This window comes from Melospiza georgiana, chromosome Z, assembly GCF_028018845.1.
Source record: "Melospiza georgiana isolate bMelGeo1 chromosome Z, bMelGeo1.pri, whole genome shotgun sequence".
NCBI classification, from domain to species: domain Eukaryota; kingdom Metazoa; phylum Chordata; class Aves; order Passeriformes; family Passerellidae; genus Melospiza; species Melospiza georgiana.
The window spans coordinates 65,144,939-65,382,062 of NC_080465.1; the positions used below are offsets into that span (position 1 = coordinate 65,144,939).

The 237,124-nt window shown below is 38.2% G+C and overlaps 1 protein-coding gene across 1 annotated transcript; it reads left to right on the forward strand.

Annotated features, from left to right (window-relative positions):
* Nucleotides 1–8,979: 8,979 nt before the first annotated feature.
* On the forward strand, nt 8,980–225,106 carry MCTP1 (multiple C2 and transmembrane domain containing 1). Its single transcript, XM_058043874.1, is given in 22 exon segments — nt 8,980–9,316; nt 9,318–10,238; nt 66,936–67,050; nt 70,645–70,787; nt 73,501–73,580; nt 74,136–74,241; nt 82,462–82,500; nt 92,663–92,833; nt 94,290–94,420; nt 104,950–105,136; nt 109,970–110,063; nt 122,230–122,332; nt 124,452–124,554; nt 124,900–125,001; nt 125,348–125,422; nt 127,000–127,119; nt 171,358–171,477; nt 186,356–186,409; nt 214,015–214,124; nt 216,778–216,887; nt 220,223–220,320; nt 221,333–225,106. Coding segments are annotated over 22 exon segments (3,369 nt in total). The 5' UTR covers nt 8,980–9,001; the 3' UTR covers nt 221,405–225,106.
* Nucleotides 225,107–237,124: the final 12,018 nt, after the last annotated feature.

The window sequence follows — 237,124 nt, forward strand, 5'->3', positions numbered from 1 at the left end:
GTACTGAGAAAATATCACTTTGCACTCACAGCCCTGAAAATCTGTCTGCTGATGAATATTACATTTGCAATCTGGATTCTGCTCTGTAGGTGACTTTGCAAGACCTCAAAAATCAGTTTTGTTTGGGCTTGTGCAGAATCCTGTGCACCAGATGGTTTTTTTATTGAACTTGGCTCTCGAGTAGCTGGCCACAAATTAATATGCATTTTATCAATGCTGTAAAATGTGTATCGTGTTAAGTCACTCTAGCTTGCCTTTGATGTTTTTTACTCCTTTTTGATAATCAGAGGTTTCCTCTGTCATTCAATTTAAGAAATGCATTTATGGACTTAGAAAAATTTGGCATCAGAAAATATATGGTAAAAGCAACAGAACAAATCAAAGGTATAAACAAATGTATATTTGCTATGAGTTTCTTATCGAAGCTGTTAATGAGAAAAGTGAAATTCAAAATTGTATTAGACAATATTATGTACAAGAAAATTACCTATTATTTGTAAGAGTCTCTGGCCACTCAAAGTATACTTAAACTATAATGAGTATTTTTAAAGTACTTGGTATAAATTAGAGATAGGAAATACAGACAATACTTGAGGAAAAATCTAGCAATGTAGTTGGAAAATAGAATTGGTCCATCAAGACCATAAAGTCTTTGCTTTCCAGGAATCTATGTAATCACTGAGAACAATTTCCATCTTTTTGTCATCTGTTGCAATTTGTCTTTATCAGAATAGGCACCTACATTTCACATTGCCTAATTTACATTGGGTAGGGATGCAGGCACTAGTAGTCACCTATTTAATTATCTATTCCCACATGTGCATTCCATCACAATGAATTTAGGATTGTATTTTTAATACTCTGCCCACTGCAATTATATCTAGATCAGTTTTACTTTTCACTGCTGCTCTATGTTTTATGTCCACAATGAATACTGGGGATATAGGCTTGGTCCAAAAAATTAGGTTAATTTTATCAAATTAAGTGTCTATTGCTCAGGAATGGGCAAATCTGTGGAATATGGCACTAAATAGATTGGGAACATTTTTCAAAAAGGTAACAGAAATCGGGTTTTTTGTATCCTTTCCCTTGTATCAATAAGCAACAGTTTTTTAAGGTAAATTACATAAGGCTTAAAGCAAGCTCATTGCATTTTACTGTTAATAATCACCTGTCAAGTCTGCACAGCTATCGATGCAAAGTAAGCATATATACATATATATATTTTGAGTGTGTAACACAGCCTCGGTGTACAAAGTGTACTCCTGTCTTTTCTCCACCCACGCATAAGGGGGAATTAGCAGTGGGAAGCTGCTCCATCCACCTCAGGTGCCCTGCTATTCCCAGAAACATCCTGGCACGACAGATAAAAGCAATGCCAGTGTTAGTTATCTGTGACTAAAGTTATTCTTCCCAAAGAGGCTGTACTGTTTTAGACATATCTACACATCTTACTTTCATATTACCTTTCCTAGAAATTCAATTCACACATCTTACTTTAAATATCCAAAATACCAACAGGATAATCAAGGCCCACAGCAAAATAATGGTTAAAAAAATCACTTTCATAAACCCTTTAAAACAACTCAAATCATAAAGCAGTTGTGTAGCAATTCTTACCAATGGGAAAAAAAAGAGAATTCTTAGAACTTAGAGTTACCAAATATGATTTCATTCTCTGGGGATTACACTGGAACGTGCATTCATATTTAATTGCAGTTCCATTACTAAAATAAAAGCAGGCATCCTAGGGATATTTATTTACACTGTTATTTTCAATTTCCCTGCTCTAAACCACAACCCGAGGGGCAAGAAAGACTTCACAGTTTTGTGAATAACCATAGGATTTCCAGAAGGCAACCACGTGTGGGAGCAGGCGCAGAAAATGTGAGAGGTGTTGTCTTCTCTGTGACGAGAGAGGAGGAGAAGCACTGTCTTTTCTTATCCCTACAGGCTGTTGGAGGTTTGTTCATCTGACATTTGGTGCTGTCTGAACTACTGACAAGTGGTTCTTGCTCCAGTATCATGTGCTCTGAGGAAGCAGTTAAGTTATCTCTAAATTTGTTGCAGTCTTGGCACACTCCTAGTGAAGCTGTTTAGGCATGGAGTGCCCAAGGATGAGGGATTACGGCAGGAGTGGGGAGTGGATCTGCTCTGAGAATGTCCACCTTGACCTGCAATACATGCTCGCTGCAAAGCAGGGAGAGGCTGAGCTCTCTCAGTTACCGGAGTTTAGGAAGAGAGAGCCTCCCCGTTCCCATAGCTTCCAACTCCCTGACCAGTGTGGGAAGAACAAGCTGATAGATAATGTGGCTGTGGAAGGAAGACAGTCTCCTTGATGAGCAGATCACAGAGCAAAGCAGTGACTAAGAAGTCTGGGGTCCATTCTGTACATTTATTAGCAGGTAGGAGGGCAAGGTGGAGCACCTTGGGATGAAAGCCTCCTCGAACCTGTGCTGTTTGTACTGCACAGTGTGCACTGCTGGCACCTGCTGGCATGGAACCTGTGCACCAGAAGCAGCACCACATGGCACTGCCCATGGATATGGGACACTGAGGGCAGTCAAAAGCATGTCTCAGGTCTAAGGGCCCAGACCTGTGCCGCTGCTGACTTGTCCACTATGGTATCAGCAGAGCTGAGAGAGACAGCATGTATTCTTGTTACTGTTTGAGCATTAAGGGAAAGGAATAAAGTTATCATTTGCCTTCACTGGTCTCTGGGGGCAGAATATATGCTCAGAGCTATTTCTCCTTTTATCATTCCAAATTCACAGGTTATGTGATAGCAGCAGGGACCGAGTGGATCAGTGGATGTGGTGACTTAGTTGGTAGGAACAGTTCTTTTATTCCTTCCTCCATTCCCAAATGTGCCTTATGTTTGGATTAATGCAGCCACAAGGGATGCAGACCAAAGAAGAGCAGCAGATGGTCTTGTTATTTTATCCAGCATGCAGGTGATCAGCAGCTCTGAAAGATGTAAAGAATGGGGAGAACAGAAAAGCAACAAGGTAAACTCAGGCAACTGCCCAAGGCTCTGTGGCTATGTGAATGGCAAAACCAAAGTGGCACCAGTAACTTTTGCCAAGGGCTAGTCATTGTTCCGAGAGCCAGAACAAAATAAAAGTGGAATAAAATAAAAGTGGAATAAAATAAAAGTGGAATAAAATAAAAGTGGAATAAAATAAAAGTGGAATAAAATAAAATAAAATAAAATAAAATAAAATAAAATAAAATAAAATAAAATAAAATAAAACAAAATAAAACAAAATAAAATAAAGTAAAATAAAATAAAATAAAATAAAATAAAATAAAATAAAATAAAATAAAATAAAACAATACCCAAATATTTTTAAAGAAGAAGCAGGAAAAAAAAAAAGAAAAATATGAGAAGCTCTTAGTAGTGAATAAACTAGGAAAGACAGCTACAAAGATGGGTCCTAGCACTGAGAAGGATTTTGGAGATGATAGATAAAGAGAAAATGGTAGCTTTGTCATGTCAAATATCAGAATATTTGGGCTATGGTTAAAATCTTGTTACTCTAGGACTGCTACAAGGGGTTGTTGCAAAGAGAGAGAGTACTTTGGACCTGATAGGCATAAAAGATTTGATAATCAGAAGGCCTTGGCAAGAACAAGCAGAGCTTTGAAGATTACAAGAGGATTGGATCAAACAGGCAACAGGGAAGAAGCTTGAATCAATTTCTGCAAGGATACGAGATGTTTCAAAATGTATATGTTAGTTTGTGTGATGATTAACTCAATCATTGTGGTAAATAATTACTAGCTTTCCTAGAATGGTCGAGAAGCATATGTAGGCCACAGAAAATTTGGATTCTGATCACCAGTCACCTCTCCCTGTCTCTCTCAATCGCCAATAAGGGGCCACCTGAAACAAAGCTTCTCAAAGCCTGAAAGGTGGCAGTCAAATCAGATTGCAGTTGAAGGGATACATCAAAGCAAAAACCTTATTAGAGGATATTCAATTAGAGCACAGTTATACAGTTACAGAAATCTCTTCTGATTCTCGGTGCTGTCAGAAATTTTTGGGGAAAAAAAGGGAATAAATATGGAGACAGCCAAATTGAAAAAAAATAAGTACAGAAACAGCCAAGTGATATTTTATTTGGGTAAGTTCACAGGCAGCTAGAACAAGAAAGCTGAACTTGCAGATAAAATAGTTAAAATTAAGAACCGAGGTATTTTTGAATTCCATACCAGATAGCTTTCAATATCCTCAGACAGGGAAACAGCTTCAAGAATATGACTCAGTGGAAAAAATCAGCCAGCTATACACAACTAGATTTATAGTTTGTAGAAGCCATGCCGTGTAGCTGATAAATTCACTCCTGGTTGAAGAAGCTCAAAATGTACCAATAGCAAGCAGTAGAAATGCAGACAATGATTTTCCAAGAACAGAAGTTTTGCAGAGGAGAGGAAAAATATGTATTTAAAATAATAATGCTGTCTTAGAAAATCCTGAGTATCCATAAGGAAGCACTAAAGGGTTTTTTAGGAAAAAGGCTGCAATTATCTTTGGGAGATGCAGAGCAGATGGGTACATAAACAAGTCAGGTCCAGGCCTAGTATAATGTCAGATCATGGAATGTTCAGATTGAAATGTGGTAAAGAGAGAAATTTGAGGTCAAACTACAAGGGAAAACTTGACATAGTACTGAACTCATTAAAATAACTGAGTTTAGAATGGACACAATTGTATCTCAAGACAGTACTCCAGAAATTTAGAAGTCAAGAAATATTGCTTATTCCTTAAAATGCATTAAACTTCACTGGCCTACTATAATGTGTAACATAAGACCATGTGATGAACTCCAAAGACTGAAAAATGAAATATTTACATCCTGTGCCTGAAATTACTATGGTCTATGGAAGAATTTATTTAAGAAAAGACAATCTAACACAAAGATATATATAATACGTTCAAAACAAGAAAGAGTCATAATGTATGTTTATATAGGTTGTTTTCTTTATATTAATAAAGAATGTATTGCTCTGTATTCATACTTTATCACTAATTCCTGAACAGAAAGGAACCAAAGTAGAAACTGATACGAAATTATATTTAAAGGAGCTCAACAGTTTGATGAAAGAACAGAAGAGACAGTGTAATTCAGATTATATATATATATATATATATATTTACATGCAAGCTCTAAATGATTCTCCAATCAACCTTTTCTTTTCCTGCTCCTCCTTATGCCAGTGCCAAGATGAGGAGGAAATGAAGGAGATCACATGATTCTTCTACAGTCCTCCATTTCAAATGGAATTGAAATTGCTTATTGCAATGTAGTGCCACTTGTGGAATCGGGAGGCACTGTTAAATGTCAGCAATATTAATGGAAAAAATGATATAATGCTTGTATCTCCTTGGCATATTGAGAGTATGGAATGCTGTTGGAAGGGGAAATTATTTTAAGCAGAGATAATCTGTGATTAAGTAAAAGTTTAAGAAAGGAAAAAAAAGTAATTCTCTCTGAATTCATTCAGCAGCAGTCGAAATAAACATAGGTTAAGTATAAAGACCAGTAAATGTTCTGGGTGTTGCAGTAGTTGGTGTACATATTCAGTTCCTCATACATCTTTGTAGAGTCAACAGGAGACACTTGAAAGAAATTGCAGGAATGGAAAAAGGTTCACCATTGGTAATGCTCCAAAAGAGACATGAAAGCTGGGACTACTGCCAAAAAGATTCACTCTGAAAACTTTTAAATTAATACTGTAATTTAAACCTGACATTACGGGCGCTTAGTACTAATACTGATGATGAAAAACTGGGCCAAAACTCATTTTTTAAAAAAAGAGCTGTATGTTCGGTGGTGCAATCTGAACCATAGATTCACAGAATGGTTGGGCTGGAAAGGACCTTAAGGGTGATCTTGTCCCAATCCCCTGCTATGAGCAGGGAGTTGGAACTTCCCACTAGACCAGTTTACGCAGCACTTCCCACTAGACCAGTTTACTCAGAGCCTCTTCCAGTCTGACTTGAATGTTTTCAGGGCTGGGGCATCCATATCTTCTCTGAGCAGCCTGCTCCTGTGAAGAATTTCTTACTAATACCTAATCTAAACCTACTGTCCTTCAGTTCAAAGCCACTACTCCCTTTCTGAGAGTGAAATGCCAGCTGACATCAGAAGGAGTGGCAGATCTTGATGCTTAGGGGCAGCCTCCTACTTCTCAGCTGTGAGAATGTCTTGCTGGATTTCTCACCATTGTGTGTGGACTGGCATGTGGGCTGACTACATGATTTGGAGTGCTGCACATGGCTTATACAGACCAGCGCTGTGACTTGGTTTTTCTTTCCTTTATTCCCAGAAGCTGCAGTAGACCTTCCTGTAAATGTCATTAGAAGAACTGTGTCAGGGATCAAAAACAACAGTCAAACAAACAGCTACAGAACATGAAAAGAATGTGGTTCCAGGCTGAGAAGACCACAATCATGCTCAGTCTTTGAGCCTAAGGCCATCTTTAAACAAATATCATCTCCATAAATGTCTGGTACGTATTGTAAAATATCAACATGTTTGCTGTATGTGAATGATGGGAAAAGGAAGGGTGTTTCAAAGAGAGGAGTTAACTAAACAATGAAGTATATTTCTAAATATAGATATGCATATATAATGACCTAAATATCAGAATCAATAAAGTAACTTTGTTTTCAAGAAATAAGCAAAACCAAATCTAACATTTTCATTTGATCTAAAACACTGGAGAAATTTGGGGCTTCGGGTCATAGGCTGCAAAAGTATTAGAGAGTAGTATTTTTAGTGCTTAGCTTTGAGTAGCACATTTGTTTTATAAATTTAAACTACTAAGAGTAATGACACACACACACACACACACACACACACACACACACACACATATATATATATATATATATATATATATATATGAAGTATAGTTCTGAGGAGACTGATAACTATGTTCCTCAGAAAATGGTCTTCCTTTTTGACATGTATAGTTAATATGCTGGAATAAAGAAGACATTCTTGATCTCCTGGGGTTTCTGTTTGAAATACCAAATAATTCTTTTTGTTGTCACTGTTGTCCTGTTCTATTTTAGCTTTCAAAATATTGAAGAAATATGGCACAAAGAAATATTTTCAGATACCCTGGTTTATAAGGCTAATAAATGTTTATCTTTATATTTAAAAGTATTGTTCTCACCTGTACAGGTGTTAAATCCATGTTATTGTTAAGTACTGAGATTTCTGTTTGAATGTAGCTTGAGGTTTTGCTGTGATCTTTCTGCCAAATTCTGTTTCAACTTTAACAAATGAATTTAGCTCAAGTAATTCAATGTAGAGAATGACTCACAGCGCTATAAAACTGCTTATGGTGACCTGATCTGAATTAATTTTAGAATAATCTCACACTGCCTGTTGCAGCATAGCCATTTACCCATTTACTGTCTTGTCAGCCCAGACAGATTTTGCCCCGAGGACAATTAGTGTTTCTGCAACTAAACAGGTGAAGATACTTTGACCCTTTTCTTTGTAAGCAAATCTATTTGCTGGTTGTATAAAAAGGAGGCAGGCTGGACAGATTTGGTAATGATACAATTTTAATGTAAGGAAAGTTTATGCTGGCTTTTGGGGATAAAGAATTAGGAGGCCTGTCAGTATGGTACTTGAAACCACTCAATGCACGGATCATAAAAACACAGCACAAGCCACATGGAGGCTTGTGTACACTCCTCCCAGACTACAAGCTTCCATGTGCTTCCAAGATTAGTTACTGAAGGGAATATGTCTATATAAACCACAAATTTCTGGTCCTGTTTTTTTTTTTTTATAGGAAAATGTGATCACTGGTTAAAATAACTGTCATTTAAATGTATGAGAGCAGTTCAGTATTCTTAGTAAAGTAAGATCTGCTGAAAACACTCCTGTAGTCTTCCTGTATCTGGTTTTGTGAAACATCATCACTTTAACAGAAGACTTATCTGAAAATCTGCTTATTTTATGTTTTAAGTATAAGGTGGAAATAGAAAGAGTCAAACACAAGGCAGATACATATATTGAAATATATTTCAGCCTTTTTCACTGTCCCCAGTGCAGCTGGCGAACAAAATTATTTTTTTATTCTTTTGATTCCTGTTCATTGAGTAAACTCATTGTTTACAAGAAACTTACAGAGTTTTCATTTTAGCAAATTCCTTGTTTGATTTAAAGATGTCAACTCAGATATTTGGACACATAAACTTGCTCCAGACCTTGATCCATTTGACCTTTGCTACCTCATGCTTTTGCTTTCAGGTAGTTAGAAGCTGATTATTTGGATTCGCTGTGAAGGATCAAAGTCAGTTACTTATCTGTCATTTTCCATCCTAAAACATTTTGGTTTGTTCTTTTTGCTATGACTATCTACGACTTTTGTTTTGGTTCTAAAATGTCACTTAATTGGCAGGACTCCTCAGAAATAACCGCCAGCGGTTCAGAGGTTGTTTAGGCTATTTTCACAAATGCTCTAGACTGAATTCCCAAAGCCCTCATGATTTGGAAGGACCCATTTTATCTCAGTATTTTTAATTTTCCTCATATTCTGTTCAGCAAAAATTATACTGTCAAATGCCTGGTTGCAAACTTTATTGGGGAAGTTAAACAAAGGAGGCCAAATCCTCCATTGTGAGAAGTGTCTTTTTAATGAAACCTGAAAGTACACTGCACAAAGGTATGGCTCACTCTACACAAAAAGATTTCTTTTGCTTGTTTGCTTCATGGAACACAAAAGATTTGTTCTGAAATCACACTGCTGGTATGATTTTAATTAAAAAAGAAACATCCAAAAATGCAATGACGGGGCTGCTAGTACAGCATGCTATGATAAGAAAACTTTGTCCTTTATTTAAAAAAGACGAGAACGCCAGAGGAGCTGAGGGTTTGTTCCACCATACCTGGCGGGTCCTGCACTCAGTGCCCGCCGCTGCCCAAGGACAGAGCCAGTGACGAGGCCCGCATTTCCCCAGCGCTTTCTGTACATGTATGAGGAAATCCCACTGAACCTTCCCTCCACAAAGCTACTGCGGGTCGGGGATGATGCATGCTGCACAGGGAGCCTCCTCCCATTCCCACCTTCACCCGCGGATCTGGATGTTTCCCGGCCGCGTGGGGAGCGCAGCAGCCGGGCGCCCACACGCCGCCACCCGCGGCCTCCCGCCCTCGCGAAGGGGAGCCCGTCCCGGCCGCAGGAACAGGTGGGGCGGACGGCAGGGCACAGCCCGCCTGCCGGGCCCTCACCTCGTTGCCGCGCTGTCTGCGTGCGAGCCGCTGCTCCCCCTGCACCTCACCCAGAACATTTTTTTTTTGCCAGGCTTCGCGCCGCCCGCCGCCACCGAAGGAGCACCCAGGGTGGTTGTGGGCTTAGGGTGGCAAACTTTCTGCCCAGATGGGCCAGGGTGGCAGCTTCGACCTCCCTTTCTGTTCAACATCACGGCTGCAGCACCATCCTCCCTCGGGGGCGCCACGCTGAGCGGGGGGCGGTGCGGTGGAGCCCTGCGCTCGTTCCGGCAGCGGGCGCCGCTCCGTTTCGGTCCGCCCCGCACCGGAGAGAGCGCGGCAGGCTCCGGCGGGCTCTGCTGCTGCTCCTGCTGCTGCTACTGCCGCCGCCACCGCTGCCCCCGTCGCAGGAGGAGAAAGATGGAGCCGGGCAAGGAGCCCCGAGTGACCGCGGGGGAGAAGCCCAGCGAACCAGAGCCGGCGGTTTCCTTCCAGGCCCGGCTGTGGAAGAACCTGCAGCTGGGGGGCAAGGGCCGGAGCGGCGGCGGGCGGGCAGCAGCCGAGCGCCGCACTGCGGAGCCCCTCGCCCCGCCACCGCCGGCCGGCAGCAAGGGGGACCTCCAGCCCGGCGGCAAGTGGAGCGGCTTCAAGCGACGGCGGCAAGTGCTAGACCGCGTCTTTTCGTCCTCCCAGCCCAACCTATGCTGCTCGGCCGCCGAGCCGCTGGAGCCGGCCGGCGAGTCCGGCTCCGCCCTGCGCCGCCTGCGGGAGCACCTGCTTCCCCAAGGCAAGGGGCCGCCGCCCGGCCGCCGCCCGGAGCCCGCGGCCGGCGCTGAGGGGCCGGCGGGTGGCAGGGAGGGGCGCCGGCCCGGGGCGCACCTGTCCCACCAGAAGAGCTCCTCGCTGCCCAGTACCGCCTGCCTGGAGCAGCTGCTGCAGGGATCGCCCGCTGCCGGCAGGATCCAGGACCAGCGGACGGAGGACGGCGACAGCAGCGCGGTGAGTGCCGGTCCGCGTCGCCTCTCTGCGTACGGGGCCGGGTCGGCAGGTTGAGCGGGAGGGGTGGTAATCCTTGGGGAGGGGAGAGGAGGTGGGAAGGGAACTGAGGTAAGGAGATGTGGAGGGCGGCCGCTGGGGAAGGGAGCTGAGGTGAGGCGAAGGACAGCCGCGGTTGAGTCTCAGCCCTCCTCCCGCTCGCTCGCTGTTGAAGAGAGCCCTTCGGGAAGCGGCTCCGGTCCCGCCCGCATCCCGCGTCGGAGCCCTGCATTCACTCCCCCAGCACGCCGTGACAGGCGCTGCCAGCCGTGCTCCTGCTCGGCTGCAGGAGCGACCTCCCTCAGACCTTCATTGCATAAACCATGCAGAGGAAGGGTGTCTCGGGGGCTGGAGTTAGGCTTCCTTCGCTCTCACGCCTCGCAGGTCTGTGAGGGCCGCCTCTGCAGGTGTCTGCTCTTAACACACGCGGCATGGCTTTTCCTCCGGTGATCTCGGCTTTTTTGCTTGTTTGGTTATCCATATTTGAATTACTATGTCTACACACAAATGACTACCACTAGTACACATTTAATAGATTGTAGGTAATTATTTGGCTGGGTACTGTCTCATGCAGCTGTCAGTTCAGTCTGGGAGACTCGTGCTGGTTGTTGGGAGAAGGCAGTAAACAAAGCCATAACTCTTCCAACTGTCAGTTTTTAAATTGTGCGGTGAAGCTACTGTTCATAGGGACTGCTGAATCTTGGAATAAATTTGCTGCGAGAAAAGTGCAAAACATGAGTATTTTTGGATCTTGTGTAATTCTAAGCAGTCATCCACCTTTCTTAGGAATAACTGACTAATGTATATTATTATGAATTGTCTTAGGTCATAATCAGGGAGAAATGAGTAGCTGAACTAAAAGAGGTGCTCTGTGTGTTGTCAAAAATAAGCTGTATAAATGCATTTGGCTGCTGCCAGAGCAGTACCTATACTAATGAAGGATGACAGTACTTCTGCAGCGATTTGCAAGTGTACCTTGAGGTCAATGGTAATGTCCCTCTGCAGAATTCAAAGGAGTTCGTCTTCACAAATATGGGACTGACCTAGAGGTGACTATGTCACGGGGTTGCTTTGGTTGTAATCACTGGCCTAATTGGAAACTACTGGGGTTATCTCTTGTATAATGCTTATAAAGGGTTAAGATCATTGCTTATTGAGGTGGGATTATTGTGACAAGTGTCTCTGAAGTGGGCATGCAGTAGTTAATCCCTTCCTCCCCAAACCACTGGTTTACAAGAATGTATTGCATATTTTAAGTATTTCGGTACTATTTTTTGAGACAACAGGACATTATTCTGCTTTAAAGACTGCTGCATCTAGCAATATGAAAATGTGTGACTTTCTTCAGTGTTGTTCTGCTGTTGTGTTTAGTAAAGAATTGTAAATGTTTGTTTATAAAACATGTCAAATGGTTTTTAGTTGTGAGGGCATTACTCCTGTTTAGAACAAGGTACAGTCATAGCATTTGGAAAGAATACTGCCAAATCAAATCAATTTAGGCTTTCTAACACTTGTTTTTAATTAGCAGGATTATGACTGATTCTTCCAAGTGTTTTCTAGTATTGATTTGGGCTGTTCCTGGATACCAGACATGCTGGTTTCGATAATAAAAAAGCTTGCTTGTGTGTTGATGAAGTTTGCAGAGCTGCTGATTGTGTTTGTTTCAGAGCGATGATCCGAAACAGAATAGCTTTTCTGCTATTTCATAATAAGCACATTCACTGCTTTTCTCAAGTCTAAAGTATAATGTCACTCGGGTTATTAAATCTAGTTTAATTCACCAGCTTCATTGAGTTATAGGATGTTTGGGGAAGTAAGACTCCAACTATAAAGCATTGTTGTTTGTCTTCAAGTATGCCTGGTACTCTTCAGTGTTAGTTATTTGCACAGTGTTAGTAGAGCAAGGACCTTCCACTGTGGGCAGCTGGAGTTTCCATTTCAGTGTACCTCAGGAGTCAAGTCTTGCACGCTTACAGGCTGTACCCCAGGGCAAGTCCCTGCCCAACCTCAGTCATGGCCTTTACACCCTTCTGAGGTTTTGGGTTTACACATCTGGTAGCATGAGTTTGGAATAACTTTCATTTTTCAAACCCAAGTTTTACTTACACCACATGCTGATTTTAACACCTGCAGGGAACCAACCTCCAAGGAAGCTATTCCCTTTCCCCCTGTGCCCTCTGACAGTGGAGGGACAGTAAGAGATTATGAGTTTAAATAGCAATTTACTGAAATCACAATAACCACAGCAATATCAGTAGTGAGAAAAGTATATAAAAAGACGGTGTCCCACCCACAAAAGGGTGTTTATGATTGGGAACAAAAGAAAAACTGCTTCCCAAAGACAGTGCCTGGTATGTACTCAGACAAAGGCAATATGGCCATGAGAGCTGTGGTGGCTTAATGCACTCATCCCCCGGCCCAGTCCAAGTAGGACAAGCAGACCCCTCTGAATCTTGCGCCATGCTGCCACCTCATACCGCTCCAACATGTTCTGCACTCACTGGGGCTCTTCTGGGGCTTGGGCTCTGAATGGCGCAGCTGAGCTTCTGCCCCTTCTCTCTCTCTTTTCTAATATTCCCTGGAGCAGTTGTCTTGGAGTCGGCATTGCTGTCCTTCAGCACCACATCTTAAAGCTGCAGCTCAGGGGAACCGGAAAGGGACTGACAGTGGAGAGAGTCCACCTGGCTTACCCCCATCCCTTCTTCCTGGAGAGAGCCAGGCAAGACAGTGCACTTCCCCTGCTGCTCCTTGGCTTTTCCTGCTGGGACCACAGAGATGATGTGCGTGGTATGGAGTAAACAGCATTAAAAGCTCCATTCCATTTTTTCTGTAACCAAGACACAGCAGCACAGACTTACACCAGTGTCTGGGTTTTCATTGTCTTTCAGTGCAGCCTTACATGCCCAAAGATTAAAAAAAATATATCAGAATCATTAAAATGAGATTAAATTGCCTAAAAGTAAGTCAACATAAAATTGCAACTTCTTTTAAAGCATATGTAAAATTTTATTGAAATAGAGAGCAAGCAGATGCTACTGCCTCATTTGGATCAAGACTGTTGAATTCTTTAGCAAATCTGCACGCTAAAAGATTGACTACATTTCTTAAGGGAGATGGTGGAGAGAAATAAAATCCTGCAATAAGTCAATTTTTTTGTGCTTCTAAGCTGAAATAAGACAGTTGTCAGTTGTCATCAGTGAGAGGGAGCATGAGTTAGTGGGTGGGAAGACTTACAATGTAAAATGTTATCATGAAATGTACATATATTTAGCATAATCAAGCAATTTGAATTTTATTTGAACTCATTAAAGTGTGATATAACACTATTGCATTGTGCATGGACAGTCTAGCAGAGACCTAGTTTTTTCAGTATTGAATAAAGCTTCTGTTGCATTGAATAGGATTAGTATCTTGGTTTGAGCAGAATGGCACAAATAGAAGCGTAGTTTAGCAAACAATACCTATTATATTTGAGTGCTAAATACTAACCTAGTTCTTTGGTCAAGACTGAATATTCTTGGAGCTGTCTGTGAATATTTCTGGAAAGGGCATTTTAAGTGTTTATTGACAGGAAACTTAGGTTTCTTTTAAACAGTAACTGTAATGTAAATGTGTGTTTTTAGGACAAAGAAATGAACACATGTGCAATTATATATAATCCTTCTTCCAGTTTCCAAAGACTATGAGGCAGGTTTCCTTGGCCAAACTTTTCATAACTTTCCACATGGCAGCCAGTCACTGTCATGTTGCTGAGAGCCACGTGTGTGCTGCATCCTTGAAGGACTTAGATGATGGTGATGGAAGCTCCTGGGGTGTCCCCTGGATAGGAGATGACAACAACACTCCAGGAGCAATGCTTCACAGTGCTTCCAGTGTCTGAGTGTGCTGCCATGGCCCAAGGCACTGAGGCAAGGGTTTTTCTACTTGTCCCTTTTAATTTTCCTTTCCATGCCAGCTGGAGCATGAATTTATCTGACAATGCCTGTGCCAGCATGGCCTTTTTCTTTAATGTGAGACATAGCTTTGCATGAAAAGTTTTATATCACTTGTATTTTGTCACAGTAATTTAGTAAAAACCAGGAGGGTGAAAATATCCCTGTGTCTTAAGATTTGCAGTAATAGAGACCCTACAGGTGTTTCACTATCTTAATCAAAGAACATGGATCTGGTCATGTCATATTGAATCAAAAGTGAACATGAAGAGAGAGGGCTTAGGGAGAGGGTTCTTGGTTGAAGGGATGTCCAGACTGCAGTCTGACTGTCACAGTGAGAGCTCTTGCAGGCACTTCTCTCCTGTGTGTTTTCTTCAAAAATAACAATGAATCTGATAACAACAAATTTTGTAATTTCATGACTTCTTAAAATGTGTCCAGGTTGATCTATTACACCGAAAGAGTGGACAGGTTCTTAACACCTTCCATCAATGTTTCCAGTTCTGTGAGTGGCTATGTGAATAACTTAGAGGTGTGGAAGAACACTGGGGTTATTGCAGAGGGAAGATGGGGGCTGGCTAGCTCTGCTGCTCAACCTGCAATTTCTTAGCCATAAGAAAGCAAGTTTCATTAATTTTGTGACACATGAAGCTATTTGTTTCATTAATAAGCAGGGATTGGGAAACAGTGATCTAGAATATATTATACAGAGTGATGAGAGATGAGAATAAGTGAAAAACTGGAGCTGCATCCAGATACAGGGTCTTTCCCATTCTTACAAATAAAGATAACTATTAGTCAATAAAGTTGATGTAAGAAGGTGAACTGTGTGGCACAGGAGGGGGACCTGCAGAAAAAAGGGAAGTTTAGTGAGCTAGGTTGTATAAGGAGACATTGTACTTTCAGGGCAAAGAGCATTGTCTTGTACTGGGATGCTGGAAAAGAGAAAGGAAATCTTAGTTAGTAGAAAGGAGTAAGTACAGGTTGAGCTGGGAAGAAGCCTGAAGAGAAGAGAGGGAAATTTGAATTTAGTGTGGAGTGGGATGCAGAGCCAATGAAGACCAGACTGGCATACCATGCATGTTTCTCTGTCTATACCAGAATGAATCTGTACTTGGTTTAGAGCTGTGTGAGTCAGGGAAGTTACACAAGGGAAAAATTTTGTTTGTTTGTTATAATTGGCATATGTAATTGATCCAGTCAAAGAAGGAAAAAGAACAAGAAAAGACAAAAGCCTGAAATGTCAATGAAAAGCTACACAGATAATGTCACCCAAGAGGATCTTAATTGCTACTTTAATTTCACTGAGAAAGATGAAGGTGGTGAGAAAATTTGAAAACTGCTGGCTGTCAAGGATTAATTACCTTTTCCTGACACAATGCTGGTGCAAAATAGAGTTGGAGAGAGCTATTTTGCACAGGTATTTGGAACATGATTTGAGAGCAACATATTTCTGAAAATGGAGAGCAATATTTTCGAAAGCAGAAGAACACTTGCTTTTAGTGATGTGGCCACTGACACACAGGGCCTGAGTAGATGAAACAAAATGTTTAGGCTGGGTGCGAAGACCATGGAGCTGGTTAAATTACACAGAAATAACAACCAAGAGTAAAAAGCTGTTGCTGAAGTTTGTTTCTTGTAAGGCAGCTGTTGCAACTTGATCAAAGCAATTTGTTTCTTCAAGAGTTTAATTAGACATCTGATTTTGTTACAGGATGTTCTCATTGCCCAATTTTTCATTATATTAATCTCTAATAAAAGGTTAATCTTTTAGCAGTTTGAGATGTACTAATCTGTTTCTTGTGCTCCGTCAGCATCTGACCAGACTGTCAGTTTATGGTATTTTAATACCGTGTATATATATAACTGGAAGAGAAATCAAGATATGGCACAATAGAGTTGTATTTAATTATATCCTGAATGACATCTGCTTAATTAACTAAAGATCTGCAGAATTTTCAGAGAGACCTACATGATTTTTCAGTATTGGCCAGTTTGCATTTATCCTCATGTATAATATTTAGATATTTCAAAGTGAACTAATAGTGGCTGTTTATCTGTGATCTCATTTAAACTTTATTTCCTCTTCTCCACACTCTTTGCATTTACTGCTTGTGTATAAAAGTGCTTATTGTGAAATAATTGTATTAAGAATAATAGATGTTTGGATGATAGAAATTGACACAGTCCTTGCACTGAAAGATCAAATAAATGCTTATTTAGTAACAAGTGACTCTGCTGTGAAGTGCTTAAGTTTCAGGGGTTTTATCTGGATTTCAAGTAACTGTGTCAAAACTCTTCCTTCAGTGTACTTCATATGTGTGTTTCATAACCTACTGACCTGTGCTGAACTTAAAAAATTTGAAAATACTTGGTTATAGAAATAGAAACTTGGTTATAATACTAGACTTTCTTTTTTTCCCAAGAAATACTGAAAAAGGTTCCTTCCCTCTTTTTGAAATGTTGAATGCAGAAAATTAGTCATTCCTGTAAGATTTATCATCAGTTACTATATTGTTGCAGAGAGAATTACTTTCTAGCATTAAAAAAAAAAAAAAAAAAAAAAAGTTTTAAAACTGCCACTATGTCATTTAGCACCCAGTTTTTTAGGAAGTTCTAGCTTAACTGGTTTGTCTTGTGTTATGTTTATATGTTTGTCTTTTGTTTATGTTATAAATGAATAGATCCAAGTGTCTTTTTTTTTTTTCTCCTTGGATAAATTTCTGGTCTTTGGCAAGATGACTAAGAATTTGCTATTGATCTGAAGACTATATTTGCCTTTTCCTGTCTAATCTTACTATCTATCCTAGATCTTGGATATTACAAGTGTTATCTTCTAGGTAATTTTAAGAGGGTAGCTACAATGTAATCCCTGGAGCTTTTAAGCTTAAAAAAGAAATATCTTCTCTTCCTTGTAAGAGAAGGCAGAATTCCCCCAGTTTTTTTTTATGGTAGACTTAATTTACGGAAATGACAAATTAGATCACCTTTAGTCCAGTATGGAGGTTTTTTTTATGTGAAGTTTTTGTTCTTCTCAGTGTATGTTCCATTCAGTATATTTCTGTAACTGTGAACTGAAGACAAACCATAGCAAGTGCACCAGAATTATCTTGTATATGTAGAATACACAAATACCAGAATGTATTTATATGTATTGAAGTCTTATGTGGTAGGTGACTGTGCTGGTTTGAAGGTAAACTAGCAGGAGAAATTAACTCTATGCAAATACCTTGTGAGAGATTTCAGGTTGGAGTTACAATTTAATAGGAAAAATACAATAAAGGCAGAAAGTACAGCAACACTGGTTTAAACAGACAAAGTCAGAGTACTACCTGGCCCCTGTTGGTCAGGGGTGGTGGTTGCAGTCCATTTAAGCAGTAGCTGCAGGGCTGCTGAAATGATGGTTGCGGTCTTGTGGAAATTTGGGTTCCTTCCCCCTCTGGATGCCCATTTGTGGTGGTTGTTCTCCCAGTTCCAAAACCCCGGGTTATATATGGTCAGATTCAGGCAGGAATGTTCAGGACCTTCCCCAGGGTGGGGAAATCCACAAAGGATTGGTATAAGCCTTGGTATAAATCATGTGATGTTTTGGGGAGTCCTTGATGACCTAGGCCGGTAGTGCTGCCCATTGGGGCTGTTGAGCCATTACGGCCCCCTGGCAGAGATGGCCCCTCTGGGCTGGCTGTCCTTATCACTGCGAGTCAATGTGTGGAGACAAAGAAATGCTGTCCTGCCACTCAGGGTTTAACACCCAGCTTGCAGCCTGGAGCGTTGGGTGTGCACTGAGCAGCTGTTGCAAATGATCCACCATTCATCAAGAGTAACCTAGGTGGGTGTGGAGGACATGATTTGACTACACCCGTGTGGGCACTCTTCTCCTGCAACCACGACAGTGATTCATACCTTGCCAGCAAGCCTGAGGTTTCATATTTCAAAGGCTTAGGAACAGTGATATACCATCGCTGTCAAAACATCTAGTTTTGAAAGGTTCAGACTCAGTGTGAGACGTGAGATCTGGGGATAAAAATATTGCAGTACTGGGATTTTTGTCAGTAAAGGCACCTCATGTTTCACATGAGTGACTTTTGGTGAGGAGAAAGACTATGTCTTATCAAGTCAGGTAATTAATAAGGATGGTGAACAGTCATGTTCCTTTGTGCTCTGCATGGATGTTATTGATTTGCTTTTGTGTGTAGTCATTTGAGCCAATAAAATCATACAATCACAGAGTGGATTGCTTTGGAAGGACCTGAAGGATCATTTTTATGGCTTATAAAGTGATGGATACAAGTACGGTTACATGGATAATTTGACACAAAGGGATTTTTTTAAATTAGTATAATACATCTTGTAATGTATTGAATTATCAGGATTAGAGTGCATCAAGTTGTCCTAATTTTGGCTGAAGACGGAGTTAATTTTCTGACAGTTCCCATGAGGGGTTGTAGCTTGGAGCCTTGCAAGAACCCTGGGGGTGTTGTGCTACGCCATTCATGTCATCGTAGGGGGCAGGAGTAAGGGATTTACATTTCTGCCAAGAAGAGGAACGTGGCTTTGGGTGGAAGAATAAGGCACCACGTGGAGGAATACCACCATTTTGTTCCTTTTTTCCTGGGAGCAAGTGTTGAATGGGGTGGTGGAGCAGCTCCAGCTCTAACTGTGGTGCAGTCACATGGGGTTGAACTCAGTGAGCATTTTGCATGCAAATCACCCTTTCCATGTAGTGGTGCTGTTAGTATTGTTGCTGTTAATGTTTGTTTTCTTATCACATTGCTGTTGGCCAGCAAATGATTATCTCAACCTACTTCTGCCTTTTGTCCCTCTCTTACTGTCTGCGTAAAGCCTGATTTCCAGCTGAGTTTACACTAATGTTTAAAAGAAGGGTTGAGATAACAACAGATCTATCTGTTCAGAGCCAGTCAGAAACAATTTTGATTAAGCATATTTTGTAGGTACAGATCCTCCTGGTGACAATGTTGCTTGATCTGTGCATGTGGATGTGGTACCTAACTCATTCCTTCCTGTATGTGTTCCTCACAGTTCTCTTTTCCAGAATGGGGAGAGGGATCAGAATGGCTTTGTTGCTGTACTGTGTGATATACTGTATGACATTATAATGTCAAGGGCAATCAGGGTCATTGGCCATGTGTGTTCAGTGCTGCCCTTCTGCCTGGGCCTGGGGTGGTACGCCTGGGAATTCATTAATAATTGCGCCCCGTTAGAGGGGTGGAACAGGGGAGGATAATGCAGTAGCCCATGGGCCAGTTAGAATAGAAAAAGATGTAAAAACATGCTCTACAGTGCAGCCAGGGAGAGTGGTCCTTCCTGGATCTCTGGTAAAAATTAGCCACAGAGACTCAAGGGTGACCCTTGGGTTTCTGGAGTCAGAGGATCCGGCCTGCTAATCCTAACTAAAAATGAAATCCTTGCAGTTTATTGAAGGTATTTGAGCAGCTTCAGAAATGTTTGGCACCAAAGCACAGCTCCTCCTGGCTCTCTGACTGCCAGTGCTGGGCTGGATGTTCAAAGGGGGATTCCCATGCTACTGATACTACATGGAGTAAGTGGATTGCTCTGACCACCCAGTGAACTTGAACAGGAAGCAGCCATTGCTCAGGGATCTTGGAAATAATCATGAACTGGCCCAAAGGTGAAAATTGCTTAGGATGCCCCACCACATAATCAACTACCAGAAAATGAAAATAATATATGCTCTATTTCGTGATGGCTCCTGCTCTGTTATAGGAGTATATCGAAAAAAGAAAGCTTTGTTTTGGTGTCCTACATGGTGAGTCACAGAAGCTATGGAGGGACAAGGTGCATCAGGTCAGGTCACAGAGCTGAAAGCCATCCAGCTGGCTTTAGATATTGCTGAATGAGAGAAATGGCCAGTGCTGCACCTCTGCACTGACTTGTGGATGGCAGGAAATGCACTGCAGGGGTGGCTGGAACAATGGAAAAAGACCACTGGCAGGACAGAGGTAAACTCATCTGGGCTGAAGAATTGTGTTGAGACATCATTTGCCAGGTAGAGGAGTTGGCTGTAAAAGCACGTCATGTAGATGCACACCTACCCAGGAGTGGGGCTGCTGAAGAGCATCACAACAATGAACAGGTGGGTTGGGCTGCCAAGATTAAAGTGTCTCAGGTGGACCTGGGCTGGCAGCATAAGGGTGAATTATTTCTTGCATGATGGGTCTCAGCTTATCAGGGAAGAGTGGCAAAATAGAGATAGGCTTGTGATCAAGGAGTGGACTGCACCATGATAGTATGTTCCAGGTTATTCACAACTGTGAAACATCCACTGCAATCAAGCAGGCCAAGCAGGTTAAGTTACTGTGGTACAGCGGGGATGATGGTTGAAATATAATATGAGGAGGCCTGGCAGAATAATTACATTGCAGACCATACAAACCTGCCAAGGCAATTGTTACATGCTTACAGTGGTGTAAAGAAGGACTGGATGGCTGGGGATGTAGCCTGTGCCTCACGCCACTGCCTGGAGCACCAGCTTGGGGTTTGAAGACCAAGTCCTGTAGTGACATGGTACTCCAGAAGGAATTTAGCTGAACAATGGCACTAATTTTAAAGATTCAGAGTTTTTAGAATTTTAAAGCTTCAGAGTCACCTTTGCCAGAGAGCATGGTATTGAGTGGGTATCATATTCCCTGTCATGCAGCACCCTATGGGAAAGCTGAATGATAGAATGGACTGTTAAAAACCACACTGAAGGCAGTGCGTGGTTGGATCTACATTTAGCAAATGCAATCTGATTAGTTAACACCCAAGGCTTTATCAATTGAGCTGGCCCTGCCCAATCAAAACCTCCACATACTGTAGAAAATATGGAGTCCCCATGGTACATATAAAAATGTGTTAGGGGAAACAGTTTTGATTAGTTCTGCCTTCTTTCCATGGGATTTTTTTTGCTCAGGGACCTGGGTGCACTTGGCAGATGATGCAGAGGGTCATGGAAAGACAATGTGCACTCCAAGGAGATTTGATTCTTGGTTGAGAACAGTCTGTAATGTTAAATTGTGTATTGAATTGTATTTGTTGCTGACCCTCCCACTATATGTCATAACTACTATGGGCAGAATGTGTTGGAGAGGTGCTGGAGTGGTTCTTGGAAGATGTTTTCACAGCTGGTATCTTGCTTCTGACCTTGATTTAGAGAATAAATTTCGTTGTTTTTTACAGTACAAACTGAACTCTCTATAATATTTTCATGCTATCATTTGGCAAGACAAAGGCAATAAGAATAAAGAACTTTGATTTTTTAAACGAATGCTTACAATCAATTTTAGTCAAATCTTAGTTTCTGCTAAACTTTGATGCAGAAATTTCTGAACTAGATACAGGTTGGGTTCAAATTGAGTCACCTTTTAGTGATATGCTAATGCAACACAAAAGAGTTTTTTGTTTGAAAGTTTTACATAGACAAGATTAGTAAGGAAAAGCAATAAACTACAGAGGAAGTCCTGACAATAAATGAGACCAAGATTTCTGATGAGAGAAAATGCAAAGAAAGAAGAGCAGGAAAGGCAAAAGCAGTATTGATAGAAACTCAATAATGTTGAGACAGGGGCCTATGTGTGCAGCCTCAGGAGACCTGCTGGTAGTCCTGAAGGATTTGAAGGAGATAGCTGAAAAAAAAGAAAAATTCCAAAAGCAAAACCAGTTGAAATAAGTTTATGACCTACACTATACTTGAGCAAGAAGCAGAAATCCGCAGGATTTATTTTACTAGTGAATGAGACAGCCAATCTGGCACTGCAGGATTTTTTGCAGTGTAGGATACGTAAGTAAAGAGAGGAGATTGACTTCCTGTCTACCACAATCTATTCAAAATCTAGGTTCAAGAAAAAAAATGAAGGCTTTTATAGAAAAATGTGAGAATTCTTCCTTTTAAATGATGGGAAAAGAGAAAGAATCTGTTTTAATAGCAAATGGTACCATTTATTATTTAATTCTGGAATATTGATAAAATTGAAAATCAAAAATTCTGCAATACCTTTCAGTAGTGTGCATTATTAAATCCTGAAAGAAATTTCTGGAAGAAATAGAAGAAAGGAGGACTCCTGTACTTGAAAGTAAATGCCTAAAAATAAATATGAGTACTAAAAATGAGTAGATTGAAGCATATTTAGACCAAGAAATCTGATATGATAGACTCAGGAAAAAAGTATGTACCCTAAACTCAAATGAGCTGTTACAAAAAAAGTAACTTTTTCTAAAACGTGGCTCCTCACAACTTCTATGACTAAAATCTGGTATTGTCAAAACATAAAATAAGTTGGAAGAGATTATATTTTGCACATTTTTGTACAGATAAATGCAGTCAGAGGATTCCAAACATGACACTGCTTTTGTTGTTAAGAAGTTTAGAATTTTGATATGCAAATAATGTTTTCATATTAGTGACTAATTACTATTTGCAGTTGACCCTTTATTGAAAGTGCAAACTTGAAACACTTTTCATGTATTTTCTTTTTGGTTTGTTTTTTGAGATCAACACATAGAAAAACAAAATAAGGGGAAAAACCCCCAAGCTTTAAAAAGGATGTTTTCTCAATTTTTACATTAATATTTTTAAAAGAAACCTTCAGATGAACCAAACAGCAAAATCAAGAATTCAAATGATCCCTTGGTAGTTAGACTTTCATGAGACATTAGGACCCTGAAGACTGAGAGATTTTTATGGGTGATATAAACAGATATTTATCATATTGGAAGTTCCTCTTACATTTTCAAACTGCTTTTATGTGCCTGAATTCCTGTTTCCATATGCTCAGATTGAGTATATTTGAAGTCTGAGTTTATTTGAAGGTCACAGCTGATGTGGAGCAGCCAGACCAAAGTAGGAAGTCTGATTGCTGCGCAGAATGTGAATGGCAGAGCTTGTGCCTGCTTTGCTTTTAAGAGCTTGTGCCTGCTTTGCACTCAGACAGTGCTGGGATTATATTTGTAAATTTCACAGGCTTAAGCTAATCTTAGGTTTTTTTGCTTACAAGAAAAGCGAAAGTATATACCTTGACTTTAGACCTGAAAAGAGTGGCGTATGAAGGAAGAAGCTGTGTTAGGAACATGTACAAATACGTGTGTGCTTCCAGAAGTATTCTTGGGGCTTCAAGGAAACATAGGAAGAAAAAGACTTACAAAAAAGAGTAAGTGCTTTTAACGGGTTATTTGAAGTAATTGCATGATCTGCTTCTGATGAAAGCCTGTGGGAACTTTTCTGTCAGAATACTCCTCATCATAAGTAACTTAATAATTTAATAACTGGTTTTCTCTTTGGTGTTTAGAGTTTTTAAAATTTATTTAAAAAATATTTTTCTGCTGCACTTTTTCTGTCCTGTGGTTTCCTGTCCTATTTGGTTTGTAGATTCCAGTAGCATCAAGGCCCCTCTGTTAATAGATAATAAGTTTCTGTGGGAGGGATACTAATCCAGCATTCTGGGAAATCTGCTGGGAAACTCCCTGCAATGATTTCACCAAGTCTTGTCTTTCTCTTCAGTTTTCTGTGGTAATACTATACTTTTCATCAGTGTCCTGGTGGTAAAGGTGATTTAATTAGTAAACATCAACTTTTCTATCTAATATTGTAGTTTCAACAGTAAGGATTTTGGCTTGGGTTAACCAGACTCCTACAGTTGCAGGTTCTCTTTGCAGTTTATCTGGCTCGGGCTAAATTTAGCTCCACAGTTCAGCTACGTAGGTGACTTGAAGTAAATCTCAGCCATCTGCAGCCACCAAGATACATGATACCCAAAACAGACACTATTTTGGCCATAATTAGGAGGCATGATTCTGCTTTTGGAAAACTGTACAGCTTATGGTTTTTAAGTGATACTAAATGCTGTGCTTTATAGTGTTGTGTCATCCAAAATGAAGTGCAGTACAAATTTGCTTCATTAGGTGGAACAGAGTCTAAAAAATAACCATCTTTCCTTAAAGGAGCTAACTCTTCCACTGTAGAAGTTTTAATGTATGTCTTTGATGTTAGCCTAATATTATGTACATATTTAAACAGATGGATAATTTTAATAATAATAATAAATAATAATTTTCCTCATGCAGTATGAGTGAGTACTCGTGTACTCTTGTGCTATTTACCATGTACTATAAATAAGTACTCTTGTAATATTTGAACTTGAAAGCCAAGTACCTAATTACCTATTTGCTAGCTAACCTCACCTAGTTTGGATTTATTCCAATGAGAGATTCTTGGACCTTCCATGTGAAGATTTTTGTGTGAATAATTAAACAAGTGTGTGTGTACATTCTTATAGAATCATCTAGGTTGGAAAAGATCTTTGAAGTCATCAAGTCCAAGCTATGACCCAACACCACCTTGTTAACTAGACCATGACTCTAAGTGCCATGTCTGTCCTTAAACACCTCCAGGGATGGTGATTCCACCACCTCCCTGGGCAGCCCATTCCAATGCCCCATCACTCCTTCTGTGCAGAGCTTCCTAAAGACAAACCTAAACATTCTCTGGTGCAGCTAACAACTGTGTCTTCTCGTCCTATGAGACATGTTTATGTGCAGAAGTATGCATAAGATATGTGTCATTTGTCTACATCATTGCTGCAATAAAAGAAATTTGACGAGTCACTGCACTTCATTAACATGGCATTAACATGTGTCTCTTCTCAGTGGCAGTTTTATGGTTATTTTCTGTGCTGCTGTCAAACTGAATCTGAATATCTTTTGTGCAGTGACAAAGGGAAATGGTTTATCACAGAACTGAGGAGTGAGAATGTATGCTTCGTGTAATGCCAGGGGACCGGTGACACATACCACCAGGTTTTTCTGTCTTACACTAAGGTGTTTGCTGATACTGATTCTGTTGTGTAATTTAGGTGTCTCTGTTTAATGCAGTACTGTACTTTCATGCATTAAGTACTGTGTTTGCCTAGCCCTGGTCCTATAGGGAATTAGTTTTGACATTCTGGCAAATTCTTATTCTGTTTGGTCAGAAGTGTTCTGTTCACCAGTAACATTTTAATGTATCTCAGATGTAGCAGAGGAGATGCAAGCAGCATATTGTCCTGAAATGTGAATTAATATATTAAGAATATACAGTTGGGTTGTATTTAGTGGTAAAATAGTGCCTTATCATGCAAATGAAGAAACTGATTAACTTGTTGCCTTTCTGCATGAGAACAAGTGACACAACTTCAAGACTGGCTAGATTCAGAGATTGTGTGAACAGTGGCACTCGATATGCTGGGAGTAACTGGACATGTAAGTAGAAGGTTGCTTTTTCTGTGTGTGCCTGAGCAGATGGTCCTGTGGATGACGGCAGAGTACCCTTGTAAGAGCCCTCTTAAATTAAACGAGGAGCATAGAGAAGAGCTTGGCTTTCTGCATCTCAGAAACTGGATGTCATGAAAAGAAACCATGTTAAGTAGGCAGGTTTTAAACCTGGTATTCATATATATCTAGCAAAAACAAAAAAATCTTTCAACAGTTCTAATATAGTAAGGAAACTCTGAGGTAGATGCCATTTATTTTACCAGTTAGCAAGTATCTCAATTCTGTAGGTAAAATCCAGTGATTGTGGTGATGGCAAGTTTTTCAGCTGTTGCTTCGCCGTCTTGCCTTTTAGCATGTTTGAGGGAGATGGAGATCTAATGGAGCAGTGATGTATGTGAATACACTCTTATTGTTTCAGTTGTATTTAATTGTATCATTACGCAGTTGTTCTGAAAGAAGCACCAATGTGTTATGTAAATTATGCTTGTTCATACTAATTATCTCTTTCATTAAATTTACTAGAAGTCTATAAATAATTCTTTAAGAGTGGTTATAAGTAGCTCTTTTATATTGCCTGTCACATGAAATTAATATCAGTAAAATTAAGTACTAGTTACTTGTCAAAGGAGAAAAGCTAGATTTCTAGAAAATATTTCCAACATGCTTTTCGTGTAACCCTACAGCATGACCCAGCAGACTATTGCCTAGTGATGGAAGAGGAACACAATACTAATAGAAGTCACTAAACCAAGCTGTTAATCCTTCCAAAGTGTATGATGCTGCCACTGGAACTGTACTGTTTCCATCCTTTATAACAAATGAATTATTTTATTATTTTGGTTTTGGCTTTTAAATTATTTTTATGGTCATTTAAGTGGTTATTTATAAGTGAATGACAGTGCTTTTACTGGCAATGTGTACAGTTTCAGAAATGTCATCCTGTACCTTAATAAGCATCAGTAGTGAATATTGTAAATATCTGTGTCTTTCAGTGCCAGCAGTGATGTTTCAGATAACTGAAGTTGTTCCCTAAGTGCCCACTAAAGTCCTAAATTACTGTGAGGCTGTGTGTGCCTTCCAGCCAGTGCCAGCTAGCCAGATGCCATACTTGGTTACTCCTATGATGAGAAGCGTTTGATCCCCTGTGAAAATTGAAAGCAGTCGTGGAGTCTCAAGGACTGCTGCTGTAATTGCTGACTTTTTCTGCTGTGTTCCTTATTTATATTTAAAAATCAAAATGGCTATAACAACACCTAAAAGAGATGTAAGAATAGAATTAGAATATCTGAAATAGATGGAAACCAGCCTGCAAAGAGATTCTTGAAGTCTTAAGTCTGATTAGAGTACGAGATAAATGAATGAAATGTTCATGAAAATTAGGAAAAAGATCTCATGAGACATTCAAAAGTACCTGAAAGAAGAATATATAACTTAATCTTGAAAATTTGATTGTGGATTTTAAAATTTACTTTATGCTTATTCATCTTTTTTTTTTTTTTTTACATGGATTTAACAAAACAAGCAGATTGCATTCTTGCATTGAATGTTTTGCTGGTAGGCACTATTAAGCAACTATTTGAAGCACCAGCTGTCATATTAGATTTGTAAAGATCTGGGCTTCACCTTACATTTGTATAGGAAATTCATCATAACTAGAATTTTAAGATACTGAATGTAAGTTAGTCTAAACACTTTCTGCCTGTTTCATTGCTGCAGATTCCCTCTGAAGGTTTTGGTCAGTTTCTTTAGTCTTTGCATTATTTTCTGGGTTGGAATATATTCAATGTTTAATTGCAATATCTCCTGTGAATGGTCCTGTACCTGGATACGTATTTTCTGAGCAAGATTTGTACTGGTAGCATCCAGTCACAGATTCATGTTAGGTAAAAGATCTTACAGTTTCACATTCTCTCTCTTTCTTTCAGGCCTGGTTATTTTCTTTGGGCCATGGAGTGCCATGTTGCCCTATTCCCTAATACCAGTTTTCCAATTTGTCATCTTCCATTTACACTGCAATTATCAGGGCTCTTATACTTGTTTCTTGAAGATGGTACAGGTGGAGCCAAAGCAAAGTGGGGTTAATCCCAGAAAGTTTTGGGGTTTGGTGACTGCAGATTTTTGCAGGATGTTCTGGAGTTGTGTGTTCATTTTGGTTTGACCTCATCTTTTCCCATGGAAGACTAATATTAGTCAGTCTTAATACAGTGTTTCTAGCTTCATTTTTCTCCCCTCCTTCTTCAGGTTATCTTTATGGGAGGAGGCATTTTATTATTATTGCTATTTTAAAAATAATTTTGTTAGATGAGTATAGGAAATCCAAATCTGTGCTTGTGATAATTACCCATTCTCATTTCTTTCAAAGCAGACGCTACTTCCTGTTTGGCCAGTTGTAGGTTACTGACCCAGTTTTGCTCACCATTTTCTCTGTAGAGGGAGATATAACCTCTTACAGTCATGGTGAGGCCTTGATAAGTCTTTGTTACAGTCACTGATGAATTGTGAAAATAAGAAAAAAATGCCTGTGACGGGGAAATAGTCTGAGAAGAATTGAAATAGATTTGTCTGAATGTGCTCCACATGTTATGCTGGAGTTCATAATTGGATACTGATGGCCTATAACATTTTCAGCTGTGACTCTAGAATATGTCCTCATTAGAGGACGCAACTAATATAAGATTTATAAGTTAATGTGGTTTATTCCAATGGTATTTTTGTCCAGGAGCAAGGGATTGCAGAAACAGTTAAACACATCAGTTGCTAAAGAAAAAATTGTATAAGAAATAGTGCTGACAAAGGCAAAACATTGACTCACTGTTCTCTTGAGGTATATTATTCAAATAAGAATGAAAAAAACTTAGTGGCTTCATATAATAAATATTATATGTTTAAGTACAGCCTATGGCTGCAGACTGAATAGAAGTCCATAACTGATGCTCTTGTTGGCATACATCTGGTAATATTGTTGAAGCATATCAGAAGAGGAATTGTGAATGCTAGGGCCATCTATTGAAAATGGCGCTGAAATGTGTGCTTTTAGAAGGGAAGGTGTAGACCTCTCCCTGCACAGCAGGGTGTCCTACCTTGCAACGCTCTCTTGCTGTGCTTGAGTGTGCAGCTGCCCTGAGCCAGCCTGGTGAGCCTGAGTGAGCAGGAGGCCCATACAGGAGGGCATGTGTGTCAGGAGAGAGGGAGAGAGGAGGCAGGGCAGAGAAGGAGCTCTGTTGTCCTGCTCTGGATGCTAGTCAGTTTGTGTTCAGGGCACGAATGGGAGATTTAGGGCATAAACCTGGCCTTCTCCTTTGGTGCTAGTGGCAGCATTACTGGGAGCTGGTGTGACACTGTACAATTACAGCTACTTCTTTTTGCTGCTAATTCTTATTCGAACTCATGTTAAGATAGTCATGCACAAAAATTGGTAATTTTTTTAGCATCACTGAACAGAAATATTTCTACTGCAGTTTTTCAGAATGTTCCATCCAATGCTTTCCAATACTTTATGATCTAGAGATGAATAGATTTCCTGTTAATAAAAGGGGCAAGTGTCACGTTGCAGAAAGGCGCAGATAGCAACTTGAAAAAATTTATAAATGAAACTAATTTAAATAAAGGGCAGTTTTTAAGTACAGTCAAAATAGATTGTATACCAAGGAATGAGAATTGCAAGTCTCATCTCTGTAAGAGTAGAATAGTATTTCAAAAGGAGAAACTATAAAAGGGATCTAGAAGTCATAATTAACAAGCAATTCTGCAAGAGAACCTAATACAACATTTTAGCAAAATCGCCTACAGTGGCCTCCAAATCTTTAAAACTTCATTTTCTGACTGCGAAGAGAGCTGATTTCACCAGTGAATAAATGGCTGAGAAGGACATAAGAAAATGCACACACTGTACGAATTTTTAGGAAGATGTTGAAAAATAAAGTCATGGCTTGTCACACAATTCACAGATGAAGAAAATGCTGATCAAAGAAAACCTGAGATCAGTATTCAGTTTACCTAAACAAAGGTAGAGGAGGATTATTATCCAAGAGAACACATAGGGTCTCTCATTTGGTTTATCCCTGCAGGATTGCTAGTGGTGAGAGCAGGGGAAAGTGAGACAGTATTTTGCTTGCTTCTGCAGCATTATATAAATCTTTAGGGACATCAATCAAGTCTTTGATTCTTGTTATGGAGAAAGGGACATCTGACTTACATTTATTAGTTTGCTTAGCTTTGAGAGCAACTTATCCAGGTGCACAGCAGACTTGCCATTCCTTTGCACCTCAAGAGGATCTGTTTTGCACAAGCAATGCGATGGACAGTGGGAGGTCAGTATACTTTAGTATGCTGGAGATCAGACAATGTGTGTGATTTCTTAGTCTTGTAAAGTCTCAAGATCTGAAATTACTGGATCAGTGGAAACTTGCAGTTTCAGTTTCACTGGGTTCTGGTGCATGACAGGGAGTATGATGTACCTGCGCAATACTGTGCTCTCTAGCCCAGGCGTCTATGGGGTTGTTTTTGAATGAGTCCTTGTCCACAGGGTTGGCTATATGATGCTTTTATCCCCAATTGACTTGTTCTGTTTATGCTGAATAATAAGTTTTGCACCTTTAAGACATCCAGAGAGCAAAGTGGGGAGAGAAGAAGTATGCAGTTTGTTTTCAGACACTGCACTCACTCCTCCACATTCCTGCTCCTGGACTGTGTTGTCTGTGGATGACCAGACAGCAGGACAGAGCTCTCCTTTTTTTAGTTAGTTTTAGCTAGCTGAGGTAAAGAAGTTCCCTGGACTGTGGGTTTTTCTTTTTTTTCCTTTTCTTTGGAGCTGTTTAAACCTGCCCTGGACTGAACACCCACCAGAGCACCAGCAGCTCGCACCCGTGGCCCACTGGGCTGGGCCTGGGCCGTGACATTTCCAGCGCTGGAGAGACTGATCAGAGACTGAGTGAGCCAAGCTGCAACCCAGGGAAGGGACTTTTCTGAGTTTGTCATCTCTTTTGGAGCAGTAAGGGGTTTTATTGTTTAATATTGTTTAAGTTTTGTCGTTTAATAAACAGGTTTTTTCCACTTTTCTCTAAGGAGCTATTTTCTCCCGGACTGGTTGGGGGGAGGGGCCAATTGAATCTGCTTTCCTAGAGGAGCCTCTCTGAGGGTTCTCTCCAAAATTTGCCCTGAACCAGGACAGTCCTGTAGTCCAAGTCAGTTCTTTCTGGGGTGCCATGTCACTATAGGACTTGCTTTTCAAGGCCCAAGATGCTGTTCCAGGCAGTGGTGTGAGGCACAGGGTACATCTCCAGCCATCCAGAGGTTCTTTACATCAATATCAAGGTAGCTATTACGTTGGTATTAGTTGTGGGAGTGTGATGTAATTAATCTGCCAGACCTGCTCATATTTATGTTTTGACCATCATCCCCCATACCTCAGTGGCTTTACCCATTTGGCCTGCTTGATTGCAGTGAATGTTCCACAGTTGTGGATCACCTGGAAAATAGTGTCCATGTTTAAGTCCACCCCTCAGACGTGAGCCCTTATCTTGCCGGATGATTGGCGGCGTCAAGGACCCATTGAGCCAGAAATAACTCATCCTTACATTGCCACTATGGCAGGAACCATCACTAAAGAGAGCATGTTGCTTTTCGTTTTCTGGTAGCTGGTTAAGTGGTGGACAGGCCCTCCTCACTATGTGTCATCTTTTCCTTCTCCTTGTCTGGTAGTCAGATACTCTGAAATTTTCACTTTTGGGCCAGTCCATGATGAGCTCCATGGTCCCTGGGCAATTGGGTTTTCCTGTTTGAGTTTGCTGTCTGATCAGTGCAGTCTACTTTGCACAGCATCGGTGGCATGATGTGTGTAAGGGACTGTCCCTTTCAACATTCAGCCCAGCACTGGTAGCTGGGATGCCAGGAGGAGCTGCGCTTTGGTGCCAGACACTTCAGAGGTGGCTTGAGCCCCTCTAATAAAATGCAAGGATCTCATTTTTGTTGGGACTGTAGCAGGTTTCAGATCCTTTTTGTCCGTGACTCCAGATGGTAATGTACTGTCCTCTTCCCGATACCCTTATCAGGACAGGAATCCCAGTTGCTTGGCTTATTTACCATGTAGTTTCATACAGTGGGCCAGGTTGTGCCAGCATTGGAGCAGCCAGGTCACCAAGGGCTCACCTGACTGAAATCCTCTGTGTGTCACAGCTGTCTTGGGGCCAGGAATTAGGTGATTATCTTTGGCCCTGCCTCATGTTGTAAGGGCTCTACTTCTTCATCCCTCTCTAAGTGAACTGATTTTATCTTGGATTTCTTCTTCTGTACAGGGGCAACTGCTACTGGCATGGTCGTTTCTGTGGTTCAGCTGCAGTTTGAGTGGCCACAGTGCATCTTTCTCTGTTTTCCTCCTCTTCCCAGTGAGGGTGCTGTCTAGTATCAGACCATATTCAATAAAGAGTAACCAAGGTTCAGCCACATTGTAGAACTTCGCTCCTCTCTGGAACTGCCATACCATTTTTCTTTCAAATATTCTGCCACTTTAACAGGGTCCCGTAGTTACTCAGGTGTGAACTTCCAAACCATTGGAGAAGAATAGTGCTTTAAAACGTGGCCTCTTTTTTTCTCCCACATTCCATGCCACTCATAACTATCCACCCTTAGGTCAGATCTCTGAATATCAATTTTCCTAGAAATCTCTTTCTTTACTCTGATGTAGACTTCTTGATGTTGACAGCTCGGAAGAGACCTGGTAGACTTAGGAGCAAGGACATACTTTCTTTCACATACAAAGAGACTTAAGAATTCTTAAAAGCTCTGGTAGCAGGCTTGAAAGAGGAAATTGGAGTGAAAGGGGGGAAAATAATCCTGCCCTGTTTCCCCCTTACTGACATGGTAAGATTATTAATGGACTCCCAAAGGTAGCCCCTGAGGTAAGGGCAGGAGAGCAGCACTGAACATACATCCCATACGACCTTCATTGCCCTTGATGTTATCGTGTCATAAACTGATATCTCGCAGTACATCAACAAAGCCATCCTGCTCTCTCTCCCATTCTGAAAAATACCAACACATGCTGCACATATGGAAGTATATACAGGTTGGTGTCCCACAACCACATGAACAGACCAGGCAACAATGTCACCAGTGGCTCCATGCCTAATACAACAAATACCTAGACCAAAGTAATGTCCAGTCTGCTCTGGGCAGATCTGCTATTATTGCAGCCCTTTGTGCCACACATTATGCACCACATAAGGCTGTTGTGATTTAGGAATGGCACTCCCTGATAAAGTGTTCCCACTGAGACTCTCCAAACTATGTTCTACTCACTCAGTCCTCCTCCCCCTACTCATATTAAGGCTACCTCTAGACGGACTTTAGGAATGAATTAGAACAAGAGAAATCAATCAGCCTCTTTAGAGCAAAGCCCTGCTGCTGTGTGAGCTACAGGATGGAAATGACTCTCCAGCTGTTGTGCCTGTGCATAGAAGGCTCCAATCCCATCACTGTCCATGGCCCTGGTGCATCTCAATCTGGCAGCAGTCACTGTGCTGCGGAGTGGTTCTGCATGCTTTTTGCGTTACTGTGTCCTTACCTTAAAATAATCTGTATGTTTAGGCAGGGCTGATACATATGTCAGTGGAATCACTGCTGTGTGCATCCAGGACTGGAGGCAGTTTGGGCACTGTTGTTCTCTATGCAGTGTTTCACTGCTGAAAAGAAGGAAACATATTAGTTTAAATACCACTTTTAGTCAATTCCCTGTTTGATAATGAACTTTCAGAACAGCTAGTCTGTACAGTTTGTGTTTTAATCAAGATAATGTTTCTTTTACTATAATGTGAAGCACAAGTAAGAGTTTTAAGTTTCACCTTACTGTTTTTTCCAGAATATTAGCACTAGTTTTGTTAAGAGGCTTTACTGATCCCCTATGAATTAAAAAACCTTAGCTATAGTCTACAAATATATCAGAAGTTTAGCTATAGTCTATAAATATATCAGAAGTTTTTATTTTCAAAACTTATTTTCTTTCATTAAGTATAAGCCCCATTGTTCTAAGGGAAATCAAGATGGATTGAATGTTACTGTTTCTGAATTTTTGTATATTAGCTTAGGGGAAATGTTTGGAGAATATTTGAAGGTGAATTAACTGGAAGTTCTTCTGAAGGCAAACAAAATCTTACCCTGTAAGGTGGCATTAATTCTGTGTGGACTGGCATTCGGCAGCAGTACTTGAAAGAAATATTTTACTTTTACTAAATTGTGGCTAACGCCATGGGTGTGGCTAACACCAAGTGGGTGTATGCAGTATAATGCATCACTGATATTTAGTTGTTCCCAAACTACCGATGTCCCTGCATTCCGGCTGGCAGAAAGAGCGATTGCAGGTTGTGCGCACTTAGTCGCAGATATACTGTGTAAATGAGGAGAAACTTCTTCTGGTGGGCTGATGAGGCAGTTTTACCCGAGGCTGGCTAAAGAGCTCTTGTAAGAAAGCTAACAGGTTGTGACTGAAAATAGAGAATCACTTCCAAGGGCAAGTTCATGTTAAGGGAGGTCAAGCACTGGGTTAACAGATGAATTTTAGGTTCAGCCAGGAATCTTCTCTGTGTGTTGACAATTGCACTACACTTTTATGCACTGCTTGGTTCTTGCACTGTAATCGGCCTAAAGACTTAATTATTATTGAATGAAAGTCTTATTCTAGGTCTAGTTCATACTGAGAACTAATAAGGAGATGAGGTTTGTAAAGATGAATGAAAATTTGTTCTGAATATGGAAGTGTAGCAGTCTGTTTCTCAAGAGGATAGAGTTTTGTTACATCTTTGGTGATTTAAAGTACTGTTTAACAAGTAATTTAACTTTGTACTCTCTGAAACTGCGTAAATTCTGTACTACCAAACTTTATTATTCATCTCACCTTCAACTGATGAAATTGTTATTCAAAAAGCTCAGCTGGCATAAAAAAAAAGAAAGAAAGAAGGCAAGTAGCCAGACTAATAAATGAAAAAATAAAATTTATATTATTCAGCTACTTAATACTTCTGTGGAAATACCTGTTTTTTTTTTAAATTACCAGTTACTATAGATGTTCCTAGTAGCAGTCTATGTATGTTATCAAGAGATTGTGGAACTGAGGAATTTACTAAGCAGGAATGGGATCTATCTTAAATATAAACATATGAACAGAGCTGCAAAATAGACACTTTTCTACCTAACGTGAAACTTGAGTCAAAAGTACAGAGAAGACCTAGGGCCATTCAAAAAAGAAAATTTCACTTTGTGAAAAAGGCCTGGCAGAAGTCTATTTGCTTTGATTTTTTTTTTTTTTTTTTTTTTTTTTTTTTTTTTTTTTTTTTTTTTTTTGCTGTTAATAGTCTGAAGTATTTTGGTCTAGAAGCATTGAGCATTTTTTTAAAATCCTTTTTCTCCAAAACAAAATTTGCTTCCACAGGACATCAGCAGTTGCCTTGGTGCCTACAGCTGCTAAGGAAATTGGGCACTGAGCATCCCATCACTGCCTCAGCAACTTGTCTGTCCATCTCATCTGAGCTGCCTGAAAGCTGGAGCAGAATCCTTTCCAGGCGTGTTTATGTTCTACTCATTCAATTGTTTCCATGAAAAATTATATTCTACAAACAATTTTATTTTTTCCCTCAGACTTTGGCAATCCTTGTACTGTGACCAAGAGCTACAAGCAAGTTTTAAATTTCTTTAGGCTGTTTTGTATCCATCTTCATTGTTGGTTAATTTCTTTGTCTGTGCTTTGTTTTGCTGGGCTTTTAAAAAAGGTTTTAATTTTTGTTGCATAGCTGCATGATGAGTTGCCTGTCTTTTTCTAGAACCTTCTGCCAGACTTGGCTCAAGTTTGAGAGAGCAATATGAAAGAAATATTATGTATTATTTTTCACCAGGAAGATGTGAGGACAACAAAGCTTTTTAATGTTCATATCCACTTTTGCAAGAAGCTCAGGAACAGATAATCTTTGGAAAGTGTTCCTCTAGAATATAATTATAGTCCTTAGTTAATCATCATTTTTTTTAAAGAAAGTAGAAGAAAAATATCAGCTTTGTAGGGGAGTAGTTGGCTGGTTTTTACATCATTATGTGGTAGTAGTAAATCATTACTCACCTCTGGGGAAAGGAAGGGCCATGCTAAATCTCCCTTTAAAACAAATAAAAATGTCAAGCCTCTTCTGTCCCTGTTCATATTTAAGCAGATTCTGCAACATCTATGTGGTGAGGAAAGACTTAATATAACGTCAAGAATTTTTTTTCTGCCTATAACTTCAAGAATTTTTTTTCTGCCTAGTGATAACTATTTTGTGAGTGTTAGTCTACTTGGTGAACCATCTTCCTCCTAAGCCCATACAGAGACACTGGTGCACAGAGAAACATTCATCCCCAGAGAGACATTCCCAGCCTTTTCATCCTAATCAGCCTTTATCACATAATTAAAACTTTAACAAAAATGCTTCAAGATTCAGACCTGTTTCATCAGGAAGGAAAAATTTGACTAACATATTTAGAAAATGGGAAATGAGACCTCTATATAGCAGTAAGTGTATTGTTGAGCTACAAGTTTTGAAGGCAGTCCCACTTTATCTGTTTCCATGCTATATAACCCTTTGTTTCTTTTCTCCCTATTGGCGTTGAGTGATTATTTTAAAAGTCATTAGGCTGCTTGCATAAATACAGATTGCTTATTACAGTTTTTACTTAAGCTCAAAACCTCAAGATATGGAAGGTGTTCAATGTAAGCAGATTATCTGAGTGCCCTGCACAGATTTTCTTCAGGAAATAGTATTGCCTGTTATATACTACTTATTATTATCTATCTATTTATTTATTTATTTATTTATTTATTACTTTCTGGAAAAGTATTCTCTTCAGACATTCATCTGTTGGTTGGCAGTCACTTTTCTATCTTGTAAGCCTCTGGCAGCCTTGCTGTCGAGAAGAGAGACATGCTGATTCTTTCTGTACACATAGGTCAAATAAGCATGATTTATATCAGGAATATCCTCATTCGTACAAAGAAAAGTAATAGAGCACTGTGCTTGTAAGATGACTTTTGATACCACAGGTTTTATAGCATTTTCTAAGAGCTGTCAAATGTTGCTGTTTAATAACAAGACTCTGCACTATCACTGGTGTTTTTGTTGTTTCAGCATTGCTGTCTGAGTTGTTTTATGTGGTAATTGGAATGTAATACACTAAGAATCAAGTATATCTGTAAAGATGAAAATGTTAAAAATGAAACATCTATGGGCACATACTAGATAAAATCAGTCAATTTTTATGTTCTGGCTACATTTTTCTATGCTTCTAATGAAATCCATAAGTGTATTTATCAGAAGCATTTTGATAGTTGGTAACTGTGCATAAAGATGCCAGTATGGTAAAATACAGCATGTTCTGCGACTGCACAACTGATTTTTATAGCATTTAAAAGACTAAAGAATAGTAATAATTTCAGTCAAGCATTCAAAAATGAGTTATAGTGTCTTTAGGTACAAAGTCTTGTGTTTGTATTTTTTGATTGTGGTATTATGCCATACTTCCTAAAGACACAATAAGTTATTTGAAATGAGCTGATGGTACTATGATTGACTTTTTTAATAAATTATTTCCTTTATCTGTTTTAAAAATGGCATAGGGAAGCAAATGAGAAAAGGAGGTCAGGAAGAGAGTGATGGACAAGGTTAAAGTAGTTAAATACTGACATGGAGATTACATTACTTTTTTACCTTGTTGCAGTGTTCCCAGAGGGTGCTGAAATTGGAGTACTTGGACTATGATTTGCGCTGGTGACACAGGATTCCCTGTTCCAGAAAAACTCTCTCCATAAAATATGAATATCTTGATTCTTTCACAGGATTTCTCTTAAAATAAAATAACATGGTGAATAAAAGTTATCATTTGCATATGGAATAACACTTATCAGGAAGTAAATTTGAAAGTATAAATTTGAACAGGCATTTTATTTTGGCCATTCCTTGCTTTGAGAGATTTATATAACATTAAAGTCTTCATAGGTATCTGATAATTTTGACAGGACTATCTACACTTTTACCTGCTTTTTTTTCTAGCTTAATGTCTTCAGCTAACTATTCATGATGGATTTTTAAAAAAAATTTAATGTTATACAATGAGTAATGTAATTTTTTCTACTCTATAGGAAATTATTAAGTTTTACTAGATATAGAGGTAATTTTATGTCATTCTCTTACTACACACAATGGCATGAATTAAAGTAGTTCCTAGTACCAATTTAAAGGCTTATTTCTTTGAAACAGGGGACCTCGAAAATTGAGGAAAGTGTATGCATTTCTGTTGTGCTGCATTTTATCTGGTAAAGACAGTTACTGAAAAAACTGCTTTGCCCTAATAGTGCTGGAAGTACATTAAGAGGTGCAGAAAACTCCTAATGGCATCTGTAGAAATCTATTTGATTTAGATAATAACTTTCCAGTACCATTATATCGATCCATTATAGTTGGCTATGGTATGATCCCAAAAGATTTTGGGCTGTGCCGTCTACTTTATTAAAAGGATGTGTATTCTCCACAGTTGGTTGGCTACTGAATTCTGTCCAGTTCAGCCCTTGAATCTGTTTTCTCTGGGAAAATATCTGAATTATTGTAACTGATGAAGTCTTTCCTGCATTAGTCTTCTGTTCTGTAGCATTAAATTTCTAGGTTCTTTAGAAAAATACATTCCGTTTTTTACAGTATTTCTGAGTTCTGCATTCCCCTGCATAATTTAAATAATGAATAATAAATTATGGTTGAAATTAATAATTTAACCATTATGTGAATTATAAGTGTTATGGTCGTAATCTCAAAGCTGGCTTCTTGTAGCATAGATAAATTTAGTGTCACACCCACCTTCTAGTCAAACCCATGGCATTTTTGAAAGTGCATTATATGATACTCTTCCCTAATTAATGGGATTTTTTTGATTTTCAAAAATGTTTCAGTTGTCTCCAAAACTGCTACAAAGGTCGACTATGCTGCTGTTTCCCAAGCTGTTTTGTTTTTTTTTTTTTTTCTCTTGTGTGTTAAACTTCAATTCTACATATTCTAGGGCTAGAAAGAGGACTTCTTTAGGTAAAATTCATTTTTCTGGAGAGAGGTGGAGGAGTGGTACTATCTGTAGTAGAAGGGTTAGAAGGCGTGGAGCTCACACAAATGGAACAACTGAAAGCTTCTGGAATCAAGGGGCAAACAAATAATGATGATGTCTCATGATCTACTGTAGACCTCCTGGCTCGTGGCCAGGATGATGATACTGAGGAATTATTCTTTGATGAACTAAGGAACACTTCCAAGTTAACTGCCCTTATCCTTGTGGGGGACTTCAGCTTGCCAGAAATTAACTGAGAGAATTACATAGGTGGTACAACCCAGGCCAGAAGATTCCTAAAAAACTTGTAATACAACTTTGTGGAACAGATCCTTAGGGAGCTGACTTGGAAAGCTGTCCTCTTTGATCTACTTCTTGACAGCAGATTGGATGTCATGAGCGAAATGGAGATTGGCAGCTGCCTTGGCCACAGGGACCACAAAATGATCAAGATTAAAATCACTGTTGATAGAAAGAAAAGTGCCAGCAAAACCTCAATTCTGGATGTGAGGAGAGCAGACTTCAGGCTGCCCAGGGAATTAGTAAGTTACCCTGGCAGAATGCTTTTGCAGGTGCTGGGGTCCATCAGTGCTGGTCACTTTTTAAATACCACCTCCACAGGGCACAGGAGCAGCAATTCCCAAATGTTGATAGTTAAGCAGGAAGGGCAGAAACCCAGCCTGGCTGAACTGGACTCTTACCTGGGTCAAGAAAAGGTGTATGCCCAGTGGAAGCAAGGTCAGGCAACATGGGAAGAATACAGAGATGCTGCTTGCCACTCTAGGGAGAAAATCATTGTGGTCAAAGCTCAACTGGAGCTGAAGCTGTCCAGAATTGTGAAGGACAACAAAGAGAGGTTTTCTCAAATATATTGTCACTTAGCAGTGTACAAAATAGCATTGTCCTGTTAGAGGATGAGGATGGTTCACCTCAAAAACAGGGACATGAGCAAAGCAGAGGTGTTTAATACAGTCTCTGTCTCCATCACAAATGATGGAACCAAGAGGGTCTCTGCTCTGACCTGAAGGATCATATGTATGAGAATGATCGACTCTTGGTCGGCCCTAGAAATGTGTGGGATATGCTATTCCAGCTGAATCCCTACAAATCTATGGGGCCTGATGGGATTAATTCAAGAGTCCTAAAGAATTAGCAGATGGCACTGTAAAACCTCTCTTGATGATTTTTGACTGGTCTTGGAAAAGCGGAGAGGTCCCTGCTGACTGGAAGCGTGTGAATGTTGTCCTGATTTCCAAGAAGGGCAAGAAGAACCTCAGAAATACAGGCCTGTTGGTCTCACTTCAGGGCCTGATAAACTTAAGGAGATTATTCAGGGAGGTATTGAAATACACCAGAAAGACAATGCAGTCTTTCAGTCAGAGCCAGCACAGCTTCACGAGAGAAAAGTCCTGCTTATCAAACCTGATTTCTTTTTATGACAAAATAACTCTCCCTATGGGTTCCCTTGATCAAGGGACGCCAGTGGATGCACTCTTTATGGATTTCAGAAAAGCTTTCAATAGTGTCTCTCGCAGTATCCTTCTGGAGAAAATGTGCATCACAGAGCTGAATGTACACGTCAGGGCATGGGTGAGCAACTGGCTCCCAGGTGAGGCACAAAGGGTGATAGTGAATGGGGTGACATCAGACTGGTGACCTGTCACCTGTGGGGTTCCACAGGGCTCCATTCTTGGCCCTGTGCTCTTCAGTGTCAACATTAACAACCTGAATGCAGGACTGGAAGGGAAACTACTCAAGTTCACAAATTATTCATAACTGGGAGGAGCTGTTGACTCTGTCAAAGGCAGGGAGGCCCTGCAAATTAGAGGAATGGGCAATGACCAACCATGTGAAGTCCAACAAGGGAAAGTGCCGGATTCTGTACTGGACTGGGGCAACTCTGGATGGATGGACAGACAGACTGGGGAATGAGATGCTGGAAAGCAGCACCATGGAAAGGGACCTGTGTTTCCTGGTCAGTGACAAGCTGGACATGAGCCAGCAGTGCTCTGGCAGCCAGGAGGGCCAAGCGTGTCCTGGGGGGCATCAGGCCCAGCATTGCCAGCCAGGCAAGGGAGGGGATTGTCCTGCTCTGCTCTGCTCTGCTCTGCTCTGGGGCAGCCTCACCTCAAGTGCTGGGGGCTGTTCTGGGTGCCACAATTCAAGAAAAATACAAAGCTATTAGACAGTTTCCAAAGGAAGGCTACAAAGATGGTGAAGGGCCTTGAGGGCAAGCTGTATGAGGAGCAGCTGAGGTCACTTGGTCTGCTCAGCCTGGAGAAAAAGAGTTACAATTTCCTTCTGTGGGGAGGAGGAGGTGCAGGCACTGATCTTTTCTCTCTGGTGACCAGTGACGGGACTTGAGGGAATGGCCTGAACTTATGTCAGGGAAGGTTTAGCTTGGATATTAGAGAAAGATTCTTCACCCAGAGGGTGGTTGGGCACTGGAACAGGCTCCTCAGGGAAACAGTCACAGCACCAAGCCTGGCAGAATTCAGAAAGCTTTTGGACAGTGCTTTTGGGTATATGGTGTGACTTCATTATGGTTCTGTACAGGGCCTAGACTTGGACTCAGTGATCCTTATAGGTCCCTTCCAACTCAGCTTATTCTGCAATTCTCTGATTATGTAATGTTTGCAGTATCAAACGAGAGTGTATGTCTGTCCTTTTATGTTAAACAGGAAAATTGCCAAAAAATGTATAAAAAATGCATGATACAAAAAAAGAGGGGAGATTGAATCCATTGCTATTTTTCATATCTAAGATAAAGGAATATTCAAGTAAGTGAATGTGGAAAAGAAATATGGACCCTAAATTGGTCTGGTTGCTAATTGAACATATTAGACTAGGAACAGGAAAGTTATATATGACATAAACTGGTCTCATGTTTAGTGACTGATATATTCAGTGCTTACAGAGCTGCAGATGAGTTACTTATACATGGAAGTATATGGAGTCTTTGAAACTTGAATATGAAATTAGCATATTTTTCAAAAATTAATTAAGTAATTCAATATCAAAACCAGCAACTTATCACTGAGAAATTTTAAGGGGACAAGGCAGGGGGAATAGAGATTCATTTATGTTGGTAAAAATACTCATCACATATGAAAACCTTAAAGTGAGATGAGGGTAAATGTTTTGGAGGGGGGTTCTGGCAGTACTAGAAATATGACCAATCTTTTGATTGGTCTGGAGGACCACAAACTTCCCTGGTGATGTTGCTGAGCCTGTGGAGTCCATGTTCCTTTTTCAGTAAACATTGTTGATACAACATACAGCCATTGCTCTCTGCTTATTTCACTGAATAACGTCAGAGGGTGGTTTTTAGTGCCCCTCTTCCCCAGAGGGCAGCTCAGCTATCAGGTGTGTCACCTTTTGTCTCTTGAATCTGTAGAGAGACCAGGGGCACTTGTGATGTGGCTGAGGGACAGCACTTTCAAAGGCAGCAGTCCAGTCAGATGGAGCCTTCCAAACGGCATTAATCTGAAATACCCGTATGTATTATTATGATCCAGTTTCTCCTAATAATCATTCACATCATTGCTGTCACTCACAATGAAATGATCTAGGAATTTTCAGTTATGAAATGAACATAGCAGGATAGTAGAATATTCTTAGTAGAGGAGACTAAAGTAGAAATAAGTAGAGCAAGTGAGATGCATATGTCAGATGTGCTCATTACAAAATATGAAAGTGGAGAAAGCATTGTCATGTATTGACAGCTACTTGGCAAGTCATATGTGACATTTATCCCTTGTCTAGAATAGAACATCCATGTCATGGAAGATACTCTGCTTTTGAAAATATTAAATGTTAAATGGTGAGAACATACTGATTTGAGGCTGTGTCAACCCACAGTTGTCCCACGAGCTGGTCATCTCTTTTGCTAAAATACTTTGCTGCTTGAAGGTAGGGACACATCTGCTTCTTGCTAGTTGCACGTCTTCTGTCATTTTCCAGATCATGATGAGAAAGAAAAGTATTCATAAACATAATGATACAAAAGCTGTTTTCCTGCTATGATAATATCAGGATTAGGTATTGTATAATTTAGGGAATTTTATCTTTCTATGCCAAATTCTGGCAGAAATGCTGCAGAGCAGCACTACAAAGCTGAAGTTCCCACATTGCTTCACGTATTTAGCTAATATGTCTATGGAGACTAGGCTCCTGTCTCACCTCTTTCATGCCTTCAAAATGCTTAAAAATATTGCACAGCTGTTTGCATGGTTTTCCCAAGAAACTATTCTGGAGCAGCTGTCTAAAACATTATATTCAAACTATTTATTAAATACTTTTCACCAAGACTAGTTTATTAGACAATATTCTGGAATGGATTTCCTGTCAGGAAATCCTTCTGCTGTTTAAAAAATAAATCTTATTCATATTTAAATACTTCACATTCCTATTTATTGCTGTTCCAAATTTTTCTCAAATTTAATTTTAATACAGATTACTAAAAATAATCATCGTAGCTTGTCCATGATTTTTTGGAAAAAGATCAGAATCCAAGTACACTCCCAAGATGAGTCATTTTTGTTACCAGGGTGGAAGGCTTGTCCTGAAGCATGTATCCTGCTGCACATATCCTGATGCTTCACCATTTCAGGTGCTGCACCACTGTGTCATTTTCCTCATTACTGACAGTTCGGAAACAGGTAAAAGCAAACTGAATGAATGTTTTCTTACTGGAGGATATTAATGAAGTGCATGGTTGAGCTGAGGAGGAGTACATTATACTACTCCTCATACCATCTTCCACAATAATCTAAAACAGTCACTTTTCAGAGAATACATTTTACTGCATCACACAGAGCATCTGGCTGATAGGTGCTTTCTGAATCAGTGTTACACTATTTGCCAGATCTTCTTCACCTGTTGTGAGAAATAAATGAGAAAAGTTTAGGACCCCAATGTAATAAGCTGCATATGTAAAGGTAATGTAGGACCTCCCAATGTAAAGTACATTTCTAAACAGACAGATAGTTGAACATGATGGCCCAAAAATCAGTTCAAGCCAAAATTAAATTTTTAAACATTGCTAAGAAGTGCAGCAGATGAAGCCTGCCTCCTTTGCCTCATCTCCATTGCCATCTGGGAGGGGTTGGAATTTCCTGTCTAGCTGAAGCTGCAAATTATTCTGTTTTTTGTATGTATCTGGAGGTTTTAAGTGAAAAAGAAGTTGAGTTCTGGGCTGCCAGTTACATTGTCAAATGCATCCATCTGACTTTGCTTCCATTTTGTGTTCTTTGCTATAATGGAACAACTTTGGTTTTGGCCAATTAGCAAGGTGTAATTTTTGTTCTTTGAAGTCCCTTGGTGAGTCTTCCTGAAGCAAGCATTTTTTTCCAAGAACTTTGTGTAGGTGTGGAAATTTCTGTTTGATTCTAGGTATTTCAGAACTGTGACCATCACCATTTAAATGTCTCTTTAAATAGAAGATTTATAATTCTTTAGATAGAAAAAAATATTTTAGTGTTTAATGCTGAAGATACCAATGTTGAAACAAAGTAGATGAGTTCTAAGCCAGATACTGAAAAAATTTTGTTCTTTATTTCTGTCCTGTCAGTATTCTTTATCCTCACTGACTTGAACTTGATTCAATTTTTATTCTAACTTGTTCTGGTTATGCTGAGTACAGATGGTGCCAAATTGTCAGTTTTATAAGTGAATCCCTAATGGCTATGAAACTGTACCTACTCTGCCATGTGAATTTAATGGATTAGCAATATAATTTACAAGGTAAGCTGATTTCTGTAGAAATTATACAGGTTTCTATACAGAATAAATGAGCTATGGAGACTTCGTGGCGTTTTAGGGAGGTGTAGGATCCACCTGTCTAAAAAGGGCAAGAGAATCTTTAGCAGCAGGTTGCCCAGTTTGGTGAGATGGACTTTAAACTAAAGGTCTTGGGAGGTGGGATCCAAAGTGGTACTGCTCATGCCCTTGCTTCCTCCTGGGGAATAGGTCATACAAACCACTGCAGCAACAGATGAGAGACAATTCTTGACTGCCTCTCTAGATGAGGATCATAGGGCTAAACATATCAAGAGTGTTTATGGTTATGGTGAATCCTCTTATATACCTTCTAGAGCATCTGGCTGCATGATCACCTCTCTGAAGTGCCTGTATACTAATGCACACAGCATGGGCAATAAACAAGAACTAGAAATATGTGTGTGGTCAGAAGGCAGTCTCATTGCAGTTACTGGGACATGGTTGGATAGCTCACGTGACTGAAATGTTGTCATAGACAACATGTACTTTTAGAAAGGACTGGTGAGACAGGTGAAGCGGTGGATTTGCTTGTTAAATGACAGAGCAACTAGAATACTTTGAGCTCTACCCAGGGACAAATGAATGATCTCAGAGTTTATGGTAGGAATTAAGGGGCAGGCTAATATGCGTGACACTGTTGTGGATGTTTGCTGTAGGCCACCTGATCCAGATGAGGGAGTTGATTGGCTTTCTATGAGCAGCTGGCAATAACCTCATGGTCACAGGCCCTGTTTCTCCTGGGGAGCTTCAACCCCCCTGATATTTGCTGGAGGGACAACATGGCTTGGAACACACAGTCCTGGAAGTTACTGCAGTTATTGAAGTAACTTTTTGGTGCAAGTGGTGGAGGAGCTAAAGAGGAAAGGTGTGTTGCTGGACCGTGTACTAACAAACCAGGAGGAACTGGTTGATGATGTAAAGATTGGGAGCAGCCTTGTCTATAAGTGACCATGAGATGGTGGAACTTAGGGTCCTGCATGGAGGAAGCAAAGCAGTACTAGACTAGGACCCTCCAGAGAGGCCAGCTTTGGCTTCTTCAAAGACCCACTCAGAGAAATCCTGTGGAATAGAGCTCTGGGACAGAAGGGGGTCCAAAAGAGCTGCATGGATCAGCATGGATCAGGAAGCTCCTAGGAAGCAAATGCAAGAAGGAAATTTATGGGATGTAGAGAAGGGAATAGACCATGTGGGAGGACTGTAGGAACATTGTCAGAGTATGCAGGGATGTAAGGAAGAAAGCCAAGACCCACCTGGAATTAAGTCTGCCTTGGCAGAGGGGTTGTACTACATGATCTCCAGAGAGCTCTTCCAACCTTCATCATCTTCCAACCCTAACAATTCTGTCATCCTGTGAAAACATCCCATAAACCACATTCACCTGGAAACTGACATTTTCACAGTATACGTTAAAGATCATTTGCACTCTTAACAATGATTTTGTGAATGTAACTGTGAGAGACAGGAACTTGAACACTGCAGATGATTGTTTCAAAACACTTGAATAAAATACTCAAGTAATTTGTAATTGGAGAGTAATTCTCAGAGTTTGTGTAGGCATCTGTGGCTTACAAGAACAGTACTATTTTAGAACATTTTAAAAACAGGTTCTGCAGGTTTGGAGGCATCCTCTCTCAGCATTATTCATGACACATCCAGTACCTGGCAGCAAATCAAAATGCTATGAAGTTCTATTTTTCTTCCAAGACAGAAACATGGCAGGTTGAAACCAGCATGTCAGCTACTTACTGAATTACATTACTATAATTTTGTAACTTACAGCCTACTTTTTATTTAGATAGAGACCTTCAGCACCAAAGCAGTGACTGAGGTTTTTGGTCTGACAAGGGAAAAAACTCTCCTTTCCTCTTTTCAGAACTGGACTGGAGATGCACAAGGAATTGGGAGAGAAATAGGTGGGGCAACTGACCTCAGGTGACACAAAGGTTATTCCAGAGTATATGACTTCATGCTCAGTACATAAACCTGGAGGAAGAAAAAAGGAAATGGAGGACATTCAGAGTGATGGTGTTTGTCTTACCAAGTCACTGTTAGGCATGATGGAGTCCTGTTTTCCTGGACATGGGGAACAACAGCCAGTCCTTGGGAAGTGGTGAATTGATTCCTTGTTTTGCTTTGCCTGTGCATTGTTACTGCTTTATCTGTTAAAAGGCGGAATTAATATTCTTACAGGATTTCTAGTATGGCCTCTTATTGGCATGGTTTTCCATGGGCCTTTTTGGACTTGACATGTAGTCAGTTTTCCATGAAGAAAACCTGGGTAATAGGAATTATGGGATATATTCGGTCATAGGAGTATATGCTTTGACTCTTTCTTAAACTGGAAATATACTTAAGCTGTAAATAATATTGGAACACTCTAGGTGTCTTGCCCAATAGCTCAAGTCCTAGCCTTTGCTGGAGCATCTCAGATCAGGACATTGACTCTGATGCTGGTCCTGAGATGAGTGGAGGATATACTGTGGATACAGTGAGTGGGTAAAGTGAAGCAGCAATTGTGAAATCTGGTGATCCTTCCTCACGATTTTTCATAGAGACTTTAAATAACTTCATTAAATGCAGTGTGGGTAGAAAAGGATCATAGTTGATTTAACAGTTGCCTCGTGAGAAGATTTTCTCCTGTTAATAAGTTTAAAGAGTATTCTCAGCATTGGATGCATATGAGTTAGCATTTTCTATCCAGTTTGAGAAACCCACATAATTTTTTATTCTCAGAGATTTTAATTATCGCATCTTATATAGGTATATAGCAAAATTAGGGAGCAAAATAATGGAATTTATGGAAAACCATTGGAAACAGAGATCTTTTTTGTTTGTTTTCTGGAACATCTTAAATGTAAGATGCTGCTTGGTTATTTGCTATGCTGTCTACTCTGAAATAATGGACTGATTTAAAAACAAGTTCTGTTTAAATTACCTTTTTTCTGCATTTAAATGATTTGCAGACTTTTATACAGAAGGAAAAAACATTTAAAGCAATTATTAAAATAAGTACCATTCCCTTATAATTTCTTTCTTCTTTTTATCTGCTGGTTTGGTTCAAGAAAAACCTGCAAAATAATGCACTTTTTTCACTTTCATTCAATAAACTTCTCCAAAACTCAAGAAAGTGTTTCTGTCAATAGGAGCAATGCAGGAGAAGAATGTGAAATAATGAAGCAGTGGCAGAAAAGTGTTAAGACTGTTACTCATCTTCGATCTTAGTTGCAGCAAGAAAATTGGCTAGAAGTCATTTGGCCAAGATCTGAGATAATTAATGATTTTCTGATCTATGTACAGTGAAGATGAGAATCCAGTGGATTCTAGAGGCTTAGGATGTGATATTATAGAGCTGAGAGTTTAGAGATGTGAATGATTTAACATGAGTGACTACTGAGATGCTACTGAATTAATGTTGAGAGGAAAACAAAACAAGGCACAGAAATAAAGTCTCCCTGTTGTGTGGAGTTCTGTAATTTGATGATAAAAATGGAACATGCTGGGGTGTAGCCTGATGATTCTTCTTCTCTTAGGCAAGATAAAATGGAAGAAATTAACCAATCTTATGCAGTGATAGAGCTGTTGATTTGTTGGGCACCCAGGTAAACAACTGTATGGTAATTACTTAATGAGTATAGTATCAGTTAAGTATGTGTATATGTATATATGCACTGAAAAATTTCTGTGCATAAGTTAAATTTACACTTCAGTTCTTCTCAGATTTTTAAGACTACTGTAATAAATTTTTGGTGTACAGGTTTATGGTTTTATTTGCATGTTCTTGTTCTAGTAAAGTGATCTCCAGAATCTTGATGTGAGCTTACTTACTTTTGACATTCACATTTTTCATTCTTAACTTCAACTGCAGATGAAGAAAAGACCCCTGAATAGCAACTTAAAAAGTTAAAGAGCCATTCTTCATCCTTTTTCTTTAGAAATCATTATATTTGAGTATTGTTTGACTGACAAAAAATGTGGATGATTTAAGCTACACAGGAAATAGTATTTCAATGATTCACATCCCTTTTTATAGATACAATTTTAATTTAAGCATGAGATTTCTGAGGCCTATTAGAAGGCAGTCCTCCTCTGGTATATCTTATTTCTCTATTTTTCATTTCAGATGTTCATTTTTAGAGCAGTTATTCTCTATTTCCTAATACATAGAGGAAAAAAAAGGTTAGACTTTTAAAGGAGGGAATAGAAATAAGCACTGAGAATGTGAAAGGTAAAAATGCTTACAATATTTTCCAAATTCTGTAGCACATTATATCGTTAGTATGGAAAGTATCATAAAAGTTTCGATAGTTGTAATATATGGCATATTTTCTTGCTGGACATCTGAAATTTTTTTGGTACTCTAAAATAAATGTCATCTCAGTGATAGGTTTATGACTTTTATTTTCTAAGAGGAGGTCACTGCCATGGAATAAATTAAGATTTCACTAATGCATAATAGCAATGGAGGATGTTCACTTCTAACTGCTGAGATAACTTCTGCTTCTCAGTACTCTGCAGAATGAAATCCACTCTGCAGAATGAAACCTAGGTTATGGTCTATCATTCCATACAAGATTTAGTCAAGTAGACTAATTTTCTCCACATGTAGACTGAGGCATCTGGTTGTGGAACTTTCTTCAGAGCTGGGCATTTGTTTAAAGGAGATGCAAAATATCTGCATTGGACTAACATTCCCCATAACCTCAATATTCTGGGAAGCCAGTTTAGGTTTATTTGTATGTTAGCTGCTTTCATACATACAAAATAAAATAGTGGAGTAATTCAGTGTACTTTATTTGTCCACTGTGTGTACTTTCCATCTATAAGTGTTATGCTTCTGTTACTGTAAATCTAAGGGACAGTGATTGTCCAAATGGACTTTTTCCCTTTCTTAGAAATGTTGGAATTTTTTAAAAGTCCAAATGAAATTACTGCAGAGAGGGTATTGTGGCACATACTAATATCAAGGCAGCATGGTTTACAATGTACATAATAATAGGAAGCAAGAAAAATATATCAGCTTTTCTGGAAATGTGTTACACTGCATGGAACTGTGTGAGTGCACATGCATTTATTTGAAATAAGAAATTTTAACAACATGTTACAAAATGAAGGTGTCGAAATAGTAGTACTGTAAGTAATCCTTGCAAAGAATTAGTCTCTGCTTTTGTTTTTCTCTGCATGATACTATTTCTGTATTTATATTTGAAGTTGAAGTCGAAATTCAATCCTTGGCTGATAGATCCCATAGACTCCAGCCTACTTTTTTAAAGTGAGTCTTCATGTTGTGAGTTACAAGATCAAGCTAAAATGTTACCTGCTAGCAGCTCCTATTGATCATTAATTGTATTCCAGATGAAAGAATAGAAAACAAAAGCCATTTGTTGAGTAGCATTTTGGAAACCAATGGGTGTCTTGCCTGTTAGCACTGCAATCTTAGACTCCTGTTTTTTGTAACAGTTTCCTGTGAGTTTTCTGGATTTTGGCTGTACCTTTCCTGCCATTCCTCTCCAGTACTATAAGCAGCCTTAATACAGACAATTCATATCAGTTCTGTGAGACTTGTTCAATTTGAGAACTGAACTTGAGGTCAGGATGTGATGCAAACCTATTTATTGGTTGATTGTCACTGGAAATAGATTAAACTGTGCTTCTGAAGCATATTATATACGTAGTCTTTCTTTGCTTAGTCAGTTAGGCTATAAAAGTCTTACCGCTTTAATGAAAGGTACAGAAAGTGATGAACAAATTACTGCCACGTGTATTAAAATTTTTAATGGATAGTGCAAAATTTTGGTTTGCTGCTATGAAAAAGCAGCAAAACTGATTTCTGGATGTCCAGAAAATGTTGAGAGTAAAAAAAAAAAACAAACACAAAGAAACCGAAAAAGTAGCACAAACTTTTGTAGAATGGTATTCCATTCTACATTTATAGTGTAATTTTCTAAATTCTGTCAAGTACGCATAGGCTTTTTGCAAATACAAAAAACCATAGGAACTTTTTTGTCAAGCTGAATGATAAGGAATGCTATAAGTTATCTTTTTTTCTTCTTTTGCCCAGTTTTATGCTATAAAATGTAAGCCTGGTGAGTGACAGCCTGAAAGGCTTGAGGTGGAGCAGCAATTAGAGAAAGGATGTTGAAAGCATAACAGAAGCAAATGTAGACCTATGCCAAACTGTCCACTTCATTTTACCCTAATGAAAGGCTGGAATGAGTCATTAAGGTTGCTTATTGTTGTTGTTATCTGTCCATCAAAAAAATTTTATCTATTTCCTTCCCATCATAACAACTTTGAAATAAACTCAGCTTTCCCATCTAAGAAAATTCCAGTGTTATTTGGAATATAGATAAAATCTCTCCTCCTTGATTTTTCTTTTTAGTCTCACTAATGGCTGTATCTAGATGTCTAGAATTGTGTATTCTTTGGAAAGCGTTTAGACAACTGTTGCCTCTGTTTTACAAGGTGCTGCTTATATTGACTGCAAAGTTCATATATTGGTTTTGACTGCCAGGACTCTTACTGTGTGCTTTTCCTTGTGTATTTCAACAGCTATTGGTCATACTAAGGTGACTTTTTGTATGGCTGGCCAGTATAAGCTTTAGGTAAAACAAGAATTTAAGTTTCACTTCAACTTTTCTTGGGTTTTTTCTTCATACATTGGGAATAACTCTCCAAGGAAATTACTTTGTGGGAATAGAAAGAGGAAAATAATTTTAATTTTTAAGTAATAAAAAAATTATAGGAAATCAAATGTGCCCCTTTTATGCCTTTTGGAGTAGAAAAATGGTAGTACTAATATGGGTTTGGTCAAATTAACATTAGTGGAGCATTAGTAACTGACTGTTACTGTGAGTTGGTATAGCTTATATGAAATACTGGGAGTTCCAGTATATGTTTCATATAAGATTTATTTATCAAAAGAATAAACAAAATCATAACTTAAGAAGCACATTCCAATTTTTATTTAGTTATTTTTAATATAAAATATGTCCACAGCATGCATTAGTGAATTCTGCTAAAGAAATCACAATTCTTTGAAATATTTCTGGCACCTGATGGTTTCTAGTTCTGCATTCTTTGAGGGAAAAAAAATGCTATTCTCTCACATTTCTTAGCAGTGTCAGTTGTCATGTGGGGGCAAATGATTTCTGTGACAAAGCTAAATGGATTTAGGATGTAACTGATTTAGTCACATTCTTGAATTCACATTCTTGGTCCCACTGCATTATTCTGTGAAGGTCTATTGCATGAAGACAGGTGCATTTACATTCTGAAAAACACTGTAAGAGTGCTTTTAGGAAGGGCATGAAGTGATAGAAAAGGGGTAAAGTGACAAAGAGTACATTTAGATTGGGTACTAGGAACAAGTTCTTGACTGTGAGGGTGGTAAGGCACTGCAACAGGCTGCCCAGAGAAGCCGTGTTGCTCCATCCCTCTGAGTTACTGGGTGCAGTGACAGTGTCTCTGTCTTTATATATAGAAGAACTATATTTATCTATTTGTCCGTCTATCTGAATTTTCCCTATAATATCATTCTCCCTCTTAATTTCCTGTGCCAGTTTAAATCAAAACAATCTCATTTTATACAAAAGAGGCTTGAGGTTGTGGGGGAAAACAGTGCAAGCGAGAAGGCATGATGCTGTTACTCAAGGACAGAGTGGTGTGCCTTTCAGAAGGTAGCCCTGACTTCCAATCTTGTCTCCCAGAACAGAAATTTTAAGTAAGTTGGAGGAGACAGCTGAAAACAGAGAGAAGGGACCAGGCCGTAGCCAGCTGCTTTCCCTCTCCTGCGCAGCTGCTGCAGAAGGCCGTGGCACTGGTGGTCCTTGGGGGGGAGAACTGTGGGACTGGAGTCCCTTGTGCAGACGCTGTGGATGAGCCAAGGTGTCTCTCTCTTTGTTGGTGATGGCGTTGTGAAAGGCAGTTCCTGTCATCGCAGCCACATGCTGCACTTTTCAAATGATTCTGTGAAAGCCAAAGGCTCAGTGAGTTCTGACGCTGTCAGGTGTGTTGGGTTTGGGTCGCAGAGGCACGGCACAATCTTCAGAGCAAGTAAGAAGGTCTGTGCTTTTGTCTTTACCTCAAAGAACAGCAGTAGTAGGAACTGTACGCTTCGGGGTAGATGGCAGATCTGGAGGATTTGGAGGGCCCCTCATCAGGCTGCAATGCACTTTAGTGTGCATGGTCTAAATTCACCTTAGGGCCAAAGGAAATTCCTATGTGTTGTAGGTAACCTGTGTCTTATTTTGTCTAGTAATAACTGCTAATTGTAGCAAGAATTCTGCTTGTTTTTGTGTTTGATCTATTTCTTGAGCAAAATCTTCTATTTGCAAGTGCAAGTTTAAGTGTGCGGTGTGACCACAAAACAAACTACCTGGCCTTGGATATATTCTTTTTTGTGAAATTAGTTGACTAATTAGAGCATGAAGAGAGATGAAGACTAGGGAGGAAAGTTTTATTTCTAAATAAAACCTAAGATCTTGTCAAGAAAAATGCAAATACTTGCAATTACATGTTTAAAAGACTTCTTAAAAATTATTACTAGTGCATTTAAGCAAAAAGCTGTCTTCTTCCTGAGTTTTGTCTTCTTTCTTTATTTGCACAAATTATGTGCCTTCATATCTAAAAGAACAAGTTGAAATGTGCTCCTGAAATATGGCATATTAAAATTACCCTTTTCCAAGGTGCTTTTATCACCAGAGGAGATGAAGAGGATTTGCAATCTCTCTTCTCTTCCTGGAAAGTCTGTGGTGTTCCAGTGAATGAAAGCATGCTGTGCCTTGCAATTACTGCACTTTGAAAAACACTGAAGCAACTATTTTGTGTAGTTGATATTTGCTGAAGTCTGCCATCAATATTTGTATTTATAAAGATGTCCTAAATCAAGCACAGATTTGTGAAGAAACTTGGGGAAATCTTCTTCATAAATCTATTTTTCATTAATAGAAAAAGGAGCTCCTCTTCAGGTTACCAGACTGGGAAATGGCTATAGTAGCAAATCAAAGCTTTCTATAGTCTGTTCAGTTATTGAAACCTCTTGGGTCCAGTCTTTCTTCAGAGCTCAGAATTAATTCTGCGGTCGGCCTATTTTAAAGAAACCACTATGGAAATTAATACACTTCCACCTTCCTCCCCCCAGAAGCCCCCCACACCAAAATAACCACAACAAAACCCCCTCCAAACAACAAACACACAAAACCCCCTACACCCAAACGAAAACCAAACAAATAAATGGAAAAACCACAGAGAATCATAGAAAAATTCTTTAAAAATAAATATTATGCAAGCTACTAAAATGAGAAAATGCCCATTCCGTTCTTCAGGAGTAAGACTTTGTACAGAAAATAGATTTTAATGGTGGATTAGTTTTATGTTTTTGCACATACATTGTTCCCATTGTCCCTAAAACTTGAAATATGATAGGTGAAAGATTAACAATTCTGATTCTGGTGCTTTTTAAACAAAATAGTTTTTGAAACAGTTAAACAGCACACATAGATTTCAAAAATCACTTTAGCACTTAGAGATTCCTGAGAATGTTTACATCAAATTCAAGAAGTACCTGCCTGATATAAAAACCAGTCCTGTGTGGCACATTTTTGCACTCTGTATAACACAGGTGACTGTAGCAAGACATATAATAATTAGTATTAACCTGTTTGTTAATATTAGCATGTCATTGTCAATATCTTCCTCACAAGAAATTTAACATCCTGCATCTCCACAGGCAGAAGAGCTGAATGTCAGACGGGTGTCCTTAGAATTTACAAACCCATGCTGTGTCTGAAGTGGGCACCTCTTTCACTTCCTTCCAAAGAGATGAATTACTGCATCCAAAGGAATAGACTTACCTATCTCCTTCCTTAGCTCTGTGCAATACAGTGCTATCTATAATGGCCTTCCGTGGTCAGAATTGCACTCAAAATTACACAGAATGTTGCACTTTAATACAAAGATGAAGATCTGGTATCAGATTGATTTAGAGGAACTATCTTTATGAATTTTGTATTACTTCCAACAATTTTTTGTCCCTTTTTTGTTTAGTGACTGTGCCCCTGCTTTCATTCCTCTTTATTGTGGGTATGAAAGGTGAGTGATGAAGGTTAACTGAAATATTTTCGTGGTGGTCATGTCCTTAAGGTATTGAAGAAGACAGCTTTATAATAAGGGTCAAAGTTTAACCCTCTTTATAAAGTCAAGAGACATGAAGGTGCACCTTAGGTGAAGGAGATATTTCTGCTGTCGGAGGTGTTTGTTGAAACAGCTGTGTTTCCAGAACTGGTTAAAGTTTACAAACAGTATCTGTGGTGAGCATGATGTGTTCTACCAGAGGATGTATGCAATTCTATAAACCTACTCAAACTCCTCTACTTTTAGTTGCTTTAGTAGTAGTTCTAGCTATTTTACTTTAGCATAGATTTCTCTTTTTTCAGTGTGGCATTTTTTGTAGGTGAAGTATCACCTGTTTTGTCACTCTCTGGGCCTTCTTACTTCTCTCTTAATTTAGGATTCTATTTTAGGCAAATATCTGTCATGACACTTTTAGCTGCCATCTGAAATGTACTCTCAGCCATTATATTTGTTAATAGTATTTTTAAATAGTCGATAAGAGACCTGCACGAACACAGAAACTGTATGTTGTGCCTGTGAAGGTAGTAAATGATGCATTTTTAGTGGTTAAAACAAGAGTTGAGAACCAGTCTCACTTCTCAGGAATCTGCTTACACCAAATTTGTCTTCAGCAAGTACATTGCGTTGGCACTGCAAATGTAAACCAAGATAGCTCTGTTCTTTACAGAGCTTTTTGTTAAAGTCCACTTGCACTTAGTAAGATGACAGCCAGTAAGAAAACTTCCCACTCTGACCATTCACAAGTCAATCTCTGCCAGTCACACTCCCAGTGTGGAGATTTCAGCTGCTGCGGCTGAGGCCCCTTCACAACAAGCTGCTCCGGTGAGCCGACTGGAGCTTGGCTCCCCCACACACTCCACTCACATGCAGTCACAGCCGGTTTCCTCCTTGGTTTGACCACGGGTTTCTCATAGGAGATGTTCATATCTCTAGTTCTTTAACGCCATCTGTTATTGACAGTAACACAGAATAGGCTCGAGTAGTTGCCTCTTGGAGGAGTGTGAACAAAGGAATCTCTGGGCTTTTTCACATTCACAGTCCAGGTGCCTGTGAGTGTTCTTTGTGTCCATTCACCTGGCCGCCAGTGTTTGGGCCCTTTGTTATGCAGAAGGTTGGCAGTTCATGGCTTCTTGTCTCTCTGGACTCCCATCTGGAGCTCATCCTGCATCTATGTCTGCAGCTTACAGCCTGAGCTGCCTACACCAGATGTGTTCCTTTACAGTAGCTCCCTTAGTACCTAAGTATGTAACTGTGAGTGGATAGTCTCTCATGTGCATACTTATTTCAGAATCCTTGATTGTTTTTCAGGTAAAATGTACGGCCTTGTGCAAAATTCTCTTCTGTGATATCTATAATGGGTCCTTAGTTAATAAGGACTTAAGGTTAGGAAGAAGAAATTGTCAGAAGTGTACATTTACACAGGTTTGCGTCCTCTGATTTTCTGCACTGACTTGAACCCCATCTTCATGCATCAGGTACTGGAAGTTGCAGTAGGGTTACAAAGTATTTATTGATACATTTCAAAACTGTGAGTTTTAAAAGTGAGAATCAATGGTGTTCAAGATTGTGTTTATAGAACTAGAATTTCTAGTAAGATAAAGTCTCATTTGGGGCCATATAATAAAATCAATAAATTCTATATAGTGTTTGTATTAGGCTTTATTCTTTACCAGGAGTACCTTTTCCATAAACATTTCAACAGCTCTTTACTGTGTTATCTCTGGGTATTTTACTCAGCTGAGCTAAGAGATATATGTTGTAGGTGACAGGAAGAGAGGTAGAGATATCAAATAAAATATGTGCTTCTCATTATGGAAAGAGCAAGTACTTAATCTGAGTTTGTGTTGTTGCATGTTAGCTGTGGTTTCCACTTGTACTACTAAAGGGCAGACTGATGTTTTTAGGTCTTCAGGGCAAAATCCTGTGACTTGTGCTGCCAGAGGAAAACCTAGGGGTCTGACTGTCAAAACCACCTAAAAAAAGTTAGCTCTTCAATTACAGGAAGAAAGCTGTAATTTCCATAGAATGGCTGAAGTAAATTTAAAGAGCTGCAGTAGCATGTCTGGCATGCTGCTATCAAAATTCTTCTGTCAAGAATTTTTATGACATGAGACATATTAGAGTAGGGAGAAGAAATACACAGAGAAGATCTACCCAAAGGAAATGACAAGAAAAATAGTGTGTTGTAAGTATTCCAAGCCAGAGGGAAGGAACAAAAATCCCCAGGGAAATGGCATTCTGCCAGAAATGTTGCCAGATCCTTCACATGATGAGGTTGCCTTATCCCGTTTGTGTAAAGATGTGAAAAGAGGTATTAACCAAGTTTGCATGATGACTGAGAGTCCCAAGAATGTCTTCCTGGGAATGTAAAAAAAATGCAAGTATTGTCCTGAATTGACTCCTCCCATTTACATGTCACTGTAGAGCTCTAGAGATCATTAGAAATTACATTTTTAGGCCTGAGGGGCTTTTGTATGTGTGTTAGCATGAGTTGTTAATCTGTGCTGAGTTCTGAACGCCTGATTTGGGAGCCAGGATGTTCATGGCTGGCTAGGGGTTTTTGCATTGGCTGTAGGCACACTGAGCAGATTGCCTGGTTTATACAGCAGGGTAGCAGTGCAACCAAAATCACTGAAAGGCCTATTTGGTTGTTTCACAGATATGAATGGAACTGATTTTGTAATGAAGCTCTAGAATGGGTTTAAATGTATGTAATCCAGGAGGGGCTGGAGGAATATTTCCAGGAGTAGAGAATAAATACTCTATCATTTTCTACAGTGCATGAGCAATGAAACTAAATTCCTAATTGAGGGTAAGTAAATGTAATCTTAAAAAGATAGTAAATAAGTAGCACTTCATTAATTTCAACACTGCCCTGTTTAGACTAAAGTTTTAAATGTATCAAAATGTATTTTGTATTTGCATAATTCAGCAGTACTTTAAAGGAAGTACAGGTGCTCTTTTCATGTTGGAAAAGATGCTTTCATTTTGAGTAACCTGGGACGTGGTGACTCTTTTTAGAGTGCATCTGCTTGCAATGTGAATTTTGGTGTAGGATACATATTTTTGAGTTTGAGCAACAATTAATTTTGTCTTCAGGAGGAATGTGCTATTGTGTTACTCCCTTGTCTCCTTTGTAAACTGCTTACACATTAAGTTACATGAAGCTGTGAAAAGATTATGTCTGATGGAAACGATAGAATCTACATTTCCATCTAAATGAAAGCAGAAATTTGCTGTGGAGACAGCTTTTCCTGTAGGTTCTATTTATCTGCTTGCTTTCCGCAAACAGCGGAGGCATACAATTGCTGTTAACTTCACTTTCTTATAGCGCAGCAAATGTCAGATATGAATCCAGGATGACTCTTCACAGTTTAGTACATCTATACTGGTCACAGGAAAAAATGTATAGAATTAAAAATAGGACAGGGCGATTTCAGTTTATTATGTTTTGAAATTGTTCCTCTGGTACTGAGTTGCCATAAATGCTATTTTTGCTAGATTAAAAAACAAACAAAAAGATTACACATAAGTTGACACTTCAAGTTGACAAAAGTTACTAAATTATGAAATATTACATACCAGTTCTCCTCAAAAGTTTAAAGCACTGTCTTGAAATTAATGGTAGATTCTTAAACACAATACAGTCTAAACCACATAGGAAATAGACCAGTATCAAAACCAGTCACATTTAGTGAACAATCAAGGTCAATTTTTTGTATTAAAACTTTAAATAACAGAATTAAGTACGCTGTCATTAGGCTGAGAAGAACCAGAGGCATTGATCAAGGTATAGGGTAATTTTAGTAAGGTAACTCACCTCAGTTATTTCAAAGATGTGTCATAGTTTTGGTGCCATTATTTCTGGTTAACTGTTGTCACTAATGATTTTTCTTGCCAGTCTATCTCTTGGCAATGAAATGAAGGAAGGAAGGAGGACTGGTCTGGTGGCATTTTCTACCTGTAGCCTGAAAAATTGCTCTGTTGCGCAGAGAACAGCCCTGGTGCTGATAAATTTGCCTGTGATGAGTAGCTCACCAGCAGTGATATTCTCTGCATTCTGTGAAATTAAAAAAAAAAAAAAAAGATATCCCATTAAACAGAGTTCTTGAGTTAAAAGAAATACTGCACGTATATTTCTAATATTTAATGTAGTATGCTTGTATCCTCCTAATCAAACATTGCGGTGTTAAAATTGCTTTTTCATCAACAAAAACTTATTTTCCCCTAATCATACCAATGCTAACAAGACCTATCTCATTAATTCCATATTATTTTATAGCATTAAATCAGGAAGCAGCATTACAAAACTCTTGTAGCTGGTATTTTTTATTTGAATGGTGCAGCAAACTCTGGGAAACTGGATGCTACTCATGAGGATAGTTTTCTGAAGAAAAATAACACCTCAGATGTGTAAGTGGAATAACTGAAATAAATTGTTCCAATATTTCGGGTGAACATGCAGTGCTTTACTCAAATGGGCAGACTGAGGTATATTTAACCACAGTTTGTTATTTCTTGGTATAGGTAATGAACTTTTTCAGGTGATTGTTTCAAAAGTGAGGTAATCTACCTGAAATGTGCACATGGATTCTGCAGAAAGGGTTTTTATTTTGTGAACTTTGGCAGAAAATGCACATTTTATGCACACTTACACAGTGTCACATGTTCATTATGTGCTGTTTAATTTCTCATAATGAAGTGCTGTGAGACGTAGTTTACCTTCCAAATAACCGATCCCTTATCCATAGTAGGAGGGTTTGAAATAACCAAATTTACAAAACTTTTTTTAGTGTAACAATACATCATCATTTGTCTTTAGAAACTAAGGAGACAGGCACATTATGAAAATTAAAGAAAAGGAAATCAAAAGACTCACTGTTGGCGCCAGTGTCAACATTGTGTGTATGCTGTAGTGTGGAGTTCTTGGTATAATACATCTTTATCCAAGCATCCATCAGCATCACGCTTTATAGTGTTTCTCAGTCCATACTCATTTGCTTTGCTCTTTTTCTATCATGGAAGAGAAGTAATGAGTGGCTTTGGGACGGGTTCTCAGCATGAGGGCCCAGGAGGATTATGCCTGGAAGTGACTGGACGATGTGGAGTTAAGGAAGCATCAGTCAAAAGGGAGATATCTTTATTCTCCAAACAAACATCTTTGCTTTTTCTCTATGGAAAATAGTGAGGCTCTTTGAAAATGTCTTTAAACGAGAACAGCAATGTATGTGATACTTAAAAATGCATTAATTGTTTTCCAGAGTTGCAGTCAGGGAGACAGCAAATGTGCTAGTCCTTTTGCGAACCCTCTCACAGCAATAACTTGAGTGCTCTGCCTTTCATCTGCAAAGTAAGGGGGAATTACTATGCTGTTTCCACTGATCAAAAATGATGCCTAGAGGGATTAAATGAGAGGGGTATGGGCAGTATCTGGTATGTGAAGACACAAAAGTACACAGATCCTTCCAAAACCATTGTTCATTGTTTCTTCCTGAGGAGAGTGATTCTGATACATATTCTTTTTTCTTTATGAGTGATTTAAAAAAAATTATTATTACTGTCTTATCTTTTTTTAGCTTTGAATTGAATGCCAGCAGGATATTTAACTCCACCATTTTGAAATTATAAACATAGATAAAATTACAATAAAGGTGTAAGGTTGACTAAGGCTAGTGTGCTGGTTTGTGTGATTTCTGAATCCATAAAGCTGAAATGACTGCAAAATGTAGATACACAGAGATTTTAAGGAAAGACTTTTCACTTTCCATATTCAAGTTTCAAGCTAAATTGAAGCGAGATTTAGGTTACTTTCATTCTGAATATCTGCAGTTTGGAGCAGTAGTCAAATGATATTTGTGCAGAGCCATTGCTACCAGCTGGAGGTGAGCAGTATTGCTGAGCAGTTGCCAGCTCAGAAGGCTAACTCAGATTTGCAGATATCTTCGTGAGACACAAAGCACTAGGGAAGTTCATTTTAGAAGCAGTTTAGTGTTGTTTTACTGATTGTGATACTATTGCTATATTTACTTTAAAACTAATTCATTATAATTCAAATTCTGATACAATTCCTAATGTAAAAGATAACTTTGTCATATAATTAAAAAAAAAAACTAATTCTGGATAACCCATGTTATGTAGAATGTGTTTATATGTATTTATATAAATAATTGGGATTATTAATATGTAAAATTGAGGTAGGAATATATTAGAATTGTTTTCTGTAGTGAAAACATGGATGATTTAAGTTTAAATACAATGATTGGAGATTATTCAAGCGAGTGTGGTATATGGCATTTATGTTGACTTCAGGTATTTTTCTTATTTTGAAATGGAGACATCTACTTGTTCACAGATCATCTTTGATTTGAAGTGACACCTCTCTCTGATTCCTAATTGAATTAACTTTCATCTCCCATGTTTGACATCACTTGCTGTGTAATTCTGCACTCTTCAGGCAAGTGAGAGAATTTTTTTGTGTGATAGTGCAAATTTTTCTAGAGGTAACAGAAATGCTAGCTGCCAGAAAGTGGAATAGTACTGCATCTGTCTGAGACTTAGTCTTTGGAAAAAATAGGAAAAAGGAAATGTGGGAATGATTTTAATGCTGAGCAATTCAATAATTTTGGAAATTGGGAGTCTGATTTTGGCAGGAAAGAAATACGTAATTTTTGTATTTTCAGTTTTTTTATTTTCATCTCCTTAGACCCTGCTTCTGTTTCCCCTTTTACTTTGTGCATGCATCATGTATTTGTGAGTACAAGTGCATGTGTAAAAACGTACTCAGACAAGCCGTGTAAGTTCCAGTAATCTTAAAACCAAAATGGCACAGAACTGCTCAGTCTTTCCTTGTCTTGGAAACTGAGTAATTCTGCAATAATTCTTCTGAAAGTCTAATTTGTTTCATGATGACTTAAATTTTATTATGCTTTTTTTCATTTTTGAAAAAAGATCATATTTGGGATTTTTGAGAGCATGGGCAACTTGCTTTCTACAAGCACATGTAGAAAGAGGCTTCATGTTTGTTGAGTCATACATAGTGCCTTTGAAAGTAATGGGTTGCTTCACAGAGAAAGACTGAAATGTCCAGGGAATGGTAACAACTTTTATGAGCACTGCAGCATAAATGCAAAGCATATATATAAGCTTATTTTGAAAAAAATAATATTTATGTGCATCTTGTATCTTGGACATACACTTGTCTTAAGGGTTGGAGGGGATGGTAATTCTGAATGCCAACTGCAGCACTGCCATATGAGGGCAACTAGAAGCGTGTCGTGGTTTGAGAAGTAAGTTTTCTGGAGTATGCTGTGGTCACCAATAGGTGTTCAGATTTTAATATTGGCACCTGGTGTGGCCATTGGGGACATTGGATACACCTCTGAGAACACAGGGGTTAAAAAGCAGAGCACTCCTGGGGGAAGCTCTCTTGGGTTCTGGTGAGGAAAGAGCTGGGATCTCTCCCCCGTTCAGCTGCTACCGGCTGGGCCGGGGAGGGGAAGCCATGCGGCTGGGTGAGGTAGGCCGGGCCTTGGACAGCGATGGGAGGTGAAGAGGCCCCCCGAGGATGGAAGGGTGGGAGGGAGAAGCTCCAGGAGGCATCGGGCAGCCCCAGGAGAGAGAGTACAGCCTGTGCTTGGGACTGTGCTACCTTGAAACTTGATAACTTGTGCCGGCAGCGCAGTCGAGAAGGAGAAGAAGCAAGGGGGGGTGCAGCGAATAGGTGTCCGGCCGCTTGTGGGAGCTTTGGGCGAGCAGAGCCCGAGCTTTTAACCCTTTTTCAGACAATGAAGGCTTTGCAGAACATTAACCTTTCCTAGAAGAGAGATAGAGATGAAATGGAAGAAGGAAATTTGCAAGTGTGAAGGTCTGGGAAAGTGAAAGATGTTGGGAGAGTAGAGGAGAGTCTTAGCTGGGAAGAGATGATGGAGTGGCATTAGCTGGACTCTTCTTGTTATAAACATGGACAGAACCATGTTTCCTGTGACACAGAGACTGCATCCAGGGGGAATCAATGGCTCAGAGCCAAGAGGGTTCAGTGTTGGTACCCCTTGGCCCCAGGGGGTGAAATCTGGGGGGCACAGATGTCCCAAAGGTGAGAGACTGTGCTCTTTTTGGAATGGGACAAAGCATCCTTAAAAGGAAAACCCTAGAAGCAGCTCTGGTCCATGTGCAGTGGTGAGAGCACTGACATGGAAGGAAAAGGTCACGATGGCAGATGTTCTCCAGGCAGTGCCATGAGTGACATGGAAACACACGAGGTTTCAACTGTGTTTGCTGGGGAAGCCTCTGGCACAAGAAGGACTCCTCTCCTCTTGATGAACTGAGAACTGATTATCTAAAGGGTGGTGATGGACCAAGAGTTGGTGATTTGGGGGATGGATGTATTGGAAATTTGATGGGGGGAGTAGGAAATGTTTTTGGTAAGTTTTCATTTTCCCTGTGTGTTTCTTGTTATTTAAAGTTGCAGTTTAGTTAATAAAATTTTCTTTATTTCTAAGTGGGGGCCTGCTTTGATTATTCCTGGTCACATCTCACAGCAGACACCAGGGAGCATATATTTTCACTGGGGCACTGGCATTGTGCCAGACTCAAACCATGACAAAGTGGAAGGCAAAACAATGCATCGAGGAAAGGTAGCTAAGGTCAGCATATACTTTATTTACTGTGACATTTCAAATCAATAAAAAATCACAAGATGGATGAGGTTTGCAGGGACTTCTGGAGACAGATCAATCAAACCTCTTGCTCTGAGCAAGATTGCTTGGGACAATGTCAGAGCAGTTTTCAGGTGTCTTCAGAGACACTCCCTGGGCAACTTATTCCAGTGTTTGGCCTGGGTAAAGTGGCTCATTCTTGGTACCAAAATTGGCCAGATAGAAACATAGGTTCTTCTAACACCGTTTTGAGTATTAGAAATCAGGCATACATCCTCTCAGTGACCAGCGTTTTGCTGGTCACTCAGAGGATCCTTCCTGCAATCAAGTGCCTTGAATGTCAGGTAAACAGAGCTTTTAGCATAAACAATGATTACATATTCATCACCTATCCCTGATTACCTAATGTATATGTATTACTGTATTTTACAAACCACACCCCTTGTCAAAGTCCTTATGTGGCCCTTCTCAGGTCTCTTTTGGTGGTCTTTAATGTCCGGTGTCCTTTTTAAGTGGCTTTTCCTCATACCCAGCTTTTGAGTTAGCACAGTGTTGTTGGTTTGTATAACTTCTGCTTTGTCAGCCTTGCAGAGCTGAGCTGGCATCCTGCTTACGTTTTGCACAACTCCTGTTTGCCTAACTTACATCCTTTATCTATTTCTCCAGTGTTGTGCTATTCTGTTTGACTATCCTTATGAGAGTAAAATGCTGTTCTGTTCCACTGCTCTTATCAAGTCTCCCCTTCTCTGGAGACTAAATTCCTTAAGGGAGCTGGTCTAATATCTGTATTTCATTTTATGTGTACAACATTACAACAGCTGAATCACAATGCAGACTAAAACACACAGAGCAATTATTATTGCTTGTTATTATTATGGTGACAATTACAAACATGTATTAAAGTCCAGGTGGGTAACCATGAAGTAGGTTTGATCCAGATTTCTTCAGATCCCCAGGAAGTGTCCACAGGAAGTGTCATCTTGAGCTGTGCTTTGTCAAATTTGTGTTTGTTTCCAGATTTCCTGGACATCTGTAGACACTCTACCATTTTGATCAATATATACAGGGCAACTGATGTTAATGACAGTGCATACTTCTTGTGATGCCAAGAGAAAATCTAGTGCCATTTTTTTTTGTAAAGTGACATGTGACAAGCTCTTAACTTCTTTCTGCAATGCAGTAATGACATCTATAGTATGATTTTCTCTATATATTTTATATAATTTTTTTAATCTTTTATATGTATATCTTTTTATATAAAGAAAATTGTCTTAATTCATTATTGTCTTCTCCAATTCACTTACTCCTAGCCAGGCTATAAACCACCATACAAAGCTACAGAATGTTGTCACAGCAGTAGCTTGAGTGCTCTGCTCTTGGTCGCTCAGTTACAGCATTTAGGGTGCATTTTATGCACTCCAAAAAGCTTCTTATCCATAGTCCTGTGGGCACCTGGTCTTTATCAATTATTGTTATGTTAAGGACTAAGGCTTTGAAAGTACAAATGCCTTTCCAGACTAGGGGCAACACTTTATGAGTTTTATTCCCACATATCCAATAACATCCTGTTCCATTTGGTATTGGCCAAGGATGGTTTACTTTGGTCCATGTGAAGTGTTTGAGTGCACTGTGTGTGATTTCCAACAGAAGTTCTGATTTCAGTGTCCTGTTCCTTTAGGGGGGTTACATCTTTGCACCTATGTACAATCCTAAGAGATGTTGGCGAGTGCTTGCACACTGACTGGTTTTTCTACTTCTTGGTAACAGAAGTAACCATATTAATTTATTCTGGAACTCAGTTGCTGTAAATGGTTAAATGGTTTCATTAAAAAAACTGTTACACAACCCCATAGAAACAGGTTGGGGCAATATATTTCTAGGATGAAAAGAAGTGTAAAAATAAGAAAATTACTTCCTTCAGTCCTTGGAAAACTTAGAGTCTAAATCCCTCTGCTGGCAATTCATTGTTTGTAGGTGACCCATTGTGTTTGTAAGAAACAACTGATAAACCCAGAAGGATTTGGCATGATTGCAGTAGTTGCTTTTCAGAGAAGAGAACATAAGAGAGTTTTTAATTTGTGATAAAACAAGGGAGGATAATGACATGGGAGAAAGGTGGAGAGAGCAATGTAGCAGAACTGGCAAGGAAGCTCTGGTTTCTTTCTTGAAAAATGTTTGTCATCTTAGTGGAGAAATGGAGAACTTGGTTTTATTTTCTTTTTTGCTGTACTTTTGCTGTACTGTCTTAGGCTCTGCAAGTGGTGCTGCAAAAGTAAAATTTTATATTGTATTTAAATCAATAAATGTTTGGAGCAAGAGCAAACTCTTGCTCCAAAATCAGGATATGGAGGCAGATGGAAAGAAGAGCAATTTGTTGGAAACTCTTCTGTTTGTTTTTTTTTTACTGCCAGACATTCTTTGTCCCTCTTTCACTGCTGTGGAACCAATGCACATGCCAGTGTGCATTTTGGATAGCATTTTATGTGTGGCAGCAGTAGTTAATGTGCTAGGGCTTGAAGTTTTGACTCTGAAATAACAAGAATAAACCAGGTATTGAAATGCCTTTATTTTGTGTCTTCCTTCATGCTTTGGCTTTAGTATTACTTTAAAAAGAAGAAAGGGTTTAATAGGAAGAAAGAGATAAAACTGGTTTCTTGTTGAAATGGTATAGCACTTGATACATGTTCTGAGATATTTCCATCATGCAATTTTTTTTTCTTGCAGAGGACCCATAATCACATAATAAAATATTAATAGCACTACTCTTAAAAGGTTTAGCTTCTAGCATGAGCATATGTAAATACAGTGTTCAAAGTATGTAAGAGATTAAGCTTTTGTATCTACTGTGAATGTATAATTGATTTACTTTTTCGAGTCTTAAAATTATAAGTGGTGTTCCAAGTGTGTGCTGTAATTGGATCCTACATAGAGAGATATGTTAAAAACGTTTTTGCAAAAGCTTGTGAATACTAAGAAATATAATTACTCTACTTTGTATTTTGGACAGGAATGTGTTTATTGTTCATTAACTCCAGAGAGCTGGGGAGTTTCTTGCATTCTGACTTCCTTTATGGTATTTTCTTAGGACACATTTTATGCAAATAACTAATCTAAGAATATTTGCCCTGGCATACAGAACTACAGATGCATTTAATGTCTTTATGGTGATTTTCTTGCCTCAGCTTCCCTCAAAACTCTCAGGAAAAAGATCCACATAGCTTGCAAAGTACAGCAGTAGAGCACAAAATCTTAATTTATGTATATTTATTCAATGCATATGTTATAGCTATTGAATCAACAAGGATTGGAGTATACTAGTAATGACTAGTCCAAACAATACTATAAGGTCCAGCTTTGTATTTTTCTTACTTATTTTGCTTTAGTGGGCCAGGACTAGATAGGAATATAATTGCAACTGTAATTCTTAAAATCATCAAGTAATTTGGATTGGAAGGAACCTTAAAGACTATCAATTTCCAACGCCCTTGTAGGAAAGAATTATTTTTCAACCAGTTTGGTTTTTTTGTTGTTCTGGAGGTTTTTGGTATTTTTTTTGTTTGTTTGTGTGTTTTGTTTTGTTTTGTTCTTAAAGGAATCTTGGTAATTATTATACTGATGAAATTGTCATATTGAGCTCCTATCCAACATCAAGGGCCAGATTCCTTGATGTTGGGCAGTAGCTCTGAGGTGGGGGAGTGGGATGTGGCCTTTTCTTAGTTCAGTAGGTATGATGTTATATATACCTTACATGAAACTTTTAGTAACATAGTAACATTAGCTATTGCATTTTTTTTCCTCTCCAGAGAACAAATTCATTTGGAACTAGTAATGCAGATTTCCCCCCTGGGGACCCTGGAATGTACCAGTTGGATGTTACACTAAGAAGAGGACAGAATCTAGCTGCACGGGACCGTGGAGGTAAGTGAGCTGGTGAACGCTACCTTAATAATTGGGAAGTTGCATATTCATTGGGTAAATTTATATGTGGGTACTGAAATTAAAATATGCTGGGGAACATAACTAGTGACTGGACAGCGGCTGGATGTGACACCATGCAGTCACATGCTCTGAGCCCAGCCATCCAGACAGTTCCTAACCCATCTTAACCTCCCAGTGAGGAGGGCATCTGCCTAAACCAGGGACTGCCAGGTTCTCCAGGAGAATGCTGTGGGAGACAGTAAGAAAGGCTTTGCTGAAATCCAGGTACACAACCTTTCCATCATCCACCAGTACACAACCTTTCCATCATTTACAGCCTTTCCGTCATCCACCAGGCATGTCACTTGGTCATAAAACGAGATCATGTTGGTTAAACAGAACCTGCCTTTCTTAAACCACTATTGTCTGGATTTGATCCCTTGATTGTCCTGTATGTGCTGTATGATCACACTCAAGAGAATCTGCTCCATAACCTGCCAAGGTACTGAGGTCAGGCTGACAGGCCTGTAGTTCCCTGGATCTGCTTTCCAGCCCTTTCTGTGAATGGGCAACATGTTTGCTAATCCCGAGTCATCTGGGACCTGATGATAAATAAATGATAGAGGGCAGCTTGGTGAGCTCTTCCACCAGCTCCCTCAGTACTCCTGGGTAAATGCCATCTGGTCCCCTAGACTTGCGACTGCCCAAATGGCTTCACAAGTCACTAATTCCTCTTGCATTACAAGATGTTTATTCTCACCCCTGTCTACCAGCTCAAGGGCTAGTTTCCCTGACAATAATTGGTCTTACTGGTCTTACTGTTACAGACTAAGGCAAAGACGGCATTAAGTACCTCAGCCTTTTTCTCATCCTTGGAAACTGTGTTTCCCCTTGCATTCAAAAAAGGATTGCGGTTTTACTTGGCCCTCCTTTTGTTGTTAATAATTTATAAAACCACTTTTAATTTTCTTTCACAGCAGTGGACAGATTGATTTTGGGCTTTTTTCTCTCTAATTTTCTCTTTACATGACCTAATGAAATCCTTTTACTCTTTCTTAGTTGCCTGCCCTTTCTTACAAAGGTCATAAGCCCCTTTTTTTCCCTTGAGTTCCAGCAAAAGTTTCCTGTTGACAAGGCTTCCCTGACAGCTCATCTCTCAGCGCATAGGGACATTTGACGTCTGTATCTGTAAGATTTTCTTCTTAAACTGTGCCCGGCCTTCCTGGACCTCTATTTCCCAGCAGACTCTCTGAACCAATTCCAGAACAGGCTGAAGTCCACTCTCCCGAAGTCCAAGGCAGAGGTTTTGTTCCTTACTTCACCAAGAATTAGAAACTCTGTCACTATGCCCAAGATGGGCATTCTGGCCACCACATCTCTCACCAATCCCTTCCCTATTCACAAAGAGCAGATCTAGTGGAATCTCAACGCTGGTAGGCTCCCTTGCCAGCTGTGACAGGAAATTCCACACACTCCAAGAATCTCCTAGGCGGCCTCCTCTCTGCTGTGTTGAGTTTCCAGCAGACATCCAGCCAGTTAAAATCTGCTACAAGAGCAAGAACTAGCAATTGGGAAATGTCAGCCAGCTGCCTATACAATGCTTCATCCACCTCCTCATCATGGTTGAGTGGTCTGTAAGAGACTCTCACAAGGATGTCTGCCTTGTTGGCTCCCCCTGAATCTTGAGCACTCAAACTTAACCATCACTATTCTTGAGCTGTATACACTGAAACACTCCATGATATACAGAGCCACCTTATCACCTCTTCTTCCTCGCCTGACCCTTCTGAAGTGCTTCTAAACAGCCACAGCAGCACTCCAGTCAAACAAGTCATTCTACCATGTTTCTGTAATGGTGACTTGTCTCACAGCTTTTCTACTGCAGAATGACCTCCAGTCCCTCCTGTTTGTTATCCCTACTGGGGTCATCTGCTTTAGTTATGTTATCAATTTCAACTCTGACGCTGGTGTGAGCCCTGCTGGGCTCATATTTAGTGAGCAATGTTTTATCCCCTTCTCCCTCCAAACCTTCTTTACAGCACTCTCAATCAACCCTTCCAACTCACAAGCTAGAACCATTTTTCCTCTTTTAGATTTTCCAAGGCTGTCAGCAAAAGACTGATTTTTCCCTCTCTTGTCTTTCAACTCAATGCCACTCCCACCTTAACCATGCAGAAGTTCCTGGTACAGTCAAGGGATGCTTCATTGCCAAACTGCCTACATGAAGTCAAGACCTAAGAGAATTCCTGAGGTTGTAGAGTGGTTCCAAGGAGTGGGGCAGTGGGCACACCATAATGTAGTGTCCATACACAGGATTAATTTAAATACATGATCTTTGACTTCAAAATCATCACCACTGTTTGAATAACCAAGAAACAAGTTAGTTGTGCTAGACAAAATGTTTTTGTGCCACTGAAATTCTGCCCCAGGAATTACAGGTGTGAATGAAGGTTACACAAGAGACCACCCTTTTCCACTGTTGTAGTTTTTTGAAACAAGGAGATATTAACTTCAGGTAAAGAGTACTGACATCTTGTGGCTGGATGAAATAATGCAAAGAATGCTGCTCATTACCCTTCTAATTTATGTTTAGAAGATCGTGTTGCAGTTTTAAAAAAAGGTATTTCCTTTGGATGTATTTTCCAGTGGATGCGAATGCAGAGTTCTAAAATCTGCTGGTCTCTTGAAAAGCCCTAAAAGTTAAAGGAAAAAAAGAAGCCTTGTCTTACAGTTTTGCTGCTATTAATGATGCAGTTGTGATCGAAGCTGGAGTTACTGTTTATTTTAAGATAGTCTTTGGTCAGTTAGTTTCACATGCACTCCTGGATGACTGCAAGTCCCTATGCCCACCGACCCTGAGACTCCTCCTCTCACAGGTGGTTCAGTCCTTGTGATGCTTCCACATACACGTCATATGCATATGGCGTTCATATGGCATATTTAACATTTTGTCATACCCATCAGGGTTGTTTTTCTGATCACACTTGTTAATCAGTTGTTTGAAGAGGCTTTGTACAGTGCTCTCTGGTGAGTAGGTGATTATTGCAGAAGACATGTTGAGGGCTTTGTGGACAGACTTTAGAGTTAATTTTCTCATTGTGAGTGCTGTAGGAAGTGAGTCTATATGTAGAAGAAAAGCTTGGACACAATAAAGTCATTGAAGACTTACACTGGTGGCATCGGTGGAGTATGTGCCTTTTCAAAGGCACAACATAATTAGTTTAATGTTTTTACAGGAGAAATTTTAACTTTATAATCTAATTTTTGTAGCATTAATATAATATACTAGCCCTAGTATAGGACATGATTCTGTTAACTAAAATAAGTACTATCAATATTTCATTATGACTTTGAGAAAGGATTGCAAACAACATAAAGTGATGCAAGTGCACATTTGATGTTAATGGAGTCAATTAACTGAGTATTGACACCCTGGAAAGTAATAGATTGTGGCAATAAACTAGTCTATTCAACTGATGTGGTTTTGAATTTGACTATCTATAGAAATTTAGTTCTGTTTGAAGTAATTTAGTCTCCATTTCCTTTCTGTATTACAAAGACAGAATTAACACTATAGATATGTTTCTTTACCAGGAACAAGTGATCCATATGTCAAGTTCAAACTTGGAGGAAAAGAAGTATTTAGAAGTAAAACAGTACACAAGAACCTCAATCCTGTGTGGGAAGAAAAGGCTTACATTCTTATAGATAACTTAAGAGAACCATTGTATATAAAGGTAAGACACCAGCTTACATATGTCTGATAAATTAGAATAGAAGAATTACTGGAAGAAGTCAGGCTTTGTGATTTTCTGTATACTGGAAAATTTATTGTGCAATAGTGAAGACTACAGACTAGTTAGAGTGAAAATAATTTAAGTTTTGTCTATAGAATGATGATGCCAACATTTTTAAAAGTGGCAAATACAGGCATTTTTGTTAACTTCAGGTCATAATTGTTTTATATTTCTTTAGTGTGATTTTAGCAGAAGAACAGAGAAAGTAAACTGTATTTCATGACCCATTTCATTTATGGAAATATTTGCATAATGATGATATGAACCATAATCTGTCCCATTAAAAGCAATTCGATGCTGAGGTCAGTTTTTGAGAATTTATTGAGATGTGTACCTGATTCTCCGAAGTTTTCTAATTTTTCAGTTTGTGTGGAACACAGTGAGTTTGCTTCTATGTTTCATGCCATTTTCTTCTCTTACAATTTTTACATTGTAGCTCTCCCTAGTAAATCACAGGTGAGGATGATTTTGTCATATTAGAGGCGCCAATTATTCTGAAATATCAGATTGCTTGAGTTTAGATCAAAAAGTGGCCAGCAATGTCCTGACTAATAAGCAGCAGAGCCACTGGTATTTCTTAGATGTTGGTATTGGGATGAAAACCATACAAACCGTGATGATTGTTTTATGCCCCCACAGAAGAGAAAGGTGCTTTTCTGGCCCTGGTAGTTTATGGGGATGCAAAAGTGATTCTTAGTTGTGTAAAACAAAGTAGATAAAAATTATTTTCCCAAAAATGTATTTAGAAATCTGTAGTGCTAGGATTCAAAATAAAACATGCATACATTGAAAATAATTTGGGAAGCATGGAAACTTGGCTTACCTATATAAATCTCTTAGTTGATCTGAAATTACATGAAGTTTTAGATCAGTATCAGTCTTAATCTAAAATTCATGACAGAATTTTAAACTGAAATGCCAAATTGTAGATTTTTTTTTTTGTAGAGCAATGCCACTTAAACCTCTCATAGGTATTAATCAATATTACATTTCATGCTGCTCACATAAAGTACATAGTTACTAGAAAAGCTTAAAAGCTAAACAGAATCCTCAAATGGCATTTTCATGCCTTTATTATGTTCAGTGACTCATAAGGAGTGCACAGGTGAAAGAGAGAGGAAGATGCAAAGACTTGCAATGTAGCCACCTGTTTTAGTTTATTTATGCCAAGTATCAGCCCTGCAGTAGGGTGTGTATTTTTTTCCCCTAGGAAAGTCTGTCAAGTGGTATGTCTAGCATGCTTGCACTCTAAACACAGTGTGTGAAGAAATTTAGGTTTTATAGTTCATTCAGATATTTTAAGACATGATTGAGTTTTACTAAGCTAAAAATACTTACTTGGTATTTTTACCATGATAATTTGTAGAGGGAGAGAGAGGGAGTAAACAATTTTGACATTGCACCATAAACTGAGATTTCATATTATGTTTTCTTTTCCCAGTGGAATGACTAACAGATATAGAAAATGCAAGGGTGAACACTCAGGCAGATTGATGCATGTGAGAGACTTGTGCTCACATCCTTGTATCCAACCCATGGAGTTGTGCAGCTGTGCTGTAGCCTTTGTCCAAAGGATTTCTGCTACTACTATCTTAACCCTGTCCATATTAACTTATTTGCAGAAGATGAACTGTTTTGCATTCAGGAATAGCTTCTGTAGTACAATAGTAGAAGTACTTATATTAGAGTTGAAGACCTTGAACCTAGTCCTGTCATATTCTATATTTTCTCTATTTTCTCCTTAACACATCACGCTCTTACTTAGCTGAAGATATGTTCTCAGAAAACCTCATATTTACCCAAAAAAGATAATTTACCTTAGAAGTTGACTTTGATAATTGATCTTTTCCCTTTTTTTTGATTTTTTAAAATTTGTGTTGTATCTTTTCTTTGTTGCTGTCCATCTTTTTTGGGTTTTTTTCCCTGCAATAACTGCCTCTGGATTATTTGCTTTCCTTTCTTCAGACTTAGGAAGTTATAACCCATCTCAAGTAATACCTTCTGATGTACTGGCCAGATTCATGTCCGGATGTCAGTAAATTTCTCAAAGTATTCTCTCTTTTAGGTAGCAAATTAAGAGACAGACTTCTAGTAAAGTATTAATTGTCATTGTTTCCTTACACATACCCCTTCAGTTTTAATCTTAGATTGTAATGTTTCTAACCCTTGAAAATTACATAGCCTTCAAAATGTACAATTATATTATTTCAAATACTGATGCAAGTGTTATAATAAAAGTGGAAGCACTTTCCATAACCATATCCTACCCTCCTGCTTCCACTTTGCAGGATTCATAAAGGAAACAATGTATAAGAAATCAGTGATTCTGCTTAGCTTTATTAATTGTTTTGATCTTCCTTCTTTCAGTGCCTGTGTTTATAAAAATTTTTCTTTTTTTTTTTTAATTGCTGTCGTTCACATGCGAACTGTACACTAGTGTCTCCATATGATGCAGTCTGATTTATAAACAAGCAGTTTCAGACTTGATTTTCTGGCCAGAAAGTTTCAAGTTACTCTCAGGTAGTCCTGATTCAACAAGAGAGAGGCATGAAGCTACAGCTCTGGAAAAAGAGTTTCAAGAATGATTCATAGTCAGAAAAGCTCTAAAGAAAGAAATATTTCAAGTACCAAATAATGCTTTTGTGCATCATAGGTATTTGATTATGACTTTGGACTTCAAGATGACTTCATTGGTTCAGCATTTTTGGATCTCACATCATTGGAATTAAACAGGTATGGCACAAACAAGCCTATGGAATAGTTATATATTTTTATTTGATAATATCATGTTTGTGGAGTTGTAAGTAAAACATTATGCTAAAAAATAATTACAGAAACCTACACAGCATAAAACGAACTAAAGAAAACCACTTATGTTTAAGAAATTATTGTATTATGAATGTTAATTTATTAGCTGATTATGCACATTTTCACAGTGTCTATGGAGAGGTTGGCTTTACAATCACATTAATCTTGATTTCTTATTAGCTTCATTCACAGCATTACTCCCTAATGTTTGAAATTTTTTGGTGTTTTTGACCCATTGTTGTTACATTTTTTATTTAATTACTTCAGTACATGTAATACAGTACTTAATGCAGAGTAAAAGTATTTAGTCTTTTTTATAAGCATTCAGCAGAAATACTTTTAAGTAGAAATAGCGCAAATTTGTGCCACTGTTTTCCAAGTAGCTTCGTATTAATTCAGATGCTTTCAATTCTTATGATTGAGAAATTTCATTGTCGGAGAGTCTGAAATCCAAGTTAATGCATAGGTTTTGTCTCCTAGGCAAACAGATGTTACTTTGAGTCTGAAGGATCCTCATTACCCTGACCATGATCTGGGAAGTATATTCCTGTCAGTCCTGTTGGCTCCAGGAGACCAGCGAGAAGCGGTAATTTTATGTATTTTAATAAATGTCATCACTCCTGTGATTGATCTCTGGTTGGATGACATCAAACACAAGAGTAAATAATAAATTATGAGATTAATTTGACTTTTCTAATTCTTTAGATAACACTGAGCGATGTTTCTGGTGTAGTATAGCATATTTCACCTGAGTAGAATCCCCCCTTATATAGTTAATAAGAAGGGATTCAGATGGATCAGGTAAAGTCAGTTGTAGGTGAATAATGGTGATTAATATGGAGAAACATCAGTAAACCATTGGTTAAAGAATTTTGGACCTAGTCTGCTATTTCTATATAAAAGTATTTGAATCATATTCCATGTGAAAATTAAAGTTGAAAAAGGTAGTAATTCTGCTTTTTGGCACCTAATGTTAAAGGATTATTTGATGCTTTTCAATTTTTTGAATTTACATTTCAATTACAAAATTGTATCATTTTCTAAGTTTATTGTAATTCCTTCATCTTACTTTTCTGAGCTGCATAGTTGTAAGTGAAAATAGTTTCCAGGTTTCTAGATACTCGTAATTGTGACAAACTCTATTATAATTGCCTTGGTTTGAAAAGACAGGTGTCTGCTAAGGAAGGCAGGAGTCTCCCTTGAAATGAAAAATGCAAACCTCCTCCTTCTGAATTACTATAATTTTGAAATTACAGGGGCTCTCAGGCAAAGATATGGGAGTAGGAATAACAGTTCTTTATTAGGAAAAAAATTTTAAAAATGCAGTAATACAGGACAACACTGAGAGAGTCAGAATACAGCCTGACACCCTGTGGGTCAGGGTGTTGGTAGCAGTCTGATCCTGGAGTGACAGATGTGGTTCTGTTGGAGCAGTGATGCTGTAGAAGGGTGTAGTTTTCTTCTGGAGGTCCAGTGGTGGTATAGATGGGCCTGGTCTTCTTCTGGGAGTCCAGTGGAAAAGAAAGCTGCTCCTCTGAGAATCCAGAGGGAAAAGGCTGCCTGTGGTGTTCCAAATCCCAGATTATATCCAGGTACGAATTGGCTCCTCCCTCTGGGCAGAGCATCTCCCAGTAGGATGATGTAATTTTATCAGTCATGGAGTGAGACTCAATGGCCCATGGACAGAAGATATCTCCCCTGAGGGAGGATGGGTTGTGGAAGAGATCAAGAAAACTGCCCCACCTGGTTTTAACAGGTGGCCCAATTAACAGAAGATAACTGCCCCACCTCTAACACATGGTAATAGAATACACACCCCCAGCCACATCTTGTGTTTTCCAACCTAAGACAATAATTTACTAGCATTTATGACTTTTCATGAACAGTAGAACTATGGCAGAAATAGAAGAGATTATTCTTACTATGAGAGGTTGTAAAATAATATGGATCCCTTTGGCCTCAGCTACGCTGTAGGGAGATATTTGGACCTTGCAGCTAAATTTTGCTTTAAACATGCTGTTTTCAATTAAAGGAGAAGACTCCACTAAGCAATGGAACCTGTGAAATTGGAGCAGTGTTTTGTTGGATTTTTTTATGCCAGTCTCTTTCCCGCACCGTAAGCCACCACTGTGCAGCCACAAAACTCAGTTTACTCACAAACTTTGTCCAGGCACTCGAACACAGAGACACATGCACTCAACCCTCTCCTGCACCTGCAACACAGCCTAATTTTCAGAATCCTCCAGGAGGAAGACTGTTCTTGATGCCCAGAGCTTATGCAGGAGGTATTGCAGCATTTACCAGAAGAGTCAGGGTTATAATGACCTCTGATGGACTGTACATCACAACCATGGGCCACGATCACCCATGCATCACAGAAGCCACGGGTGGTGGTATCTTTCTTCTATTGTTTCTTCTTCTTTCTTTTTCTCTTTTCAATTTTCCACTCTTAAGATGATCATACACTCTAAGACACCTAGAAATGCTTTTCCAATGTTACACTTTTTTTCCCCCCACCAGTTATGGTTTTAAAGCATTTATTCTAATAAAATTTTTTATTACATTTCTTATTTAACATTGTTTTGGTTTATCCACCTCTAAGGATCCGTTAACAATGAACCTGTTTGCCCTGCCTCAGAGAGAGGTTTACAGCAGAGGCCAAGAAAAAGCATTACTCTGATGAAAGTGTCCATGGATATGGTCAGCTGCATGGTTTTTGTAACAACATATATGTTTCTGTATGCTGCAGTGTGAGACATCCTGTTGCACAGGACTACTGGCAGATTCTGCTAGTGTTTTTTTACACTTTTCTCTAAGCTAGTATGAACTAGCCTAGTAAGTCAGTTACTGGAGCTAGGTATGTACTAATGCAAAGATGTAGAATTTTGGAAATTACTTTATCCTCTGTTATTTTTCCTCATGGCATTCTGTTAGCACTTAATAAAAATAATGAAATATGGTGGTAATGGGCATCTAGCTTATATAAGGAGTGTATTTTCCTTTTTTTGTTAGCAATATGTTTGTCCATGCAGCTCAGAAATCCATCTTGCAAATTTACACCACAAGAGTATTTTTTACTTAAATTAAGAAGTTAATTTAATTTTGGATTTTTTTTTTATTTGGATAAGACCAGTCCAGTTGGAGTCAGGTGGTACTTGCCCTGTTTTTTCCAAGTTTCTTTGACACTATCCTGCCATAATCCTCAATCATGCAACACAGAAACGCTGTATTTTTATGTGACATAACATTATGTGGACAGCACAGGTTTCCTTTCTTCATCATACAGAGAGGGTAGCTACTGGGCTGCCTCCTGTTTTCTGCTAGTTTACCAAGTGTTCCAGGAGTTTAGAGGTGAGAAAGTGAAATGAAGTCATTACAGTGTAACATGTTTTTCATATGGGTGTTCATAAATTAGCAACTGAATGTTGAAAGTATTGGGAGACTGTAGCGTTTCTGGTTAACAAATTTTTTGATATCCAACTGACCGGTTACAATAGGATGAAGAATTTGGTTTATGTTATTACACATTTCATTATTAGATTTTTTAATTTAACTCAAGTCACCAGATTTTCTTCCCATTCAAACTATTATATAGAACTTCAGTCTGAAAATGCCCAAGATTCCAATTAAGAATCAAATGCCTAATCTGAAGCTTAATATTTATTGGAAACCAGTCTTCTCAAGATATGGATCACAGAGCATTTCTGGTGAAGTTGCAATAAAATCAGAGAATTTTGTCACAATGCAGGGAAGATGACCTACAAAATTAATATGTAATTGCTGTGTGTTTAATGTGTTAAGGGTTTAATAGTTCAAGACTCAATTAGCTTTTTTCTGTTACTACCTGTGCTTAATTATTTATTAGCTTTTATTTACTGTTGAAGGAACAAGTATATTACGAAATCTATCACTCCAGTTGAACTGTCATCTTTGGCTAGTTTTGAAAGGTTTTGTAATAATGATGGTATTTTTATTGAAATGAAAGGGATGGAGGTCAATATATTTTCAAATGTTATGTTAGAGGATTAAGACTAGTTCTTGTCTACTCTTGAAAATGTCCAACATATAAAGCAGCACTAAAAGCAACTCCCCACATTCCCAGTCTGTGTAGCATGCTGCTTGAATGATTGATGTTCCCCTTCTACTTGGATATTTCTATACAGGTAGTAATTTGAGTATCCTTGAAATATATAAATAAAAACCTGGGCACTTTTAAGTATGCATAACTGATGCATGGAAGATACAGATACACTGTCTCTTCACATCATGTGTAATGTTTTCCTGTCGTTGCAAATTTCCTTAAATCCTGTTGGTTTGTTATCCCTATATAGCATACATTTCAAATATTAATTTTCTCCTGAATAGGTTTTATTTTGCTCAGGGCATCAGGTGATAACTCTTATATTGCTTGCAATTGAGAGTTGTAAGTAATTATGTAATTAGGGTAGTACTTCACCACTTTACGTGAGGTATGTGTTGTCATACATAAATGGTGTTAAATTGTAAAGCTGAAGATTACAGGAATTGCCTGGAAGTACTTAAATTGCACTTATTATAATTCCATATGTTTAAAATGAGTGTTTATTAAGACCACAAGGGAAATACAAAAATAGAACAGCTTTAAAACAAGAAGTGTTCGATTTCCCATGCTGCCACAGAAACCACATGGTGTTTTGATCCTGTGTTTTGGGCAGGTCTCTAGCCATATTTCAAATTGAGCTCTTTAAAACAAGACTTTGTTTGTGATGTGTTGTTTGGTAACTTTTTGATGTGGATTATACTTTCCAAAGAGATCCTTTCACTGCCTGAACTGCAGCGAGGCTGTTTTGGAGGTCATGCACTGATGTGCAGGTAAAGGAAAAGTCTTCTGAGGATGTGTTGTTGGAGGACAGGTCTCACAAAGCATTTTATTGGTATTTCAAAATAATGTAGCTGTATGTTACTGGAAAATACATCCTCTCACACTGCCTAAGAAATATTGATGCTTCTGGAGGATAAGATACTCCAAATGCAAGTTTGAAATTAAATGAGACAAATTCAGGGGCCTAGTTGTATATTGCCACACGTCTGTGAGAGAGGTTATTATCACAAGTGAGTTTAAAAACATGCAGCCAATTTGACACAGTAATAGATTGTTTTGGATGAAGACTTGAGGCTTGAAAAGAAATTATAGAGATAGTTGGTCCACACAGGAGCATTTTTTCCCTTATCTTTCTGAAAAAGATTCTGATGAAACTCAGATTTTGTGTGTACTGACTGATGAGATGATCTTGAGAGTTACAACTGGAAAGCCCCACTTCCTCAGATAAAAACGTTATATTTTGGGATTCAGATATCAATTAAGAATATTAACTTAAATATACAATCATATAACTATATGTAAAACTATGTTACACTGACTAGGAAAGAGGATTATTTATCTTGGAGTCCTAATGAACTGTGAAAAGCAATGCTTAAGTAGTTTACAATTGTGTTTTTTCAGTACAAGGTAGTGGACATAATTTCAGTCATAAAGAGATTCAGTAAACCGGTTTAATAAATAAGGACACATTATTTTATTTTTGTGGTACATTTTATTTGAACAAAATGCAGAAATAGCCTGCAGTTATTGAATACTATTGTAAGAGTGTAGGTAGATAAATCAAAATTTCTAGAAAATCTTGTCTGTATCTTTGCCATTTGCTAACTGGTGCTTTTCCTAAAGGCATTAAAATGTGAATATTTAAAGTAATAATCTTGTAATCTCTCTTCAAACTATATACATAAATAGAAGGATAGCATATCTAAAGTTATTAGAAGGCCTGTTCTTTTGATTTTTGACATGTAAAGGCAATTGATTTGTTGTGATTTATGAAAAAAACATAAACCATGAATCAAAATTAATTAATGAATTATTTCTATGTTACTATAAAAATTAGAAATTTTTTAGTGTTCAAGGGAAGTTTAATCTATTTCCAGCCTAATGCAGTAAGTTGAAGTAGCAGTAGTTCCAACAATTAATTTGTGTTTGCTTTGTCCTGTTTAGCGCTACTTGTCCTTTACATTAATGCCTCATTTCAGTTTTACTGTTTGGGAGAACAGATAGCTTAGCTAATCAGTGCAAACTAAAAAGATATAAAACAAATAAATATGAGAGAAGTATGTGTATATAAAAATGTTAAAACATGTCAGCTCTAAAGATTTGTTAATTTTAACTCTATTAATAAAAATAATGTGATTATGATGTACTTTCTGTATTTTTCATTAATTTGTCATTTTGATGACCAGTTTAAAAGAAGTCAAAAGTAGCAATTGATTTTTTTTCTTAGACCTACTCCAACAAAGCTTGTTTTATTACTTTAATTCTGACAGTGTTTTTTATTTCCTTTTGGATACATGTGGTGCTGTGTATGACAGTGTGCTCTTGTGATTTCATGCATGTGTACCGACTTCCTGGACATTCTGTTTGGTGTTGTAGTCATGGGTGCCACAATGCATGTGAGTTTTTCTGGCTCTTTTTCCATCAGCATTCAGTAGACAGATCCCACCTGCAGTAAGCAAGTTCTGCAGAGCTGCATGTCACCCCTTTCTTCACTACCATGGCTGTTCCCTGTCTGGGATTTAACAGGCAGTTTTCAGCTATAGGAAAGGACAGAGTCGGTAACTTGATAAGAAGCATTGCCTGGGGACCAGCAGTGACTGGGGACAGCAGTTCATCACTGCCAGCAACCTAACAAACAAAGAAAATTGAAAAAAAGGGAACATATGAGTTTTACTTGAATATTGTTATTTATTGAGATTAAGTTTTAAGGCATTGTTTTTTTTCCTAAAACAATCTGTCTCAAATGATGCTTAGTTTTTTTTGCTTCATATAAAACTATTAACACTAATGTTCTGTCAGTTTGCTTGCTGTCTTAAATAATGTGTTGCATTATTTTTTTATTATTTATTTGCCAGAGGGAAATTAACATAATAGAGAAAAACTCCAGCAATAGACTCAGGGCATGGAATATTTTCAGATTAATAAGTTCCATGTAAATCATCCCCAGGCTATATATTTATTTTATTGGCTTTTAAGGATGGTTATTATGGCTTCAGCTTATCCTGCTTTAGCTGCTAATGATGCCATTTACTCAGTAAGGATGGTTGTACCTTTCTGAACTCCTCAGTTGAAAGAGTCATAGGGTGGTTTGGTTTGGAAGGGACCTTAAAGATCATTTAGTTCCGCTCAACCTCTTCCTCTAGATCAGGTTGCTCAGGGCCCCATCCAACCTGGCCTGGAACACTTGCAGGAATGGGGGAGCCACAACTTCCTTGGCTGACAAATTCCAGTGCCTCTCTACCGTCATAGTGAAGAATTTCTTCTTAGTATCTAATCTAAACCTGTATAGTTAATTAATCTGTCAGGACTTCCTCTGTTCCTTGCTCACAGCCTGGTCTGAAGCTGAGTTTGTGCTCTGACCTATAGCTGCGTAGGATTCAGAAATGACAAGGAAGGGAGGAGCAGTGCTGTGTTGAACAGGACTCAGGAACTCAGATTTTCTTCAGGGCCTACCATGAGCCTCAAGCTGTCAAATTCTTACATGCCTTTCTAGAAAAATGAGGTAAATGGCATTCTCTAGCTTAATAAAACATTTAGTATATTTTCCAAAGGCACAGTGCGACAATTATTAACTTACTGCAGTGCGCTTAGGACTTAACTGTCCATAGCAATTAAAAAAGTTTCCTCAGCAGCTAGTTATTTTTCTTCCCACAAAAATCTATGTCTATTTAAAAAATCTCTGGGTATTTCAGAAATAAAACCCCCTATACATTTTCTATCATTTGAATTTTTTCACCAAAATATTTCCTTGCTAATTTCTTAGCAAGGAAAATATTTTAGTTTCAAAATTTATTTCCATTATCTGAAAAAGCAAGTATTTTTTAAATGCTTAATAAAAAATTGTAATTATGTTTTTCCATGGTGAAGGTTTCAATAGAAATTAATGGCCTTTGATTTATTCTTACTCAGTGTCAGTAAGAGGCTGCTAAACTTTATTAAGTTGTATAAAATAATTTCTTTGCATTTCCACAGAAATGCTTTAAGCAACAGTTGTGTTTACAAATAAACCTTCCACAACCTACTTGACCAGAATGTCTCTTTTATTTAATGATTAGGAATCTGTTGTGTGTACTTTGGCTCCTAGAAGTGCCAAGGTTTTGCAGATTGTTTAGATAATGGGAGGAAAACTGAGATTTGGCTTTTTCAAAGAGTGAAGATATAACTATTTTTTTCTATTTCATTATGTTATTATCAAACCAAAGAACTATTTCTACTGCTGTGAAATGAGCAAGCAGTGATAACTTTAAGGATTTTGTAATGGATTTGTGTCATCAAAAGAGCATCATGCAGATTTTCTCTTTTGTGGCTATACCTGTGAGTAAGGTATACAGTAGTATTCAAAAAGGTTGGAGTACTGTATTATTATGAAATAATAAATAAATATTCAATTATCAGTCAGAATTGAAATCTCTATCTATCATGGCATAATTATTTATTTTCATTTTTTAATCTAGTTCTTTCTGTCTTTTCTTTCTAACAAGTTTATGTGATGCATTGTCTCCAGAAATTAGACACCCATACCACCCAGAAAAGTATGCCTGGGTATGCACAGGGCTGCTACTTGTCTGGATTTATTTCAGTCTTTTGTGTATCTGTTGCTGGAATGTACATGTTGCTGCTTCAGTTGTTGTGGTGGTTAAATGTGAATTGCCCTGTTTGAGACTGTTGGCCTCCTTTTCTGTATTGCAGAGAAAAGGTAATAAAAATGCTCTATTTTATTTTCAGACAATGCTAATGAGGAAGAGTTGGAAAAGATCAAGTAAGGTAACTTTGTAACTTTTAGCATGTGGTCTTCTAGCCGGTGGCGTTGGTTTTTTGTTTTGTTTTTTAGAACAACTATGATTTCTTGCGAAGCATGCCATATAGGACTGGAAACTTCTAGCACAGGATTTATTGCCCTTCCAAACGTGTTTTAACGACAGCATTTTTTGTTTCATTAAATAACATCATGGTATAGTTCATCTTTTAATATAATCATACAACCTTTCAGCTTTGTCACAGCAGTTTAACCTATCTGGAAGCCATCTAGTAACTTCTTGTAAGCAGCCAACATGTCCTGATTCCTTTTCTAAAACCTTTAATTTCTCAAGTGTAAACCATTTCCTGTATTAATGTGAACAAAGAATTAATGCCAAAGAGTGTCTTTTATTTTCCTGTTATGTACTTCTCTTACTGATCTGTGTTTTTGAGTGTAACGTTTTCACAGTGAAGCTCCTTGAAGACTGATTTCCTCTAGCACTGGTTGTGTGCATGTGGCAGTCATAGCCGGACTTTACAAGAGAATAGTGGACTCTGAAGAGCTCTTTAGAGCTCTCTAAGCTTTTCCCCTCTTAGGAGTTATAGATGTGATAAAAATCCAGCAGTGTGTGCTGTTTTCCACAAGAGAAAGACTGAGAGTTTGACTGTAGTGGAATGCGACCAATATTTACCTTTTTTCTTCTCTCTGTGTTGTTAAAAAGAGTGTATTTACTGCCTAAAGTGAGTGAATTAAAATTTTTCAGACACTTGAGCTAGTGGAGTCGATAGAATTTACCATGTAAATACATTAAAATGAGAAAAATAATAGCTATGTGGGGTGATTCACTGATTTTGTTAAATTATTTTCTCTTCTAGCATATTAACGCACAACTTCAAATAGGAGATTATTAATAAACAGTGTTGTATATGGTGCTCATTTGACAAATATTTGCACTTTTTAGATATATTTGTATTTTTAACCTTGAAAGAAAAAAGAGAGCAGTATTCATAATTCTTGGGTTATGGGTGGGTTTTTCACACAGTCTGCTTTGGGATGCAGGACAATACTCAGTCTGTTTCCTTTGCGAAATTTATGAAACTAAGATAATGGTGAAGTGACGATATGTAGATTTTTGATTCTCATGTGGTTCATGTAACTACAAGAAATATCTAAGATGCTCAAACTGAAGAGATAAGGAGGAGCTGTGAAAGTGTTGAGGGGTAGAACTGGTTTGCATCATATAGGTGATATGTTAACTCCTGATGTGCTGACTGTTTTGGGTAGCATGTTGTCTGCATTGCAAACTGACAAAACTGTGAGCTTCAATAATTCTGAATGAACAGCGCAGTGAGTTATTTATCCCTGTTCTATTTTGTTACATTCATTGGATAGCATTTCATTCAGTAGCTGGCATTTTTGCAAACTGGCATATAAGAATATTAGGTAAAAAGTGAATGTATGATTTAAAATTTGCATTTTTTTTCTATGGTTGTCTTAACTGAAGTAAAATTTTAACCTAGAAGTGTAATGCATGTACAATATCTTACATGCATTGCTCTGGTAATGATTTATATATAGAAGGATGTCATTTAAAACACAGGAGATAATTTGCCTTGTAAGTCTATCCAGCATTCCAAATCTTTGGTTTGCTCTCAGGAAAAACAAATTAAAAGATCTTCTGTTTACAAAGAATTCATTCAAAAGACTTGTTGTTCTCTGGGGTGCAGGGTAATCAATATTAAATAGGACTCTTATTTCATTTGTAGATTAAAATAAAAGGTGTCTCAATGTAGGTATATAACCCTGTTAGGTAATAGAGAAAGCATGCTTTTTGAAATTGTTCTTCTTCAGGAAGTGTTTGTCTTGTGCTTCTGAGAGCTGAGAAAAAAAGCAGATTATTAGAATTTTTTAAAGATGCCATTATAAAATTTCCTAAATCTAATTTTGGGTCTGTCTAGACTTTATGTACACCTCTAATAAATTAATTTGTTTTTACATGTTATGGCACAGTTCTTTGATTTTAAGGCTTGTCCTTGAAGCCTACCTTTTTTTGTAACATAGATGGCTTGAAGTTAAGGTGTAGCAATGCAGATCACTATGGTGTTGCTTGTGTTCATGAACTGCATGCGATGTTCTCCTATGTGACTACAACCATTTCAGTGAAGGCAATATCTTTAAGCCAAAGTATATGGACAGAGAGCTCTGACAGAAACATCTATTTCACTGAAAATTGCTTTCTTCTGAGTAAGTGTCTACTTTTTCCATTTTTACATCTGTTGAAGAATTGCTATTAAATTGAGTTTGAACATGATCAGACCCCATGTTAAACTTCTTAGATTAATAACTCATTAAGGAAACACCAGGAAAACTTTGTAAATGCTTTAATTTGAGGAAAAACTGATCAAACAAGGGGTTTAGCAGTTTTAGCCAACATATTACGGGAAAAATATATGTAAGATTTATCAAGTAACATCATCCCAGTAAAATCTGGAGGAAAAGGTAATATGTCTTCTTCTCTTATATCCTTTCTTCTGTTTCATATCATCAATGGTAGTTTAGAACTGAGACCACTAGAACGTACTAAAATATAACTACTCTAATTTATACTATTAATATATGATGAGTTTCTATTAATACTATTAATTAATTACTATTAATATATTTCTGAGTGACAATGATCAATTAGGACAAAATGTCCATTCTTACCAGAAATGAAGATCAATTAGTATGTTTTGCAACATGTATGAACGAAGACAAAAATACATTGTCATCCCAAAGTCATCAAATCGCAGTGTGGTTTGGGTTGCAAACCCAAAGACCATCTAGTTCAACCCCCATGCCGGACACATCTCATTTGACCAGGTTGCTCAGAGCCCCATCCAATATGGCCTTGAACACTTCCAGGGATGGGGCATCCACAGCTTTTCTGCACAACCTGTTCCAGTGCCTCACCACCCCCACAGTCAAAAATTTAATCTTAATACTCAGTCTCAAGCTACCTTCTGTCAGTTTGAAGCTATTCCTCCTTGTCCTATCACTCCACTTCTTGTCTGAAGTGCCTCTTCAGCTCTTTTGTAGTCCCTTTGGTTACTGGAAAGGGCTCTAAGCTCTCTCCAGATGCTTCTCCATGATGAGAAACCTCAGCTCTCACAGTCTGTCTTCTCCACCCTCTGAGCATCTTTGTGACCTCCTTTGGACCCAGTCCAGTAGGTCCATGTCCTTATATTGAGAATCTCAGAGCTGGAACCAGTACTTCAGCTGGGGTCACAACAGAGGAGAATAGAGTACAGGAGGAGAATCACCTCCTTTGACCTGCTGGCCATACTTCCCTCAATGCAGCCCAGGGAGCCATCTGTGTCCTGGGCTGCAGGAATATATGAGAAGGTGCTTATCCAGAAAACCCCTCAAGACCTTCCCCTTAGGGCTGCTCTCATTCCATTCTCTGCCAAGCCTGAAATTGTGCTTGCCTTAGCCCTGACCAAGGTGCAGAATGTTGCACTTTGCTTTGTTGAACTCTGTGAGATTTGCATGAGCCTCAGTTACAACTGAGAAGCTACTTCTGATTAGTTGCAACTGGGGATGAAAGAGTGTATTTACTGCCTAAAGCAAGTGAATTAAATTATTTTTTCTTTGCATTTAGGTAACTATATTTCCTTAATTTTGCTTTAGGAACTTTTGCATGTACTTTTAAACTGAAAAATAGAACTTACGAACACTTTAAACAAGAACGATTTGTTAAATGAGTGGCTTTCAGGTCTGAACTGCTGACTGTTTTTACAATTTACTTTAGAAACTTTTCCAAAAGTATTTGTGTTCCAGTTCCACAAACTAAAGTTCCAAAACCTATGATCTTAAAAACTGATGGTTTTATGCCCAACTCAAAATACTTCGTTTCTGTGGTTCCTGATTTGCATTTTCCTAATATCAAAATAATTTTTTCTATTTTAAAAGTGAAAAAAAATGCTTTTCCACTGGAATGAGATGCCTCTTGAGAAGACAGTAAAACTGGAAATAGCAAATCATGGTATAAGTATTGCAAGGACAAACATAAGGATAGAGTTGTGTGATATTTCTTAATTGGAGGAATTTACAGTTGGTTCAATCTTTCAACCAGAATCTGTGAGCCAAAACTGTAAGGAATTTCAGAATACATGGTAGAATTACTGCATTTTGAATTCTTCTTTGAAGAATCTTTCAAGACTGAGGAAAACATTTGTGTTTTGTAAGCCATGAGGTTCTAGATATCAGTTTAGCAGCTGTAAATAGTGCTTGAAGGAAAGCTTCTAAAAAATGGAAGTAAAAAACAGCCAGAATAGATAGACCTGTTTGCTAGACGTCTAATTTTAAAAATTATGCAAATGTTTGCTGAGACTTACATTTGCATTAATTGTGTGTGAGCGATAACAGCTGATTAAGAACAAAAACAGCAGAGTAGCATTTTGTCATGGTGGTTTCATTCCAACATTTCCAAAAGCGTGGGAAGTTTCCATCAAGTTTTGGTTGCCACTCTTTTTGTGTATCAAGTCCATGTCAGCTTTGGGACTGTGGTGACGTTGGCTATCCCAGACAATAACAGGATCATTAGGAGACCTGTTGACTTTCATGTGTTGCAGCCACAGTTTCCAAGGGGAATTACAGGGACAGAGAATGGAGGCGGTTAGGATTGTGCTCACACAGCCTCTCTGCAAAATTCTTCTGCATACTGTTGTCCTGCATACTGTATAAGTGTTTTCACCCTGTTACAGAAAATCCAAGTCACAGTGGGTGCCCCAGCCTGCATCATACTACACCTGAGCTGCATCTGACAAGTACACTTAAATAGAATGTCAAATTATTCAGTTTAGAAAACCACAAAAATATGTGGAATGCTGCAAAAGTATGAGCTGTTATTACAAATATTGTAGTGTCACAATAGCATTGCTGTACAGAAGCAGTATCCAGTTGTTGGTGCAAATTCCATAAACCAGACTTAACATGGCAGTTAAAACACTCAGGGTGTAGGGCAGTGTAAATTCTTCAGCTGTAGAAATTTTTATTAGCTTCAACTAGAATTAGAAAAGCCTAAAATCTAAAATTTAGTCGATAAAAAGTTAAGGAAAGCGTTACTTCGTATTGCAATAATTATCAATAGCAGTCCATTTAGAAAACTTTCTTAGTTACAATAAGGAAAAAGTAAGAGGGAATCATCATGATCTCATTGAAGGCATTTCTGTAGCTCAGTGTCTATAATGCTGATGAATTCAAACCATTTTTTCCATTTCTATTTGCCTATGGTAGTAGGAGAATGAGAAATCTCCTTCTCTCAGAACCTGTAGAGGCCGACTGAGGACACAGGCTGACCCCAGCCTACTTTCCCCTCGCCAAACACTGTTCAGGAAACACACAGCTGGACCTCAAGGTTTAAAAAGGTCTACTTCCTAACATTCTTGACTTGCAGCTATTACATATAATACTAAATGTGTGATTTTATAAGTTTAGAACTCTAGTATAATCAGAAAACCATATGGGGATATTTAAAAATACTACTTTATGTATTTTGCATTGTGATAATGTAAAAATATTTCAATCCAGTTCAAACTCTATTCTGACACACAGTGTAGGAACTACATAGAATAGACCTTTCAGGTTGTACTTGTTGTTGTTCTAATATAGTAAAAGCATTGCAAATGTATGTGACCGTCTCTTGATTTTTTCATTGTTTTGTGCATAGAGCTAGCAGTTGTATCTACTGAAATTCTCAATCTTTATTTTACGTTGTTTATCCAAGCTCTGCAAGCATCCTAGAAACTGGGGGAGAGGAATTCTGTTTACATGAATTTACAGCAATAATTTGCAACACTGACTTTGATTGACTTTGCTGTATTTCTATATCTGTGCTCTGTTAAGTGGTGAAGTATTTTTCTTTTCTCTATTTTTCACTAATTTCTTGATTGATATTTTTTTTTTGAGCTTTGAAACCAAAGTTATTTTTTGGATTGAAGTGCCTCTGCAGGTCATATAAGTGCATTATTGATTTGCTTGTTTAAAAAATTAATAAGCTTATGGTAGACTTTTCTATTTCTGTCTATTCTGTTCCAGGACTCAGAGGAGCAGTGTGTCTTAGGGGTGTCTGTAATAAGGAGGAGATTTAATAAAAGCAGAGTCTATTTGCACAAGCACATGCCAGGGAGAGAGGTGGTACTTTACAGGGCATGAGGCCTGATCAATGAAGAAATGAGACTGGGCTGGGACAGGACAATCTGTGTGGTTTCTCCTACTTGATATGGACCAAAGTTTCAGAGGTCATTTAGTTAGCAAAAAATAAACAAAAATACAAGGGGATTTTAAAAAATACCAACAAAGTGCATCTCTTCTTTGGACAAAAATAACAATAGCTCATTAACAATGTGGTATTGATTATCCTGGGATTAATGCCCAGATTCTGACTAAGCCTTATTGATTTCCCGTCCTTTAATGTTACCCAGAAATACCTGAATGCATGCAGAATATTAGGTCATGTTTATTAGATCATCTTTCAGCTCTGGTGTTTGGCTAGCTGTATTAATCACATCTAGCAGAGGGTGCAGTTCTGTCAGAAGATTCTTTTCTCTTGATGTCCCTAGCCCACTCACTACATCACATTTACACAGAATAGGTGGAAAACAAATAAAAGCTGTGTTTTTCACATAACAAAAGTGCTGAGTTTGCTTGCTGTTTTTAAGCATTAAAGCAGTGTGTGGATATGAAAATAGGTGGGTTTTTCTTTCACAGGTAGTTTTGAGCATCCTTTGGTGTGAAAGACTCCACCACCCTCTCTCTTTGGGGGTTTTAGGATGCGTCAGGTGGATGTCACTATGCCTCTGTCCAGCACAAAACTGTGAATTATGTAAACAATAGTCTCACATTAATGATGGTTTGGACTGAGATTTTGATCTTTCTTTTTTCCAAATTGTGGCATTTTATATGAAATTTGTAACTTCCCACCTATTTATAGACAAATAAAAAGCTGTGCAGTTTCTTCTCTTTTTTTTTCATGTTTGTGGCACAAGAGGGAATCTAGGCTGTAATACTCACTACGTGCTTTCTGAGGGAAACAAGTTGCCTAAGAATAAGTCTTGAGAAAGAGTCCTTCACAGGAGAAATTGAGAAAGACACATGCTCATTTCTTTGTTTTATTCTCACAGTTACCCTTCTGAATTTGTATCTCACTGTGGGCTGAATTTTACAGGTTTTTTAGGTACCCAGAAATGTACCTAGAAATCTGCCTATCTCATGCTGTGAAAATAAATTCATAAGGAAAGAACTTTAAAATGTGAAATCAGTCTTACTTTCCCATTTTTTCAACTTTTTGTCATATTTGATTTGAAATCTGAACATTCTTTTTCTGTTTTTCTTCCCACAAGAACCATTATATGAAAAGAGAGGTTATGTCAGTAAATTATCTGTAATTTCTGAGAATAAGTGTAGTTTTGACTGGAAGAAAAGTGTGTTGGATTCCCTTCAGTCTTGCTTAGAAACAAGAAAAGTGCCAGCTGGAAGTTACTCTTGCTGGAGAAAGCCACATAGGCTATGCTTTTCATGTCCAGGAAATCTCAATAGCTTTAGCTTTGGTGAGCTGACTCTTTCAGCACCTCTCCCTTTTGCTGTGCTATGTATCTGTATGTTACCAGTAAAGACAGAAACGAGCACTACTGTGGTCCACCTTCACTACCTTGAGGAAGAAACAGCCACAACCAATCAATACCTCTTTTTAGCAGACGGCTGCTTTTCTTCCAGCATGGTGAGACATAGTCTCTGGAACTTCACTGTCAGTCAAGATGCCACTAGGGTCTGCATAAAGCTTTGATTGTCATTGAGCGCAAGATGTGGCTCTGACCTGGGAGGGCTTCCTCCTGCATCACATGAACACTTGCTTTCCAGCCTCCTGCCTGACTCTTGTAAACTCATGTCTGTCATTTTACACCCAGCTCTTCTTGGTCATCTAGATCTTACCTTGCTGCCTTGTATGGAAATTACCCCCACTGATGAAACTCCTGACTGGTCAGAAAAAAAACCAAACAAACAAACCTTGCTTGATGATGGGGCAGATGCTCTAGTGCAGCAAATTATTATAAGAGCTGCTGAAAATACTGAATTTAGATCAAGTACACTCTCTAAATTTTTCTCTGTCTCAGTGATAAAGAAGAAGAGAGCTATGCAGTGTGCTTAAGATTTGCTTCAAAAAAGTTGTAAATGCAAGCTCATGATAGACTTCTGGAAATCATCACCCATTCAGCTCTTAAAACACCTCCAAGAACTGTATATTCTTTGCAGAAATCTCAACCACTGGTTATATCCCAGTATTAAATCCTTTCCTGAACAGGTCTGGTCTTCTTTCTGTATCTCTCATCATCTTGTAGTCAGGGCAGAGCCAGTTATTTATTATCCAGTCTTTGTTTTGCTCTAAGCCCTCTAAGAAACTGGAGCAATAAAAAAATTTACCACTTCTTCACAAATCAAGTTAATGACAGTGATGACTGTATACCCTCAATGAGAGATTTATTTCTGCTGAGAAAAAGTTTATATAATGCTCCCAAGTGATAAATGAAATCTCTTCTGGCAACTGATTTTCCCAGTTCTGCCCTAATTTTTGTAAAGATCTGCTTTCTTATGTCCCACTGCTGCTTCATGTTGCAGGTTAAGTTCAAGATTATTCCACTCACAGTTCCTTGTTTGCCTTTGTAGAAACAGCAAGTTCATGAGAAGTTTCTCTGCAGTCAAATCCTTCACTTCAGGAAGAGAAAACTTTAATAAATATAGTGAAATATTTTGGGAATAGCCACACTACTTGAAGGGAAACACCATTAGAAAACACAAATGCATGCCAAAAATACTTGAAATACTGCAAAAAGTATGTTAATCGTATTTGCTCCAAGCCCAGTGGCCACAGTTCTCATGTCTATTCTCTCTGGAGCTTGGGTGAGTGTGATAATAATCCTGTGTAATCTCTATCATTGTCTCTGGGTAGTAGAGTAAAACCCCTGTCCTGGGCACCTGCATGGCTGTAGCCATCCAGCTGAGTTTACCATCTAAAAGACTCAAAATGAAAAAACTTCACTGAAGCCCTCTTGCAGAGATAGTAAAGGTCTGCAAGGGATGAAGCGAGGCATGCAAGACCTGCATGTGTCAGGTTGCTGAGCCCACAAATGTTGCTGAGCCCACAAAGCCTTTGTTGCTCAAATTACATTGCATAATGAAGTTATAGTTACAGCAGACTGTACATGCAGACTTGCTTTTTTGATTCCTAGAGGAAATAATTTTCAAGTTTAAATATAGTTTCGCTATAGTTCTGATTATAGATAAGGTAGGCTTTAATGAATAAAGTTTCACAATAGAGGGGAGAGCCTTTACCAACATTGCTTCTTGGATGCGCTCAAGGCACGATTGTCTTCCTTAGGAGTGCAAAGGGGATTCCCCAGTTCTGGTACCTTGTACCCATTGTAGCTCAGAGCAAACTGGAAATTATCTTAAGTTACACAAGTTTATATCCTCCTGCTCTCAAACCCCCAGTGGAGTGCATTGATGAAAACTGTAGTTGCCTGGTTTGTGTGTGTGAATCTGATTTTGACCCCCAGAATCAGTGGCTGAGGATTCACAAGTCTCTACACAATTCTGAACAGAGGTTTTGTTCTTTCCAAAATCTTGAGCTTACATGCTGGTAAGCAATTCATGTTTCTGAGAATACCATATAATTTCAGAGGCAGAGATAGAGGAGTTTATTGAATTATTTTTCCTTGATACATAATGGTGGTTTTATACTATGTTATTCTAAGGCAAGATTATATTCTCAATGGGGCTTTATGTTTATAAACATGGAGTTTGTTCAAGTTCATTCAATCATATGCTACTAATAGAAGAGACTTTCTAATATTTATTTTTATTCTATCAACAGAGGAGGAAGTGAAGCAGAAAGAAACCGCTTTCTTAAAAATTTCCTTGGGCATTTGTTTTGCTTGTTTCTGCAAAAGCAGCATATGACATTACCAGCATAATTGTCACAATTTTATTACTCTCCAAATGATTCTTTGCAATATAGTTTACATATGTACTGTCAAATAGCTTCAGAATTTCTTCAGTGGTTGTTTTAGATTCATAGTTACATGAAACATTAAAGGCAGGGGAAATTTTTGGAATTGTATTAACTAAATCTATTCTTTTGTTTCCATAAAGTTTCAGACCCAGAGCTTACGTCTCTCAGACCTGCACAGAAAGTCTCAGTTATGGAGAGGGATAGTTAGTGTTACCTTAATAGAAGGCCGTGAACTTAAGGCGATGGATGCAAATGGACTCAGCGATCCTTATGTCAAGTTTCGTTTGGGGCATCAGAAGTACAAGAGCAAGGTAATTTTAGGTGAAACCAAAATTTTTTTTTAAATGCTTTGTTCCTGTTTGGTGTTTTTAGCTTGTATGACTTTCGATGGTGATGAAAATTTATTGTTGTAATAATTACCTGTCAGAGCACCTGGAGCTTTGTTTAAATGTTTCTTTTTGTTTCTTTGTAAACACAAGTAGTTCTAGATGGGAAAATATGTAGCACTGAGAAATGTGGGTTTGCAGGGGGGACACCTAATGTTCCATACAGGAGCTGTGTTGGCTTTTATTTACTGTTAGGAGTCATTCATAGCAGGGAGGAGATGCAGAGTGATTCTGACAAGGTCTTCCTGGCTTGCTGCTGGGTGCCTCTTGGACTCTTTGCATTGTTCTAGTCTCAAACCATGTCATGTGCATAAACTCACTTTCCTCTTCATATCCTTAACAACAAGATTCATTAAAGTTTTCTTCATGTATGAGCTTCACAGGTAGAGGGGAGATAATTATTGTGAAGACTTGTTTGGCTTTGTTGCTACTTTTTTTTCTCTTGGTCCCTGCCATTTTGAAAATTGCTGTTTAGGGAAAATGCTGTGACTGTTGATGATGCACATGACCTTCCTCTCTGCATGGGCCATGACAATCACTGCCAGATTAAGGGTGAATTGAGGAAGAGGGCAGGAACATTTTCTTGTCATATTTGTAGGCCTCTGGGCCTGCATTAGGGCCTCTAAATCTGAAATTAGAAGAAATAAAATTTCATGCTTTTGTGAATTACAAAATTTTCATAATCCTTTCTGAATTTTCGTTTTTTTCTAGCCGATAGAACTGGTGGTTGTAGGGAGTAGTGTTTGCTAAATAGGGAAGATATTAGGGGTCTTCTGTTCTTGCTCAGGACAGTGAATGCTGCTTTTGCATTATGGCAGAAAATTCAGAAATTTTGACTGAAATTATTAAGAAAGCTGCTTTTATCAGCGTTTCAAAGGAAAGGATGTAAAATAAGGTTTTGGAAGTGAACTGATTTTACTCCATAGAAAGTAAGCCATAGTGTGATGTTTCTCCCAATATTATTGCAGCTGGGAAAAAAGGACATGATACAATTGTTTATTTAAGTACTTACAGTCACCATCTATGTGTCATTTCAGGTGCTTAGTTTACCTTTGGGCTCAGAAACATTATAGCTAACTGTCACTTCACAGAGGACATAATTTTTCTACAGAGAAATGACTCCATTCCCAGGACAAATCCTTTGTTCTGGGGGCTTTTGAAGGTGACAAGTTGCAGGATTTTGGAGGTTGCTGCTACGTCAGAGAGGCTTGAGAGAGCGGGCTACTAGATTTTCCTAATTACCATTTTTTAGTTCTCACTGCTTGAGATATTGATGTAGATAAAAGAAGCTTCTTGAACAGACTTTAATGATCAAATTTACAATTTAAGAACATGTATGCCTATGCAATGTAATACAACTTTTGTTTTATTCTCCTTTTAGATTGTTCCAAAAACTTTGAATCCTCAGTGGAGGGAGCAGTTTGACTTTCATCTGTATGAAGAACGAGGTGGAATTATTGATATTACCGTGTGGGACAAAGATGTTGGCAAAAAGGATGATTTCATTGGCAGGTTTGTGCAATTTTAGCCCTCTTAGTCCATAGGGAGGAGAGAAGTCCATGAGAGAGGATGATTAAAATGAGTCTTGCCATTGAAACTGTTTCTTATGACCATTTGCTCTTGGTTTATTGTTTGGGTTTTTTTTTTTTAAGTTTGAGGAGAATTTTCGGCAGTGTTACAGTACAATTTGCTGCATTGCTGTAATTCTTTGCATCGATGATGTAATATAATTTTTATTGACCAGCAGGTGGCAGCTTTTACCAATTGATAGACTGAGGTTTTCAACTATAAAAATCCCCTGTTTAGAGCAATTACCAAGGTGCAGGAGGCTCCATATAGCAACATCCAGTTTGGAGAACAAATAACTCTTGACTTGATGCATAAGACCAAGTTTATGTACCAATCTTTTTTTGGTAAATGAAAATAGAGTTGATGGACTACACACATATTTTGAGACAAAGAATTATTCACCTATTTCATATTCAGGAAAAGTGATTCTGTCTGGGAGTTCAAGAAAGAGCTTATATTTGTATGGCTATGCTCCATTTTACAGAATGTTAGCTGATAGGGGAAAAATTGTCTTGTGCTTATAGCTACTACAAAGTAGGTGCTGTTTGGAAAGCTCAGATATTTGTTTACTTCATATTTTCCTTGATAGCCACACACTCATAATAATAGAGTTAATAATTAATAATTATTAATCCTGTATATTTTCATTGTTTTTATTGGCAGTGCTTTCACTACCACTTTCACTTATTATGGTATGATAACTATCAGTATTTTTCTGAAGTAATGTACTAATGTAGTCCTATGTCAACATGTTATATACCTTGGGAAATTATTTCAGTTTTCTCTTTCATGCTAACATTCTTAGGAAAATCTGGTTAGATTCTAAGTTTTCATGAGTGATTTTTCAGAGTATCATCATCCAAGCACCACTTGCTGAAATCTTGCTGCTCTTGATTTTTTTGACCCCTCTGTCACTGTACATATAATCCCTCTTCAGTTTGTCCTTGCCGACGCTCTCTCATTTCACCTTCTGTTGGTACTGTATCTCTGGTAATGCAACCTGCAAAAAAATTCTTCTCCAAGGAGATTTCAATGAAAAACTGTCATTTGTCAAGCTCAATCTGAATATGAAAATAGGTCTTAATATTCCCCCTCCCTGGTATTCTTTGCCAGTCACTGCAGATAAAAATCACCAACACCTGACAGCTCCACTTAATGCTGACCCCTCTTCCCCAGTTTCTCCTTTCAAGGCTGTCCCTAAAAGCTGGAAATATTTTGGTGCACACACTACAGACTTGCTCTGTGCATGTGTTATGGTAAGTGTATATTAGCTTTCAAAAGCACAACTGAATCATGTGCCATGACTAAGGCTCTGTGGCTTTCAAGATACACATAATAAGTTGAATATCTTGATTCACGTTCCAGAAGACATGATAATGAGGCTGTAGGAGGGAAACAAAAGACTTCCTGGTAGCATTCTACTATTGCTCAAGAATGAAGGATAATCCATTTCATCTTGCAGAGATCTTCCTGCTTGCTTGAATAATGTGCAAGCAGCAGCTGTAATGTTATATAAGAATATTTCTATTAAATGCAAATGAAAACAACTCTTTCTTGTAGATGTCCTGCCTGGACAAAATATGCCTAGGGAGAAGGCCGACTAAATTGAAGAACTGACCAAACTGAGAAAAAGTTTCCCAGGTGGAAGGTAGAAGGGAAAAATTCCAGGATCTTCCTGGAAAACAGCACAGAAAACCTCTGGTTTTTTCTGTGCTAAGCTCCATTACATGCGAATTCTATTCCAAACCAGAATGCTGTAAAGTCTCCCAGAATGATACCATGTCTCAGCTGCGCTTTTGTGAAATAAAAGTGGGAAATCGAGAACATAGGCTTCTGTGGCCCTTGTATATTATTGTCCTTGTTAGGCTGCAGCACAATAAGGGCAGGTGAAAGCTGTGAATCTGACATGGTAGCAATGATGCAAGGAGTTGGGCTTGCAATCCATTTCTGAGGGCAGAAAAATACAGCAAAGACGTCCGAGAAGGTTGAGGATACGGAAGTGAGATTTTAGTTTTGAGGTGGTGAAGATGGAAGTGGAAGGGATGGCTTGTAAGATCTGCCTGTAAGAGGGAGGAAGGTGTTAAGAGGGTGAGTGACAGCATGACATCCTAGTTCAGAAAAGTGAAAGGAGACGTCTGTCACAGAAGTAGCATGCAACTCTGTCTTTGTCTTGATGCCCCAGCATGTTCAATATGGCAGTGTCTGAAATGAAATGCTGACTGGTTGATTTCCGTTCTTAACTTGGAGCATTTTGTTTATAAAATACATTTAAATTTCAATTGTGTGCATTCTCCATGAGAGTTTAAAGGTTGTAGCACCTTGTGAACTTCCGTCTCAGAATATTCTAAAAAGCCCCAAACCTTACAACCAATTCAGTGTTTATTTCAGTATTTCAGTATTTCAAAAGCCTGGGAAAAGACCTCATGTAGAGCTTTGAGGAAAATATATTTCAAATCATGTGCAGATTCATGTGAGAAAACACTATACTTGACTAGAACTGAGATGCATTTTACAGGAGATAAATTCTCCCATCCTTCTGAATACAGTTTTTTAAAAAACAATCAACATTCCAGGACCAAAAAATAAGGTCTAGAGTTCTTTTTATGGAAGGCACCAGGAACTAAAGCCACATGGGCCATCTTCTTGCATTTAAAGAAAGGTATCGACTTGGATAAGTGGCATTAGTTATTGCTTCACCTGATAAGTAGAAATATGTATGTGTAAGTATTTTTCAGTGTGAATATATTTAATATTCACATTTTTGCTATGAGCAAATAATTTATGTACTATGTTGAGTCAGTATGCTTCTGTGATTAAAAACGTACTGCACTAAGTTTATGTAGGTAATACTAAGATCAAAATGAAGGTGATTTTAATCATCATGTAATTATTTAGCTTTCTTATCATTTATGTTTTTGAAGGCAATTCTGACTGTCACCTTTACGATAATCAGTTAATAAATCTTCATGACTGTTACACCTTTATGCATAGCACTAATCTGAACAAATGGGCTGCTGACAGGTGCAATAAATTGCCAAGAATGAGTGCTGTCAGAGAACAAGTTGTTTCTGTGAACATAGAGAATAAGTAAATCCCATGTCATGCAGTTTTATCCAGCTGAAGTTATTTGCAATCCAGTGCAGCAGGATTTATAGCATTATTAATTGTTAGGAAAAATGCACATTTATCTTTAAAATGACATTGACTTTTGCATTTATTTTGTGCCAGGAAATTACTGCTGACTTCATCTATATCTATTTTCATAAGTATTTATAGATGCTATTGTCTTTTTTCCCATTTGATGCAAATTAAGAAGAGAAGACCTTGTATGTAGCAAATTCATTAAGGCTGTGTATTAATTTTATCTGTAGGAAAGTGGCATTTCCCATAATCCCATAAATATTGATGCAAATAGATTTTGTGAGCATTCATGTTATGAAATAGAAAAGTTAAAATACTAAAAATTACTTATTTAAGTTTATAATACCTAATCTGCTATGCCTTGTCTGTTTACTCTTTTTTTTGTGGTAACACAACCATAGAGTGGTTTTCAGGTGTACATAAATACAAATGATATGCAGCTGTGATTCTCTGATTGGTCTGAAAGCATGGGAATATGATATCGAATTTCTAAATTAAAGTGAGATTTTATTTTAAAAATACAAAATTATAAATTATTTATGGTTTGGGATTTTTCTTCCCTCACCGATGTTTTTGTAATTTTGCTATGAGCATTATCATAGAGAACTGAATTGTATATGAATACTCCAACATGCATGTAAAGCTGGGTGAAGGACTCTAAATATGCTACTGTGTTTCTTCCCAGATCTTTTTCTAGAGGTGTTGTGGAGGCTGTGATTTATATTGAAATATTGGCAATTTTCTGTTGCCCAGGAAGAAGGTTTTGAATAGTATTTGTGAAATCCATGTTAATGTTAAAGTTGCAGATTCTTGAAGTTTTCTCAATTTTTCAAAACTCTGTAAACAAGATGGCTTCTTCTGGAAATAGAAATAGTACTTTATTATGCTGGTCTTTCAAAAGTGGTTTTTGCATTGCATTTTGAAAATTTGTTCATGTGGAACTTTGAATAGATGTATTATATAAAAAATGTAAACATAATGGTCAATATGCTGTTGTAAATTTGACTTGAACTCTGTGCACGAGTCACAGCAATTCTGTGCAAACAGCGAAGAGCACACAACCAGTAGTCTGTGTGTATAATTGTTTGTTGATTATACATGACGACTAAAGAACAATTAATGACAGATGCATTTCTTGATGTAAAATTAAGGTCATGTCTGAAGCATTAAAATCTAAAAGTGCTACTGCCAGGTCTGCCTTTGCAAAATCCTGTGATGTGCCAAGCCGTCTCCATTTCTGATTGTTGTCAAAAGGAGACAGATGTAATACTGTGTCTCAAAATTTTGCCTTTAGGTAATCCATAGCTTATTTATTCCTATCTCAGCACATCTTCACTCTACTAATGCGGAGTTAGTAGTGTTCTTTCTGTTCTGCTAGAAAGCCAAAAGAGTTTCAGTTTTTGCGCACAAATCTTCAGTAACTTTCTCTTACCAGATACTTTATTATTTACAACTCTTACTGACAGTTGTTATTGTCATGTTCTGACACAAAATTGATAGCATTCTCCAATGTATGCTGAGATACAGAATGCTCCATGCAATCTGGGCTGTTTATGAATCCTTCTTCTGACCCTCTGTCTTCTCACATACGGAAGTCTACTTCTTGAAGAGTGGCAAAATAAGAGGAAGGGAGAAGGAAATATGGAATGGCCAGTTTAGACATGAGGAGCATGACAGTGTGTAGAAAACAGTGAAGAGTGCAAATAGGGTTTTGTGACGATATATGAAAGGCACAGATTGCAGTTGTGTAAAAGCTCTTGCAAAATTTCTTGGGCCAACTAGTGAGGAGAGAACTATGTAGGGAGACATAATATTTATCAAAGCAATAGACTGATTTAGCAGATGAAAGTGTTAATTTTGCTGCAGAGAAATTGCACCAGTAACAGAACTAACAGTCTGTAGTATGTGGTTGTGCCATGGGGACAATCTAGGAAATATCACATCAGAAACCAATTGTAAGTAATTTCTGCCTGTGCAATATCAAAAGTAAATCTGTAATTTTATAGTGAAGAACTATGCTTAGGAAAAAATTAATCTGTCATTTCAAAATCCATCAGCAGGTTATTGTAGCATGGACTGTATTTCTTTCAGCAAGCAATAAACAGTAATTCTGTATTCAGGCATTGCTTGGTGACTGGTAAAATAGTATTTCATAGAGCTCTCATATTTCTGTTACCATGACTGACTTACCCCAAACTGCAGGGCTTTTTCCTGCCTTCCATGTGTTGCTACATGGCAACTGACAGCCCTGTTCTTCAAGTCCTGCTGAGGTCTCCTCTCCCAGCTGCCCAGGGATCCTCTCCAGCTTCCCCAGCTAAGCACCACTCTCATCCTTAGTCAATGTCCTACTTAGCTGAGATACTGTCTCCTACCCCTTTGGGAGCTTCCCTGATTTTCAATCTAACACCTCTATCAGCCACTTACCATAAGCATCATGTGCAGTCCATAATTTAATTTCTTTCTCATTATCTTTACAGTTAAAAATGTCACGCTCCGATTCTTCTAAGAAATTCACATTACTGCAGTCAACACTCAGTGTTTCTGAGATGTGTCATTTTCTGCTAGTGCTTTGCAAAATTTCCCCTCTCCTTTTGTTTCTTGGTTTTACTGGAACATTTTAATCTGCTCATAAAGGGTATGGAGTCTCACAAATTGTAGCAGTTCATGCCTTGCTGCCTCTGATGTGTGTCCAGCTCAGTTCTAATTGTGGAATCACACAGTTTCCTCTCCTTGGCATCCTTTGGAGCAGCATAGACCTGGATCACAGTGGAGTTAAAAATCTGTGTTCCTGAACAAGTCATGATGGTAATTAAGTTGCCTGGTTTGTAGCCAAGTGGTGCTTTTCTGTCCCTATCACTTAGGATTGTGCCAGTTCCTCTTTTGTGCTTTATTTTGTCATGTGAGAAAACGATTCCACTATCTGCTGTCTCTCACTTGCCTGGCCACCTGGCTTTTAAGAGGCCTTCTATGTCATGTCGCTACCTTTGTAATTCATTCATTAGCAAGAATATTTCACCAGGGTGCCAACACAGTCTTACATTCCAGGTTCTGTTAGAACTAAAGAGGGGAGGTGATTTTTACCTGTTAGACATGCTGATAATAAAATACTACATATAGTTCTGCCTTCCACACTTTAAAAAGGATGCAGGAGAATTTCACTGGATCAGAAAAGTTACAAAAAAGTCATTTGAGGGCTGTAGGAGATATGTTCCTAGGAAATGTATAGGGAGCTGAAGGTGCTTAGCATATCAAAAGGAAGATCAAGAAGAGATATGATTATAGTGTATGAGTTCCTTCACTAGAAGAAAACATGAAACACTAAAGGGTTTTTCAACTGGTACGGAAAGGCATAAAAAGAACCAAAGGCCAGATATATTCAAATTAAAAATAAATCTGAAATATATTTCTAAAATTTTGTGTGATTAACACATTGAACACAGTTTCAGACAAGTGGTAGATTCCCCTTGAACCTTCAAATCTTCCTCCATGGGAGCTGTACCCTGTTTTTGAGCAATTAATCTGTGATAACTTTGGCACATGAGCTTGTTGCACTTTGTGGATTTTCTTTCTTCTGATCTCTCAAGTCCTGAAAATCCAGCTACACGTGGTGCCTGGTAGTGTTCACATGCAGAACTGATAGGTGGGATTTGTGCCCCTACGCCACTTTCCAAAAGGCCAGCCAGCCAGAGAAATTGTTCCAGTGCTCCTGCTCACCGCTTGAAGTGCTGAAACCCATGTGCGCTGAAGGGGCCATACAGCATGGAAGATACAAAAGAACTCAAACTGCACTAAAAACTGCAGATACCTGCAATGTGATTCATAGTCATGCTTGGAAATCTGTCTTTGGAGTTAACAGCAGATTTTTTTTCAGTAATTCTTTAGGCTGATCTCATTACAGATGGAAAAAGTCTTTGCCCTTACCAGCACCATGTAAATAATAATTTCTTAAGAAACAGGAGTATACAAAGTTAATAATTTTTCATGTTTCCAGTGTGACAGCTGCAGGTCATATGCAGCTTATGGCCTTCTCAAAATGGCTGTAATTTTTCATGATCCTCAATATGAAAATACAGGACACAATTTCTCATTCATTCTACACCACTTTCTGGTAATGTACAATTTCACCTTCATCCTCAAAGCATCTTTGTTCTCCCTGGAGACACAGTTGTAGGAAACAAATGTCTTTTTAGAGAACATCTGAACTGATGCAAAAGTCAGCATTGCTAAAGCTTTAAAGCTTGGAATACTTGAATATAATTTCAGTAAAATATAAAAGGACATTGTCAGATTGAGCTTTCCAAAGATATTTACATTTGGAAAACATACTTTCCAAACAGATGCTTATTTTTGGAAATATTTTGTTAGCTTCAGTCCTTCTAAAAAAATGTAGTACAAAAAGGAGTTTTGTGGTTGTCCAGTTAGAGTCTGTCAAGATTATTCTGGATAGAGTTAGTGTTTAGGTAATACCTTAAAAAAATAGACTTCCTTCACTTTTTTTGGTCCCATACAAAGATCTGATGAGGACAGAGAAGAATGAACAAAAAATTATTCTATTTTTTTTCTTTTTTTAGGATAATTTGGCACAAGATCAAACAAAACTGATTTTTTATCATTACAAAATATCAGCTATCAATGGGAAAAAATTGCAATTTTTCTTACCATGTCTGTAGATTGGAAACTCTTCCCATTTTACTGAAGTGCATATGTTGTAAATAGGCTCCCCTTGTGCTGGGTGCTCCTTGAACCTGGGCAGTTTCAAGTTAGGCCCATGTAAGCTGCATCTCCTTGAAGGCCAGGGCAGAGCAGCTGGCATATGGTGAGAAATCTGCTTTCACCTGACCATGTGTGCATAAAGATGCTTTTAACTTGGCCTTCTCTAAGGTGCAAAGATGGCAGTCCTTAATGGAATAACCCTACATTTTTATCAAATTTTCTGAGGGTACCTGAGAGAATGATTTTCCTTTAAAATAGTTAAGGTTTTTTACTGGAAAAAATTTTCCACATCACTTCCTATCTTTGTATGATTTTAGGAAATAATAAGCTGGTAGTGGCCTGTTCATGAAGATTTATCAAGCAGGTGATAGATATATATTTCTCAGGTAATCTGTTCGAGATGTTATAGTATTAGAAATATTTCATTTCTTTAGGAAAGCTGCACAAGTAAAAGCAAATTGCCCGTCGCTTCTTTCAGCCTAAATAAAAAAACGGGACTACTCATATTGTTAAAGTGTTGTAGCTTCAAGAATTGAAGAAATTAGATCTAGTAGCCCTGATGTAGACCTTGTAATTTTACACTCTTTTTTTTATTGATGGATATATATGGAGTAGGTTTTGTTGCCTATTTTGTCTTTTGTTGCCTATTTTTGAGTGAGGGGTGGATTATTTCTCCATTAGTGTCATAATTACTTTCTGAGTCTTTTACTGATTTTAAGGGAGTTTAGACTGGTTCTTTAAATGTTTATTGGTTGAAAACTCAATATTGTTGCTGAATCCTATTTTTGAGGGGTATCTCTTTTGAAATAAATTATTGAAGAATATTTAATACTGGGGATATTTTAACCTGCTACAGCTTTGAATGTTTAATTACAATATTTGTTGTCTTAAGGAGGGCTTTAAATTCCCCACTGCATCCTAAATAAGAATTTGACTGTTTATGTACATGTATGAAGCTTGTTTTGACTATCAGCCTGCACTGATAGCAACAGCTTTATTTTTCCTTACTATTGCTAATTTAATTTCTCACTCCCTATTATCCAAAGAGTTCAAAGGAGAAAAAAAACATTAAGCTCAGAATGCTACATGAGTTAGAATTTTTTTATTGTAAGATAATTGAACCTTGTTACTGTATGAGCTTTGCACTAGTTAACATGAGCTGTACAGTGGGTAGTAAATGTCTCTGAACAAACAAAAGACAGTTTTCCTGTAATAAATCTGATCTGCCTGTGATAGCACAATACTCATTTTATGAAGCTGCTTTTATTCTCATAGTTGGCTATTTCCTATCCTTAAATGGCCATATTTTCATGTCTTTCTTAGTTTATTTGCCCTGCAGTGATGATATTGTCTTTGTCTTCAAAATCACTTGACATCTTATGAAAAGAGTTTGCTTGATGTTGAGTTTAATGAATTAGTGGCATATAGTACATATGCTTGTGACAGTAAATAATCGCTGTTGAAAGTAGAGTGTAGAGTGGCTAACCTACACATAAGATATATACATTTGTTTTATTTCAGTAGTATTGATGGTTTTATTTAGAGCAAAAAGTTGGCAAAACTCATTTTGGGATGCTATATGGATTCTGAATAGTGCTTTTTCACAGAAATTCCTGTCCAATGCAAACTGGCATTACACTTGACACAGACAATGAATTTCAATACATGTTCAGAGTTGCAGTCTAGGAAAGTTGAGACTTGTGCATTGTACAAATTAAAGTATTACAACATTAAAGCTATGCACAGACTAATTGATGCAAAGATATTATTGGGTTGCAGAGATACTTTTACTCAGCTCTTGGGTAGCAGAGATACTTTTTTTCCTTCCCGTACCTTAAATTTCTAAAGCTGTTGCAAAGCTGTTTCTGCTGTCTGGCATGCATGGAATCGTTCTTCATTAGTTCAGTGTATGGTACAGCCAGAGTTACTCAGAAGGGGATCAAGCAGGGCAGATTTGATTCAGCCACTCTGCACACACTCTACACAGTTATATGCAGTCCCTGCTCATTACAGCCAGAGAGGTTTTATTATATAGGGGATTGTGGCATCAGATGTTACCATGGGTGCCAGCATGAGGATTTGACCCACACACAGCTTACTGCATGAGAGCTGAGCCTTTCAGGAATTGCAGAGGTTGAGTTTTTCTATGCTCAGTCTTTATGCCATCACAATTAAATCCATGTAGAATTCTAGTTTTTAGAAAGGGATTTTTACTATTGTTAGGTGAAAACTCTTTTACTATTGTTAGGTGAAAACTTACATTTTCCATGTATACAAGGTGTAATTAAAAGTAAAAGTTGCCTCTGAGCTGGATTTTTAAAAATTTCCTTTAACTGCATTTGAGTAAGGCTTATTAGTTAAACCTTGTCTCTAATGTCTTTACATTCTTATTAATATTGATTTTTCATTTCAAAACTGTTTGTATAGCTCTAAAAAAACAAACAAAAAAAAAACAAAGGACATGGGTTAAAGCTAAAGAGAAATTAATTTTTTTTTTCAGAAGCTGGGCAGGAGTTTCTGCTTACTTGCATTTTTTGTCCATTTGAATACAAGGGAGCCAATGTGCTCTTGTTTGGTGTGAGAAAAACCACATGCTGATGGAGAATGTATGTTTCTAGGTGCCAGATTGACCTGTCCACCCTGAGTAAAGAGCAAACCCACAAGCTGGAGGTGCCGCTAGAGGAGGGAGAGGGATACCTGGTGTTGCTGGTCACTCTCACAGCCTCAGCTGCAGTCACTATCTCTGACCTCTCCATCAACTCCCTGGAGGACCAGAAGGAGCGAGAGGAGATTCTGAAGAGATATGTATGAAGTTTTCTTTCATCCTTTGTTAGCAATATATTGGCTTGTATAAAAAATAACTATAGTAAGGGGAAAAAATCTAAATATATCTCTTCTGTTCTAATCACACCTAGCCAATAACAATCATTTAAACTAGTTATTAATATACAAATAGTAACAGGCAGAACAGGTAACATCAAGAAGGTTACAAATGCTCTTCATACAATGATGTTATTTTTTACATGGTAGTTGAACGGTTTGATAAGGTGTCACATAATGAAAGTAATTTTACAGCCTTGCAGATGATTTTTACCAAGTACAAAGTGGCTAAGGGATCATTCAGCAATTCAGCAGTTTCTACTGATTGTTTATGCCAAATAATTTGATGTGCTAATGGTTTTCAGGGTTTTTTTGGGATCATCTGTTAAAGGGCAAGAAAATTTATTTTTTGTCTTAATATTAGAGATTGAAGCACATGAAAATAATAATTTCAAACAATGTTTCCATTTTAAAATATTCTGAAGGAGATTATTTTAATTTCCCAGCATCCTTACATTACACAGAATCTTTGTAATTTTATGAAAGCAACAGAGAGGGGAGCTCTTACTCCAGCATTTGCTAATACCTAAATCAGTAAAAGTAACTGTCTCACTGCACATGAAGAAAGAAAGAAAAAAAATGCTATTTCCACTTGCAATTACAAAGCTTTTATTGTACAAGGCTGCCAGGTGTTTAGAAGGGCTTCTCTAGACACTCAGCCATTAAACCAACCTCTGACTATCAAAGAGGCTGCTTAATTTATTTTTGAGATTTTAAAATATTCCTATTCCATGACGGACATCCTTTCAATAACTGAATTTAATAAAGATGTACCTTATCAGGCTGTGCAGATAACATGAAGTCCTAGTACTAATGCTGTACAATATTCTTCAAACAGATTAGCAGGATGTGTGCTTCAGCAAATTTATTCTGTCTATCTCCACTGAATCAGCTGTCTGCTAATGCTTGTACAACTCATACACCAATAGTGTTATTATGATAAACACAATTTAATAGAGGTGACTTAGTGAGGCTAAATATAATATTCCAAAATGAATTGAAGGCTAAGGTATTGTCTGCCATCTCTGAAAAATAATGACAATTAAGAGAGTTACCGTACATTTTGGAATCCACCAAGACAGTCTGTGGTTGTCAAAATAGATGTCTATAAGTAGAATAATTTTTTGATGGATATGTTTTTGAGGTGCCATAGTTCCTGCTACCAACAGCAACAGTAACATATTTCTGTGGCTTATTCTGTGTGATGATATGGCAGACAAGTGATACTGATGGTTTTGATTATTTCAGTAGCAGTATAGAAATATACTGCTATAATAGAAATGTGTTGCGACTGTACTGTTAATAATTTTTCCTAAATCCTCAATTTTTTGTCCCCAGTGTAAAGCATAATTATGTGGCATAAGATTGATCTGGTTTATTCCTGTTTCCTGTATACAAGGATATGTTTCCTTGTAAATACAAGGATACGTTTACAGTGATGTATGCATTTGAAAACATTTAAATTATAGAAAGATGTTCATATTGCAGAGGTATGAGTTTCTCATTATGTGTTTCTGAAAATTGTGGCATTCACATACTTTTTTGATAAATTCTACTGTTTTTATTAAAAATACTAGCAGGAGAAAGAAATTACCAGGATTAACTTAATTCCAGTAGTTTATTTTCACTGATGTTAAATTTTACTTCGGTGTTCATTCCTGCACTTCAGAACTAATACAAAGACAACATATGTAATTAGCAAGATGTAGAGTTCCCTACTGAGTGGGTGTTTTTTTGGATTTATTTCCTCTTAAAAAAATCTAGCTTCTATTTGAGAAATATATTTTGCACCCTTTCTACAGCCAAAAACAGTTAATGAGCTGACCTTGCCATCAGATCAAATAGCCTTAGAAAATGACTCTATTACTGTCACTTAACCATTTGTAGCTGAACATCAGAGACTTACAAATTAAATAGGCATTACTGTTTGAACCATTATTTTACCACGATTGTCTGAAAAGATTAATTCCTTTTGGGGTGAGGAGGGGGGCACATTAATGGGTACAGACCAAGAGAGATTGTATGACCTTTTCAGAACTGGTGTGCTGAACTCATGGTCCCCCTTGTCACAGTTTAAAAACCAGAGGAGCTAGTTTAGAGAAGTTGTTAGCATTCCATTTTTATTATGACATTTCACAGTCATCCGATTTAATGTCCCTTGACCAGATTGTCCACTGTGAGACGATGGGCTTGAAATGTTATTTAGAGCATTGATAAAAGGTGAGCAGTTCTAAGATGACAGCGAGTCATGAGGCTGGTGGTGTGACATTAATTTTCTCCATAACAGAGATGGAATAAGACGTCATGGTGACAAGCTGTCAATCAGTACTAGCCCCTCAGTGTATCTCAATGCCATGGGATGGGGTATTGCTTCTCCCATAATAGAGCTGAACTGAGATGCTCTTCCTGACAGCTGCTGCAGCCATACAGAAAATATATTATACAGCCTTTCATTAAAAAAATAAAGAAGACTCATCTCCAGAGCATTTCAATCTTCTCCCATCTATTGAGGGCTGAAAAGATTCCCAGCAAATCACAGATTCCTCTGCTATGAAAATTCTAGGCTTCAGAAACTATGTGGATTTTTGATACCTTCAACAATAATCATAAATAAGAAGACAGAATATGGTCTGCTAAATCATTACTTAAAGTTATGTATTTAAAGTAACATGTTAAAGTAATTTGCTTCTCCAAGAGCCTCTGTCGTGGCATTGTACTCATTTTCATCAGTCTCCCCAGTCATTATGTGCAGTAAATTAATCTAAGCCAGCTACTTTCTGGAAATAAAAGTTCAAAAATTCTGTGGGATTCTAACAAAGGTGGCAAAGCAAAATACAGCACTGGCACCCTTAAGAGTGAGCTAACCAGGATGAAATTTGGGAAAAGGGGACTGTGTGGCATCATAGGAAGTGGGTGCTGTTGCTTGTCTTGCTTTGTATTCGGTTTTTGCTTGGTTTTATTTCTACATCTTGGTGTTTGTTTTGGTTGTTGGGAAACTTGGGTAGAATGTAGAAACATTTCTGTAAGTCCTGTAATTTTCATCATGCATATTACAGCAGAATTATCGCTGTTCTGGGACTAGTTCTGATAAGAAGCTTCCAAACCCTGATCATCATTATAATAAATGAGGGATGCAAAGATGCTTTTGAATTACACCAGTGCTATCTGTAATACCCTCTCTGCTACTCTCAGCTTGTAAGCACATAAGCAAGGGATTGAGCGTGTGCTGACTGAAGTTGACCACCAGTATTTTGAAGTAATATTTATGATGATTATCTTATTAAAATTGGTAGAAATTTATTCTCTGTTACCCTGTTATAACACAATGCATGTATGTAACATATGAGCTACTTCACTGAATTTAAGTTCAATGTTGCAAGGTCAAATCTTCACTGTAAACAGTAAATGGTCAGCTTGGATTTGTGAAATTAGTATCAGTGTGATGTAACTGTTAGAATTGTCTTATTAATTAGAAAGACAGGGATGCATATTGTATGTCTAACATCTTAATGGGTAGATTTTCTGTGCAAAAGCATAACTAGCTTTGCAAGCTGACATTTAGTATTTCATTTAAGCAGCATCTGTGGGTTTTTCAGTGATTAAATTTATTCTTGTTTCCCATAACAGTAAATTTTACTTCTGTAATAAATTAAGGAATTGTTGATTTGATGTTTTCCCCGATGCTTGCTTTTTGTAGAAATCTGGACATTTTCATAGGCAGTGGAAAAAGTTTCACCACATTACAATTTTAGGGAGGACCATAGACACTAAATTCATTAGTCCGGATTTTAAAATATTTCAAAATAAAAGTATGGGCTAGTATTTATGAACAAAATTTGCATTCAATGTTTTATCATTTAAAACTCTGCAAATTTTAAGTAATACCAAAAACTAGAGTTTGAGAATCATAGCATGTCACACCTAATTACTGCAATACTCCCAGTTTGTTAGTTTTAGTTACTTGAAAAAAGAGCAGCAGTGGTACATAGTTTTTAATAAGCTTTCTGAATCTGTGTTGGATGAATAAATGCAAGTATTAGGGTAGTGAACTCTTTTTTCTTCCTCTTAATACATGTAGATATTGAAGAAATTCATGCAAAAAAATATAATGATTTCTGATAAGAGCTTTCTGCTGTGGAATCGAAACATATTTTATTATTTTTTTACCTTTTCTGCATGTGATTATTATGACAGTTATTAAGTAGTTGTTATTCTCTTTGATTGCTTTTGCTGATGTTATTCACAAGCTTATTATAGGTGTATATGCAAGCTTGTATGTAGGTATATGCAAGCTTGCATGTGATAGTCAACTACAAAAACCTGTATCATCCCTAGGTCACTGCTCAAGATAATATTGGGGCCATCAGAGGGAAAATGTGAACATAGTTCTTGCAAAATAATTCAGGGAGAGGCATTGTTTCTTTTTTTGTTTTAATTTCTTAATATACCGCTATAATTTCAAATTTTGAAGTACAGTTATTTCCATAGTATTAGGGGATTAATTCACTAGAATTTGTATTACATTTAATCAATCATATTCTAACTCTTCCTTTGTAATTTTCATTGATAAGTTAAAGTTGCAAAATATAGGAAGAAATGCAAACAATTGCACAATCTTCAGCAAATAATATTTAAAAGTCTGAGTATGTAGGCAGAATTACAGTAACTTACATCTGGGCGAGGGAGGAGAGTATTAATATTGCTTTTGGTTTGTCTCTTTTGCAATACAGAATTATTTTTCTTTTTATTATTTTTTAGAGTCCAATGATGATGTTCCATAACATCAGCGATGTGGGATTTCTTCAGGTGAAGGTCATCAGGGCAGAAGCATTGATGGCAGCGGATGTCACAGGCAAGGATTCATTTAATTTCTGTGACACTGAATACCGTAGTAATATTTGGTGATTTTAGAACTGGGAAAAAAATGCTAAAAACAAAACTTCATCTACAGGTTATGTTCTGTTTGTGCACTTCCACCTCCTGCTCATTAACAAAAAAATCTAAACACAAACAAAAGTTTTGTAAGTAAGGCAGCAAGTTATTCTAATACTAGCAGAGCCCTAAGTAGATTATTTCTGATAAAGGTGAAATATAAATTTTTCTCCATCAGACATCCTATAAATATTACATAGAAGAAACTTCTTTTATTTTAGTAGATGACACCATACAAAATTATCAACATTAAATTCCAAGGTACAAGGCAAATAAAAGGTTCCAGACTTAGATACTACTTTAAAATTGTTGCCAAAAGAACCACTTGGTATCTGTCAGATATTTAGCAAAGCTGCTGTTGGTTTCAGGCATTTCAACTGAATGCAATTTGCTGTAGCTACTGCTTATCTTTATAAGATAAGGGAAATACGATTTTTTTTTCACATTTTCTATTTTATGTTATATGTTGAATAATTAATTTGACACGTTGCTTTGCAAAATAAAGTAAAAGTATTTCAGCCATAGTGACCATATTTCTTCAGAAATGTCCATCTCCTCTAGGTAATTACCTTCCTACTGCCTGAGTTGAATGGAGCAAAATGAGCTGCATCTGTGTCAGAAAATAGCTATCTCAGATTTAAAATAATAATGAAAATTTTAAAAATTGGGAAGAAAGTAAAAGGAAACTAGAATAAATGTTCTGTTAAAGGAGCAGATATAGAGCAACCTACTCAATTTTTAGTAGTTTTGTGATAACTAACATGACTAGCAGTATTTCAGACAAGGTATTAGTGCAAACATTTTATCAGTGCAAACATTTGATCATCCAGTTTGTGACACACAAAATAACAGATGCTATTTTTGGTGAGGTTGTAGAAATGCTTCTAAAGTCTGGTTTGACCTTATAATCCAATGTTTTCTGAACAGAGAGAGAGATTAAGTTACTCGGGGCAAACAGTATAATTTAGTCCCTGACCTGATTCAATCTTCAGCTTTTCCAAAACAGCATGTTATTTGTGCTGGTTGAACATTATTTTTGGAGATATATTTGATTCAATTAAAGATGTGTAGAGCTACCAAAAATTTTCAGACATTGTATTTAGGATGACAGGCAGGAAGATGGGGAAGGACACTCACTATCTTCCCTCGTTAGTAAGAAAAAGCATTGATACACATTGATGTAAGATGGCTGCACATTCCAGATGTGACAGAAATCTTGTATATTCTGGACAAAAGTACTCTGGGAATTTTGAAAAGAGGATGAAGTGGTTTTATTATCTGCTAATGTAGTTTATAACTATTTTTAGTAACTTGTAGTTATGTACAGGTCATTCATTTAAAATTAAACTTCAAATTGTAATAGTGAGAAATAAAGTAGGTGTTTGGTGATTGTCAATAAATCATGTTTGCAAAAATTGTGTAAAAACTTGACCCACCTTTATTCAACTAAGTGATTAGTGTGCTGTCATCGGTGGCGTTACTTGCACTACTAAGGATTGCTTCTATGAGTAAAAGCTATGGACTAGTTTGCACATCTTTCTGTAATGAGTTTTCAGAATCTTTTGCCCCTGAGTCTGAAAAGCAGCTGGAACAACTGTATAGTATGTGTTTTTGCTCTTGTTTCCTTCCTGCTAAACATACCCCATTTCACTTCCAGGAATCTTTTCATGTGAGGTAGTAAATCAAAATGTATTAATTTGAGCTGAGTAGATTTTTAAAATCCTTAATATTCCATTCTTAAACATAAGCACAAGAGGGAAAAAGATTTCTGTATTCTTTTAAGTAGCCATCAATCCTGCTACGATTGCAAGGATTTTTTTCCCCTTTTCAAAATGTGAAATTTTTCCTTTGTCCCATGCATTGAGCAGCATTGTAATACTGTACTAACTCTGTGTGAATAAAGAACAGTTGAGACTCATGTTGAATGAAGGAGTAAAAAGCACAAATTACTTTTTAATGAAACCTCCAGTTCTACTCCTTTCCTCAGAAAGCTCATAGCCTCCCTCGGTGGAATGCTAGTAGGTCACTTTAGCTAAGCCCTTAATAAACTGTTGATAGCCAAGGGCAGTTTTTTTCCTTCACTTTCAATAGCCTAATGTTGGACAGTGTGCTTCAAATCCTTAAGGTTAGTACAGATTTTTTTTAAAAACGAGAGTGATTAAGGGTGATGGTTCAGGTCTTAGCTTACAACCCTCCTTACATGTACATGCAAAGAATAATGTGCCAGGATGAGCTGAAATTTCAGTTAAGTTGTAGGCAGGGGAGCAAGTAGACCTTACCAATTTTGAAATGCTGTGCTGCTGGAACATTCCATAAGTGGATATTAAAAATACCCCAGAAAAGTACAGTCAGAGTTCTCACTCAACCCACTTGCCAGGAGGTCTATGAGAGGAAGAACCACTGAGGGGTTGAGAGACTCCCCACTGGTGCTTGAAAGCTTAACTTGGTTTTCACAAGAGCTGAAAAACTGGGTATCTTTCAGGACCAGGGCCTTTGGGAAAATTATTTGGTCTCTGAGGCTGTTTCCCCCAGAAAAACAGTGTAGTTCCATGATAAATACACAGTTCTAGGGATTCCACCAATGCAAAATTATATTCTATTGGAAATTGTGGTCACAGCAAATACACCTTTCTGGAAATGATGTATTATTTAGTATAAATTCTTTGAAAGTGTAATCTAATGAATGAGAAGATACAGAGAATGAAGTTTAATTTTTCCTTCCCTGTCTGAGAAGAACCTTCCAATTGAGTTTTCCATTGTGTTTTAGCTATTCAGTGCATGACTTTTTTTCTCTCTAAATCCTGAGTTAGAAAGAATTATATTCCTGTTTCTCTAAGTCTTTGCTTGCTCATGAAATCTCTGGCAGACTTTCTCAAGGATTTGGCTGCTTGTAGAGCCCTGGAAGGATAGGTGCTGTGCCTACAGTGACATCCTTTGATATGAAGAGATTTTCTGGTGGTTCAGTAAAACCTAAAGTATAATGGACTCATCATGACAGTTGGCTTCTGACATTATATACACAGGTTTCACCTAACCCATGTAAATTACAGGTAGTAAAACAATAAGCCCTTCACTGTGACATTGTTTAGGTTTAGGCAATAGTCAGATATATCTAATCCTTCTGCAGCGTAGTCAGGTATAGATGGTGGGTGGTTGTGGAAGGCTGCTGGCTTTGCAAGGCAGTGTCTGCATATCTTTTACTGGGGCAGATACATTGCTCCTTGTGTCATGAAATAAAATTCAAAATCTCTGCTTCATCATTCATGAAAAATAAGCAGATTGGAAAAGGTGTGCCACAGATTTGATCGATTTCAGCAAACGTGCTGTGCTTTTAAGGAATAATATTTAGGAACTCCGATTCATTAGCAAGAGCAAAATTCAAGCTCCATAAATGGCCTGACCAGAAAATAGCTTGTTTTGTAGTATTTGGGCTTTAATTAAGATGTGTTCAATTCTAGCCCCCTGGCTCTTTCTCCCCCTGCCCCCACCCTTCTTGCTGTGTCACAGACCAGCGATCAGACGCTTTCAGATGGTCCAGCCCATGACTTTGACCTTCTGCGAGGTCTTGTGTTCCCTGGGGAACCGTTCAGCTCATGAGGTCTGATTTCACACTTCCAGGATGCCTTGGCTCTCATAACAATGACAGGGAGACAAAGCCCTTTAGAGTGGGCCGCATGGGGACTTGTTTAAATTGGAAACTAGAGAGGAGTCAAGGAACAAGGTTACAGGCTACAGAATAGTGCTTTTAATAAAGAGCTCACAGCTCTGGTTCAGCTCAAAGAGGGCTACCTCTGTACAATTAATTGAGACATTTATCTGGAGCATCTTAGGCCTCCACTTTCTCACAGAATTACGTGATAAATATCAGCTGAGAGGCAAATGAAATGTGCATGAAATGAATTTTTAACACTTTGATTACTGTGTCTTCAGTCTTCATTAGAAGTAAATTTATTTGTATTTCTGTCCTCGTTATCAATCAATTGTGTTTTTTCCGAGTACTGTGATTTCATAACCTTATATGTCTGAGAGATTTTACTAAAGAGCTCAGTGTTATTTAGGTTTGTTTTCAAAAGCTTTTCAGGCTTTTCCTCTTCTAAAGAAGAGAAACTAAGCATAGAAAATTAGTCAGATTTTTGTTTTCTTCCTTTTTTTTTCAGTTTTATGTCTGCATTCAGCCTCTCTTCTAAGAAAAGTCTATGTTAAAATTTTGCTAAATGTAAATGTGTTTTCTAAAATCTGTCTTGCTAAACTGTTCTAACATCACTTGTGCAAAAATGGTCTTTGAAATGGTTCTTCAAATGCTAGGAAATGTCAGAGTGATGAACACAAACATTAAATTCACAAAGGTATGGAAGCCCATGCGTGTAAAATTGAAGGAATAAATTCAGAAGCCCTTTGGAAATACGGTTCCAAAAGTAATTTGCTCTGTCAATTAGTGCAAACAGATTTCAATATACACTTGAGCTATCTCCACAAAGTACAGAAATCTAGTAGGTGGGCAGAATTCTGTGGTAGATAAAACATTTTATCAAGTCCTGTCATATAGGTCACCTGAAGCCTTTGGTCCAGTATCATGTACAGGAAAGGTACTGGCTTTTAAGTACCAGTTCTAGCTAGTAATAGAAAAAACAGGATTTAAAAAGATATTTTTGAAAGATATTTTATTAAAATACATTTTTTGTTAACCGTAACATTTATAATTATACATACAATGAAACGATGGCTTGTGATTTTTTTTTCTAAAGTAGTCTGTGGAGATGAGTTTAACTTGATTATGGCATTACACTGAGTTGCCTTGTAAGATACCTCAAGCATTCATGGTATCAGTGTGTTGCAACATGTTTGCATCATCACAGATAGAGTAGAATTATAATTCCCATTTTAAAGATGGAAAACTAAGAAAGGTTAACTGACTCAGCTAAGGCCAACAGAGCAAGTCCTTGTCAAAGGTGGCATTTCACTTGGGTTCTGTACTTAATCCATTAGATAAGGCAGCTTCTCATGCTATTGAGCCATTCCTCCTCCTGGCCAAAGGTCAGACTGACTGTTCTGCGGCAAGCAGCTGGCTGGCAGGGAGCTTGGAACAACATTAGTGACATTAGTGTCTGCATGAGTGGCACTGCCCCCCAGAGTCATGAACTGGCTGTCTTGTCTTCTGAAAAAATAAAGGCCTTTTTTGCTGTGGGGACTTAGATCCGTAATGGATAGGCATGGCCAGAGGTAGGAGAGAATCATAATAGCCTATGTAATATTTTAAAAATATTTTGCCTTTTATAGCCATGTTAAAGTTGGTTGAACTTCATGAAGTTATGTTTTGAGAACTTTACTTTTGAATGTAGAAAATGCAGTTGAAATTCCTTATTATGTTTTTAAACTGTCCAAAGCATTTTTAGTTCAGTTTTGTAATGTAATGTCAGTATAATATTTAGTTTAGAATAAGGCTAGTGATTTGATGAAAATGGGTTCATGGACTCGCTAATGCTGAAATTGACTTTTTTTCAGTTTTTGTAACTCAATGGACTGTGAAATGGTAAAATTATGAAATTATTTGTTTCCCTGGAGTTATAGTGAGGCAAGGTATGTTTTCCATAGCAATGGCAGAAGTATCTCTGAAGGCCTAATGGGTATCTAACCCAAAGCTATCTGCTGGCCCTTGTGAGTTAATATTTCAGAAATACAATAAGTTTTTCAGAGGACAGCTAGATCTGCCATGTGCTCTTTTGCTGGCATATACTCTGAAGAGCAGTTATATCAATGGTGATTCCTAGGAAAGGCCCATGGCAGCCTTAATTAAGAGAGTAAGAACCTTTCTATAGTGGCTGTCCTTTATGATTTTTCATTTTCATTCCTACAGGCTGGAATTTTAGTGTTTGATGATAGAGAAGCATTTTTATTGTTGTACACAAGTGTTTTCTAAACCAGAGGATCATCCTATTGTATAAAATATAGATGTTTCCATATTTCTCTTTACTAAAGTCTCCTATTTTACAATATTAAGTGGATAATGAGCAGATGATATGCAATTTTCTGGAGAAAAATGCATGCATTTAATAGAGTTTTAAAATTAAAAAAATCATTGTTGAACTTGTACAAAATATGGCAAGCAAGTTGTTCAAATTTAAGATTTGACAGCTTTTTATCAAAGTCAGCTTTGTATACAAGTGGAGCTAGGAAGTGAGTGTGAAAGTGCAGTTATATTAAATTGAAGTCTCTGTTTGAAAGAAATACTATGTTCCAAAAATAATTTTTGCTTGAAAACAATTTGCCAAGAATAAAAATTTTATGTTGGATCATTTTCACCTTGGAGACTGTTGAAGGAAGGCCTATATAAACTGCCCAGAAATATGAGTTGCATCATATTGCAGTTTGACAGTTTTAACACTCAGGTAAAGTTCATAACTAGACAAATAAAAGATCCTTGCATCTGAATTGGTCACATGTCTTTGCCATCTCTTGTGAATTTGAGATGACACCCAATGGTTTGTTGCTTTAGCTGCCCCCTAGATTGGACAGTCCAGCTCGCCTCCAGCCTGGAAAATGGGCTGCAGTGGTGTGTGTGGGACTGTCAGGATACAAGGGTTCACAAGTCACCTAATACGTTGGTGCTTGCTTGTGAGTACCAGAACAGAGAGCCAGATGAAAGTCCTGTGCTGTTTTAACTGATGGAATGGGCCTTTCTCAAACTTTTCCACTAGAAAAAACACAGGCTGTGTGGTGCTATGGCGACTTGAGAAGAAAATCCAGGAAGCTGAAATTGTGTGGAGATTGAGGCTTTGTTGTTTTGATTTTCTAAATATTTTGAGAAGCATAATTTTGAAATATTTTAAGATTGCTTCTATCAATCACTATTTTGGCCTCTTTTCCATCATGAAAAAGTGCATTTTATATTTTGTTGTTGGAGAAAAATGTCTAGGTGACCAGCCAAAACAGATAATGAATCTGAGCTGCCAACTGACTTTGTTTGTGAAGGACTTCCTGGGCTTTGGGGGACTTTGAGTTTTGACAAAAACAGCAAGCAACACATCTCTAGTTCCTCATTGCTGCTCCTTTTGGAGAGCTGATTTCAGGTTATGGTGTACAGTTCATCCGGGGACATATGGAAGTTCTGAGAAATAAGGTGACAAGCAAAAGACTAATTTAAATTATTGTGTGCATCATATGCAATGTGAGGGGCAGAGTGCTGACTGAAGTAAAATCCTCTTCTTAGCTCTAAGTAAGGTAATCTGAGTTTGCGCTCTGGTCTTGCACTGTCTAAAGACGTAGCATAGCGCAAACAAGGATATCTGTCGAACTAGATGCAACACGTGTCCTAAAATTCAGAAGCTTCAAAGATAAAAATAAAGATAGAATTCAAAGCTTCAAAAGAGAGGTAGCTCTTTAGGGTTTTTTTTACTGGTGGCATACATTACAAAATGGAACTCCAAGAGTTCATTCTCAGATAGTCAACTTCTGTACTGGGTAAAGGAGGAAAACAGGTGAGGGAGATCTGTCAAAAGAGAAGTTGCTTTTCCTTCCAATTACGAATATTATGTAAATTAGCAGTTTATTTCTAAAATTTCAGGAGCCCTTCAGACTGTACAAGTAGAGACCAAAAAGCATGAGCTGTTACAGCAAAAGAATGGATAAATTATATTTGTTTAACTTTGTATTGAGGTTTTCTGCAGGTTTCATTTCAGTAAGTTGGAAGGTGTACTTTGTTTTTTCACTACCTACTTCTACTGTGAACTCCTGCAATTAGTGGTAAGGCATGATAACAGCCCCACTGTGGTCTTGGGATACTCAAGATTTTCAGTGTCAGTGTTGGTGCTGCTGGGAGCGTACTTTTAATGTGTGCCTTAGGCAGGTGGTGGCCGTCTTATTCTTGTACAGTGCTGACCACATGCTTAGGATTGTATTGAGAAGTTTGCTGGGGATGTCTGTCTGATCAATAGCTAAATGTCTCTAAAATCACTGGACTAGTAGTTGGAGGCCTACAAAGAGCACAGAGCCGGGATTGCTAGTTGGAAGATCCTCAGTAGATACAAAGGGTTTAGTAGAAATTATTGATGCATGACAGGTTATATACAGTTGTATACAACAGTTGTGGTTTAGTTTATAGTGGAAGGAGTTATGTTCATGATAATGTAATATGAAATACCTGAGCATAGGCAGCACAAGATTTATCAGAGTTTTTTATGTGTACTTTTAGAAGGACTAGAGGGAGAACACACTCTCCAGACACTCTTCTGAATATGTGTGGCTCTTTTCTAAAAAATAAGGAAAACCATTTCTATATCTCATATTTGAAATAGCTAATCACATTAGCTGACAGAAATTATCTGAGGCTGCCTTTGTTCGAGTGTGTTGTGCTCAAGGTACTGGTTTTGAATATAGTGTTGTTGAATCTTCTGGGTCCTCCTAGAGACCAAGGAGACCTAAGTACAATTTTTCCTATTTTAGTGCTCTCTTAAGGCTTTCATTGGGAATGATCTCATTACTCAGAACACTCTTGAAATGCAGCAGGTTGCCAAGGTTGTCAGTGAGAATTAAGATTGCAGTTACTCTTTCTAATAATGAAAACTTGAAAGATGACAGATAGATACCACGTCTTCACCAAGTCTTCATGCATTGTTCTTTCAGTCTTTCTGGATCACATTCACTAATTTGGGTTAGTATCTTAACAATGTTTGCACATATCTTATGTTGAGCATGTTAGCAATGAGTGGTGCCTTGCAGAGGCCCAGCTTGGCTATGAGTGTTTCAGCATATGTAAGAAATAGGCAATGGTGAAGGTTCATGGGGAAACTTTGTAACCAAGTAATTATGATAAAACCAACATTCCTTAGCAGAGATGTTCAAAGCTGGGAAACTTCTCTTTGTCAGCTATGGTATTTGAACCTACCCTTGAACCATGTAATGATATTGCCGCTATTCAAATTTGTTCTTGTAGCATTTTAAAATGATAGGAGAAAGGAGGTGTGAAATGTTGACTATAAGTGAGGGATTTTTTCATTTCTGAAAACCAGTTGTCTTTGGTTTGACTGAAGAGCTCTACAATTAATGCTACATATTATTGATTGACATCCATGTAAATCTGTAAGAAGAGTCTTTGAAAAAGTGCATGCCAAGAGACACAGAAGAGAATTAAATGTAGTAAACACCCTCTCTTTCTTAATAGAAAATAGCATGTATATGCTTCAATATAATTTACTGTGTCTGTATATGTTTAATATGTTCAACTCACATTGTACCACCATATGCAGATATGATTGATAATGCCTTAAAAAATGAGATGCAGTAGTCCACCTGCTGTGCCAGTCCTGCCTTGTTATTTTAACTGTCTTCTGTGTGTTTCTTTTTCAAATACTGAAAGCTAAAGAACTCGAATAATATAAATGGTTTAGGTTTCCTATCACCTTCTAGATTGTGAAATAAAAGAACCTTTGGATGTGTGGTACATCCATTTCTGCTGAGTAATGAATTGTATCATTTTTCAAGATAATGGGAAATATTCAGCAGTATGTGATTTTCTAGAGGAGGTAAACATCAATTAACTATAATTCACAATGTGTTTAAAACAATTATTCTTTATCATTAATGTTAATAATATGCACATAATATGCATATTAACCCTTGGTGTAGTCCAAATCAATACTGCAGTTTGGGAGTTGTGGTCCCTGGACAGCTTTGTCTAAGTATTGATTTTGTTGTCATTTGTATAAGGTATGAAACAAATTATGTGCCTTCCCTAATATCATTACTGTAGCCCCACTAATGTAGCTACCGTAGCTACTCTGTTTATGGTTTCTAATAATGCATGAAAAAATAATACAGAATTAATTAAGTCATTGAGAAACACAATTGCCTAGTATGGTAGATTTAACTATGGAGGGCCAATGCCAACATTCAATATATTTTGAACAGTTTGCTGCCCAAAGAAAGTCTGAAGAGAAAAGCAAGTCATGCGGTACTATGCAACTCAAGTGTTCCTTTACATTAGACAAAGTTCCCCTGGGTCCAGGGAGCAGCAATTTGTTGTTCTGCTTTCTATTTACATGAAAATAATGTGTACTCTTGTACTGTGCCAAAGGCAAAGATCACTCCTTCCAGTTATTAGAGAAAATAAAAATATAAAAGCAGGATAGCATGTCTGTTTTTCGACAGATTTATAGCAGTTATCATTACTGACATAATTTGAAATAAGAGTTAAATAATTTAGCCCAAAATGTGATTTCTTCCCTTTATTGCCTCTTTATTGAAAGAGGTCTTCCCACCATGCCCCTCATGTTTTCATTAGTGTTCTTCCCATCATAGCTGTTCCTTAGGTCTACCTCTCCACCCCTCCTTAACCTTCTAGGTAATTTCAGGAATGCTGAAGATACTAAACCCACCTTTTGCTTTCTCCCATCCCACTTTGGAGTACTGCTTTTTCAGATAGCCAAGCTGTTCTTAAGTATCAGATTCAGGTGTCTACTTTTCTTCTTGTCCTTTTGTCCTAGTTTAGGTCAAGGATGTGTGAGGCTAGAGCCTAGAGTCGTGTGGGCTTGTCTAGGCTGTTACTCTGTGTACTCAGATCATTGCTGGTATGGAGGAGTCAGGGAGTCTCTCTTCCAAGATGAAGAGGTCATGGCTTCTGGTGGAGGAAAATGGGCAGTGCAGAGGTGCAGCAGCCATTTTCTCCCTTTCTGGGCGAGTGTGCAGCGAATGGAGTGGTGGCTTGGTGCTGATTCCAGCTGGAGGATTTGTCCAACATTGTGGGTTTTGTTTTCTTGGTCTTGGGGACAAAAAGTACAGGTGTGGAAAGTTGGAGTGCCATTATCTTTCATTGTCTTAGGCTTGTGGGAAAAAACATGGTGTAGGGAATGATGGGGTGGCACACCATGTGTGGAGACAGTGTGTCAGACTCCAGGAGCATTTTGCATATAATCACCCTCTCTTATACGCTGTTACTGTTTGCTTTCTTATCTCATTGCCATTTCCAGTTAGTTGTTACCTCAACCCATAATTTCTGGTTTTAGTTTCTCTCACATGAAAGAGGGGCTGGGGAAAAAGGGAGCTGCTTAACTTCCTGGTGAGCTTAAAATAAACCACAACGTCTTTCCAAAATAAAACCTTAAAAGGGTTAGTGTCAGTTTCATGTTCTACCCCTAAACTTGCAGTTCTGATCATTTTTCTTGCGCTTTCCTTAGTATCTAAGCACTGCTTGCCTGCAGTGTTTTCCTGTAAGCTGCCTGTTTAATATTTAAGGACACACACACGCATGCACACATACACACACACGCATGTGCACACACTTGCTTTGCCCATTGCTTTTCTTTAAAGGAAAAAATATACCTTCATATCCATTTCCATTATCATGCTTCAATTATCAACATAATACATTTTCCAAGCAGCAACTTCATACTTTCTCTTTTGGTGGCCTTCATGCTGAGGGATCTCTTTGTAAGTATATACAAAACTACTTTTTTGTGCTTTAATGTATAATAAAATATCAACCATGTTTGCAGCCCATCATTCCAGCCCATACCATCTCATTCTTTAATTGTACTTGCCCACTTTGTCTTGTGTTAGGTTTTTATATGAGTCTGTCATCAAGATTCTTTGATTTTGGGGAGAGGGGAGAGGATTTGTACAGTATGAAACATAATACAGCATAATGGTCTTTGTATAATTTTCATAGGTGCTGTGTTGTTACAAATAATACAGAATAACACATTTCCTTCATATCAAAATACTTTCATTATGTTATCTTTAACATGAATGGGTCATTGGTACCATTGAAGTGAAGTTCTCTTAACTGTCTCACAAGGGTGCTTGGCAACTTCTAGGAATATGCTGTGTTTCATCAGAAGAGTCTGTATGGTGATTTTTTTTTTGTCTCCTCCCCCCTCCCCCCTTTTTTGTAAAGCAAAAGAATTGTTCTTTTAGCAAAGAATGTTAATAGATTATGGAGATGAGTAGTGTGTTATGAATATCCTGAATATAGTGCAGACCATTACAGTGAAGTTCAGAAAGTAAGAAACAGCCCCCTAATCTTGTTTTATTTTAAGCTTGCTCATCATGTGTTTTCTTAGTTCATAAAATTAGTTCTAAATTTTCTCTTACAGGTAAAAGTGATCCATTTTGTGTAGTTGAATTGAACAATGACAGACTGCTGACACATACTGTCTACAGGAACCTCAATCCAGAATGGAACAAAATCTTCACATTGTAGGTGTTTGGATTTAGGTGGGGGAAGCGGATGGACAGTGGGTTTTGGGTAGTTTTTTGGGATGAGGGTGTTGGAGAAGGAAGGAACAAAAATACTTACTGGTAGTTCTAAAGGAGAATAGTGATGACATACTGATATTTCTTAACTAAACATTCAAATACGTTTTGAGGATTAAAAACATGAAAACAAATACAGAAGTGGTATAATTTTAAACATAAAAATGCCAGGACTGTTTCTTGGAAGGCATGTATGAGTAATGGTATGCAAACCAGACTTCTGTTAGGTTCAACAAGAGTTTCAAGGGTCAAATCCAGTGTGATGGATTTGCCCCTGAAGTTTTGAGTGGGGAAAAAAAAATACTGTGAATATGACCTTTATTAAAATATGGTTGTTAACTGTAAAAAACATTAGATAGGTACATACAGTTAGAAATTCCTCATGCATTTATATTTCTCTGAAATATGATTAAATAATTTCTTCTTGTCTCCATTTACTAACTGCCCTTCTCACAATACCATCTAGTATCATACTAGTACAAGACAGCTGTTGCGAAAAATGCAGTCTAAAACAATTGATTGAGGAGTGATGTGATTGGTTCTTCTATCCTTTTGTTATTTTGAAGACAGTTAAAGGCTTTGACAAAATAGAAGAAAGGTCTTCCACAGACAAAATCCGTGTTGTTTGCCTTGCTCAATTGCCTTTTTTTTCTCCCTTCTGTCTGACTGTAATGTGACACCAGTGAGTAGAAAAAACTGATCACTGCTGCTGAAATCAGTAACAATCCTCTGCAAAAGCAGTAGAAGATTTAGTTTAATGTACACTTACTTCACTTTGTTGTACATTAAAATGCTATATTTTGCCCTTAAGGTCAAAACTCAGTCTGATTTTAATTTTTATTTTCCCCTCTAGATTTATCATTTATGTATTTAGTATTGGTTTTGTGACCTGCAGTGAGGTCTCAGAAATTAACTCAGAGCAAAAGAAACAAATCTCACAGTAGTTGTACTTTCCAACAGCTTATTATAGTAGTTCACATTTCTGTGTCTGCAAAACCATGCTAAAATTCAGTATTATATGTCTAGTTATTTACCAATAGAGCCAATAACTAATCATCGTCTGCTTCTTGACAATGTTCTGTGCACAAGGAATTGCCTAGATTTGTAGAGGACAAAAGACTAATCAGAAATCGAATAGAAAACCTCTAAAGGCTTTCAGTGCCTTTCTTCTATGTACATTTGCATTTATATTCAGATTTCTTAATTAATTTTGGGCTAGCAATCCCTCATCTGGAGGAGTATATTTTACTGAAGTTGAACTGCTTTGCTTGAATTTGTATTTCCTGGATCTGCCATTCAATCAAATATGAGTTCTCTCAAGTAATTTTTTTATTCAAATAAGGAACATGAATTTTTCACCCAAAAGTTTACATGTAGAGTGACATATCCTGTGCATGGCAGCGGAGTGTTTAATAGCTTGCAGTCTTTTTTCCTCAGTTGTACCTGAGAGATGCATTGTTCCATATTATTTGTTCTTTATTTGCTGTAATTTGTTGTATATTTGTAATTAAATGAGAAATTCAGAAACAAAGAATCTGTTCTTATTGCAAGGATAAGCTCTTGTATATTGTAATTATTTCCATTTATAAACCTACAGGTTTCATTGTATTTGCAGTAAGAACTGCCACAAGGGTAGCGGTGTTTTAGAGTAGCTTTTAAAGCTCTCTATCCTTCTGCTGGTGCTATAAATCCCCCAGTGCTGCTTCTTGCAGGTCATGCAGTGCAAACCCCAGGCAGGAGATTTAAAGCAACGTCCTTCAGAAAACTCGTGCTGGAAAAGCCTTTCGGAGAGAAAGAGTGATTAGAAAGCATTTTGGTCCCTAGAAAGAATTTTGGTCATAAAAAGCCTTGCAGAGAGAGAGAGAGAGAGAGAGAGAGTAATCATTGCAGCCCTTAGAAATCATTTTGGTTATATGCAGAGATGTCTCATTCACTTAATCTCAGTTCTCCTCCATGGCTTGGAAAAACAGATGGGTATCTGTGTTAACCTTTTACAGTTTTGTCCTTGGTACTCACTGGTGTAAGTGACTTCTTTCTTCTGTGTGTACTTCTCTCTTTGTAGCAATATAAAGGACATCCACTCAGTGCTTGAAGTGACAGTTTACGACGAAGACCGTGATCGAAGCGCTGACTTTCTAGGCAAAGTTGCTATACCATTGCTGTCTGTAAGCTTCATTCACCTGACATACTGCTCTGAATTTTTCCTGCTGAAGGAGGGAAAGAGAAAAAAAAAAAATAAAAATTTGCAGCTCTGAGTCTGTCATTTCTCAACCAAGGTCTGTAATAAGAACACTAAAATTTTAACATACTCTATTCACGGCCATGTTGAATCCCATGATAGTTAATTTTTCCTGACAGACTCGGTCCTGGTAATGAACAGGTACTTGTCAGACTTGCCACAGTTGTTTTGGGTTCTCTGTCAGTTTCAGCAGCTGGGGGTCAGGGGTCACCGGGGGGGTGTATTCAGCGGAGACCGCAAGACAGACGGCTGTCATGTCCTTTTCCTGCAGATTCAAAATGGTGAACAGAAAGCCTACGTCTTGAAAAACAAGCAGCTGACAGGGCCAACAAAGGGGGTCATCTATCTTGAAATAGATGTGATTTTTAATGCTGTAAGTCTTAACTTTGGGTTTTTTTGTACTGCTAAAGAGTTCAGTTTCATGAAAGCTTTTGTTCCCGATTTGTAGAGAATTTCTGTCATTCCTCGTTTTCTCTAAGCCTTGATGTATACTACAGAATACTCTTCTGCCACTGCTTGGCACACCCACTCTTTTTGTTGCTGCTGCTGCTGGTCTTGCTGCTAATGTACAGAGTAGCAACTCTTGTCTCTGTGTATGCTTATGTGTCCCGAGCTTGGCAGCCATGACTTTGAAACTTGGTAAATTTTGTGAATTGAAGCTTGTGTAACTAGTGAGGAGCAAGTAAACTTGAAATACTGACATGCATTTTAATGCATAGGTGAAAGCCAGCATACGAACCTTAATGCCCAAAGAACAGAAGTACATTGAAGAGGAAGACAGACTGTCTAAACAGGTAAAGAGTAAGGAAACACTAATCCCCTCTAAAATCCTTAATATCAAGTGTGACATTCAAATATCTGGTATCCTACTGCTGAGAGTAAAGAATAACATTTTCATTACCTATTTACAAAAGAATATGATAGGTTGAGAAGTCAGAAATGGAATACACAGGTTTAATGTGTCTCCTCTCTAAATTGCTGCCTAATTTCCATGAAATACATGAATAAGAACACAGTTGAAACCATCAGGTTTCACACATATCAGATTATTGCACAGGTGCATGTAAAATAAGTCTTGCATAAATTTTTGCTGTTAACTTTGACCTGAAAGTTCTCCATTAGTTGCAAGGTAAAGAGTCATCATTCTTTTAGCCAAATTTCAAGGAAGTTACTTGACTAAGGTTTGAATCAAAGGTGATAGCAGACTGAAATTCTTTAGAATCCCAGGAATAGGAAATGTCTTGACTCTCTTTTCCTCTGCATATATTTGCTACACACAGTTTTAATGTAAAAAAAAATTTTTTTTTGGTAAAAAATTATTTAAATATACATATTCTTCTGCACTCAAACTACTTTGGCCTCATTTTTTCTTATTCCACAAATGTTGTGTCTTAAATTGAGAGAATTTGTTGGACTATGGGAACAAGATTTTTGTTGTTTTCAGTGAAAAGTCAAAGGTCTCAGAACTGCTTTCTTTGTTTCTGAAAGCCTGCATTCTTAATCATGGTTTAGATTATCTGGCGGATGAATTTTATATCAGTTTATGATGTAGTTCATAAAACAAAATATTTCAAGGGGCAGAATATTTCTTTATTAGCAATTTTGAGTAATGCAGTTACTAAAGCTGAATTTTGCACTACTATTCCATCAAAAAAGCAACAAAGCCTTTCACTCAAGATTCATTCTTCTTCCTATTTTCATGAATGAAAATGGCATTGTGACTTTTGCAGATGGCAGGAGTGACCATTTTCTATGTGTCTCAGTACACATATCATTCACTGGTTTGTCCACTTTTTGTTGTGAGGTGTGTTTCCATTTTAGAGAATTTAAGTACATTTTCTAGAATCGAAACCTAGAGTTGTTATGTCTTACATATATGTAATTTGAAAGTATGTAGATTACTTTGGTAAATACTTAAAACAATGCTTTCAAAATAAATCAGAGAGCCAAATTTGTTAAAAATGTTAAATGGTGCAGATATCTTAATTAAATTAGAGCAGTATGTTGCATGGTTTCAGGTTAGTGTCCTGCAACATCTTTTTATTAAAAATGGCCAACATTTGTTAAAGGCTTAATGAAACTGAAATCTAATTAATAAAATAATATGTGAAATTTTGCAAGTGATGTTTGAATGCTGAACAATTTTTGTACCATCTAGAATTAAATTCAACAAATACCAATTGATACAATTAGCAAATTCTCTTTCTTCCAAGTCTCAGATTTTACATTAACTTGCTCAATTTATGAGGTAGAGAGCTTAATATTTTCTCAGCCTTTCACCCAAATTAAGAATGACAGTATTGTTAGCGTGAGCCTCTCCTGAAACTTTTTGGGGTTTTGAAATATTTTCAGTCTTTCATCTTTTTAACAGCTGCTGCTAAGGAACTTCATCCGGATGAAGCATTGTATCATGGCGCTCGTTACTGCTGTCTGCTATATTAGCAGTTGTTTTGACTGGGATTCTCCTCCAAGAAGTCTAGCTGCTTTTTTGGTATGATCTTCTTTATACTATTTTTAATCATCCCAGTGTGTTTGTGCTCTAGACTGAGAGACAATACTGTGTAGATTGGTGGTTTCTTTTTAATTTATTTAGAAGTTTGCATTATGATAATATCATCAGTCATGTTTATTCAGTTTTTTAAAAAAGTAATTAAGTTTAAAATGTCACGCAAACAAGACAGACTGATTTTTAAAATTTATAATTGTATAATTATAGTAAAAAAGTAATTGATTTTATAAGTTGCAAGCAGGTGATGCAAATCAAAATAGAGTCAGTGAGCTATGGATAATATATTTTAAGCTTCTCACAAATGATGTTCATTAAAATTTGTTAGATCCCCCTGCATATTGAATAATGACTCTCAAAGTATTTTGATTACTAATTATTCAAAGGTGGTGTTCCTAGAAAAAAAATCCACCAAAATAAAACAAACCCAACTTTAAAAACATAAATGCAAACAAATTAGTACCTTTTAGGCAGCAAGCTCTGGTCATAGTTTTTAGTGAATGGTTTTAAGTGAATTTGTTTTTAGCAATTTAAACAAAATTGCTGTTTCTTCAGGAATATTATCTTCATTATTATTAACCTTGTTTTTCTATTAAATTTTAAGAATTCCAAGCACAATTGTAGATTGCATTGTGTTACTCAGATAAATACTTCTTTATTTTTAAAATCATAAGAGCTACAAACAAAACCATTATTTTTTCATTACAGAATAGAAATGTATGCATGGACATACTTTCTGGAATTTCAAAGATTTTTAATTAGCTGAGAGACACTGAGATTAGTAGCCGCTCCACTATGATTATGAACAGGGAAGGGTTTCAGTATAACTTCGAATAATTATAGACATCATCTTGTGACAGTACTTTTTACTTGGGTGCCTGAAGGTCATGTGCCTCAAATTTGAAGAAATCAAACCAGGCTTTGGTAGCTGGCTGTGCAATAAAATGGGGTGGGATGGCTGGGTCTGTCACTAAATTATGCTGTTTTGCAGAAAGTTTCTCCTAGCAGGGCTCTGTTTTTACTGTGTTGCTTATTAAACCCTTGGTTACCATGTTCAGTGGGAGTACAGGAGATACAAGTGCTATTCAAAGAGCCAGGGGGTTGTACTTTTGCCAGTGTCTGTAGTAATGGCACTGTGTGGAAAGACAAAATATGTTTGCTGCTGTTTGCTATAGAGACGTGATCTATTATTTCAGTTAACAGTTATCAACACTTCATAGGAAAATACAGGTTTCAACATAAAACTCAAATGTTTCATGTTGCTACCACTGCTTCAGTTAGTAAGTATTCATCACTCTAAGTCAGATTTTAATATGGGTATGGAACACTGTTGCCAGTGGAAGAAAGGAAAATGGAAAGACATACTGTTCTTTGGCAAATTAATTTTTTTCTGCTGGCACACTTCTGTGGCTGTGGAAGTAGTGGTGTTGCTGTTAAAATGTAATTGTTTCTGATCATAGAAAAAAATCAGTGTCATAATAATAATAATAATAAGTAGTAGTAGTAGTAGTATGTAAAACAGAATTTAAGTAGGGAGGCCAATAATCAGTATATGTTACTATTATAGTTACAGCGTATTGCAGTAGAAACATTTTCCTGGTTACATTTTTATAGATATGTTCATATTTTTCATACCTATTTATATAGGGAGACATATATTTTAAAAAATCTGATTTTCTTGGTTTTCTTACAGTATTTTTTTTGCTTATGTAGGTGTTGCAGTAAATTTTTATGATTCTATCAGTGCTGTGATTGTACAGATGTATTCCACTTCTGCATCCAAAATGCATCCTTGTGCTTTTTGACCTGATATTATCCTCTCCAAGGATCAAATCATTCCTCTGTCAGGCAGAAGAAGTCTTTGCTGGCCAAGTCAAATATATGTGAATTTTTATCATGATTATAAGCTTTGGGTTTAGATGGTTTCTAGACTTTCATAGGCTGTTGAAATCTCGAGAGTGATCCACTTGCTTGTGTTATGATGAATTACACTCGCACTAGGGTTACATTTGCATTTAATAGAGTGTATAAAATTAATGTATGTATATGTTTCATTTTCTCTTCACTATTATACAAATTATATCTCCTTGTGAAGTTGTCTTCTAGAGGCTAGAAAATCTCACATTGAAATGTCAGTTCCAGAAAGGAGATGAGAAACAGGCTATTCTGGGGGTATTCAGCTCTTTAGCCAGAAAAAGAAACAACATATGAGAAGTAAAGCTTTAAACTAACCACTTTTTCTATCCTATTGGATTTGAAAATGTGATGGGTGCATCCTGATACAGAGTTACAGTTATTTCACCTAGGATTGGTGTAAGGATTGATTTTGTGCATCTCCCAGTGCCCCATGATCTTGGCATTACAGTAATGGATACTTTTTTACCGTGTGACTTTTCTTTCTAATGGGGATATGGGGGGGGGACCATAGGTGAAGAAATTCTGGCAGAATAGCTCAGTTTCCAAAAATGTAATTTCTAAGATTGATTAGGAAAGGAGAACTTCTCTTGGAAACCTACAGAAAACTTTGATTAATATGTTAACTATAATAAGTTACATCATATGCCTTGTGCACTCTTCACTGCAGTTCTTTTTGAAGTCATTCTCCTTGGAAAGTCACACTGGTAGTCACCAAGGCTTGAAAGAGCTTGCTGATTATTTACATTCCTGAGCTTATCTGTCTCAAACTTTTACATTATTTGGGACATTTTAGGTACAGAAATGTTGTACTGAAGATTTAGGATGATTCTTTCCAAAATCTGTTCAAAGGCATCAGGTCAATGATACAGAAACTCCAAGTTACATTTTCAATGTTCTAGATTATGCATTTCCTCAACTAAACATTATTTTACCTGTTTCTGATAAACTTCATAAACTCATCGCATTCACTGGGCATTTTTGCTGAATAGCTGAGAATTTTCACTCCATTTCTTATTCTTATGCTTTGGTAATTTGCAGCAGAAGAAAAATTTTATACGTGTGTGTGTATTTGTATATATATATATATACACATATATATAACTGTGATGTATTAATAGCTGTTATTTTTCAGATACTTAAAGATACTAATAAATAGCTCATGAATGATAGGTTGATCTTGCTAGCATATGACTTTATCTTAGAGCAATTATGAAATTCTATATTCCCTCCTGATTTTTTGTATTTATTTCCTGTTAAATAAAGGAAGTGCATAATAACACCATTAAGTTAATATTTGAGTTCCAGAACAGCTTTATTATGTCCCATGTCTATGCTGATAAAGAATGTGTTATGTACTTATATTTATGCTTCTTAAGACCTAAATACAGTGGGGAAAACCAGAATATGTAGAGAGCATTTGCTATAAAATCACATCTTTTTCTCTTTTAAAACAGACCTTTGCAGTCTTTAGCAGTTAATTTTTTTTATTACTATTTGGTAATTAATATAGTAGGAGGAAAAACTTCAGTAAAGTATACAAAAGTGAATGTTTTTTCTTCAGATTAATCCGCTGTGGGCACTGAAATGTCTCCTAAGTTTGGCCTAATTTCCATCAGCTTCTTAACCAGACATTTCTGTTCTTATAGATGTCAGTGGGTGCAACATGAGGGGAAAAAGGTGTATATTCTTTTTTTTCTGAACTAAAAATTCTCTAATGATACTAGCAATTCTCTAATTCTCTAGCAATACTATAATGAGCAGAAAAATAATTGGACAATGGGGCTATCAGTAAAAGGACACACTTCAGTGTGAGTCAGTGAATTATTTTATGGGACAAACTTTAATCTTGATATGGGATTGTAAATAATTTGTGCTACCATCTGTCCATTTGAAATTCTTTTAACCATTTCAGTCATTATACAGTAAGTACTGCTGTGTTTAACATTAACATTTGATACACATTTAATTTCTGTAGTGCTCTGTGGTCCTCAGGGAGCTTTGCTCTAGTGCTACAGGAGAGAGACAAAGTATTGATCAGTTAACATTTCAGCTATGTATGTTGCAAAATTAATGAAAATGCCAGACAAAAATGTCAGAGTGCACAAAAAGTTAAAATTTAAATTTGGTAGTTTAATGAAAAGTTTAAGATGCGCATTATCAAAAATATCCCCTTGCCTTTAAAGTATTTTTCATAACTGAGTAATTAGAGAACCATTCTTTACAAAGAAGTACACTCACTGTGGACCATGAGGGAATATATAATCTTCAAAGTGTTTGGTATCCCAAAATGGCTTCGGTAAGGTACTTAATTGCCTACTTGAGCAATGAGCTCATTATTTTACTCATAAATAAACTTACTTTGTTTCTCACTTGGAAGCAGAGTGCTCTCATGTGATGATAAATGTTAGCCTCAAATTAAAGCTTCTTATGAGCACATTCTCCTATTCCTGTTCTTATTCCTTTTATTTATTCTATATGTGTACATGCACACTCAGAGAAGATAACTTTTCTTTCTTTTTCAGCCTCTCAAATATTGATAAAATGATTCTCCCTGCATCCAAGTCATTTTTCAGGTCTAACTCACCTTCACTTTGTTTTCTAACATTACAGAATTCATGTGTGAAAATGACATAATAGCATCCCTAGCTTTTGATTAAGTGTTAGTTCTCTTGCTCATATGCTTTTTAGTTCTGGTGGCTAATTAATTAATTGAAAAGGAAACAGGATTTAAAAGAACTGGTTCCTAGAAGGATATGAGACAGAAAGAAATTTCATCAATTTACTGAGCTTTTCCTCAGTAAAAAGGGAAACAATCACTTGTGTGTATTTGGAAGCAATGTCACTCAAAGAAGAAAGACAAAGGTTATGTTTCCAGAGAGATTTGGTATGATACCATCAAGGGTTGGAATGCATTTGTCATAATTATTACTTATTTTCCTTATTTTTTGACACTGTAATTGTAAGAGAATGAGAATTTCACACATATTAAAAAACTTGTAGATGTTCCCATCGTGGATACTATTACTGAAGATACAACCTTCAAGCAGGATTTTTTTGCTAAACCTGGGTGAAACGTATCGTCAAATTTTCCTTGCCATCTCTTGTCTAGAATTTGAAATTTGAATAAGTGCTGGTTAGGTAGTTGGAAAATCTTTTCTTATCTCCCCAAAAAAGCCTTTCCAAAAATTGTTGTTGCTGTCAAAACTGCCTGTTCTCAAAAGATTTGCAGAGGTAAAGCATCATGGTAATGGCAAGGCCAGGAACAAGATTAATTTCTGATGCATGTTGCACACATGTATATGAGTCTTTCAGCTTTTTGTCATCTGTATCCACACCAACAGCTTAGAAAAATAGGTGGACCAGACTGCTGTGGGGTTTGGTGGGGTTTTTTTCCAAAGTAAAGGAGAGAAAAAGAAAAGTGGTTTAAGTTCTGTTTCCCCTCCTCCTAATTTTCGATATATCAGCAGAACTAATGTTGGACCTCTTCAAAATTACAATAGAATTTAAGCTTTTTACAACACTTAGCTATACTTTGTGCCAAGCTTTAGAAGGTGGAATAGGAAAGAAAAAAATAGCGGAAAAAAACTGGTATATAGGACCAAAGAGATCCATTAGCTATTAATATTGAAAGAACATACCAACACCAGCTATGATTAAAAATACAGCTCTTAACTATAACAAATGAGTAATGATACTGGTGTGGAAAACCAGCTGTCATCAGTCCATATCTTTTATTTTGCAAATTGTATGTTTGCAAATCTGATACAAAGAAAGATTCAGGAATATTTGTATATGTAAAGCCTCTTTAAGTACTTTATTTTGTGTATAAAAAGTCACTTTCATTTTACTTTCTTCACAGAGCGACTGCATACTTGCTAAACCAGTTTAGCAGTGAGATTTATTGCCCAAGCACAGACCTGTGCCATTTTCAGTAATGTAGAGCATCCTGTGTGCTGTCCAGCTACTGTCCCAGAAGAGTATGTGTCTGTCTTAGGTTCTCTGTCATTTCTGCCATCACCATCCAGGTGACTGGGGTGCCCACCAAGGGTGTCGAAAATGTCACTAGCTCTACCTTTAAGCACTTTAATTGCTCCCATAGGTGTTTATTTTACCTGCATATATATTTTAGTACCTAACTGGATGCTGTTCTGAGTTTCTTCATAATCTTAAGGCATTAAATCTTGAAAGCACCTATGCTGTATGGGGAATTACTTTCTTTATTTTGTGTTTTATTGAACAGGAATACACAGCAGCATAAAGCATTGGTATCCCATGTCTTAGACTTTTCCTTCAATATTACACCATTTTCCCCATATATTCTCCTTTGAAAGCTGATAGTATTCTGAAAATATTTGACTACCAAACCTTTTTGAATGCTATTGTAACTTGATACATCAAAAAGTCTGATGGATGAAAATGTGGTTGATGAAAAATTGTGGAAGTTGGCAAAAACTATTATTCATTCTCCTGTTTTTAGCATTACCTAAAAAGTTCTAAAAGCAAGCTTAGATTTCCTGTTAGGACTGTGATGTGACTAGAAATCTGGGCAGCCAATTAGTGTGAGTTGCAGTCTTACTCTGCAGAATGTTTCTGATCCCCCACTGCCTGGTGTGACTGGGCAGAGTTGCAGAGTGGACCATTGGGCCCCCAGGAGAGACTTACATCGCATCACTAGTTCACTTGTACTCTCTTCTGCAGTGCAAAACACAGTATTGAATGAAAAAATTAGCACTTGAAAGAATTCAGAATCATTGACACTGAATTTGGATAATTAATAAGTAGCTTGGGTGTTCTAAGGTAGTTGTGTACCCTATCATCCTCGGGTTCCCTGAGGTGCTATTTTACAGTTATCTCAGAAGATCTTGGCCATTTAAACTTCCATGACTTAGATACTGCACATGATTGAGTTATAACATATCTTTTTCATCATCTTTTAATGATAAGTATTATGAGAACCAACACATTATAAAGTCGCATTACAGAGTGTTTTACTTCCTTTTTATTTTAGAAGCAATGGGTATTATAAGGTTTGTTTTGAAGTGAGAGAACTGTAGAACACACTGATTTCTCTGGGCCATTCAGTAGTTAAAATAATGTAATATCACGGTTTTGCCAAAAGTTGCAATGTAGTAACAAAAGAAGCAGATATGTTGTGTTTTGGTAAGAAAAGCTCAAATAAGGTAAATCAGACAGAGAAGCAATTTTTTCAAAGCTTTTGAAAATACAGTGTGTAAAAGACTTAGAAAGGACAGAAATTAAATTCAGAAATTAAACTACCAGTTTCTTCCTATTGCTACTTAAGGAATCTTCAGTGTACTTATCCCTGTAGAGTTGTTTCTTTAGTAGGTATGTAGCTGCTAGGTGATGACATAAGTGTCTCAGTGGAAGAATTAAGGAAAAAAAACCAGTTCTTTTCAATGTGCCAGATTTTACTGAAGTGAAAACATTTTAGACCATTTTGTAACATTTCAGTTATGCATTTCTATTGCCTATATTGTTTAACTTACAATTTTATAATTTCAGTTTTAGTAGCTCAATGAGAAATCCAGGCTGTTAACATAAAAAAAAGCCTTAGAGCATATGTTGTGTCTACTAGTGACACATAATGCTATATGACTAACAGTAATTGCTTTTATTGATGATGTAAGTAAAGCCTTTAAAAAAAACAACCCTAAGTAACCATTGCAAAACTTACATGTGAAGTTTTTCTTTTCCTAAAGAGGGAGCGTCTACCACACCTAGCTTTATCCTATGTTTTTAGCAAAAGAGAGCTGCTGCATGCTTACCATTCTGTTAATGTATGGTTTGGACCTGAAAAGTGTTTGAAAGTGTTTGTTTCATTCTTGTAAATCCCTGGTGGGTCGTGATGCTGTTTGTGGTGATGATGATACCCCACATGAAGGGGGACTTGCGATGCAAGAAGCTTTGTTTCCAGTGGAACTCCACTGAGATATGTAGGGAAGTCCTGGGAAAGCAGTGGTCTTTTACAATTGTTTTCTCTCAGAGATAGGGAAATTTCCTTGTGACAGAGTGTGAAAAAGCTGTAGCACTAGAAGTTGTTCCTTACTTGGGATAACCAATCTGTGCACTGAGCAGACAGTTTCAATGTCAAGGGGACAAATCTCTGAAGGGCGCTGTTGCAGAAAAACACTTATGAAGTTTACAAAGGGTGGATATTTTTACTTTTCTTCTAAATTATGTATGAGTTATACAGAAGTTTATTAGCATAATTTTTATTTTATAGTGTCAGTCAAGGTTAATGAAGTTGCCACTCAGGTTGTTTTCCATCCCTGAAAAATTAAGAAAACATTTTCCAAAAAATAGTGCTTTCCTGAATTACTTTTTTATGTGCTTTTCTCCTATCCCTCCCAAGGCAACACCTAAAGATCTTGGTGACAAGGGTGAATCATGCGGATTACTGTCCAGACAGAATGTTTTCTTAAACTTCTCAGGCCAAATTTGTGGTTGCAGTTTTATGAAGAAAATACTCTTGTAGCTTTAGCCATATCACTGGTAAAGCCTGCATGTTTGCAATGGCCTATCTTGCACAGTAACTTCTTGTACTGGTCACAGCAATATAAAGAGGAGCAAAAACTGCCTGAAGATCATTTTAGTTAAGCGCCAATGCAAGAAACAGTGTCATCTAGATAATTTTGAAATATGTGGAACATTTAACTGTGTGGACAGAATGTTAAATTTTTACCAATTTACCTCATGCTGAGGTGATTTAACTTCTGCAGGAAAGAAGAATTTCAATTGACCTTGAAGTAAAAAGCGTGTAAATGTCATAACCATTTGTTTGATGAAAGCAGGTTTTTTTGTTTGTTTTTTTTGTTCACCTTATTTGCTCTTAGAAAGAAAAAAAAATGTTTATACCTGCAATCTGTTTAATACTTTGCAATAAACAAGATGACATAATTTAAAAAGTATGATTTATTTTGGATTCAGTGGCAGACTGTATTTATTTCAGGGTAAGTATTAACACTTACCAGTAGAACTAACTAATGTTGTGACTCCAATTGTTACTGAAAAGAAAAAAAAATTAATAGCTGTAAGCCAAATGGCTGCTGGTGATATTGAATAGACTTACAACTGTATGGCAGATCTGTGAGTTTGTACATTTTCATTATGAACATCTACGCTATTACTGTTGCTCTGAAGTTACAAGAAACCAACTGCTTTCCAGATGTACAAATACTCTATGGGGAACATAGATTCTCAAAAAATAAAAAAAATTACGTAATTTAGTCTTATTTATTTGGGATTGACCACTACTCTCACAGCTGTTATTAGCACTGCAGAGTTATCTGTTAAAAATGATATTATATAATTGGAACTTCTGGTATTTCCTTACATTTCTCCTCAGTTCTTACATGCTTGTGTCTGTTAGGCTTTTCTTGCTCTGCTTCTTGCTGGTGCTCATTTAAAAGGCAGAGACAAAAATCTCTTCCTTATCTCAGACCAGAAGGCACAGTTGCATGCGTTTGAATCTATTTTCCAATGACAAATCCTTCATTTTCCAGGAAAAGTGTGTTTTTTAAAATTAAAACTAACTAGTTCCTTTGAAAATGGGTAATCAATACTGTAAGGGATACCAATAGTGTTTATTAAAGCATGTTTTCCTTTAAAAAGAAGGACTGAGTAATTTTTGATTCATACGTAGTATTGTTGCACTTTTGTCTTGAAGAAGAAATAATACCCACAGATAATTTATTCCTTTAACATGAGTTAAATTTAAAAGTAGGTTTTTTAATATTTTCCACCTTATTATTACTTGCTTAAAGCACTGTTAGCAGAAGGATTCTGGGTTAATAAACACGTCATAGCATTAGTGTGTAAAACACAATATACTTTTCCCAAGACAATGATTACCAGCAAAAGACCACATTAACAGCCCTTAATGCTTGTTCCTTTAATGTGCTTGATTTTCATCTCTTGGAAATAGTATCATAATATTGCAGCAAGTAAACATGGAAATGTATGGGGGTGATTTATTTTACAGTAGAGGTAACTAATGCCTTATTTGAGCTTTGTTTCTGTATTATATCACTCTCTTCATAGCACTGCAGCTTCACATCAGCCAGAATAGGGATTTTAATCCTGAATATTAAGCTTCTTTAACACAACTCCAGTGAAATACATTAAAAAGAAGTTATTTCTTCATCACAGTCTATTAGCTGGAACATTTGGAAAATAACTGCAGTGTGTTGGTAGGTCTTTATAATGTAGTATTTTCACATTCAAGAGTCGCTTTGTCTGTGTTTTATGGAGTTTTAACATTTCTGCTTTGCTTCAGGAGTGCTTCAGATTTTTATTAGCTACTTTGATTTCATCAGTATGAACAAGATACATCTCTATAAATTATTGATTCACTGGAGCATATTTCTTTGCTTCAGAGTCGAGAGCTCTGTCAGCCCCGTCCAATAGATGGTGTTCCAGTCTGGAGTTACCTGCCGGAGCCTGGGCTGCCCACCCAGGTCAGGCACTCTCTGCCTCTCCCCTGCTGCACCTGCACACCTGCAAACTGAGACATGCCCCATTCAGCCCTGCAAGAACAGCTCTATTGTTGCCTTTTCTGAGGGAAAATTATTCCAGCTCTACTTCTGAATTAAAAGCAAGGCTGTTATTACTCAGGGGATGTTAGGCCTCGCTGCTTTTTTGAGAAAACAAATTTGCTGTAACTTTATCTGTAATTTAGTAGCACTTGGGTGCAAATAGAGGCTACATTGTATAGAATGAGAGGCAAAAAGTAAGGGTTTGTTAAAGCCATAAAATGGTTGGGTAACCATTGTATATCCGAGAGCAGCTGCATCAAAGCCACAGGTTAAGTAAAAAAAAGAAAGGGAGAAAAAAGAAAACCAAACCACACACAATAAGCAACAACCAAAAAACCAAACCAAATGAAAACAAAAAAGCAAACAACAGAACCCCAAACCCCACAAAACACAAAAAACCCTAACAAAAAAAAAAGAAACCAACAACAACAACAAAAACCAACCAATAAAACCCTCCAAAAAACCACAAAACAAAAAAAACCCAACCAAACTTCCAGAAAATACATTCATTACAGCTTTACCATTAACCATCTATTTTGAACCTGCTTCAAACATAGTGTTAAAGAAGTAAGATTTCTGTCTATATGGACAACATAGTAAAATTGCACATTTCCCAGAAGTTAATGTACATTTGCCTTGATCAACAGCCTACTCAGAGAATAGTCATGATAAAGGCTACTCAGCTCTTTTTCTGCAAGTTTTAGTTTGGTTTTGCTTTCTTACAGTAAATGTAGCAGAGCTGTGCTGTTCTCTAGTGCCACCTTCTTGAAAAATATAATTTCAAAATGCTTGAATGCAGTTTTCCTTTTGTTGATTGATTCTTGAATGTCAGAATTTCATAGGAAGAAATAATTCTGCTTAAAACCTTCGTCCTGTATGCATAACCATTGCAAATGATGCTGTTGAGGCCAATCTAAATCAGTCAAGTATTTTATTCCATCGAAGTTGATTTTTACAACTGCATGCTTGTTCACTACCTTACATCCAGATTAGGCAGCAAATGTGCTCTCTCTTTTCCTCCTTTTTTTAAATATGAAAAAAACCCAATTTGGTGTTAGGAGTTTGATCTTGCTGATTAGCAGAGTTAAAGTTAAGAACCTAATGTGCTTTCTAATCATCTGGCAGCTGTCATTAGTGAGTGACAATGCAACTAATCCCCCCTTCCTCCCCACCCTGACACACAAGCCTACTCCTCCATTCTCCCCAAAGCAGCGGCAGCCACCTCCGGGCACACTCTCGGCTGAAGCTGGGAGCAGGGAGTATGTATCTGACCTGGGATCTGAACCTGGGAAACTCTGGTTAGTATGCTTCATTGTCTCCAGATCACTGCGCTCACCCTTCTGCTCCTTTACTTACAATGTCTAATATGTCTGATTTGAATTAAATTATTTTAATTAAATCATTCCACTGTTTCTCACAGTGCAAGACAGCTAAGAGCTGTAACTGGCGGTGTTATGAATCAGGTGTCCCCTCTCGATTTGGCCAAAGTTAGTAAGCCAAAGATTAGTGTGGATTCTGGCATAGGCAGAGCAAAAGTTGTATGTGAAAAAAGAGCCAGCTCTTAAACTGGAGCTGAGAGATACAGCACTTACTTGCATAAGCACCAGAAGCATTCCTGCTGGTATTTTTCTCTCAGCATTGTGCCAAAAGCAATGGGTTCACTGTTTGCAGGGAAGGCAAAAGCTGACAAGGGGGGGTTTTGGTTTCTGGATGAAAAAAAAGTTCATCTTGGTTTATCTCTGATTTGAGCAGTCCTGTCATTTACCAGTCAGAGGGTGTAATAAATGCTCAGCTGCATCACCAGACAGAGTTTTTCGTAGGTAACTCCTCAACACTGATGGCACTGCAGTGGGGTACTCTGAAGCTTGTATTTATTTTATTTTCTGCAGACATTAATCCTTTCTCACATTGTTTTTATTAAAAATTGAAAAGTCTGTCTCCCTCAAGATGCAGAGAAGAAAGTAAATCCAAAACTCTGAAGAACTTCTAATGCAGGAGGAGTGTTTTAAAATAGGGGATGCCTGTGCTCTAAAATGTGATTATTGACTAATTAAATGCTGTTGCCTACCTGACAATGACAAATGCACCACTTCTCTGAGAACACTTTAAGATGTGGCTGGTAGAACCAGCAAACCCAATACCTCTGAAGTACAGGACTATCTGCTTGCTCTGTGATGTATCTTATTTCTGCTGAATTTTGATTTTTAGAACTGATAGTAAAATATAAAATATATATTGGTTAAAAAATAACAGATTCTTTCTGAGTCAGTGTTGACTTGTATGATGGGCTGCATTTTTTTTTAATTAATGCCGTTTAAAAATAATTTTAAGTTTCCCAACATGAAAGAAAGAAGTGAGATACTGGATTTGCAAACAAAAGTTTTGTTGGTTTATGACAAGTAATCCATCTTTTGCATTACTACAGCATTCTACCCCAGATAATTTTTCATAATTGGTAATTTGTGAGTCATATATGTTATCTGCTATTTTATGGGCCTCTAAATAGTGAATGGTGTCAAAGGTCATCAAGCATTCATAAAGAAAATTATTTTATTTTACTTTTTCAGTTTTGATCTATTTTTTGAAGAACTCTGTGAACATTGCAGGGAAAAGTTCCAAAGAAAAAAATAAGAGCCTTTTTCCTGGAAGGAACTTCATGTAAATTCTGTTACAGCATTCAAAGAAAAAAACTACAGCAGGGTATAAATGTTTAGTTAAGTCAGCTATGATTTATCTAATCACGGTAGGATTTTAAAAGTTGGAAATGTTTGTATTGCATATACATGCAGCAAAACTAAGAATATTTGCATGTAACTGAATAATTTTGAATTTTGCCCTATCAAAAATATTTTTGCAGTAATCCACAAGCCATTGTTTTCCTTTTGTCATGAAACTAGGAGGGTTTATAGACATCTGTTATCCCCACTCTTTGGCAGAATTTAATAGTGGCTACGGGTTAAGAAATCTAACAAGGGAGAAAAAATATCTTTGCATCTGAAATAATAGACAGCACCAAAATGGCATTACATTTTGATGCATTAGTTTGTCACAGGAAAGTTATTAATAGAAGGATACGGGCATGTCATTGAAAATTTAGTTGCCATAATGAGAAATCTAGTAGGAACTTTTCTCTTTACTGCTATTTCTCCAGCTACCCATGAACATTACAACTAACTGCTCGCAGACTTTCTGATTGGAAATTGGCAGAATACAATAATATATCAATAAATTCAACCTGCAGCAAAGGCAACCTGAACTAATTTATAGACAACGTTATTTTAAAATGAGTTAAATTTTAATTTCACAATAAAGTTGTTATGAACATGCTGCCACTTGTGTGATTCTCTCTTCATCAGTCACTTAAATGTACTCTGAAGAGTTTAATTTTAATGATATTTCTATTAAAATTATTCAGTATTATTTTCATAAATAAAATAGCATTGAACTTATTTAATTGTGATGTAATTATATTGTATGCAGAATAATGTATATGTGGAGTTACAGTTATGTAAACTTTTTTTTTACTCAATTTCTAAAAATATGTATAGGAATAGCTGATGAGTTTTGATCACACCATTCTTGAAATTTCATATGAAAATCACGAATAATTGGATATTTTGCATAGTAATTTGAATCTAAAATCAGTAACAGTATGAATAGGATCTTGTTCTTAAGAGAGATTTAGTAGTTTAAGAATAAAGCAAAAGATACATATTGTTGCTGAACACTCTTTTTGTCATTCTATAGCATACATCTGTACCATTGGTTCTTTTTGAGGTTATTTTTTAAATATTTTTAAGTTTATGTTGTGGTCAATTTCTTTGTAATAGGGTATTTAGACAAGCTGGAATTCGCTACTAATGTACCCAATTATTTCAGAAAAAGTGCTTTAATCTAGATTATCTGTTCATCTGAGACAGTAAACTAAGGCACTTTTTCAGCTCATCAGATAATTGACTCTGAATGTCACAATTATTTGATACAAATTAAAAAATTATGTGGACATTTTCTGCCTAAAACAAATTCAGAATTGGACAAATGGACAGAAAAGAAAATCTCATTTTAAAATTCATGCTTTCATAGCACAGTAGGGATTCTAAAATTTATGTAATTGTGCTTGTGAACAGGTGCTGTCTTTTTGTCACTATAGATTTGAAAAATACAGCCTTTAAATACAGAACTGCTGAATTATACATTTGAAAGAAAAAAATATTCTCAATTATTACTCTATTATATAATACAAAATGCATTTAATAATATTTATCTTTTTATATTCTATTTTCGTACTACTTTTGAAACTGTTCCCCCCTCAAAAGTGGAAAAGGAAAAAGGATACTAGAATTTTTTTGAAAGGCAGAATATATTAGTTTTCAATTGCATTGCTTGCCTTAGCTGAAGGTAAATGCAAGAGAACACTGCTGCTTCTGCTGTTACCATTACGCGTTGGATGTATAGTGCAGTGGCATGTATAGGGTGGTGGAGATACCCTTGTTCCTAAAAGTTAACAGAGGCTGTGCTTTTACATTCATAATTGAGTTCATTCAAATCAGTAGGAATATCCCCAACCAGTAAATCTCCATATATTTATAAATATCTGCCATATCTGATCTGGTGGGGTACAAATGTGTAAAAGATGCAGAGGAAGAGAAAGCATGCTCTTAGATTAAAGCACTTTCCCAAGCATTTTTTCATTATCTCAAAAATACTGGACATGCTGCTGTTTTTAGGCAAGTGATTCTCAGTACAGTTGCGCCGTATTGAATGAAATATTGTTTACACAAGAGGTATAGGATAGATGTACATTTAATAGGATACAAATACTTCCTGCCTGGCACTTAACTGTATTTGTAAGACCAAACATTAATTTTGGTCTTCAGATGTGATCTTTTGATAGTTGTGGCCAAGTTTATTTGTCAATAAAAATATGCCTGAAATAAGTGTATCAGAAGAGCATACAGCTTATTTAATGTTTGTTGATTAAAAAAGAAAGCATCTCTTTTTTTGTGGTACAGTAACTGATTTAAATAAAGAAACCCAGGAAAATACAGACACCATTTTAATATTTAGAATTAAATTGGGTTAACTGAAAATCTTTGATATTTTGAATTTTTAAAACTTTGGTAAAATGGGTTCTTTAGTCTGAAATTAAAAGGTATTTAGTTTAGTGGTAATGCTAATTCTCTTCTATTTATTCATATAATGGGATCCTTTTTCCTGAGCTTCCCTGCATGTCATTCTCTGCTTAAGCCTGTAGGTAGCACCTTTGCATCACACAAAAATCATTGCCTTTCCTGAGAGACAATTACTATTTAGGTGGGAAAGTCTTTACTTGTGCAGACCTCTAAATGTAGCTAGTACTATTTGCATAATTTCCAGACTTTGATGACAATATGTGATCTTAATACAGCAGATCACTCTGATGAGGTACCTCAGAGGTACAATGTTCTCTCATAATTATTTGTTTTAATGTACTGTCCATCAGGTATTAATAAATGAGCATAATTCTGCATTTATATTTCACATTTTCTTTTTTTGTTCTGTAAATTACATGACACTAGTGGTCTCTTTTATCTGCTGAGTAAGGTAAACTCTGTGAATTTAACCAAACTCTGTTCATCCTTTGGGCTTGATCCATGACTTATAACAGTCAGCAGCTAACCTTAGAGGTGCTGCCTTGATGGTCAGGGAGTTTCACCAAAACTACTGCAATGCAGGATCAGGCTACCCCACAAGAACACAGACTTTGCTGTCGGTGCTGGGGGGGTGACTCATTACTTGCTTCTTCAACTTCAATATGCAATATCAAAAAAATTTAACAAAGGCATTATTTTTAAATCTGAAGCTGTTCTGCAAAAAAATCTTTGGAGTTTAACATTTCTTTTTTTGCCCCCTCAAGTATATGTTTCAATATCACTGCTTCCATTTCTAGAACCCACTGGTAGCGTTGCATCTCTTAAAATGACAGTTTGTTTTCCTTTGGAGCTACTCTTAGGTCACATAATGCAGAATGTCACTAAGTTTATTATTTTTCTCCTAAGAGGTCATAACAAAGAAAGTCCGGTTATCTATCACCCTTACCCTTGATCACAAGTGTGCTGAATAAAACTGCTGACATTTATTTGATTCTACTATGATTGTGCCTAATTTTAGTGAGAGTCAGTAAATAGGGTTTAAAAAGAAAAAATCATACAAAGCTCTTATTAAGTACAAGTTAATGATTTTTATCTGTGTGCTGGACTGAGATATTTGAGAAGGGAACACAGAATGTCTGAGAGAGACTCCCATGAGCAAGATGATTTTTAATCGTATTGTCTGAATGCTCGGTTGTGTATTAGAAGAAGCAAAGTGTGATGCAGGTGGGAGGGAACTAACCTTTGACACACTGTAGCAGCAGAAAAACATCAGGACTATCAGCATGGGAGTTTCCAGCCTTTCCCTTTCTCACTAGAATAGAAGGCATTTTTGTTGTGGATGAGAGAAGCACGGATTGAATTCCCACATGCACTGAGCCACTCTTTGTCTGGGCTGGGTTTTTGTTTTGTTTTGTAAAATGCAAACCTTTTCATCTTTCAAATTGCTACAGGAATCCAAGCATGCATTTAAAAAAAAATAAAAACAGAAAGTATATTTTACCAGTTGTTTTGCCTGAGCAAATGCTGCATGGTTAACAAGGAAAGCTGACTTGTTTCTGAAGGCCCTGCTTCAATTTGTCATGTCAGTGGCCAAGTTAGAAAGGCACTTGCTGTCCATAGCAAATGCTTTTATTGTAACTCATAAGGCAAGGGAGTAATTTCCCAGCTCGGGGCACCCAAGGAAAGCAGGACCACATCATGACTGACTATTGTCAAAACAGAGCATATACTGCATAGATACGAGAAGGAAAAACATTAACCCAAGGAAAGGAGGCAACTCCATGTAATACAAATTTGAAAAAATCTTGGTTTAGTAATAGTTTATTTTTTTACTTTGCTATTGCATCCTCACAACTCTACATATTTCTACATCAGGTATTTTACATGCAGATTGTATGCAGCTATATATTTGTGTAGCAAGGAAAAATTACAGGTGTACACAGGCATGGCTGGTAGGTTTGGGTTTTTTTCGTTTATATTACTTTCTCTTTTTCAGTTCTCACCATGTGGAAGAATGAGGCTACATTTATTTCCTACCTAAGCATGATAGAAACTGTTCAGCTGTTTGTCTGGAGGATGAGCTGCAAGTTTTATTTTTTAACTTTTTCATAGTTAGATAACAATAGATAGAAATCTGTTGGGTTCTGTGATGGAAAGATTACAGAGAAATATATATATATATATATTCCTCTACAACAGATTCCCCTAAACTTTGAAAATCTCAAGGGTATAAACAATTACCTTATGATAAACTTACACTAAAATGGCAATAGATCAATTTTGCTCTTTTCTATTCTGTCTTCCTGCTTTTTTAGGTGAACTGATTGGTCTTTAAGAATTATTCAGAAGATAAATATTATGTAGCATGTGGTATGACAGTGCAAAACTTACATTTCACAGATATAAATATCTTAGGAATAGTATCTTAAGAAAAATAAGCATTTTCAATGTTTGAAGTAATTTAAAGTTTACCTGGTAATTGATTTAAAAATTTTCTGTTCCATGATGACATTCTACCTGTTAGATCAAACTCTTTTTTAGTAAAGGACAGACTCAGTACATGTGAATGTGTTTACCTGAAATATACCTTCTTCTGGGGAATAATATAATCTATTATCAGGAAAGTCCACTGAGCAAATAACATGCAATTTGTCACTGTCAAGACATAACATCAAATTTTTGAAAGAAAAAATGGGAATGCAATCATGAGCTTTCATGAGGTATTGTAGTCCTTCTTTTAATGTATTTTTCTTTTTGAGTTCTGACATGGATAAACATTATTGACATAGTGTTTTAGAGGATTACTGGTACTACTTTTTTCTCCTATGTGAAAAACCCACAGCTGAATTATGTTCTCATAAGGCTATTTCTACCTCAGGATTGGCCTGTGTTTGATTCTCAACTCGCTTACACCCTTTTCAATCAAATTTTAGGTATTTTGTTGCTGAGGCTAGTTTGGTGGGGCAGATTGACGGCTGGGGAGAAAGAATTACATGTTTTCAGCAATGAGGCTTTCATTCATTTAGGTGGGTTCTGACAGAATATTGAAGTCACTGCTTTCTGGATTCCTGTCATTGGAAAGGCGTGGCTGGGTTTCCACCACCACATGCCTTTCTGTCATTTGTTTATTGTCCCCACTAAGAAAGGGGTTTCCATTTCCTGCAGTTGGGGTGCTGTTGCCTGAAGTAGAGTTGTGAGTTAAAGATTCAAGAGAAGAAAACTGAAGAGGCCTACAGCCAGTACTTTGTCACTTGAAATAGTTAATTTTGGTGTGGTGGTTTTAGAGTGGGATGTAAACACTGCCCTGGTTTTTGCTTTCTGTTGTGTGTGTGTGTGTGTATATATATATATATATATATACAGACAGAGGGAGAGAGAGAGAGAGAGAAATAGCTATTAATGTGTAGATATAAATAGCTGGATCCTATCCAATTAATTTTGCATTCATAAACAAAAGGTTTCTTTAACCCATCTCTAATGAGAAGGCTATTAACCAAGAGCCCCTACTGTAAAATATTCACCTATTTGAAAAACATCACAGATCTTACAGGTTACTACAAGTTCTTATGTGAAAAGCTTTTCTTATACCACTTTGTCTTGGTTTAAAAGACAAATGTCTCCCAAGGAAGGCAGGAACCTTCGTGGAATGAAGACCCCTCCTCCCAAATTACTATACTTTGAAAATCGCGGGGCTTCCAGGCAAAAATAATAAGAAAAGAAATAACAGCTCTTATTAGGAAAAAAAAAAAAAGAACAGACCAAACAAGAGCACAGTAACAGAGGCCTCCCACGTGTTGAACGCTCTTTTTCCACGCTGGTGCGGTTGTGACCATGGCTGGCAGGCCGTGTTGGGGGCTCAGGCAAGGCAGAGGTGCTGCAGAGATGCTGCAGAGATGCTGCAGTGACTCACTCCTGCCCGGCACGGGCACCCCGGGGTGAGCGTGGAACCTCCTCAGGGGCGATGGCAGCCTCTGACAAGAGGGAGCAGAGGAGTGATTCCCCTGAAACTCACACAGGCAGCAACTGGTTTTGGCACTACCAAGCAGCAGCAGGGAGAAGCAAAGAAAGCAGGCAAATTCTGTCGGAATGCTGAATTGCAGCGTAGCAAGGTCATGGAGCTGCATACACAAAACCCCTGTAGTGACCACTCTGCTTGATGCCCAAATGGCAGGAAGGAAGGGAGCCCTAACCCCCAGCCAAGTCTTGGGTCAGCCCCAACAACTCTCGTGGCAGTGTGACATAAGCAACCTGCCAGACCTCTCCCTACCTACGCTTATTCCACCACTCTCCTTGCCACAGAGGCTTTGCCCTCTTGGCCTGCTCAATGGGGTGACGGCTCCTGGCTGTGGCTGCCCTTCTGGTTTGTGTGGAGCTAGAATGGCCGTGACATCTGTCAGTTGCACTGCTGCGTTACCCACCTTTCCCTCTGACTGTGGCTGGTGCTCTTGGGGACTGTCCCTTGCCTCTGCCACAGGTATCTGGGCAGCATCCCTTCCCTCTGGGGCAGATTTTGGGGTAACTACCCAAGGCAACTAAATGGACCGTGTTGAATAAACTTAGCAAAAACATCATCAAGAATATGGTATCTTTAGCATCTGTGGGGAATTTAAACCCTTCAAAAGTTCTTGTGGTTGGCCTGAAAAGGTGGATGAAAGACTGGAAGAAAACACCCCCCTGCGTTCCTCCCCCAAAGCAAGTACCACGAACCCCCAATGCCAGCATCTTGGGCTGTGATAGTTAGATAGCCACATGCACACAGTCCAAAAGAGGTTTACAAGCACTGAATTACTCACCAAACTGACCTATTCTACAAACTTGTTGACAGTCACAATGGCATTAGTTTTGGGGCCCATCTGCAAATGGATCTGCAAATGGAAAAAACGTGAACATGATCAATTGCCAACTGAACTGGGGTGAGGTGACCATGGTGATTCCTAATGAGGTTGCTGTAACAAGTACACAAATGGGTTACCCAAGAACTGTTATCCTCTTTTCATCCTTTTCTCTCGAACCACACATTAGGTGCCAATTAATTTCTTGGTTTAAAAGACAAATGTCTCCCAAGGAACCTTCCTGGAATGGAAAGAAGACCCTTCCCTCTGATTTATTCTTACTTCAGAAATTATGGAGGTTTCCAGCAAAAACATAGAAAACAATAGTGACAGTTCTTTACTAGACTATATATGTATGTAACAGAGCAGAATAAGCAGCAAAACAGAGCCAGGAGTTTCCAGTTAATGCGGATTTCCCTGTGGCATGTGGTGATTCCCAGGGCGATGGTGGCTCGGCCCAGTGCGGGGGAAGGAAGGAAAATGGCACCTTTTGCTCACTCACAGGCAGCATTTGACCTTAGCACCAGTGCCAGCAGCAGCAGCAGCAGCTGGGGAAGACAGGCAGATGCGATTGTAGTGCTGAGCTGCAACGCTGCAATATCCCTGGCCTAGCACACAGCCTCTGCAGCACACCCCAGTCCCCCAGCAGAAGGGAGCAAGGCGGGACGGAAGGACAGACCCACACCCGGGGAAGTCTCGGGCAGAGCAGGTAACTTTTCATGTGGTGTGCTCATCCTCCTGAACTGTGGGGGGAAGAGGGATGCCCGCTTCCCCCACTGCCTCCACACACAAGGTCGCTCCTTGTGAGTCTTAAACATTCAGTAACAATCTTGGGGCCTGGGGGGTCTGGGATACCTTATCCTTATGAGATGTCCCCAGGACACATATATGTTGAAGGATGCACTTTTTATTTCAGGAGCGTTGGCAGCAATGAATTTTTCTTTTCAGTAGATTTAGATTTTTTTTTAGATTCTTATTCAGTAAGCAGTCTTGTTCTCCTTGTTCCCCCCCAAAAATGCACAGGATACGCTTACATTTGCTGGGGTCTCAAGCCTGAAGTGAGTGCCAGGCACCTTGACTATTGTTGGCAAGACAGCAGGCTCAGGCTGAGTGCAATGCTGCTGAACATTGAAAGAGAGGTGCCTGCAGACTGGCTCAAGCTGGCTCAAACTGTGGCCACACTTCTGTAGCTATTATTTTTTGAAGGTGCAGAGGCCAACACCAGCTGAGCACATTCCGAAAGTACCACAGATACTACCTCAGTTTTCTTTGGATGAGTTCAGTGACCCCTTCTCAATATTCTTGGTTTGCAGTCGGGCTAAAACCTTTTGTGGGTGTGTGAGCAATCATCAGCTGCTTTTTTTTCCAGTCATATCTATTTTATTACACTTCAGTAGTATCTGTGAACTGTCAATGAAATAACTAAACTCATGTTAGCAGGCCAGAAATGTGTGAGATCTCTGGAGTAATTTCAATTACTATTTAAAAGTAGTACAGACTCATAAGACGTGTAGCTGTGAACATTTGGAGATATGCTTCCTTGTCCTACTTTTGATATGATGAGTTATTTTCCTTGTGTTTGAATGTCTGTGTGTGTTAAGAAAGAATAAACTATGAAATGGCATCATGCTTTCTCTTATAACAAAAAAGATAGAAAAAGAGGATTAATTTTGGGGAAAAGAGAAGAAGAGAAAAGGAAAGACATGCTAGATGGTTTCAGGTCAGGTTGTTTTCACACGTAGATTATATAATTTTTTAAAAAATACGAATCACATGCAGTAATGCCAATCTGCTTCCTACCAGAATTTTAAATCACAATAACTTATACCTCAGCAGCCAGTTTTGTTGGTAAAGGAACCACTCTATTTACACAAGTTAACCTATTACGCAAAAAAAAAAATCTTGATTGTAACTTGAAGCAGAGTCTATTAGTATAGACTTTGTCAAAAGCAGCTTCAAAATCAAGAAAGAGCTGTACCTTTTGATTATTTTTCATAAAGAAGCATTCACTTCTTTATGCTGCCTTGTTATTCACTAAGCCATCAAGTGAATCTGGGCCTGTTTATATCACAACTACTTTAATTTCATATAATTTTTTTTCTTTCTTCTCAGTCTGAGCATTTATAAAGCCCTTTCTTTTCCAAATCTAAGCAATGCAAGACCTAAATCAATCCTAAGTGGCTACCATTTTTCACAGTGTGATGTATGGCTATGTGTTAATTAGATTATTCCCTGATGTGTGGCCTAGTGTTTGTGGTAACTTTCAGTATGCATAGCTGTGTTTATTTTCACATACTGAGGCAAATTCTCAGTGTCTTCAAATTAGCTCCTTGCAGGTGTCTTTCCTGAGCTAATCTTGACAGACTCTCCCTGCCAGATATGCCCATCTTCAAGAGCAGGAGAGCACTACACATGCAGGAACCTCTGTGCTTGGGGCTATATGCAAATTTAATGCCCAGCTCATGTTTGTTTCTCTTACATGGATGACAGATATTTTAACAATAACTTTTGCATTTCCCCATGGAAATCCCATTGTTTTACTGTATATGTGTGAGCACATATGCTCATTTACTCTCTATGTGTTTGAATATGATACTGCAACCTATACTTCTAAATAAATACGTATAAACCCTTTCTGTATATTAGTATATAGTTAAAACGAGTGAGAAATCTTGTATCAAGAATGAGTTGTCAAACAGCTCTTTATCAGAGATGCATCTAGATCCCAGAGAGACTTACCAGATACTAAAAACATAGAGGGTGGAAAATGTGATAAACAAGAAATTGACACTGAAAGTAATTCTACAGCACTTGGGGTTTCATGCAAAAAGCAAGTGCATAGGAAATAAGCTTTTGGTTTCTGATGTTCAAAGCAAATACAGTCAGAGTGAATGATATTCCAGCAACTGCATATAGAACTTTCTCCAGATATGTCACAGTTTTCATGACTTACATGAATTCTCTCTGCTGCTACAAATTTTGAAAGAACTGGGAGTAGCTGAAGAGCTATTAGCTGTTTTCTGCTTTTTAAGGGCAGTAATCACAGTGTGGGTACTTGGACACCAACATCTGTATGTAAGCATTGAAATAAAAATTGTCTTGGCTGTCAAGGGCGCAGCAGAGCACAACAGCACTCCCTCCTTCTTAGTCTTTGTGTGCAGACATACCTCTTTCTGAAAGGAATTACTCAAGGAGGAGATTGCATCATTGTCCCAAATGGGACATTTTTCCCAGTCTGCAAAACCAGCTTTCAGTTATGCTAGTTTATATATTTAAAGTCAGGTTGTACAAAAGTCACTCTTCATAAGAAATTTGAAACATAAATTCCAGACATATGAATAGAGGTATTAAAGATATTTTAATACAGGGAATTCATATAGACAGTAAATACTATTTTACTGATTTTTTTACAAGAATTGTTTTTCTTTAGATATCATGGTCTATCAGTAGGCTAAAGTTGTGTTTCAATAAATCTTTTCTTCTCTACTAGTGATCATTCACAATGCATTTGGGGGGCTTAAAAAGGCATCCTTATAAACAAACTATTTTTTACTTTAATGTACTACTAGAAAATTCATTCTGCTCCTTTTTTTCTGCTTGAGATGGGAATAACAATTTCATGTTAGTGGTGTGTAGAAGAAAAACAACAGAAAACACCTGCCTACTTAAGTATTCAAAGACTGACATCACAGTTCAGTAATTCAAACAATTGTCTTTTTATTCTTAAAACCAAAATTGATATTTGTATGAAGAAATGTAACTAAACCTATGTGTAGATGCTATATATATATATGTGTGTGTGTGTGAATCTGTAGATGGTATATATACGTATATGTAAAATATTTTTTTTTCTTTACCTTCTGACACTCCCTGCTCTGGAATTATATTAAAGATAATTAAAGAGAGTATCCCATAATTGAGGTATATTAAATATAAGATGTTATACTTCAGCAAGTTTAATGTTGTTTCATAAATAATGAATAATATGTAATAGTATTGAACATTATGTGATAAAATGACAGGAATGAAAGAAGTTATATAATTATCTGGTGAGGTTTGGACACTCCCATTATTTTTTATCTTCATGTGTTAATCAGTTTTAGAACATAAGGAGTAGACACAGCTTTCCAAAACATCTGTTGCTTCAGCATATTTTTATATTCACTGGTGTTACTTCTCTTTTTTGTTTCATGAGATGCCTTCCTTTGTTTCAGATTGTATTTCTTCTCTTTCTTGCTTGCAAGGGACTCATTAATGTTAAAGTGAAAATGTCTCAACATTGGATTTTATTCCGAACTGTTGTTCAAAAATCTGTTGTTTAAATGGAAAAGAAAATGTGCACATGCCTTGGCAGCAACAGCACGTGCCCACGTGCACAGCAAGCACCCGTGGCTGGTGCGGCAGGAGGAGGGTGAGCAGGGGCTCTGTCTCTAGGAGTGCTTCCCCAGGGAGCCTCCTGGACTGGAGAGAGCCTTTAAAACCTTTGTCACTGGCAGGACTCGTCCAGGCCACTTTCCCCGGGGGTGGAGAGAACTCCTTCCTGCTGTTAAGGGAGCTTCTCCAGATGACCCAAGGATTTCCTTGGACAGCTGGACTGTGGGAGGGGCTGTGCAGTAAATAAAAATCACGGAGAGCATCACCCCGGCCCCAGGCCTTGCCTTCTCTCACTTGCTCCTCGCTGGCCGTTTCTGCCCAGCCTTTGCTGTCACAACACTGCCCTTGCCCTTGGCCCTTGCCTCTTGCCTGTGCTCGTCCACCTGTAGCCCATGTAATCATCCCTGCCCACTGCCCTGCTGCCCCCCTGTTTGGTGCCTCTGCCCACCGTGATGCCCATGGCTGCCCTGCCGCCCTTCCTGCCTCTGTCCTGCCCAAACAGCGCGTCATCCACTGAGCATCTTGCCACTCGTGGAGCTGGTCCCTTCATTTGCTTCTGCCTCTGCTGTCTCCACTAATGAGGCCAATTTCTTTCTCCAGATCAATACACTTTTCACAGGTGTGATATCGACCTTGCTTATGTCTAATTTCACCCTAGAAATCTTAGGAATCCCCCTCCATCCTTACTTTGGGATGGGACATTGTCTTTTATTGTGCTCTGTGATGACTTGCTAGTCTTCATACTGTACATTGTTAACTTCCATAGGCAGGGTTTCCAGCATATAGATCTACAGTAGACTGTACATTAGCATGTATTTAGAGGTTTGATGATAAAGATGTGTGGTAGTGTGGAAGAAAATACAATCAGACGCACTGAGCTGTAGCCATGTCTTGTGTGATTTGATGGTGAGGAGAGGCTCATGACATGCTGTCTCATGAAGTTTTCATACAAGTTTCCAAATTTAACCACCAGTTAGTTAACCATAGATGCAGGATGAAAACAAAACTGCCATGACTTCTTAATATGATTTTATGCATTCCAAAATTATGTAGGAAAAAAAAGGATACCCTAAAAAAGCAAAAGGAGCCCTGTCTGTAAAATGGAGAGTTGTTTTACTTTCAATGAGTAAATGTTATATATTATTTTTACCTAGGCAAAAAAATGCAAAGTAGTAGATAGATTTGATAATTTGTCTCATTTCTATGAAAAGATGTAAATAATCAATTGGAAGAACTGAGGAATGAAACCTCATCCAATTGCTGAATAAATGTGGCCCAAAGGACCTATGTAAAGGTATATAAATGGAATTCAAAAACATGCGTAGCAGAGATCGCTGTGCTATGTTATCAAAGAGTTGTACCTGAATGTGTATATAAACTGTGCACATAATGTATATTTCTCTTTTTATCTGGAGCTCTTTCATTTGTCTTTCAGATTGGTATGCGTTCCTCTTGGTGCTATTACGTGTTTATTTCAGTTATGGTGATTTCCACATCACCGGTATTTAGAAAAAAAGGAATTGTGGACTAAGACACCAATATGTCTTTACTGGTAAAATTTCCCTAAGTGTTTTCAAAGATCCAAGAAGTTTCATTCTTTTAGGATGTGAAAAGAGACAAGAGAATCCTGATAGTTTTTTGCTTTTGGTTGAACCATACAGCCCTTTAATGAGGACAACAGCTTTTGTGATTATCTCAAATCTCTATAGAGACTTTTTCCAGTAACTAAATTCCTGTTCTGGTTATGTACCCAAATTCCTTTTTTCTGCCTGATATTTATCATTGATTATTTCAGAAGTGCTGTCTGCAGTTAAGATTTGTCTATAATTTTTGTCAATTGCTTATGTCTTCTGTGAGTCATAGAATTCTGAGGTTGAAACTTCATTGAGTTGCATTCAGTGTAGTCATGTGGTTAATTTGTTTCTAACATACAAACATAAAATTATGTCCTTATCCTAAAATATTTGCAACACTGTATTCCTGTATGTTTAAATTTATTAGGACTTCCAAAAATGGTCAATCAAATGCTGGTGTTTTGCCTGTCGTTTTCTGCTTGTGCACATATGGAAATATCTCTACCTTGCACCAAAAGAGATTTACATTGTGTATTAGAAAAATCGCTTAAAAAAAAGGGCTCTCAAACACTTTAACAGGTCGCCCAGGACACTGATAAAAGTATTTAAAGGACATGTAGATATGGCACCTCTCTAACTATGGTACATGGTTTAGTGGTGAACTTGGCTGTGCTGGGTTAAGAGTTGGATGTGATGATCTTAAAGGTGACCTAAATGGTTCAGAGATTTTACATTGGCCCAAGACGCCCACCACAGCCTCTCCATCACTGCCCACCACAGCTGGACATGGAAGAGGAAATATAACAAAAGGCTCAAGGGTCAGCATCATTAAGCAATTATTGTCACAGGCAAAAGAGATTCAACTAGGGTCTAAAATTAGTTTTTATTAGAATTTATTGACAATTAAATTAGAGTAGGTTAATGAGAAGTAAAAGCATATCTTAAAACACCTTCCCTTTCCCTTCTCCATGGGCTCAACTCCACTCCCAGATTGCTCCACTGGGATGGGAATAGGGACTGCAGTAATTTCATAATACATGATTTTTGCCACTCCTTCCTCCTTAGGCAGAAAATTCCTCACACTCTTTTTAATTCCTCACACTTCTACAGCAGACAGTCCTCCACAAATTTCTCCAATGTGAATCTACTGGATATGATCAGATTTTCTTAGTGGGCAGGCTACAGAGGTGGCTTCTATGATTAGCTGCTGGAAGTTACAGACCCATGGAGAGAGGAACTCTTGCTGGAGCTGGTTTCCTGGTAGGACTTCTGACCCTGTGGAGGACCCATGTTGGAGCAGGCTGTGCCTGAAGGATTGCACCCTGTGGAAGAGTGACCCACATTGCAGCAGTTTGTGAAGGTGCCTGTGGGAAGGCATTGGAGGAGTTTGTGGAGAACTGTCTCCTGTGGGACAGACCCCATGCTGGAGCAGGGGAAAGACTCTTCTCCTGAAGCAGTGGCAGAACCTGTGATGAACTGGCTGCAATCTCCATTCCTCATCTTCCTGCACTGCTGAAGGGGAAGAGGTGGAGCTTGGGAAGGAGGGAGGGGTGGAGAAAAGTGTGCTTAAGATTTAGTCTACTTCTCATTATCCTACTCTGATTTTGTTAGTAATAAATTATATTGATATCCCCATGCTGAGTCTGTTTTGCCTGTGATGATGTTTTGTGAGTAATCTCTCCCAGACCTTGTTTCTACCCACAAACTCTTTTGTTATATTTTCTCTCCCCTGTCCAGTTGCAGAGGGAGTGATTGAGCAGCTTCAGTGGGTGCCTGGCATCCAGCCACAGTCAACCCACTACAGGGTGTTGGACTGCATTTCTTTACAAACTGCTCCAGTGTGGCTCGCTTCCAGGAGGTACAGCCCTCCAAGGCACAGACTTGCTCCAGCATGGGTCCCTTCCCTGGGTATTGAAGTGCTCTGCTGTAGGGTCCTCCATGGTGGATATTTGCTCCACTGTGGACTTCCACAGACTTCAAAGACAGCCTGCCTCACAGCTGGCTGCAGGGGAAGTTTTGCTCATGCATACATACATATATAACTGTAGTACCTGTTCCTCATGCTTTTTCATGTACGTGGGTGTTTGCAGAGTATATTTACATATACTTACACATATACATATTCTCACTCTTCTCTCTGACTGTAGTTGTACAGTTTTCTTCTTCACATTCTTAAGTACATTATCCCACCAGCACTGATGGGCTCAGCCTTGGCCAGCGGTGAGTCCTTCCTGGAGCCAGGTAGCATTGACTCGGTTAGACAAAAGGGGAACTTCTGGCAGCATCTCACAGAAGCCACACCTGCAGTCCCCCACTACCAAAATCTCATCCCACAAAAGTGTACAATGTGTCTATCTGGCTGCCGTCTTCTGTAGATTTTTTTTTTTCCCAGGAGCTTTGATGCTCTGTCCTGAAGCATCAAGAACTGCAAATGGTCCCAGGTGGAGGAGATCCCTACACAGGAGCTGCTAACTAGAAAATACCATTTTTCTTCTCCTCTTCAGGCAAAGAAAAGTAATAAGGATCCTGATTTGAAGCTAGAACCTGTTTGGTAAGGAAGGATAGTGTTGTTAAGGTTGAGCGAGAATTAGTGAGAAGGTTAACAATGCAGATATCCTTGTTGGAGTCTTACAGACAGCCAACCAGGATGAAGAGGCAGGTGAACTATTCACTAAGCAGCTGACTGGTAATTCACAATTGCCAGCCCTTTGCTTGTGGAAGACTTTAGCTTGCCAGATATTTGTTGGAAACTCAACACAGCAGAAAGAAGGCAGTCTGGGAGGTTCCTGGATTATGTGGAAGAGAACTTCCTGTCACAGCTGGTAAGGAAACCTACCAGGTGTGGTCCCTGCTAGACCTGCTGTTTATGAACTGAAAGTGGTGGGAGAATGCCCATCCTGAGCACAGCAACCATAAAATGATAGCGTTTTTGATTCTTCATGAAGTAAGGAGTGGGGTTAACCCAGCCCCTACCTGTTCAGGACACAGAGAGTCCCATAGGAAAGAGTCCCTGATGGTAAAGGGATCAGGAAGGGTGGAATCTTAAAAGCACAGGAGCATGCTCTATTGTTGAAAGACAAGCCATCAGGGAAGAAGACTGGTCTGACTTTTGCAGGAACATGGGATAAAAGAGCTTATGACCTTTGGAAGAAGGGGCAGGAAACCCAGGAAAAGTACAAGGGTATAGTTAGGATGTGTAGAGAGAAAATCAGAGGCAAAAGCTCAGCTAGAAATCAACCTGGCCACTGCTGTGAAAAATAATAAAGTAGTTTTATAATAAATTAGCAACAAAGGGAGGTCCAAAGAAAATCTTCATCCTCTATTGAACATGGAGGGGAATTTTGTCACCAGGGATGATGGAAAGACTGAGGTACTTGATGCATACTTTGCATCAGTGTTTAACGTAAAGACCTGTCTGTTATCCTCAGGACAACCAGTGCCCTGCACTGATATACAGGGACAGGGAGCAGAACAAACCCCCTGCAGTGCAGGAGGAAGTAGTGACATGCTGTGGTACTGAGACATTCCCAAGTCTGTGGGGATGGATAGGATTCACCAAAGGGTACTGAGAGATCTGCCAGGAGAGCTTGCCAAGCCACTCTTCATCATTTATCATGACTTCTGGTTAACCGGGGAGGTCCCAGACAACTGGAGGTTGGCCAGTGTAGTGCCCACCTACAAGAAGGATTCAGGGAACTAGAGGGCTGTCAAACTGACCTTGGTGTTTGGCAGGGTTATGGAACAGATATCTAGAGTGCCTTCATGCATCACAAATAGGACAACCAGGGGATCAGGCCTGGCCAGCATGGGTTTAGGAAGGGCAGATACGGCTTGATCAGCTGAGCTCCTTTTATGCTGAGGTTACCAACCTAGTGGATGATGAAAAACTGTGGATGTTGTCTACCTTGGACTTCAGTCACCCCCAGCATTCTGCTGAGGAAACTGTGTCCTGAGTGACCAAAAAAATGTGTATTCCGTATTTCCTCTATGTCAATCCATGTAGTCTGTTTTAACTGTCACTTTAAGATTCAGCAACCCAGGAAACTGAACTTGTGTGTTTTACACTGGGTTCCCAGAAGGGGGATCCCTTTAGAAACCAGAAACAAATGTGTTTGGAGCTCTTCTTCTGTTGTCTTCTGGCTATCTAGGGGTTGGCATGGGGCAGATCTCTGAGTTGACACCAAGAAGCTGCATTTTGCAATGCAAAACTTCTCCACAGTGAACTTTGCAACAACTTTTTGCTGCTGCTGCTTTGTGCTGTGCTGTTTGGCAAGGTAGTTTTCTTTTGTTCTCCTGAGGCTTTGGAATCTCACAATACTGTTCTCTCCAGCTGCTGCACCAGGCCAGGGAAGATCAAACCCGCTGCATGAGTTCTAGCTGCTGCCTGCAGCTGCTGTGCTGTGCTGGGAAGCTTGACCATCTATCTCTCCATGAGTTCCAGCCCCTGAGGGTGGTCAGCATTGCAGCAGCTGGGAAGTTTCTTCCAGCATCCCAGCAGTGTTGATTTGTTTTGGACAAAAAATAGTATTTGGTTGTTGCTGTTTTTCTTTTTAGTAAGCTTTTATTTTTTCACTTAGACCTTCCTGCATTCATCTTTCCTTATTGATGAAAGAGGAGTGGTTAAAACTAAAGGGGAAATAAGAGTGACTAAAGGGGAATAAGAGTGACTCACTTTTGAGTCACTCTTTTGTATAACCGTATTAAACTAAGGCAACTGTGGCTTGGGCAAGTGCCCTGGGTTAAGAACTGGCTGGAAGGCTGGGCCCAGAGCATGGGGGTGAATGGTGCTGCAGTTGGTGGCCAGTCACTCCTGGGAATCCCCAAGGCTCAGTATGGGTTCCAGCCCTGCTTAATGTCTTTATTGCTGGTGTGGATGGGGGGATTGAGTGTACCCTCAGTAAGCTGCAGACAGCACTCAGCTGGGCAGGAGTGTTGATCTGCTGGAGCACGAGCAGCCTCTGCAGAGTGATCCGGACAGGCCGGGCCGAGGGGCCCAGGCCGGCGCCGTGAGGTTCACCAAGGCCAGGGCTGGTTCCTGCACTTGGGTCACATCAACCCCATGCAGTGCTGCAGGCTGGGGACAGAGTGGCTGGAGAGTGGCCCAGGAGGAAAGGACCTGGGGATGCGGACTGACAGCTGGCTGTACGTGAGCCAGAGTGTGCCCAGGTGGCCAAGAAGGCCAATGGCATCCTGGTCTTTATCAGAAACGGTGTGGCCAGCAGGACCAGGGCACTGATTGTCCCCCTGTGCAGTGGTCATTCCCCAGCTCAAGTCCTGTGTTCAGTTCTGGGCCCTCCACTTCAAGAAGGACATGGAGGTGTGGGAATGTGTGTCCAAGAAGGGCGACAGAGCTGGTGAAGGGTGTAGAGAGCAGGGCCATGTGAGGGGCAGCTGAGGGAGCTGGGGTTGTTTAGCCTGGAGAAAAGGAGGCTCAGGGAGACCTTGCCACTCTCTACAATTGCCTGTAGCGAGGCTGTAGCGAGATGGGGTTGGTTCTTGCAGTCACTTAGTGACAGGATGAGAGCAAATGGCCTCAAGCTGTGTCAGGGGAGGTTCAGTTGGACATTAGGAAGAATTTCTTTACTGAAAGGATGGTCAGGCACTGGAACAGGCTGCCTAGTGAAGGGATAGAGTCACTATCCCTGGATGTATTCAAAACAGGCTGGACCTGACAGTGCTATGGTTTAGCTGACACGGTGCTTTGGTCGAAGGTTAGACTCTGTCATCTTTGAAGGAGCAAGGAAAGGACATCCATCAGAGCTAATCAGAGGTCTGGTGAGAGTGAGCAGAGGGGTAGAGGAGTCTATACCTGCTGGAATATATACTTGCCTAGAGAACAGGTAGTTGAATTCCTGAGTCTTGCAAAAAGCTTTCTTGAGCATCAGCAAAACATTTATCCCCCTCTCCAGATGCTGTTGTGAAGACATTGACAAAGCAGTGCCATTTTGAGAGTTACCTCGAATTGTAGACATGAGCTGCAGCTCTGAAGAGTCCAGGTCTGCTCACAAATCATCAATCTGCTTCAGTGTGACAGGTCAGTTCCACAGGACTTTATAGATTTATTAAAAAACCAGGTAAAGTTACTCCTGCCTTCCTCTCCTTGGTGTCACCCAAAGCTCAGGAGGAAGGGAGGTAGTGGGGAGTTGGAGAAGAAGTGACATGGAAAAGACAGTCTGCTAAAACCCCAAGTCTGCTCTATTTTTACTAAAAAATACATGGTTGGTAATTATGCTGTACATACCTCATACATTGTGACTATGAGAATCATAAGATCAAGCCTCCATCTTGAATTTTAAACATCATTTTTATTTGGACTTGCTAGAAACACAACAGTGAGTAGAGAAGTTTTTCACATGTGCATAAATCTGTGTTAGTGATTCAGGGATTGAGCAAGAAACTGTACTCCTTTGCCCTAAGGACAGTTTCTTGTTGCGTTTCAAAGACTTTTTATGATTAATGAATGCGTTCAATCTTCTATAAAATTGAAAAAAAATCTCTTTTAAATTGTAGACAACTTAATAATGAGACTTCTCTAATAGAATAGACTATTCTCTAATAGAATATTTCACTGTTTTGGTTTGGTTGAAAGATCTTGAGACTTGAACAGAGTGTTAAAGTACAGAAGCCATATGGGTATAATTCCAAGTCTTGGGCCCTGCTCATTTAAATTTATGAAATACCTGTTTTCAGAGTTTGGTCCTTTAAAGGAGAACTCTCTGCTTCCTGCCATATATAGCAAGTTTAAACACACATACAAAATCTGTATGTGTGCTTAAACTTGCTTTTTTTTAAACACACTGATTGTGATCTCGTTGCTGTGTTATTTTATACAACACCCCCCCAAAAAAAACCAAAAACCAAAAAAACCCACCAAACAAAAGCCAAACAAACAAAGTGAAATACTCTGCATTTCCCTATTCACATTTTAAGGATGTGCATTGAAGTAAGCATCTATAAAATGTACTGCTCTTCTTCTGTGGTTGGTAAATGTTATTGATGATGGTCCTGGCTCAAAAAATGCTTTTTAGAGCTGTGAAACATTTCTACGTTCAAGTATGGCTAAACATGTTGGAGTGGCAATCATCTAAATAAAAGAAATTTAATTCTGCTGAAACAAAAAACTACTGAGGTAGATTCTATGAAACATCATATATTTGGAGTCTACAACACTACTTCCTGCAAATGTGGAGAGAGGAATACAGCTTGGGTTCTAGCATTTGCTGACTGGAAAGATAAACTATAAAAACAATATGGTAGTTGTCAGGACACAGATCTCTGTGCTAAATATGATTTAATGTAGTTTGTAAAAATACAGATACAATTAAATTTATTACAGAAAAACAACTGGTGTTTTCAATAACATGAAAATATACTTCTCCCGCAGAAACATCACTCAATGAAAGCAGCAGAAGACAGTTTATAGGATCATAAGAAAGAAAATATTTTTTCATTGTTGAATTTATTTGTTCTGAAAAATTACATTGCATGTTATAGATTAAAAATCTTATTTCTCAATATATCTTACAAGAGTGAACCTTAAAATCAGATTTAAAAATACAAAAAACTGTATTGCGGGCTGTTCAATTACAGGGTATAGTCTTTCATTGTTTTGGATACGTGATGCCCTATCCAACTTACTGCTGCCCACAGAACTTGCTGTTGCTTAAAAGTATGTGATTCAAAAATGTGAACTTCTGAATACTGTTCACCTTCACCCTTCTCTTTCAGCCTTCACCTCTCTTGTCTCTTTCCAGCACCTTATATGAATGGTTACTTAACTTTAACCAAAATGTAAGGCGGCTTTCTGTAGTTTTTAACATAATAATTCAGTTCTGTTTGGTAAGTCTATTTCTGATATTCCCTTTTTTTCTTTTCCCATGAAGCACCTCTGTTTTTTTTCCAAGATGTCAGTTTTGTGCTTGCCCTCGTTAAACAGGTAACTTATGTACACATTGAGAGAAATCTTTTAGGTGACTGAAAGTGCATCAGACTAAGGTATGAAAAGTGTATTTGTTAACCAGGTATTTGACTCCATTTCTTGTACAACTCCCAGCAGATCAGGAGTTGCTATTCCAGAAAAGGCTGTAGTAGTCTGATGTGATTTCTCAAATGCACCTGAGTGGAGCTGTGCAGAACAGAGAAGTTTAGCAAGGGCATGAAGAAGTAAACTCAACCAAAGAAGACTGAGTGGTGATACACTAGTAAATATGCTACTTATGTTATAAATTACATTTGTTTAATAATTCATAACTGATTCTACCAAATTGTGAAGTGACTGTTAGTAGATGTCCTCCCACTCCTTTGTGCTGTGTTTTACAATAAAAAGAGACAAAAATGTACAGGATGTACATATTCATGAACTGCATTCCAACTTCTACATTCTCTTTATCTCACTGAAATATTTGGAGTTTGCACTGTTTGTACTGATAGCAAAAGTCATTGTGTTCTTTATAGTGCAATTTGTTAACTTTTACACAAAAGTATGCGAATATACTTTAGCTTTCTTGGGACCTGCTCTAGTCTACTGTAAGAAATTGTCAGCTAAAAATGACCTTGGAGAGTTTTGTTTTGCATTTTGTTTAAAGAAAGCATTGCGGAATATAATTGCACCTGTGGTACTAGAGAAGAAAAAATACTTGCTTGTCTCAGTGACTTCAGCCTGGGGACAGACTTACAAGTACAGGATTTGGGTTGTTCAAACACCTGGAGCTGCTTCACTCTGTGATCTAAACTATTATTTTCTGCTAAGTTCTCATTTCTGCAACGTACAATTGTACTCTGCACAGAAAAATTTAAAGACTAAAGAAAAGCACATAGCCTACATGCTAACATGTAGGTATCTCTGGCATCAAAGTTATTTCAAACAAATCATTTGGGGTCATCAAAGCTACAGGATGTTCATAGGGAAAAAAACTGTAAATAGACTAGAAGGAGTTGGTAACGTCAGCCCTAGATTAACATTAGAGCTGTGAATAGGAACAGGCACACATAGCAGACACACACAGAGCAGACACATATATCGGCAAACACTGAGAAATGAAGTTTTGGAGGCAAAGTCTTGAGATCAATGAAGGAGAATTTTTTTTTTAAGTAGGATATAGACTGGGAGATCAAGTTGCAATGAATGGCAGGCTAGCTGAAGTTAATTACTGAAATGAATTTATTAAAATTTATTTACAAATAAGTACATTAAAAGGTAGAAAAACATTTTCCTACATTGTGTGAACAAATTGCAGGTTATGTACTTTAAAGCTGGTCAGTAATAGCGGAACAAATCCTAGGGTTTTTATTTATTTGGTTTTATACAGTTATACTCAACCAATACTCCAGACATCACAAAAGAACATGATGAAGCAGGTCATAAATCATGAGTATGAAAATCAGCCCGGAGAACTCACTGAGGTTGACTGATGGTCTTGAAAAGTTGAAATACTTTCATAATTAGACCTGCTTGGACAGAATTTCTTCAATATAACAAGGACATTACTGTTCCAGTTTGTGAAATGAGACTTCAGCTTATGGAAGTGTCTCTCCATAGGGAAGCCAGGCATACTGGTAGTTACCAAACCAAAACACAGTATTTTTGCATTTGATCACTGGAAATCACAGTCTACTTTAACACCTTCAGCCACAAGGTTTTAGTCTTCATTCATACGGTTTAAATTTTATTGCTGTTGCTTTCACTCTGACAGTTGGTAAAGTGTCGTTTTTCCTACAACCAAAGGACTTAACTTTATCAAAGGTTGTGCTTCCTAAAATCCTTTGATGCTAATGGTCCTTTTATTTTCGTGGTGGTTATTTATGAATGAATAGTGAGGAGGGCTTATTTAGGTTTTCTGACATACCAATGAATAAGGGCACAATTTAAGCAGTGTGAAGTTTATGTCGTTCATATTCACAATTTTTAAAGTAAATTACTTACTTTTCATTAAAAACTATTTCTAACAACTTCTATACAGGTGTTTTGGGAGTATGTATGTTGTCTGAACTCTGGTAGATGTACAGTGAAGTGTAATTAAGCGGAAGAAGGTCCTAAATATTTTTTCTCTATACACAGTTTAATAACTTTTGATGGACAATTTAATTTTCAAATCTTCAGCCTTATGGGAGGACAGGAGGCCGGTTCAAAGAACATCAGCGTCACATAAGGCAGTAAGAAAGGAAGAGGGCAATGATAGCATTTTGTTCCTGGATTGTCTGAAGAAATTACATTTTTCAAATTTAATGGCAAGATGTAGATGACAGAAAATTGATGCCCGGGTGAAGTGATAAAATGCCTACATAATGAAGGAATATAGATGTGATTATGTAGATCCCTGCTTGCATGAAATCCTTTTCAGCACAACAAAATTTAAAACTGTACAGAGCTCTTAAGATCATCAGTCTATTGTGCATAAATGTCTGTAGTTATCTAGCATGATCCATGTTGTGATTTTACACTTCTCACAAAGTCAGCACCTTAGATTTTTCTTCTGAAGTAATTCTTTCTCTCACTGAAGATACTCAGGATCTGTTTGGACACAGTTCTGTGCCACATGCTCTGGGACGACCCTACATGAATAGGGAGGTTGTACCAGATGACCCAGTGTTGTCACTTCCAGGCTTAACCATTCTGTGATTCTGTGAAAATCAATCTGGGAACATCAAAAGCAGTTTTTTACTTGGAAAATAATATGTAGAGCAGTTTTTAGGTAATGTCACTTAGACAAAATGTGGGCCGTTCAGTGAACAGTTGGGTATTGTTCAGAAAATGTGGTATTAAGATGGGATGGAGGTTCAGTGACCCTAATAGCCCCATTCTTAGATGTGCTTTTGATCTTATGTACCCTAGTTGGTCATTGATGCCAGGTGTCAGTGCTCATAGAAATTTCTCATAGTTTGTCAGCATTTTTGCAGTCTGACAGAAAAAATCCATCTTGAAACGGCCTGTGAATGGCAGGAGGCTGTTTGTATGGGAATTCCCTTAGTGAACTATATTTTGCCCTTTAATTTTATCCTGGATACTAACTATCCAGATGTAATAATGCAGCTCAGAAACTCTTAAATGAAGGGGGAAAAAATGACACAAGAGATTCCACATTTTAAAAATATTTTTGAGTAGTATAATTTTTATTCCCACCTAACTTTTGTTAGTAGATAGACTAGCAACTCGTTACAGCAGTACAAATTTTATGTCTGTAATCCATGTGCTGTTTATAATGGCACTTCATTCGTGACTCTGAGTTTTGCATTCTTGAAGTTGTTGATATTCTCAAAGTAAAGATCGTGGTACTTCTGGAAAATGATTTTGAAACATCTGTTAGAAGTTGTAAGGAAAATAATTATTTGTAAGCAAATAATTAAATAAAAATTTCGGAATTTTAAATAAAACATTTTGTTGGTGCTGACAATCTTGTAGAGATGCAACATACATTATGGTGTGATTGGATAGCAGTATCAGCACAAAGCAAAGGTTGTTTTGGCTGTAAATGGTTTCACAAACAAACTGGGTGGTTTGATGCAGATCAAGTGAGTCACATCTAGTTTTCAGAATTGTTGCTTTAGTAACAAGTGGATGCACTACACATGGGAAAAAGAGTGAGATTAAATAGAGCCTGGGGTTTGTTGTACAGATTCCCAGCATGGAAAACCTGTGAGGAAAAATGTCCTACCTAGTAAGTCCTTATGTTGCTTTTTTAATTTCAGATATTGAAGCTAAAGATTCAAATTATTCCAGTGTGTTAACAGTTTCAGAAAGTATCACATTTTAATGTCTTTCACCATTCATCATTAATATTCTTTGAGCTTAACATTAGCCTTTTCTTATTTTCTTCTTGTCATCTAATGCCGTCGTTTACTGAAATTTTCTTTTGGTATGTTCTTCTAGATGCAGGACCAAGTGCTCTAGCAAGCTAATATATAGCTTTCAATACATCAAAATACATCAAAAGCCCCATTTGGACTGGCATTAATTAATACTTCATCTGTTCTGTTAAGTTCTTGTTTTATTTGTCATGAATGTATCTCTTTTTTCTCTTTCTACATGAAACAAATAGAAAGAATGCTAATAAAAATCTAAATTGAACTCAGGGAACCAAATCTAAAGTGAGCTGAGTTCTTCTAATTCCAGCAAACAGAGAAAGAATTCAAACAAATCCATGTTCATTTCTGAGATAAAGGAAAATATCTTAGAGAATAAAATTACTAATTATTATACATTTCTCAGACTCCCAAGACCTCAGGCACTTTAAAAAGAGAACCAATACTAATCCAAGGTTGAAAGTGAAAATTTGTCAAAATAAAGCAAGTGGGAATTTTATAGGGTTTTTTCTGTATTTTTTACATGTTGCATGCTTTTATTGTTTTCAAGTAAATTTTTTGTGTGTACAGAAAAACAGAGTAACAGATAATGCCTTTCAGACTCAAATCTTTCATACTGCACCTCCTCCTAGCACTCAGGTAATTGGAACTAAAATTGCAAGACTGATAAGAAAAACTGCTGGACTGTACTTTAGAGTAGGTTTAAAAGGCATATTTCTTCCAGACTTACCTGAATGAAGGCAGTGCATTTGGAGTGGATTCCTATAAGTGTTTACATTAATGGTAGTATAAGTGTAAGTGAGATCTCTTGCAGCTAAAAGAAATGCTTCCTAATTTTTTTAATAAAAGTATTGTACAAGATCAGTGGAGTTGTGATTGCTAGAACTAACTGACTACTTTCATAATGGAAGAAGCTAGTATCTATCTAAAGTACAATACAAAGTAGTTGCCAGTGTTTCATAGTATAAAAGGCCATGCAGGAACCTTAAAACCTGCAGTCCTTGCTACAGTCTGTATCAAGCAGATACAGGTTTTGTCTCATTCTTTCTAGTCCTGTGAGAATACATCAAGGGACAAATCCTCAGGTGATAAAATTGTCATTTTAAGCTTAAACGGTAAATGGAAGATCCTGTGATTGGAGTGCAGTATTTCGAGCTGTAGATACTGTCTATTTGTGATTGTGCCAAAATGCTGTGCAGCCAATTTTTGTGTTTCCAGGGTAATCAAGAGATTGGTTACAAATATAAGGCAAGGATATAGATAATATGTAAATAAGGCTGTAGAGATGTTCTGTGAAAATGATCAAGGAAAGCCACAATTTGAGAAGGACACTGCAGCATGAGTGTTGTGCCCTGTGTGAGACAATGGCAGTGGGGATGTCTGTGTTTTGCTTTACTCCCAACACATTACAGCTCATGGCTCTGGATGCTACCAGTGCCAGTATCTGGTCCACTGAACTCAGGCTTTTCTGTGGAATTAACATTTTCTAGTTTTGTCATAAAGCTTTCAAACAGCAGTTCTTGCAGCCCTCTTTCAATATGTCCTCTGGTCTCTTCTGTACCTGAGGATGAGGTCAGTGTCCCCTGTAGGGTTGATCCTTTTTTTTTTTACATGCTCTTCCCTGCTAGCAGTCAAAACAGAAGCAAAAGGGAAAAAGGAGAAGAGTTGAGAAAAACGGGGGTTACTGCTGTGAAGTGGGTGCAAACAGGATTTTGTTAAAAATGAAAAGAGGTTGGGTGGAGGTAGATAAAAAGAAATCTGAAATAATTGTTCTGTAGAATATGGCCTTTCCACAGAAAGGCAGAAATCTTTCTTTTCACTTCTGTCAGAAGATAGTCAAACAGAGAATCTCGTCTCTTAATTAGAAAAAAAAAATACTCATCAAACACATCTCATCACTGGAAAGCTAATGATCCACAGCTGCTAGTCTGAAAGGGCAGGCTTTTTTTCTCAACAGTAGGAAGCATTAATAATTTTGGATAAGATTTCTTTTTAAAATATACTGTAGTTTGCAAAAGAATAGGATATTCAATATCCTAACTTAAATTAATTTTTGAAGTGTTGTACACTAGGGATAGTGTCATGTGTCTCTCTGAATGATGACTTAATGCGTGTCTCTCACTAAGAGTGTCAACTGAAAATGACCAGTTCATGCCTGTGACTCTGAAAACTTTGATCTCATGGGAGAGATGACAAAAGCCCTTCTTATATTCTTCTGTGTAGGAAATGGCAGTTGTATTAAACTGTAACCTTTGAGACTCACACTCATCTCTCAAAATAGTTAGCTTGTTTCAGTAGTGATGACCATCCTTTTTTTACACACACAGAGCCATTATTTTCCTGGAAGTTATCATGTCAGATACCATCCACTAGATGCTTTGCAGACATGGACAACTCTCAGAACTGTTCTTTTATACTTATTTGTTAGCTTTTCTGGTTTGCTTTGGGTATGGAACTTTTTGGCCTATACTTGCTTAATGGAATGTTGGTTTACTTCTCCACCTTTCATGAAGATTTGTACATATCGCTTCCTTCTTCTCTTTCACGTCCGCTATCAGGCCTTTCATCCATAAGAACTGAGTCCTGGAGTTTTCTTGCTATTCTGCACCAGATTTTGGAATTGCTCCTGTTTACTTAAAAGTTTTGCCTGATACTGGAAATCTGCTTGTTTTCTCTCATACACATTTCATGAGTGCATTTCTTGTCTGGGAAGAATAATGAGGCCATTTAGGTCAGAGGGCCATAACTGTACTGGTCTCATGCAGCACACATATCATTTGTGTTGCAATGTTTGTGTAGTGCCTGGCTGACACTGTTGCCTAAAAGGAGGAACTGGTTAAAATTCAGACAGACTAGATGGAAATTAAGGTGGCAGGTCAGCAAAATCATCTTCAGGAGATGACAGGTGTAATATCAACATTTTGAATGGCACGTCCTTACAATTTGTAAAAAAGGTAATATCTTAATATGTTTTAATGGCTGTGCTGTAAGGAATTAATGCCCTTGAAGATCATTTGGCCTTTAGAAACTTGAAGGGAGAAGTGTTTGAATTGGAATTCATCAATATTCTGGTGTACAGAGCACATGATGGCCATGTTCCTCAGACTCACGTCAGGTCCATGTCTCCTGAGACTGTGTGTAGATTGTTGGCTTTTTTCCTCTGGGGCCAGGGAGTGTTTAAATAGTACTTCATTTCTTAACCACTCTTTAACCAAAGTTCAGCTGGGGCCCTGATAAAGACTGTATGTGTTGCCTTTTCTCAACAGGTAATCTCTAATATTTACTTTTTTGGTACTTTGTGCTTTCTGCTGGCTTCCAGAGCACCCTTCAGTGTGCATTCATTGACTCAGTATTTCTGGGGTTAAAGCATGCAAGGGTATTTTGTTTTTCTTTTGAGACACAAAATTTGTTGCAAGTTGGTTACATCTGATTTGCCGCTCTCTTATAAACAGCAAGGTCACAGAGCAGTTCTTGAATGAGATGAGATGTTGCTTGCTTCTATTGTGGTTTTAAGCCTAGCTGGAGATGAAACACCACACAGCCATTTGCTCAAATGTCTCCTCTCTTCCCCCAGATCCTGGTGGAATGAGGAGGAGAATTGAAGTTTCTACATTGAGATAAGAACAGTTTAATGATTGAAAGTAAAGTGAAATGCCATAATAAAGGGAAATAAAAATGGTAATAAAATGGTAATAAGAAAATACCCAAACAAAACAATGCAATGCAGTTTCTCACCACCTACTGACCCTTGTCAGACCCCTCTTCCTGAAACCACATTACCCACCCTTCTGGGCAAGTCCACCTGGTTTATATCCTGAACATGATGCTCTGTGATGTGGAAATACCCCTTTGGTCTGTTCCAGTCATCTGTGCCAGCTGTGCTCCCTCCCAGCTTATTTTGAATACCTTCCACTGGCAGAGCATGAGGCAAATTGAAAAAAGGCCCTTGACTTTGGATAAACACAACTTAGCAAAAAACCCAAAACATCAGTGTGTTATCAGCACCATTCTCATTCTGAATCCGAAACAACTGCTCGGCAGAATTAACTCTACCTTAGCTGAAACCAACACAGCTTCTTAGGCATTACCATGTCTAACAGATTTTCTTTTAAACTAAACAACCTTAATTTTTTTTTCTTTCAAATGTAAAATTTCTAGAAATGCCAATATCCTTGTTTTTGTATCAAAAACACTACTTTTCAGTTCTTTTAGTAATTATCATGTTTGTCTTGCAGTTTCATAGGCTTGCATATACATAGTAAAGAGGGGTAGAAAGTATGGGGGTGAGGTAAGTTACCTGATGTTGAGAAAGATTACCTAAGATTTAGAACTATTTTTTTGCTTTCTATGTGGGTGCTTGTATTTGATAAGATCATTTTGTTGTAACTCCAAACAAAAATCTAGCAGAAGACTCCAGACAAAAAATCTAGCTGAGGACTATTAAATTCTGCATTTTATTCTTACTGATCTTTACATATATCTTGATGGCTAATTTGGGAAAATGAGCTCTGTTTTGGTTTACCTAGGTATTGGCATTGCTTTAGGTTTGTGAGTTGTGTAGCACGACACCTTCAATCCTTTTAGAAGGTATTAAAAGTAATAATATTCCAAATCTTTACCATTTGGATGAAAAGGCTTATCAAGATTTCTGGATGTTTATCTAGCTCTAGTATGTAGTACAATTTGCTTTCACTTTTTTGTTGTTGTTGTTTTGTGTTGTTTGTTGAAGAAAACAAACCCCGGTTGTGGCTACAGCTACAGGTTCATTGATAGGGAAAATTGGAGGTAAAAATGGCTTTAGTTTGGCCTGTAGTCCAATTAGTTTTTATTTCCTGTAAACAATTAATTTTGTAGCAGCATTGGTAAGGAACAATGTCTAGACAGTGGTGTATGGAGCTGGTGGTGGGACGGGTTTCTCCGGCAGTGGGATGACCAAGTTGATCCCATGCTGAAGACCAGCCCCGGTTATTTAGGCACATATCTCTAGGAGATGTAACCCAACCAGGCTTCTGGCAGCCCCTGGTCACAGAGCACTTCAGCTGTTTTGAGCTAACACTGCAATAAATCAAAGTTTTCAAAGTGGTGGACTTAGGTGGCTTCTCAGCATTCTTCTTAAACCTATTTTTGATGAATCCACAATCAGTTCTATTTTACTATACTTTCTATAAAATAATCATGATTTTAGCTTTTACTGTGATTTCTTGCTAGTTTTCCATCCAAAAGACTTCTGATTGCTACTTCTGTTTGTTTGTATGACATTAGTACAAAATGACAATGTTCTTTTTTTCTAAATAGCAGATTAGTATTTAATCAACTTTTGTGCCACCTTTACACTGCTAGAGGGTTGTTTCAAAGCTATAACCAGATTCAATAACATGTTGAGGTCTTCTTTAAATTTATCATATCACTGTGACCTACAAGAAAAATGGAGAGGGACTTTTTACTAGGGTATGTAGTGGTACAAGAGGTAATGGATTTAAACTGAAAGAGGAGAGGTTTAAATTAGATATTAGGAAGAAATTCCTTACTGTTGAGGATGGTGGCACTGGAACAAGTTGCCCAGAGAAGTTGTGAATGCCCCATCTCTGCAAGTGTTCAAGGCTAGGTTGGATGAGGCTCTGAGCAGTCTGATCTAGTGAAAGATGTCCCTGCTGTGTTGAGGGCAGTGGATCTAGGTGGCCTTTAAGGTCCTTTCCAACCCAAGCCTTTCTATGATTCATAAAAGCAACTAGCCTTTCTTAAAATGCAATCTTATTTTTATGCTCTTTTGCATTATTCACAAAAGCATCATTTTATGAGAGAACGATTAATATTCTTCTTGATGACAGTACATCAATTTTTCTTTTCCAAGAATTAAGTAGGAGGGATTGGGAAGGGTAGTAGTTGTATTGTGGAGGTAAGTGTGAGTCAGCAAAGTGGTTGAAGAACACTCCACAAGGAGAGGTGGATTTCTTTAGAATTGTTTCAGTTTATTGGTCTTAACTCTGCACAAGAGTTTATTGCTGATTTCAATCACTTTTTTTCCTGCTCTGTCTTCTAGCTTTTTCTTTTTGTGGTCTGGAACTTTGAGCTCTACATGATACCACTGGCTTTGCTGCTGCTGCTGGCATGGAACTACTTCTTGATCGTATCAGGAAAAGATAACAGGCAACATGATACAGTAAGTCTTCTCTACTTCAAGGGCATTTATGTTCTTTGCTTTTTTTAACTAGGTAAAATTTTTAAACTGGGTTAAATATGATATCTTTTTCAAAATGTCTCCCTTCACAATGTTCGATGGACAATTTTCCCACCTGCAATTTAATTTTATTCTGGCTGTCCAATATAAGTGAGTCTGATTTTGTTGAAATGTCATTTAAAAATACAATAGAACATGCATTATCTAGACAATCTGTTTTGTGTGGGAGCAGAGAGGCTTATTTCCTATTTGAGGAAAAGGCGAACTCTTTGAAATTATTTTATATGGCTAAGTCCTTATGTTATATTTTGTATTAACATGTTGAATTTAAAAATTAAAATTATTCCAGTTTCTTAACAGTTTCAGAATGTATCACATTTTACTGTATTTCACAATTCATCATTAATATTCTTTGAGCTTAATATTAGCCTTTTCTTATTCTCCTCATTTAATGCCATCATTTAATTAACATGTAGTTGGGATATAATGTAGGAAACATTTACTAATAAATGGCATTTATTAACAATATTAAAATGGTTTAAATTTTCAGAAGTACATATCAAAAGTTGAAGTTGGATTCTATGCTGTACAAATTTTCCAGCATCCAGGCAGTTAAAAGGTTTTGCATGCCGTACTGCTAAGCCTTCCTTATGAATTTGATATTTGTACTAGTTTTTGTATCCCAAGAGCAGTATGTTGTCTACTACTTTATGATCTGAATAGATAACTGAATGGGCAGGAGAAAAATCTAAAACAGATTAGATAATTGGTCTCTGAGGACAGTGGTTAATGGAGGTCAGTAACAAGTGGACTACCACAGTACAAGGTCCTGTTTAACATCTCTTCCAGTGATGTCTAGATGATAGTGCACCCCCATCAAGTTTTTGGGTTACATCAGTTGTGTGGGACCATTTGACACTCTGGATCTGCCATTCAAAGGGATCGAAGTGGGTTGATTAAATGAACTGATAGGAGCCCCATGAAATTCAGAAGGAAGAATCCTGCTTTTGGGGAGAAATAACCTGTTGCAGTGATAAAGAATGGGAATTGGTTGTCTGAAAGCAGCTGTCTGAACTGGGCCTAGGGGTCTTAGAAGGCAGCAAGGTGATCAGAAGCACGGGTAGTGGATTGAGGGAAGTGGTTATCTCCACTCTTCAGCACTTGCCAGAATGCATCTAGGATAGTGTCCAGTTTGGGCCATGCCAGTTCAAGAAAGTCATTGACGGACTTCAGCAAGTTCAGTGAAGGGCTACCAACATGATCAGGGGCTTAAGCCCTCATCAACCAGCCCTTGAAGAGAAGCTGAGGGAAGTGGACTTGAAAGATCTGGCAAATAAAAGGCTTTTAGTGACTGGAACGCCCTGTAAGGAGGTTAACAAGAAGATGGAGCTAGACTGCACAAGTGATCTGTGGTGGTAGACGCAACAAACTTCATTTGAAACAAAAGAGGTTCAGACTACAAAACCTTTTTTGCTATGAGAATTGTTAAGCAGTAGAAGAGAAGGCTTAGGAAACTGCAGTTACTATAGAAAGTTTCCAGGAACTGACTGAGTAAAGCTCTGAGGAACCTGATCTGACCTCATGGCTGACCCCACTTTAAGCAGGAGCTTGGAAATCCCTTCCAGCCTGAATGATCCCCTAATGTATTGCAACTGCAGTTATTAGAACCCATACAGCCCTGATCCCAACACTGTTGCTACCTGTCTGCATCACTAAGACTGTTATGTTTCCAAGGATCATCTAAAAATAAGGGTGGGAATGATGAAGGTATTCCCTAATCCCAAATGTGATTACATTTATGGAAAAAGCTTAAAATCAAGATTTAAAACATGCAATACTTAAAACACAGCCCATTGTCTCCTGATGGCCGAAATGCTTAAAGCTTCTCAACCTGAAGATTTCATGAGTACCTGAAGTCCCTGGTGAAAGGAGAAATTTTATTTGTGAGCATACAAATACTTTTAATTTCTCTCTGAAGTACCACCTGCCTAGGAAGATTATCTGATCATGTAACTTTTCTAACAAACTAATGAAGCTAGTGATGGACTCTCAGTTAAGAATGGACTCTCCTAAAATTCTCCTCTTGCTTAGAGTGCTTCATACCAAGCTAATACAGCCTATTATCAAGCAACCATGTTGATCCCAAATATTTGGTATCTGTGCCATTAATGGCCTTGTTTTTATAATGATTTAAGTTTGGTTATCATCTTGTTGAGCATCTACCTTGGGTGAAGTCATTTGCAGATTTATTGTAAGCCTTTCTAATTAACTCATGAGCTTTCAGTATCATTAGAATAGGAGTAATTTAAAATACCTACATTTTCCTGTGCAGAGGGTAAATTTTATCTAAATTAATGAAGCAATGTTTCCTAGCGGCTAGAGAATGTTTCAGCATTCACATGATCTGACTTCTTTCTCCAAGTCATCAGAGATTCCTTGTGTGTCTCTGTGAAATAATTTGCTATTTATCTTAGATATATCATCTAACTTCAGAAGTTGCTTTGAAATCCTAAGGCTAATGATAAGACACAAAGATAAGTGTATTTGTTACCTGATTAACATTAGACAAGCATAGTTAAAAATTGTATATGGTCTATACTTGTTTAATGTCTATGGAACATACTTAAATTTGGGACCATGCAAAGCAGCGCAGAAGAGTTGATTTCCATTGTAATATCTCTTTGAGAAATCAATTTTCAATTGTCTCATCAGTCAGGTGCTAGGGACCACACTTCTGCTGGTCAATGATTGGTTACACTGAGTTTCTGTCTGGATATTGCACACAGACCAGCCTTAACTCATCCATGTTTGACCATCTGTCTAGATAAGATACCATTTGTTTTTTCCTTTTGGGCATCAGGTTTTTTTGGAAGTAGTTTGAAACTTATTTCCTCATGGAGAAATTCACCTGCCAAGCAAGGATCTGGGTTCTTCTATTATAACATGAACCTGTGCTTCTTGTTTGAATGCAGGTACAGTTATTTGGCCATTTATTACTACTCCTAACAAGTAATATATGCGAATTCCATTCTTGAATTCAAGGTGCAATATGGTTGGGGCAAGGGGAAGGCCCAACCGTATTTCCTAGTAGGAGATAAGTCAATTGGAGTGCCCAACAGAGGTGAAGCAGTGTACTATATCTCCATAGATTCAGTTGGACTCCTTGTGGGATTGATGATCATTGTGGTTGTAGTCTAACACTGATGCAAATTTCCAAAAGAAGCATTGGATTCCCTATCTTTTGTACATTTTGATCAAGATTAGTTGTATTTCTGAAAGATATGCTCTCATGAAATAGGAACTCTTGCATTAAACATTGGTGTAAGTGACTGTAGATAGATGTAAACTTAATGGATAATTCTAAACAGAACTAAAATTAATTTCTGTCATTGAGTCATGTGGCAGGTGTAAAAATCTGACGGTATTAGATGGGGAAAAAATAACTAAGGTGGCATTCTTAAGACCGCCTTCTGAATTCTGCAGTAACATTTTTGCCTGAAGTACATCCTGCTGCTTTCTCCAAAGATACTTACACTTCCTTATAATTGTACTCCTGAGTATCTGATCTCACAAAATAATTTATTTTTAGCATAGCTGTTGTTCTACTAAACCATGATCACCTAAACGCACAAGATTAGAACTGAGTGAATCTTACAAGGCTGGGATTTTTTCTTCTCCTGCCTTTTTTCCATCATCTTTTTTACATCGTCTGTGGGGTAGCTATCAACTACTGTGTTTCTATCACCACTCCCTGCTGCTCCTTGTCATCTCTGCTGGATTTGTGTGGTGAGGAGAGGTGCTGCCCTTATACACAACAGAGCATGGTATGGTGACTGACTGCAAACTAACAAAAAGTATGGTCGGTTTAAAAGCTTATTTTCAGTATTTTTAAGTAGTTGTTTAATACTTTGATGGTTTCACATACACCAAAAAAAGCCCCTCACCTTTGCAACCTGGAGCAAACAGCAGCGCTTCTGTCTGGTGTCTGCAATCTTCTATTTCTAAGCAAAAGTCAGAGTCATTTTTAACTGCATGGAGTTAGTGGGGAAAAAGTTTTGTTTTGTTGGTTTTGGTTTGGTTTTTTTTGGGTTTTTTGGGGTTTTTTTTTTTGCTACTTGTGCATTTCTACTTCAGGCTATGTTCTGACTGCCTGCTGGAGCTGCCTAACTTGAGGAATGGTCAGACAATCTCTCAAAGTGATTTAAAATGTTCCCACTATCCAGCTGTTCTCGTCCCTTTCCCTGGGATGAAACAGTGGATTATATGGTTGGAGCGTGTCATAGGGAGATTAAACACAGTTTGCATAGCTATGAATCTTATTTTTACCCTGTGTACATAAGCCTGGGTACCACAATTAGGACAAACTGTGACAATCTCTCAGCTGTTGATCCATAATGCTTAACTGCTGTAACAGGCACAGTGGGTCTCCTCTGGTGACACTGTTCTTGTCATGACCAAATAGGTTGCAGACAGGGAGTGCAGGTAATTTTCTCCTCCATCCTGCCTGTGGAGGACTGTGCACATCCGGGAGGACAACAACCAGTTGCACAGCTCTTATTGACAGCAGGGATTTGGTTTTTACAACTGGGGGATACTTTTTGAGGACTGAAGACTACTAGGAAGATATTCACTTCACCACATGGGGCAAAATCTTCTTTCCCAGAAGCTGTCCAACCTGACGAGGAAAGCATTGAACTAAAAATAAATGGGGGAGGGAGATGATGGTGACCCATAAAAGTGATTCATCAAGTGAGGAATCACAGAATAGTGTGATTTGGAGCAGCATCTTCTACCAGACCAGGTTGCTCAAAGCCCTGTCAAACCTGGCCTTGGAACTCTGCCAGGGATAGGGCACTCATAGCTTCTTTGGGCAACCTGTTCCAGCTCCTCCCTAGCCTCACAATGAAGAATTTCGTCCCAATATCTAATCTAAACCTGCCTTCTGTCAGTTTGAAGCTACTGCCCCTTGTCCTGTTGTGAAATTGGTGGTCTGAGTTGGCAAGAAAAGGGTGCAGGGTGAATGGCCAAGGAAGCCCTCAAAACCAGTCCAACAAGACAGATGTGCCCCTCAGGCCAGGTATAGGCACACAAATAAGGAATTGGCTCTGGAAAAGTCTCTCACACCCTCTCTCAGAACCAGCATGTCAGAGGGAAGTATATTAGTGTGCACATTAGGTACAAAAGTGTGCACAATATAGGAACCAGCAGGAGTTCAGAGGTCCACGCGCAGCTACATTCATTCACAATCACAGAGACGTGGAGAAATTGCTGTCATGTCCATTACACAGTGTATGTATTCTGGCTTTTTATCAGCACAGGCTGGGAAGGTGAGGAGTGGGAGTTACTTTTCATTCCAGCAAAGGGAAGATCATGAGGGGATCAAAGCATCTAGCATATAAGGAGAAGCTGAGCAAGCTGGAACTGTTCTGCATGGAGGAAGGTTCTTGATGATGTGTACAAATGGCTGAAGGGAGTGGGAGAGAGACACAGCCTCTTCTCAGTGGTGCTCCATCACTGGACACTATCAATGCCCACAAACCAAAATATGTGAAAATTCATCTGAACACAAGAAAGCACTTTCATTGTAACTGTGGTGACAACCAGGGCCAGATTGCCATGACAGGCTGTGAAGTGTTCATCTGTGGAGATATTCAAGACCTTTCAGGACATGGTTTTGGGCAACATCCTCGGAGGTGACCTTGTTTGAGTAGGGAAGTTAGGCTTGATGATATCTCCTTGATTAGGGAGGATAGGATGGCCCTGCCAACATCTGCCACTCTGATATTCTCTCAACTGAAGATACTAATATTTCTCTCCTTTTGGTCTATTATTTTTCAAAGTAATTTAACATTTAATAGAAGAATAATGCACATTCTCAAAGGTACCCGTGAATGTTCTTCTCCCATATATATTCCCATGGAAAAGTGATCACTTCACATATGGATAGTTAATACTTAGAACCTTTAAGGAAATATTAAGTAGCAAATTTCCTCTTGAATTTATGAGATGCACATGTCATTGCATAGCAAATTATGCTAAACAGCTGGGAGTTAATGCACCATACACAATTTTTTTATGAATTTGCATAGTAGAGTGTATATGCATATATATAAAAAACTATCTTTTAAGAATTATATAAAGTGACAAGGCATCTTCTAATTTTATTGTAGGTTTTCTCCTCCATAGACTTTGATGATTTGAGAACAGAATAAAAATAATTTTATTAAAGACAGCCTTTTATTCTAAGATTTTAAGTAGTTTTGTCTGAGTACTTTCCTGTAGTCCTCCAATATGATGACTCAAATCTTCACGTGTGTTCTGGAAATTGCCAAGTTAGAAAAAAAACCAAAAGTGAAAATGGGATGAATTATGCTTATGAATATATCCATCTCAGTGAATTCTTTTTCTTCACTCAAGAAAAGGTGATCAGCACAATGAGCTTGAGTAGGTCATAGAAGCCCAGCTCACTTCCCCATAGTAGATTTTTTCTGATTAGAATCCTGTCACTTTGTTCTAGGAGCCAGGCAACAGTGTCTGTCAGAGCACTGTCAGGTGGATTTGTTGCTGCTTCTGTTTGGGGCAGAGTCCCACTTTGCAGTGCATTCAATGCATAAATTAACTCTAACAGAAAAGTGCCTGACTTTAATCAGCTGTTTTCCTAGAAGTGGAAAACTGAGTTACCAGGTAAGTTAACAAAGCCATAACTTGATTTTTTTCCTGATTTTTCACTTTATGAGGTTAAAAACTGTGACCTTACGGTCCCTACATTCAAAGGCTTTCATGTGCCAATGAATACAGGACAAACACCAAGTGCTTCAGATCCCTTGCTAGTGTGGTGCTTTGGGGTTTTGAGCTCCAAGTCCAGAAATTCTGTTCTGCCAGGGAATCTGCAGAGATTTCTAACTGCAGACTAAATTCTTGCTGAATTATTGGAAAATAATTCTTGTGAATTATTGGAAAAAATAAATGTCATTGCCCCGGTGTTCTGGCTAGACAGTGTCTGGAGTATGTCATTTGCAAAAGATACAAAAGGATGTTGTCAGGTGAGCAAGTACATCTTGCCTGCCCTCTCTGTACTTTCCTGAGAAGTTTTGCCTCTGGTATGATAGCAATGGCAGCAGCCACAAACACCCCCCGAGCATGAGGGCTGCTGGGAGCACGCAGTTAGCCACAGAACAGTATGTGTGTGAAGCTAGCCAGATTTATGACTCTAAGGAAGAAAAGCATGATTGTTTATATAAAATTATTTTCAATGTTATGCAGAACTGATTTTACCTTGTATTTTCTAGCTCCTAACTAATCATAAACTTTGCCTTCATTCATTATCAATAAAATAAGTTAGAAGGGCTTTTGCAGATGAGTTATAATCGGTATGTGTGGGCAGGGTGGGTGCTGTCGAAGAAAATGTGACTGAATATTCTGTAATCCACTAAGAATCATTGTTGTCTCCACACAGATGTTTAGGTTTTTTTCTATGTGATCCATATAGTCAAGAAGTAAATATATAATGTAGCGCTCCACAATGGGACATGATTTTCTTTTAATATATCGGAACAGAAACATGAAAATGTCAGCTTAATCATGCATTTAAATTTTGTTGATCAAGTCTAATTTTTATGACCGCACATAATCACTGAAGCTGGACAAATTTGCTCTAGATTGCATCATAATGTTTGCTGCATTTAAGTGGAGAATTATCTTTATGAAACATCCTCTCCATAATTTGCCATTAAATGAGACTTGAACAAATCAACATAAATTTTACATAAAGGTTATTTAACTAAATGTTGGTAATATAAATATTTTGAATGCATTGGGCATCAATTCAATTCAAGAGTCCCACAGTACACTATGTAAAGATCTACATTGGCCAGTAGGCATTTCTCTTCTGCAGCATAACAGAAAAATATGGTGCTCCAAGTGGCTGTCTGGGCTACAGATAAAAGAGGCTGTCCATGCTGCAGTCATAATTCCTGTGCCAGAGGTTTGCTCACAGTAGCAGAGTACGTAGTAAACTCCTTGGTAAAACTTCACATGCCTGTTCTTACCACAGCAACAGCTGCAAAACCCAAACGCACTACAGAATTGGAAAGCCTTGGCTTGTTTTGGCAATCTGAAAAAACCAAAAACCTGCTCTAAATATCTCCAGCATTCTTTTAAAATTAGATCTTTTTTTCCTGTTCTTTTAAATTTGGATCTTTTTTTTCTGTCAAAAAATAGCTGTTTTTTTAATTTAAATTTTACCACTTTTTATTTCCATGGTCTTTCAGTATTGCTGGCATCTAAAATAAAAATTGAAGTTCACAGCACAGAGGAAGCATTTTTTGTATGAGGCTGTTATAATGATTTTTTTTTTTTGCATTTGCCTGAAGGTTTAAATGGCAACAAGATTCCTAGACAGATTGTAGTGGCTATTATAAATAATCAGTACTACATAACCTAATATCAGTTTAGTTTCTAGAAAAAATTCCCATAGTAATGTGAGATTTTTATTAATTTTTGTTTGACTTGCTATTACTTCAGCACATTTTCATTGAGCCACAACTTTAAGGATTTTTGGATTTTACAGTATTTACAGAAATATATAAATACCAGGGCAAAAAATAGCTAACTGAAATTATAATATGTGTATTACATACATTTTCACCTAAAACATGAAATATAAATTTTTTGTACCAAAAAGTTAGCTTCAAATCTGAAGGTAACGGAGCACATCCATAAGCTTATATAACTTGGACAAATGCTATTTTGGGACAGAAGGATATCTGGTTCTACTCAAATCAGGAAACAATATATTTGAAAAGAAATAATAATAACAACCTATAATGAGACATTGTGTTTTTTATAAGATAGTTTATCATAAGGTTTTGCCTAAGAATTCTAGTTTGCAATTATTTTGTGAAGGTGTTATTTTTAATACTCCTGCATAGTAATCTTTCAGTGATACTTAGCCAAGCAAAGAATGCAGTTGTTTTTATTCTGCTGAAGTAAAAATAACTGCATTCTGAGAGATCTGACATTTCAAGTGTACAGTACATATTGAAACCTTTAGATGGAGACATACTTCAAATAAACACCTAATATTCAGTTCACAGTGCATTGTGTAAATACAAAAGAAAGCTAAAATAAATGAGAACCAAATATTGAAAGAAAATGAAAGAAATGTTATAGTACTTGTACCATAGTAATGTTAAAAATTACTTACTCTTAACTACATTGGCAATTGAATGTTGATGGTGTATCAAGCTGGCAACAGCAAAAAGATTACATGTTCTTGTATAATCAGCTCTATTTACGACTGAAACATGTTCCCAAGAAATGTATTATACTGTAAATAAAAATTCGTTGTTGTCATTACAGAGCTCAGTGTAATCAGCAGCATGCATCAAAAGGCCTAGACTACTACTAGCCATAGTAGTCTCATTTCCTATTAAGAATCAGACTAAATTACATTATGAGCCCTTTCCAGAATAAGCTAACAAAATGCATTCTGGTAGAAGAAATAATTTGGGTGCCAATGTAAAAAATAGAAAGTAATTTAGTAGAAAAGTACTAATGTTTTTGTTTTTATTCTTCTGTCTTCTGTACTGTAATATATTCAATGTTACTGAGAAGCTTATCACACTAACTATCACATCTAGTAGTTCAGTTATTCCAAGTTCAAAATGTATAAATCTGGTTGGACACAGATACACTGCACTCCTAAATCAGAATCTGGTAATTTGATTTTTATTTTCCTTAAAATGTGGTATAAAAGTTGGACATTTTTATGAGGAATTATCTTCCGTAAAGTTTCTCCTTGACAATTCCATAAAAGAAGCAGATGTCATAATGTGAAGATGATCACATAACTGCTGCTGTAGTCAGCTTGTGGACAATGGATATCTTTCCTTCAAATTAAGTACCAGGAAATTATCTGAAAAAGCCCGTGGTTTTATGCATCCTTCTTAATCCATACAAATTGCATAATTTTATATTACATTTACAGCTGTACACTGAGTTGCATGGTTCACAAACTTACAGTACATTTCATGTCAGGACAATATGAAATCCAAACAGTCCTGAACAGGGTAATTCTGACTACTTTTATTGCACATCTAAAATGCATTTAAATGCAATTTGGAACCAAATTTCAACCTCACTTTGATTTCTTTTATAGTTTTAATACTTATGTATGAATATACAAGTGTCCGCAGATATTTTGAAATCATATGTAGATATTTGGTGTTGTTTTTATTGGAAACTACCTAGCTTTGAAGGACTATGTCAAGAAAGATCTAAGCAGATTTAGAGAAGTTCTAATGAGGGGCATTGAAGTATTAAGGTAACAGTCATCATGGCTTTCTGCAGTTAGTGCCCTTTTTTTTCCCCTTTTCTTTATATTACATCTCAAAGCAGAGCAAATACCTGCTATTATTAACATGTAAAGACATCAGAGTATCTAATGTGCAGGGGTTTTTTTTTTTTTTGATCAGCTGAAAAACATAGAACAGAGACAATTATAGATGCTTTGCACACAGTGAGAAATGACAGGATGATGCTGAGAGAAGGACCTTTCATTAGAGGTGGTGTTAAGTTTCAGTGTATCACTTTGTCACTGATTCTTTAGATTCAGGAGGTATTTCTAAGTCCTCTACAGCTGTAAGGCTTTGATTTAACATGCCTGTAAATAACTAGAATCTAACTCTTCTTTGCAGGTGTTGAGGTTAGAAGTCAAAGTGAATTATTTTCTCAGCAATTCTATCCTCTTTGTTAGTCAGTAGATCTTTACAATAAATGCAATTTGTATTTAATGCCAGTTTACTCAGAAGACTGCATGTTAGCCCACAGATGCTGAGATTTTCTTTGGTGGGCAAATGTGATGGTCGTGCTTCCTTCTGGTGACCTGGTTTATGGCATCTGCTGTGACAGAGCAATGGTTCTCCAATCTTTTATGGATTATGAGTTGTACGGTATTTTTGGCCTGCATTTCTTGAAGATGTTGGGAATGGATCAGGAATAATGGCAGTACATAGGAATTAGATTACATGCTGCTTCTGATTTATAAGCTTTTAATAGGGATGTATTGCAGAGGAAGGGACTTACTTTTCAACATTTAAACATCATCTCCTTCTCTTTGGCTGTGAAGTAGCTTATGTGTTGTATTTGAAGCTATCTGTGTGTGTTTTTTTCAAAATGTCATGTGTATTCTCACTACATTCAAGGGACAGTACCAAGAAATTTCTTTCAAGACCTTCTACCAGTATGCAGCATATAAGTCTGTGACAAGTCATGTTAGAGAAGGTCATGTCACTTTTATCTGCTTACATTAGATCCTTGATTTCCCTAGTGCCCTCCCATAGTTTGACTAATACTATTTGATTTCAAACAAGTTATCAGAAGGCATCATTTAGAGTGAATGTTCTAAGGACAATGTAAGATTTTTGCCACAGAATTTTTATTAAAATAAATGTAACATTGCATTTTACCTTTCTGTGTTTTATTGCCCACCTTCTCTCTCCTCTCCCTCCTTCTCCACCATGTCTCTTCCTCCCTTATACCTCCTCCATGTATAATGCTTGACATAAGGATCCAAATAACTACTGTATTCCTTCCAAACAGAGTGGCATGTGCACTTTATTTGAAAAGAAATGAGGTAGAATCAAAGGATAAAAAAATCCATTGTGAGGTTTTTTTTCTACTGTATTCTTAATACAATGTTAAACTGGAACCTGTGTTCAGATCTACCGTACCTCTCTTGAACTGCCTTGCTTTGTTCTGGATTAGACTTTACTTCAGTACACAGCTTTTGTAAGGCTTCAGTGTTCCAGTGATTCATATGTCATATGATTATGACGAATCTGCTTTCCTTGTTTTAAGTTGTGGCCAACACTTGTTTTGGTGCTTTTATGAATTGTGTTATCATATCCATATTGCCTTAATGCTTGTGTGTTGTTGGGGTTTTTTCTTTTAACCCTTTCTTTTGAATTTCAAGACAAGTGAAAGCATGGGCTGTGTTTCATATACCTCAAAGAATTATTTATGCATCTTGGGTATTGGCACATTTTCATTGCATTTTATTTTGCGACAAATATTGGATTCTGGTTTTCTTTCCAAACAATTCAGTACTCCAAATCTAAAGGTAACTGATAGCATGGCTAAACTAGAAATAGAGCATAGAAGGAGCAAATAGAGCAAAAAATGGAATGGAGGAGATGGAAGTCAAGGCTTAGTCTAACACTTCATGTAATTTCAAAGGACTTTTTATGCCCTTTGAACAAGTTAACATTTTGCCTCTCTACAGAAGCTTGTAAAGTAGTCTGAGATCCTTAGATGTGGGAAAAAAACCCCCGCACCTGAATCCGAAGTGTTATTATCTGAATAATTTAGAATTATTGTCATGAAGTTATTTCTGTGAGGTGCCCTCATTTACAACAGTTTTAGAGATTTCCAGTTCAACTAATTATCACAATGCTCATTTGAATGCTAATGTGACATAGGCATCTTCAATAGGATATTCAACCTTCCCAAGACAAGGAATTTTTGGATGTACATAAAAGAAATGTTTAAGTGTTTAGGGAATATTAATGTTGAAAAGTGAGAGACCTACTGACTTTGTGAGCTCTGGGCATTAGGCAGTGTGTGAGTCAACAGATCTGATTTATATCTAGGGCTTTAGTCAACTAATGGTATAGCTAAGTGGGTGTTTTGCATGTGTGCTTTTTTGCAGAAAAACTGATCTAAGAGAGTTTCCATCTTGCTGCAGCCCTTAAAAGCTTGCTTTCCTTCTCCTTTCTCAGTTTACCATTTTCTTTGTAGAGCTGGTGAAGCTGCTCAGTAAACTGGGTCACTGGAACCAGCTGCATTAAAGGTTTGAGAATGTGTTTTTTTGAAGAACTCAGTTACTCCAGTGATGCAGTTTACAGCTCAGCTCCCCAAAGACTTTGAACAGCCCAGGGATTATAGCAATGAGCAATCAGGAGAGGAACAAGAAGATGATGCATGTGCATGGGAAACAGAAAATGCCTTTGTTTCCAATGGTCAGTGGTCAGTGAAGACTGGATCACTCAGACACCTCTAAATGGGATGTAAAAGGTATATTGAACTAAGCTGGAGCTACATCTGTTTCAGCAACATGCTCTCAACATTTCCCTGTGATCAAAACTGTCTTTGATCCCCCTTCTTTGACAGATGAAGCAGAGTTGGCCTAAAAGGCCAATAGGCTGGTGCCAGGCTGCAGTCAGGCTCCAGTAAGGCTCCTCCTGCTAAAATTGTTATTCTGGGCATGGAAGAATTCAAGAGTAATTCGTTTATTTCTCAAGTCATGCTTCCTTCTCATGCTTTAGGACATGCTTCCTCTTTATGGTTTCTTTGCATTTCTAGTTTTATCTCATTCACACCTCCAGGACAGAGCAGCAAGTAGGCAGAACTGGAGGCTCCCCTCCAAATTACTGTTGTTACAGGGTTCAAACAAGGAGAAATAGCTGAAACTGCAAATGTTTTGAACTGTGTGGGTGACTTTCATGTATGCACAGTGCTCTACTAGATGGGCATGTTACATCAAACCATATGTTGTTTACTCATTGCATGGGCCCAGGTAACATGGCTAATTGGGACCTTGTGAAGGTACAGCTAACTTTGGGGAAGTAGAAAGATTCACGTGCTTTTATTTTTCAGTTATTCTTTTACCTGAATTTAGTTCTTGGATAAAATCCCTTAAGTACTTGTACGTGGATGTGTGAACACCCTTGCAGCATTGTCTGAAGGGGTGGCTATGAAGTTTAATTTTAGTGTGTTGTCTTGAATCACAAAAATTGTTTCATATCAGTGAGTTTTACCTCCACTTTTCCTCTTTATGCATACTTTATAATACATAGTATAAAATATTTGCACCCATAATAAGACACTGGGCTGGTTGGATCTTTGCTGACCTTCATTATGGATTTTCTTGTATCCTAATAGGTACTTACAAATATATATACATAAAGATATAAAGAAGCAAACTGTTTTCTGGTTATGAGGAGGTACAGCTTGCTTTCTATCAACAGAGACTCCTCCTGTTAGTGTCATTGATCACAGTGTTGAGAGAGAGAGATATTTAAGTCCGAATCTGCCATGGTCCATCTTTGGAAATCATTTGATCTCTCTGTAAACTAAACTTAGTGGTTTATTTCATGCTGATGGCATGATTAATAATTATTAATATTCATAGAAAGAATTTAATATATTTTTATATTTCATGGTGTTGGACTGAAAAACTATATATGGAAAAATACGTAGATGCAGACGTGTGGCAGGTGCAGCTTGCAATTAATGTGCATAAAGTTAGATGCACAGATTGTACAAAACTATTATTAAAGAAACAGAGGGCTAATGTTGATAGAGCATATGGTGTATATCACTGTTGAACATGATAGGGAGATAAACTACTGTGAATTTATTTCTGGCTTTGTATTCTTCAAGAATCTCTTGGTGAATACTGTAAATTCTGTTAAAAGTGTTGACCTTTTATGTAGGTAACCATAAATTTGAAGTGAGCATGTGTGTGCTGCATGGGCACCAGAGGAGCTGACAAAGGATTCCTTTAGTTAGAGCTGGCATATACTGAATTTTGAACTACCTTTTAAATACTTAAATTGTCAAGCAAGCGTTTGCAAAGGAAGGGTTTTCAGTATATAATTCCCCAATGTAGGTCAATTAAAGTTATAACACTTTCCTAAATTTGAATCACTAGATCAAGTGTTTTTTCCTAGTTGTACATTTTCCCTCTGTGCATTTATTTCAAATGTTAATAAAGTTTTCATCTACAAAAGGCTTAGAATTGACAGAACAAAACTCTTTCTTTTTAAATGATGACAACTACTACTGTTTCTGTCTGCAGGTAGTGGAGGACATGCTAGAGGACGAGGAAGAAGAGGATGACAGAGATGACAAGGTAATTATCTTTCCTAGCACTTGGGTATCTGGGGATCGGAGAATTTAGACATGACACTGTTTTTACCGACAGTTAAAAAAGGAGTTGATGTGTTTTAGTCCAGAAAATTGGACAGAGTTGTTTATCATCCTCTAATAATAGGTATAGCATGTTGAGGGAAAGGTTAGAGGACTATAAATCCTGCTTTCTTTTCATTTTTCTGTTTTTGTTTTTTTTCTTCTTCTTCTTCTTCTTCTTCTTTTTTGTCTCCTTTTTTTCATCATCATCTTCTTTTTCTTCTTCTTCTCCTTTCTTCTTTTTTCTTTTTTCTTTCTTCTTCTTCTTATTTTTGCTTTTTCTCTTCCTTTTCCTTTTTATTTTTTTCCTTTTCTTGGTCCAGAGCTGGATCAAATATTTTTTTTTCTGCTAGGAACAAGAGTACCTCTGCCAGTCTGGAACTTGATAGCTCTTGTGAAGACAACAGATTTTGAAGTACAAAAATTCCTCCTGTCTTTAGTACTACAAATAGGGCTGCATTTCAGGGGGAAAATGGTGTGGAAATAGGAATTCTATGCTGGTTAAGGATGGAATACTGGCATCTAAAATTTTCAAAGAATTGCTGGATAGAAGAATGTTTTGGAATATGACATTTAAATAATCACAATTCTCATAGATATCCCTTTGGTTTGCATTGTGGCCCTGCAAGCTGGGAAACCACAGCAGATCATTCATCTGTTTGAGTGGATGTGATTCAGTTTAGATGCTGCCAGCTAGGTTGAGGATTGCAACCACAGTAAATAACTCATTTCCACATATCATTGAGCCAAGCCATGGGGCTTCTTGGATTGGTTGTCCCCCAGAGAGAGGGAAAAACCAAAGAAAATAAATCTGAATGACCTTGCACCACTTCTGATGAGATGAGTGAAGACAGCTCCATACTTGCTGGTATTTTCCTATCAGAAGGGTTATATTTGTGGAAGAAAATAAAAAGGAAGAATATAGATAGTTTTACAACAACACTGTATTAAAATTCAGATTATTTTGACCTTCACAGATGTTCGCCCACTTCTGTTGTAATATAGCATATTTTTTTTTCTGAGAGGAGAGAAACAGTGCATCTTAATTTATGCTCTTGACCTTTTTTTTCTGGCTGAGATGTACATTTATACACCCCTGTTAGAATTCATATGCTGGCAGCAGCATTTGAAATGTCAGAAAATTCACTATAATTAGTTAATTCCTCAATTATTATTTTTCTGTTAGCTAACACCTAAGATGTAAGAGATGATAAAAAAATAAGAGTATTTCCTTGTTCCCTTGCCAGGTCAAACACTTTACAATTTATATGAGAAATTCTTCTGTACGTCACCTAAATTGTTAGCTACATAATCTCATAACACTGTACTAACAAAATCTTTTACAAAACACATATGGGATGTTTTTTGATGTTAAATGATGTGAGCATCCGTTTCTAGCAATAAAATATATGATTGATTGTAAAAGTCCATCATGTAGTTATGGAGGGCTTGAATTTTATCTCAATATGCTAGCTTTGAGTCATCATTTGTTTTCTGATAGACACTGATTCACCATCCATTTGAGGCCATTTTCTCCTGTTTGTTTCTGCTTTATTATTAGATCTGATGCAAATGTGTCATACCAGTAGTATGCTTATTCCTGGATATTTTAACCACGGTGATTAGTTCACAAAGAATAGTACTTGACTGCTTGTAGATTAAACCAGCCTGTGTAGTTACTGCTTGGTGGGTTTTGGAAATTGCTAAACAAACTCCTTTGAAAGAGAAGATGAAGGCAGAGGTCAGCCCCTCCTTCCCCCCAGTTCTCTGGTGAGTCTCTGAGCAAACACCCCTAATTAGAAATATCACTCTAGGTTTCAACGTTATGATCTAATATTCAGCTTTCTCAAACTGACACCAGAGTTCAAACATTTTTTTAGATCTAGTTACCAAGGTTGAATTAAAGTGAGTACTGACATTACTGTGCATTCAGTGAACCCTTTTATTGAATATTTAAGAGCTGTTTTTTTTATAGAGAAGGTGTTAAGGTTGATTTTCATGAATTCAAAGCTGTCTTCATTATTGCAAATGTTTTGAGCTCTCAAGATTAAATATGCTGTTTGAATTGGAAAAAAACCCCTGCACTTTTTAGAACAAGCATGTATAGACTACTCTGTTTATTCAAGATGTTTGCAGTGGGCGTTATTTTGCACTAGGTTAAATAGTAAGCACATGGTTAGGATTAATTTGTTTGTTGTTAGAAGCTGTTTTTCCTTTCTGGTGCACTAGACGTACTCTCTTAACTCCTGCTGTTCCTCTTACATCTTTTGACTAGATGGAGGTGTGCAGTTTTGTATTTAGTTTGTGTGTGTTTTCTTAAAGCTGTATGCTAAAGGAATTTTTGTGAGAAAACAAATGCATGTTTTGTAATACCAGCTGGTAGTGACCTTTGGCTTTTATTATTTCTCTGGTTTTTTTCATGTGGTATAATAGAAAACTCAGGAAAATTGGTCTTGTTATGCAAAGAAAGTTACAAGATTCATAAATGTGCCAAACCCTTATTTTCATTAAAACTGAAGCATATGTTGCAAATATATAAAATATGCCCCAGCCGTTTGACCATGGCCAGTGTCTTTGCTCCGTGATTACCACAAGGAAGCTATTAGTCCTGTAACCTTTGGACTTTATGATCAATAGGGTATTACATGGCATGGAACTGGAGCACCTGTTTTCCATTTAGTAAAGGCTCCTTGCAGGCTTTACCTAAACCTATCCATATGTTTTGTCTTATCAGATTGTTGGGCGATTATGAAAAGTGCCTTTCTTTAGAGCTGATTAGGGTATCAGTGACTTGCTACGTGACGACCTCGGTGTGGACATGCCCTGATGTAGGTTATGTCATGGACAGACATGGCTCGATGTCCCCAAACTGCAGTTATAGAAGTAGTAAACTGAGGATGATGAATGCCAAAATATATTAAATTAGTTAATGTAATGCATTTTATTAGTAATGGTGTGTAATACTGAGAGCAGTCTGACAAGATAGATTTGCACTACTATGTCTCATTCTAATGTCCTGCATTTTACTAACTTTTTTCACCCTCTGCTGCAGTCAAGACAGGACTGTTAATTTAAGGCCATGTGATGTGTTTTTTTACTGGAGAATTTTAACTTACATCTTCACTTGCAATACGAATAATGAACTAAAACAGCAGGTATGCTACTTGTATCGGTTACAAAGTGGTGCTTAGCAGTGGAACACTTTTCTCATTATTTTATTTCATTGTCCTGTTAGGTATTTAGGAATTTTAAAAGATGTCGTTTGTTTGGCTCAGGCATTTAATACTAGATTTTTCAAGAAATAGCTTTGGATTTTGCATTCTGTATGTTCTGTAATGTTTGCTAAACCTATGCTAACCACAGATTTACAATTTAATCTGATTTTTCTTTCCTTTTTTTTTTTTTTTGGCTCCTTCCCAAACACAGGCTTATATAATACCTTAGCAAATATGAGTCAGTTAAATTACATGAAGTCAAGTTATCAATAAGCTATCAAAAGGATTTTTGTGCAGTTATGTTATAATAATGTAGCAGTCAATATGGATAATCTGTGTATCTAGAATTTGTCTATGTATCTAGGATTTAGTTTTTAAGAATTTTATATATGCTTTTCACGTAGCTTTATTCTTTTAACAAACTCCAGGTAAGATTTCAGATAATCTCGAAGATTGCTCTCGAAGGTCAGCCTTTTGCTAGAAGCCCTCAGCACACCACAGAATTAGGCCACTGAAAACTGCTGCCACTGCAGGCATAAAGAGAGGAAGATAGACATTATGAACACTTTTGTTTTACCTTCATCTTAACATTTTATTATGAAAAAATATTCAAAACATTTGCGGTTTTGGTTATTCTTTATCCTTTCATTCTTCGAAAAATTATTTGCAGTTCTCAGTCAATGAAATTGCACTTCAAGATAACTAAAAGCTTTTGTAATGAATTATAGTTGAATCAAAATAAAATGTATTTTAAAGCTTCTAATCATTGCTGCTGAGAGGTATCAACTGTTCTCAAGCCAAGACAGTATCCTGTCTCAGAAACATGCCCTGCATTTTTACTGAGAGGAGATCATGAGGAGGAAGAAAGATAGCTCTGATGTAACCTACATTTTTATATTCTATAAAAGAGAAGATTGTACTCTACTACAGTGGCAGTTATTTTCTATAAAATAAATGGTGGGGAAATGATACAGAGAGACTGGAGTTAAAATCCCAGAACAAGTAAATCTATTGGTCCACCTATAGCTTGATTCTACCATTATATTCTACATGAACATAGCATCTAAATACTAACTGTAAATAAAAAGTCAGCAGCAGCTTCCAGTGAAAACTGTAGCTATGTATGAATCTGTTATCCTTTCAAAGTTTAGCTTATAAAACTGTGTCTACTTACAAAAAATCTCTACAACAGGGCAATCTCCAGTACATGGCTGCAGAAGTCATACTTCTCAGTACAGTTTGGTTTCAGCTCAGTTTAGTTATTCATGGAGAGATGTTGATAAGGGGTATGTAGTTTTAATAACAGTTGTACACAGTGTATGGGTTGATAGTGTAGACTGCTTCAGCCTGTGCTCTGGACTATCACCTGGTTTTGATCATTGGATCACCCCCAAGTCACAGCCATGAAGTTACTTTTGCTTGGATATACCTTAGATCCTGTGGAGCCTTTGCATAGAAAGTTTCACAAAAAAGCAGTTTTCATCCTGCCTTGTAGTGGGACATCATATAGTCTTCATCATTAACGTACACATCTTTGAAAACAGGTACTTGGACAGCCTTCTGAGAGGTTTCGTTTTAATGAGATCAGGTTTCTTTGTCCTGGTGCAGTCTTGAAATGCTATCAAAAACAGTGAAGTAAAATAAGAATTAATGAGATCAGAATCTAAGACTAATATCTGAAGTTCAGCATTTGAGGAGGGGTAGTCACAGGGGGACCATGGGTCTGTGTCTTGGTTTGAGACAATTTAAAGAATACTCTGGAATGAGCTGTCTCCTTTATAGGTTTAACCAGTCCCTTTCCACCACTAAGGAATGAAGGAAAGTAGAGATAAGTGAAAAAAACAGCAGTTTACTAACAAGAGTAACAGCAACAGGCAAAACTGCTATATCTCGAGAATAAAGAGAGGCCCAAAAATGTTGGGGACATCCCAACACCTCCAAGGTGGCGCTCTGCAGTCGAATGCATGGTTCGAAGGACAAAGCGAAAAGCGGTGTCAGCTTTCCTCCTGCCCCCTCCCGGCTCTGCTTATCTCCCCGACAGCTGGTGTTCTTTGGATCGAGGGGCCAGAACCCGGGCAGGGACTTCACCTTCCTTGCGGCAGGAGGCGCAGGACAGGGAGGCCGAGTGCTGCTCGGGGCCGGGCCGGGCTGGGCCGGGCTGGGCTGGGCCGCTGCTGCGGGGTGCGGCCTGCACGGCCCGGCCCAAACTGAAACAGCCCCTGGAAATCGCCCCAAGGCAGCCTTTCGGAGAAAAGAAAAAAGGGAAAAAACCCCAAACAACCGAAAGGAGAACCCAGCAGGGAAACAAAACCTCTGCCTGAGCAACGACAAGCAAACAGCTCACGGCAAAAGGCAGGTTTTAAGAACGTTCCTAAAGCACTCCCCACACACAAGGTCCTCGTTTGAAGGGTCTTAAAGATAAGGGAACAAGCTTTGGACACAGAAAGATGTGAAATGTACTAACATTATGGATTACCCCAGGACATTCTATAAACTGTTTAATGAATTACATTTACCCTTGTACATTGTGACCAATATAGTGTGGGTGATGTTCCTTATGAAGCAATCCAAGTATAATTCAATAAATTATTAAATCAAATAAAGAATGTGTTTAAATTATGTTAGCTATTTAAGAATGGGACATACTTTTTCCTCTACACTTAATATTGTTTCTTAATGTAACTAAGCAGATTTAAATTCAATGAGGCCAAGCTGTTTCACCTAGGTCCTCAAAAAGTAATTTAAGGGTCTAATTAAAAACATCTGTATGGTCTTCTCCATGACTTGGAAGAGAAGTAGTAAGTGTGAAAGGAAACAACCAAAGCCCTTTACTGCTGGGTTTGCTTTGAAAAATTCGTACGTGTGCAGGTTGGTTTATACCTTAGCTCCATGTGATTTCAAATGTGGCGAGAATGGACAATCACCATTCTTCATTCTCTAACAGAATTTCTTTGAAGTAGTTTCACACAGAATCATGAAATCTGAGTTCTGTTTAAACTACTACCATGAACGAACCCCTCGCAACTCTAAGCAAGCCATGATTTGCCAGCCACCTGAATGTTTCTTCAGGTTTATTCATAACTCCATTTTTTTATTCTTCCAAAGGACAGCCCCAAACACCTTTGGAGAGATCCCTTTTGAGCATTTTCTACAGCAAAGTGTAGAGCCCATAATAAGCAACAAATTCTCTGAGTCCCACAGGAAGCAGAGATGTAAGGTCTAAGTGTGGTGGGTTGACTGTGGCTGGATGCCAGGCACCCACCAAAGCTGTTCTATCACTCCCCTCTGCAGCTGGACAGGGGAAAGAAAATATAACAAAGGGTTCATGGGTTAAGGTCAGGAGGAGGAGAGATCACTCACCAATTACCATTACAGGAAAAAGAGACTCAACTTGGGAATATTAATGTAATTTATTGCTACCAAAATCAGAGCAGAATAATGAGAAGTAGAATAAATCTTAAAACTACCTCCACTTTTCTCTCCTTCCAAAGCTCTACTTCCAGTACTTCAACAGTGCAGGGAGATGGGGAATGGGGGTTACAGTTAGGTCATCACAGGTTGTCCTTGCCACTGCTCAGGAAGAAGGGTCCTTTCCCTGCTCCAGCATGGGGTCCCTCCCACAGGAGACAGTCCTTGACAAATTTCTCTACCCTGAGTCCATCCCGTAGGCAGCAATTCTCCACGGACTGCTGCAATATGGGTCACTCTTCTGCAGAGTACATTACTTTAGGCACAGGCTTCTCCAGACTGGGTCCCTTGCAGGGTTAAGAAGTCCTACTAGGAAGGCTGCTCCAGCAAGGTCTCCTCTCTTCATGGGTCTGCAGGTCCCTGCCAGGACCATGCTCCAGCATGGGTTTCCCACAGAATCACAGCCTCCTCTCAGGCATGCACCCTTTCCAGCCTGGGTCTCCTTCCCAGGCTGCAGGTGTGGCATCTCCATGGGCTGCAGGGGCACAGCTGCTTCAGCATGGTCTTCATCTGGGGCTACAGAGAAATCTCAGCTCTGGCTACTGGAACACCTTCTCCCCCTCCTCTCCACTGCCTTTGATGTCTGCAAAGCTATTCCTCTCACATATTTTCATTTCATTTTCCCCTGGCCACAAAAACATTTGTGCAATATCTTTTTTTTTTATTTCCTTCCTGACTACATTACCACAGAGGCATTACTGTCACTGCTGGTGGGCTCAGCCATGGCCAGTGTTGGGTTCATCCTGGCTGGTATTGGCTCTGCCAAACACAGGAGGAGCTTCTCATAGAAGCCAGCTCTGTAGCCCACCCCTTCCAAAACCCGGCTATGCAAAGACATTACAGTAAATACAACTTTGGAAGCCTTGTAGAGAAAAGTGATGGTTAGGATTTGCTAGTGTGAGGTAAATGCTGCATGGACTGAGTTCCCAGTGGACACAATGTATGTGGATGAGAATGAATGAGCAGCAGAGGTGATGCTGTGGGAGAAGAGGGTGCTCAACTGTGTGCAAAGTGGATGCTGGATTGTAGTCCGGGTTTTCAACTTAGATTTTGTCCCGAAGGTTGCGCTACAACACAGCTGAAATTCCACAGCTTAAGATAGGTGTTTGTCTTTGACTTCACAGATAGGCTTCTGAAGGAAATTGCAACCTCAGCTACAAAAATTTGCCAGGACAGTTGATCAGGCTTTGCTGTGCTTTATGGAGGAAAATATAGGAATATGGGAAAATAAACTGCAAGATTATGCAAACAATATGCAACATGCATTTTGTTTACAGTTTGAAATATCTGTGTATCAGTGGAAAATTTTATGTTGTTTACTTTATGTTGATGTGTGGATTAGTGATAAAGTTGCAGGACAGATCATCTAGGCAAAATATAATCCTGACAAAATGAAAGAAGCACCTGTGCCCGAAGTATTCAAGAGCCAAATTCATCCTAGAGCAATGTGGTATGGAATTAAAAAGTTGATGTTGTGCAGCAGCATCTAGGACACATCCACATGGTACAGAGTGGAGTCTGTCTCTACTCAGATGTAATCTGCTGGCAGATTAAAAGGCAAATTTAGCATAAAGATTTTGGACAAATAGTGCATACTGCATACTGCTTTGTTCTGTTTCTGTTTTCTTCTGTGGTAGGAATACTATGCATTAACTGATAACTACTAAGAAAAGTAGTCCAAAAGTAAGAAGCATGTCCAGACTGCTCCTGCCTGGACTTATAAGAGGTCAAGCACTGGGACCAATTGCCAAGGAGGGCATTGGTTTTTGTATGGATATACTGATTTTTCTGTGGAGCTGCATGCAGAAGTACCAATGCCCACTCATGAACCCTGTTGGAGCAGCTGTGAGCTGAGGAGTCTGCAGGAACTAGAGCTGGAACTGGGAGAAAGAGTAGGAGAAATAAGATATAAAATTAAACACACACAAGCTAGGGAGCAGGAACGACCAGTCCTTGGGCAGGCAAGGACATGATGATGCTGAGACCTGTATCAGGAGAAGGCAAGGAGGCAGGGAGATGCCCCAAAGCCCAGGTGCAGGTGTGCTGGGGTAACAGGTGTGGATTGAACATTCAAGTAGGAATGTGCCCTGAATCTCCCAGAAATTAATTTCAGAGCAGTTGGCTTCGTCATCTCAGTAGTTCTTTGAATATAGTCCTCTGTGTAAAATTTAGATAGATTTGAAAATTAGAATTTATGGCATATAGAAAAGCAATAAATGGTTGTTTTAGCACTCTGACTTGCTATTAAATGTGACTTAAGGACCAGTGAGGTATGAGTTTTATCTGCATGATCAGCAAATGCATGTTTGACTGGTTCAGGAGAAGTTGAGGTAAATGGTAGGTTAATTGTACAGCTGTAGCAGTCTGATAGTGCAGTGTTTTTATTGATTGTCTCAGTGAATGCACCAGGGTATTAAGTTTGCTTGTCACAGTGCTCAGTGCCTGGGGTAGTTGAGCAAGTTACTTTTCCACTGAGTTGACCCCCAAGTCCCAGAGTCTTTCAATCAAACTCTTTAGATTTCATACACTGGCAATTCCTTTCCTTTTCTAATGGGCTGTATTAAAGAAAATGTGTCACCTTTTGCACCATGTAATACTAAATCAGATCAGAATTCATGCACAATTATGTCAGTGGAAATATAATATTACAGACCTGCTTATCTCAAGATAGCACATGGAAAAATAAACTTCCACAGCTGAGAGATTTCCTTGATTCTGCGGATAAGTTATTTGTAAGTAATTGAGCTGAGAAATGTATATGGATTATTTTAATACATATAAAAATATATGTAGGGAAAATTACTAATAAAGATTTAAGTATTGTTTTTTTCTTCTTTCTCTTTCTCATATTTCCTTTCTGTTTTCTATATTTTCTTGGCCTGCTGAGGTGCTAAGGTAACTAAGTCCAGAATGGGAAAAACAGATTTACAGAGTTATCCTAGTAAACTATTTTTGTTCTGAAGGCTCACAGCTTTAGAAAATCAAAATGGATACCACTCCTTTACATGATGTCATAGATACTTTAATGCCAGAGTAACAGAGAGCTCTGAGAGAAAAGAATTCTATTGAAAAAGTATTGCTTTTGGTTAGTCTTTAGCAGAGTGAATAAGTCGGAACAGTATTGCTAATCTGAAGCTTTCTTGCAATCAGAAATAGTAATTTAAGATCAATTGCTCAGCAGATGTGTGTTTTAGTATTTTACACAAAAGAATGGTACAATTCCTTCTACCCTCAATGTAGCCAGTGCCTTGCTATGCCTTTAATGCATGGTAATATCTGTAAATCAGAATTAACTTCGGAAAAGCCTTTTGTTGACCTTTACTTACTGTTTGAGTAAAAATTTAGATACCAACAGGAGAAGAAGAGTAGATGGAAATTCTTTCCCGCTGCTAATTTGTAGTTGGATTTTTTATATTTGTAGCAAATTTGAAGTTTGTGCATATGTTCACACCAAAATATCTTCTTTTGTATTTTCTGTATTCATAGGACTACTTTCCTTCCCACTCTCAAAGAACTAATGCTGACTGAATATTTTAGATCAATACAGAGCATATAGTGAAGATCAAGAAACAGTTTACTCAGCTATTTTTCTGAAGTATAATACACACCCCTGCATTTGATAGAAGAATGGTTTGCATAGTAATAGTTGTGGTTACTGTATACCCTATTAAGATTAAGATTTTATGGTCTGTTCAGGGAGTGCTTGAAGCTGCATTATCAAAAATTACATTATATAATAAGATTCAGTTTGTCACTAAATAATTGTTTCAAGCAGTTCTTACGTTGTGTAATCCTTTTCGCTCATTTACCTCAGGATATATTAATTCAGAAGAAAATGCATTTTAACACCTTAATGTTTTTAGAAAGAAGAGCTTCATGCTGAATTTTGAAGTCTTAATGCATAAATACAGAAATGTCATTCCCTGAAAGTGCTAAAGATTTTTTTTTCCCCAGTGAAATGTTGTCTGTTCATTGAACATTGGAGTTTCTTTGTTTTTGAGACTGGCTGCCTTTGAAAGGTCCCACAGCAGTTTGGTCTGTGGCCATGTTTTCCTCTGATGTCAGTTAGACTTTTTAGAACTACCATAATGCCAAAAAGGTCCAATCAAAAACTATCAGATTGAAAAGCCACACTTCACACTGTTGAAACTCCCCAAAAGAATTTGGTGAGTATCACATCTGTTTACAAATCTTTGAATGTATATTTTTGAATGTGGTCAAATGACAGCACCCTCCTTGGGAGCCTGCTGGGAGAATAATATAGGGAAAGTTCAGCCAATTTCGCAATTCAAAATTAATGCTTTGATTAGGACCTCAGTTGTCACTGCAGATAAACACTATCTATTGAGTTTGTAAACATACCATTGGCTATTAAAAGCAGGTCAGCATTACAGTGCAAGGAAAAGTAGAACAATATACAAGGTTTGATGAAAAAAATTTATTTTTTTTTCTGGATTACCAAATCAGAGTAGTTATAAAACATAGATAATAATTGTGTAGGGTTGGAGTAATTAATTTTTCATAATCTGAACATGAAAAACATTCAGAAAAAATAGTATTACCTTTTAAAAAACCCTAAAATAAAAGAATCTGCAGTATGTGACATATTACACCATATTCTTATTTCAGTGTTCCTTAACATTTTGAAAAAGGTAATTTTGAGGATGATGTCTCTAATGGCTTCCAGGGAGTTAGAAAGGATGTATTTAATCAAGGATAAGACTTTAGTTTCAGCAGAACACTGTTAAAATCATGCTCTTACAATATCCTACTTTGCTTTTCCCATCATAGGTGGAGGGGGCTTAGTCAAGAATGGGGAGCATTCCAACACTGCTATACTACCTTGGCCTTCCTGAAATGTTGTTCTTTCCCTTTAGAGATGTTGATAACACCCAGGCATTATACTTTTCTTCAGGTCTCAATATCACTGTTTGGAGTTGTATCCCAAAAAACATCTAAGGACACAAGGCAGGAGCATAGCCAGAGCTCTGACACAAGTTTACAAAGTATGATATGCTAAACACATTACCTGCTTTTGGGACACTGAAAAGTGTTTGTGCTTAGGAAAGCTTTATTTTCTTCTATTTCTGCCTTTTTTTCCCCCAAATAATTCATCCTACTCTTATGTTCTCAGAGAAAATTGAAACTCTGAATATATACACTAAATTATCTCTACCATAAACTACATATACTTCACAGCATTTAGTTGTTTTACAGGTTGAGATGCTTATTTAAACCTCTTCAGTGGTGGCTGAGGTTTTTAAAATGTTGATTGAAAGTAGTAACTGTAAGGAAAATTGAATGTGGTGTGGATGAGATTAAAACGCAGTGCTGCAAAAGACAAACCTTCTGTTTTGCTCCATAAGATTAGTCATGGTGGGGAGGGGAAAGCTCAGTGCAGCTCTGCCACTGAAATCAGCCAGGGGATTTATACAATATAAATGGGAAATAAAAAGAGTTGGAAACACATGGCCATGCAGAAGGGTGTAATAGGTAATAGCCTCTTGCTACTGAGCAGATCTCAATCCTTCTGATGCTGGAGTCATCTCCTCTGGAGAAGATAATTGTTTTTCTGCCCCCTGTTTCAAGGTAGACTCATCCTCTGGGGATGCTGGGACCCAGCAGGCTCTGCTCTGTCAGGTGCCCCCTTCCCTTCCTAGGACAAACAAGAAAAAAGGTCTTAATGATGGTAATTATTTATTAATATTAATAATATTACATATGAATGTCAATTAATTGTCAATAGAGCTACTAATAAAGAGCTTTATCCATCTGTCTGTGGTGGGGAGCAATCTCAAAGACAGCCCTGGAAGGTTGTGCTATCCTTAGGAGTCAGGGGATTTTCCCTACATTCCCTTTGTATTATTGTAACACAAGAGGGGTGTCTTCCAGATACTGGAGGGAAATGCTTTGCATACTACACACGTCTGTGCTCCTTTGGTTTTGAGTAAGGCTGGTTAGTGAACTCTCTTGGTTTGTCTCCCTTGTAGCATTATATTAATATTTCCCACCACATTAGTATTTTCAGCTGCACAGGAATCAAGAGCATTAAAGTCAAAACCAAGGTGGCGAGATTTTGGGGCCAAGGCAGTGCAGGAGGGTGCCCGGTGGGAGTTGTGTGCTCAGGAGTGCCAGCTTCTACAGAGCTTGGAGTCTGAGTGAAGGCTAATATCTCAGGAGGAGGAAGAAATTACTGCACAGTACAGAGGTACTGTATTTAGCTGATTTCTACCTAAAAAATAAGCAACCCCAAACACCCCTGCACCATCACCACCCCTGCCCTCCCCACTTCTGTATTTTGATATGTAAAACAAAGGTTCTTATGTGATTTTCAGTTTGAGATAGGATTGAAGATATTTAGGTATTAAGATTTCTTCTCTTCCCCGAGAACACCAGAGCCCTTCTTACATATTTGGTTTGCACATACTGTTATACAACTGTATAGTAAAAATGAATCTATTTCAAGCTATGGATTGGCAGAGTTCACCTGAAGGAAACATAAAATAGGTCTTACAACATCAGGATTGGTGCAAGTGATTAGTGTTGCAACCATGGGCATGTCAGATGTTCTCTTAGTCTCAGTTTTTGTAACCAGAAAAAAAATACACAATATAATTACATATTTATTCACCTAGGATGGGAATGGCTAGCTGAAAGTCTATTTGCAAGGCTTTTTCCTTCTAAAAGAAATCAGTGTTGTCACTGGAAGACATTTTTGTGACCCCGTTTGTTCAGAAAGTTCATGGGAAATTTATTTTTACTATAAGGTTAAGGTGTTTTCATATCTGTACATTCTTCTATATAAAGTACACAACAGTGTACTACAGTACTTCTCGGTATTTTTGTCTAGGCTAAAATGTCAGAAGTTTCATGATTCTGTCTACTGATTTCTTGTTCTACTACTACTCCTCTGAAATGTTTTAACAAATGTGCAAGTGCCTCAAATAGTAAATAGGAAAGGCTTCAGCTCATAGAATCATATAGAATAGTTTAGGCCAGAAAGGATGTTTAAGATCATGCATGTGTATATTGTCTATACTTAATTTTCATAGTAAGTTTTGCTCTGTATTCTGACTGAAACTTGTGTTCAAGTTCTAAAAGATATTTTTGAAGTGCCATATTTTTGTGTGAAATGATGGATAGTTGTCCTACCTAGTACCTTTCCTACTAGGAAAATGATGGCATATGCATTTAATTCTGCTGTTGGTTTTATTAAGTTCTTCATACTAATGCTGCTTTGTCAGCAAGGTCCACTGGTGAGTTTTTCATTGAATGGAAAAAAGAAATGCACTTTTATCAGCTTTATTTCTGCCTTTCAAGTTGTTAGAACATTTCTCCCTACAGTCTTACGAGAGTAATTAAGACTCTCAATTTACTCTCTCTAAACCATTCATTATTTTGAGTATCTTGATTATATTCATTCATCTTCTTTGTAAATTAAAATGTCCTAGTACTTTTTGTTGCTCATCATCTTCATTTTCCTCACATAATTTTCATTATTTCAAATATCATGTCTGTTTTTCTGAATCTGATTTTTTATTTTTATTTTTTAATTTGGATTCAGTACTTTAGCTGAAATTATTAGGCTTATACAATGGCACTCAGTAAACTACTAGTGTTAGTAATTCGGTTAACTTCACTATATTCCTCAGAAGTTTGACATTACATCTTTAAGTAATTCTGTCAGCTCCAAACTGGGCATCTCAACCTTCCTTCTTTTTGATCTAGATTTATAAATATGTTAAACATCATCTCAATTATTTTTACAATTAATTGTTCAGTGTACATATATATATATAATATGCTCTTTTACTTCTTTGTTTTTGCATAATTATTTTGATATCCTTTTCTTTTAGCAACAGCCTAACATTTCTTTTAAGCACAATGTAAATTATCCTTTTGCCTTCTCATTGTTTTATTTGACTGCTTTAAAATTCTGAAAAGTTTCAAGAACTTTGTAATAACTAATTTGCAAATTTCAGTGTATGGTACTAGGAACTCAAAACAACCTACCCATGGACCTTGGATTTAAGATTTAATGGTTATTTCTTGCGTGTGTATACATTATGGAAGATCATGGTGAAGTTTCCATAGGGTTTGTCTGCTTCAAATCCAGTTTTGGTAAAAGAAGTTACAGAAAAAAATCAACAGAATTAATAATAACAAATTATCAGGACTGGATGATGTTTGCCTAAAAAAGCTCTGAAGGAACCTGGGGGGAAATAGTTGAAACACCAACAGTGGTGTGGGTTCTTGTAGCTTATGTAGGTCCAACATAAGAGTGGGCAAACTCAGGGAAAGAAAAGCCATTGAGAGTAACTTGGAACAAACAGCGGTGGAAACTCCTGCCCCACCATTCTCTGAAAGTCTGAGAAATACTTTGAGAAGTTGGTATAACTGTTTGACCTTAGTGTGCTCATTTCTCTTGGCTGTTCTGTTTCTGCACAAGTCCACCCCGTGTTGTGTGTGAGCCATCCTTCCATCTGTTTGATAGCAAAGAACTGTGCTAAAATAGAAAGGGCTATTTTTAAGTATCACACAAAGCTGCCGCTTTTCAAAAAGCTGTTTTAATCCAGTGGAGTTGCTTATTATAGCCTCTCAGATAATTGTTGTGCCACAAAGTCTAAGCACCTCAAGTGTCTGTATGTTTAATCCCAAACTGTCAGACTAGAATAGCACAGTTTTCTAGAAGAATGGCACTTGTTCCCTTCCATGTTTTCTCTGGGAAAAGCTTGAATATGGTATTACCTCCTAGCCAGTTGTTTCTGTGATAAAAATTTCACATCCCTTCTCCCTGCTTACTTAGTATTGCTGTGCCCTAGATATGACAAAGCGCAGATCCAGGAGAAATAATGAAATCTGCAGAAAGCAGTCACAAAGGAGGAAAAAAGATATTTTACATTGGCAGCCTTATTCCCTGCTGTTGTTGGACTGCAACTGGGTACTCAGTTTGCAGCCAAGGTTGAAAAGCCTTTCAACTTTATTTACTAGAAAATAAATAATACAAAGACTACTGAAAATTGACAAAGAGAGCTGTCATTGAATTCTTTCAGTGTGGCTGGTGGTTGTTGCTTTTCTGAGTATCACAAAAGCAAGCAATGAGCTTAAAATTTTGGAAGAAACAAGCTTTTTAAGTATGGAGGGCTAATTTGTCCTCTCTGCTGAAAAGGCCTATGTGAATAAAATAAGCTATCCTAAACAGTTTGCACCTTGTTAGGGATGATGCACTATACAACACGCACCATCAGAGCAGCAGTAGTGGAGCTGGAGAAGCAGGAGATGGCACAGTGTTTCTGCATCTGTGGACAGCTGGTGCCAGCAAACCTTTGAAGCTGATGCCTTCCTACATGGATCCCTGGCAGTTGTGAAAATGATGGAAAAGGCTCAGGAATTTAGGAAAGGAGAGAGGGTCTTCAATTCTCTTTACAATTTCCTGTTTTCTCAACTGAAAATAATTCCGTGTTCAAAAGCATCCCCTTTGAGCAGGGATGCATCATGGGTTGAATGCCAGCTCTTTTGCAGCTTTTCAGGCTAAGTGCTGTTGGGTGCCCCTTTTTGCTCATTCTAGAATCTGTCTCGTTCATTCATTTCCTTAATGTCCAATATTCACTCTGAATTGTTAAAAAGCAATGATTTGTTAGTTTGCTGTCAGCTGCAGGTTTCCCAGCCCTCCTCATCTGGCATTTGTATATCTGTTGATCTTGGTACTTTAAAGTTTTCAAATAGGCACTATGCAAGTTAGGAGATGATGGGAAAAAAAGCTAAATTGGGGAAATACATGTCACATGGTGACTGGTTAAAGTCCTTTGCTTATTTGTTTCTTCAGGAAAACAGATACATTCTGTTTGATGCTTATTTTTTATCTTATGTTAGGTATATCTCTGAAGGGTTTTTTTCTTCTTTAGCTGCAAGATTTAGTATAAATAGTATCATCTGTGACCCAGTATGCTTCCTGTGTCATGAGTGTTCAGTAGCCCAGTTAGTCATTCACGAAGAATGACAGCTGTTTGTATTTCCTGCCATTTGTTTTATTCAACTGTCATTCCAACATTGAAGTAATCATATGGTTTTTTGTATTTATTTTAACAACATTTTGCTTTCCTTTTTCCTTCTAAAGCAGCTCCATTCATTATTAGTTCAAGTCAGCAAATCTTATTATTCAATTTTAGAAGGAAATTCACTTTAAGTCACTGAAGACAAGTCACTGAAGACAATCTAGTAGCTTTTTCTACATGTTTTATTGTGAAGTAACATCCATGCAGTTCACAGTGAAAGCCTTTCCCTAAGCTACAAATATTTGTTCTTCTGGGAAAAAATAGACATTTGAGGAAATAAATGCCTTTGAGCTACTCTTTTTCTTTCTGATATTGTAGTCTGCAGTACATCAGCTGAATGTGAGCACCTCTCACAGTTTTTAGTCAGAGTGTGATTTATTGTGGTCCAACATAAATATGTACATTTTTACTTCTGAGAAATTAGCATGCTGAAGCATATTTAAAACGAATGTAGAAGAGACTATTGTAATGGGCAGATATTAAAATAACATTGTTACAAATTACCTTTTGGTTTGATTTTTGCATATTCATTATATCACCACCATCTTCACTACATGGCTCAGATTTAGATCTTTTCTAAAATGTCAGTAATTCCTAACAAATTAAAAGGGGTGGAATTTGGTTTGTGGTTTTGGGGTTTTTTTCCATTGTATGGTTTTTTGTGTGTCTGTTGGGGATTTTTGGGGGGCTTTCTTGGGTTTTTGTGGAGTTTCTTTGTTGGGTTGGGGTTTTTGTGTCATTATTTTGGGGTTTTTTATTTTGTTTTGCTTTGGGGGTATTTTTCTAATTTCAGTGAAGAAATTCATAGAAAGAAAATGGGCAATGGAGTGCTTTCAGGTTGTTCTCAAGATTTTCTTAAACTATATGCTAGAATTCTTGATTTACTCATCATTCCCTGCCCACTGTACATTCCTAGAGTTATTTTCTAGATGCTGCTGTTTTCTTCCATTTTATATTGCTTAGCCTCAAATGCCAAACTATTTTTCTTCACTATGTAATTTTCCAAAAGCAGAGTTGGAACATTTATCCAGGGGAATCATGTAAAAAAGGAGTGTGTTTGAATGGCTTGTTTTCTTTCTTTCATCAATTTATCAGCTTGATACATTCCTTAGATAACTCTGCCTGATGTTTGAAATGTGTATTTATATATCCACTGTCTTTAGAACATCATGTAATCTTTCCTGCTCTAGACATTGTAGGATTTCTTCTGAGCTAAAATAACAGAGCCAATGGTTATGATAATGTAATTTTTCTTTTTGATTTTGAATATTCATGGTTGTTTTGACCATCCTTTTCAATCCCAAAGGGCCTTCAAGATGACTTCCTTATGCATTCAACTCATAAAAACAATGCCAGCCAGATTTCACATACTACTATTTTTGTCTTCATGTTTGGAATTAAGTATTGAGGATAATCTACACTTGCTGGTTTAGCTGAGCTACAGTATGGTATTTTTCTTTTCCAGATCATATTCCTAATGATTGATCACTTGACAACAATCAAGTGTTTAAGATTCTAGAGTTTGTTCTTCAGACAAACTCTAGAACTGGTATAGGCCATCTCTGCTCTGTTGACCTCAGAATATGAAGCAATATGTAGCCACTAAGAATTTTATCTCTCTGTGCATGTGCAGTTGCTCTTTACAAATAGTGTCCCCAGGAAAATGGTTTTGTTTGTTTTTTTCCCCATAGCAACGTGCCATTGAGTTAAATCGCTGAAATCTAAAACAGACATTAAAAAGTTTGGATTAGTTGTTGCGAAGGAGCACTGTTTGGGCAGTGTGTACCAACAGTAATGACATTTCTGTAGTTCTCTGCTCAGCAGTCTGCTTGACCAGGCCCTGGCAATTTCATACCATACTGTGCTAGTTAGGTAAGGAAGTTTCAGGGAATGTCTTGTGATTTCTGTGAACCAAAAACATGAGCAGTCCAAGATGTGATCACATGAATTTTGAAATACAAAATTACTTTTTTCTGTGTTTGATATAAAGATGTTGTCAATATGGGGAGTCTGAGAGAGAAACAACAGAGCTGTTTGTTTAGGTGCATGGCACATTAGGAGTTCTAAGACCACAATATCTTGTCAACACAGGATTGGAAAACTTCCAGAGACAGTCAATCTAAATCTGCAGAGTTTGATGCAGAGTGTCCTAGCCCAGTGTGGAGGTCATCTTGAATAGTCAGTTTTGTCCTTTGTGCAAAAGCACATTTAACATTGTAATATTTACAAGGAGAAAATGAAAATTGCTTTCTACATACATTAAAATATCAAATTAACTTTTACTTCTGCTACATCCAAGAAAGTTTATTTCAGAATTGTAACTGAAATTTTAGATTACTAACTCCAGCAGTACTGTTGCATATCAATTCCCTGCATATCAGTTAGTGACACGTGTGTAGGCCCTTACTGAAAGATAAATTTTCAGGCTAGTTTTAACTTTCAGAACAGAGTACTGTATTATTTTGACGATTATTTTTTATTATCTTATAGATAATGAGTGGACAACAAAAATGTATGTGTGCTATTTAGATAAGCAATGATTAGAGATTATCTCAACGATTCAGATGTTTTGCTAAGCTCAGTCTTTCAGCATTCCTTTTCTGGTTTCTTTGCCTATTTCTTTCATCCCTACCTGCATGCAGAATTTTTATGCTAGCTGGTAGGTCTTGTTTTCATTGCAGCATTCTTCCAGGCTCTTGCATATCAAGATTCTTCTTATTTAAAATAACTCTTTCCAATAAAACTAGCAGGCTCTTTCCTTACATTTTGAGGGTTATTAGACCCTTGAGATTTAACTTTTGTGTCTATCATCCCTCTTATTTGTATAACAGAACTTAAAGAGCTGCATTAATGACCACCTTATTAATTGCAGTTTTCATTCAGCATAGGGTAAACATTAGAACCACTAGAAATTACAAATTCAACTGTAAAATCATGGCCAAAGTTTGTTCTTTAGTAGAATACCAGGACTGTATTCTGACTAAATTAACTATTGCAAACAGCTGATGCACAATATACCATGATTTCTGTGTTTGCCTCTTTTGGATTGCATTGATGTGGCTGGGTACAAAAGAAGTATTAATGAGATCACTGTCAAGCTCCAGTGCTGTTCTGACTCGCATAAGATATTCTGTCTTCCCTTCTTTAAGCATAGTCAAAGGGGTGAAGAAAAAGACATCCAAAAGAAGAATTTCAGGTACTTAAAACATTGACCTAAAGCACATTCATTGAGTGTATCCCCCAGTGCTCAACCCTACAGCGCCTTAGTTTTATGAGTTTCCTTCCAAAACAAGGCAAAGAAAAGCAAAACAAAATTTGTGCCTTTTGTTGGCTTTTTGCTCCTGAATCTATCACCATGAACAAACAAGGTTTCACCTTTTTCAAGTAATATATTTGCTTAGAGTATATATTAAATAAATACTTCATAAAGGTTATGAGTCAGTCTCTTATTAGTCAGAAAGGTATCATGAAACGAAAATTATATTTATTTTTCTACCCACTGGATGGCCCTTTGGTGGTATTGCACGTTGCTCTATAAACTGTCTCTATTGCCTCCATGTTTCTGCCTTTTATCTGGAGTGCTGTCCTTACACTATTCAAATGTGCAGTGAAGGAGAGATCAGGAAGGAACATGTTTTTTAAAAAGCACTGGTCAACACTGGGTAATGTGATAGGAAGAAAGAGAAAATAAAGAGTACTAGTCAAAAATCTCAATTTAAACATAATTTACATAATTGCCATTACGGTGTTATTTCTTTGCTCTGGAAAGCTTGCATTCTAAATTCTAAAGCTTTTTCTTTAGAATTATTACTGTAGCTTTTGGCATATTTCCCCCCAATTTTAACTTCATCTTCTAGCTCTGCAGTAGTCCATGAAAAAAATTTAATTCATTACATAGGTGGTACTGCCAAAAAGTCACAGAAGGTTCAAAATTATTTTTATCAACTCTCAGTGTAATGTTTGAGAAGAACAGACTGTTGTAATATTCAGACAAAATCACAGAATTCTCAGGGTTGGAAGGCACCTCTGGAGATATCTAGCCCAACCCCATGGCTGAGAGCGCATTATTCATGCTCATAGGCGTGTGTCTTCATAAACAGTGAGTCTGTCCCAATCTGGAAATGTGTCCTAAGCTGCAGACACAGGGAGGGCAGAATTCCAAAATGACACCCCAAGTGAGATTAAGACACAAAGGAGGCCAAATGTTGATAATCAAAATTATAATACACATTTACTCACTATCAAAGTAAGAGCAAGAAAGAAAACAGAAAAGTAGGAAAAAGCAAAGAACTACAGAAAGGTAGGTAATTACCACCAAGAATCTGTGGCATCCTCTGAAGATCCTCCTTCCTTTGTCTGTTGGTGAGGAGGGCTCTGACAAACTTGCTGCGCACTCACTTATACAGAGGCTAAGAGGTGCTTTGTGGCAGCAGATGGGCAGCTCCACTCCAGCTTGGGACCATGGACACGGTATTCACGGGATATTCCCGTGATAGGTGATAGTTAGCTGGCCCTGCACTTCACTTACCTTTAACAGCAGGGCCAGCAGCATTCACTGCCACTGTCAAAGCTCATGGCCCCTTATCACACCAGGTCTTCAACTGCAGATCTTATCAAAGGCTGGGCAATGGTGAAAAAAGTCTGTTTAACAGTCCTTTACTGAGTATTCAGTATTGTCTTCCACATGTTTATATCATTTCTGTTGTTCCTATTTTAAATATGGACTCTTACTAGTCAATAACATTATTTGGCTTCTATATAATCATGACCACAAATATAATTTCTCTCTGTAAAACTCTACTCTTCATTATTATGTGGTTTTCTCCGTATTTTATAATCCTCAGCCTGATTTCCAATTAGGCATGAGCCTAATTTTCAGACCTCATCACCGTGCACGCATAAAGATACATGCTAGCACAAAGATTTTTCAGATGATATATTGATATATATGATATATTTGTAGACAGCTGATAGTATCTGAAAAATGTGGTCACTTAAGGTGTGGTGCCCAGTAATATGGGTGAAGTTCAGGACCCAAGTTTAAAAACTCATTTCTGGTTATCTACCTCAGATTTGATGTCTGAGGTGAAATGGTGCCAGTGCTTTAAGGAAATCTGTTCCTGCTGGTCCTTTTCAGAGTGGAAGGAGTACCAAGCAGGTTTTCTATTTTGCTGATGCTGAAAAGAGAAGATATGCAGGTACCTGTCTGCTGGACATGCTATGTGTCACTATTTGAAATAGGTGAAAATCTCAAGAGTTACAATCTGTTTTACTGAAAGGGTGGGGACTTCTGAATCATTAAGGTTCCGTTCAGAAGGTTTAGTATCTCCAAGAGTCTTCCCATACCTTTTCAATTCAAGAATTGGGAAGAATAATGTGGTAAAGCTGCTCTGTTAGTGATAGCCTGCAAGGGGGAAAGACAGTTAAAATAACCTGACTCTCTCAGCTCATTATAGGATGTAATGAGGAGGCCAGTCTCGAGTCACATCATGCACCTCTCCAGATCCTGTAGACCATTCAGCTTTACCTCAAGAACTGCTTCCACAGTCAGCTTTAAGATAACAGTATCATCATGGTTGTCTGTCCTCCTTCTGTTTACCTGAGAATTTGATTGTAGCAATGGGTAACAAAGACACACAGACCTTCTTGCTTGCTCTGAAGAAGATTATTTATTGCAGCAAACCAAGCCTCTCTATGCTCTAAACTTAACCAAACCCAGCGTGCATTGGCTGCCTGGCGCTGCGGTGTCACTGTTCATGTGTCCCTTTACCCAAGCAGCTCTCTGCAGCTCTCTGATCTGCAGTGTCCATGCCTCTACCCAAGCAATCACCGCCCCACACACGTGGCAACCACATGCCAGCCCATGCAACCTGTTCCCTGGTTATAGGAATTGTTTTTCACCTCTCCACAAGTTGAACCTTTCCCAGAGTGCTTTGTGTTGCTCACCAGAAGTGAACAGGATTTCTGTCTCCCACATTTGAAAAAATAAAACCTTAACTGGGTATCCATCACCAGATCTGTGGCCTTTTGATATTCAGGAGACTTTAGGGAGATGAAAGGCCTCCAGAGCTGAAACAGTATTGGCTTACTGTCTTCTTCTTTGTGGACTTCACAGACAGCAGTGGTTAGGTTTTGGAAGGTAATTACTGAGGTGGGGTTTTGAGCAGTGGCCACAGCAAAACCTGCTGGTCTGTATCTGTATGTTTTTCTGGGCAGTACTAATGACTCCTGCCAGTACAGGACTAATGCATTAACTACCAACTACTTCTGTGTCTGTTCCATCAGTCCACAAAGGAAGTCTGCCACAGTGTTAAAGCCCAGAGTCTCCTGCTGAGGGGTGATGTGGGTGCCTATTTATGGACTTTACTTTGGACACCAATTTTTAGTTGAAATAATCTGAAGAGTTTTCTCACAGAAGCTTCTGTTTAAGCAATAGAGATTTTTTTCGCTTGTTACTGCAAGTCAAAGATGATTAGAGGGGTTCTTCACTGATAGAAGGGCTATACTTTTGCCTTTGCAGCCACAGGTGTCAGAGCCTAGAAAGGTTGATGTTCAAGGTGGTTTTGGATGCCCATGTGTAGGGGAAGGGGTCAGGCCTTGCCTGGTGGGGCAGTGAACTGCCCCACACTCCCCACTCTTAAGAGACAGTATCCTGCCCTTCAGCATTTCCTTTTTTTCTCAAAACTCTCTCTCTTCTTATGATCTGTGCCTTTCTCTCCAAATTAGAAGTTACTAGTAGGACAGTTATCCACCATAAAACGTTCAGAGTTTTATTCTCTGTATTTAAAACTTTTTTTTCTTTTTTTTTTTCACCGTTTCTGGCTTAAACCCATTACCTTTACCAGAGTATAATTTTGAGTCGGGCTTATTTATTTCTCTCACTTTCCCAGTCATTTGAAATGTTTGGTTTTCAAATGCACTTTCACTTGGAGAGGAGAGAGGTTTAGGATTACAGGTATAATCCTTTCCTAAATCAACCTATTTTGTCATGGGGTTGGAAAAACAGTGTGTTGAATAAAAAGACTCACATAACATGGATTTTATTTAGGGATTTGTGTAAATTAGCTCGACATAATTTAGAACTAGTAATTTACTTTGTTTTGGTTTGGTTTCACCAAAAGGAAAATACAGTTCTGGCTGAAAATCAGTATGTAAATGTTAAGTACTACTATTCAGCAAACAGCATATCAATCTTTAATTTCCAATTTACTGTGAAAGAGGAGTAGGGCATCTCAGACTTTACTTTGGGTTCATACCCTTTTTAAAATTCAGGTCATACTATCAGTATCAATTTGACTCTGCTTTCACAGTTTGTGAAAAGCTCTCATGGCTCACAACCATGCCCTAGCAAATCTCTTGCTTTTCAGATACCTTAAGCCTACTGCAAACAAATAAAACACACAAATGAAGTAGTAATAAAGCTTTGTATTAAGCTTTGTTAGCTTTGTATTATAAATTTTATCTACTATTTAAATGACAATTATGTCCCGAAAATTGGCAGTTTTAGTCATGCAAATGATGAAATTGATTCCAGTCTATTCCAGTCACGGCCCATATTCAAGGCCCCACACCTCTCTTGCTGAGTCCCTTAAAGAGGCTTATGGGTTGGGTTTTTCTTTTACCCAGAGTTAGATGAGAAAAGAGAAATACCAACAAAATATTCCTCAAGAGTCAAAACAACAAAAATTTTCCTGACAACTTCAGAAAATCAGGGAACTTTGGCAAAAGTTTAAAGCAACATTGAATCAACACAAAGCATTTCACAAAGCATCAATTTAGCACGCTGCAAGTCCATCCAACTTTACGAACTCCAACCCATTTGATTTTAAGTTACTTAGATTTCAAGAAGTAATTGGATGAAAAAGAACAAAGAGAAAGAGGAGATACAGAAAAGAACAAATAAAACTACCACTGGTGGTTCCAGTGGTCAAGTGCTTGCCTCATGCTCTAGTGTGAGTATCCTTTGGCTTTCCTGGGCCCTTCCCCCAGGTGGGACATTGGTATCCACTCTGAGGCCGGGTTAGGGGCTCCAGGGGCAGGTTTGGAACATTTCATCTGCTGTGGCCCCTGCAGAGTACAGGCTCTGGGCAGTGGGGTGGATGGAGCAACTCACCACCTCGCCAGGGCAAGGCTCGTCTTACCCCTTATCCCATTCATGCAACTGAAATGTTTCAAGCCACCAATCTCCTCCTGTCTCTCACACCATCTTTCTCTGGAAAGGAAATGCCAGCAGTGTTTGAAAAATTAATTATTAAGAACCTTGGTTTACTCTAGGTAGCTCATGTATTGTATTTGATAACATGGCATCTTGCTGGAAGAAAGTAAGTGCAGTTTTTCCCTAGTCCAGCTTATTTTTTACACAAATATTTGGAGCAGGAAATAAAAAACAGTTAATAGTTGTGGGACGTGTGGGAATCGTTGGAATAGTTTAAGCAAAGATGAACCATGATTTTTCTGACTGCCTCCTCTTTCCTGTGCTGTTTTGTCTAATCATGCCTCAGAGAATGTCAACAAGTTTCCTTTAAGCTCAGAAGGTGCAGTGGGTTGGAAATAGTAATCCTTTCTCTCTCTCATTCTGTCTTCATGGTATTTGTGGGAAGTGATTTAAAACTGATACATTTTTGATTGTCTGGTTCTGGCTAGGACTAGATGAATTTTTGCAGTAGCCAGGAGGAGGAATGGCTAGAACCTAGAGGTTATTTTCTACCATCACTGATCGTTGTTAGGAGCAGGAGAAAGGGATTCTCTTCCAGGAAGAGGGGTTCCTTTAGGTTGACTAAGTGTGGCACTGGCTTCGAGCCTGGCCATGGTGGTGTGGCTAGGGGTGGGTCAGGCTCTGTAGTGAGCATTTCACATGTAAATCACACTCTCTCTTCTGTACACTTTTGTTTTTGATATTGTCACTGCTGTTGTTCATTTCCTTATCTCATTGCTGTTCCCTGTAAATTGTTTTTAACTCCACCACGATCTTTTGTGCCTCCAGTACTGGGTGGGGAGGAAGAGGGAGTGAGCATGCAGCAGCAGAATTTGGAAAGTCTCAGTTTGGGAGCACTAAATTGGAGAGTGCCATTCCTAAATCATGACATGAATAAACCTACAATTTTCTTGTGTATACTTATAAATTAAAACAGCCTCACGATCTTTGAATGTAACACCACTTGAGTTCTGGATATGACACAGGTTTTGTTAGAGTGACATAGTTCTTTTTTCACACAAGTTAATTATAAACCAAAATGAATTTACATGGAGGGCAGAATCTCTTAAAACTGAAGAGGCAAGAGGCAATTTTCATATTTAGAAAGCAGAAAAATACCTGTATGGATTATTGTTCATTTCTGCTGTGCAAGGGAGCATTATACTTGTAAGTATGTGTTTTACATGAGGGAATAGAGCAGATGCCTATTTCCTGATGACAAATGAAGCGCGCTGATATATGATGCACATCTTCAGAAGCTGTATACCTGAGGAGAATAATGGCGTCATTGCAAAGGCTTCAAGAATGCCGTAAAGATTAAGGAAATAACTTACATAAATGGCTCTGTGTTGCTGTGCAGCATTGGATCTAGTTGATATCACTGGTTCTGATCCGTTATGGTCATTTTCAGAAAACAAAAATAATTCTTTGTGATATAATAATTATTATTCTTATGTGAAATATAAGGTCTTTCACTTTGCCTAAGAAACTGGTGGTTTTGCTCTGTCTGAGTTGCTTGGTTTATAAGTTACACTGAATCACTGAAAGTAGTTTTCTCATCTCTGTCTGTTTCTCTTGTGGTTGTTTTTTAGAAAACCTGTATTCTCTAAATAAATACTTTCAAACATCTTCACAGGTAATCTTGACAGCACCATTTTCAGTGAACCAGTGATGTTGAAACGATTAAATGATAATCTAATTTATTAAGATAGCAAAAATGTCAACAAAATGAGTGAACAGATATTCTGTCTGATAGTTACAGCATCAGGGGAAGAAAAGAAAAATTAAATGCAACATGTATTTCTTAGATGTTGAACTTTGGAGTCAATGACAGAGACTGCTGTATCATGTGGTTTGTGATTACAAAAAGTTGAACTTCATTAATGAAATATTGTTCTCAGAGTACAAAATTTTCTTTCCATTTCTTATTTTCAGAAAACAATAATCATGTTCACACTTGCTAGGGTAATACAGCAGCAACCCATTGGAAATGTTGAACAAAACCTTTTGTCTTATCTGTGGTCTGGAAAAAAATGAAGAGAAACTATTTTTTTTCCATGGTGATACTTCATTTTAATCCCATTTAACACAGTATTGTTAGTGGATTTGATGCTGCAAACATGTTTAGATTTAGAGATAGATATTTGGGGGAAAAAGAACAGCTCTCTATAGGAGGTGAGTTTTTCTGGTTTCTTGCTCAATGCCTTCCACCAGAAATGTTTATTTTCCTCTGCTTACATCAGCTCAAGAACCAGCATTTCAATAAAACTGCCTTTATTCCACCTTATGACTCTTGTCACTTGAAAGAGCACACAATGTACAAGGTTGGCACCTTCAGCATGTTTAAAACCTTGAGACCTGGCTTATTCAAATATGTGTTTAGAAACTAATGCAGTGACAGACAAAATTTTGTGGAGCTCAGCATATATACTAAACCATTTGTGTTGCAATAAGCACTGTTTACAGGACAAGAAATGCTTTTCTTATTGCCAGGTTTTACCAATTCTTTTACATGAATCTGTAACACAGGACCTTTTGAAAATCAACTGATAGCTACAAAATCCTTTTCCTACAGTCAGAAATTCTTTTACTCAACTTCTCCTATTCTTTTATTTAGGACAGTGAAAAGAAAGGATTTATGAATAGACTTTATGCCATCCAGGAGGTGTGTGTCACTGTCCAGAATATCCTAGATGAAATTGCTTCCTTTGGTGAGAGGATCAAGAAGTAAGTGCTGACACAGGTGCTGGATTGCTCTCCAATACTCTTTAACATGTTTTTCATGCTGAGATATGTTAGATTTTTACTTACTTATTCCAGGGGAGTCCATCGTTCAAACTCACCTATATTTACTTTGCTCTGTGGAGGCCCTCACTCAGTGGAAATTCTCCTACATTAATTCTGGAGTTTAGAACTATATTAATTGGGTCAAAAATAAAAAGTAAGGGTTTTAAGTAAAAGAGAAAGAGCATGTTGTTGTGAGGTTGTTATTTACAAGCAATAATAAAAAATGCATTTTTGATAAAGGAAATAAGCAGAACTGAATAGGAGTTTCATATTTTAAGGGTGTAAATATGTTCCCTTGCTAGAAGTTTTATTTATTGGTCAGCAAAACATTTCCTTTAGAGTATTTGTAATTTGTAACAACTAATACATAATATATAAAAATTGCCAACAAATCTGGACATTAAAAAGAGAGGTTCTAAGAGTACTACAGGAAATGTATTGGTGTATTTCTGGCATGGTCAATGGACAGCAGCACAAGGTTTATTACTTGAGGTCAAACAGGTTCCAGAGAGACACCTTCCAGGCGTCAGCTGCAAAAAATGGAGAGGATTGACTTGGTGTTCTGCATCTCAAAAGTCAAGAGCATCTCACCACTACCCAATTTACTTTTGGAAGTGAATTTTAGGAAACCTATGCCTTGGGTGGAGGTCAGTCTGCAGGAATCCTGAGGATCATCTCTAAGGCTGTCCCGTTCAGTCTCGATGAAATGGACATTGCCATTTATATGTTTAAGAGCAAAGTTCCTAATAGGAAAGCCTGGGAAAGTGTTCCCATAGGGACAATTCCAGGCAGGCTGTATTCACAGCAGGAGAGGCAGATGCAAGCATATTCTATCACACAAGTTCTCCAGTTAGAAAAATGAACCAGTCTCTGAAAAATGTCCTTTATCAAGAGGCTATTCGTGGAAGTTGTCTTGATGATTAAGTAGTTCTAATTGTGCATTTTGGAGGTAGGGTTTGTTCTGTTATATACCAGATGAGAGCTACAGAATTTTGTAAACTGAGTGAGACTATAAATCTTTGTAATTTGTTCCTAAAACTATAATGGGAAACCTGTACTGAATGCTGTGTTAACACAGCCCATAAGGAGCTTTGCTAAGTGAGGAGCCAGTGCTCCCACACATCATGGTGTGTCTGTGATCGTTGCACAAAGCCGAGTCACAGGAACATGAGCAGACCCTCAACCTTCTGTTCATCCCAAATGCCTACAGAAAAGGGGAAAAGAGCAGGTGTCCCCCGAGGATAAAGGGAGGCATCCTGCACTAAGTGACACTAACATAATGCTGGTGGAGACATGTCAAAATTGCCAAGGAAAAAAGAGGACAAATAAACACAGGAAGCCAGAGCTCCTAATGAAAAATATGGCTTGCAATTCAGGTAATTGCAATTATTCATCGAGAGAAACCAAAATTATGTAATCACATTCACTGAGAATGTAGCTAGTAGTAATACTTTAAAGTGTATCATTAAACTATTTAGATTTAAAGCCACATTATCCTTCTGGATATATGTCACGCAACACTTTTGAGATGGCAGTGCCTTCACAGAACAAATACGCCAAGCCAGGCTCCCCTTAACCAACGTTCCTATGGGATGTATGTATAAAATTATCATCTGGTCTTTCTCTCTTCAGTGAACACAGGAGCTGGAGACCCACAGCACCCTTTCCAATATCCATTAACTCACCCTCACACCTCAATTTTGCAAACTGGCAGAGTTTTATCAGAATAGAGTCTGGGACCCTTAGTGAGGATGTTTTTATCTGTGACTTTTTTTGGAAAGGTAATATCCTGGAACTCTGATGGGATCCCAGAAATTCTCTTCCTTTATTCATAGAAAAATAACCTTTACTTATTTCAAGCTTGTTTGAATATTTTTTTTTCTTTTGACATCCAGGGGGTTTTTCTTCCCTCAGGCACTGCTGTTGCATTATCCCTGTCTTCATGACTAAATTTTCTACCCCCTCTTTTTTTCCCCCCTAGCCCTCTCCTTGTGCACATGGATGAGTCTCCACCTTTGCATAGCCATGCACTTGCCTTTTCTTTTTCCCCCAGAGCTGGAAGGCACCTGGCTGAGGAGTGCCCCTGTACCTCAGACAGAGGGGAATGTCCCTGTTCAGCCTTTACTCCTTGTGCTATCCTTAAAGTGGAAGAGGGAGCAGATAAAACAAGAAAGCCTTAGCAGTAGTTATTACAACTGTTGTATCCTTTTCTACCATGGTGTTGAGAAGGGAATGGAGATTGCCTGTGCGAGTACGTTTGGAGAGTAAGGAGCTCTGTGGGTTTTTCCTGGGGCTGAAACTGGGGTTAAGCACTGAGATTTCCAAAAAGCAGAGCAGTGATTCCCCTGGCAGATGTGCACTGCTGGGCCGGGAGAGGTGAAACTCAGCAGGCAAGTGGGCAAAGCTAGGACCTCCTTTCATTTCTGCTGACACTGGATCCAAGCCCAGGCTTTCCCTGATGAATGGTAAATGCATCCATGCTTTCATTAGTAGACTCAGTTTGTTCTTTCTGATGGAAACTGACACTTCTCCCACTGTCCTTTCCTCTTTTATTGGCCTACCTCAGTTCTGACTTTTGTTAATTTTTCTTTAGTACATTCAACTGGACTGTCCCATTCCTGAGCTGGCTGGCAATTGTTGCCCTCTCTGTGTTCACCATCATCCTGTATTTCATTCCACTGAGATACATTGTCCTTGTCTGGGGTAAGTAAAGCCCTTTTAAACTGTCTGTATTGCTTTAAAAACCTGGTTTTTAATGGATGACTTACACTGACACTACTTTTTGGTATTTATGGTCATGAAGCTACCCTATAATGGAATTAGGCATGTTAGTTAACAGCAACAGTGTACATATTTAGGCCCACCTGCAAAATGCATTTTTCTTGGCTGACATTTTAGACTTAATCATACTATAAACATTTAGCCATGAGGATTCTTTGTATATCAAAGTGTAGCTTTGTCTAGATATTACTTTGATTTATTTTCACCACTTACACACAATCAGAGGCATTTCAATCTATATAGTGCTTTAGGACAATACGCCTTTTTTACTGCAGTGCTTTATCTTGTGTAAGTGTATGCAAACATAGCAGCAAGAAACCTGTTTTAGGGGTCACCTTTAGTTAGACAGAAAGGAATACATGGCATTTGGCTGGTTGATAATGAACAGAAACTCTGGGCATATAGGGGGATGGAATTATGATTGATTCAAGCTTTCACTAGTTGTGCTTATATCTATTCTTTATACTGATTTTAAAAAGCTACTGTTACCACATCTGTTGTAAATAATGCTCCAGGTTTTCATTGGTATATCTTTTCATACTTCTTACACCACCAGCTGCTGTAGCCAGTAACACAGACTTATGAAGAGCACAGCGGCCAGATTTTCTTTCTGAAGAATACCAGTCACCCTTTTGTGAAAAAGTTTGGAATTCAGGAGACAGCATATAATCATTGAACTGACTCCAAAGAATTTTTTTTTTGTTTATCAGTCAGTATTAGTAATTTTCTTAGAATGTTTTCCCAAATTATCATAGCCGAAACAATAAAGAAGATGAACAAAAGTATTTCTACAGAATGAACAAAAGCAAGCATATGGGCTTCCTTTCTTTTCCTTCTTTGACTTTTACTTCTTCCCCCATACCATGCATCACTTAAGTGTAACCCAGACTCTTAGTTTGTTCCCAAAATTTCATTTCTTCTAGCATGCGCACAGGAAGTTCAAAGTATTTGTCTGTCATTTTTCAGACAGGTCTGACATCTTGCTTTTTTACGTCAGGTTTGGTACAATAATCTGAGATTATAATACCCCTCCAAGATCCACATAAATGTAGAGCCAGAACTGTTCTTTGAAAAGCTCATGACTCATACCCCTGGAAGTGTCACACTCCCACAGAAATATTTCTGTTTCAGATAAGGCAGAGTTTCAACTCCCAAGGCTCCCAAACCATGGATGAATAGTGTAAGCACAAATTATTATAAATGCACCTTGCACTCTCTGCATCTCTTCTCTCCCTGCCTTCAAGTTACATGGGCTACAGATATATAACTTCAAGCCCCTTGGTTCACTAGAGGTGTTGACTCCACATTTTTCTCCTGCATTTCAGTTCAGGTGACTTCTTACTCAGAAAGTGTATGTTGATCCCTTCTTTAGGAATCTTTTTCTCTTGCATCATGGCAGGAGACCAGACAGGTACTGCACAGGAGCAGGTCCCACAATCCAGACCTCCTCAGGGTGAAATGAATTATCACAGAGCCCTGTTATGCTGAGAACAGCTTTGAGCGTCTGTTCCTTCAAAAATTGCAGTATTCCAAACACCTACCTGTTTTCTCCATCACTGCATGTTTCTAGCCTCTCCTGTGTATATTTCTTCAACCTACTCATCCATCCTGCCTATGGGAAGCCATTTGATTTCTCTTTTCTGACTTACTTCCATAGGAATGTTTGAGCTGGTCTGTAGCAGCATCTGTCAATTTTGTTCTTTGGAAGGCAGAGTTTTTAAATTAAAATTTCTTCATATTACATGTCATCTTTTGTATAGGTGTCTTTCTTCTGTGCATCCATAGGGTCTGCTCCTTTCAGCCTGCCCTAGCAAGAAATCCTCCATCCTTTCCTGGCTGTGTCTCTCCCAGTGGAGACTACCGGTCCTTGAAGATGTGGTGTATTAGGTGGGGTGTAGCAGAAACCACCTCTCCATCCTAATCCCATTTGATGAAGTGCTGAGTCCTGGTAACAGCTACAGCTGTTAACATGGAAAAAACTGAAATTATTTTAATCTGAAAATTTTCAAACTGTTGGAAAAGACCAGTCTCCTTGTTCTATTCTACTTCTCCTGTAGCGTCCCCTCTCATCTGTGCAGCGCTTTTCCTTTCTTGCGGTTTCACATGTTGACTGGTATTTTTCTTTATCAGGTGTGATAAAGCGGGATCAAACCACCAGAACTCACCCATGAGTGGTCCAGTGGCCATGTGCAATGAACAGTGATGTTCAACCTTAAATTTGCAGTCACTTCCTGATGCAAAACCTCTTCTTAAACAAAGGTGTCTGAAGGTCAGATGTTCCTTCTGAACACTCACTATCAAACACCATATAAAGGGAGGGCAGCATCTCCTATCTGCACTGCAGAACTGAGGATTCTAGCAGTGGGATGCTGTGGGTGTTGTCAACACTGAATCTTGCATGCCCTGTCCAAAGGCTTTATATCCTTGCTAAAGCTTTCTGAAAAGTCTGGGCACCAAAGACTTTGTGGAACATAAGCTATGTAATCTTATATCTGATAGAGCCTGGATAAATTACATAGAAAGGCATATTTTTAATAATGTCCTGGCTTTCTCCTGCTCACATGAGAGTCAATGCAGTTTGCACTGTTCCTGTCCATGTTTTAGACGTGTTCCCAGAGCCCACAGACCAGGTACTCAAAGTCTATGAATCTGACTCAGTATGTAATTAAGAAAACATATCTAATTTAAAAGCCTGCTTCCTGATTATTTTGAGGATGATTTTTCTTGGTGCTTCTGAATACTAATTCTCAATAGGCATTATAAGACCATGATGTCTAAAGGAGACATATCCTCTCTCCTCTGCACTGCCATCAGCTTGTCTCTATCTGTCATTCTCACACAGAGGTTTGTGCAAACTCCTCTAAAGCTTTCATATGATGCAGACTTCATGCTTCCCATATGTTTCATTGTCCTTAGAATGAAAAATACTTTCTTTGAATATTCTGAATCTTATATGAATCTTGTGTCCTCCAATTCTGCTCATCCTCTCTGTTTCAGAAATTAAGTACTTTTTATGCCTCTGCTTTTCCCAACTTCCTCATTTGAAAATGTCCCTAGAACTTTCACATTTTGAAACAGGGAACCACAGAAGCAGAGTCCAACCTTTGGAGCCCAAGTTTACAATTCATACATTCATTTGGTGCTACTGTCAGGATTCAGAATGAATCCTAAAATCTATTTTAAAACTTTGACAAAAGTTTGTATCTTTTGATGTCATATATCTTATGATAGTAACATTTGAACTTTCACTTTTGCAGGCATCAATAAATTTACAAAGAAGATTCGAAATCCATATGCAATTGATAACAATGAGCTACTTGACTTTCTGTCCAGAGTCCCTTCTGATGTGCAAGTGGTGTGTATAATAATTTTATTTTATTTTATCATTTTTAAAGCAGTTATTTTGATTTACTGTTATATTCTTTGGCAGAAAGAAACTGCAAACTCAAGCTGAGGATAGTCCATTAACCAGAAGGAGGCTGCTAGATCTTTATCCAATGAGAAAAAAAGTTCCAGCATTGGTTGTGCCTCTTAGGATCCTTGGAAAAAATCAGTAGAAGGACAAGTATTTGTGAGATGGTAGCTAGAGCTTGTATTAAGCAGCATCCAGCATGATGTGAATCTGATTGGGATAAGGCACTGTATAGGTAACACTGCAGCTGTGGCTCTCAGAAGGCAGAGAAGGAACAGGAAGGTCAAATAATGGAAGAGGCAGACAGACAGCATTGCTCAGCACTCTGAGAACACTTTGGCCTTCCAAGGAGTAAAAGCTTTTGCTGTGAATACAGTTCCACTGGGCTCATAAATTCCTTTCAAAAAAAATCCCAAAAAAAAGCTGGTTGTGAGTTACAAGCTTTTATGATGCAGTACACAATCCCCAGAGAGCATGCAAGATTTAAGATAGCATCAAGCACATAAATCACATCCGGTGTCACGAAGATTATAGACTTCCCATATTTCTAGTTTCAGTTCAGAGCTGGTATTGGGTAGGAGATAGAGGTGCAAACACTCTCTCTGAATCTGATACCCTCTGTGGTAGGCATTTAGAAATAACCAAGCTTTTGAAAACATTATGAAGAATGGTATCCAATATGGTCAAGATGATAATGTTTATTGTCTGCTAGAGCTCATGGAGGAAACAAAAAAACCCTAGTCTTTTCTAAGTTTACATCAGCATGCAGTGTTATTTCCTGGTAGGATATTCCTAGTGTTGGTTTTCCTTCTTATTCTAGATCTGTCATTCTGGTGTTGGTGAATCACATCTGCAAATCCTGTGTTGTTTTTAGGGGAAAATCTTCTTTTTTTTTAACCTTTTATCCCCTGAGTGCCACCTGACAACTTTCTTTCTGAACTGTGTGTTTAAACAGATGCAATACCATGAACTGAAACAAGATCCCACTCACAGCCCAAGCAAGAGAAAGAAAAACAATCTTGCCTAGCCGACTTCATGTGTTGAGGAGACCAGCATCTGCCAGGGGAAGATAAAAGAGCAAGCCTAAGAAGCGTTTCCTTTCTCTAAGATTTTTATTTATCTTGCCTTTTTATCTATTGGGGAGATTTTGTAACAGTATTAAAAGGTGGAAAATGACTTCTCATGGAAAATCTATTTCTCATTGTAAAGATATTTGTTTCAAGTAGGGTTTTTGTCATTTTAAAGCCTTGTTAGAAATAATATAACACATTAAATGAGTCAATCTAAAATGGAGAATATATATTGCTACTTGGTGGTCAAAGATACATGAGATAGTAAAATCATGCTAACAAAATCTACAAAACACTAAATCTGACTCAGAAATTCCTCATATTTTATTTGTGAGCCTTCATATTTTTATCCAGTTAGTCATCATCACAATTTTCTATGTTTTATATATTGCAAGAGAAATGCAATGTAGTGGAGCCTACTGCACTTATGTTTTAGTAGATTTTTTTAAATTTCAGACCCTGATGTTAACTTCTGGTGCAACATTTTTCTATGTGGTAGGGCTGCTTATAAGACAGTGAGAAACACCAAGTGCAAATCTCTTTGTGGAGCTCCCAAAAGCAGTTCCTGCTGTCTTTATCATTCCATTGTAAGACCTAAAAATCTCTGTTTCAAAATACTGCCAGGTTTGTAACTGATTGCCTGTCATATTTTTCTACATGTACCAGTAGTCTTCATTTGTACTACATAGCTTAGCTCTAATGGGTAAAATTAACTCCATACTGCTTTGGGTGTCATGCTATGAACACGTTTTTGTGCACATAACTATTTTAATATGGATATCTTGCAGAAAAGGTTTTTCATTCAAATCACAAGATCATATTAATATGCTTTATGGTATAACATTGCCTGTTACCAATGTGAAATACCGTGTAGAGGAAAAAAAATGAAGTTACGGTAAAACTGATACACCAGGGTTTTTTCCTTAGTTAATAATGTCGGTTCTTCTGATACAATCTTTCCCTACTGCATGGAAACTGCATTATCTTATAAATTACATGGAACATAGATGAGAAACATTTACATTTCAAATGTCTTAGTGGCCACTGCATAACGAGTACTTGGGGATATATTCTGGTAGCTGCATGCAGACTTCCACACTCAGCTCCCCACATAGTGAGCAGAGACTCATTCCTGAGGGACTACCTGTGCACAGCTCCTCATCATTAGTTCCCAGTGACATTAAAGGGGATTTTTGCCCAGGGGAGAATGACAGGACTGCATCCTCAAGGGGAGCTGTGGTCCTCTATGGATTACCTCTCACTGGTTGCAATTGCAGATAAAGTTATATTGCACTACTCTAAAAATACTTTTTGAAAAGTCTATTTAGAAATACTTTGCAAGCACATGTGAATATGTATTTGTCCAAAGAAATATGTGTTAGTTGCATTGCTTATGAAGGATCATCCTGGATTTCTTTGTTTTGCAGATAAGATGATAGCCAAGTTCTTATGTGACAGTTACTTTGATCCTTCTGTTTGTATATTTAAAAGAATGCCAATCAAATGAATGGTCTGTAGAAAGCCATGGACTTAAACAAGCTCTTGTTACATCATGACTTTGAAAGAGTTTTAACTTTGCAGCTTGTGTAACCTTTTGGCTGTATCCTACCTGAAGAGCAACATGCTATTGGTGAAATCAAAGGCACTGGTCAGCCTATTTTGTTTTAAAAAAAACAAATTTGTGATCAATCAACAAGATGTGATGTTTGTTGCCTGTTGTCAGTTTGGCACATTTCTTTAATACACTGCAAGCCTTGTACCTTCTTAACGTTGCCCACCAGCCTGCGTGTGATTTCTTGTTGTCTTTCTTTTTGTACACAATTTCAAATGTCTGCTTTGGTGGTAATATCTGAGCTGGTTATGCATGTTTCCAGAATTAAACACACTTCTAAGCATCACTCTATTAGATATTCTTAAGCCTCTGTCTTTGAAATCCTATGTTGTCGTTTTTCCATGAGTGTTGTGATGGGCAAGGGAATTTCCTTGGGCAGGATTTTAGTATTTTAAGTTCCCTAACATGCAGGGATGGGGTCGGGGGGAAGGGAGACAACAAACGTCTGTTTGTTGAAAAATGGTGAACTCCTTTTAAATCTCTCAGTCACTCAAAATTGATCTCACTGAAAATATAACACACAGAGGCAAGGCTAAGAACACTTATTGATTAAATATTATTCTCCTGCCACAACAAGACAATTTAAAATCACAATTAAAATAGTTTGTGAGTGAACCCCTTTTCACTATTTCCAGATTGTCTATGCTGCTTTGTGTAGGTGGCCTCTGTAAAGAGCCAGTCCTGTCTTATGCCATGAATATTCCAACATATCTTCCTTTTCCAGACTGATTCTGAAGTCCATTTTTAACCTGTTGGATTTGGCAGGCTTTATTCTGAAAGCAACTTGTCTGTTCATAAACAACCAAAAAAGAATAAGGCATGTCACAATCATGAAATTGTTCTCAGTAAATAAAATTTAACTTCATGTGAGTTCATAGAAAAATATTAGTTTAGTTGGATGTCAGAGCACTCAGAATTCACTAAGGCTGATTAATCTGAGAGGCTGTTGTTACATTCCTGCTGATAACTCCCAGTACAGAACTTGCTTACCCTGTTTTTACCGTTGTTCCTCTTTGCAGGAACACCTATGTATTTTTCAAAATAGCAATGAGCTTTAACTGGAATAGCTGCTGTATTTGTATTTTAAATCCAAGTGCAATAACCCTCAAGTTTGTTTTTTTTTTTTTTTCTATTGCAATTGAACCAACAGTGAAATAATAAGAAAATAATTAAGCAGTCTGCATACAGTCTATCAGCTAATTTGGTCCCCTAGAGCATAGGCTTCACCAACAAGAGGAAGAGCTGCCAGCAAATGCACTGCATGATGCTAAGGTATTTAATATGAAGATAATTCAGGAGCATGAAGCAAAGGAGGTAAAGGAAAACTTATTTATTTCATCATTGTTAGATTACACGTGTTACAAAACATAATGAAAAGCTTTGCAACTCTTTGCTCAGCAGGCAGGGTTCCCAACCAGTGGTTTAACTGACTTGTGGTTCACACAGAGCTTGAGTGCTTTGTGGCAGAAACTCTTCAGGTGACACTGACTCACTTGCATCTGCACCTCAGCTCCCAGAGTCTGCTCCAAGCCTCTACCACCTCCTCACTGAATGGCAACAGCAAAAGGTATTGGCTTGTTGTTGAGCTGGGTACTTAACAAAAATATCTTTTTTCCAGTGGTGTTTTTGCCACATTAAAGCACTGACCTTGCTGATTTGCAGTTTGGTGCACTGACCATTTCTCTGACTTGCAAAACTGTAGGCCTCAGAAGCAGACTGCAGAGCATGTATATCCTTGAGCTGCACTCATAAAAGGAGGTTTTTTGCTGCCTTTTGAAAAAATATGCCAAACAAAAAAGAAAAATATTTTTCTTCCCCATAGGATTTCTAGCCTTGGGACATTTAACAAGCTCAACAAGCAAATGTACTTGTATCAGGAGGAGTCTGTTGTTTACAGTCATGAGATAATGACTTGATCAAAAGAAATGAGCCTGGAGAGTAAAGCAAGACCTTTCCTACGCTGTGTTTGTATTATTCAGGCTGAGTGTTCCTGAACATATCTGTTGGGAAATGGGAAAAAGAAATGGGGAAGGATTGCTTAAATAAAGTATTTCCTGAAAAATTGGGTAACTACCAAGTATATCTTAAATTCTTGCAAGTTTGTTGGTTTTTTTTAAGGACTGGGATTTGAGTAAAAGACCAGTCTTTCTGCACTATGTTTCTAGAAGTATCTTTCTGACTTAGAAGAAAGTTCAGTCACTGCAATTTGCTGAGGCAGAGCAAAGTTTTGAGAAGACAGGGTTGGAAAAGAATTGGGGAAGAACTATAATGGATTATAATGCTGGAAGTAGCCTGTTCCTGTTTTCTCTTCACAATGCAGATACATACTTTCCCCTGACATGGTCATGACAGCTCAAAACCACAGTTACATTCACACAGTCCAAGAACCACCCCATTCCCCACCTCTTCCCAAATTCAGACACTGCTGATGGCATCCCATGGAGGTGGCCCTACACCTCTCAATGTCAAGGGTCTCTCTCTCCTTTTGTCCACTTCAGCCTCACTCTCTACATGACCAAACTCTTCATTTCCTGGTCACCACTGATACTAACAATTAAACCTTAACTAGAAACTGTTTGCCATGTCATCCTTTCCTGCTTCTTCTCCCTATTTGTTCTTTTGATAGGCTGCTTTTCCTCACCCACATTCTTTGACTAATTCACCTTTTTATAGGTACAACTCCTTGACAATAAGGCCACAACGCATCAGCTGCTGGTTTCGTGCCAGCACTTCTGCTTTCCCTCACATACCTCCTACCTGAAGCTCCATGTTTGGTTTCTCACTGCTACATTAAGCAGTCATACATACCTGTCTTTCATCAGCTCTGCTTCTCTTGGACCTGTAGTGACTCCCATCTAGACCAACCTCCTCAGGCATTCAGACTTTGCTGACTCCTCACTCCCTGGTGGTGACATATTTTGAAGCTGTTCTCTATGATAGTGCAGAAAAGAATAGTCGAGGAAATTTAAGTTTAAAGGAAAAGAAGTTTCTGGAAGTTGTATAACTGTTCCTGCAATATGCATGCATCTTGCTGTTGGTTACTGGCCTCTAAAATGTCTGAGCTTGCAGTTTTGCTCTGCTCCAGTTGAACGATTTGCACCTCTGCATGATTTGTATCCAGACATAGAAGGCATTTGATCTGGGGGAAAAACAATTCATATAAAAGCATGCCAAAGCAGAAAACCTGTAGTTTATAAAGTTTGTGTTAAAATTAGCAATTGCAGCAAGCACGGGTTGCTTGAGGTTGAAGAGGATTGTTTTTTTATGTATTCTCCATCACAGAAAATAGGCTTTCACTATGCAGTTTATTGTTCTTTGTAAAATCCTCTGATTCATAATTAAATACAGAACTATGATTTTTGCAGTTTGGGTTCCTTCTCTACAGGGTAATGTGTAGGCTGCACTTTGAGTAGACATTTTCATAACAAAGAGTGGCATTTGAAAAGGAACTTAATTTTTTAACTAGCTGACACTTTCCGTCACTTGGTGTCAAAACTGTCAAGTGCCAGGAAGTTTAAAGCCAGGGTTTATGTTTATCTTTTTTAAGTTGTGATAAAGCAAAGTTCTGATAAAGTGAAGGGAGAGTCAAAAGAGAATCACAGGTGCACACTGCCTGTATGATGCAGGGAGTTTGCCCCCGCCCATCAGTAGCAGGAAATTGGCCTCATGGATGATTGAGGATGCAGGGCTGAACACTGAAGTGTGCTGTCCCAGAGCTGCCAACCCTGGGCATGGCTGACAGTAATTGAGACCATCTTGGCTGTAACAGAGGAGGCTCGAGATGAAGTTCCTGTGAAGTTCCTGTTATAGAGCACCTGCCCAGCTGCCTTGTCTCAAACAAGTTTATTAGTTCATAATTTTTGTGAGTGCTAATTTAAATTATCAGTATACAATATGAAAATGCATAGTGGTGCAAGAGAAGGAGGGAGTTTCTTGGGCCTCCTCCATATGAACCTGAATGTTAAACCCTCCGTCTAGTATGAATACACAGTTGAGGACACGTGTCATACATCACTGCAGCTAACTGAGAATTCCTGAGCTTTTAGAAACCACAGTTCCCACTCTGAAACTTCAGTTCTGTTGCACAGAGTGGGCTGACACTGGACAGTAGCCATTCCACTTACTTCACACATTCATAAAACAAGGAAAGGCCACATCTCTCAATAATAAGGAATGTGTAAACTCTGATGTTATTTACAAATAATATGTATTAAAACTAATTCCTTAGTCCAGAAGTTCAGTGAGTTAATGCAGCTGGCAGCTTTTCTCCTAATTTCAGCCTTATTCAACCGGTTACCAAAGGCAGACATTTGGCCATGAAAGAATTGCAGACATATAATATGTGTAGACTCCCTATAATAGACTCTGATATTATATGAGGAAATAAATTTTCAATCTTAACTCCTAAGCAGGCTTCTTAAGCCAGAGGACACAGATCAGGTGGACAAGTCTTTTTCTAAGGCCTGTGACAATAAAATGCAGGAAGTTGGATGGGTGAGCTATTTGATGGTTAAGGAATTGGCTGGATGGCTGCACCCAAAATGCTGCAGCCAACAAACAGCTCGATGTCAAAACAGAGAACAGTAGTAAGTGGTGTGGATAAGGGTGGTGTCCTAGGACCAATACTATTCAGTATCATCATCAATGACATAGTGGGATCGAGCATACTCTTAACATATTTGCAGGTGACACCAAGCTGAGTGGTGCAGTTGATTTGCTGGAGGGTGGGGATGTGTATCAGGTTTTCAAAAATCGAGTGTCTTTTGACTGATGGAAGAAGGATACAGCTTTAAAAACTGGCATGGTTTATGTTCAGAGTAGAACTGAAAGCATCCTACCACCCAAAGCCACTGCTAAAACATGATGAGGGGTCAGGAGGATGAGCAGGTAACATCAAAGCTTCCCACTCATCAAAGGAAACAGATGGGAAAGCCACTCTTACGTTGTAGCTTGTCTAAAATAAAGACAGAGGTCACTTTCAGCAAGGCTGCTGGAGGGCAGGTACAGACAGGAAGAGCTGTGATTGTGACAGTCACAGCTCAGATGATGTGAAGCTTCCCCTGCTGCAGCTCCTCAGTTTAAGTGTAGAGGCACGGCACTTGCCCTAGACAGGAAACTGCAGTTTTACTTTCTGTTCAGTGTGGGTGGACTCAAACCCATGATGCTCTGGTAGACATGAGGCTGCTGAGATGAAGGAAGAGGGACAGTGGATCTAGTCAATTAGAGAATCAACGCTCTTTGCAGCTGGAGCTCAGTAGAGAAGATGATCCAGAACTGACTGTTCAAGAGACACAGAGGCAGAGAGGGGCTGCAGCCTTGAAGGCTCTCAATGGATAACAGAAAAATTTGGAAATATAACCAGCAAAAAATTACGCAATTTTCATGAAGATATTGCAGAAAAAATAGAGTGTACATATGCTTCCCAACAAGAGAATAAAAAAAAAAAAAAGTCTTCTCCTTTGAAGATACTCTGGCCTATAGAGATTTCTGGGGAAGGATACACTTTTGAAAGATAAGTTCTCATTCTGCTTTGTAGGGACCTCTCTCCCCCAGTGTCTAGATAGATAGAAGCCTAGGGGGGACCTGAAACTTTTCCTTTGGAATAGACACTTGCTAGAAACTCATTTGTTTTTTATTTACAGGCCTTTACTTCAAAATCCTGCACAAAATTTGTGCTTAAATTTATAAAGAGCAAATATTTGAAACAACAGCCTGATTGCCTCTTTGTAGTCTGTTATGCAAAGTAAGTTTTTTTGCTCTTTCCACTTGGGCAGCCCAAAATGTAGCCCTCTAGCAGAAGCACAGAGTATTGTTCATTGTTGGCTTGCCGTCGCTGTAGGCAAACAAGATAGTACAAAAGCAACCCTTCATGTCTTAAACCTGGTACTTCTGTGGTACAGCATGCAGTTGAAAGGGGTTTTTTCTTTAAATTTGTGGAGAAAGCAAACCAAACTGAACCAAAAAACCCACTGTTTCTGGGTAGAACAGGATTAATTTTTGCAGTAGCTGGGAGTGGGAATGGCCAGCATAGAGAAGCCATTCTGTATCACTTCCTGCCATTGCATCTTCTGAAAAAGGACTCTCTTCTGAGGAGAAGGGGTTTCTTTCAGTCAAAAAATTGTGGCAGAGAGAGCTGTCTGGTATTATCTCTGGTTGGAAGGGTCTCCATTCACCCCTGAACAACTACAGGACCCTGTTGAAGTAGCAGAATATTTGAAAGAAAAATGGTGTGGCAATTCCAGAGAGGAGGGAAGTTCTACAGTATGCCTGGACCCTGGCTACTGTTTATTGGACACTATGTGATACTAGACTGCACCCTCAGAGGAGGAAAGCAGCAAAACAGGCAGTGGGGCCACGCAGACTGCAGATGAGCCGCAGGAACAACCCAGTGCCAGCAGAAGTTGCCCCTATAAAGAAGAAGAAATCCGAAGTCAAATCCATTTCTTTAGTAAGGTATGAAGAGGAAGCGGGACCCTCACAACAGGAGGAAGAGGCAGGGCCAGAGTGATCTGTATCCCTGGGTGAGCTGTGAGATCTGCAAAGAGAATTCACCACCAGCTGGGTCAGCCCCAGCTGCTCTAATGCTGCCATATCATGGCCCATGGTATGAAACTAGGTGGTAATGAGGCTGAGGAGCTGGGATCCCTGTCCCAGGATCTGGCACTGATGAGGGCATTGGGAAGAGGACAGAAGCTCTCAGCCTTTGGAGGTGACTCCTGTCAAGCGTGAGAGAAAGGTTCTCTCTCAGGGATGATCTAGTAGTGCACCCAGGCAGGTGGGGCACCATGGAGAAAGGTATCCAGTACCTGGGAGAATGAGTCTTCTGGAGGTAGTCTCTAGGGATTCAAATAAGGTGCAGTCCCCTGTAGATCTGGATGAGGTCCAGAGTGCACAATCCACGTGGCAGAAGTTTGTACGGAGCACATGATCATTGTACACCAACTCTCTGGCATCCATGTCCATGACAGGAGGAGGAAAAAAGTGCTTTAGGTGATTACCTAGCTACAGCCATGTGATGATCCCTACTGACCTGCACCTTGTCTGTGGAAAGGCTGTCCAAGACTGCAGACAGACTCAAAAGACTTCATCAGTCTAAACTATTGGGACCAAGTACCCTCCTGCTCAAGAGAGAGGGTACAAACCACAAGGTGACCTGTGGCTTTTACTGTGTGACCCCAGAGGGGATGTAAGGAAATGGGAAGAAAAACCCACCTCTGTGCTGGCAGCATAGGTATGTGAGTTGAGAGGAAGAATAAGCACCGCAGGAAATTCAAGGACAAATGTAGCTCCATTTTCCAGCAGGCAAGTCCTCAGAAAGAGTAGAAGCTTTGATGTTTTTTCTAATCAATCCTCTTGAAATTCTCCACTTTATGTTTACAAGAAGTGAGCAACAAATACCATGACCATAATTAAAGGGGCCCTTCCTCCAGTCAGGTGCAGGAAAAGGACAACAGCATTTACTGGACTGTGTGGATCCAATGGCCTGGCATGTCAGTCCCACAGGACTATCAAGATTTAACCGACACCAGCACACAACATACCCTGATGCCATCAAGATATTGAGGGGCAGAATCCATCTCTTTTCCTGGGGTGACAGGGGGATCCCAACACATGACCGTACTGGAAACTGAAGTGACTCTGCCTGGGAACAAATGGCAAACACGCCCCACTGTGACTGGCCCAGGGGCCCTGTGCATCCTGGGCAGAGGATCTCCTGGGAAATACCCTCAGGAGAGGGTATTTCAATGACCCAAAAGGGCATCGCTGGGCTTTTGGGACAGCTGTAGAGACAGAGGAAGTCAGGCAGCTGAACACCTTGCCTGATCTCTCCCCCTCTGCTGCAGCACTGCTGAGGGCAGAACACCATCACTACCACAGCAGTGCAGCACTGATAACACCACACCAGCCATGAGATGATTCGTGGAGAGTCAGGGAGTGGCCAGCAAGACTTGCTCACTCTTTTATGACCCTATGTGGCCAGCGTGTAAGTCAGTGGAGAATGGAGACTGACAGTGGACTATTGTGGCCTGAAGGAAGATAACAGAAACCCTTCTGAATAATTTTGCCATAAACCATAGCAGGGTCAAGGGATGTGTCCAGGAAATTCAGTTTGTAGGAGTAAAATGGCAAGATGAAGACATCAGATTCCAGTGTGATCAATAAATTAACAGCTGTATCCTCACCAACCACCAAATACAAAACAGGCTTTCTTAGGTGCTGTGGGTTTCTGGAAGATGCATATTCCAGATTACAGTCAGATTGTAAACCCTCTTTGTCATGTGACCCAGAATGATTTTAGTGACAAGCTTTTAAACAAATCAAACAGGAGATTGTTGATGCAGTAGCCCTGGGGCCAGTCTGGACAGCAAAGATGTGAAAAATGGCTCTGCACTACAGATGGGGAGAATTGTCCTTCCTGGAGTCTCTGAAAGAATAACTGAGGAGACTAGAGGATGACCTCTTGGGTTCTGGAGTCTGGGACACAAAGGATCTGAGGCCTACACCCCAACTAAATAAAAGAGATTCTGGCAGCTTCTGAAGGAGTTCAAGCTACTTCAGAAGTGTTTGGCACCAAAGCACATCTTCTCCTGGTACCCTGACTGCCAGTGCTGGGCTGGATGTGTGAAGGAGAAGACCCTTCCATGCATCATGGCACTGATGCCACAGAGAGTAAGGGGACTGCACCAATCATACAGTTAGCTCAAACAGGAAACCACAATCAAGGATCTTCAAAGTCGTCATGAAGTGGCCTGAAGGTGAAAATTTCAGATCATCATAGGAAGAGAAGGTGACATATGCTGTGGTAGTCCCTCCATATATTCAGATACCAGGAAAAATGATACACTCTTTTTACTGATGGTTCCTGCCATGTTACAAGGCTACATGGAAAATAAAAAGCTGCTGTATGGAGTTCTACATGGCATGTCACAAATGCTGTGGAGCAACAAGGTGCATCAGGTCAGGTCACGGAGCAGAAAGCCATCCAGCTGGCTTTAGATATCGCTGAATGAGAGAAATGGCCAGTGCTGCACCTCTGCACTGACTTGTGGATGGCAGGAAATGCACTGCAGGGGTGGCTGGACCAGGGGGGGCTGGACCAGGCTGCTGAATTGTGGCAAGACATCTACCCAGGTAGAGAAGCTGCCTGTAAAAGTGTGTCGTGCAGATGCACCTGTGCCCAGGAGCTGGGCTACTGAAGAGCATTTCAAGAATGGACAGGTGGATTGGGCTGCCAATTAAAGTGCCTCAGGTGGGTCTGGACTGGCAGCATAAGGGTGAATTATTGCTGGTTGGTGGGCCCATGATGCCTCAGGCCAGCAGGGAAGAGATGTAACAATACAGATGGGCTTGTGGCTTAACTATGGGGTGGATTTAACGATGGACACTATTTCCCAGCTGATCCATAACTGTGAAACATGCACTGTGATCAAGCAGGCCAAGCAGGTACAGCCCCTGCAGTATGGTGGATTATGGTGAAAATATAAATATGGGGATGTTTGGCAGGTTAATTACCTGCCAAATTAAATAATCACACTCCCACAAACCCACCAAGGCAGGCCTGTGTGCTGACAGTGGTGTAAAGCACCACTGGATGGCTGGAGATGTACCCTGTTCCACTACCTGGAACATCAGCTTAGGCCTTGAAAAACACAAGAGGTAAACTTCTCCGTGTCAGTACTCTTAACAACTGGTATAGGCTGAATGTTCAAGCTTTGACTGTTTTATTTTCATTTCTGCTACATTCAAGATTATTGGCAAATTTCCAGCATCAGTTAGATAGTTCTTCCAAAAGACAAAAGAAATTTGCACTGAAAGAACTCCGAAACAGGATCTCAGTTTCTTAGCTGGACTTGAACTTGGGCTCTCTTCTTCCTTTTGTTCCCTTTCCAGCCAGCAGTGTCTTTGAATGTGAATAGAGAGTACTTCCTGATGTTGTTGAAAATCATCAAAACAGTGTAATTTCCCTTTTTTAAAAATGTATATTATCATCAGCTATAGGGAGATTGATGTATTGCTTCTTAATACTTCTAATTATTTTTGAATCAATTTAATTGTGGTCTCCAAACACTGTTTCACAGACGTCTGTGTAGATATTGTTACTGGAGCTCTGCAGCTTTATTGCTTCGTATCTTCTACAGGAGTTCGGAGCCTGCTTGCTGGACAGTCTACTGAGCTCATCCATTTTTTTCAAAAGGCATTTTTTATTTACTCAGATGCCCAAAATATGCTATTATAATAGTATTTATTGATAGCCTGACTTAAACCAGCTTCTTAGACTAATCAGAATCCTTTTTTCCTTTTTTTCCGCTTCAAGATTACAAGTTTGGTTGATAAATCAGGTGCACTACCCCATCTTTATGTGAATATGAGCACAGAGATGAATATTTTCCAAAGTTATCTTTAGAGCTGTTTTCCTAATAATGCATAATTTCATAATCCTAATAAATATGATGACAAATTTAGGAATTTCTAAGGATCTTTATATATAACAATTGGATGTTTGTAATCACTTTATACGCATTTAACAGATTATAAATTGAATTATTTGACAGATTTTAAAATTTATTCACTTGGGAAAAATAACTGATCTTGAAATGATCACAGAGTGAAGTCTGTTGTTACTGGAAAATAAGCTGGAGCTGGATCCCTTTGAAATTACTGGGTGGTCATAACATATGTTGAGGCATAAATAAAAATAAAATTGGTCTCTCTCACTGTGTCATATATTCTTTGTTTCATCCTACTGTATTACAAGATAGGAAGTACATCACGTCAAAAATGGTTTGTAAGAAGTTTTGCAGAGTGTTTCTTGATTTCAAAATGGTCACACACTGGGAAATAAATACTGTCAGAATATCAGTCTGGCCTCAAAAGTTTTGCTGTTGGTGTATTTTAAATGGAAGCAAAATTTAGCATAAGAAATTTGAATATTGCTGCAGCTTCAATAACCATTTAAAATTTGTTATAACAGAGAAGAGGTTCAGACTTCAGAGTCTGAGCTCCCTTTAAACAATCTGAGTAATCCTGCAGCTCTTCCTGCACCATCTACAAGTCTGACTGCAGTTAATTCGCTGTATTGCAGAAAGTACCAAACCGTGTTTCATCCCCATCATCAACTTTTGAATACTGTGCTCTGTTTTGGGTCCCTCGTGAGAAGAAAAATGTCCAGAGAAGGGCAACGGGGCTAAGGAAAGGTCTGGAGCGCAGGTCAAATCAGGAGTGGCTGCGGGAGCTGGGGGTCTTTAGCCGGGAGAAAAGGAGGCTCGGGGTGACCCTATCACTCTCCACAGCTGCCTGACAGGAGCGTGCAGCCAGGTGGGGGTCGGTCTCTTCTCCCGAGTAACAAGTCCATGCTTAACAATTATGAACAATTTTACAACCGTTTCTAAGCTATTTTTAACAGTCGCTGTGTTTCCTGCGCTGCCCGCCGCACTGACCTGCAGTGCACCGGCCCCCTGCCCCTGGCACCGGCCCATGTCCCTGGCGCCCGGCCTCTGGCACCCGCCCCGGCCCCCGGGCCCCTGGCACAGGCCCCTGGCTCCTGGCACTGGCCGCCGGCCCCGAGCCCGGCCCCGGCCCCTGGCCCCTGGCACAGGCCCCTGGGACAGGCCGCTGGCCCCTGGCATTGGCCGCCAGCCCCTAGCCCCGGCCCCGGCCCCTGGCCCCGGCCCCTGACCCCTGGCCCCCGGCCCCGGCACCTGGTCCCTGTCCCCGGGCCCTGGCCGCCTCCTGCCGCTGCTACCACCGCCGCCTGCCCTCGGCCGCGCCCGCAGCCTGGGAGCCCGCCGGTGCTCCGGGAATGCGCTCGGACCACGAGAGCCTGCGGACCGGGGGGACGCGCCGCCTGCCGCTGTTCGGAAATGGCGCCCAGCCCGCCACGGGAGCTGCGCCACCGCGCCGCGGCCCGCGGCACACGCGCTCCTCTGCCAAGCGGGCGCTGACAGAGCGCCGGGCGTCCTGCGGTAGCGCTGCCCCTGCCTGTCTTCTGTTTCCCGCTGTGTTCCTTTCCCTAACTCGCTTTTGTAGGAACGCTTACTCCTCTTTATCGGTAAACGGGTCTCAGATCTAATGTTGTTGCATTTACGCTTTATTCTCGTCTGAGAAATCTATCAGAAAGAATCCTCCCCCACTGCCTGTTTTCTAGTGGGACGGGACACAGAGAGTATACAACACTGGAAATAATGCTTAATGCAACTTTTTGGGCAACTTTCAAAGCTTGACCGATATCTTCGTGTGCAAGTAAAATTCCTGACTCGTGTATCCCAGTGTCCTGTACCGTGTTTTGCTGCTGTCAAGTTTGCTGACCTCTGTTGTTCACCTGACTGGGAAGTAGCATTGCAGCATCATCATCTGGTACATATATTCTCCACCTGTATGCCGAATGTGGAAAATAATTAAGAACTTTTTAAAGGCTTAGGAAAAATAGGATTGATTGAGGGAATCATATTCCTTATCATATTTGTATATTATATTCTGTATCGTATATGGAAAGATATACCTTTGTGCTTTTGAAGTATGTCAGTGTGTGAAATGTGGGCATTTGGAGAAGAATGGTGATTTTGTTTGTTCTTTTAGCTAAGACAGGGTACCCTGCATACCCTGGGAGATTTTAAAAAGCAAACAATCACTTATTAATAGATATCCCTTTTACAGGAAAGTTTTGCTATACTGAAAGAGAACAGGTACTCTGATAAATTGGATAAAGCATATTATTTTATGTTAATAAAGCATATTATTTTATGCTTAAAACTTTTCAAAGGTATGAAGTCTACAAATTTGAGTATATGCAAAACTGAACTACAAGAACTGGGAAATAACAGGAAAACTTTGAATGTATGATCCTTAAACTAAGAGAATATTAAAACAGAATTATGATACCATACACTGATGATGTGCACAGTGTTTTAGCTGGGGCTTCTTCTGGAACATAATTCACATATTTGCTAACTTTTCACTGTTTTGTTTACCAATGTTAATTATGTTCATTTAGCATATGTTACCTACATTATCTTGGAAGGAGGTACTTGAAATTACTTTAAATAGTACAGTATGAATTTAAAATTATTAATGTGCAGTTCTTTTCTTTATAAATGATATAAATAATAATGAAAAATTGCAAGCACATCTTGCCTAAATAAGCAGAATCACCATCACACCAAAATGAATGAAATGAAAGCTTTTCCTGCTTTTATTTCAGTCAGTGGTATGTTAGAATTCTGAATATTCTAAAGGATTTGTTTTTTAAGACCCACCAGAATTTTTTCAGCGTCCTCTGAGTCCTACTTACTTAAAATTCACAATTATGCATCAAATTATTGACTAAAAACAAATGTTACTATTGTAAACTTAGATTTTGCACCCCTTAGAAAGTAAACACATAACATTTCTTTTTGTCCTACAAAAGGAAATACTGAAGTTTTATTAGTCATATATGACAGAAGTTTCTTTAGTGTTTCTTACTTGAGAAAAATTAAAAGTGCAGAAACAGAAACAAATCCAGCATGCACTGATGCTTTATTCTCTTAGAGTAGGTTGTTCTGCCTGCATGTATAAAAATAATAATAGGTCATTAATAAGCATGGAACATTTGTAAGGAAGGTCTGGTTCCAAAGTCAGCTTGGTTTGAGCGTCTTCTTTGGATAGCTGTAAGATCATATATCTCAGCTGCAGAAAGGCTAAATGGAAATTTTAATGTGCCACATGCCAGATGCATGAATGGAATTTAATCCTTCTAGTCTAGCAAGATTAGTTACTTAAGCAGCTCCTACTCCACACCCATTCTTTTCTTTATTCTTTTAAAAAAATATTATAAATGGCTATTACAGAAGAACTGGAATTTGGAATGTTGCTTATTCCTACCTACTTTTTAAAGGCTAAGTTTCTAAGTAATCTATTACTGAATCTGTTAGAAAAAAATAAATCACATGTCCTCACTCTAAAGCAGCTCTTATTTCTCTTTGCTTGAAAGGGAAAGGAATAAATTTCTGTTTGAGTGTCTCTGTTCCAGATCTAGTATGGAATTACTTAGATCTCTACAGAGATGCAGGACAGGAACTGTAGTTGT